At 42.9% G+C, this 281828-nt stretch overlaps 6 protein-coding genes and 1 pseudogene across 11 annotated transcripts in view; 4 read left to right on the top strand and 3 right to left on the bottom strand.

The window, feature by feature from the left end:
- The first annotated feature begins 38667 nt into the window (after positions 1–38667).
- LOC115151797 (transmembrane protein 161A) lies at positions 38668–61298 on the top strand. Its single transcript, XM_029696032.1, has 12 exons — positions 38668–39216; positions 39845–39948; positions 40171–40257; positions 40376–40467; positions 40588–40744; positions 41409–41560; positions 44426–44489; positions 44660–44803; positions 44902–45015; positions 48335–48509; positions 48977–49073; positions 58140–61298. Exons 1-12 carry the CDS (start codon positions 39214–39216, stop codon positions 58436–58438), a joined length of 1488 nt encoding a protein of 495 aa, XP_029551892.1. The 5' UTR covers positions 38668–39213; the 3' UTR covers positions 58439–61298.
- A 2988-nt stretch (positions 61299–64286) lies between these two features.
- On the bottom strand, positions 64287–89804 carry mef2b (myocyte enhancer factor 2b). Its single transcript, XM_029696031.1, has 9 exons — positions 89504–89804; positions 72746–72829; positions 72428–72631; positions 71980–72114; positions 71529–71718; positions 70493–70638; positions 65627–65738; positions 65436–65544; positions 64287–65081 (listed from the first exon to the last, which is right to left on the bottom strand). Exons 2-9 carry the CDS (start codon positions 72797–72799, stop codon positions 64754–64756), a joined length of 1278 nt encoding a protein of 425 aa, XP_029551891.1. The 5' UTR covers positions 72800–72829; positions 89504–89804; the 3' UTR covers positions 64287–64753.
- A 9265-nt stretch (positions 89805–99069) lies between these two features.
- tmem221 (transmembrane protein 221) lies at positions 99070–102620 on the top strand. Its single transcript, XM_029696030.1, has 3 exons — positions 99070–99637; positions 100201–100286; positions 101546–102620. Exons 1-3 carry the CDS (start codon positions 99342–99344, stop codon positions 102076–102078), a joined length of 915 nt encoding a protein of 304 aa, XP_029551890.1. The 5' UTR covers positions 99070–99341; the 3' UTR covers positions 102079–102620.
- On the bottom strand, positions 100088–107817 carry borcs8 (BLOC-1 related complex subunit 8). Of its 6 annotated transcripts, none has more exons than XM_029696023.1 (6): positions 107618–107817; positions 107345–107457; positions 107092–107156; positions 103324–103431; positions 102877–102968; positions 100088–101330 (listed from the first exon to the last, which is right to left on the bottom strand). In XM_029696023.1, the coding sequence occupies exons 1-5, from the start codon at positions 107730–107732 to the stop codon at positions 102899–102901; spliced, it is 471 nt and encodes a 156-aa protein (XP_029551883.1). In that variant the 5' UTR covers positions 107733–107817; the 3' UTR covers positions 100088–101330; positions 102877–102898. The 6 variants fall into 6 exon arrangements, with proteins under 6 accessions (XP_029551883.1, XP_029551884.1, XP_029551886.1 ...); XM_029696024.1 differs by having other exon boundaries at positions 100088–101327; XM_029696026.1 differs by lacking the exon at positions 102877–102968.
- A 201-nt stretch (positions 107818–108018) lies between these two features.
- On the top strand, positions 108019–110594 carry rfxank (regulatory factor X-associated ankyrin-containing protein). The gene is made up of 9 exons (XM_029696022.1): positions 108019–108125; positions 108327–108455; positions 108649–108771; positions 109053–109118; positions 109253–109353; positions 109465–109590; positions 109693–109759; positions 109879–109959; positions 110092–110594. Exons 2-9 carry the CDS (start codon positions 108332–108334, stop codon positions 110142–110144), a joined length of 741 nt encoding a protein of 246 aa, XP_029551882.1. The 5' UTR covers positions 108019–108125; positions 108327–108331; the 3' UTR covers positions 110145–110594.
- A 175-nt stretch (positions 110595–110769) lies between these two features.
- On the bottom strand, positions 110770–140088 carry LOC115151274 (nuclear receptor 2C2-associated protein-like; annotated as a pseudogene).
- A 56871-nt stretch (positions 140089–196959) lies between these two features.
- ncanb (neurocan b) overlaps positions 196960–281828 on the top strand; it is a 245912-nt gene continuing 161043 nt past the window's right edge. Inside the window, exons 1-2 of the mRNA XM_029696021.1 lie at positions 196960–197251; positions 274784–274872. Of these exons, the coding sequence (XP_029551881.1) occupies positions 274791–274872 (82 nt within the window). The 5' untranslated portion in view covers positions 196960–197251; positions 274784–274790. The remainder of the gene's footprint in view (positions 197252–274783; positions 274873–281828) is intronic.

The following is a 281828-nucleotide window of genomic DNA, read 5'->3' as shown; positions in this document are numbered from 1 at the left end:
TTAGTGAAACAGTCTACACATCATGCAAAATGTATATGCCACTGCCAGTCCCTTCAATTAATCCTCATTAGGCAACATTATCCGCATCTATAGATTCCGGGTACCACTGTCACGACCACCCCACATCACTGTGTTTTTGAATGGAGGCTATCTCCATTCTCCGGCTGAAACGATGTTGCGATTCTGACCACTGTCTCCCCATACATTTCCTCGTAATGCCATTTGGGGTTATAAATCCGATTTGAGCCAACATTTATTCCATCTATTGCCCACTGGTTCACCGGAACGTCCACGGCGGCGTTTTACGGTGCTTTCGGCGGGCACAACCTAATCTCAGTTCCAGGGCTCGCTGCCTTTCTCCGACAGACCCTGGTCCAGATTTGCCGCGCTCCATTGGCGGTTCCTGAAGTCTGAAGAATTAGTTTATACATTCGGTTCTCTAGCTTTATGATATCACATAAACTCATTCAGCTAGATAACCAAAGAGAGAAACTAACCCACGTCTCTTAAAGGGACCGCCGCGTGCCGGGTGCTCCTTTAGTGCTTCTGTTGTGGTCACATGGTGCCATTACATTCGCTTGTATGCAGGCTCGAGCTCTTGCTATCAAACACACACAGACACACACACGCACTTACGCACTTGGAAGCGTGCGTGCGTAATAAGCTATGAGGCACGATTTCAAGAGCGTGCTTATATATACCAGGATATATTATGTATTTATGACACATTTGAATACATATTGATTATACTTATGATACGACCCTGCAATGCATGCATGTTATACGTGTGATTGTAATGTTTAAACGCTCTGAAGAGGATGCAATTACCATGGCGGATAGTGTATACACAGTAGTATCATGGGTAAACTAGACGTCATCAAATGAAAAGCTTCCCTATATGCACATGCTTTCAAAACTACCACCTCAAGTTCAATCAGTTGTTCTTAGTTATATTGGCCCAGTACTGTAGCCTAGCAGCCTACAAGTCCTTCACAAACCAAACTTCACTTTTTCCTCACCAATGCCAAGCCATATCAACACCATATCAACAGTGCCAAGTCTGCAACAAAAATGTCAGGGACAGGTAAGAAAAGTAACACTGCTTCCACAATATCCCTTTAATATCGTAATGCACCCAAACAACCAGAGTATAGTTTTCTTTTAAATGGCAGCTCCAACCGACCCATTCAAACCAGACTAGCTTCAATGTTTAGTAAATGAAGAAATACATGGGTTTAAAGCACGACAAACTATAACAACACGAGCTACAGCCTGCTACAAACTATAACAACACGAGCTACAGCCTGCTACAAACTATAACAACACGAGCTACAGCCTGCTACAAACTATAACAACACGAGCTACAGCCTGCTACAAACTATAACAACACGAGCTACAGCCTGCTACAAACTATAACAACACGAGCTACAGCCTGCTACAAACTATAACAACACGAGCTACAGCCTGCTACAAACTATAACAACACGAGCTACAGCCTGCTACAAACTATAACAACACGAGCTACAGCCTGCTACAAACTATAACAACACGAGCTACAGCCTGCTACAAACTATAACAACACGAGCTACAGCCTGCTACAAACTATAACAACACGAGCTACAGCCTGCTACAAACTATAACAACACGAGCTACAGCCTGCTACAACGACTATACAGGTACATGCCAACAACATCGTTGATAGAGAGTTCAGATCATCTTGTACTGAACTTCAGTAAAAGCACATAGTGTTAACAATTTGCTCTGGAATGGATACGGAGTAGAATGGAATAAAAGGCCATGCATTATAGGCTATAATCTGGCATTGGCCCTGGATTCAATCAAATTCAATAAAATAGATGGAAACCTATTGATAATATCTGAAAATATTCAACAACAACTGATACAAATAAACAACAGCTCATAAATACTTTGTTATATATGACGAAAGAACAAAAGTCTATTGATGATGTTTTAATCAAAAACATAACTCTTGATTTCTACACATAGTCTACAGACTCATAGTCTACAGACTCTATTCAGACTGTTCTTCATTTACAACATTGTCTTGTTGATGATTTGATAAAGAACACAAAGCCACTTCAGACACCAAAACAACACAGACCAATAGACAAGGCATATAAATCATTCCCCAAAATATGTAATACTCACATTTAAATTAGGATAATACAGTCCTTCCGTTGTAGGGATTCAGCTTTTGTAATCAAATGGTACACTAAAGGTTTACATTAAAAAATCATAACGGCTCAAATAGGCAAACAAGCAAGTCATGAATTCCTATTAAACTCCTGATAGAAAGCTATTTGGTCAGTAGAGTGAGAGCCACGGATCCACACAAGCGTCAAAATATGTTCCATACGTTGCCGGTACATTCATCAAACAAAGCCTTTTACGCACACTGTCTCCGGGAGCACTATGCATAGCGGTCATAACACGTTATCGAGAAATGCACCGAGAGATACCACAAAACGAGGAGAAGAGAAAACGACGCAACTGTCATGGTCAGAGGAGGGCGCTTGGCTGGAGCTAGGAGAAACCCGCACAGGCCACGGGGGTCACACGGCCAATAGAAATGTGATGTCACCAGCATTAGGCATGCATTGACACACATGGCTGAGAAACCCTGGGACACTGTGGTGGACACGGCCGTGACCAAGCGCTCTGCAATAGCCTCAGAGTCCATAATAGCATATAACTTCCCTCTCCGGTTCACAGTGCACAGGCATCAGTGAAAAAATAACGATTGTATCTTTGATGCATTGCAGCTCACTGAATAAGCCTAAAGGCTAAAGCTGGCTAAAAATCAATACTTTAACAAAAATAATAATTCCCCTGAAATAAATTACTTTTTAAAATAATATTTTAACTAACTAGGCCAGTATGTAGCTACTGTTGCCATGTAAAAACCTAAAGGACTAACGCCAATGCTGAAATATTACTATGTCATTATTGTACAAGGCAGAGAGAATACTTACGCCTATTTGCGAATGAGGTCAACCCACAAGTGTACTTTCATCTGATTATTCGAGGTAGGAACAGCTTTGCAAACAGATACACATGATCATTAATATCCATTGACAACGAGTTGCCATTCAATAACATCATAAGGCCTATGCCACTTTCCACTACGGAGGTGACCATACTTCTTTGCCACACCCATTCTTGTTGAATATGGATAAGAAAGCCTATATGTCGCTCGAGTTTATAGGCAACGCTCACCAGTACAACGGCATAATAGACCTATAGGCCTATTGCATCTTGTTACAGAGTTGAAGACATAGGCAGTGCATTTTTTTTGTATACATGTATAATAAAGACTGGACATTTTATTAATCGTTTCTTAATCATATATCATTTTTCATAATGTACAACATAATTATACCAACTTTGGAGTATTTGGAGCCAAATAAACATAATTTCAGTTTTTGAATAATAATCTAATACCACGAAATTACTACCCTTTTAGCCTACTGGTTACATGCTTTACATCAATCCTCACACACAATGTGCACTTAAATCAGTTAAACTGATAGCTGTCATTGTGGTTAAAATTGTAAGCTATATGAAATAGGGCCTTTATGTTAATTCCTCAATTCATGTATTTAATATTAAGATAAAAATTAGTTAGACCTAAAAAAAAAAATATTGAGCGGTGTGTAATTGCGTTTATGAGAGATGATTTCATAGTTGGCCTGCAGAGAGTAGGCCAACTTTATAGGCTTAGTGATCCGTTATAAATAACCACATAGTTTACATGTTTACAACTACGAGATAAAAATTACCCACGCACCCACGTAAGCGCACGCGCGCACAAACAGCCTCACTCACACTCTCTCTCTCTCTCTCTCTCTCTCTCTCTCTCTCTCTCTCTCTCTCTCTCTCTCTCTCACACACACACACACACACACACACACACACACACACACTGCATCCCCCCTCCTCCACACACACACACACACACACACACACACACACACAATAATTACATTTATAAAATAAATATAGATCTATCAATGAAGTGAAAGTGTAATATCAATTAGGTGAAAGTGCAATAGTGCAATTGTTACTACTATTATTACTAAGTATTACTCATAAAATAGTATGCTAATAGGCCACCAATGGACGATGTTTGACTCTTCTGCCGAGACATCCCCTATTCATGAGAAAATGGAATTTCCCATATGCGAGATGTAAAACTGAGACCAGACAATGGAATGAACCATTTCACTGGATCAAAATGACAAAACATTGTAACGAGTCTCTTGTACATGGAACAAGGCTGAAGTTACTGTACAACCTGGTTTCATTCAGATTAATAATAGTGTGTAGGCTATTTAAATAGTAAATATCTATCGATTTTAATATTTTGAGGCGACACCTTAGCCTATAGCCGACCAATTTCCCACTATTTATATTACACATGAAATTTAACTTCATACCTCGAAGCCGTCTCATGTGTGACGGTAAGAGAAACCCATACCTTATCTAATTACATGACAATGTAAATGTCATGTGAAATTTCATAACGCATAGGCTACAAAGCTTTATGCATTGTCAGGCCTACTGTTACCGAAATTAGATTTTTATTCGCGCATTGGAAAACGCAACGTTTTCTGTCAGGGGATACTATCCCGTTATCAATCTATCCTGAAACATTTCTCTTCGTTTTATAATTGGAAAGTTAAAAGATCATTAGAGTAAACTTATCATGTAGCCATTTTTAGGGAACAATTTCTGGATTTTCACAATGATGTGTTGTTAGCCTAAATATATATATACATATATATATATATATATATATATATATATATATATATATATATATATAGCCTAAAGTCACTTCATATTTCTTAGTCACCATAATGTACACTAATGGTTTTTGTGGTATAGGTCTACATGCTATTAATAAATGTGAGCATAGACATTGTTATAGTTAGCAATCTACTATGCAGAAGTTCATGAAAACATTTAATGATTTAAATATTCACAAAAACATCAGTAAATATATAAAAGACCTTTACGTGTAATGCATGGTGTGAAATGAACTAGTTACTACATTATTACCTATAGTAAACTGAGAAAATACATTAACAGGCTACACAATGAATCTCACGGTAGGAATGTTATCTAACAGACTCACCTATCTAAATAGATCTGTTGCAGATAATTATCTTTACTGGGTAATTGGCCTAAGTAGAAATTATATTAACTCCTACACCACACACGCCCGCCCGCACGCCCGCGCGCACACACACACACACACACACACACACACACACACACACACAAAGAGAGAGAGAGAGAGAGAGAGAGATGGAGCGAGAGAGAGAGAAACAGACAGAAACACGGTTCCTAATTCCCAGTAGAAATTGGTGTCTATCCTAATATTTCTGTAAAACAAAATGGGACATTATGTAGGCTACGTGATGCTATTTGGCTCCATAACCTATAAGCCCATACACATTAGATGACCTTCCTCGCTAACGTAAATTAGGCCTATACCAGGACAGACCTTACCGCCTCTCCTCATAAAAAGCTAATATTCATTACACCGATTACATTCTCCTCACCTCATGACACAGATTAATATGACGGACAGTCGCCGACTTTAGCCAATGATAGCTCGCGCGCTCGGTTTTTCATTATCTGGGATATTCTGATTACATCTGTTTTTTAGCATGAGTTGTAGTTTCTCAGATATTTTTGTAAATATGTTTAAAAGTCATAGGCCTATTAACCAAAGAAACAAGGCAACCCCACTAGATGAGATCGTAGTTTCAGTGGAATTTTTTGAAGTCATGAGGAAATAGATCGAAGCCTGTTCACCAGTGAAGATAGGCCTATGAATCACCTTTCTTAAACAAGAAGAGTAATGTGACTAACATGATACCTAAAACTATAGGGGAATTAAGGCCAATGGTAAATGGATGACAAATGGTCAAATTTGTTTTCTCGAGTGTGGATATTATAATTGTCATGTAATCAAATCAATGGAATTGTATTCGTCACATGCTTCGTAAACAACAGGTGTAGTAGACTAACAGTGAAATTATTACTTACGGCCCCTCCCAACAATGTAGAGAGAAAGAAAATGTTGAAATAATAGAAAAGTAATAGCACGTAATAATAAAAGTAATAATAAATGCACAATAAGTAATGATCACTTGGCTATACACGGCGTAAGAGTACTGAGTCAATGTGCAGGGGTACGAGGTAATTGAGGTAGATATGTACATATAGGTAGGAGTAAAGTGACTAGGCAACAGGATAGTTACTAAACAGTGAAAAAAGGTTAGTGGAAAAGGGGTCAATGCAGATAGTCCCGGTAGCTATTTGGTTAACTATTTAACTAACTATTTATCAGTATTATAGCTTGGTGGCCTGGTAGCTATGGGGCCTGATTTAGGCATTCTAGTCCTTTAGAAGCAATATTTGCATCTGTAAATGTCAGATAAACCGTTAATGAGCGTTGTGACAATGGTTTCATATCCCATCTTTGGTTTCATATCCCATCTTTATTTTTTGTTGTTGTCTTACCTTCCTAATTCTGTACAGGTGACGAGTAGTAGACATATACAGTAGACATAAGTAAACAGTGTCAAGTGAATTCATATGGACTATGAGAGTACCAGACACGCCCCCTCCCTGCGTCATGTCCTGTTTTATAAGGTTCCATCATAGGCGCACTGTCCACGTGGCATAGCCTACACCCCTCAAACTCAACTCTGGACCTAGAAGCCAGTTCCACTGCATTTTTAAAATGTCCCCCTCGAATCAGAGACTGATTTAGACTTGGGACACAAGGTGTGAGCAATTACTTATCAGGTAGAACAGAAAACCAGCAAGCCCGGAACTCGTAGGTTAAGAGTTCAGTAACCTTGGCCTATACTGTAGCCTATGGCTATGAAGTTCTGGTAGCATATATACCTTTATAAAGGAAACTATTTTCTACAGTGCCTTACACGTTCCCTATTATTTCAATAATGTGCATGTCATCCCCATTCAGTAGCCTAACATTAATAGGAGTAAGTCGATTAAGGTTGTATTCATTTTACAACGATTGAAAGTATTTTGCGCCATATTTTCAATCAATAATGTCACGGTAATATCTAGGCTTTAACTTTCAAATGTTAATAGTTATAATATTGTGTTCTAGTCTATTGCTCATTCATTGGTCATGATGAAGTAGGAGTTTTCTAGAGTCTAGCCTATTTCGTCCTGTCAGCTAATAACCTGCTGCTCTCACCTAGAATTAAATCTATACAGTTTTAAAACTGTATAGGGGAAATGCTAAAGACCATTTCCCCAGAGGAAATCCGATAAATAGCTAGAATATAAAGTATAAAAAGAGCTGTTAAAATGAACGCGGCTATAGAGGCCCTGTCCTTGGAGCTGAAACGAATCAGCCTCCTTTACTTTGATGCTACTTTTGCTGATAGCACTCTCAACTTGAAAGAACGAATAGTGCTCTATCGTATACACACCCCATACATCTTTTCCATAGATACAATGATAACATAGGTCTAGGGATAGATTGGGAGTTTTGAGAAGTCTTATATCAGTATCTCGCTTCACAAGAATGTGTAGCCTAGCATGAAGAGTAGGCTATTATAAATATAGGCGAATCAATAGGCTATTAAATAGCATAGCCTACAACTCACTTTATCGCATATAGAGAATAAAATAGCTATTTATTTAACATTGTTCACACCTTTTAACCTTCACACCCTTTAACTTTTCGGTGGAAATATCACATCAATACAATAAGTGCATGGTAGCGATGGCTAATGACAATGTTACCATAGGTGGACAAAATCCAAAATGACAGGTTTCTTTCCCGACTTTCTTATGAAATGTATAAACCCTAAATATCCCAGTTAAAGCAATGTTACTAGTTTAAAGCTGGCACAGTCATAGCAAAAAAGAGCATGGAAATGATTTACCTTAAGGCAGTTGCTTATGGATGAAAGTCTCTCTCTGATTTCAACACCTGTTGCCTGTTGAAGATATCCATAAAATACAATGTCAACTACAGAAAACAACAAGTTGGTGTTATACATAAACAGATGTAATTATGCAAGGACAAAATATTATTATCAGAAAAAGTGCTCTATTTCAGATGGTGCACAGCACAAAATTCACCGAAGATGACATAGGCCTATTATAGCAGCTGATTTGAAACAAAAAGAGCTATTTTGTGAAGTGGAACTGGCAGCATTACAAGCTTAGTCTACTTAGAAATAGTCTGTGGTTTTTAATATGAAAATTACAGTAACAAGATATAGACTACTGTACATCACCCAGTGGGTAAAGGGAAAGAGAAGAGAGAGCACGCACACACACACACACACACACACACACACACACACACACACACACACACACACACACACACACCTGCTACTACTCAATTGCAAAACTTCTGCCCATTTAGAACGCATTTACTTTTGATCCACCAATAAGGTTCATAATAAAACAAGTCCAGGCCGATAATCACATAACATAAGAAACATCTGTATTTCAACTGGTCACAAAGGTCCTCACAAAATCTGAACGGAGAGTGTGCAGTTAGTATTTTCCTCGGTGATCTTAAGGCTTGGTAAAATAACGTTTATCTAAAATAATACAAGTATTGTGTGTGTTGCCAAGATTCTCTGGGGTCTATTGTTGTCCGTTGCAAAGGCCTGATTAATTAATTTCACACTGTAGCTCCAGAGAAGATTTTCCCACAAACAAGTGACCGAGAAAAATGAAGCCGCAAAGAAAGAAGTCAAAATCAAGTTCAACAACGTGCAGGCGCTCATTAGCATGACAATGATGTCTGGGCGCACAGAGGTCTTCTTAACAAGAGGGTCTGGCGTCAAGACACTCCACCTCCCAGACCCCAGAACATTTTCCCAGGCTCTCCTAACAATCGCACAACTGTTTGCTTTAAACGCCAGCGCTGGGGCCACTCGGTTCACCCCATCATTACTCCGCGGACTGCACAATGGACGATTCCGTTAAGACATGACATTACATAGGGTATTAAAGCCGACATACTACTAATGTTTTCTTACTTTTAAATGGAAGTCAAAATGTATATATCATTTCAAACGTAGTCTACGTTAATAAGCAACAAAAACAATGTATAAAAGTGATTTATAATGCTGTTATTATTATTAGTAGTCGTATTCTTGTTATTATTATTATTATACTTTTGTAAGAGGTAAAAAATGGGTAATACCTAACCAATACCAAAGTAATACCAAAGTCTACAGTTTATTGATCTTATATCCAACCGAAATAAGATTGACAAGCCGTTGGAATGAATCGAATGCACACTTACATACCGTGAACTTGGGGTAATCCAATTAAATAGGCCTTACTGATGTCCAGACTGAATTTCAGTTATAGAAAAACTCGAGCTCTGCAGCAGCAGTGTAGTTTGCTGCAGCTATACGATATTGAACCAATTCCAGAGAAAAAAAACCCGGCGCTATCTGGATGCACTTTAGCTATACAATGAGTCAATCCACCACGGAGCAGTTTATGCCAAACACTGACTTTACTTTTGCTTGAGGGGCCTGAGACAAGCCAACTAGCAGAGACGACTCTCTGATATGTGTAAGTAATCAGTCTGCCAGTCAGTCCCGCACCACATTTTCTCACCGCTTCGGAGGGAAGCTGCACATATCTGTCATTGGTCCCCCTCACAGGCCCGCCTGGTGTGGACGTGTCCAGAAACCCAAACAGTTCTGCTCCTCTATGCATTGTCCATTGTGAGTTGCTGTCTATTGTTCCAACTCTGCGTGAATGGTCCTTTTCCCTTTTTAGTTACGCCCATGATCTTTTTCTGAATCATTCGCTAGACATAAGCAAGAGACAGATAGATGGGTAGGCTATAGTGTGGTTGAGATGGGAGAGGAGTGGTGGGAGGGGTGAAGTAGAGAGACCTATAGAAGGTACCCAACACGACTTGGATGCATGAGCAGAGAAATAGAACGCTTGAAAGCTTTTGCCCATCACTTGGTGTCATATCAAATCCATTTTTATTGGTACACGTGATTAGCAGATGTTATTGCGAGTATAGCGAAATGCTTGTGCAAGACGCAATACACCAGAACACTGTCTGCCAGCTACTTCTCAAACCAAACTTTTACCCTTTAGATACGTTTTACATATTTTCACAAAACATAAAAGTACAACTCCATCTTCCCAGCTCCACTTTCTTTGAAGTCGACTCTCCTTCAGTCCTCGTAGAAAGGCGGGATTGCACAGTTCTAATGAGGTGATTGAAATAAATGCCGGCACCCATTTCAGCACCATAGCATCAGCGGAGAGGGAGGGACCTGTCACTGCAACTACTGGTGCTGCGCCTGTTGCTTGAAGTAGCCTACACTTGCGTCAACTGCTTGCCTAGTCACCGAGTCACAGCGCGAGAGACACAGAGAATACGCACCAAGCCTTCAGTCCCTTCCAGAAAAAAGCACGGAACATGCAAGCGCAATGACTAGAGGTGGATAAGACACCGTTCCCTTTCTAACAGCCGAGCACAATAACGAAGCACTGCAGCCTCCTCTACCACTAAGATAAAAGAGCAACGGAACCGATGGGTTCTGTATCACGTTGTCTTTACGCCGGGCTCGGTGACTACGTCTCCATCCTCTGACCGGGCGTAACCGTGCTCTGATCAAGAGTATTTTCACATGCAATCACCGACTTAACGCCTGTAATAAATGAGCAGATACCCCATTTAAAAAAAGCGATGGATGATCTGGTTGCGGGTGGATTCAGCGTTGGGTTGAAAGATACGTGCTAAGTCCAAGCTTCTTATATTTTACTACGTGAGTGAATACGTGCTTACGTCAGGCACAGGGATAGGTTACCCTCCTGAGTCACAATTTAATGGTATTGTGAAAGGGTTCGGTACGTAAGCTTGATACTGGCAAATAACAATCCATATTTCAAAATCATTTTCACTTTACATTTAAAAGCGAGATATATGCTTCACTCATTTGGCCCATCCACTTGGCCTTTATAAAAGTGTGTATCTATGTGTGTGTGTGTGTGTGTGTTTGTTTGTGTGTGTTTGTTTGTGTGTGTGTGTGTGTGGGGGGGGGGGGGGGGGGGGGGGGGTAATATCATTTAAATATAGTTGCTGCTTGGATGTTTTTGGTCAGAACTACAACAAGCAATAAGTCACCCTGCTTTCCTCATGGTATTCGATTGGCTTCTCCTCATTTGATCACGGCATTTATCATGGTTTAAATTGATGGACGAAGACTAGGCCTACATGCTTCTGTGGCTTAGAAGTTTATCTTCATTTATCTCTGTTGACTATCTGAATATAATAGGCATCAAATGTATCAATTAGGCCATGACCCCCAAAAATGACAACCTTTGCAAGGTTTGAAGGCTTCTGACAAAAAATACTTCTGGTGAGATGAATTACTGTGTATATACACCTGCATGAAAAACGCAGTTTAGCATGGCCTATATTTAGCATAATGTATTTACACATTGGAAAGTCATAGGCTACTAGTCAATTAACAGAGATAATATTAATACCCACCAGCGTTTCGTTCGATTTACTATCTTTACAGTCTTTCTCGCAGCTCATCTGACCAGAGATAAAAAGATGGAAATAAAAGTGTCAAAATGTATAATAAGAATAATCATAACAATAAAAACAACAATAATAATAACAGTCATGTAATTTATCTTTCGATGCATCTTAATTAAAAACTTAGTCACCTCAATGTCAATTTGAGAAACATGTTTATTTTGATAACCACCTCAATCTTTAACGTCAAGGGCAGCAGAGCTCTTTTGAATTAGCTGGCCCCTAACTCGGGCCTCTACACTATAACAGTGCTTTATTCCCAGTGTAGACCTATATAATATAAGGAGTCAATTGGGCAAAGTGAATAGTTTATTTTATTTTTAAGAATATAGGCTACTTTTATGAACATATGTACATCCACATTAAATGTATCTAATTATCAGTAGGCTATAAAATGGAGGCAAAATGGAACTCCTGAATCTAATCTATACTTTATCCATTAAGGATATTAAAGACCTTGGTTGTTGTGGTTTTCGCTCAGGGATGCCACTTAGACATAGCCTACACTTCACATAACCACAACGTCTGGAATAATCTTAATACTACATATAAAATATATTAGGATCTGTTGTGATTATTATTATTATATTCGCAACTTATTTATATTGCATAATAGGTGCGATATTTAGTATAAAACTGGCATGAACAGCATTTCAGCTAGCCTAAAAGGCTTCGCGTGGTAGCTAGCCTACTGCAATGTTATATCTCACTGTAAGATCTGTAGCATACCTATAACTGCATTGCAGTAGGCTAGCTGATGCCATTTAAGCTAGGTGAAATGCTGGAATTTCATTTTCATAAATCAACAGTTCATGTCAGATTTATACAAAATATTGCACCTATTATGCAATATAAATAAGTTGCGAATATAATAATAATCACAACAGATCCTAATATGTTTGATATGTAGTATTAAGATTATTCCAGGCGTTGTGGTAATGTGAAGTGTAGGCTATGTCTAAGTGGCATCCCTGAGCAAAAAAACTATTTGATACATCATTTGGCTTTAATAGCTCTTACCAAATCAAATCAAATTTTATTGGTCACATACACATATTTAGCAGATATTTTTGCGGGTGTAGCGAAATGCTTGTGTTCCTAGCTTAAACAGTGCAGTAATATCTAACAATTCACAACAATACACATTAATCTAAAATAAAAATAGAGAGTACTTTTAGACATAGCAAAATTCGTGTGAATATAAGCCGAAAAAATGAGCCTACATTATAGTATTGAGATTCACAAATTTCAGCATGTATCTCGAATCTGTGGCAATTTTGTTCAAATCATAAACCACGTCAAGAGAAAGGACTGGAGCAACTGCAGAAAGAGCGACCCCCATCGGACGAAAGTAGCAGTAGTCATAGAATGGACGGTATCTTATGACAAACATTGACGAACAACCTGTTATACAAAATGAAAAAGCTATTGTTCACACTTTTATTATATTGTAAGGAAATTCTAATTATTAGTCGTAGCAATGAAGTATTATGTTTGTAGCAGTTTATAAACCGTTGAGCCACATCATATTGCATGTATTTGTAGGTGCTATAGGCCTATCACATTCTGTCAAAATTTTTAAATTGCAGTCAATAAACATATTTCATTAATAATGTGGATGACATAAAATGGAAATAAGAAAAATTCCAAATGAAAGATAAAAAAAGTATGCTCGTAAAAGACCATGTGATAGTTTAGAGGTTAGGTACTATATAACTCAGATATCACTCCTAAAACGTAGATCTACAAAACATCATTTGATTGTCCTTGGTATTATAAATATAAAGAAAACATTTATTGGAGTTATCATGTTGTATTAAATATAAAGAAATCCCCATAACAACACATACAGTTTAAGTGTCAAATAGCTAATCCAAGAAAATCTAAATAAGAAAATAAAGCCATCACTATCGTGAATAAACACAAGACCCCTAAAACACGTAAATGTATATAGTCTCCCCACTCAACACATGATTTCATGTATCCCACACAATGCATAGATTATTATGTTAAATGATTAATGGTGTGTCGTTATATATTCATAGGTGTGGATGGGAGAGGTGGCTGGAATGACCCATGTGTTGCATACAGTAAGATTAAAGAAAACGGTTGAAAAACCTGTACTGATACCGACCACAATGACATTCTATCGAGATATTTGGTGAGGAAATCTATACATTTACCGAAAGTGAATCAAATGAAGCCAACATCACCGAATTGACTGTCATACTGATATTTTTTGACGTTTATAATAAAAAAAAATATAGGCCAATGGACATTTTGATAGGCTACCTAAAATAACGTAATATGATTCTGGGTTTACTTTTATTTAATATGGTGAAGAATAATTTGTTGTACATTGTATCAATTTCGTGCTAAATTAGATTTAAAAAAATCTGAGTGATTAACATTCATACAGTGTAGTGCAGTGCAATGCTTATACACTGAACGCACATTCTTGTTGTATTCTATTGCATTTTAGTTTTTCATATTTTTTATGTTTCAACCTGGTCTTAAGCAATATTACTTATCGCTGAAAAGGAGGTGGTAAAACCTATGACAGCCACATAGACACTTGCTGCCCAGCTACAGTAAAAATCGGCTACTGTATTCCAGAAATTTGTTGTATGTGGCATCTCTGTGAGGAACACCTGATCATTTTAATTCTATTGGTCAAAGAACACAATCATGTATCCACTTTTCCAATTAAGTGAACCATACAGTATACTCAATCTAATATAAAATACTGGTAGTTCTCATTCTCTGAACAGTCAATGGGACATATAAACTCACAGCAAAAGATCCTACAAGGGTAGAATCCACTTAAGTACTTTGGTGTGAGCGTACAATTATTAGGATTGATTTGGACAGAATAGCAGGAATCACATGGATCATTTAGAAAAGGATGGAATGAAAACACACAAATGCCTGAATATAACATGTAACATATTGAAGTGTGTATATATTTGTGACTCAGATAGAATCTAACTTAGATAAATGGGCTTCATACTAGATGCTATAATGTCCCAAATGTACACTATGTATATTTCACCATATTCTAATAGGGACTGCTCTCTGAGTCTTCTAATTGGAGTTTAATTTCAGAAAACGTTCTTTCATCTTTTCTCCCTCTGATGTGAGTGTGAGGGGTGAGGAGATAGAGAACAATATGCATCATCAGTCTACTGCCAGACCGCTGCATTAGACTGTAAATTACTATAATCATATTCATTTATTTCCATCATATATGCACATTTTAATTCTCCTGTAATTTACATAGATAAGCAGCATAATGTAAATATTGTAATCTAATGCATAATAGCAGAATCAATGCAATATTACCCAACCTATCCAACTAAGTGAGAAGAATCTGAGCCAAATCTAACGTTATAGAGAATCATGCACAAAGATTAGTACATTTGTGTCTGTCACTCACAACAAGCCTGTGATCTGATCAGCCATTGATAGACAAAAAACAAATTCCAAATCAATAGCTTCAGAATGAATCATATTAAATAACAATATATATAGCCCATAAATAATTGCTTTGAATATGTGTCAGAATTACTACACAATACACCCACACAAAATCACAGAATTACCAGTGTCAGGTTCAATGGTTTACAAGTGACCAAATAAAGGGTCCCACTTTTGGGAATTGTAATAGCCATACTTCAAAGGGCTTGACCCCACATAAGGGCATGAGGGTCATGCATCAAGTCAAAGAGAGAGCAAATATTTGGGGTGGTGGAATACCTCCCTCAAGCCCTCCACCAATTAGTACTGACCTAACATGCCTATGACCTATAGTGAGCTGTTGTCATGATAGGACTCAATTTAAAATCCAAGTTAGCTTTATCGGAAATGAAGACGAGCACGTTTTTACTGGATCTAGATGATCAAAAGATGAACTCAACTGTTTGGTAAAATGAGGATAACATGGGAAACAGTAGAACCTGTCTAATAGCTAAGTTATGCTCACAAATACTTAGCCCTATCATCAACTCAACTTGTCCCTGCATGCTATTTAGGGGGGAGACATTTTGAAGGTGTCCCCTCAGAAAGGCCAAAGTTTAGGGGTGTAGGCTGACATCAGTCCAAAAATCTACAGAGCAGAGGGAATAGCAAGTGCCCCTTCAATCCACTGGAGATTCATAAGATATGGTTTGATTTACACGGAATTCATTGAATTTGGTCATCAGTGCTCTCTCAAAACATTAAGTGCATAACTACTCTGATGTTTTGCAATGTCATATAAACCAGAAGAAATACATGCATAGACAGCACACATAAATACTAATCCTTCCAGGGCCTATATCTAGTAACCTTTACTATGCAGCTTTCTCTACCATGCAGCTACTACACCACCCTCCACATAAGCTGGTGAGTAAGGAGAACCGGAGGCAAATCTAACATCAACAGTCATTGTCCAAGCAACACAAGTGAGTCAGGAGAGCAGTGTTTGCACTGTATCTGTGGAAAGTGTCAGCCGAAATGTCCACTGACTCAATGCAGATAGGGATAACGTCTATCTGTATCATCAATACATATATCATCTGTATCATCAATACATATATCATCTGTATCATCAATACATATATCATCTGTATCATCAATACATATATCATCTGTATCATCAATACATATATCATCTGTATCATCGGTGAAGGGAAGATTTGGATGAAATATGATACTGGAATAAGCACATTCTGGATTCTGTCTACACACATGTTAAAGAAATTCTGACAAGAGATCATGTGTGAATGTGAATACATCAATAACACATCAATAAGTATGTTAAGCGTGAGGTAAAAACAACCTCAACTCTGCACTGCTCTGAGCTTGAGTAGACCTATCATGTCACAATAATTCCATGTGATAGATAACACCTATCAAGTTAAGATTATTAGCTAATAATCGTAACTTGATAGGTAAGGTATAACCTCTGTCTCACCACAGCAATGACACATAGAATGAATCCCATATTTTATGCCTAACAACATAAAATGTGGGAAGGAAATATAAATTCCAAATAATTACATTCTCTATTATCGTTATGCATGACTCAACATTATACCCATAGAATTGTATTAACTTAGTGTAATTGTTGAAAAAACAGAAATGATAACCGATAGCCTAATGCACATGTGGTAGACTATGCATAATGCATTTTTATTTCTTCCAAATGACGCGATGCAAAGTAGCCTGCTTTGAGGCCTATATGTGCAACAAGAATAACTAATCAAATAACTATATGAAAGTTTATAAACTTACAGTGTGTTTCCTCTAGAGTTCCTGCAGAGAAAGATGCTTATTCGTTCCCTACCATGAGAAAAAAGACTCGATTCTATCTGCCACCCCGCTTTAATTACAAACAAGCTGAATTTTATGCTAATGAGCAGTGACATCAGTCTCAACAATTTGCGCAGCATAAAGGAAGGGGGCAAGGGGCAAATTCTCCTCTCCTTTCCCATGCAATTTCGACGGTCAAGTTCAAGCACAAAGATTTTTGGGACAATTGTCATTCAAAACACGTATGTGTATTGGAACATATGTAAAATTCGTTGAGGGATGTAGACCTCAAATATTTTTACCATTTAGGCATTTTGGTAGGGCCAGCCATTTTGATATAACTAGGCTACTTGTGGAATGTGAATATTAAATTAAAGTACCTTGAAAATAATCATTAGTCAAATTTGAATCCATGCTGTGATATTTGTCTCAATTTCATTTTCTAATCATCAGTGAATATTTGAATTCAGAGGGAGGCCTACATTCGGATACAATTTAGATACAATTCTCATCAAATAAAACTGGAATGATATGTAAGCATAGAGTAGATAAGTGTTAGGAAATACAATGTACCCTTTCTCAATGTATTATTTCTTCTCCAAACATTCCATCTTAAAAAACAACCATCATATTGTAACAAAAATGTGCATTCAGTTTCACTGTCTCAAAATACAGTAGGCCTATTATTATATGGTCAGTAAAGTTAATGGTGGGGTAACAGTAGAGAAATAACAAAGACAAACACGAGAAGATTTAAGATGCAAAGTGTATATACAGCACCAGTCAAAAGTTTGGACACACCTACTTATTCAAGGGATTTTCTTTATTTTTACTATTTTCTACATTGTAGAATATTAATTTAATGAAGACATCACAACTATGAAATAACACATATGGAATCATGTAGTAACCAAAAGAGTGTTAAACAAATCAAAATATATTTTAGATTTTAGATTCTTCAAAGTAGCCACCCTTTGCCTTGATGACAGCTCTGAACACTCTTGGCATTATCTCAACCAGCTTCACGAGGAATGCTTTTCCAACAGTCTTAAAGGAGTTCCCACATATGCTGAGCACTTGTTAGCTGCATTTCCTTCACTCTGTGGTCCAACTCATCCCAAACCATCTCAATTGGGTTGATGACAGGGGATTGTGGAGGCCAGGTCATCTGATGCAGCACTCCATCACTCTCCTTCTTGGTCAAATAGTTCTTACACAGCCTGGAGGTGTGTTTTGGGTCATTGTCCTGTTGAAAAAACAAATTATAGTCCCACTAAGCACAAACCAAAAGGAATGGCATATCGCTGCAGAATGCTGTGGTAGCCATGCTGGTTAAGTGTGCCTTGAATTCTAAATAAATCACTGACAGTGTCACCAGCAAAGCACCCCCACACCATCTCACCTCCTCCTCCTGCTTCACGGTGGGAACCACACATGCGGAGATCATCCGTTCACCTACTCTGCGTCTCACAAAGACACGGCAGTTGGAACCAAAAATCTCCAGTTTGGACTCCACCAGTCTAATGTCCATTGCTCATGTTTCTTGGCCCAAACAAGTCTCTTCTTATTATTGGTGTCCTTTAGTAGTGGTTTCTTTGTAGTAATTCAACCATGAAGGCCTGATTCATGCAGTCTCCTCTGAACAGTTGATGTTGAGATGTATCTGTTGCTTGAACTCTGTGAAGCATTTATTTGGGCTGCAATTTCTGAGGCTGGTAACTCTAATGAACATTATAGCATCATCCTCTGCAGCAGAGGTAACTCTGGGTCTTCCATTCCTGTGGTGGTCCTCATGAAAGCCAATTGCATCATAGCGCTTGATGGTTTTTGCGACTGCACTTCAAGAAACTTTTAACAATGCACACCTGTTCATTGAAATGCATTCCAGGTGACTACCTCATGAAGCTGGTTGAGAGAATGCCACGAGTGTGCAAAGCTGTCATCAAGGCAAAGGGTGGCTACTTTGAAGAATCTAAAATATTTTTTGGTTACTACATGACTCCATATGGGTTATTTCATAGCTTTGATCTTCACTACTATTCCACAATGTAGAAAATAGTTTTTTTTTAAACTTTAAAAACCCTGGAATGAGTAGGTGTGTCCAAACTTTTGACCGGTACTGTATATATTGCAGATCTGCCAGAAAATGGCTTGGAAATTACATTTCAAAAATTATTTATAAATTGCCATCTTGATTTGTTCTGAAAAGCTTGAGAGATGTACAGCTCATCTTTTAAATCTTATAATTCTTTGTACAGCAATTCCAATTACTCCATCACAGAACACAAATGTTTATGCACACACACACACACACACACACACACACACACACACACACACACACACACACACACACACACACACACACACACACACACACACACACACACACACACACACACACACACACACACACACACACACGTCCATGCTGGCCTACCATACCTACGGGATGCTATGAAGACCAAGAGCCACTCAGTGTACTATAATTACATCTGTACATTTCAGTAATTATGCGAGTATACACGTGCACTCATTCATGTAGTCAGAATCCTGAATCGGTATGAGGACAAACTGTAGCAAATGTGCCACACACAGAGTCATGCCAATCCAATTTGGCTTGGTTCAGCTGAATTATCGGCATTTATGCAGCCTAAACCACTAATCAGGGATACTACAGGATGATCTGAACAAGTGAATATGATGGTTTCATCGAATTTCTTCCATTTGCAGGTGTGGCATTGGCCCTTTGGACTTCCTTTTTGTCTCATAAAGTAAGGAGAAAGAATGGAGAACTACTCTAGGCCTAGAGCATGCAATGCAGATGTTTGTTCTTGCTTAGAACCAGTCTAAATCAAATGAGGTGGATGGATGGATGGTCATCCAGGATAACCAAAGGTATATACCTCCATTTTACTATGAATACATGCCTGAACATGCAGAAATGTTATTACTAAACAATTACAATGTTATTAGGCCTATTTAGACTAAGGGTAGACCACAGAAATTATATACAAAATGCTACAGCTATCATAACTGAGACTGTAGCTTGATTTTCTTTCTTCAATCGCATGTTATGCAGAATGATCAGCTGGTATTTTGTTATTGTCTAAATGACTTAAGACACCAGTCTGCATGAGCAATGACGACGCCAACAAGAAAGAGAGAATCCATGATCTGTTAAAGTGTGGTAATACAGGACAGGCTTGATTTGGAGGCAAACACTTTAATGTGCTGCTTGACACATGTCACTCTTGCAGTGCTAGTCACATGCCAACTGGTTAATCAATCGTCTTTGAAAAGCCATATATCTTGCCACCACCACATCTGGCATTCGGATCATTTTAATTTGTTCAATTCAGTACAGTACAGACGGTGAATGGCGGTGTTCTAGGGAGGGGCTGTGCACTGTGCGCAGTCTCCACAGGGGCTCTTTCTCTGCATTGTGTTTCCTGTCCATCCCTGTCTGAGGCTCCCCCATGAGATATGGCGCTGTTTGAAATGTCATAGTCATGAATCTCACTCCTCTTTTACATCCCTCTGACAAATCAGTCCCAATCTCCTTGGTTACCATACCAATATCCATGCATCAAACAGAGAGGAGGATGCAGCCTGTGAGTGGAGGGAGAGGTGCAGGAGGTGCAGGAGGTGGGAGGGTCCACTGACAGGGCCACCGCTGCCACATTTGCATGTATTCAAATAAGGCATGAATAACATCCACGCTGCAAACAAAGACGGACCAATAGGATGGCCTCTCTTCCACCGGCCCACAAGCCCACAGTATTCACAGCAGCACACTGGGACAGAGACAGGGAAGTGGTGTGGGAACAGAGAGGCCCCTCAGCAGTGCAGGGGGGAGACACTTGTGGCCCCCAGAATATTAGCATTTCATTTGTGCCCATTTCCCAGTAATTTCTGCACACAGATGGTTAATGTGGCTGAGGGATTACCATTTGTATCAAAGATGGTAGTGATGGAAGTGTTTTTAAGGTGGCATTTTTCTTTTATACAGGACTGTGTCTTCAGTGCTATCAGAATGATGTTATGGATCCAACCATATGAATCCATAGATATTTTACATTCTAGTCATTTGCAGACGCTCTTATCTAGAGCGACTTACAGTTAATACATTAATCTTAAGATAGCTAGGTGAGACAACCACATATCAGTTGTACTAAGTACAGCAAAGTCAGTGGCAGTAGGAAAGGACCAGTGCAGGTAATATTATGTGTATTGTGTCACACAAAATCTTTTAAACACATGTAGACCTACAGTAGATTTAATCTATACAGCACCCAGTGGAGGCTGCTAAGGGGAGGACCGCTTCTAATAATGGCTGGAGTGGAGTCAGCCACATGGAAATCACATCTAATCTGTTTGATACCATTCCATTGATTCCATTCATGTAACGTGCGTCGTATAGAGGGGACCAAGGCGCGGCGCGTTGAGTGCTCATGATTATTCTTTAATGAAAACGAAATACTTTTACAAAGAAACAAAACGACAGCAAACAGTTCCGTCAGGCAACAGACAACAAAACGGAAAACAACTACCCACAAAACACAATAGAAAAAACCCCAACTTAAATATGATCTCCAATTAGAGACAACGCGAACCAGCTGCCAATAGCTGCCTCTAGATCATCCCAAAAAATTCCAACATAGAAATAAAATAATAGAACTAAACATAGAAACAAAAAACATAGAATGCCCACCCATATCACACCCTGACCGAACTAAACAGAGAAAAAACAGCTCTCTTAGGTCAGAGCGTGACAGTACCCCCCGCCCAAAGGTGCGGACTCCCGGCCGCAAACCTGAACCTATAGTGGAGGGTCCGGGTGGGCATCTGTACTTGGTGGCAGCTCTGGTTCGGGGCGTAGCACCCCCACCGCCCGCTGATCCCCCCGCTTCTGTGTGTCCGGAGGAACCAGACCATGGATCATCGGCGGAAGCTTTGGACCGCCAACCGCCGCTGAAGACTCTGGGCTGCAGACCGCCGCTGAAGGCTCTGGGCTGCATACCACCGCTGAAGGCTCTGGGCTGCATACCGCCGCTGAAGGCTCTGGGCTGCAGACCGCCGCTGAAGACTCTGGGCTGCAGACCGCCGCTGAAGACTCTGGGCTGCAGACCGCAGCTGAAGACTATGGGCTGCAGACCGCCGCCGAAGACTCCGGACTGGGAAGCGTCGCCGGAGGCTTCGGACTGGGAAGCGTCATTATAGGTTCCGGACCAGGGACCGTTGCTGCAGGCTCCATGCCATGGATCATCTCTACAGGTTCTGTGCCATGGATCATCACTGGAGGCTTCGTACCATAGATCATTCCTACAGGCTTTTTGCCATGGATTATCCCTACAGGCTCCGGACCATGGATAATCCCTACAGGCCTCTTGCCATGGATTATCTCTACAGGCTCCGGGCCATGGATTACCTCCGGAGGCTTCGTGCCATGGAACATCCCTACACGCTCCGGGCCATGGATCATCACTACAGGCTTCGTGCCATAGATTATCATTGGAGGCTTTTCTCGTGGAGCTGGAACAGGTCTCACCAGACTGGAGAGACGCACTGAGGACCGGGTGCACAGAGCAGGCACCGGACGTACTGGGCTATGGAGGCGCACTGGATGGAGAGTGCGAGGAGCAGGCACAGGACGTACTGGGCTATGGAGGCGCACTGGAGGGAGAGTGCGAGGAGCAGGCACAGGACGTACTGGACTATGGAGGCGCACTGGAGGGAGAGTGCGAGGAGCAGGCACAGCATGTACTGGGCTATGGAGGTGCACTGGAGGGAGAGTGCGAGAGGCAGGCACATGCTCACCACAATAAGCACGGGGAGTTGGCTCAGGTCTCACCCCTGGCCCAGCCAAACTACCCGTGTGCCCCCCCTCCCCAATTATTTGGGGGGGCTGCCTCTCGTTCTTCCGTTGTTGTTGCGCTCTTGCTGCTTCCACCCGTTCCCCTGGAAGGCGTTCTTCTCCTGCCCCTAAATCCTCCAAAGTCCTAGATATACTCCTCCTTATCTCCTCAAATGTCCATAGGTCCATATCACGTTGCTTGGTCCCTTGGTGGTGGGTAGTTCTGTAATGTGCGTCGTATAGAGGGGACCAAGATGTGTTGAGTGCTCATGATTATTCTTTAATGAAAACAAAATACTTTTACAAAGAAGAATATAACTAAACATAGAAACAAAAAACATTGAATGCCCACCCATATCACACCCTGACCTAACGAAACAGAGATAAAACAGCTCTCTTAGGTCAGAGCGTGACAACTCAATACATTATGAGCCGTCCTCCCCTCAGCAGCCGCCGCTGACAGCAGCACACTGTGCCTACCATCATATCTAGGTCTACAGACCAGATAGTCTACCCACTTTCTCCACTGATTCTACAACACTAGTCAATCAAACACAATTTCGCACTGAATTCTCCAAAGGAAATAGTTTGCATTTTCAAACAAACTGGACAGCCCTTTCATGATTTACAGGCAAAGAAGTAGGCTTGGTGGTACATACTTGCATAAGCGAGATGGTACCTACCACCGGTACCCAGCATCTCTCCTCCGGGCCGTACCCCTCCCAGTCCACGAGGTACTGCAGACCCCTCACCCGGCACCTGGAGTCCAAGATGGACCGGACTGTATACGCCGGGGGCCCTTCGATGTCCAGGGGGGGCGGAGGGACCTCCAGCACCTCATCTTCCTGCAGCGGACCAGCTACCACCGGCTTGAGGAGAGACACATGAAACGAGGGGTTAATACGGTAATAAGAAGGAAGTTGTAACCTGTAACACACCTTGTTTATTCTCCTCAGGACTTTAAATGGCCCTACAAACCGCAGAACCAGTTTCCGGCAGGGCAGGCAGAGGGGCAGGTTCCGGGTTGAGAGCCAGACTCTCTCCCCTGGGGTAAACACTGGGGCCTCACTGCGACGACGGTCCGCACTCTTTTTTTGTTGTCACCTGGCCCGTTCCAGTGACTCCTTGACGGCGTTCCAGGTTTCCCTTGAGCGCTGGACCCAGTCCTCCACCGCAGGGTCCTCTGTCTGGCTCTGATGCCAGGGCCCCAGGACCGGCTGATAACCCAACACACATTGAAAAGGTGACAGATTGGTCGAGGAGTGGTGAAGAGAGTTCTGAGCTAACTCGGCCCACGGCACGAACCTCGCCCACTCCCCTGGCCGGTCCCGGCAGTAGGACCACAGAAACCTGCCCACATCCTGGTTTATCCTCTCAACCTGCCCATTACTTTCAGGGTGAAAACCTGAGGTCAACCTGACCGAGACCCCCAGTCGCTCCATAAATGCACGCCACACCCGGGACGTGAACTGGGGACCTCGATCCGAAACGATGTCCTCAGGCACCCCGTAGTGCCGGAAACCGATCGCGGACACCGAGCGGAACGTACTTACGACCCACGGGACACTGAGGAGGAGTGGGTTCTGCCCATAACGCCCGCTCGATATCCGCATCCACCTCCCAGACCACCGGTGCCACCAGGCAGGAGGCTGGAAGTATGGGGGTGGACTGTTCCTCAGGGTCATGGAGACGAGTGCATCGGCCTTAGTGTTCCGGGAACCTGGGATGTACGAGATTGTGAACTGAAATCTCATAAAGAACATCGCCCACCTGGCTTGACGAGGGTTCAGTCTCCTCGCCGCCCGGATGTACTCCAGGTTACGGTGGTCGGTCCAGATGAGAAAAGGGTGACGCGCCCCCTCAAGCCAATATCTCCACACCTTCAGGGCTTTTACCACAGCCAGCAACTCCCTGTCCCCCACGTCATAGTTACACTCCGCCGGACTCAACTTCTTAGAGAAGAAAGCGCAGGGGCGAAGCTTCAGTGGTGCGCCCGAGCGTTGTGATAGCACATCTCCCACCCCAGCCTCGGACGCATCCACCTCTACTATGAATGGCAAAGAGGGATCCGGATGCGCCAGCACCGGCGCATCGGTGAACAGAGCCTTCAGTCGACTAAAGGCCCTGTCCGCCTCCGCCAACCACCGCAGCCGCACCGGGCCCCCCTTCATCAGTGAGGTAATGGGAGCCGCCACCTGCCCAAAGCCCTGGATAAACCTCCGATAGTAGTTGGCAAACCCCAAGAATCGCTGCACCTCCTTCACCGTGGTGGGAGTCGGCCAATTACGCACGGCAGAAATGCGGTCACATTCCATCTCCACCCCGGACGTGGAAATGCGATATCCCAGGAAAGAGACGGCTGGTTTGGAGAACTCACATTTCTCCGCCTTGACGTATAGGTCATGCTCCACCAGTTGTTCAATCACTTTACGCACCAGAGACACATGCTCGGCACGTGTAGCGGAGTAGATCAGAATATCATCGATGAACACCACCACACCCTGACCGAGCAGGTCCCGGAGAACCTCGTTCACAAAGGATTGAAAGACGGCGAGAGCATTTTTGAACCCGTACGGCATGACGAGGTACTCATAATGGCCAGATGTGGTACTAAATGCAGTTTTCCACTCGTCCCCCCCTTGGATACGCACCAGATTGTAAGCACTCCTGAGATCTAAATTTGTGAAGAAGCGCGCCCCGTGAAATGACTCCATCGCCGAGGCGATGAGAGGTAGCGGGTAACTGAAACCCACTGTGATGGCATTTAGACCTCTATAGTCAATGCACGGGCGCAGAGCCCCCTCCTTCTTCTTCACAAAGAAGAAGCTCGAGGAGACGGGTGAGTTAGATGACCGAATGAATCCCTGCCTCAAGGATTCAGTGATGTATGTCTCCATAGCCACTGTCTCCTCCTGAGACAAGGGATACACGTGACTACGGGGAAGTGCAGTGCCTACCTGGAGGTCTATCGCACAGTCTCCTCGTCGATGAGGTGGTAATTGGGTCGCCTTTGTTTTACTGAAGGTCATAGCCAAATCGGCATACTCTGAGGGAATGTGCACGGTAGAGACTTGGTCTGGACTCTCCACCGTAGTCACACCGACGGAAACCCCTATGCATCTGCCCAAGCACTCCCTTGACCACCCCTTAAGAGCCCTCTGTCTCCATGAAATCTTAGGGTTGTGAGTGGCTAGCCAGTGGATCCCTAGTACCACCGGAAACGCCGGGGAATCAATGAGGAAGAGACTGATACTCTCCTCATGACCCCCCTGTATTACCATTACCAGAGGCACGGTAACCTCCCTGACCAGTCCAGGCCCTAGTTGTCGACTGTCTAAGGCGTGCACGGGGAAGGGTTGGCCCAGCTGAACCAAGGGAATCCCTAACTTAGTGGCGACCCCACGGTCCATAAAACTCCCAGCCGCGCCTGAATCGACTAGCGCCTTAAGCCGGGAGTGAGGGGAAAAAGCGGGAAAGTACACTAATGCAAACATGTGACTGACAGGGGGGTCTGGGTGAGGCTGGTGCTGACTCACCTGAGGTGTCAAAGAAGTGCTCTGCCTGCCATCTAGACTCCCGGGTGAGCTCCTCCAGCACCGGTCCACAGTGTGTCCTCTGCGACCACAGACGGTACAGGAGAGGGCTCCCCCTCCGGTCCTCCTGGTGGCAGCCCCCCCTATCTCCATAGGCGTGGGAGCAGGAGGGCTAGGAGGTGGAATGAGCAGGGCCCGGTTCGGACGCCCGCGGGTGGCCAGCAGATTGTCCAAACGGATCGACAGGTCAATTAGCTGGTCCAGGAAGACTGTAGTGTCCCTACATGCTAACTCCTGGTGGACGTCCTCCCTCAAACTACACCTGTAGTGATCTATAAGGGCCCTCTCATTCCACCCCGCTCCAGCAGCCAGGGTCCGGAACTCAAGAGCAAAGTCCTGCGCGCTCCTCGTCTCCTGTCTCAGGTGGAACAGCCGCTCCCCCGCCGCTCTCCCCTCCGGGGGATGATCGAACACTGCCCGGAAGCGACGGGGGAACTCCGGGTAGTTGTCCCTGGCTGAGTCCGGACTGTCCCAGACGGCGTTGGCCCATACCAGGGCTCTACCCGTGAGACACGAGACAAGGACGCTGACACTCTCCTCCTCCGAGGGAGGAGGACGGACGGTCGCTAGGTATAACTCCAGCTGGAGTAGAAACCCCTTACACCCAGCGGCTGTGCCATCGTACTCCCTGGGAAGGGAGAGTTTAACCCCGCTGGCACTGGGTGCTGTAGGTGCTGGTTGGGGTACCGGCTGTTGAACCGGCTGGTTAGTGGGGCCAGAAGCGCTTTGGTCCCCTCTCTCTAGGCGCGCCAGCACCTGGTCCATGGCAGTACCCAGACGGTGGAGGAGGGTGGAGTGTTGGTCAATCCGGTCTTCCATAGACAGGGCTGGCGCTGAAGCTCCTGCTGACTCCATAGTCGGTACGGGATTCTGTCACAATGGGTGGCCTGAGGAATCAGGAGAGGTGGAGTCAGGTGCAGGAGACGGATGATTCCGGGAATAAACTTTTAATAAATATTCTCACGGAAAAAATGACAAAAGAAAGGAGTGCAGGGTGTGCTAAATAAAAGGCACCACCCTTTTACGAACCAGGGACGCAGCCCAAAACAATACTACGTAATCCCAGGAGGGAAAACCACTGATCCTCATAAACAACATACAACCCGGACAACAAACAATCCCGCACAAACCAGAAACCTAACTAGCTTGCCTAAATACCCTTCCCCACTAACAACTAATACAAAACAGGTGCGTAACTAACCTAGGCCTAACTAACAGAACGTGAAACATAAATCAGTGGCAGCTAGTAGGCCGGCGACGATGACCGCCGAGCGCCGCCCGGGCGAGGATTGGCGCCACCTTCCGTAGGTGTCGTGACAGGTGCTGCCAATCAGAAGAATGTGGAAGTTTAATCAACTTTTTTAAAGACCCCCACCAAGTGAATCTACATGCTAAATTCAGATTTGAATGCCATTATTGGCTTTTTGGCAAAAGATCTTGGAGGTTTTGCTCTGTGTGCTCCAGTGGCAGAATGGAGGCGACTTCTTTATAGAGGATTATCTGTCATTTCTATGCATGGCCTGGACCTGTGTATGTGTGTATCATGTGCGATCAAGCACAACACACTGGATGTTTAAGAGGCACGCACAAAGGTCCTTGTTGCCAAAATATTACCCCAGCACTGTCTTAGACTAGCTCAGACAATATCTTTAAAACCCTACAACTAGCATCTAATCAAATCACAGATTCTATACTAATTGTCTTTGTCTTTTTTACTGCAATTCATATTGACTGTTTATGTTTAAAGTGAGTTGCTAATTATCAATGTTTGTCACTTTTTTTGGTTGTTTTTGTGAACTCGGTCAATTAAGTTAAGTCTGCAAGCACTGTAGCACTGCAGCAATGTATCACTGTAGGACTGTATTTTACATTTATTTTTACGTCATTTAGCAGACGCTCTTATCCAGAGCGACTTACAAATTGGTGCATTCACCTTATGATATCCAGTGGAACAACCACTTTACCATAGTACATCTATATATTTTGGGGGGGGGGGGTTAGAAGGATTACTTTATCGTATCCCAGGTATTCCTTAAAGAGGTGGGGTTTCAGGTGTCTCCGGAAGGTGGTGATTGACTCCGCTGTCCTGGCGTCGTGAGGGAGCTTGTTCCACCATTGGGGTGCCAGAGCAGCGAACAGTTTTGACTGGGCTGAGCGGGAACTGTGCTTCCACAGAGGTAGGGGGGCCAGCAGGCTAGAGGTGGATGAACGCAGTGCCCTTGTTTGGGTGTAGGGACTGATCAGAGCCTGAAGGTAAGGAGGTGCCGTTCCCCTCACAGCTCCGTAGGCAAGCACCATGGTCTTGTAGCAGATGCAAGCTTCAACTGGAAGCCAGTGGAGTGTGCGGAGGAGCGAGGTGACGTGAGAGAACTTGGGAAGGTTGAACACCAGACGGGCTGCGGCGTTCTGGATGAGTTGTAGGGGTTTAATGGCACAGGAAGGGAGCCCAGCCAACAGCGAGTTGCAGTAATCCAGATGGGAGATGACAAGTGCCTGGATTAGGACCTGCGCCGCTTCCTGTGTAAGGCAGGGTCGTACTCTGCAAATGTTGTAGAGCATGAACCTACAGGATCGGGTCACCGCCTTGATGTTAGCGGAGAACGACAGGGTGTTGTCCAGGGTCACGCCAAGGCTCTTAGCACTCTGGGAGGAGGACACAATGGAGTTGTCAACCGTGATGGCGAGATCATGGAACGGGGAGTCCTTCCCCGGGAGGAAGAGCAGCTCTGTCTTGCCGAGGTTCAGCTTGAGGTGGTGATCCGTCATCCACACTGATATGTCTGCCAGACATGCAGAGATGCGATTCGCCACCTGATTATCAGAAGGGGGAAAGGAGAAGATTAATTGTGTGTCGTCTGCGTAGGAATGTTAGGAGAGACCATGTGAGGATATGACAGAGCCAAGTGACTTGGTGTATAGCGAGAATAGGAAAGGGCCTAGAACTGAGCCCTGGGGGACACCAGTGGTGAGAGCATGTGGTGCAGAGACGGATTCTCGCCACGCTACCTGGTAGGAGCGACCTGTCAGTTAGGACGCAATCCAAGAGTGAGCCTCGCCGGAGATGCCCAACTCGGAGAGGGTGGAGAGGAGGATCTGATGGTTCACAGTATCAAAGGCAGCAGATAGGTCTAGAAGGATGAGAGCAGAGGAGAGAGAGTTAGCTTTAGCAGTGCAGAGAGCCTCCGTGACACAGAGAAGAGCAGTCTCAGTTGAATGACCAGTCTTGAAACCTGACTGATTTGGATCAAGAAGGTCATTCTGAGAGAGATAGCAAGAGAGCTGGCCAAGGACGGCACGCTCAAGAGTTTTGGAGAGAAAAGAAAGAAGGGATACTGGTCTGTAGTTGTTGACATTGGAGGGATGGAGTGTAGGTTTTTTGAGAAGGGGTGCAACTCTCGCTCTCTTGAAGACGGAAGGGACGTAGCCAGCAGTCAAGGATGAGTTGATGATCCAGGTGAGGTAAGGGAGAAGGTCTCCGGAAATGGTCTGGAGAAGTGAGGAGGGGATAGGGTCAAGCGGGCAGGTTGTTGGGCGGCCGGCCGTCACAAGTCGCAAGATTTCATCTGGAGAGAGAGGGGAGAAAGAGGTCAAAGCATAGGGTAGGGCAATGTGAGCAGGACCAGCGGTGTCGTTTGACTTAACAAACGAGGATCGGATGTCGTCAACCTTCTTTTCAAAATGGTTGACAAAGTCATCCGCAGAGAGGGAGGAGGAGGGGAGGGGGAGGAGGATTCAGGAGGGAGGAGAAGGTGGCAAAGAGCTTCCTAGGGTTAGAGGCAGATGCTTGGAATTTAGAGTGGTAGAAAGTGGCTTTAGCAGCAGAGACAGAGGAAGAAAATGTAGAGCGGAGGGAGTGAAAAGAAGCAAGGTCCACAGGGAGGCTAGTTTTCCTCCTTTTCCGCTCGGCTGCCCGGAGCCCTGTTCTGTGAGCTCGCAATGAGTCGTCAAGCCACGGAGCAGGAGGGGAGGACCGGGCCGGCCGGGAGGATAGGGGACATAGAGAGTCAAAGGATGCAGAAAGGGAGGAGAGGAGGGTTGAGGAGGCAGAATCAGGAGATTGGTTGGAGAAGGATTGAGCAGAGGGAAGAGATGATAGGATGGAAGAGGAGAGAGTAGCGGGAGAGAGAGAGCGAAGGTTGCGACGGCGCAATACCATCTGAGTAGGGGCAGTGAGTAGTGTTGGAGGAGAGCGAGAGGGAAAAGGATACTAGGTAGTGGTCGGAGACTTGGAGGGGAGTTGCAGTGAGATTAGTAGAAGAACAGCATCTAGTAAAGATGAGGTCAAGCGTATTGCCTGCCTTGTGAGTATGGGGGGACGGTGAGAGGGTGAGGTTAAAAGAGGAGAGGAGTGGAAAGAAGGAGGCAGAGAGAAATGAGTCAAAGGTAGACGTAGGGAGGTTAAAGTCACCCAGAACTGTGAGGGGTGAGCCATCCTCAGGAAAGGAGCTTATCAATGCGTCAAGCTCATTGATGATCTCTCCAAGGGAACCTGGAGGGCGATAAATGATAAGGATGTTAAGCTTGAATGGGCTAGTGACTGTGACAGCATGGAATTCAAAGGAGGAGATAGACAGATGGGTGAGGGGAGAAAGAGAATGTCCACTCGGGAGAGATGAGGATTCCAGTGCCACCACCCTGCTGTATCACTGTAGCACTGTATCACTGTAGCACTGTATCACTGTATCACTGTAGCACTGTAGCACTGTATCTCTGTATCACTGTATCACTGTAGCGCTGTAGCACTGTATCGCTGTATCGCTGTATCGCTGTAGCACTGTAGCACTCTATCACTGTATCACTGTATCACTGTAGCTTTGTAGCACAGTATCACTGTAGCACTGTAGCACTGTAGCACTAGAGCCATCCTGTGAAAATAGTGTCAGTGTGTTCTACTGCAGCCCGTTTCAAACAAGCAAACATAATTTTTTGTTGTTGTTGATCTGTCTACTGTCTGTTCCCTTTGAGGTTGAATTCAACACACAAAATACATTACTGCAGTGGCATAACTTACAAAAACAACATTTTAAATATTGTCAAACTTGAACACTGATACAAATAATCTAAATGTCCTAAAATGGAAAAATGTGACAGGTTCTTTGGATCTGGGTTGAGCAGGCAGAGTGACGTAGAGGCAGACAACAAGAAGAACAGTTGACAAACATTTTATGAATTAAGGCATGGTTTCACAATTTCACCGTGGCCCATCTCTAGCCCTGGAACATATTCCCAAACCAAGCAATTTATAACATACCAAGGAAACAAGAAGCACAGGAGGTGGTGCAGCCCAGGAGGCAGGCATCCATTTTCCTTCACGTACAAGACTCCATTACCATTGTTTCTATTCACCATTTAATACATTGAGAAATGTTTAACTTAAAAGTTAAAATTCTCCTAAAAGAGACACTGCATTAGTGTGACTCACAACCAAGAGCAGAGAGGGAGACATGCATATTTAAAGTTTTAATTCTCATGATCTGCATAATATTTATCTTAAGGCAATCAGATGTAAGACACGCCGTGTCCAAAGCATGCAACAAGGAGATTATCATTAGGCAGAGCCTATAAGTGAGGCATTCAGGGTCTTCAGAAGGCATGGGGCGGAACTAAGACAGGGATGAAACTAAGCACAGACAAAGACTGTGAAAATTAGCCAAGGACAGACAGATCGAAAGACAATTAGAAGACATGGGCAGAAAAAGACTGACAGAACTCAAGAATCAGCCAGTTGCATAATTATGCAACATGATTTACCACCTACAACCAAATGTAAAAATCAAACTACACGTTCTAGGCACATTTTTAGGGAAACAATCAGGAGGCTAAATAATAATAATAATAGTTAATAAAAATACTATAGCTAAGGTTTCCTTGTAAAGAATCAGTAAACTGTCCAAATCATGGACAAGCTGGAGAATACAGGGTGTACTCAGTTCTACAGCTTCTGGAGAATACAGGGTGTTCTCAGTTCTACAACTTCTGGAGAATACAGGGTGTACTCAGTTCTATAGTTTCTGGAGAATACAGGGTGCTCTCAGTTCTACAACTTCTGGAGAATACAGGGTGTACTCAGTTCTACAGCTTCTGTAGAATACAGGGTGCTCTCAGTTCTACAACTTCTGGAGAATACAGGGTGCTCTCAGTTCTACAGCTTCTGGAAAATACAGTGTGTTCTCAGTTCTACAACTTCTGGAGAATACAGGGTGTACTCAGTTCTACAGTTTCTGGAGAATACAGGGTGCTCTCAGTTCTACAACTTCTGGAGAATACAGGGTGTACTCAGTTCTACAGTTTCTGGAGAATACAGGGTGTTCTCAGTTCTACAACTTCTGGAGAATACAGGGTGTACTCAGTTCTACAGCTTCTGTAGAATACAGGGTGCTCTCAGTTCTACAGCTTCTGGAGAATACAGGGTGCTCTCAGTTCTACAGCTTCTGGAGAATACAGGGTTTTCTCAGGTCTTCAGCTTCTGGAGAATACAGGTTGTTCTCATTTCTTCAGCTTCTGGAGAATACAGGTTGTTCTCATTTCTTCAGCTTCTGGAGAATACAGGTTGTTCTCAGTTCTACAGCTTCTGGAGAATACAGGTTGTTCTCAGTTCTACGGCTTCTGGAGAATACAGGGTGTACTCAGTTAAACAGCTTCTGTAGAATACAGGGTGTACTCCATTTTACAGCTTCTGGAGAATACAGGGTGTACTCAGTCTACAGCTTCTGGAGAATACAGGGTGTTCTCAGTTCTATAGCTTCTGGAGAATACAGTGTGTACTCAGTTCTACAACTTCTGGAGAATACAGGGTGCTCTCAGTTCTACAGCTTCTGGAAAATACAGTGTGTACTCAGTTCTACAGCTTCTGGAGAATATAGGGTGTACTTAGTTCTGCAGTTTCTGGAGAGTCCACCGTGTACTCAGTTCTACAGCTTCTGGAGAATACCGGGTGTTCTCAGTTCGACAGCTTCTGTAGAATACAGGGTGTACTCAATTCTACAGCTTCTGGATGGTTCATCACTGCCAATACAACAGTGCCTTCATAGACGTTAGACCGAGTCTGACCAAGTCAATACAACTACAGTTGAAGTCGGAAGTTTACATTTACTTAGGTTGGAGTCATTAAAACTTGTTTTTCAACCACTCCACAAATTTTTTGTTAACAAACTAGAGTTTTGGCAAGTCGGTTAAGACATCTACTTTGTGCACGACACAAGTCATTTTTCCAACAATTGTTAACAGAAGATTATTTCACATATAATTCACTGTATCACAATTCCAGTGTGTCAGACGTTTACATACACTAAGTTGACTGTGCCTTTAAACAGCTTTGAACATTCCAGAAAATTATGTATGGCTTCACAAGCTTCTGATAGGCTAATTGACATCATTTGAGTCAATTGGAGGTGTACCTGTGGATGTATTTCAAGGCCTACCTTCAAACTCAGTGCCTCTTTGCTTGACATCATTGGAAAATCAAAAGAAATCAAAAGAACACCCCTCCACAAGTCTGGTTCTTCCTTGGGAGCAATTTCCAAATGCCTGAAGGTACCACGTTCATCTGTACAAACAATAGTACGCAAGTATAAACACCATGGGACCATGCAGCCATCATACCGCTCAGGAAGGAGACGTGTTCTGTCTCCTGTGGCTCAGTTGGTAGAGCATGGTGTTTGCAACGCCAGCATGGTGTGTGCAACGCCAGGGTTGTGGGTTCGATTCCCACGGGGGCCAGTACAAAAAATTGTTAAAAAAATGCATGAAATTAAATGTATGTATTCACTACTGTAAGTCGCTCTGGATAAGAGCGTCTGCTAAATGACTAAAATGTCAAATGTAACGTACCTTGGTGCGAAAAGTGAAAATCAATCCCAGAACAACAGCAAAGGACCTTGTGAAGATGCTGGAGGAAACAGGTACAAAAGTATCCATATCCACAGTAAAACGAGTCCTATATCAACATAACCTGAAAGGCTGCTCAGCAAGGAAGAAGTCACTGCTCCAAAACCACCATAAAAAAGCCAGACTATGGCTTTCAACTGCACTTGGGGACAAAGATTGTACTTTTTGCAGAAATGTCCTCTGTTCTGATTAAACAAAAATATAACTGTTTGGCCATAATGACCATCGTTATGTTTGGAGGAAAAAGGGGGAGGCTTGCAAGTCGAAGAACACCATCCTAATCGTGAAGCACAAGGGTGACAGCATCATGTTGTGGGGGTGATTTGCTACAGGAGGGCCTGGTGCACTTCACAGAATAGATGGCATCATGAGGGAGGAAAATTATGTGGATATATTGAAGCAACATCTCAAGACATCAGTCAGGAAGTTAAAGCTTGGTCGCAAATCGGTCTTCCAAATGGACAATGACCCCAAGCATACTTCCAAAGTTGTGGCAAAATGGCTTAAGGACAACAAAGTCAAGGTATTGGAGTGGCCATCACAAAGCCCTGACTTCAATCCTATAGACAATTTGTGGGCAGAACTGAAAAGGCGTGTGTGAGCAAGGAGGCCTACAAACCTGACTCAATTACACCCAAATTCACCCAACTTATTGTGGGAAGCTTGTGGAAGGCTACGCAAAACGTTTGACCCAAGTTAAACAATTTAAAATACTAATTGAGTGTATGTAAACTTCTGACCCACTGAGAATGTGATGAAAGAAATTAAAGCTGAAATAAATCATTCTCTCTACTATTATTCTGACATTTCACATTCTTAAAATAAAGTTGTGATCCTAACTGACCTAAAACTGGGAATTCTTACTAGGATTAAATGTCAGAAATTTAAAAAAACCTGAGTTTAAATGTATTTGGCTGAGGTGTATGTAAACCTCTGACTTCAACTGTATGTGTAGGACCAAAAACAGTGACAAAACCTCTGAAGAAAGAAAGAGTTTGGATTCAAAACACTTATTACTCCCTTCTGACACTCTCCAAACTCATGAAATAATCTTTAAATAAAATACATCATTACTGTGGCATAACTTAACACTTTAAATGTCACACTTGAATAAACAAACACATACATATATTTGAGTACAATTGACCACACCCCAAACATTGGGGGTCCTCAAATTGCTTTCAAACAAATTACTAGCACAGCAACAACACATCCCTAAACACACAAATAACCCTTAAGTATACTGAACAAAAATATAAACGCAACATGCAAAGATTACAGTCCATACAAGGAAATCAGTCTATCAGTCTATCCTACTCAACAAGCTGGATGCAGTCTATCACAGTGCCATCCGTTTTGTCACCAAAGCCCCATATACTACCCACCACTGCGACCTGTACGCTCTCGTTGGCTGGCCTTCGCTTCATAATCGTCGCCAAACACATTGGCTCCAGGTCATCTACAAGACCCTGCTAGGTAAAGTTCCCCCTTATCTCCGCTCACTGGTCACCATAGCAGCACCCACCTGTAGCACGCGCTCCAGCAGGTATATCTCTCTGGTCACCCCTAAAGCCAACTCCTCCTTTGGTCGTCTCTCCTTCCAGTTCTCTGCTGCCAATGACTGGAACGAACTACAAAAATCTCTGAAACTGGAAACACTTATCTCCCTCACTAGCTTTAAGCACCAGCTGTCAGAGCAGCTCACAGATCAATGCACCTGTACATAGCCCATCTATAATTTAGCCCAAACTACTACCTCTTCCCCTTGTATCTATTAATTTTATTTATTATTTTGCTCCTTTGCACCATATTATTTATATTTTAACTTTGAACTTTCTTCAAATTATAAAACTACCATTCCAGTGTTTTACTTGCTATACTTTATTTACTTTGCCACCATGGCCTTTTTTGCCTTTACCTCCCTTATCTCACATCATTTGCTCACTTTGTATATAGTCTTATTTTTGTCTACTGTATCATTGATTGTATGTTGTTTTACTCCATGTGTAACTCTGTGTTTTTGTATGTTGTCGAACTGCTTTGCTTTATCTTGGCCAGGTCGCAATTGTAAATGAGAACTTGTTCTCAACTTGCCTACCTGGTTAAATAAAGGTGAAATAAAAATAAAATACACATTTTTACATGACTGAGAATACAGATATGCATCTGTTGATCACAGATACCTTACAAAAAAGGTTGTTGTGGGGATCGGAAAACCAGTCAGGTTCTGGTAGGACCACCATTTGCCTCATGCAGTGTGACACATCACCTTTGTATAAAGTTGATCAGGCTGATGTTGTCCCACTTCTCTTTAATGGCTGTGTGAAGTTGCTGGATTTTGACGGGAACTGGAACATGCTGTCATACATGTCAGTCCAGAGCATCCCAAACGTGCTCAACGGGTGACATGTCTATTGAGTATTTGTATTTCTTATGGATCCCCATTAGCTGCCAAAGCAGCAGCTACTCTTCCTGGGGTTCAGCAAAATTAAGGCAGTTAGCAAAATTAAGGCAGTATGGAGGCCATGGAAGAACTGGGACATTTTCAGCTTCCAAGAATTGTGTACAGATCCTTGTGACATGGGTCCGTGCATTATCATGCTGAAACATGAGTTGATGGTGGTGGATGAATGGCACTACAATGAGCCTCAGGATCTCGTCACAGTATCTCTGTGCATTCAAATGGCCATCGATAATGCAAAGTGTTCCTTGTCTGTAGGTTATGCCTGCTATACTATAACTCCACCGCCACCATGGGGCACTCTGTTCACAACATTGACATCAGCAAACCGCTTGGCCACACGACACCATACACGTGGTCTGCGGTTGTGAGGCCGGTTGGACGTACGGCCAAATTCTCTAAAACGAATTTGGAGGTGGCTTATGGTAGAGAAATTAAACATTTAATTCTCTGGCAACAGCTCTGGTGGACATTCCTGCAGTCAGCATGCCAACTGCACGCTCCCTCAAAAATTGAGACATCTGTGGCATTGTGTTGTGTGACAAAACAACACATTTTAGAGTGGCCTTTTATTGTCCCCAGCACAAGGTGCACTCAACAACGAGTGTATATAGCAGGCCTGGAATTTCGTGATTTTAGGGGCAAGGTCATTTAGTCTTCAAGAGGTGCCCATCTGCCACAGCACCAACATCTGCTAGGGCACCAAGGCCATTAACCAAAATATCCAATTCAATTGGTTTGAAAATCGAAAAACAGTAGCTATTCTGTTAAGAAAGACATAAGTGTATGTATATAAATAATTAGCCTACATGTAGAAGTGTAGGTGATAGCCTATGCATATTGGCTACAGCCCATCATGTCCAAACCGATGCTGACATAAGGGAGGCACCTGAAAATGTAGCCAAACTTTAATGAGACGTTTTATTATATAATCTGAACAAAAATATAAACTCAACATGCAATCATTTCAACGATTTTACTGAGTTACAGTTCATATAAGTAAATCAGTCAATTTAAATAAATTCATTAGGCCCTAATCTATGGATTTCACAGGACTGGGAAGATGCGCAGCCATGGGTGGGTCTGGGAGGGCATAGGCCCACCCACTTGGGAGCCAGGCCCAGCCAATCAGAATGCTCTGGTAGACATTCCTGCAGTCAACATGCTGATTGCATGCTACCTCAAAACTTGAGACATCTGTGGCATTGTGTTGTGTGACAAAACAGCACATTTTAGAGTGGCCTTTTATTGTCCCCAGCACAAGATGAACCTGTGTAATGATCATGCTGTTTAATCAGCTTCTTGATATGCCACACCTGTCAGGTGGATGGATTATCTTGACAAAGGATAAATGCTCACTAACAGGAATGTAAACAAATTTATGCATACAATTTGAGAGAAATACACTTTTTGTGCATATGGAAAATTTCTGGGATCGTTTATTTCAGCTCATAAAACATGGGACCAACAATTTACATGTTGCGTTTATATTTTTGTTTAGTGTTCATAAGTCTCACCTGCAGTACTAGCAAAGATGGTTTAGTATGGGTACTAGCTGGTCATGTCTAGAAGCGATACAGCTTTGGTCAAATTGATGTCAAAAGTACATTTTTTCTTCTTACATTTTAGCTAACCCTTTTCCTAACTTTAATCTAATTCACCTAATTTGATACGTTCATTTTCATAACCTGCTACATATGTTCAATTTTGACAAAAGTGGTGCGCTTTCTAGACAAAGTCGTACTAGCTGTATTTATACATTTTTAATGTTCATCACTAATTAGGGTCCACTGAGAAACACTGACCCACACTTTGGTTCATGTCACCTTAAAACCAAAGTTTGTAAATGATCTTTGCTAAAACTACAAAATATAGCGAACAGACAAAGCAGCTTGTCACTTTGTATGAGAAACTACAACTCCCACAATAATAAGCCCAGTTACCGTGTGATTGGTTTGGACAGCTGTGAAAGTCGTCTACGTGTACTTAGCTTTATGATACAGTATCTATAAAACTAGGATTTGTATTGCTAAGCAGGTGCAACTATTTATTTTCTACATTAGAAAATACATTATTATTGTCATTGAGGTATATTTTTACTGGGCGTCTTCCACCACTTTTGGCATAGTTTGTAACGGGATCCAAAGAAATCGTGAACAGACATCTATCTATTCGAGCCAATGAAACCGCTTGTTTCCTGCGGTTTGTGGAACCCAAATCCAGGCCTGACTACAGTAGCGTAATGTCATCAGCTCAGAGACGGAAAAGGAAGCAGTTTTTCCCCCTTAGTTAAATGAAAGTCAATGAACTAAGAAGACCAGACCCATCTGTTATTGCATTGGTGTCAGTTAAGTAGACCTGAATTTACAATTTATGTTCAATGGTAAACGGACAGAGTGAACAATCTTAATCTATCTGCCATCTTTGATCAGCTGTCAAGACACAAACTACACGCGTGTGTCGGTAATACTACGAAAATAGACTTAAGTTCATTGAAGAGATGGTGAGTAGCTAGATGTTTCATCTGTGTCCACTTGCAACCAGTATGTAAAGCTTCGCTATTAATTCAAATGCTTGTAGCTATAGCTTTTAGCCTCTGCAGTAGGTACATTTTGGCTACAAAATAACTAGGTAGTTAGCTTAGAAATATCAGCTACCGGTAAAATGTCGCCACCGGTCACAGTTATTGCTTCAGGTTCTCTTCAAATTGAGAGTTGGTTATATGCCAGTTTGAAGTTAGTATAAATTGCCCTTAAGTTAATTTTATTAGCCATGGACACGTTGCACACCGTTAGCTAGCTTACTTGGGCTGCTAGCATGGATGGTAACCTTCACAGCTAGCACTTCCCCCCCATGTCATGGCTATCTTGGGTCATTTCTTTCCTTGGCTGAAGAGGACTTGGTTCCTTTCTTGAAAAGTTGAATGACTGACAGGTGTAGGAGGGCACCCCCCCCACTCTGACACGTGTAGTAGCGACACCTTTGAGACACTCAGCAGTTGTGTCGGTTGAAAAAAATCTCAGGAAACTCCATGTTGGTTGTCTACAAACGTTGGGTTGACCCCTTTTTGTACCGTAGCTACTTTGATTGACCAGGTGTGTGTGTGTGTGTGTGTGTGTGTCACTGAACAGGCGCTAATTGGAGTGCAGCTGGTGGTCAGCTTGCTGGCTGCTAGCATCATGCAGAGAATGACTCCACATTGTTCTTTTGCCCGCTGGCTTCTATGCAATGGCAGGTAAAGTAAAGTACACAAATGTCATGCAGAAGTGGATTTGGAGGTTGGGTGTAGAGACATCCTGATAGTGGTTAGTGTCTGTAGTTATTCCTTGTCAGATCATGAGGGCAGAAGAAACTGCCTAGTCATAGTGAATAGATTGTTGTTTTACTCAAGTCATACTACTAGCCAACTACATGCAATGTATATATGTTTAAAACAAATGTAACTTGATCCTTTCAGTCTATTCCGGTTCAAACACCCCTCTGAAGGAGAGCTGTGTGCCCTGGCAGGCAAACAGATGCCCAGCAAGCCCAGCAGGAGAGACAGGTGTGAGCTGAGGAGGGGGCATGATGATACAGTACACCTGGTGTCTTTTCTTTTGGATCACTGTTATGATAGTAGACTGTGCTGTTACAGGGAAGGTTTGCTGACTTCTTCTTTGTAGGAGACAGAATGGGGACAGCAAGCCTCTCACAGTGCCGAAGGACATCGACCTTAACTTGGAAAAAGCTCCAATTGGCGTCCTTGATGCCCTTGGTAAATAAACAAAAGCACGACCACCACTACTGCTGACTGAAATGCCCTCCAAGCCCTTGCATTTAGGCCTTATCTTTTCCTTACAATATTTTTGCTTTGTCTCTCCTTTCCCATTCTCAGTACTGCGATTCTTCCTGGAGTACCAGTGGTTGATTGACTTTGCAGTGTATGCGATGGGCATCTACCTTTTCACTGAGGGCTACTTCTGTGTAGTTGACCCTGCCATGGAGGTCCACATTGGGGCCATCTGGTGTGTGCTGACTGTTCTCTGCTGCCTGTATCCTTCAGTTCACCCTCTCTGAGATCCCATAGTTGTATTACAATTTTAACTTGAAAATGGAATATAACTTATTCCTAAGATGACTGAAGTTGTACTCACTGTACTTGCCAATGTTATCACCATGTAAAAACTGTTAGTGTCAATTTCAACAAAGTGGGCCCCTTGTATACATCAATAACCCTATGAAAGTCCCGCTTACTTCCTGTTGCAAGTCCCGTACTGGTTTTTCAAGCTTATAATTAAAATCATGAAAATGTGGTCATTTTAAGATATACAGTATGTAAAATGATATTTGTATTTTTTTATTAATTTGCTTCAACCTAATGCCTTTCATGAAGGTTTTCGGATTATGGGGAAAAAAAAAATTCAGTCAAACATTCATGAAAGGCATCAGGTAGAAGTAAATTAATCCACAAATATAATTTTACATATCTTAAATGACCAGGTTTTCATGAATTTGATGATATAAGCTTGACGCCCATTCAAAAACAGTATGAAACTTGCAACAGGAAGTATAGCGTGTCACTTTCATAGCGTGTCACCCAAACATGCACTGTTGCCAAAAAAACACTGATGCACTCGTTGTGCTCCTCCTTGATTGGAGTTGTTTGTTGAGGGACTGCCCGATTGTCCCTGTGTTGCCCTTAACCCTCTCTCACAGGAAAACCCTCCACTCCCTGATGGGCCACTATTTTCGGTCTGACGAGGGGGGTGAGCGTTCGGTGTGCTTGGCCTTTGGTTTCCTATCTCTGCTGGTGGCCATGTTGGTGCTAGTGGTCAGAGAAGACTACCTGGAGTTTGGCCTGGAGCCTGGTATGTCCACTACACTAACCCCTACTACAGTAGTCCCATGGGGATGTATACTGCGTGTACAAAACATTAAACACTTTCATAATATTGAGTTACACCCCCTTTTCCCCCTCAAAACAGCCTCAATTCGTCAGGGCATGAACTCTACAAGGTGTCGAAAGCGTTCCACAGGGATGCTGGCCCATGTTGACTCCAATGCTTCCCACAGTTGTCAAGTTGACTGGATGTCCTTTGGGTGGTGGACCATTCTTGATACACAGGAAACTGTTGAGTGTGAAAAACCCAGCATCGTTGCCGTTCTTGACACACTCAAACTGGTGCCCCTACTACCATACCCGGTTCAAAGGCACTTAAGTCTTTTGTCTTGCCCGTTCACCCTCTGAATGGCACACGTACAGTTGAAGTCGGAAGTTTACATACACTTAGGTTGGAGTCATTAAAACTCGTTTTTCAACCACTCTACAGATTTCTTGTTAACAAACTATATAGTTTTGGCAAGTTGGTTAGGACATCTACTTTGTGCATGACACAAGTAATTTTTCCAACAATATTTTACAGACAGATGATTTCACTTAACTCACAGTATCACATTTCCAGTGGGTCAGAAGTTTACATACACTAAGTTGACTGTGCCTTTAAACAGCTTGGAAAATGCCAGAAAATGATGTCATGGCTTTAGAAGCATCTGATAGGCTACTTGACATAATTTGAGCCAATTGGAGGTGTACCTGTGGATGTATTTCAAGGCCTACCTTCAAACTCCGTGCCTCTTTGCTTGACATCATGGGAAAATCAAAAGAAATCAGCCAAGACCTCAGGATAAAAAATGTAGACCTCCACAAGTCTGGTTCATCCTTGGGAGCAATTTCCAAACGCCTGAAGGTACCACGCTCATCTGTACAAACAATAGTATGCAAGTATAAACACCATGGGACCACGCGGCCGTCATATAGCTGAGGAAGGAGACACGTTCTGTCTTCTAGAGATGAAGGTACTTTGGTGCGAAAAGTGCAAATCAATCCCAGAACAACAGCAAAGGACTTCATGAATATGCTGGAGGAAACGGGTACAAAAGTATCTATCTATATCCACAGTAAAACGAGTCCTATATCAACATAACCTGAAAGTCCGCTCAGCAAGGAAGAAACCACTGCTCCAAAACCGCCATAAAAAAGCCAGACTACGGTTTGCAACTGCACATGGGGACAAAGATCGTACTTTTTGGAGAAATGTCCACTGGTCTGATGAAACAAAAATAGAACTGTTTGGCCATAATGACCATCGTTATGTTTGGAGGAAAAAGGGGGAGGCTTGCAAGCCGAAGAATACCATCCCAACGTGAAGCACGGGGGTAGCAGTATCATGTTGTGAGGGTGCTTTGCTACAGGAGGGACTGGTGCACTTCACAAAATAGATGGCAACATGAGGGAGGAAAATAATGTGGATATGTTGAAGCAACATCTCAAGACATCAGTCAGGAAGTTAAAGCTTGGTTGCAAATGGGTCTTTCAAGTGGACAATGACCCCAAGTATACTTCCAATGTTGTGGCAAAATGGCTTAAGGACAACAAAATCAAGATATTGGAGTGGCCATCACAAAGCCCTGACCTCAATCCTGTAGAAAATTTGTGGGCAGAACTGAAAAAGCATGTGCGCACAAGGAAGCCTTCAAACCCGACTCAGTTACACCAGCTCAGTCAGGAGGAATGGGCCAAAATTCACCACAACTTATTGTGGAAGGCTACCCAAAACGTTTGACCCAAGTTCAACAATTTAAAGGCAATGCTACCAAATACTAATTGAGTGTATGTAAACTTATGACCCACTGGGAATGTGATGAAAGAAATAAAAGCTGAACTAAATCATTCTCTCTAAAATAAAGTGTTGCTCCTAACTGACCGAAGACACATTTTTACTTGGATTAAATGTCAGGAATTGTGAAACTGAATTTAAATGTATTTGGCTGAGGTGTATGTAAACTCCTGACTTCAACTGTACACAATCCATGTCTCAAGGCTTAAAAATTATTCTTTAACCTTCGTTTACTCTGATTTGAAGTGGAATTGTGGCATCAGTAAGGGATCATAGACTGACCAGGTGAATCTGTCATGGAAAGAGCAGGTGTATGGGATCAATATCATGCCAAATGTATTGTGGTGTATACCCCGTTCATCGCCCAAATATGGCATTGACTACTTTTGTGGAGAGCTTTATGAATGGGTGTACACCGCAATAGTGTTGCAAATATAGAGTAATCTAGGGTTTCGATTCTTTACATTGGACATACTATGGTTACACATATGGTTAACATTATGGTTACCATACTATAAGTTCTGCAGCCTTGAAAGGCAGGCAGCAACATGGCCGAACGAGAGGCTGCCAGCGATTTATAGATATCGCTTTCTACGGGTACAAATTGCTTTCTAAGCTTGATAACTTTTTGTATTTTTCTTGTCAAATCCCTGACAAAATTCAGGTGACCTAAGCACTTCCAAATATGGAGTTGCAGGTTTGCCATATCTCTCATGTTTTCCATATCTCTGCAAATCTTTATGGCTGTAATTTTTCTTAAGGCCCTTGGAAATGACCTTCATATCTGCAGTTATAAAAAAATTATAATGCGATATCTATTTACAAATTAAAAGGTGTTTGTGGATAGTGATTTACATTTGTGGATTGGTACTTATTTGTACAGATCATGATACACGAATACAAATGCATACTGTGTGTTCACAATACATTTGGCATGATATTGATCCCATACAGGTGTTCCTAATGTTCTGTACAGTGTGTTTTGTAATAAATGTATATAACACACTTAACAGTGATTTTAGTTAATTTGACCATTTTTATGCTTTTGTATTGCAGGTTTTAACAGTCTTTTTGACAACCTTGAGGTTTTCGCAAAACAGCAAGGCTTTGCTGAGTGGTCGTAAGTATCTTTTCATTGGACAGTTTACATTTATTTGAAATACATATGTAAATCACAACTTGGGTCCATAGAATAGTAGCCAGTCATTCATGGGCTGATGATATGCTTTTAGTGATCTGTGTGTTGGCAAATGTTCTCTCTAATGTTTATTATATTTGGACTCCCATCAGAGTCCCGGTGACCAAGCTGACTGTGAAGTTGGGTCTGGCTGCCATCTGTGCTTTTATTGGTGCTTTGCTGGCCTTTCCTGGCCTCCGCCTAGCCCAGACCCACCTGGACGCAGTTCAGATGAACTCAGACCGCCCATTCATCCAGTAAGAACACTAACACAGATTTAGCTGTGAAACCAAATAACCATTTGGCTCCACTAGTAATTTCTTCTTGTTCGGGTGTTGTTTTCTGCTTCCTGTAGGATTCTGTTGCACATTAGTTTTCTGGCTCCAGTGGTGGTGATCGTGTTGTGGATCAAACCCATCGCTAGGGACTTCTTGGGGAACGCTCCCATGGGGAAGACCTCAGTCACGCTGTAAGTGTGTGTCTTGGTACTCTATATGTACAAAAGTATGTGGACACCCCTTCAAATTAGTGGATTCGGCTGTTTGTCACACCCGTTGCTGACGTGTATAAAATCGAGCACACAGCATGCAATATCCATAGAATAACATTGGCAGTAGAATGGCCTTACTGAAGAGCTCAGTGACTTTTACCGTGGCACCGCCAAAGAATGCCACTCTTCCAACAAGTCAGTTCGGTCAACTGTACGTGCTTTTATTGTGAAGTGGAAACGTCTAGGAGCAACATCAGCTCAGCCGCGAAGTGGTAGGCCACACAAGCTCACGGAACAGGACCACCGAGTACTGAAGCGCTTAATTGTCTGTCCTCGTTTGCAACGCTCGCTACCAAGTTCCAAATTGCCTCTGGAAGCAACGTCGGCACAATAACTGTTTGTCTGGAGCTTCATGAAATGGGTTTCCGTGGCCGAGCAGCTGCACACAAACCTAAGATCACAATGCCAAGCGTCTGCTGGAGTGGTGTAAAGCTCACCGCCATTGGATCTGGAGCAGTGGAAATGCGTTCTCTGGAGTGATGAATCACGCTTCACCATCTGGCAGTCTGACGGATGAATCTCGGTTTGGTGGATGCCAGGAGAACGCTACGTGCCTCAATGCGTAGTGCCAACTGTAATGTCTGGGGCTGTTTTTCATAGTTCGGGCTACGTGCCTTAGTTCCAGTGAACGGAAATCTTATCGCTGCAGCATACAATGACATTCTAGACGATTCTGTGCTTCCAACTTTGTGGCAACAGTTTGGGAAGGCCCTTTCCTGTTTCAGCATTACAATGTCCCCAAGCGTAAAGCAACGTCCGTACAGAAATGGTTTGTCGATTGGTGTGGAAGAACTTGACTGGTCTGCACAAAGCCCTGACCTCAACCCCATCGAACACCTTTGGAATTAATTGGAACGCCGACTACAAGCCAGGCCTAATCGCCCAACATCAGTGCCTGACCTCACTAATGATCTTGTGGCTGAATGGAAGCCAGTCCCCGCAGCAATGTTCTAACATCTAGTGGAAAGCTTTCCCACGAGTGGAGGCTGTTATAGCAGCAAAGGGGAGACCAACTCCATGTTAATGCCCATGATTTTGGAATGAGATGTTTGACGAGCAGGTGTCCACATTTTTGGTCATGTAGTGTGTGTATGTATGTATATACTTGCTGTATTCCACTCTGTGCATCCCCTGATTTCCTATACTTCAATGATGAAATATTACAATTATGACTGTTTGGCACCCTTGTGATCATTCCTTCTTGGGGCTGTGGCGGTCATGGAACTTAGTCAGCTGGTTATTGTCATGCAATTGACTGCCGGTCTCACGGTATTTGACCGTTAATTATCAGCACATTTAGCATCTCCAGGTCTCCACACATACAAGCCGCTGATGCTAGCCTTTGGAACATTACAGTACATTTTAAAGAAGTTTAACAAATCCATTTAATATACACCATACATCAATAAAACAATTTTATTTTAGGTAGGTCTAAAGAAATATATGAAGAAAATGTACAGTATTTCAGAAGAACGGATTTTGAGTGGGTCTACTGTATGTTATCTGGCCATGCGCCATGCATAGGTTCTAGGATAGTTCATTTAGCAGACAAGATATGCTTTTTAGTCCTGTGCCATTATTTTATAGTAAAAATAATAGAAAGGATATTTTTCCCATTCCGGAGCTGATTGTGGTCCTATACGCTAGATTTAGAGTTAATCTAGTTGTGAATGATACAAACCTTGGAATGTCAAACAATTCTAACATTTATGGGCTGCATGATGCGACTATAGACTATTGATCATTTGAGAAAGTCGCAAAAAAAGCTTGTGCTCTGTTCTTTGCCCCAGGCTGCACATGCTGTTCTCTCATTAAACTTTAAACATCAAACTATTCTCAATTAACTAATATGTCAAATTTGTTTCGATTTAGAATGGCCCATTATCAAATGGGCAGGGGAAAAAAGACATCTCCGTATGCACTCGAATAGCGAATGAAGGTCGTTTTCCATGGTTTGTTTTGTAACCATGCCAGGTAGCATGCCAGGTAGGCTACTCTGGTTTTATAGCAGCGCATGTGCTTAATATAAGCAGCTGAGAAATGAATATAGTACCAGTTTGGATTGTCTTTTTAGTGTCAACCATCAAAACTCTGCTTTCACACAGGATTGAATATAGAGATGTCTGGGCTTATAACACTTACTTCACTCCAAGCAACAGCCACTGTTTGAGGAGCATGCAGCCTCTTGCTGCGCGACAGGTGACACTTTGTATGCCATGGCCTCTCCAACCATGTTCTTGCAGCTATCTAGTGCTTAATTTGATAAGGCAAGTTAAATCTGTTAAGGAATATAGGTAGTAAAATGTTTTTACAATGAAACATATTTAATTAAACTGTTGATCTCTGCACTCTCGAAAGGAATTAAGGGGAGAGTGAGGAGAACGCACAGTGGTGAGATTGTGTAGCTAAAGGAAGTGTCAGCCTATTCATTATGAAAATATAACAGCCTACAATTTGTGAATTTGTATTTAACTGTAAACCGCCTTGCACAATCAATGAATCAACAGTATTGCCTAGGCCTTTATGTTCTTTCCAAGACTCATGGATAGCATAAGGTAACCAGTCCATCCAGTATCCATAATTATACAGTCCACACTCAAAAGTGACTAGTATAATGTATTTAATTTTGGAGTATAGGCTAGACCAATTATATACCAAAGAAATCTTAAATATGTATAAAAAAATAAAGAATTCTGCTGTGTGTAGTAAGCGGTAGGCTATTAGCTATGTATTGTATAAGGACAAATCCTTTTCAGTTGGGTTTTTTTCGGGCGTGGGCTCATAAGCCTATATGTATCCATAAGGTTTAATATGTGTATGGCTGTTTTGAATTTTTTATTCCCTATAGAAAGCGCTGTCCACTTCATTGTTTGGCTTTGAAACAACATCCACAATGACCATGTTTTCAACTCAGTTTCAACCTGTTATTGAATTTCTTTCTTCAAATTGATCGATCAGTGAGGTGGTTTTAAAAACTCTTTTGATGATAAGTGTTTGTTTGCTATGATTTGAGATCCAATTTGCATTGATGTCAGTGGTTGGAGGGAGTATAGAGATCAGCGTACACGGCCATTAGCAGTTGGGTACTAACAACACATGTCCAGAATGCATAAGAGGAGATTAACGTGACTCAATGGTCATGTGGAATTTGACTGCGGTCATGACTGCCAGTGTGGCGGTAATGCAGTCACCGCAACAGCTCTACTCCTAGTGTTGACGTCTCTGTGTGTTATCCCAGTATGTCAAGCGCAATGTTTGACAGTGTTCGTCTGTGGACGGTGGTGGTGCTGTGCTGCCTGAGGCTGGCCCTGACCCGCTACCACATGCAGGCCTACCTCAACCTGTCCCAGAAGTGGGTGGACCAGATGAAGAAGGAGGCAGGACGCATCGCTGCCATCGACATCCAGAGGAAGGTAAGATGCCTAAACCTCTAAACCATTTTGTTTTTCGAAATACCGACTATGATTTTCAATACTGTTTAAAAAAATAAATAAGTTATGCATGCATAGATACACTTTTTTTGGGGCAGAGGGGTTGGACTGGGGCGTGCTACGCCACTGCTTAAACTATAAGGTTAGTATAACTATAAGAAATCTAAGATGTGTCAAATTATCCAGCTATGCATTTGGTTTGCTAACTTTCTAGCTAAGTGGCTAGATGTCAAGATCAAGCTTCTTGCTTACAGCAAAGACATACAATCTCCGTTGGCTCAAGATCCCTGTTGCCTAAATTGTTTTAGATATAGCGCCCCTTGTGTGCACTTCCGGTAATACCGTATACCCTGGTATGGTACAGAAACGGTATGAAAATCTGGGTACCGCCCAACCTTAGTTGACAGAGGAAACCTGTAACCATGAGTCTTTTGTTGTTGTCCTTCCAGGTGACCCGTGTGTTCTGCTACCTGACCATAGTCACCCTGCAGTATGTGATCCCTGTTCTACTCCTCCTCTTCTCTACCCTGGTTCTGAAGGTCCTGGGTAAGACATGTACAGGACCTAATAACATAAGCAACAACTCTAATCTCAGTGAGGCCTTCAGTGACTGCTGAGAATATGCATTCTACAATTTAAAAATAGGGAGTCATGATAATTCACCAACAGCTTCACCGTAATGCCTGATGTAACAGGTAACTGCCAAAATAAAGGTAACACGTATGTAAATGAGGGATGCAAGGTATATTGAAAGCAGGTACTTCCACACAGGTGTGATTCCTAAGTTAATTAAGCAATTAACATCCCATCATGCTTAGGGTCATGTATAAAAATGCCCACTTGCCCATTATTTTGGCTACCATGGCTAGAGAAGAGATCTCAGTGACTGAAAGAGGGATCTCAAAGGAGCATAGTTTTTATTTTTTGTAGAATGTGATATTTAGAAAATCTAGTATGCTTTAAATGACATTGTCATACTCATTTCGGCTTTTCATTTAGTTGAATTTTCTGTACACTTTTGAGGAAGAGAATCATCTTTCCAGACTCGCGCTTGTTTGATAATCTGTTGATAAAGAGAAAAAGGGACCCGCTGTACCCAAATTAACAAATGGCGGGAATCAATGCAATTGTGCATTGATGATACGTTCTCAGGATTGGTGAGCCTATTTTGTTGATATTTCTTGGTTTACTGTGTTCATTTTGACTAAACAGTATGTTCTGAAGAGTGTATAGTACGATTAGTACACAGTATACGGTACCGGTCAAAAGTTTTAGAACACCTACTCATTCAAGGGTTCTTCTTTATTTTTACTATTTTCTACATTATAGAATTGTAGTGAAGACATCAAAACTATGAAATAACACATTGAATCATGTAGTAACCAAAAAAGTGTTAAACAAATCAAAATGTATTTGAGATTCTTCAAATAGCCACCCTTTGCCTTGATGACATCTTTGCACACTCTTGGCATTCTCTCAACAAACTTCATGAGTTAGTCACCTGGAATGCATTTCATTTAACAGGTGTGCCTTCTTAAAAGGTTAATTTGTGAATCTTCTTTCCTTCTTAATGCGTTTGAGCCAATCAGTTGCATTGTGACAAGGTAGGGTGGTATACAGAAGATAGCCATATTTGGTAAAACGCCAAGTCCATATTATGGCAAGAACAGCTCAAATAAGCAATGAGAAACTACAGTCCATCATTACTTTAACCTGTTAGGGTATAGGGGGCAGTATTTTCACGGCTGGATAAAAAAATGTACCCGATTTTTAATCTGATTACTAATCCTACCCAGTAACTAGAATATGCATATACTTATTATATATGGATAGAAAACACCCTAAAGTTTCTAAAACTGTTTGAATGGTGTCTGTGAGTATAACAGAACTCATTTGGCAGGCAAAACCCTGAGACAGATTCTGACAGGAAGTGGATACCTGATGTGTTGAATTGACTTTAAGCCTATGCCATTGAAAAACAAAGGGGCTGAGGAATGTTTTGGCACTTCCTATGGCTTCCACTAGATGTCACCAGCCTTTACAAAGTGTTTTTAGTCTTATACTGTGAGATCTGACCGAATAAGAGACTTGGAACGGTGATGGCCGATTAGACCCCTGGCGTGCGAGTTGATGGTGGGTACTCTCGTTCCGAAACGTTTTAAAAGAGATCCCAATCGTCCGCCTTGAATTTTATTCATGTTCTGGTTAAAAAAGGCACTAATGATTTAAGCTATACAACGTTTGACATGTTTGAACGAACGTAAATATATTTTTTCCGTTCGTGAAGTGAAGTGAAGTCCGGCTGGCTTAGATCATGTGCTAACAACACGGAGCTTTTTGGACATAAATGAGCTTTTTTGAACAAAACTACATTCGTTATGGACCTGGGATTCTTTGGAAGTGACATCTGATGAAGAGAATCAAAGGTAATGGATTATTTACATAGTATTTTCGATTTTAGATCTCTCCAACATGGCGGTTAGTCTGTATCGCAATGCGTATTTTTCTGGGCGCAGTGCTCAGATTATTGCAAAGTGTGATTTCCCAGTAAGGTTAATTTTAAATCTGGCAAGTCGATTGCGTTCAAGAGATGTAAATCTATAATTCTTTGAATGACAATATAATATTTTACCAATGTTTTCTAATATGAATTAATTATTTTGTTGTCATGACTTGACTGCCGGTATTGGAGGGAAACGATTTCCTGAACATCAACGCCATAGTAAAACACTGTTTTTAGATATAAATATGAACTTGATAGAACTAAAAATGCATGCATTGTCTAACATAATGTCCTAGGAGTGTCATCTGATGGAGATTGTAAAAGGTTAGGGCATAATTTTAGCTGATTTTATGGTTTTGGTGACGCCTGTCTTTGAATCGACAATACATTACACACAGCTATTGTCAATGTACTCTACTAACATAACCTAACTTTATGCTTTCCCCGTAAAACCTTTTTGAAATCGGACAACGTGGTTAGATTAAGGAGATGTTTATCTTTCAAAGGGTGTAAGTTAGTTGTATGTTTGAGAAATTTGAATTTTGACATTTATTTGGTTTCAAATTTGCCGCTCTTGAAATGCACCTGCTGTTGATAGGGTGCGCCACGGGTGGCACGCTAACGTCCCACATAGCCCCAAGACATGAATGTCTGTCAATACGGAACATTTCAAGAACTTTGAAAGTTTCTTCAAATGCAGTTGTAGCAACCATCAAGCGCAATGGAACTGGCTCTCATGAGGACCGCCACAGGAATGGTGCAGATACCTCTGCTGCAGATAAGCTCATTAGAGTTACCAGCCTCAGAAATTGCAGCCCAAATAAATGTCAGAGTTCAAGTAAGACACATCTCAACATCAGTTGTTCAGGAGACTGTGTGAATCAGGCCTTCATGGTCGAATTACTTCAAAGAAACATTACTAAAGGACATAATAATAAGAGACTTGCTTTGGCCAAGAAACAAGAGAAATGGACATTAGACTGGTGGAAATTTGTCCTTTAGACTGGAGTCCAAATTGGAGATTTTTGGTTCCAACCGCTGTGTCTTTGTGAGACTCAGTGTGGGTGAACGGATGATTTTTGCATGTGTATTTCCCACCGTGAAGCATGGAGGAGGTGGGGGTGTGTTGCTGGTGACTCTTTGGTTTATTTAGAATTCAAGGCACAGTTAACCAGCATGGCTACCACAGCATTCTGCAGCGATATGCCTTCCCATCTGGTTTGTGCTTAGTGGGACTATCATTTGTTTTTCAACAGGACAATGACCCAACACACCTCCAAGCTGTGTAAGGGCTATTTGACCAAGAAGGGGAGTGCTGCATCAGATGACCTGGCCTCCACAATCACCTGGCCTCAACCCAATTCAGATGGTTTGGGATTAGTTAGACCGCAGAGTGAAGGAATAGCAGCCAACAAGTGCTCAGCATATGTGGGAACTCCTTAGAGACTGTTAAAAGCATTCCAGGTGAAGCTGGTTGAGAGCATGCAAAGAGTGTTCAGAGCTGTCATCAAGGCAAAGGGTGGCTAGTTGAAGAATTATTTTGTTTAACACTTTTTTTTGTTTGTTGGTTACTACATGATTCCATATGTTATTTCATGGTTTTGATGTCTTCACGATTATTCTAGAATGTAGAAAATAGTACAAATAAAGAAAAACCCTTGAATGAGTAGGTGTTCTAAAACTTTTGACCGGAAGTATATATTGAACAAAAATATAAACGCAACCTGTAAAGTGTTGGTCCCATGTTTCATGAGCTGAATTGAAAGATCCCCAGCATGATCATTACACGGTTGCATCTTGTGCTCGAGACGATAAAAGGCCACTCTAAAATGTGCAGTTTTGTTACAACACAATGCCACAGATGTCTTGAGGGAGCGTGCAATTGGAATACTGCCTGCAGGAATGTCCACCAGAGCGGTTGCCAGAGAATTGAGTGTTTAATTTCTCAAACGCAAGCCGACTCAACATTGTTTTAGAGAATTTGGCAGTACGTCCAACTGGCCTCACAGCCGCTGACCACGTGTACCGTAATTTCCGGACTATTAAGCGCACCTGAATTAAAAAAAATATCTTATTTTTAACATTAAATAAGCCGCACATGTCTATAAGCCGCAGGTGCCTACCGGTACATTGAAACAAATTAACTTTACACAGGCTTTAACGAAACACGGCTTGTAACAAAAAATAAAAAAATAGCAGTAAGCTTTAGTTGTCTTTTTGCACTGAGTCAATTCCTCACGCTGCTGTTTCCAACGTCTTATCATCGACTCATTAAGACCAAGCTCCCGTGCAGCAGCTCTATTTCGTTTTCCAACAGCCAGATCAATCGCCTTCAACTTGAAAGCTGCATCATATGCATTTCTCCGTGTCTTTGCCATGATGAGGGTGACAAAATGACTACCGTAATCAGAATGATGGGAAGTTTGAGAGCGCTCGATTTAATCTAAACAGTAAACAAAAAAGTTGTTTGACCTTAACCCGTTCGGCAATTTCATTGGTCTAATGAAAGCTTCATGCCGCCAAAAAACTTAGCACGTCACAATGTTTTTTTTGGAGAGAAAAAAATTGAAAGCGGGAAAAATCCATATATTAGCTGCGTCATTGTTTAAGCCGCGAGGTTCAAAGCGTGGGAAAAAAGTTGCTGCTTATAGTCTGGAATTTACGGTAAAAATGCCAGCCCAGGACCTCCACATCCAGCTTCTTCACCTGCGGGATTGTCTGAGACCAGCTGCCCGGACAGCTGATGAATCTGGGTTTACACAACCAAAGAATTTCTGCTCAAACTGTCTCAGTGAAGTTCATCTGCGTGCTGGTCGTCTTGACCAGGGTCTTGACCTGACTTCAGTGGGCAAATGCTCACCTTCGATGGTCACTGGCACGCTGGAGAAGTGTACTCTTTCTGGATGAATCCTGGTTTCAACTGTACCGGGCAAATGTATGGCATTGTGTGGGCAAGCGGTTTGCTGATGTCAATGTGTGAACAAAGTGCCCCATGGGGGGGGGGGGGGGGGGGGGGGGGGGGGGGGGGGGGTTGTTATGGTATGAGCAGGCATAAGCTATGGACAACTAACACAATTGCAGTTTATTGATGGCAATTTGAATGAGATACCGTGAACAAATCCTGAGGCACATCGTCTTGCCATTCATCCACCGCCATCACCTCATGTTTCAGCATGATAATGCATGGCCCCATGTCGCAAGTATCTGTATACAATTCCTGGAAGCTGAAAATGTCCCTTTTGTATATTCACCAGACATGTTACCCATTGATCATGTTTGGGAGGCTCTGGATCGACTTGTACGACAGCGTGTTCCAGTTCCTGCCAATATCCAGCAACTTCGCACAGCCATTGAAGAGATGTGTCACGCTGCATGAGGCAATGGTGGTCACACCAGATATTGACTGGTTTTCTTATCCACGCCCTTATCTCTTTTGAAGGCATCTGACCAACAGATGCAGTCTGTATTACCAGTCTTGAAATCCATAGATTAGGGCGTAATTTATTTCAGTTGACTGATTTCCTTATTTGAGTTGTAACTTAGTTAAAAAATGCAACATGCAACAATTACATTTTTTAAATGTTTTTGTTCAGTGGGCAAATGCTGTTAGAAGTAGGCAAGATATTTTGGACATGGCCTGTGTGTGTGTGTGTGTGTGTGTGTCAGTAAGCAGGAACTCTACCCAATTGAGCACTTATGGGAGATTCTAGAGCGGTGCCTGACACGTAGTTTTCCACCACTATCAACAAACACCAAATGGTGGTATTTCTCATGGAAGAATGGTGTCACATCCCTCCAATATAAAACTGTAAAATCTTCATCCCTAACTACAATGTTTTCAGACAAGATAGAACGACCAAAGGGGGCGGTGTTGCAATCTACTGCAGAGAGAGCCTGCAGTGTTCTGTCCTGCTATCCAGGTCTGTACCCAAACAATTTGAACTTCTACTTTTAAAAATCCACCTCTCCAAAAACAAGTCTCTCACCGTTGCCGCCTGCTATAGACCCCCCTCGGCCCCTAGCTGTGCTCTGGACACCATATGTGAACTGATTGCCCCCCATCTATCTTCAGAGCTCGTGCTACTAGGCGACCTAAACTGGGACATGCTTAACACCCCAGCCATTCTACAATCCAAGCTTGATGCCCTCAATCTCACACAAATTATTAATGAACCCACCAGGTACAACCCCAAACCCGCAAACACTGGCACCCTCATAGATATCATCCTAACCAATGTGCCCTCTAATTACACCTCTGCTGTTTTCAACCAAGATCTCAGCGATCACTGCCTCATTGCCTGCACCCGTAATGGGTCAGCGGTCAAACGACCTCCACTCATCACTGTCAAACGCTCCCTGAAACATTTCAACGAGCAAGCCTTTCTAATCGACCTGGCCCTGGTATCCTGGAAGGATATTGACCTCATCCCGTCAGTAGAGGATGCCTGGTTATTTTTTTTAAATGCCTTCCTCTCCATCTTAAATAAGCATGCCCCTTTCAAGAAATTTAGAACCAGGAACAGATATAGCCCTTGGTTCTCCCCAGACCTTACTGCCCTTAACCAACACAAAAATATCCTGTGGCGTTCTGCATTAGCATCGAACTGCCCCCGCGATATGCAACTTTTTAGGGAAGTTAGAAACCAATACACACAGGCAGTTAGAAACGCCAAGGCTAGCTTTTTCAAACAGAAATTTGCTTCGTGCAACTCCAACTCTAAAAAGTTCTGGGACATTGTAAAGTCCATGGAGAATAAGAACAACACCTCCCAACTGCCCACTGCACTGAGGATAGGAAACTCTGTCACCACCGATAAGCCCACTATAATTGAGAATTTCAATAAGCATTTTTCTACGGCTGGCCATGCTTTCCACCTAACTACCCCTACTGCATTCAACAGCACTGCACCCCCCACAGCTACTCGCCCAAGCCTCCCCCATTTCTCCTTCTCCCAAATCCATTCAGCTGATGTTCTGAAAGAGCTGCAAAATCTGGACCCCTACAAATCAGCTGGGCTTGACAATCTGGACCCTTTCTTTCTAAAATTATCTGCTGAAATTATTGCAACCCCTATTACTAGCCTGTTCAACCTCTCTTTCGTGTCGTCTGAGATTCCCATAGATTGGAAAGCAGCTGCTGTCATCCCCCTCTTCAAAGGAGGTGACACTCTTGACCCAAATTGCTACAGACCTATATCCATCCTACCCTGCCTTTCTAAGGTCTTCGAAAGCCAAGTCAACAAACAGATTACCGACTATTTCGAATCCCACCGCACCCTCTCCGCTATGCAATCTGGTTTCAGAGCTGGTCATGGGTGCACCTCAGCCACGCTCAAGGTCCTAAACGACATTGTAACCGCCATCGATAAGAAACAATACTGTGCTGCCGTATTCATTGACCTGGCCAAAGCTTTTGACTCTGTTAATCACCACATCCTCATCGGCAGACTTAGTAGCCTTGGTTTCTCAAACGATTGCGTCGCCTGGTTCACCAACTACTTCTCTGACAGAGTTCAGTGTGTCAAATCGGAGGGCCTACTGTCTGGACCTCTGGCAGTCTCTATGGGGGTACCACAGGGTTCAATTCTTGGGCCAACTCTTTTCTCTGTATACATAAATGATGTCGCTCTTGCTGCTGGTGAATCTCTGATCCACCTCTACGCAGACGACACCATTCTGTATACTTCTGGCCCTTCTTTGGACACTGTGTTAACAACCCTCCAGACGAGCTTCAATGCCATTCAACTCTCCTTCAGTGGTCTCCAACTGCTCCTAAACACAAGTAAAACTAAATGCATGCTCTTCAACCGATCGCTGCCTGCACCTGCCCGCCCATCCAGCATAACTTCTCTGGACGGTTCAAACTTAAAATTTGTGGACAACTACAAATACCTAGGTGTCTGGTTAGACTGTAAACTCTCCTTCCAGACTCACATCAATCATCTACAATCCAAAGTGAAATCTAGAATTGGCTTCCTATTTCGCAACAAAGCATCCTTCACTCATGCTGCCAAACATACCCTCGTAAAACTGACCATCCTACCAATCCTCGACTTCGGCGATGTCATTTACAAATTAGCCTCCAATACCCTACTCAACAAGCTGGATGCAGTCTATCACAGTGCCATCCGTTTTGTCACCAAAGCCCCATATACAACCCACCACTGCGACCTGTATGCTCTCGTTGGCTGGCCTTCACTTCATAATCGTCGCCAAACACATTGGCTCCAGGTTATCTACAAGACCCTGCTAGGTAAAGTCCCCCCTTATCTCCGCTCACTGGTCACCATAGCAGCACCCACCTGTAGCACGCGCTCCAGCAGGTATATCTCTCTGGTCACCCCTAAAGCCAACTCCTCCTTTGGTCGTCTCTCCTTCCAGTTCTCTGCTGCCAATGACTGGAACGAACTACAAAAATCTCTGAAACTGGAAACACTTATCTCCCTCACTAGCTTTAAGCACCAGCTGTCAGAGCAGCTCGCAGATCACTGCACCTGTACATAGCCCATCTATAATTTAGCCCAAACTACTACCTCTTCCCCTACTGTATTTATTTATTTTATTTATTTGGCTCCTTTGCACCATATTATTTAGATTTGAACTTTGAACTTTCTTCAAACTACAAATCTACTATTCCAGTGTTTTTCTTGCTATACTTTATTTACTTTGCCACCATGGCATTTTTTTGCCTTTACCTCCCTTATCTCACATCATTTGCTCACATTGTATATAGTCTTATTTTTTTCTACTGTATTATTGATTGTATGTTGTTTTACTCCATGTGTAACTCTGTGTTGTTGTATGTTGTCGAACTGCTTTGCTTTATCTTGGCCAGGTCGCAATTGTAAATGAGAACTTGTTCTCAACTTGCCTACCTGGTTAAATAAAGGTGAAATAAAAAATAAAATAGAGTTTCAGACACTTGTAGAATCTATGCCAAGGTGCATTGAAGTTGTTCTGTCTCATGGTGGCCCAATGCCTTAAGACACTTTGTTGGTGTTTCCTATATTTTGGCAGTTACCTGTATATGTAGCCTATAAGTTGTTAATTTAGAATGTCTCACGTGGTAACGCCCTTCGCTCCTGCTGTGTTTTTGTTCTGTATGTCAGGTGACTTCTCATGGAGTGGTGCGGAGCAGGCTCCGGGGGTGACTCCTGCCCTGGTAATGCCCACGGTCACTCCTGTCCTGCCAGGGCTGGAGGAGGACGAGGATGGGGTGGAGTACATGGAGGAGGACATCCAGGCCACGGTGGCCCGTCTGACAGAGGGCTTCTCAGCCCTGCGCTCCGTCCTCACCCCCCTCTTCTTCAGAGGCCTCTTTGCCTTCCTTACCTGGTGGGTGGCCGCCTGCCAGGTCATCAGCAGCCTCTTTGGCATCTACTTCCACCAGTACCTCATGCAGAACTGAGGAAGAATACACAGAACTACACTACCCACAATACCTAGCTAACACAAGCCCAGTGTGACTGAAGTGTGATGAAGGCAGGTAAAACTCTTTAACACAACAGAAGGACAGGATGGGTGCTCTTGTCTTACTGTAACTAAGCTGTCACAGATGTAAAAAAGGACATGTGAGGGTTTCTTCTGACACACTACTACTTTGTTGTCCAGTGGGACAACAGATGATGTTGCCTGTGACTGCCTGGGGGCTATGATGGAGATGCAGTATAATGGGGACTGAACTCTGTCCCTTGCTACTTAACACATTTCTCTTAAGCCAGTGTTAACCTTCTTCATTTTTCATCACACAATATTGTTAAATGCTGCAAATGAGACTTTACTATTAGGAAAAAGGTACCACTACACTACAGCCTCGTTTGCTATTAGACAGATTCAGAAGCTCTTGATGCTTTTTTTATTTTCGTCCTATAGTTCTGCTATATACCGTACCGATTGTCATGAACCCATGGAGTTCAGTCTATTTAGCAGTTATCACCACTTGTGTATGGATTGATCGAACTCGGGCCTCGCCTGTTCATTCTCCTTAATCATTTATACCCACCTTTAAAACAAAGCACTGAGGATCAGTTACTGTGTTTATTTAATGAAGGGATTCAAAGAGGAATTCCAAGTGCCTGGAAACTCAGGGATTTTAAGTCAATGATAAGATCTCCTTTTTTCATTAAATGTTTTTTTTTCTCTGTAAAATGGTAGACTGGTGATAGACATTTATCTGTATCATTGAATAACACTCCAGCCCAGACTGGATTTGGCCAAATTTACCTGTTATCAACCATCTTTGTCTCAACAAAGTTTATTAGTTGTTTGAACAAGGTACTTTGTCTTTGTATTGCTGCCAAACTATAATTTACAGATGTAGGCTTAGAACAAATCTCGCTCAAAAACTTTAACCTAGTTCTGAAATGCATTGCTGATTTCTAGGTTCAACGGGTTGTTTTTTAAGGTATTTATTTGTACTCTATTGACCCTGGTCATATTGTGTTGGAAAGGTACAGGTGTCGTGCTGCTGTACATTTGGGTCATGGTTTATGGCACGTGTGATTTATTTGGTTGAATGTTCACTAATCATTTCACGGTGTGTGGTTTGCATGAAGATGCTGTTTTTACAATTAAGAGACTTCTGAATGCATGGCGTTTTAACTTTTTAGTGTTTTATTTGGTTGTGTGGCTTAATAAAACAATAATTGAAAAGAATCATAAAAATATTCAATCTTTAGTTTTTAGTATGCCATAATCACATGTTTTGATTATCCCAGCATAATGTAAATTTCAGATTTAATTTTCTCCCAATGACTTATTTTCTGTTATAAAGTGTAGGAGATGGGGGGTCCTTCAAGGTTAGTCATTTGCCAAAAGACCATGCATGACAATGGTGTGTCGCTGCTGAGTTGGGCATTCACCTCTGACCTTAATCATTGATAATTGCCCTGCACTTATTCTGTCTCAACAATCTGATATAGACAAATATTTTTTTGTAAATATATTTCGATTTTTTGATCGTAGTATGTGGAATATCATATAGCTTTGTAGCAATGTGATGCAGTACAACGTGTCACAAATGTAATGCTAAATTATGTCAAATTTCTCAAATGGTATATTTTTGTGGATATTCCTTATTGTGAAATAATATTGGTAAAAATCAGTTTGATAGTGTACAGTGCTAAGGAACATGACCTTCCCTCAGACGTGACACAGCCAGAAAGGCCCGTGGAGCGTTTCGTCTGAGAGCTGACATGATTTATTGAAGATATTATTTGACTTCCAGATCCAGTCAGAACCCACAAAGATGCCCAATTTAGGGAGGGAGAGACTTATCTGAGCCTTTATGTGCTGGTGAGGTGTGAATGCTCCATTGGAGGATATCGATGGTGTTCAAGCACAGAAAACTAGATGGGACCAGATAACACCTTGGAACTTTGTGTGTTATGGGTGGCTGAGATTCTGATCTTGAATGTGTTTCACTAACAATAATTTTCTGTTTGACAACATTTTTATGTGATATGATTTTTATAATTATTGAGTGAAATTTCAACAACAAAAAATGTTTGCCCACTTGTTTTATCTTGTCATGCATTTTCCTTTGATGCTTTTCAGATCACGGAGCATTTTACAATGATGTCAAAACAGCTATTATGAGTACTTTGACTTCATTCTGAGAATTTTCTACCCAACCCTCTATTGCACCTCCTGTGATAAGGCCTATATAAAATGTATGTGGCGGGGCTTGCTCTCCTCTTAAGGCCAGGCAGACTCAGGCCTTTACTAGCCTCTGACAGGTCTGGGAGAGTGTCTGGCTTAATGAACTGGAAGGTGACAGGGTTGACGTATCTATATAATCACATTAATTATGTGCATGTGTTTGGAGGCCCCCAGTCTGCAGCCTGCAGCCACCATGGCTGTTGCTATAGGGAACAGGCAGCGACCAGACAACGGAGGCTGCAGTCATGCCCTGCAGACTGGCCCTATCCTCAGGGGAGCTGCCCAGACACCACCCCTGTGACTCTTTTCATTGGGGGAGCAGAGAGGCCATGCTGACGGGTGGGAGAGGGATAATTCTAGCCAATTTCATCCTGGTTATTCTAAATTGTAGGGAAATGCTCTAGAGGGAAGAACATATTCACTGTATGTGATGTCCAGCTGTGATTGTAAGGCATTTTGTATTGGATGCACACTGTATAAAGCTTGTCTGGTTTTAGAGTTCCTTCAATCTTGTTCCCCCCCTCAGTTGCAACCTAGTGGTTTGACATAATGAGTGACTAGATGTATTCAATGGAACCATCTAAATAAATAAATGGACACATGAAAGATACACATAGTAGATAGCATTTTATCGGTCTTCAGATAAATATACATCAAAGGAAATGCTGTGACTTCTGAATCAACGTTCAGGTCAAAATAACTAAAAAATCAAATCATGCTAATTGAAAGGCAGCCACATCATTAAAATAAGTATAAAGCCATGGGTTGTTTTGATAAATACTGCCAGCGCTGACACTACCCACTGGGCTGACACTACCCACTGGGCACATTTGTCATTTCAACGTATAGTTTTGATATACATTTGGTTGTGTTGTCAACTAACGTAAATTCAACATGAAATCAATAAACATTTTCACGTCATTGTATTTAGGTTAAAAGTTGGGTGAAATAAAGATGAAATTCCCTTACATTGATGACTTTCTGCAAATCCAATCAGTTTTCCACGTTAATTCAACGTCATCAATTTGTTTTTTGTTGTTGTTGAAATGACATGGAAACAATGTTGATTCAACCAGTTTTTGCCCAGTGGTATTGATGTGCTAGAATAACCTGTGTGGTTTTTACTGACAAGTGCTTATATTCAAAAATATGTCAAAAGAACTTTAATGTGAATGTCTGCGAGAATACTGTTTGTAACTGAAGTTACTGTTTTTCACTTTCTACATTTATCCACAGTTGAAATAGTTTGTGTCAGACAAACATTTCTCCTGGCAATAATTCCATGTTGTCAATCAGAACCTGCACATATACCCTCTATGTGTATGTCTTCAATACACTAATGATGCCGTTTTCTCTGAATACCACCACAGTGCACTGCATTAACTTGTCACTTTTGCCATGGAAAATCTGATAATTAATTTCCAGTAGTAGCACTAATGGCTGATTCTTTCTGCATTGTCTTGCCTTCAGAGTGATAGTGTGAAATACGTTGACCTCTTGTGGACTAAGGAGTTCACTTCAATCTACACACAAATCCACAACAAACAAAATGGATACAAGATCATTTTACATTAACTATTTTCAGACTTTTTAAACATAAAATGGATAAATGAAACAATAACACACCACAAAAGATCTGCATAAAACACAAAAATCATTAAAAAATATATATATAAAAAACTCACACGAGCAATAAAATGTTTTTTTTCCCCCCATAGACAAAAGTTAATTTATGCAGTTTATTTGATAGGTGTCTGATTGTCAACATACCTTATTCCCATTGCCCCACTGAAAATGTGTTTCCTTTTCAGGAATTAATAAATAACTGGAATTTATTTAAACAAAATACAACAGTGCTGAAAGTAGTAAAGCTCAACTTTATAAAATGGTTATAGTGAATATGGACCTTGAGCATCACAAGCAGGAATAGATTGAAGATGTATGATGATGACTAGTAATGGGGTGATTCTCACACGCCATTATATGCTAAATGTTGGCTTGTTTTGGATATTGCTTCACAAATAATTTAATTGAACACAATATCCATTTATAAGAAATAAAGCACATGTTACATTCCCTTTAGTCTTAAATTTGTCATAATTTTGCATTACTAAGGCCAGTGTCCAAACTTTAACTATGCAGTATATAGTGCAAAAACAAACAGCTTTGCTCAGTCATTTTCTAGCCTTAAAAAGCAACACTAACCCTGTATAATGGAACCAATGATCCAAATCCCTGAGAGACTTATTGATGCACAGATTTTAAATACAAAAATCCATAAGTGCAGATTGCATTTTTGTTTTTCTTTAATCAATTCCTATCCAGACCAACTTCCCACTCACTATCACAGAGGGCGTGCCACTATGATAGATGAGTAGAACCTTGGTGCTCCCTAATCGGTCTCCTGTGAGCTGACCATGTCATTGATTTTGGGCTAAAGGCAAAAGCATTAAAGTTATATACAGTGCCTTCGAAAAGTATTCAGACCCCTTGACTTTTTCCACATTTTGTTACTTTACAGCCTTATTCTAAAATGTATTAAATACAAAAAATCCTCAGCAATCTACACACAATACCTCATAATGACAAAACAAATAAACCTTATTTACAAACCAAGCCATGAGGTCAAAGGAATTGTCGGTAGATCTCGGAGACAAGATTGTGTCGAGGCACAGATCTGGGGAAGGGTACAAAAAAATGTCTGCAGCATTAAAGGTCCCCAAGAACACAGTGGCCTCCATCATTCTTAAGCGGAAGAAGTTTGGAACCACCAAGACTCTTCCCTGAGCTGGCCGCCTGGCCAAACTGAGCAATTGGGGGAGAAGGGCCTTGGTCAGGGAGGTGACCAAGAACCCGATAATCACTCTGATAGAGCTAGAGAGTTCCTCTGGAGTTGGGAGAACCTTCAAGGAGGACAACCATCTCTGCAGCACTCCACCAATCAGGCCTTTATGGTAGAGTGGCCAGATGGAAGCCACTCCTCAGTAAAATGCACATGACAGTCCGCTTGAAGTTTGCCAAAAGGCACCTAAAGACTCTCAGACCATGAGAAACAAGATTCTCTGGTCTGATGAAAACAAGATTGAACACTTTGGCCTGAATGCCAAGCGTCACGTCTGGAGGAAACCTAGCACCATTCCTACAGTGAAGCATGGTGGTGGCAGAATCATGCTGTTGGGATGTTTCTCAGCGGCAGGGACTGAGAGACGAGTCAGGATCGAGGCAAAGATGAACAGAGCAAAGTACAGCGAGATCCTTGATGAAAGCCTGCTCCAGAGCACTCAGGACCTCAGACTGGGTTGAAGGTTCACTTTCCAACAGGACAACGATCCTAAGCACACAGCCAACACAATGCAGGAGTGTTTTTGGACAAGTCTCTGAATGTCCTTGAGTGTCCCAGCCAGAGCCTGGACTTGAACCCGATCTAGCATTTTTGGAGAGACCTGAAAATAGCTGTGCAGCAACGCTCCCCATCCAACCTGACAGATATTGAGAGGATCTGCAGATAAGAATGGGAGAAACTCCCCAAATACAGGTGTGTCAAGCTTGTAGCGTCATACCCAAGAAGACTCGAGGCTGTAATAATAATAAGACTGTAATCTAACAAAATGTGGAAAAAGTCAAGGGGTCTGAATACTTTCCGAAGGCACTGTAACTGGGGACCTGAATGTAAAGTACTACTCTGAAACACGGTGCTCTAAGAACATGGCCTAATGACTCATACTCCCTCACCCTCTGCTCCGTAGCTCAAACAGGATGAGAGAACCACACTGATGTGTGGTTTGACATACCCTCTGACCCCAACACACAGACAAACCAACAAAACCCAACAACAACACACCCAGACTATGTATCAGGATCAGGATCAGAGAGGCAGTGACACATGTTCATCACCCACAAGGGAGAGTCCAGCCCAGCTCTAAGGGGGGTCTTTCTTTCCTCTGGTATGATGTGAATGAATGAACCTCATCTCCCCATCCTCCTCTCTCTGTGAGTGGGCAACCATGTGGCAGGCTTGGCTTGGCTTGAAGGAGGGTGGGTGGTGTGTGGTAGTCGCTGCCAGCTATCTCTGCCACCCATCGCTCATTTCTAATTGCCTCAGGGGCAGCCCCCCTTTCTCCTCTGCCCCTTGCTGAGCCGGGTAGGGAAAACCTCCTTTGGGGAATTCCTCTCTCTCATTGGCTGGGTAAGGTTCCTGGGGGGTGTGGCGAGCAGAATCGGGGGTGCTTATTGGAGAGTGCTGCCTCAGATGGTGGAGCGGCGGAGAGGTCGCAGAGCATATGCGCTCTGGGGAGGCTCGCTCTGATTTGATACTGAGGTTGAGGGAGGGGTGAGGAGGAGTGGTGGGGGTGGAGGCCTGAGAGGGGAAAGAGCACCCTCCGCTGGACATCCTGGTACACAGCAAGCAGACAGAGAAAAGGGAAGAGAATATGCATCACATAGAGCGGGGTATTCAACTCATACCCTTCGAAGTCCGAGGCATGCTGGTTTTCTGTTCTAACCTGATAATTAATTGCACCCAGGTCTAAATTAGTCCCTGATTAGAGGGGAACACTGAAAAAACGCAGTGGAACTGGCTTTGAGGTCAAAAGTTGAGTTTGAGGGACATAGAGCATGAAATAAATCCCCACATGCTATTTTTCCTATAAAGGGCACTAGAAGACTCATCACAACAGTATCATGGTCCATCCTTGTTCAATGTTTATACTTAGTAATTGAGTAAGGTTTCATATCAGTGGTCTTACGTTGGGCTGAGGTGGGGTACATGTTGCTCCTGCTGTTGTGCTGTCTGCCACGGGTTCACTGTACCACGCTGTAGACTCACAGCATGGGAGAAACCTGGGTGGCTGTAGTCTGAGACAGAGGAGAATGATTATTTTATATCACTAACTAAGAAGCACATACAGATGTCAGAAGAGCAGAGCTGCAGTCTTACCAGATGGTCCAGCAGAGAGGCCGTAGCCCCCAAGACTGTGGCCCAGCAGACCTGCCTTCCCCAAGGTCAGCATGTGGTTCCCTGGGTGCATGCCCTGGTACAGTATGCCTCTCTGAACATTACATGGAGAGAGAAGCAGTTACTCGGTTCAAAACATTATAAACTGGGTGGTTCGAGCCCTGAATGCTGATTGACTAAAAGCTGTGGTATATCAGACCGTATATCATGGGTATGACAAACCATTTATTTTTACTGCTCTTATTATGTTGGTAACCAGTTTATAATAGCAATAAGGCACCTCAGGGGTTTGTGGTATATGGCCAACATACCACAGCTAAGGGCTGTGACCAGGCACTCCGCGTTGCATCTTACAAAAGAACAACCCTTAGCCGTGGTATATTGGACATATACCACACCCCCTCAGGCCTTATTGCTTAAATACAGGCCATGTGAGTAAGTGTGAGAGTGAGAATTATAGTGTACAAGTGTGAGTGTGGTTGGTCCTCTGATTGGCCTTTCGTAATGACATCGTCATTACCCTAATCTCTGATTGGTCTCTTCATAATGACATCATCATAATGACATCGTCCTCACTCTGCTCTCTGATCGGTCCCTTCATTATGACATTATCATTAGGACGTCATCATAACTGGGGCTGTGGCAGTCATTTAATTTTGTCAGCCGGTGATTGTCAAGCAAATAACTGCCGGTCTCACGGTAATTGACCGTTAATTAATATAAATACATTTAGTAGCATCTCCTGGCTTCCACGCATAGCCTACAAGCCACTGATGCAGACCTTTGGAACATCTACATTTTAAAAAGTCAAATTAATCCATTTAATATAGCCTACACCATCACAATAAATACATTATTTATTTTAGACAGGTCTAAACAAACATGGTATGAAGAAAATGTAGTATATTTCAGAAGAACAGAATAGCATACTCTGAGTTGATCTGGCTATGCCATATGGCTGTGGGCTACACTAGTTCATTTAGCAGACAAGAATTGCTTAGAATTCCGTGCCATTATTTTATAGTATGAAGAATACAATTGAACATAGCTGAATAAAATAGAAAGGATGTTTTCTCCAAACGATTTCTGAGGGTGTGCGCACATGCGGCTATACTGTATTGAGCGGTTAACAAAGAAATAGGTCCCTCTATATGCTTAATTTAGAGCTATTTATGCAACTTTAGTTGTCATACAAACATTGAGCTATATGTTTAGATTTTTAATACATTCTAAGGCTGCATTAAGCAACTCTAATGATGACAAAAGTTGCATGAAAGGCATGAGCTCTGCATTGTTTCTTGCACAGGCCGCACACACTTCATCAGTATCTCATTCACAATTTGTCAAGCACTTGATAATGCCTCAAATTTCTTGACAGAAACCCCCTCGTGTGGCCATAATGCCCCATAAAAGAATAAATGCCTTTTGCAGCCAGTGGCCATTGTGCCCTTGGGCTGAATATAACAATTATAATTCACTTCTCCTGGCTACATGTTCCGATGCACCTCTCACTCACATGGCTCTCTCAGATATCGCAATTCTTATTAGCCAATGCCCGTCACATGATCGGATTCTTCTCACAGGCATCTATCTGAGCTCCAAAGTAGGCTACAAGTGAAGACAGACACATCGGGGACGCAACTGTGCGCGTTCTTCTTATCGAATTCCAAGGCACATATTAAAGATGCTAGAAGAACTCTACAAATGTACTTTTCGTCAGCCAACAAGATGAGTATGCCTAATGAACAGCAAAAGCATTTGCCTATGTCAATCTAGTATCCACCATAGTACAACGGTTGACGTATTCTATTGGTCAACTTGTCCTTCTGTGCGAGAAATAAATATTCCAAACATATTCTGGGGCAGTTGTGGGTGTAAGGACAGACGGTGGAGACAAGAAGCAAGTACAGGGAGTGAACATTTAATGAAACACGGACAGGAACAGAATACGGACAGCGTCTGGACAGGGGAAAACAAAACAAAAATAATGCGACGGGGAAAAAACTGAAGAGCAGACAGATATAGAGGGACAATCAACAAAGTAAAGGAGTCCAGGTGTCCAATGAGTCTTGATGTGCGTAATGATGGTGACAGGTCTGCGTAATGAAGGACAGCCTGAGGGGAAGCGGGAGCAGGTGTGACAGTACCCCCCTTCTAGGGGCGCCACCCTGCGTCCCACCTGGGCGAGCCTGACGGCCTGGCCGAGGCATGGCGCTGGACTAGCCGGCTGAGGCGTAGAAGCCCGACGAGCCGGCTGATGGGTGGGAGCAGGACAAGCCGGCTGAGGCGTGGGAGCCCGACGATCCGGCTGAGGCATGAAAGCCTGACGATCCCGCTGGGGCATGGGAGCCTGATGGGCCGGCTGAGGCATGATGTGGGATGGGAGCCTGATGAGCCGGCTGAGGCATGACGTGGGATGCCTGCAGATCCAACCGAGGAAAGGAAACCTCTCGAGCTAGCTAAGGCGTGGAAGCCCGACGAGCCAGCTGAGGCACCCCCTGTTCCATCGGTCACCACCAAAAACAAAAAACAAGAACTCCCTGATGCTTCAAATAGTGGTGTCAGCATTCTGTAAGGACAGACGCTGGAGACAAGAAGCAAGTACAGGGAGTGAACATTTAATGAAACACGGACAGGAACAGAATACGGACAGCATCTGGACAGGGGAAAACAAAATGACAATAATGCTGACACGGGTAACAAACTGAGGAGCAGACAGATATAAAGGGGCAATCAACAAAGTAAAGGCGTCCAGGTGAGTCCAAAGAGTGCTGATGCGCATAAGGATGGTGACAGGTGTACGTAATGAAGGGCAGCCTGGTGCCCTCGAGCGCCAGAGAGGGGAAGTGGGAGCAGGCGTGACAGTGGGATGCGATAGATCCCAAATGAATACAACCACTCACATCAAAAACCTTTTAAAATAGGCTGATGCAACAGATTAGAACATCTGTCTTACAATGCTGATACAATATTACGCTATTTCTTCACATTATAAGCTCAGCAACACCAGTTGTAATCGAATGAATGTGCTTAATTTTAAGAAGTTATTTGGCCACTTTAGTTATGATACAAACCTTATCAAAACATATAGGTCCATGGGCTAGGCTACATGTGGTGTGGGACTATGATTTCTTGCCTTACTGCACACAAGCTGGACATTATTCACAAATGATAATATATCATTCAACAAGTGATATGCTAACATTGTCACCCATCAGACTATTCTTGATTTAATCTTGCCTTTACATATACAAAATAATATTTGTGTGAAATTAGTTTTGATTTAGAATGGACCATTATCATGCACTTGTCTCGGAACAGGGGCAGGGGAAAAAAGAGACATGTCATCTACGACCTTACAGTGCATTCGGAAAGTATTCAGACCTCTTGACTTTTAACACATTTTGTTAAGTTACAGCCTTATTCTAAAATCTAAACAAAATACCCCATAATGACAAAGCAAAAACGTCTTTAGAAATTTTTGCAAATGTATAAAAACATTTTTTTAAATAATCCATTAACATAAGTATTCAGACCCAGTATTCAGACCCATGTCCAATCAATTTAATTTACCACAGGTGGACTCCAATGAAGTTGTAGAAACATGCCCCTGAGCTCAATCTCGAGTCTCACTTCAAAGGGTCTGAATACTTATGTTAATAAGGTATTTCAGTTTTTCTTTTTAATTTATTTGAAAAAATGTCTAAAAAACGGTTTTCACTTTGTCATTATGGGGCATTGTGTGCAGATTGACGAGGATTCTTTTTTATTTTATCCATTTTAGAATAAGGCTGTAAACGTAACAAAATGTGGAAAAGGAGAAGGGGTCTGAATACTTTCCGAATACACTGTAAATAGCAAATGTAGGACGCTTAATTCCATGGTTAATTTTCATGCCAGCCAGATAAGCTATTCACCTGTTGTAAAGCGAAGCAATATGCTTAATATTAGGAAAGTTGAGAAATAAACTGATGGGATCCTCCTTAATAGAGGCCATCAAAACTCTGTTTTCTTACGCAATTGCATAGCCTACAGAAATGTTGTGCAACATGAGCTCATGGGCTCTCATGAAGTGTTTGATTTGATTTTCGAATACATTTGCATTGATGTCAGAGTGATTAGAGGGACAATAGAGTGCTGAGTACCAGGCAGCTATCAAGTTTGGTAGGCTACTATTGACCATCAGCAGCATCAGAGCTTGGAGAAGCCTAGCTACCGTGACTAAATGCTTACAGTCTTCCCTGTGGCTCAGTTGGTAGAGCATGGTGTTTGCAATGCCAGGGTTGTGGGTTCGATTCCCACAGGGGGCCAGTACCAAAAAAAAAGGCATGAAATGTATGTAAATGTACTGTTAGTCGCTCTGGATAAGAGAGTCTGCTAAATGAGTAAAATGTATGTAAATGGTATTTGACTGCTGTCATGACTCGTGACTGCAGGTGTGGTGGTAATATGGTCACCGTAACATAACCCTGATCTCTGATTGGTCCTTCATAATGACATCATCATAACACTGCTCTCTAATTGGTCCCCAGGTAATGGCATTGTCTTAACCCTGCTCTCTGATTGGTCTCTTCGTAATAACATCGTCATAACCCTGCTTTTTAATGTGTCCCCATTGTCATAACCCCCAGTAAGACTAGCTGTCGCTAATGGGGATCCTAATAATACAAATAAAAATGTATTTGTTATTGGTCCCTTCATAATAACATCCTCATAACCTTGCTCTCTGATTGGTCCTTGATAATGACCATGAGTGATAGTGAAACTATATTCTGTAGTCTGCAGTAATGCAAAACCTCCTGCTAACCTCTTGTTATGACTGACAAGTAGGATTTAAGAGGTCCTTACAGCACTGTTGAGGTTGGCGCGAATGCCGCCCATACCAGGGTGGCTCTCTGCCCGCCGGTTGTCATTGCCCAGGTTCAAAGGGGGAGGAGTCTTCATCTCCAAGGCCCGGCTCAGGTTGCTATGGGAGAACATGGAGTAGCCAATACCTTTACAGAGAGAAAACAAATAGGAAGTGAGAAACAAGATGTGGGTAGAATAATGTTTCACTCACAGACAGTACACTCATTCACTCTCTCTCAATCTCTCTCACTCACTCCACCTGTAAAACAGAAGTTCTTTTATAGGATTAAACTTTATCTCTTATAGACATGTGGCACTTCAGATTACCAAAACGTACATTGTTAATGTTAACCTCATAATGAAAAACGTATTCACACCTTGATAATAACTACAACTACAACTAAGTCAGTAAGCATAATAAGCATTTTCTTTACATACGTTTTGCTCTGATATGTATTGATATAAAGGGAAAATTACAAACATCATAATGTACAGTGTAAAGCATTTCAAAATGCAGCGTTAATTGACTACATAGTTCAGTTGCGATGGCAAACCATTGAGTGGCATCCCTACTACTAACTATAGAGTAGTCCCGTGTGGCTCAGTTGGTAGAGCATGGTGTTTGCAATGCCAGGGTTGTGGGTTCGATTCCCACGGGGGACCAGTACAGAGAAAAAAATGTATGAAATGTATGCATTCACTACTGTAAGTTGCTCTGGATAAGAGCGTCTGCTAAATGTAATGTAAAATGTAAAAAAATATGAAGAGTGGAGTTGAGCTCAACTGAGATGACCAGCAGGTGCAACACACTCACTGCTCAGAAACCAAAGATCAGTCTCCAGATGCAGTTTCACTCGTGGGGGGGGGGGGTTGTTTCACACAGCACGTATGCATGCACACACACACACTTCCTGTTTGAACAGCCAGCTGCACAGCACTGAGGTGGCCTCACATTCTGTAGGCAATCAATGACAAGAATGGTACCTCTAACCCTCTAGGAATGTTTGCAAAGAAGAACTAGGGGGCCAGGTCTTACCTGAGTGTGGAGACATGAAGGCAGCGTGGCTGTGGGGCCCTGCAGGGCTGGCTGAGCCTGGTCTATGGCCCAGGGGCTTGAAAGCAGGGGATCTGTGGGAGCTCAGGCTGGGGTTGGACGAGTTGGGGTATCCATTCTCACAGCCAGCAGTCACCAGGAACTGGGCCTCGGGTGAGAGCAGGGAGGGGGCCTGAGGAGAAATATGGGACAGTGTCTGTTTCAGTTGAGATCAGAAAGTTAGGTCTATTGCAGCTGCATTGTACTGCTAAAGTATCTCTTTAAGTACAAAATGTGCTCACTGAGTCAAATTAATGGTTCGACCGTTCAATATAATCATTTTCTCAAACTGCCATTCTTCACTGAATAAAATGAATCAATGAAACAGCTTTAGTCCATTTACAGCCTTTGGCTCAGACAGCATGTGTTTCATAAGACAAGTGTGAGTACTTACGTAGTAGCGCTGGCGGGCCAGGGAGAGGTCCATGCCCTCGCTTAGTGGACCGAACTTCTCTGCTGCCACCTGCATGGGCTCCTCAGTGTCCAGCAACTCTGTCCCGTCCAGACCTAGGCCTTTCCTCCGCAGAGTCTACAGCAACAGGACAGAGAAAAGAGCAGCACACAGACATTGCCTCAAGGATACCACATACTACAGCCTGTTTATACTATTGCCTCTTTGGGATGACCTAATGTTACAGAAGTGGGCTGTACCAACATAGTTTTTTCAATGCTTTATAGCGTTGCCCAAGTAAGCATTTCATTAGCTTAAGCATTTAATCATCAAAGCTATCTCAACTTCATTGGGAATTAATGGAATTGGAACCTTGGATATAACAAATGACTATACATACTGTATAGGAGAACATGTTGAGTAATGTGTGGACCTAGTAATGTATTTATACCTCCATTATGTCTGTGTTGGTCCTACTCTCGTGAGGCTCGCTGTACTCTGTGTACTTGAGTAGGACCTTGTCCATGTCAGTGCTGGCGTACTGGAACAGACGGTTGGTGCTGTTGAAGATGATGAGGGCAATCTCACAGTCACACAACACACTCAGCTCATACGCCTTCTTCATCAGGCCAAACTTACGCTTGGTGAACGTCACCTGGGGACAGAAACATATAGGTTCAATGTATTATTTACCATGTGTGACTGTTTAACTAAACCATGGCAAATACAATAATGATGGAAAGTGATAGAAATAATCAAAGAGTTGTACCTGTCTATTCCGCTGGTCCAGGATACGAGAGATTTGTATTTTTTTCCTTCCCATTGTGATCGCAGTCTGACAGGTGGCTTTACACTGTGAAAAAATATCACATTTTCATCAAAACTCAAATCATTTTAACTCATCACCTTTTCATCACATAATAGAGAGAACATTTCACCAGGATATCCCATTGCGATAAATAATCTCTTGTAGATCTCATGGCAACATCAACAAACCATTACACAATCAAACCTGACAAACTTTCAAAAAGCAAACCATATGGTTGAGACCACTGCACTTTGGTATTTTATTAAGATCCCCATTAGCTGTTCAAAAGCGGCAACTACTCTTCCTGGGGTCCACACAAAACATGAAATATGACATAATAAAGAACATTAATAGACAAGAACAGCTCAAGGACAGAACTACATACATATAAAAAAGGCACACGTAGCCTACATATCAATACATACACACAAACTATCTAGGTCAAATAGGGGAGAGGCATTGTGCCATCATTTTTGAAACCAGGTTTGCTGTTTATTTGAGCAATATGACATGGAACGGAGTTCCATGCAATAATGGCTCTATGTAATACTGTACACTTTCTTGAATTTGTTCTGGATTTGGGGACTGTGTAAAGACCCCCTCTTGTGGGGTAAGTGTGTGTGTCAGAGCTGTAAGTTGACTATGCAAACAATTTGGGATTTTCAACACATTAATGTTTCTTACAAAAATAAGAAGTGATGCAGTCAGTCTCTCCTCAACTCTTAGCCAAGGGAGACTGGCATGCATAGTATTTATATCAGCCCTCTGATTACAATGAAGAGCAAGATGTGCCACTCTGTTCTAGGCCAGCTGCAGCTTAACTAGGTCTTTCCTTGCAGCACTCGACCCCAAGACTAGACAATAATCAAGATAAGACAAAACAAGAGACTTGCTTTTTGGAGTGTGGTGTCAAAAAAGCAGAGCATCTCTTTATTATGGACAGACCTCTCCCCATCTTTACAACCATTTAATCTATATCTTTTGACAAAGACCGTTTACAATCTAAGGTAACGCCAACTAATTTAGTCTCCTCAACTTGTTCAACAGCCACACCATTCATTACCAGATTCAGCTGAGGTCTAGAACTTAGGGAATGATTTGTACCAAATACAATGCTCTTAGTTTTAGAAATGTTCAGGAGCAGTTTATTACTGGCCACCCATTTGAAAACAGACTGCAACTCTTTGTTAAGGGTTTCAGTGACTTCATTAGCTGTGGTTGCTGATGTGTATATGGTTGAATCATCAGCGTACATGGACACACATGCCAGTGGCAGGTCATTGTTAAAATTGAAAATAGTGGAGGGCCTAGAGAGCTGCCCTGTGGTACAACACACTTTACATTTGACATTAGAGAAGCTTTCATTAAAGAAAACCCTTTGAGTTCTATTAGATAGATAGCTCTGTATCCAAGATATGGCATAGGTTGAAAAGCCATAACACAAGTTTTTTCAACAACAGGTTATGGTCAATAATATCAAAGACTACACTTAAAGCTAACATTACAGCTCCCACAATCTTCTTATTAATAATTTCTTTCAACCAATCATCAGTAATTTGAGTCAGTGCAGTACATGTTGAGTGCCCTTTTCTATAAGCATGCTGAAAGTCTGTTGTTAATTTGTTTACAGAGAAATAGCATTGTATTTGGTCAAACACCATTTTCCAACAGTTTGCTAAGAGCTGGCAGAAGGCTTATAGGTCTGCTGTGAGAACCAGTAAAGGCCGCTTTACCACTCTTGGGTAGTGGAATTACTTTTGCTTCCCTCCAGGCCTGAAGACAAAGACATTCCTCTAGGATCAGATTAAAGATATGACAGATAGGAGTGGCTATAGAGTCAGCTACTATCATCACCAGCTTTCCATCTAAGTTGTCAATGCCAGGAGGTTTGTCATTATTGATCGATAACAATAATTTTTCCACCTCTCCCACACTAACTTTACAAAATTCAAACTTGCAATTCTTTTCTTTCATTATTTGTTTTTTTATGTATGAATACCATGGTTCACTGTTCGTTGTTTGCATTTCCTGCCTAAGTTTGCCCACTTTGCCAATTAAGTAATAATTAAATGGTTTTGTGATGAATAAGCCATCTGATTCAATGAAAGATAGAGTTGAACTTGTCTTTCTGCCCATAATTTTATTTAAAGTACAATGTTTTTTTCCATCATTCTTTATATCATTGATCTTGGCTTCATAATACAGTTTCTTCTTTTTGTTGAGTTTAGTCACATCATTTCTCAATTTGCAGTAAGTCAACCAGTCAGGTGTGCAGCCAGTCTTATTAGCCACTCCTTTTGCCCCATCTTTTTTAACCATACAGTTTTTCAATTCCTCATCAATCCATGGAGCCTTAACAGTTCTAACAGTCAGTTTCTTAACAGGTCCATGTTTATCAACAATTGGAAGAAGCAATTTCATAAATTCATAAAGTGCAGCATCTGGATGCTCCTTAGTAATCACAGCAGACCAACAAATATTTGTAACATCATCCACATAAGTCACAGAAAAATCTTTTGTATGATCTCTTATATGCTATTTTAGGCCCTGCTCTTGGAACTTTGGCTTTCCTGGATATAGCCACTATATTGTGATCAGTGCATCCAATGGGTACGGATACAGCTTTAGAACAAAGTTCTACAGAATTAGTAAGAATGTGATCGATACATGTGGATTATCTTGTTCCTGTAGTGTTTGTAAACACCTTGGTAGGTTGATTAACCTCACTAGGGTAGGGGGCAGCATTCAGAATTTTGGATGAAAAGCATGCCCAAAGTAAACTGCCTGCTACTCAGGCCCAGAAGCTAGGATATGCATATAATTGGTAGATTTGGATAGAAAACACTCTAAAGGTTCCAAAACTGTTCAAATAATGTATGTGAGTATAACAGAACTGATATGGCAGGCAAAAACCTGAGGAAAATCCATCCAGGAAGTGCTATTATTTTGAAATGGCTGTTTTTCCATTGAAAGGCTATCCACCATACAAAGACTTATGACGCAGTTCATGATCCCTATGGCTTCCACTACATGTGGCCAGTCTTTAGGCATTGTTTCAGGCTTTTACTCTGAAAAATGAGGGAGAAACACCACTTTCAATGAGAGGACAGTGGAAATTTCCAGACATGAGTCCTGCGCGTGACTGGGAGCATGCCTTTCTTGTTTTTCCTTTTCTATTGATGAAGCTATTGTTGATGAAGCTATTGTTATGAAATATGATTGATTATTTATGACAAAAACAACCTGAGGATTGATTATAAACATTGTTTGACATGTTTCTACGTACTTTTATGGTACTTTTTAGATTTTTCGTCTGCCTGCTGTGACTGCGCTTTGTTCCAATGGATTACTGAACAAAACACACCAAGTCCCTCTTTAATATAAAGAGTGACTTTATCGAACAAAACGAACATTTATTGTGTAACATGGAGTCTTGGGAGTGCAACCATATGAAGATCATCAAAGGTAAGTGATACATTTTATCACTATTTCTGACTTTTGTTACTCCTCTACTTGGCTGGTTACTGTTTGTAATGATTTGTCTGCTGGGCACTGTTCTCAGATAACCGCATGGTTTGCTTTCGCCGTAAAGTCTTTTTGAAATCTGACACAGCGGTTGGATTAACAAGAAGTTAATCTTTAAACTGGTATAGAACATTTGTATCTTTTATGTATGTTTATTATGAGAATTTCTGTTTTGTTGAGTTTCACGCTCTGCAATTTCACCGGATGTTGTTTGAGACAGTGGATTACTGAACAAAATGCGCTAACATAACGGAGGTTTTTGGATATAAAGAGGGACTTTATCGAACAAAACTAACATTTATTGGGTAACTGGGAGTCTTGTGAGTGTAACCATATGAAGATCATCAAAGGTAAGTGATTAATTTTATCGCTATTTCTGAATTTTGTTACTCCTCCACTTGGCTGGTTACTGTTTGTAATGTCTGCTGGGCGCTGTTCTCAGATAATCGCATGGTTTGCTTTCGCCGTAAAGTATTTTGAAATCTGACACCGTGGTTGGATTAACAAGAAGTTAATCTTTAAACCGATGTATAACACTTGTATGTTTTATTAATTTTTATGATGAGTATTTCTGTTTTTGAATTTGGCGCTCTGCAATTTCACTGGATGTTGGCCAGGTGGGATGGTAGCATCCCACACTCCCTAGAGAGGTTAATAACCTTGCCAAGATTACAGGCACTGGTTACAATGAGAGGCTTCCTCTTGAGTTGACAATTTGATGAAAACCAGTCAATATTCAGGTCCCCAAGAAAGTAGATCTCTCTGTTTACATCACATACACTATCAAGCATTTCACACAAATTATTTAGATACTGACTGTTAGCACTTAGTGGCCTATAGCAACACCCCAAAAGAAAAGGCTTTAGATGTGCCGCGAGACCGGCAACCACAACACTTCAATAACACTTGACATAAGATCCTCTCTAAGCATTACAGGGATATGGCTCTGAATATATACAGCAACACCTCCCCATAAGAATTTCTGTCTCTTCTACAGATGTTATATCCTTATATTGCTACTGCTGTATCATCAAATGAATTATCTAGGTGAGTCTCAGAAATGGCTAATATATTCATATTATCTGATGTCAGCAAGTTATTGATTTCATGAACCTTATTTCTGAGGCTAAATATATTATTTTCAGCCCTTTCCTGGGTAGCTTATTAGAGATAGACATAACATGTAAAAGCGCAAACAAAGCAAGAGAACAGTCTCTGTGCAGGGTAGGCCCATACACAGTGGTGTCACTCAACCTTATCAACCTTATCAAAATTAGAGCACCAACCACCATACAGTATGGGAAAATGTCATCTGTTTTCTTTAACCCTTCCCCCTCGTCATGGCAGCCTATTTATTTATACCCTGATGAGGCGATAGGGGCTAAAGTTAGCCTATGCAAGGCTGGCCTATGCAGGGCTGGCACTCCCTTAGTCTGGGTTACCCCGGGACCAGTGTACACCAGCCAGCTCCCTGTAAGGTAGAACACAGGCCCTGGTGGAATACAGCAAAATAAAAAAAGTGTGTTTTAGACCAGGAAAAGTTGCAAACCACCCCCTCTTATCCCATGTTCAGGCAGTTGGAGGGGGGGGGGGGTCCAATGGCAGCCTATTTGCAAAGCTGAGAATGACAGATGAGAACACTGTAAAGCGATCTAAATGATTTGTTTCAAGTAAATAAGAGCGTCTGCTAAATGACTAAAATGTAAAAAATGTAAAAAACTAAGTGAATTGTTGAAACATTTTTTTTTTTAAAGAGCAATCCAACCATCTCCAGCACAATACCAGTGTCTATATATGTAAAAACTGTGATTTTCTACATTTTGTAGAAAAAAAATATAAAGTTATCAAAAGTCATCAAAACGTACAACTTTTTTTTTCTCTTTTTTTTAACACTATGAGATTCGAGGTGACGTGGAGAGCAAGAAAATACCCTCTTTCTGGCGAGAAACTCATTGCAGGATTTGGAAAATCACTCTTTTTCTTACTTTCAATTCTACTCTGTGATGTCACTGAGAAACCTTTTTTTTCGTTTTAACCACAGATCATAGAAACACGCCGTTTTCACATACAGTGCATTCGGAAAGTATTCAGACCCCTTGACTTTATCCACATTTTGTTATGTTAGTCTTATTTTAAAATGGATAAAAGAAAAAAAATCCTCATCAATCTACACAAAATACCCCATAATGACAAAGCAAAAACAGCTTTTATTAAATTTTTGCTAATTTATTAACCTCTCTTGGGTAGGGGGCAGTATTTTCACCTCCGGATGGAAAGCGTGCCCAAAGTAAACTGCCTGTTACTCAGGCCCAGAATCTAGGATATGCATATAATTGGTAGATTTGGATAGAAAACACTCTAATTTATAGACATAAGATAAGTCTAGTTTCTAAAACTGTTCAAATAATGTCTGTGAGTAAAATAGAACTGATATGGCAGGCGAAACCCCGGGGACAAACTATCCAGGGGAAAAGAAAATTGACGTAATAGGATTTTCCAATTGTTTTCTATGGGATACCCTTATTATTAGGAACCTGGTTGCAGTTCCTATGGCTTCCACCAGATGTCAACAGTCTTTAGAAATTGTTCAATGTTTTTCTTTTGACCTGCTAGGGCTAGGGGGCAGTATTTACACGGCCGGATAAAAAACGTACCCGATTTAATCTGGTTACTACTCCTGCCCAGTAACTAGAATATGCATATAATTATTGGCTTTGGATAGAAAACACCCTAAAGTTTCTAAAACTGTTTGAATGGTGTCTGTGAGTATAACAGAACTCATATGGCAGGCAAAAACCTGAGAAGATTCTGACCAGGAAGTGGCCTGTCTGCCCGAGTCGACCCTGTGCTTTATTTTCTTTCGTCTGTTTACCTAATTGCAGATTCCCGGTTGGAATATTATCGCTTTTTTACGAGAAAAATAGCAGAAAAATTGATTTTAAACAGCGGTTGACATGCTTCGAAGTACGATAATGGAATATTTAGAATTTTTTTGTCACGAAATGCGCCGTGCGCGTGACCCTTATTTACCATTCGGATAGTGTCTTGAACGCACGAACAAAACGCCGCTGTTTGAACATAACTATGGATTATTTGGGACCAAACCAACATTTGTTATTGAAGTAGAAGTCCTGGGAGTGCATTCTGACGAAGAACAGGAAAGGTAAGACCATTTTTGTTATAGTAAATGTGATTTTGGTGAGTGCTAAACTGGGTGGGTGTCTAAATAGCTAGCCCTGTGATGCCGGGCTATCTACTCAGAATATTGCAAAATGTGCTTCATCCGAAAAGCTATTTTAAAATCGGACATATCGAGTGCATAGAGGAGTAATGTATCTATAATTCTTAAAATAATTGTTATGCTTTTTGTGAACGTTTATCGTGAGTAATTTAGTAAATTGTTAGTAAATTCCCCGGAAGTTTGCGGGGGTATGCTTTTTCTGAACGTCACATGCTAATGTAAAAAGCTGTTTTTTGATATAAATATGAACTTGATTGAACAGACATGCATGTATTGTATAACATAATGTCCTAGGTGTGTCATCTGATGAAGATCATCAAAGGTTAGTGCTGCATTTAGCTGTCTTCTGGGTTTTTGTGACATTATATGCTAGCTTGAAAAATGGGTGTCTGATTATTTCTGGCTGTGTACTCTGCTGACATAATCTAATGTTTTGCTTTCGTTGTAAAGCCTTTTTGGACAGTGTGGTTAGATTAATGAGAGTCTTGTCTTTAAATAGCTGTAAAATAGTCATATGTTTGAGAAATTGAAGTAATAGCATTACAAAGGTTTTGAAAATCGCGCCACAGGATTCAACTGGCTGTTACGTAGGTGGGACGAATTCGTCCCGCCGGTCCCATAGAGGTTAAACTGCTGTAAAATAGTCATATGTTTGAGAAATTGAAGTAATAGCATTTCTAAGTTATTTGAATAACGCGCCACAGGATTCCACTGGCTGTTACGTAGGTGGGACAATTCCGTCCCGCCGGCCCTAGAGAGGTTAAGAAATGAAGAAGTAGTCCTATTCATTGTAAGTGTCACTCCAGGTGGACTTGTTTGCGGGAACTGGAGCGCGCTTCACGTTGTTTTTATCCGGTAATAGAAACAGTTTATTCCATCTTAAATTTTATCGATTATTTACGTTTTAGGGTAGCTGAGGTTGGATTAGGAACGTTGTTTGAAATGTTTGGACCAAGTTTACAGGTAACGTATTAGATACTTTGTAGGCATGTTGGGCGAGTTGAAAACGGTGTATTTCTGAATCAAACGCGCAAAATAAATGGACATTTTTGGAACATAATTAAGGACATTATCGAACAAAAGGACCATTTGTGATGTTTCTGGGACATTTTGGAGGGCCAACATAAGAAGATCTTCAAAGGTAAGGCATTAATTATATCACTATTTCTGACTTTTGTGGCACACCTGCCTGGTTGAAATATGATTTTCTTGTGTTTGTATGCGGGGCGCTGTCCTCAGATAATCGTATGGTTTGCTTTAGCCGTAAAGCCTTTTTGAAATCTGCCCCAGCGGCTGGATTAACAAGAAGTTAAGCTTTATTTTGATGTATAACACATATATTTTCAAGAATGTTAAACATTTGAATTTGGTATTTGTGAATTTCGCGCTCTGCAATTTCACCGGATGTTGGCCAGGTGGGACACTACCGTCCCACCTGCCATAAGAAGTTAAACTTAAAATTGAAATATCACATTTATATAAGTATTCAGACCCAGTACTCAGTAAATTGCTGAAGCACCGTTGGCAGCGATTACAGCCTGGCACACCTGTATTCGGGGAGTTTCTCGCATTCTTCTCTGCAGATCAGATTGGATGGGGAGATTGGACGGGGAGCGTCGCTGCACAGCTATTTTTAAGTCTCTCCGGAGATGTTCTATCGGGTGCAAGTCTGGGCTCTGGCTGGGCCACACAAGGACATTCAGAGACTTGTCCCGAAGCCACTCCTGCGTTGTCTTGACTGTGTGCTTAGGGTCATTGTCCTGTTGGAAGGTAAACCTTCACCCCAGTCTGAGGTCCTGAGCGCTCTGGAGCAGGTTTTCATCAAGGATCTCTCTATACTTTGCTCCGTTCATCTTTCCCTCAATCTTGACTAGTCTCCCAGTCCCTGCCGCTGAAAAACATCCCCACAGCATAATGCTGCCACCATCATGCTTCACCGTAAGGATAGTGTCAGGTTTTCTCCAGATGTGACACTTGGCATTCAGTCCAAAGAGTTCAATCTTGATTTCATCAGGCCAGAGAATCTTGCTTCTCATGGTCTAAGAGTCCTTTAGGGGCCTTTTGGCAAACTCCAAGCGGGCTGTCATTTAGGGGCCTTTTACTGAGGAGTGGTTTCCGTCTGGTCACCATAAAGGCCTGATTAGTGGAGTGCTGCAGAGATGGTTGTCCTTCTCTGTGTTTCTCTCATCTCCACAGAGGAACTCTGTAGCTCTGTCAGAGTGACCATCAGATTCTTGGTCACCTCTCTGAACCAAGGCCCTTCTCCCCTGATTGCTCAGTTTGGCCAGGCGGCCAGCTCTAGGAAGAGTCTAGGTGGTTCCAAACCTCTTCCATTTAAGAATGATGGAGGCCACTGTGTTCTTGGGGACCTGTAATGCTGCCGGCCTTTTTTCCCCCGTACCCTTCCCCAGATCTGTGCCTCGACACAATCCTGTCTCGGAGCTCTACGGCACACCTGCTTTGAAAGGCTGGTCATGGCTCACATCAACAGCATCCTCCCGGATACCCTAGACCCACTCCAATTTGCATACCGCCCCAACAGATCCACAGATGACGCAATCTCAATCGCACTACACACTACCCTTTCACACCTGGACAAAAGAAACACCTATGTGAGAATGCTGTCCATTGACTACACCTCAGTGTTCAACACCATAGTGCCCACAAATTTCATTACTAAGTTAAGGACCCTGGAACTAAACACCTCCCTCAGCAACTGGATCCTGGACTTCCTGACGGGCCGCCCCCAGGTGGTAAGGGTAGGCAACAACACGTCGGCCACGCTGATCCTCAACACTGGGGCCCCTTAGGGGTGTGTACTTAGTTCCCTCCTGTACTCCTTGTTCACCCACGACTGCGTGGCTAAACACGACTCCAACACCATCATTAAGTTTGCTGACGAGGAGGTCAGAGAACTGGCAGTGTGGTGCCCAGGACAACAACCTCTCCCTCAATGTGAGCAAGACAAAGGAGCTGATGGTGGACTACAGGAAAAGGCGGGCCGAACAGGCCCCCATTGACATCGACAGGGCTGTAGTGGAGCGGGTCGAGAGTTTTAAGTTCCTTGGCGTCCACATCACCAACAAACTATCATGGTCCAAACACACCAAGACAGCCATGAAGAGGGCACAACAAAACCTTTTCCCCCTCAGGAGACTGAAAAGATTCGGCATGGGTCCCCAGATCCTCAAAATGTTCTACAGCTGCACCATCGAGAGCTCGGCATCTGACCGTAAGGCACTACAGAGGGTAGTGCGTACGGCCCAGTACATCACCTTATATAGACAGGTGTGCGCCTTTCCAAATCATGTCCAATAAATTGAATTTACCACAGGTTGACTCCAATCAAGTTGTAAGAACATCTCAAGGATGTTCAATGGAAAGAGGATGCACCTGAGCTCAATTTCGAGTCTCATAGGAAAGGGTCAGAGTACTTATGTAAATAAGGTATTTGTGTTGTTAAGTTTTAATACATTTGCAAAAATGTATAAAACCTGTTTTCGCTTTGTCATTATGGGGTATTGTGTGTAGATTGATGAGGAAAATGTTATATTTCATCCATTTTAAAATAAGGCTGTAATGTAATAACATTTGGAAAAATAGAAAGGGTCTGACTACTTTTCTAATGCACTGTATTATAGACACTGGTATGGTGCTGAAGATAATGAATTTGAGGTTGAAAAGTTGCGGAATTGCCCTTTAAGGTACAGTATATGCTTGTATTGTTAGCACACCAATAAGTTACAGATCAAGATCAAAAAATCACATTCAGCACCTTACTGCAAAGTAAGTGATAACAATTCCAGTCAAATATCACACAAAATGTTTGTGTTTTATTGCTTGAGATAAGTAGATTGTTGAGATCAGAAAGTGAGGCCTATTGCAGCTCTCTGCATCCCTATCCTCAGCTGGATTGGCCGTAGTTGCAGGCTGTCTAAGCAGCTGACTGAACTGTACCGTCTCTACTGATGCAAAGCCCAGAGGAGTATTCCCCTCGTTTTCCTCTCATATTGGGCATGTATGACCTCCTCTATATTTAGAGGCCACATCCAAATTGTGAGTGAACGGATATGGTGCCGTTGTTCCCACGACCCCCAGAGTCCCCCAGAGTGCCTGCTGCCCCCTCGCCCATGCTTGGCACACAGGCACTATGGGCATTTCTGAGGAATCCACCTCTGTGCACCTATCATTACCTTATAAAGTATCCACTGGACTTAGCCTCTACAGACAAGACACTCTCACCTATCAAACTGAAAAACGCAAAAGAATCAATGTTTTAATTCATACATCGTTGGCACTCACAAAATGTTCTATGAATGAAAACTCTTTACGAATAATACCGCTTTATTAAGACTGCCAGAATTAGAAAGTAGACAAGTCTCATACATTTATAGTGCAGCGTACTAGTAACAGATACTGGGCCAAATTAGTTGTAACTGCTCTGATATTGGATTGCATAAACAAGACGTCCACCAAGAACACACCAAATGACTGCACCATTTATGATTGCATCACCTTGCATTGTACTGAATGAAAATAACTGTGGCGCCATTACACTATACAACCAACTGTTGTGACATCCCTCCCACTCTGTCTGCTGGGATGCTTTTTGCAGGAGCCCAGTGGGCAGAGCTGGGAGGATTGTCAGTTGATGTGGCGCACCTGGGAAGGCTTGGCCTGCAGGCTATTAAGGGTGAGCACATCAGCCAACACTCTACTCTCTCTTCCCTGACTGGCAGGTTGGCTTCCACCACCTTTTGGGTTTTTAGTTTGTTTTCACCTTACAACACCCTGCATACACTACTGATCCTACAGACATCCATAGCTTATGTTATATTTTTGTATTTTGCATTATTAGTTGAAGTATTACTTTTTACATTTAAGTCAGGCGTGGTTTCTTTTTGTTGTTACGAACTATGAGCCAGGCCATAACACTGTACATGAATACACTCTATAAAACTGATGGGCTAAAAACAACCCAATTTGGGTTATTTGGTAATCCAGCACTGGTTAAATAGTGGACAGAACACAGCTTATTTTGACCCAGCTAGTTGGGTTGCGTGAATAACCCAACATGTTGGGTTGTTGGGATTACCGAAACATGGGTTAATTTAAGCATCATTTGGATATTTTTTACTCTCATGCTGGGTTGACCTAGCAGCTGTTTCTTTTTTAATGTAATCTTTAGTGTATTTTCAGGAGGTGTGGCTTGTAGGGGCGTGGCTTTCAACAAGCTCTTATTGGCAACCCATAAGAGTAAATGTAGGTTAAGTTTGCATAATGCAATGACAATTTTTCCATTTTATTTTTTTTACACACATTCTTCTTTAATATTTTGATTATTTATTACATATTATAATAAGATATACCACCTTATTGCATCCCAACAATGGGATTAACATAGACTTTCAGGAAGCTCATACACTTCTGTAAGCATCATTGAAACTACAAAAATGTAAATATCCAACCTTTACATGTGACAACTATGCAACAGAACAGATGAACAGGAATGAGATTTACCTTCATGGGTGGTTAAAAAGAAATGTCTAAATGCCACGCCCCTACTAAACTACGCATCTAGTCTACTGATCTGGCCCGCTGGGTCATAGCTCAATAACCCAGCACCAATAACCAAGCAGTTTTTATACAAAAGAACCCAACTAAGTGAACCAATGCCTGCAACCCAGCAGTTGGGTCAACCAAACAACCCAGCAGTTGGGTCAACCAAACAACCCAGCAGTTGGGTCAACCAAACAACCCAGCAGTTGGGCCAACCAAACAACCTAACAGTTGGGTCAACCAAACAAACCAGCAGTTGGGTCAACCAAACAAACCAGCAGTTGGGTCAACCAAACAACCCAGCAGTTGGGTCAACCAAACAACCCAGCAGTTGGGTCAACCAAACAACCCACCAGTTGGGTCAACCAAACAACCCAGCAGTTGGGTCAACCAAACAACCCAGCAGTTGGGTCAACCAAACAACCTAGCAGTTGGGTCAACCAAACAACCCAGCAGTTGGGTCAACCAAACAACCCAGCAGTTGGGTCAACCAAACAACCCAGCATTTTTTTGGAGTGTAGCAGGCCTACATTTTCTTCTGCAGAAGATAGTATCGCACCTCAGATGTAAATTAAGAGAATAGAGGGAAGTGGGAGATCTGAGCTAAAGAGAAGCCAGAGATCTTAATCACATAGGGGTTTACAGAAAGTTCTTTCTCTCAGATATAACTTCTCACCACAGACAACCCTCCCTCTCACACAGCCAGACAAATATAGCATTTACCTCCCCTAAACGGTGAGGACTTGGCCTTCTCAGAGTGGTTTTGAATGTTTCTCAAACCACTACAGCCAGTAAACCCTCACACTCCTAATGTCACCTAATTCTGGATAATGCAGTCCGCATGACAACTGCCGCTCAAGGTCTCAAAAAGGCTAAAAACAGCCAAGTAAGACAGCAATGTAGCTGTTAGCAAAAGTTTCCCTGTCTGTAAAATCATTGGAGTGTTGATGAGAATATACATTTGGCTGCCTTGGGAGCTAACGACCACATTTTATGGTCTTAATTTCCGAAGACCCTATACATACACTTTTTGACACTCCAGAGATCCTGGTATCTACGACCAGGACCAGGCCTAGGCCTGTATCTGTGGTAGTCTACATATGATATACACTGAGTGTACAAAACATTAAGGATACTGGCTCTTTCCATGACATAGACTGACAAGGTGAATCCAGGTGAAAGCTATGATCCTTTATTGATGTCACTTGTTAAATCCACTTCAATCAGTGTAGATGAAGGGGAGGAGACTGGTTGAAGAAGGATTTGTAAGCCTTGAGACAATTGAGACATAGATTGTGTATATGTGCCATTCAGAGGGTGAATCGGCAAGACAAAAGATGTGTCTTTGAATGGGGTATGGTAGTGGGTGCCAGACGCACTGGTTTGTGTCAAGAACTGCAACGCAGCTGGATTTTTCACGCTCAACAGTTTCCTGTGTGTATCAAGAATGGTCCACCACCCAATGGACATCCAGCCAACTTCACACAACTACGGGAAGCATGGGAGTCAACATGGGCCAGCATCCCTGTGGAACGGTTTCGACACCTTGTAGAGTCCATGCCCCAATGAATTGAGGCTGTTCCGAGGGAATAGTGCAATAATTGCACGCATACAGGGTCTACAGCTCCTAGAGACCGAGAGCAGCTTCCTCTGACATCTTCCCAGAGGCCAGACAGTGGAAACGAGACCATTACACACTAACAGAGTAGGCCTCTAACACAGTCAGGCTCTCTCTCCCAAAGACACCCTGCAGTCCCTGGAGACAGGGACAGACTAATTGCTGAGTGTCTCACTGAGACAACACAGGGTGAACACCAACAACAAACTGTTGTGTCATTACCAGTCAACGCTGTAGCACTACTTCATGAGTGGGGGACTTGTTACAGAGGCGTTACTTCTCACTAACACACTGGATGTTAATTCCAGTGAATGTTAAATGGGCACTTACTTATGAACACTGATACTTACTGTATCTTTACACGACGATAACAACTGTGTCATGCACATTCCATTAAAAAGAAATATCTTTCGTGCTAATGTTTACTCTTTGCAATAACCATACATGTACCCTTTTAGGCTTATAACTTTGAATAGAGAAGCATAGATTTAGGTTACAGTATGATCCAACTACCATACAATATTAGCTGGAAATAAGCATACAAGCAGAGCATATGGCACCTGACCAGGCCAAAGCCCAACACATTTTTTCAGTATTAGTTGTTGATGCTTCTGCCAGTCATTTCAGCTCAATGGCAAGATGAGAAACCTGGTCTCAAAATAGAAGGCAGGAATCCTATTTGCATAACCCAATACATAAAGCCCCTAAGCCAAGGCAACCATGCTGACGCAAACATTTATTGACTCTACACAATTATCATCAACAAACCTCAATTATAAACATTTTAAATGTAAAAAAATACTTGTGAGGCATGAAGTTAACACTTAATTTATTGCTGAATGTATCACACAATAAGGCTTGCATGAAATCTGGGATAAAGACAGAAATGTAAATTATTTTATACAGTATAAATTTGTGAGACTGATTTATGGTTGAAAAATTGACATTTTACCCCATGTGTATTTAAAATCTAGTGATATAGCAGGGTCAGACAGTTCATACGCTTCGTTATATTCAATCACTCCCTGGCTGGACCTTTGCAAACCTGAGGTGTGAAAATATTTGGCTAATTTTAACAGGAGATAATTACATTTCCTGGATATTTTGGATTGAGACAGAATAGAAACACACTATGGGTAGGACAACTGATTCTTCTGGACTGGCTTTGGGATTTTTGATGACCACAGAGACCATAGTGTCATGTCAAGACTATACTGTCATGTCTCAGCTTAGAAAACGTCAGAGAGAGACAGTGAGGAACTCATGATTACTGCACAAGGGGCAACAGGTTCAATACTGAGTGACCAAGTTTTGTGGTTTTATTATGAAACCAAGAGGTCAAAGATGCTCTCTTTCAGAATAAACATATTGCTGTCCATGGAAAAGCAACTTGACCACAAGAATAACAAGCACAGAGGTTGTCAAGTCATGCACATTATTTTAACTGTTCAGTATGCAATAAACACATATTTGTTGCAATTGAGCATTGGAAATATTTCAGTATTTTACAGAAAACTGTTGATTCTTAAATGTTTTTCTTTATGGATCCTAACCACATAATGTGTGCCTTTCTATTGCTGTTTGCACATTCTCTGTTGGCAATGCTTTGATGCAAGTTAAGATTTTTGCAAAGCTGAATGAGATTAAAGTGTAAACATAAAGAAAATGCATTTAAACAGCCACTGTACCAGATTCCACTTAACATATTTGCAGCACAGAGAATCTTTCCGTCAGGATAGAAAAGCCTGCCTCCCTATTGTGAAAGTATAATTTACACCCACTAAGCCACTGGCATCATCTATAATAGATGTAGTGCTTACAAAAAACAGTGTATAAATGTTCTCTAGCATTTAAAAATGCACCATAACATATGCATTACTTAATAACAAAATGTTGTACATGCAATGGGAATGAAATAACAACACACACAATACACCCCTCACCCCAAATATCCATTATTTATGCACACTATAAAGGTTATATTTATCAGTCATTATTATGATGTGTAGATAAATTAGCTGAAAGTGTCATGTCTTGTTGGGTATACTTGGGGCATTATATGTTTCACTACTGTAAATATGCAGACATCTTGCTATCCCTTTCCTTTCATCTTCAGTTCTAACACAAATATGATCTGACTGAGGTATGAGTCAGTAGGATACAGCTATAGAATGAACATGTATTACTATTTATCATGCAAGCATTTGTCTAGGCCTACTTTTTCCATTACTTGTTTCATTGGATGAAATCTCACTTTTCTACTGCTTGAACACTACTATTAGCTTCTTGCTAACATTTTGAAAAATCCTATATTTGATCCTATCGGGGGTTATAACTATCTATCTCTTTTCACCAAGAGGAAACCATCAATGAAAACAGACCTACTGGTGATTGCCCATTAAATGTATCAAGTGAAATACTGTGTCAAGCACAGCATAAGCAGGCACATGACAGTCTTACGTAATTATACAACTGGGCAACAGCACTATAAATACAGCTGTGAGGCCTGCGTGTGTTGTTGCTAATAATAAATAAGAATGCCAAATAATGACTGAATTGCTGACGTCATTCAAAAATACTCGGTTAATAATAGCCCTGTCCCAGAGTTAGGCATTCCTAAGTATCTATCTAAGTTACTTACATAGTAATAGCATGTGACTATGCAATAACTTACAGTATCCTCAGAATATCAAATGTATTCTAGGCAATTCGGAGAGTAACTGTGTTAAATGTTGTTTTGACAGAAGAAAACAACAAAGGTATGCGCTAAGCTCACCTATTCTTTGATGTTTCTCCAGTGTCACGTTTTTCCCTTTTTCTTTACTGTAGGCTCTGCGTTTGACCCGGTATTTACTGAGAAATACGACAGCAGAGTATATTACTAGTTTGTTTCCTGTCTCAAAATTATTCAAGAGCTCTTCGTCCTCGTTGAAGTGAATAGAATACGCAGTGCCGTGGCTCGAGGTGTCCACTTGATGCTCGAGGATGATGATTCAGGAGCGCTCCTTCCAACCGCGCGCACATCTCCGGCAGCAACAGCTGGCTGCAGCCCATTTGTAAATTACCATATATACCGCCCCCTCGGCTGTGCCCATTGGCTTAGCGCTGGTACACTCATCTGCCTCCGCTAGCCAACATTTCAGTTGAAGAGAGACTACAGAAGTAGGCTACAATTCAATGAAGGCTGTCACAACTGATGCCCCAAATAGTTTGTGTCAATATGACATGCTTGCTTCTTAGTTTTTATGTTATTGTTAGATGTGATATTTTCCTCATACACATTACTGTACATGACAAGACATGGACATGTTATGTTATAACATATGGGAATAAATTAGGAAAATGTATTATGAGATTAAAGAGCGACTGGCCCTAAAACCCAACTAATCATTTTGAAAACGGCCCATGTGGCATCAAAATGAGTCAGAAACATGTATTCTAGTGTCAAAATGTACTAAAAAGTGTAAATAGGATAATTTTGGTCATAAAGTCAGCCTCGTCTAAAACGGAGTTTGGAACATCAGTGTGTCACAAGTAGGCCTAAATTAAGGTTGGGTTTGGATTACAATTACGTCATCAAATAATGCCCCCTTTTGCCAAACTCCTCCTGCAAATCGCCTCTCAGCCCACTTCGCTTCCCTTCATTGAATGGGGCTCCGTTGTTTCATCGCCTCCAATGTGTTCGAAGGATCATGGCCATTTTAGACTGAAAGCCCTATACGGATTGACCATGCATGCATGCTTCCAGCAGGATGCACAGCTAACTGGTTTGCATGCCCTGCCGAAGGACCAGTGGTGGAAAAAGTACCCAATTCTCATACTTGAGTAAAAGTAAAGATACCTTGTTACCAGTCCCCCTGGACTCCTATGAAAAGGACACGCCATCATGAGGCCTCTGATAGTGACCCGAGTTACTGCCCTGATGACACAGCGGCTTCATCAACAATGACAGGTAATATGTGTTATGTGAAAAGTTGTATTCAAAAATATCTTCCTTGATAAACTAGTTGGCTAATTCCCCAGCCAAGCAGATACAACCAGTAGAGTAATTTTGGTTGTGAAGTGCTTTAGCAAAAAGCTTGATCCTTTCTTTAGAACAAAATGCAATGTACCACTTGGCTGTCTATTATATAACCCTGTCACAGGCCCTCCCAGTCAACACCACCTCATAAGATTGCCTGCTACAGTTGTTCGAGAGATGTCCAGTTTGCAGTTTGCAGCCAAACATGCAGCATAGAGAAGACCAGCAAGGGGGCCCTCATCACCTGTATCTGGCCAGCAGCCTTCACCAGTCAGCAGCAACAGCTTTCACAGGCTCATCATTTGTACAAATACAGACGTTAACCCACTTCATTACTTTGATAACCCAATTGTGAAACATAATTTATGTAAACTGACATAATTTGTTGCTTATTTTCTACTTCTTAGATGCATATAATGTCCTGGGCATAACCTGGTCTGATGGAACCAGCCTGATCACTGTGTTCACCATTATATTTCACTTCCATTTTATGATATCTGAAGTGAAATAGAAAGGTGAACGCAGCAATTAGGTTGGTGATGAAGTCCAGAATGACAGACAGGCTTGATACTCATGTCTCTGAATGGAGAGCGACTTGGCCCTCTACAGTCGTGGCCAAAAGTTTTGAGAATGACACAAATATACATTTTCACAAAGTCTGCTGCCTCAGTTTGTATGATGGCAATTAGCATATAGTCCAGAATGTTATGAAGAGTGATCAGATGAATTGCAATTAATTGCAAATTCCCTCTTTGCCATGCAAATGAACTGAATCCCCCCAAAACATTTAAACTGCATTTCAGCCCTGCCACAAAAGGACCAGCTGACATCATGTCAGTCATTCTCTCGTTAACACAGGTGTGAGTGTTGACGAGGACAAGGCTGGAGATCACTCTGTCATGCTGATTGAGTTCAAATAACAGACTGGAAGCTTCAAAAGGAGGGTGGTGCTTGGAATCATTGTTCCTCCTCGGTCAACCATGGTTACCTGCAAGGAAACACGTGGCGTCATCATTGCTTTGCACAAAAAGGGCTTCACAGGCAAGGATATTGCTGCCAGTAAGATTGCACCTAAATCAACCATTTATCGGATCATCAAGAACTTCAAGGAGAGCGGTTCAATTGTTGTGAAGAAAAGCTTCAGGGCGCCCAAGAAAGTCCAGTTAGCGCCAGGACCGTCTCCTAAAGTTGATTCAGCTGCGGGATCGGGGCACCACCAGTACAGAGCTTGCTCAGGAATGGCAGCAGGCAGGTGTGAGTGCATCTGCACGCACAGTGAAGCGAAGACTTTTGGAGGATGGCCTGGTGTCAAGAAGGGCAGCAAAGAAGCCACTTCTCTCCGGGAAAAACATCAGGGACAGACTGATGTTCTGCAAAAGGTACAGGGATTGGACTGCTGAGGACTGGGGTAAAGTCATTTTCTCTGATGAATCCTCTTTCCGATTGTTTGGGGCATCCGGAAAAAAGCTTGTCCAGAGAAGACAAGGTGAGCGCTACCATCAGTCCTGTGTCATGCCAACAGTAAAGCATCCTGAGACCATTCATGTGTGGGGTTGCTTCTCAGCCAAGGGAGTGGGCTCACTCACAATTTTGCCTAAGAACACAGCCATGAATAAAGAATGGTACCAACACATCCTCCGAGAGTAACTTCTCCCAACCATCCAGGAACAGTTTGGTGACGAACAATGCCTTTTATAGCATGATGGAGCACCTTGCCATAAGCCAAAAGTGATAACTAAGTGGTTCGGGGAACAAAACATCAATATTTTGGGTCCATGGCCAGGAAACTCCCCAGACCTTAATCCCATTGAGAACTTGTGCTCAATCCTCAAGAGGCGGGTGGACAAATAAAAACCCACAAATTCTGACAAACTCCAAGCATTGATTATGCAAGAATGGGCTGCCATCAGTCAGGATGTGGCCCAGAAGTTAATTGACAGCATGTCTGGGCGGATTGCAGAGGTCTTGAAAAAGAAGGGTCAACACTGCAAATATTGACTCTTTGCATCAACTTCATGTAATTGTCAATAAAAGCCTTTGCCACTTATGAAATGCTGTAATTATACTTCAGTATTCCATAGTAACATCTGACAAAAATATCTAAAGACACTGAGGCAGCAAACTTTGTGGAAAATAATTTTTGTGTCATTCTCAAAATGTTTGGCCATGACTGTAAATTAAAATGTTACTAGACACAACTTTTACTTGTATTGTCTATTTTAAATTATTGAATTGAATAGTATCAGTCAATATGAGGTGGGAGAAACCCTGTGTATTCCGTACCAGGATCAGGGAACTCCTGTTGTATACAGGACACCACACAGGAAGATGTTTACCAAGGTTTGCCAACTCTGACATGTTTGCCAAGGTAGCCTGATTACCACCAGACAAAATGCAGATAGGCACAGTATCTGTATTGGCTGGGAAACAGCTGCGGGCAAGGTTCTGACAGATGTGCTTGGCTTGGTGGTGGCAAGGACACACCCAAGAAACACCCACAACTCACGTTTTGCTTCTGTCATGGCCGCCAGCATGTCTTGAGAAGCAAGCCAAAAAACGAGGCCAAATCAGCCGGTGTAGTTCCCCTTTAAAATTGTTGTACACTTATTCCATTTTACTCAAGCTATTGATGGCCACACCAAATGATGCAATGATATGAAGCAATTTCTCTGACAAAAGTTTGGTGATGGAAGTGTGACAGAGAGATGCTAGACCTGGACACTGTAATTGATTAAGAATCTATCAAGTGTACACGATATACCAAACTTTGGAAACCCTTATCACACAGGATTTAACTGTAGTCCTTTGACACTGTAATATACAGTTACGTTTCAACTTCACAACATTTTTGTATTGTAAATAATAATATTCATGATTTCACACCTTATTAAAGTTGCATATTAACAGCTTAGGCTGTTGTTGCACCAAGTAACACGCCATTTCACACAATCCATATTTTCAAGCATTGTGTTGGTGGCTGCATCATGTTATGGGTATGCTTGGAATCGTTAAGGACTGAAGAGTTTTCCCCAGAAAGACACAGCTGTAATCGCTGCCAAAGATGATTCTAACATGTATCGACTCAGAGGGTTGAATACTTATCTAATCAAGATTTATTACTGTTTTACTTTTCTTTCTTTTTTTAAATACAAATGTTCCACAAAAAAATGACAATTAAATACATTTTAATACCACTTTTTAACACAAGAAAATGCGGAACACGTCAAGGGGTGTGAATACTTTTGAAGGCACTGTATGTCCTGTACATAGAGGTAGGGGTAAAGTGACTAGCAGCAGCGTATGTGGTGAGTGTGAAGTTGTGTTTGTGTGTGTGTGTGGCGTCAGTGTGCATGTTATGCGTGTGTGGGCGTGTGTAGTGTGTGTACAGTATGTGTGTGTCGGGGTGTCAGTGTAAGTATGTGTGAGTGTGTGGGTAGAGTCCAGTGTTTGTATAGAGTCAGTGCAAGAGAGTTAGTGCAAAAAAGGGTCAATGAAGGTAGTCCGGGTAGCCATTTGATTAGCTATTTATCAGTCTTGTTTAAAAGTCTTATGGCTTCGGGATAGAATGTGTTCAGGGTTCTGTTTGCTTCCAGACTTGGTGCATTGGTACCGCTTGCTGTGCAGTAGCAGAGAGAATAGTCTGTGTCTTGGGTGGCTGGGGTCTTTGACAGTTTTTTGGGCCTTCCTCTGACACCACCAGGCATAGAGGTCTTGGATAGCAGGGAGCTCAGCATCAGTGATGTACTGTCTGGGCCGTATGCACTACCCTCTGTAGTACCTTGCGGTTGAATGCCAAGCAGTTGCCATTCCAAGCGGGGATGCAGCCAGTCAAGATGCTCTCGATGGTGCAACTATAGAACTTTTTGAAGATCTGAGGATCCATGCCAATCCTAAACAACACTGTTGGCCCGGTCTTGGTCTGTGTCGTTCATATATATGCTACTAGTATACTTTTTGTGCCTTGTTCTGAAGAAAACGTAGATAAACCACAGAGAAGACATCTATTTCTGTTCACTGTATTGGGTTTTCAAAACAACAGTTTATTGGTCGGAGATGTTCTAATGAAGGCCTACCATTGGTATGACAAGAGTTCAACTCAAGTTGGATTGTGGATAAAAATTACCTATTTTCTTTACATGAAGAAAAGTGAAATAATCCTTTCATTTTGGCTCACACCAAATTCTAGGAGCTCCCTGTTTGCTGACTTGCTTGCTAACTTGGCTGTGTGTCAGTAAAAAGGTAATTCAAGATGAATGATGTCAATAATACAGCCTAAGAACAGAAGGGGATAGTGGTGGATAAAATTACAAAAAACATAATAAAATGTTCCAAAGAGAGGTACACTACTGTACTTAAAACGATTTGATAGGTAACTTAGATCACCCTTTGCCTCCTGCTGTTTCTATTTAGGTTAAGTTCAATGGGTGAGTGTATAGACTGGCAATAAGAGCATCCAATATCCAATAGCTCTGTCCTTAATGTCCCACTTTCTCACAATATGCATTGAATCTCACTGCATACTTTTCCAGCTAGTATTACTTACATTGGTTGTGCTTGCTTTTGTTAGATCTACAATACATTTTCCACCGTTTTACTGATCTCACACAGCTAATCAAGGCTTATTACTCTTCAATAATCTAGCCACATCCCTTAGGCCAAACATAGTACTGTCATGGTTTATTATATATAGCATGCATTTGTCACTTCAAAGATGTCAAAAGTTAGTCCACATACTATCTTAATAGATACTGTATATTTAGAGGTAATTACTCAATCATTTATGTGAGCTACACTATTCTTGACTATTTTGGGAGGTGGCACATTGCTTTGGACACTCCTAAAAAGTATTTAAGGACAAGTGTTATTAACATCTAACAATCACAGAGACACACACACTCACACACTCACAATTATTTCCAAGGAGGCCTTTCATGATGCAAGAGTTAGCAACATCCCCGAAGGCCACTTCCTGGCGATAGGCTACATCCCTGTGTGCAGCTGGATTCACCCAATCAGCGGAGAAAACACACAAAACCATCACCTTTAAATAAAAGAGTAAACCACCTGCTAAGAATCATTGAAGCTGTGTTGACCTTTTGTCTAAAAGTTATTCATTATGGAGGTTTAGGTTCAAAGACAGGGCAGAGGAGATCTGTTATGTTACATTTAGTTACATTATAAATGGAATAGTGGTCGACATTATCATGTGAATTAATGCATGTACAGTATCATACATCTTACATGGTTGTGCCACAGCATACGACTTGGATGTTGTATAGTATTGCACGTCTTTATCTGAGACCAGGTTGCTTCTTGAGCTGTAACAACATAAGAGAATTATGGGGAGAATTTACATTGGCAGTTAGGGAAACTAAAGACAAAGGTTAGGAGAACTAAAAAGACAATGGTTAGATGAATTTACGTAGCAGGTTAGTTGAATTGGGTTAAGTTTAGAATCAGGGTTAGCTAAAATGCTACAGTTGTCCCTGACACCACTCAAACATGCAACCTTTGGATTGCTAGACTGTTGCGGATTTCACCCACCCATCCTCACTGACCAACCTCCCTAAACTAGACCATTAGTAGGTATCATACATCTTGGAGGTGTTCAGGAATAAGTAAAATATATTTTGCTTGCCTCTGAGGCCAGACTGCAGTGTTGTGACCAAAGTATGTTTCGCCAAAAGCCTTATGAATCACATAAAGAGAGTGTATTCTAAGTCAGATGAAGGAGCCTTTGGAAAGAGTTCACATTTAGACTTATTTTTTGTTTTCCTGAAACTGCTCACTTCTGCTTTCGACAACTTCAGCGGCTGCCATTTTAGTATGTGTGGTGAGGCTGTCAAATTCAGAAATAGACTCCATGGTCAGTGTGCATATGTGAGAGCAATTCTTCGTTGTGTGTACTTTTATAGCTGCAAGCTTATCTCCATCAGAACAGCTTTAGCTGCACTACAGGTGTCCTGCTGTCTTCAAGACAGTCACATGCAGATAACATTTCCCTTGCCCCTTATTACTAGAGACCAACATCAGTACATACACATATATAAAAGTATACCTGATTAAGCTTTGGTTTTCTTGGAACTTTTGTTGTTGTAGGGTTTTAACATGTGCTATACACTTCAGAATGGATAAAATACAACCATGTTTGTTTGCATGAAATCAAAAAGGTATTCTATTTGTATACTAGGGAGGTATCCATGTAATTAAAGTAACTTCAGAAAATGGAGGCATAGCCATAGTCTAAATATGGATGATGGAAATAAATAGTAGGAATATTAATTAATCAAACTGTAGGCATTGTTGTTTTGTTAAGTGGTGCAATCCATGGAGGTCCCAATGATCACTAAGAGGACATATTCACTGTCAATCAAGTATTTTCTGAAATTCAATATACTGTAAACTGAACAAAAGTATAAACGCAACATGCAACAATTACAGTTCATATACAGAAATCAGTCAATTTAAATAAATCCATCAGGCCCTAATTTATGGATTTCACATGACTGTGAATACAGATATGCATCTGTTGGGCACAGATACCTTAAAAAAAGGTAGTGGGCGTGGATCAGAAAACCAGTCAGTATCTAGTGTGACCACCATTTCCCTCATGCAGCGTAACATATCTCCTTCGCATAGAGTTGACCAGGCTGTTGATTGTGGCTTGTGGAATGTTGTCCCACTCTTCTTCAATGGCTGTGCGAAGTTGCTGGATATTGGCTGGAACTGGAACACGCTGTCATACATGTCAATTCAGAGCATCCCAAACATGCTCAAACCACTCGCTCACATCAGCCCGGTACAGTTGAAACCGGGATTTATCCTTGAAGAGCACACTTCCCCAGCGTGCCAGTGGCCATCGAAGGTGAGCCTTTACCCACTGAGGTCGTTAAGACGCCGAACTGCAGTCAGGTCAAGACCCTGGTGAGGACGACGACTACGCAGATGAGCTACCCTGAGATGGCTTCTGACAGTTTGTGCAGAAATTCTTTGGTTGTGAAAACCCACAGTTTCATCAACTGTCCGGGTGGCTGGTCTCAGATGATCCCGCAGATGAAAAAGCAGGATGTGGAGGTCCTGGGCTGGCTGTCATGTGGTCTGTGGTTGTGAGGCCGGTTGGGCATACTGCCAAATTCTCTTAAAGACATTGCTTATGGTAGAGAAATTAACATTAAATTATCTGGCAACAGCTCTGGTGGACATTCCTGCAGTCAGCATGCCAATTGCATGCTACCTCAAAACTTAAGACATCTGTGGCTTTGTGTTGTGACAAAACTGCAAAAGGGGCACCTGTATAATGATCATGCTGTTTAATCAGCTTCTTGATATGCCACACCCGTCAGGTGGATGAATTATCTTGGCAAAGGAGTAATGCTCACTAACAGGGATGTTAACAAATTTGTGCACAACATTTGAGAGAAATAATATTTTTGTGCGGTATGGAACATTTCTAGGATATTTTATTTCAGCTCATGAAGTCAACACTTTACATATGTTGCATTTATATTTTGGTTCAGTGTACAATAACGGGTCAATGGTGAAATGAATTACGTTTCCTAAAGAAGCCAAAAATGAAAGGTGGGTGGGTGAATGCACAGGGCAGTAGCCTCAAATCAACAGAGCAACAGCAGTGCGCTCTCTGGATAAACAGTGTTTGTTTCCAAGGCAACCACTGAAAAGTTAATTGGATTCAAAGAGGGAGATTTCGGGGAGAATGAATGAGGGCAGGACACTCCATTTCAAATTCCCAGGAACTCTTGGGTCGTTGCACAACCGCGAGCTGATGGCATTGCGTCATCTTTTGGCAATTTAAGACGTGCATGATAAGCGAAACAATAACTAATGTAGACACTTTTAGTTTGATTATTTTCAGGAGGCTACTATTCATTAATTAAATAGACAATGCCTAATTAAAGAGCTATTGAGAACTAAAGAATGTATCTTGATGGATCCTTACTCATTTTAATAGCATGTCTGCACTAAAAATATGACGGTGGCCTAGTCAACCCAACATAAATAAAAACCAAGTCATAATATACAAATACAAATATTTGTTTTCTGGAGCATGGTCTCTTCATATGTAAAATGTATTTGAGGTTTAAATTCAATGCGCACTAATGCAATTGTGTTAACATTCCCAAAATGCCTTCATCCCGGGGTAATTCATGTTTTGGAAAGGAAAGTGAATAGTTTCTAACTTGTATAAATTTGTATGCAGTTTCCCCCCGGCTGTGGACTGCTTCGGACGAGCACATCAACGCATTATTCCGGAGAATCCAAGTGAAAAGTCCATTGTTGTTGCGAAGTTTTTAATCTGGGGATTTAAAGAACATCACATGCTCCGCTGGGGGAGTGGGTGCTCGCGCACAACACGCAAATAACACTAATTCCATGATCGGACTCTCAATCACAGGTTTCTTACCTTTTCCTATTCAAAACATTTTTCTACACTTAAAACTACATTTGTTAGATTGAAGCCTTTGGAAAAGAGGACCGCAAGAAGGATCCGGAATATAAAGTGGATTCCCACCGCGATAACTTTTTCCAAGGAAGACAAGTGCGTCGACGTCAGTCCGTGATTTATTACCCAAATATGACGGTTTACAGCCAGCGGTCTTTGATGGTTCTTGCTTTATTAGGGATCCTATCAGGGATTATGTCTCTGCTATCGGTCAATCTGATTTTCCATTTACAAACACAACAGATTGCTGTGAAGGAATCTCCCCCCACCATCTCCATCGTGCCAACTAATGTTTGGGCAGTGCTGATGCCAGTGTCTACAGTGCTTTCTGCTCTGTCTCTCACGCTCAATTTGAGCTCTGTCGTGGTCTGCCTTCTGCACAGCTACTTTACAACCGAGATATGCAGAGGAGAAGATGATACGGAAAGGTAAATCCATCAACACACCTATACTTAGGATGTTATTTGTTGTAGGCTAACACTTATCACTGATGCACCAGTCGTTTATTTGGTTGAATAATGTGCTTTAATTAGCCTATATTCATGTTTGACATTGATAGAAATTAAAATAAGAATACTACATTCATATAAATTCATAACTTTCAATGTGTGCTGGGTGCAGAGGCTTCTTGACTGACCGACCCCTATCTCTAAACTCGTTATGAATCCGCGACAAACCATAGCATTCCCTCATTATGCACCCAGTGCACGGCCCCTGGCCTCAGTGGCCCTGCTCTTTCCCACTTTGGCTTATAAATTGACTTTCATTTAGCTTCTGTGCATTCCAGTGCAAGTAATGACAAAGCATTCTGTTTAAAACAATCTATTTTGAGCAGAAAAGTATCTCACATGATAGAACAATTATGGACAGAAGGCCTAATTGCAACCTTGAATTTATTTATTTTGGTCTAAATACATAATACATAATTTAGCACTTTCCACAAATAGTATGATCATGTCACTGATTGCATTTGCTTCATTTCCTCCCACAGAGCAGACTGGTTCCTATTGGATAGCCGAGCTGTCCGACATGTGGCTATTGGACTATTTTGCCTTGGGGTTTCAGTATACTTAGCAGGTAAGACCAACAACAAATAACAGTAAGGCCTAGTTAATGACCAGAACATATTGTGGACTAAAGGAATCTGCATCCAGCTGGTCTTAACACTTGTCACCACAAACTCATTGGCAAAATCAAAAGTAACAAACTGCTACATATTTGGTAGCGTTATGTACACAGTAGTCAGCCCACATAACTCCATTCCACATCAAGTAACTCCCAAAAGCAATAAAATCAGATTTTAAAAAGACAAATACACCTTATGGAACAGTGAGGACTGAAGGGTCACACACATGGGTACATACGTACACACACACACACACACACACACACACACACACAGGTACACACACAGGTACATACACACCTGGCTAGTGTGTTGCATTAGAGTAGTGGCCTGCGGAGAGACAGTTAATATATTGTGAAATCTGTTGTAACATTTATTTGAATGTTTAAAATTATATTCTAATATATTACTGCATTCATTTTTGATCGACCCCAAGAAGTGTAGCTGTTGCCTTGGCAGCAGCTAATGGGGTTCCATAATAAATACAAATGAACCTCAAGTGCAAGCACTTAAATTAATCTGCTTTAGCTAAATTCAGACATTACATACACTTAGACCAACAGCTAAACAATTAACAGCTTGTACCAAATAGTTGTGACCCTAGAAAGGAAAACTTAATTTAGATTCCTACAGATATATTTGTTAATTTGCTGCAGAAGCAAAAGTCACTACTTTCAGAGTCCCTCCAATTGATTGATACACAAGGCCCAGAACAATGACGTCTTTGACGTTCATTTTCTGAAGTGTGTTAATGCAAGTCCTGGCAAAGCAAAGCTGCTGGCTTTCCATTCCATTGAGTCCCTTGTTGAGGCGGTGGGGGCAGTACACCATTGTGATGGTAGGGTGAATGACCTCCTGACCCCACAGCTCCCTTTCAGAGGGAACTTAGCCAGAGCCTCACTGCAATGCCACAATGTCGTCCTCATCATCATATCCCAGAGCTGTGTTTCTCTCCTCCTTCCTTCAGCACTCTTGGGTCTGTGGTTCTTCTCCTGCTGAGAGATGTCCAATATAGTAAAATAGGTCACAAAAACACAACCGTGGCAATGCACTACATTATTTCGAGTTATTCACCCCAAGGAGAAAAAGGGATCTGAAAAGTGATCTTTCTTACAGTGTATAGACTCATCTTTCTGTACCTGTCACTGTGTCCATCTCCCTCTCTTCTTCTGTTTATCTTTCTCTCTCTATCCCGCTCTCTCTGCTGCAGCTATGTCCATCTACATGCTGCTGGTGTTTGAGGTAGAGACAGGCATCGCCAGCGCATGCGTACTGGCCTCGGGCATCCTGATTCTGCTGATGATCGTGATTCACTCCCTGGTCAAAGCCGACCGTACTGCCCAACACTACCGCGGTGGGGAACACACTGACACCCTGTACCAGAACCAGCACGGTGGGAGCACCCCTGCCGCCCGACCAGGCAAGCTCCAAGACGGGGACAAACCCAGGAGGCACCGCAACAACTCCCAACTCCACCGGCATTTGTCCTACCCTCCTCCCTGCACCGACCCTAAGCAGCATCACCAGCATCAGTACTCCCCATCCCACAGCCCTCAGAGCCACAGCAGTGACAAGGAGGGCTACAGTAGTGGTGGGAGTGGTTCTAGAATGCACAGGACCCTGTCAACAGAGTCAGGGCTGCTGCAGTCTCCATCTAAGCCCTGGAATGGCATTAACAATGAGATGCGGAGCGTGCTGGCCCGCAAGTCAGGAGCCTCCAGTAAAGACTCTACTCTGGTGTGACCTGACCTACAAAGTCTTAGCAGTTAGTACATTCCTACCCAACCATCAAACAGTCTGAAGAATACAGTATGGATAGAAAATAGCTGAAGCTATTCAAAAGCTCTGAGCTATCCCTTCATGATCCAAGCACCACTAATACTATTACTGTACATTTCAATACAGACATACAGTGAAACTCATTTTAATACACCTTTCCTAATATGCCGTTCCCTTATTGCCTTTGTATTGACTTTTTACACAGAAACCATCACTATTAATCCCTCTAGAATGTTTACTTACTGGTATTCCAATGGAAAATGTTAGTAACTTATAGCTACAGCTAATGCTATAGTTGCTACGTGATTATACAATTTAACAAGTGGCAGAGAAATGCTTTATATTTTCAAAAGTGTTTGGTAAAGACCAAGGGTGGTCTTTGAAATATATTGCCAAAACTGTATATTACACAATGTGTAGAGAAATTTGGTAGTGTTTAGTCTGCATACTGTAAAAAACATATTTCATAACTTTGAATAAAGGCTTGAGTATGTTGTTACAAAACACTCTGTGGTAAAAATAAACATTTACATTTACGTCATTTAGCAGACGCTCTTATCCAGAGCGACTTACAGTAGTGAATGCATACATTTCATACATTTTTTCTTTCTCCTGTGCTGTAAATAAAGTGGAACAGTTTAAGTAAACCAGTATTAGCACATTCAGGTTCATTCTAGTGCACTTACGTGAAAGTCAAGAGAGTGCCTAGAAGTCCTTGAGGCCAAGTATAGCTTTGAGTGTGATGCCTGAGGAACAACTAACCTTGGACAGTGTCTTCCAGAGGTCAGGAGGAAGTGGATGGGGGATGTGGTGGAGTGGCGGGGGGAATGGGAGAGGGGGTCGCTTCATGTGCGCTGCATGCATGTGCCAATGGGGGGAAATAATTAAGAAAACAGAACAGAGACAAAAATGGCAAATAAAATAATGCAAAGAAAGGATGATGATTGCAAAGGAAAATAACTACAAACAAGAAATGGTGGCCCACGTCTATGAAAAAGCTACCTTGGCTTTCACTCAAAAGGAGTTTATAAGCCTCATCAACTCCACCCTTGAGCAGGGAGATTGTGTTTTTTCTCCTCAGCAGTGTTGAGTGGGTTGTGGGCAATCAGACAAATGAAGGATACAGTGTTGTTACGGTGTCAAGGACACAGTGTTATTATGGTTTCCCAGAGCCAAAGTGAGTGGAATTGGTTGTTTACTGCCTCTTACCTGCGCCCCTGGGAGGTGCTGATCTGTTCCTTCATGCTGATGGCTTGACGAAGGAGGCCATCGATGCTTTTGAAGTACAGGCTGCTGTTTGTCATGCTTTTCACTGCACTGGAAATGAAAATATGAACGTGTGTTAACAAATACAACATTGAATTGCCGATCAATGTTTTCAGTATAATTAAAATCCTAAACAGACTTTAGACCATGACTCCAATTCCATCGCATTACTTTGGGTCATTGGACCCTTTAGCCTTGTGAGGGAAATGCCCTGGCACTGCCCGATGCACCTGGCTGTGTTGAGTAACACTTGCCAAATAAATCTGACTTTTATACCAATTCTTGGTATACAGTCTGAAACAAAGCACTGCAAAATTGTAGATTTTCATGACAAGCCAGAATGTTGAATAAATTACATTTGAACTTGCTCTACCGGTTGTCTGTGTGGTTGGTCCTTCAGCTGCTCAACATTTTAAACAAAATATCCACAGAAAAGCATTGTTTCCCCAACTTTTTAAAGCACCGGTACTGAAGTTGAAATTTATATCACATGGCACATGCGCAAAACCATGTACAGTTGAAGTCGGAAGTTTACATTCACTTAGGTTGGAGTCATTAAAACTTGTTTTTCAACCACTCCACAAATTACTTGTTAACAAACTATAGTTTTGGCAAGTCTGTTAGAACATCTACTTTGTGCATGACACAAGTAATTTTTCCAACAAATGTTTACAGACAGATTATTTCACTATCACAATTCCAGTGGGTCAGAAGTGTACATACACTAAGTTGACTGTGCCTTTAGCTTGGAAAATTCCAGAAAATGATGTCATGGCTTTAGAAGCTTCTGATAGGCTAATTTACATAATTTGAGCCAATTGGAGGTGTACCTGTCAATGTATTTCAAGGTCTACCTTCAAACTCAGTGCCTCTTTGCTTGACATCATGGGAAAATCAAAAGAAATCAGCCAAGACCTCAGGAAAAAAAATTGTAGACCTCCACAAGTCTGGTTCATCCTTGGGAGCAATTTCCAAATGCCTGAAGGTACCACGTTCACCTGAACAAACAATAGTACGCAAGTATAAACACCATGGGACCACGCAGCCGTCATACCGCTCAGGAAGGAGACGCGTTCTGTCTCCTAGAGATTTTTTTATTTTTATTTATTTATTTTATTTTACCGTTATTTAACCAGGTAAGTTGACTGAGAACACATTCTCATTTACAGCAACGACCTGGGGAATAGTTTCAGGGGAGAGGAGGGGGATGAATGAGCCAATTGTAAGCTGGGGATGATTAGACAGCCGTGATGGTATGAGTGCCAGATTAGGAATTTAGCCAGGACACCGGGGTTAACACCCCTACTCTTACAATAAGTGCAATGGGATCTTTAATGACCTCAGAGAGTCAGGACACCCGTTTAACGTCCCATCCGAAAGACGGCACCCTACACAGGACAGTGTCCCCAATCACTGCCCTGGGGCATTGGGATATTTTTTAGACCAGAGGAAAGAGTGCCTCCTACTGGCCCTCCAATACCACTTCCAGCAGCATCTGGTCTCCCATCCAGGGACTGACCAGGACCAACCCTGCTTAGCATCAGAAGCAAGCCAGCAGTTGGATGCAGGGTGGTATGCTGCTGGCAATGTACGTTGATGAACGTACTTTGGTGCGAAAAGTGCAAATCAATCCCAGAACAACAGCAAAGGACCTTGTGAAGATGCTAAAGGCAATGCTACCAAATACTAATTGAATGTATGTAAACTTCTGACCCACTGGGAATGTGATGAAAGAAATAAAAGCTGAAATAAATAATTCTCTACTATTATTCTGACATTTCACATTCTTAAAATAAAGTGGTGATCCTAACCAATTTTTACTAGGATTAAATGTCAGGAATTGTGGAAAACTGAGTTTAAATGCATTTGGCTAAGGTGTATGTAAACTTCCGACTTCAACTGTAAACACCTGTTAGTATGCATGCATCGCTTGTATGTACTTCCGTCTTGTGCACCTGCCTTCGTTCATGAGCAAACATCCGGATTGCAACACATCGACCTGCGTTTAGGCCCTCTACTCTTTTCTATTTTTACCAGTGACCTGCCACTGGCATTAAACAAAGCATGTGTGTCCATGTATGCTGATGATTCAACCATATACACATCAGCAACCACAGCTAGTGAAGTCACTGAAAACCTTAGAGTTGCAGTCTGTTTTGGAATGGGTGGCCAGTAATAAACTGGTCCTGAACCTGGTCCTGAACATCAAAACTAAAAGCACTGTATTTGGTACAAATCATTCCCTAAGTTGTAGACCTCAGCTGAATCTGGTAATGAATAGTGTGGCTGTTGAACAAGTTGAGACTAAATGACTTAGTGTTACCTTAGATTGTAAACTGTCAAGGTCAAAACATAGATTAAATGGTTATAAAGATGGGGAGAGGTCTGTCCATAATAAAGAGATGCTCTGCTTTTGACACCACACTCCAAAAAGCAAGTCCTGCATGCTCTAGTTTGATCTTATCTTGATTATTGTCCAGTTATATGGTGAAGTCCTGCAAAGAAAGACCTAGTTAACCTGCAGCTGGCCCAGAACAGAGTGGCACGTCTTGCTCCTCTTTGTAATCAGAGGTCTAATATTAATACTATTCATGCCAGTCCCTCTTGGCTAAGAGTTGAGGAAAGAACGCCCCACTTCTTGTTTTTATAACAAACATTAATGTGTTGGAAATTCCAAATTGTTTGCATAGTCAACTTACACACAGCACTGGTACACACACTTTCCCCACCAGACATGCCACCCGGGGTCTTTTCACAGTCCCAGGTCCAGAACAAATTCAAGGAAATGTACAGTATTATACAGAGCCATGAAACTCCCATCTTATATAGCACAACTGAACAGCAAACCTGGTATCACGGCACAACGCCTCTCCCCCATGTGACCTACTTGTGTGAATGTACTGATATGTATGTGCAACTGAGCTGCGCACACACACACACACACACACACACACACACACACACACACACACACACACACGTCAATTGTAAACTCTTTTGTCTGTAATGTCTTTATTACAGCTAGGTGCAACTTTGCTAAAATGCGTACAGTAAGTGTATTTTTTTTGTATTTGAAATATTCTCTCTCATTGGTATGAAAGTTCCAAAGGTTTCTAAAACCGTATCGCAAGCGAGGATTATTAACATTTCTATTCGTTAAAACAAAGTGTCAGAATTGTAGTTCACATGGAGCCAGCTGTGGTCCATACCGTCAGCTGAGAACCCAAAAGGGGGTTGACTCGTAGTTCTAGTAAAATTACACATAAGTCATTGGACGAAGGCGTTTTCTGTACGGGGAGATTTGTTAAGACACCTGATGCTTGGTCTGAACATTAACACACATCACTTGCAAAACGGGTTTGGAAGCATAACGACCTTATCTTTCATATCAGCGAGAAATACTTAAATTGATACACACCTTTTATGGTTCCCACACGGCCATATCTCCATGTTACTGCGCATGTTTACAAAAGACAGAGGGTCCAACTGTGCTAATTAGCTATCTAGCATGCGCCAAACACCAGTTTGTAACAGAAGGCCACCAAAAACATGTTGTCACTGAAAAATACTGTTGGCTGCAACTGTGATAAAGCCAGTTAAAACAGTGTAGAGTAAGTGTATTTGTGATGTGAAATGAAAGTAAAGGACTTTATGTTTCTAGAACCGTATCACAATTGAGGCTCCTTAAGAGTACATCTTGGGCTAGATTACCTGCATGCATATTCCACACTGTAGATTGCTCCTTGGCTTTGCTCCTCCCAGCTCTGCATATCTGTCTGGAAGAGATTATCAGAGAATAATATTATGAATTACGTTACCGCAAAAGTAGCTACCGGTATACATTTATTTTTTAGACGTGTTTTTTGGACAGCCCATTATAGCTACTGTAAAGTAACAAAACTACATTTATTCTCCTTAGCAAGTTAATATGTAGCCAAACTTTGGATTCACTAACGTTACTTACTTTGTGTTGTACTAGCTCTGGGAGGGACCTTCTAACGTGTTCTTGCAGTCGATAAAGAGCCACTGATGGCTCGTTAGCCAACACGTACATGTTCTCCGTGAATTTGTCAGTCACTGCAAAGATAAAACATATAATAATATAATATAATATATATTGTTATGACACGTAGCTACGTTAGCTGTTTAGCTAATGCAGCTACTAGCTAAGGTTAGCTAGCTGGTGATGACAGTTGACTTTAGCAAACAATTGTACTATAAAGTATTCGCAAATTACCTCGTTTAACTTTCACTTGCATCTCCTGGTCCTCCATCTTATACACATTAAACGATCTAGAATCAAATATTTGCACGGGTTTAATTCGTGTTAAAGCGTTAGCAAAAATTAACATGCAATTTCCGTGTTACTTTCATGCGCATCACAAATCATGTTCGGAATGCAACACGAAATAGAAAAATAGTTCCTAGATATTTATTCGCTCGACATATTTCGCGTTTACTGGTGGATTGAACAATTATCGGAGATAAAATCAGTCAAACAATTCCATACATTACACATGCACACATTCAAAAACAGTTAATTGGATAAAGTTATTTATAAGCAATATAATGAATGGATGGACAGTTCGGGCGGCTTACCATTATCAATTGCATCATGGGATTTTGTAAATAAACTCACTTTCAGTTTTGATATCAGGAAGTTGGAGTGAAGAATAAAACATTGATGTTGCTATTTTATCCGATATTGTGAACTGGACATATAAACCATTGCTTGCGACATAAAGGTAAAAATGAATCTATTTATAATGTGCCATTGAGACTTTCCTATTTTGCAAGAGCTGATGTGGAATGGTTTTCCATCATTTCAGTTTTGAAAAGTAAGAGATAGTGAGATAATCATAGACATTTGTTCCATATTTGTTCTCTTGACTTCTGTTGGCTAAAGCTAATCTATATAGTAATATATATCTCTACTTTGATTCAAGAGACCATGGATGGCACAGATGGTGGTGAGATACCAGATCTTGCAGCCAGTTTACACATATTCTCAGATGACCTAGCATTGGAATCCACTACATGTCTACCAGGGGAGGCCAGAGGAGAGAGGTTAAATGGTATGACTGTCAGTCCTACAACTCTTTGCTAGTTTTGCATGGTCTATAGGCTTTCTCATACAGTAATCACACTTGTCCATTTGTCTGCAGTGAATGTGTCAACACCATTTTCAGTTTGCATAAAGTCTCAAATGATTATAGGCATTGGGGTATGCAAATGTGATAAAATATCTGTATTGCTCCTTGCTACTAGGTGTGATGGTGACTACAGAGAACATGGGTGTGGATGAGGAGGAGAGCCTGTTGAAATACTCCACCACCCTCACGAATAGGCAGCGTGGGAATGAGGTCACAGTCAGACCAGCTACTTTAGACAGTAAGTATGGCTGTCTGAACTCAGAAAACACAATCAACTCTTTGTTCACTGCAAAATACCTTAAACGCTGCTGTGTATGCACTCTCATTCATAATCTATTAGATAATGCACAGGAATGTTACAGGAATGACCCTAAAAGATCTCTGTGGTTTTATGTACACTGTATATGTATATGCCTGTGTATTTGTATATAACTGAGGGAGATTAAGGTATATTATGCATATCATTTGGTATATGGACAATTAAATGTACAAAACACTGACCCTTTGATGTCTCATCAGTTCTGTCCATCCACCAGCTAGCTGCCCAGGGGGAGGTCTTACAGGTGGCCACACACCTGAGCAAAGGTGAGAAATGTCCATATCCACTTACCAATGGTGCAAAGAGTAGAACTTGCCTGACTTGGGTAGCCTTGTGGAACCAGCATGATGACTTGTAGGCGGTGTCCTGTGTAATATTAAAATGTTTGATGACCTTGCAGACAGCTCATTATTAAACCGCCAGGATGAACGGGGCTTAACTCCTCTCATGTGGGCAGCAGCGTTTGGAGAGAAAGCCATGGTGGATTTCCTCCTTGAAAACGTTAGTGATATTTCTAGACCCTTGTTCATTGAATTCAATGTTTAGTCATAAACAGGGTTGTGGTTCATTGTAACCTGTGTGGCTGCTATGACCTTGTGTGGTGTGTCTTAGGGGGCAGATCCTAGTACGATAGCATGGGAACGGGAGAGTGCCTTGACTCTGGCGAGCTCAGGAGGCTATGCAGTCATAGTGAAACGTCTTCTTGAACATGGAGTAGATATCAATGCTTATGACTGGGTAAGGGTGTAAATTAGGATTCTTGATTTCTTCAGAAATATCACACATCAGTCTTCAATATGTTTTTGGGTGATTTTATTCATTGGATGTTTTATGTTTAAGAATGGTGGTACTCCTCTCCTTTACGCTGTTAGAGGGAACCATGTAAGGTGTGCTGAGGCCCTCTTAGGTACGTTGCCTCATACCCCTGCACACAGTTCATTTTAATTAATGATCTCCAAAACCAAAGTACTGTAGTCATCTCAAAGTGGCACAAATACATATGATGGTCTTATGATTGTAATTCAGATAAAGGGGCAGACATGAACATTGAGGCCGATTCTGGGTATAGTCCAATGGCCTTAGCTGTTGCCCTCGGACACAAACAAGGTAAGCACCCTCTCTAATCTGTCATCTTCAACAACAAAAAAGTTGTTGTTTTTTAATTCAAAAAAACTTCCCTGGCAAAAGTAAATCATGTAATCAAGTAAAAAAAGTTTTGTAAATCATGTTTTGTTTCAGTCCAAAAGGTGTTAGAGGACCATATTCTGAAACTCCTGAAGAAAAAAGCATGACACCAGCTAAGGGCACCAGGATGTGGTTAGAGAGGACGTTGTGCTGAACAGAGGATCACCTGCTGGCATCAGTGGTGAGGTGGTTGACCAAAACACTGAAGCCACAAAAGGCGGTTGGTAGCGAAGACACTTGGTACGGAAGCTCCAACGTTAAGGGACACTGTGGTTCCTATCTTGTACATTTATTCAACATGTTTTTATATTATGGAAATGCTTATATTTATTCTTTTGGGGGGACAAACTATCTTTAAATATATATTAAAAAAATTGGATGTATAGCACCAATGGATATTAAACAAATGTTCAAAAACAAAATGCATACACATTTTTCGATGTTCATTTGGAATGGGAAATCAAATGCAAGGCACAAGCATTTGAATATGCAGGTGGTTGCGTGACCTTAAAGCCTGGAAAGCTGCAATAAAATCCAGATTCTTTGTCTGAGACAAATCCTCCTTTTCCCCTTGTTGTTTGTTTTTGCGCAAGCAGGTAACCAACTTAAAATGTCTTCACCAAAAGCGGTCAGATATGGTTCCCATTCAAAACAATTAATTTGGGGTGGTACAGTCTTCCAGCAGTCATGTTCTTCAATGGCACTATACCCTCTCTTTCCCTATAAGTCTCTCCCTCTCTCACGCAGAAACAGAAACGTCACAAAGCTCTTTCCCCCAGGATGTCCAAGGAGTAAACAATTATTCGGCCAAAGAAATCGGCACTGTTCTCAAACACTATTTATAGCCTGTGCACCGTGGGGACCTCCTGAATGGGAAATCTGTGGGTGTGGAGTTAAGAACCAGATAAGCAGAGGAGTAATGAAAGAGAACGGCACAGAACAATATTAATTGAAAGCTGCTCTGTAGCTACTATGCATTAAAATCAACATTTCTGTATTACAGTATTCAGGTCCAGGCATAACTTTTCTGTACTATTACAACTTATTTAAGCAACTATTACAACTAAGACTAGTGTCCTGTCCAGGCGGTGTAGTTCTACATCAAGCTGCCTTATGTTTGAAATACAAGGCCATTCTGTCTCGAACAAGACTTACTACAACTAATTTGAACTGGTATGATTTTAGAGACATTTAATCATTGCCGGAGTAACGCTTGGACCTTTAAATTAGGGCTATTTTCTGGGAATTTTCTCGGTAGTACGTGCCTGATTTTATGACTACAGACAATTATAAATAGGGCTATTTGCGAGGAGTCTTCGTTATTTCAATAGCTTTAATGGTTCAGTGGTAGAATTCTTGCCTGCCATGCGGGAGGCTCGGGTTTGTTTCCCAGCCTAGGCACCAAGTAGCTAAAAATCTGGTGATTTTGTTTGTGTTTTGTGGTTCAGTGGTAGAATTCTTGCCTGCCACGCGGGAGGCTCGGGTTCGTTTCCCAGCCTAGGCACCAATTTACAAAAAATCTGGTGATTGTGTATGTGTTTGTGTTTGTGTTTTTTCTCTGGAAAAATGAGTGTTTCATTGTCTCTATTTGGAATGTTTCCTGGGGCTATAATCTTGGAGAGAGTGAATGAGATAGAGGCCGTGAACTACCAGGTTGAATTTTTTAATTTTTTAATTTCACCTTTATTTAACCAGGTAGGCAAGTTGAGAACAAGTTCTCATTTACAATTGCGACCTGGCCAAGATAAAGCAAAGCAGTTCGACACATACAACAACACAGAGTTACACTTGGAGTAAAACAAAACATACAGTCAATGATACAGTAGAAAAAATAAGTCTATATACAATGTGAGCAAATGAGGTGAGATAAGGGAGGTAAAGGCAAAAAAAGGCCATGGTGGCAAAGTAAATACAATATAGCAAGTAAAACACTGGAATGGTAGATTTGTAGTGGAAGAAAGTGCAAAGTAGAAATAGAAATAATGGGGTGCAAAGGAGCAAAATAAATAAATACAGTAGGGGAAGAGGTGGTTGTATGGGCTAAATTATAGATGGGCTATGTACAGGTGATCTGTGAGCTGCTGTGACAGCTGGTGCTTAAAGCTAGTGAGGGAGATAAGTGTTTCCAGTTTCAGAGATTTTTGTAGTTCGTTCCAGTCATTGGCAGCAGAGAACTGGAAGGAGAGACGACCAAAGGAGGAATTGGCTTTGGGGGTGACCAGAGAGATATACCTGCTGGAGTGCGTGCTACAGGTGGGTGCTGCTATGGTGACCAGTGAGCGGAGATAAGGGGGGACTTTACCTAGCAGGGTCTTGTAGATGACCTGGAGCCAGTGGATTTGGCGATGAGTATGAAGCGAGGGCCAGCCAACGAGAGCATACAGGTCGCAGAATGGATGGCACTGTGATAGACTGCATCCAGTTTATTGAGTAGGGTATTGGAGGCAATTTTGTAAATTACATTGCCGAAGTCGACGATTGGTAGGATGGTCAGTTTTACGAGGGTATGTTTGGCAGCATGTGTGAAGGATGCTTTGTTGCGAAATAGGAAGCCAATTCTAGATTTAACTTTCGATTGGAGATGTTTGATGTGACTCTGGAAGGAGAGCTTACAGTCTAACCAGACACCTAGGTATTTGTAGTTGTCCACATATTTTAAGTCAGAACCGTCCAGAGTAGTGATGCTGGACGGGCGGGCAGGTGCAGGCAGCGATCGGTTGAAGAGCATGCATTTAGTTTTACTTGTATTTAAGAGCAGTTGGAGGCCACGGAAGGAGAGTTGTATGGCATTGAAGCTCGTCTGGAGGGTTGTTAACCTCTATAGGGTAGGGGGCAGTATTTTCACATCCGGATAAAAAACGTACCCGATTTAATCTGGTTATTACTACTGCCCAGAAACTAGAATATGCATATAATTGTTTAATTTGGATAGAAAACACCCTAAAGTTTCTAAAACTGTTTGAATGGTGTCTGTGAGTATAACAGAACTCATATGGCAGGCAAAAACCTGAGAAGATTCTGTACAGGAAGTGCCCTCTCTGACCATTTCTTGGCCTTCTACACTCTCTTCATTGAAAACAAAGGATCTCTACTGTAACATGACACTTCCTAAGGCTCCCATAGGCTCTCAGAAGGCGCCAGAACGTTGAATGATGACTTTGCAGCCCATGGCTGAAAAACAGTAGCGCATTTGGATAGTGGTCGATCTGAGAAGAATGAGACGGGTGCGCGCGTGCACGTGAAGAGTCCATTTTAGATTTTGAGTCTTTGAACGAAAACAGGGTTTCCCGGTCTGAATATTATATTTACGAGAAAAATGGCATAAAAATTGATTTTAAACAGCGTTTGACATGCTTCGAAGTACGGTAATGGAATATTTAGAATTTTTTTGTCACGATACGCATCCGCGCGTCACCGTTCGGATAGTGTCTTGAACGCAAGAACAAAACAGAGGATATTTGAACATAACTATGGATTATTTTGAACCAAAACAACATTTGTGGATGAAGTAGAAGTCCTGGGAGTGCATTCTGACAAAGAACAGCAAAGGTAATCCAATTTTTGTTATAGTAAATCTGAGTTTGGTGAGTGCCAAACTTGGTTGGTGTCAAATTAGCTAGCCCGTGATGGCGAGCTATCTACTCAGAATATTGCAAAATGTGCTTTTGCCGAAAAGCTATTTTAAAATCGGACACCGCGATTGCATAAAGGAGTTCTGTATCTATAATTCTTCAAATAATTGTTGTTTTTTGTGAACGTTTATCGTGAGTAATTTAGTAAATTCACCGGAAGTTTGCGGTGGGTATGCTAGTTCTGAACGTCACATGCTAATGTAAAGTAAAAAGCTGGTTTTTGATATAAATATGAACTTGATTGAACAAAACATGCATGTATTGTATAACATAATGTCCTAGGAGTGTCATCTGATGAAGATCATCAAAGGTTAGTGCTGCATTTAGCTGTGGTTTTGGTTTTTGTGACATTATATGCTAGCTTGAAAAATGGGTGTCTGATTATTTCTGGCTGGGTACTCTGCTGACATAATCTAATGTTTTGCTTTCTTTGTAAAGCCTTTTTGAAATCGGACAGTGTGGTTAGATTAACGAGAGTCTTGTCTTTAAAATGGTGTAAAATAGTCATATGTTTGAGAAATTGAAGTAATAGCATTTCTAAGGTATTTGAATATTGCGCCACGGGATTCCACTGGCTGTTGAGTAGGTGTGACAATTTCGTCCCACATACCCTAGAGAGGTTACCACAGTGTCCAAAGAAGGGCCAGGAGTATACAGAATGGTGTCGTCTGCGTAGAGGTGGATCAGAGACTCACCAGCAGCAAAAGCGACATAGTTGATGTATACAGAGAAAAGAGTTGGCCCAAGAATTGAACCCTGTGGCACCCCCATAGAGACTACCAGAGGCCCGGACAACAGGCCATCCGATTTGACACATTGAACTCTATCAGAGAAGTAGTTGGTGAACAAGGCGAGGCAATCATTTAAGAAATCAAGGCTATTGAGTCTGCCGATGAGGATGTGGTGATTGACAGAGCCGAAAGCCTTGGCCAGGTCAATGAATACGGCAGCACAGTATTGTTTCTTATCGATGGCGGTTACGATATTGTTTAGGACCTTGAGCGTGGCTGAGGTGCACCCATGACCAGCTCTGAAACCATATTGCATATTGGAGAAGGTGTGGTGGGATTCGAAATGGTCGGTAATCCTGTTGTTGACTTGGCTTTCGAAGACCTTAGAAAGGCAGGGTAGGATAGATATAGGTCTGTAGCAGTTTGGGTCAAGAGTGTCCCCTCCTTTGAAGAGGGGGATGACAGCAGCTGCTTTCCAATCTTTTGGAATCTCAGACGACACAAAAGAGAGGTTGAACAGGCTAGTAATAGGGTTTGCAACAATTTTGGCAGATAATTTTAGAAAGAAAGGGTCCATATTGTCTAGCCCGGCTGATTTGTAGGGGTACAGATTTTGCAGCTCTTTCAGAACATCAGCTGACTGGATTTGGGAGAAATGGGGAAGGCTTGGGCGAGTAGCTGTGGGGGGGTGCAGTGCTGTTGACCGCGGTAGGGGTAGCCAGGTGGAAAGCATGGCCAGCCAAAGAAAAATGCTTATTGAAATTCTCAATTATAGTGGATTTATCGGAGGTGACAGAGTTTCCTATCCTCAGTGCAGTGGGCAGCTGGGAGGAGGTGTTCTTATTCTCCATGGACTTTACAGTGTCCCAGAACTTTTTTGAGTTTGTGTTGCAGAAAGCAAATTTCTGCTTGAAAAAGCTAGCCTTGGCTTTTTTAACTGCCTGTGTATATTGGTTTCTAACTTCCCTGAAAAGTTGCATATCACGGGGGCTGTTCGATGCTAATGCAGAATGCCACAGGATGTTTTTGTGTTGGTTAAGGGCAGTCAGGTCTGGAGAGAACCAAGGGCTATATCTGTTCCTGGTTCTACATTTCTTGAATGGGGCATGCTTATTTAAGATGGTGAGGAAGCATTTTAAAAAAATAACCAGGCATCCTCTACTGACGGGATGAGGTCATTGGTCGATTAGAAAGGCTTGCTCACTGAAATGTTTCAGGGAGCGTTTGACAGTGATGAGTGGAGGTCGTTTGACCGCTGACCCATTACGGATGCATTACGGATGCATTTTAATGAAAGGGCCTGGCAATGTTTTGTTTGTTTTTAACCTGTTTGGGATAGGGGGCAGTATTTTCACGGCCGGATAAAAAACGTACCCGATTTAATCTGGTTATTACTCCTGCCTAGAAACTAGAATATGCATATAATTAGTAGATTTGGATAGAAAACACCCTAAAGTTTCTAAAACTGTTTGAATGGTGTCTGTGAGTATAACAGAACTCATATGGCAGGCCAAAACCTGAGAAGATTCTATATGGGAAGTGCCCTGTCTGACCATTTCTTGTCCTTCTATAGCCTCTTTATCGAAAATACAGGATCTCTGCTGTAACGTGACATTTTCTAAGGCTTTCATTGGCTCTAGGAAGGCGCCAGAACGTGGAATGATAGCTCTGCAGTCTCTGGGCGAAAAACAGCAGGGGTTTTGGAGAGTGGTCCTTCTGAGGACAATGGCAATGGCGTGCACGTGCATGTGACGACTCCATGTTTTTCTTTCAGTGTTTGAACGGATACAACGTTTCCCGGTTGGAATATTATCACTATTTTAAGAGAAAAATCACATAAAAATTGATTTTAAACAGCGTTTGACATGCTTCGAAGTACGGTAATGGAATATTTTGACATTTTTTGTCACGAAACGCGCCGGTGCGTCACCCTTCGGATAGTGACATGAACGCACGAACAAAATGGAGCTATTTGAATATAACTATGGATTATTTGGAACCAAAACAACATTTGTTGTTGAAGTAGAAGTCCTGGGAGTGCATTCTGACAAAGAACAGCAAAGGTAATCCAATTTTTCTTATAGTAATTCTGAGTTTAGTGAGCACAAAACTTGGTGGGTGTCAGATTAGCTAGCCTGTGATGGCCGAGCTATCTACTCAGAATATTGCAAAATGTGCTTTGGCCGAAAAGCTATTTTAAAATCGGACACCGCGATTGCATAAAGGAGTTCTGTATCTATAATTCTTAAAATAATTGTTATGTTTTTTGTGAACGTTTATCATGAGTAATTTAGTAAATTCACCGGAAGTTTGCGGTGGGTATGCTAGTTCTGAACATCACATGCTAATGTAAAAAGCTGGTTTTTGATATAAATATGAACTTGATTGAACAAAACATGCATGTATTGTATAACATAATGTCCTAGGAGTGTCATCTGATGAAGATCATCAAAGGTTAGTGCTGCAATTAGCTGTGGTTTTGATTTTTGTGACATATATGCTTGTTTTGAAAATGGCTGTGTGATTATTTTTGGCAGGGTACTTTCCTGACATAATCTAATGTTTTGCTTTCTTTGTAAAGCCTTTTTGAAATCGGACAATGTGGTTAGATTAATGAGAGTCTTGTCTTTAAAATGGTGTAAAATAGTCATATGTTTGAGAAATTGAAGTTATAGCATTTTTGAGGTATTTGTATTTCGCGCCACGCTCTACCATTGGATATTGGTGAGGCGTTCCACTAGCGGAACGTCTGTCCCTAAAAGGTTTAAGCATGTCCCAGTTTAGGTCACCTAGCAGGACAAATTCAGACTTTAGTGTTTGGGGCCAGGAGAGCGCTTAGGGCAGGTAGGGTACACACCGGTGCTGATGGAGGACGATAGCACCCAGCAACAGTCAACAAAGAGCCATTTGAAAGTTTAATGCTTAAAACCTGCAAATTAAATTGTTTGGGGACAGACTTGATGGAGACAACTGAAGGTGATCCTTGGTAAAGATTGCCACTCCCCCCACCTTTGGAAGATCGGTCTTGCTGAAAAAGGTTATAACTAGAAAGGTTAACATCAGTATTCAAAACACTCTTCCTTAATCCTTTCACACATACCATCACACGGGTGTGATCGTTCTACAGTTGTCGCTGAAGCGTACGATCACACCCGTGTGATAAGAACACTTATTTAGAATGGCCAGTTTCGAATGATGCAACAATCAGCATTTGAGCTGGCCACACTTTTTTCAGAAACTATTTACACAAACACAGTTCTCACAAAGTTATGTCCAGAATGTGAGCAGTTTATTTTTGGATGCAATGTTCAGATATTCACAGAAGTATCCTTTGCATAACACAATCATCCAAATCGGAAAAATGTAGGCTACATTTGTCCAAGCGCTAACTGAGGAAAGATTGACGCAACACAAGCGGTCATATTTTATAACTCTTAGCTGACATAAATTACAATATGAATTGGCTAATAGCAATTACTATTTATAATTAATCACATCACGGGTGAGCTCACCATTGATCGAAATAAATGAGTAAAACACTTTCTAGAAATCGAAAGTAATCTGACGATTAGATTCAGTGCGCCGCCATGCTTTTTTTCCTCACAGAAACCAAAGATAATAAGAGAAGACAAGATGAGTTTGGTCTGTTTATAGTATGCATGTTGAAGGGTTGTGTCGTTTACCATCATTCACATCCCACCATTCACTTCCTGAAGTTCTCAAAAAATGAGTGAACCCCTACTCACCTCATTCTGTTATAGCATCTTTGGTCCGACAGACGATTACGTGAAACCCAGGATGCATTGTATGTCAACAAACATGGCTCCACACATAGCTGGAATTAGCTTAGCTCATCATAATCAGTACAACCTTCAAAAAAGTATTTTACACACATAATATGTGCCCATCACAATCTATACAAGAATCGGAATGCATCACCGGTACTTGAAAAACGTGAATAAAACAGTAAATATATCAATAATTACCACACAAAACATTTTCTGATAGTGATTTATTGCCGCAAATGGCACGAGCAGGCAGTCAATCAAGTAACCTCTCACTCCCACTCTGAGCCATTCAGTGTTGTTGTTTATGTATGTAGCTAGTGAGCTAAGCTGTAGCATTAGCAATGTCTTTCAGAAGGAGACATCTCACAAATGTGGAAATTCTGGAGATTTTTTAAAATTCTGACAATGAGTCTGAAAGTCAGGAATCAGATTCTGTCAGTGACAGTGAGGAGCTGCCCCCCAGCCATTGAGAACCCTGAATCTGAGGACCCTTTGTCCACGAAGTCCCAGGTCCCTTTGAAGATGCTGGTGGTGATGGAGGCAGACCGACAGTGGATGGAGTACAGTATTTCTGTGGTAGCTGGAAGGCTGCCAGCCATTTCACCCCTCCTGGCCCTGCTGTTTGCTTTGATGAGTCCCAGTCTGGAGTGCAACGCCCCTTGCCATTTTCATCTGAGGCAGAGTGCTTCAAGTTGTTTCTGACAGAGGAGCTGGTGGGAGACATAGCAGAGACAAATCGCTATGCCTTGGAGCTACAGGAGAAGAGAGAGCCAGGAGTGGGGGGGACAACCACAATTAGTGAAATGTATACCTTCCTGGTGACAGTCCATCTCATGGGGATAGTAAAGAAGAGAGAATACTGGAGCACAGATCCTATGTTTGCAACGCCCTTCTTTGCCACCCTCTTTTCCCAAGACTGCTTCCTAGTTCTGCTGCATTGACTGCATTTCATCAACACCATAAATGATAGGGGGCAATATTTTGACGTCCGGATGAAAGGCGTGCCCAAATTAATCTGCCTGCTTCTCGGGCCCAGAAGGTAGGATATGCATATTATTAGTAGAGTTGGATAGAAAACACTCTGAAGTTTCTAAATCTGTTTGAATGATGTCTGTGAGTTTAACAGAACTCATATGGCAGGCAAAAACCTGAGAAGAAATCCAACCAGGAAGTGACTTGTAGTTCTTCTATTTAATCCCTATTCAAACTACAGTGTCTGTGGGGTCATTTTGCACTTCTTAAGGCTTCCATTTGCTGTCAACAGCCTTTAGAAACTTGTTTCATCCGTCTACTGTTACTGGGCAGAGAATAGGAGCTCAGTCAATCAGTGGACTGCCTGGGACTAGTGAGTTGTTTACTGCGTGGGCATGTTGGCGCGCCTCTCCTTCTTTTTCCTCTGTAATAAATACGCTATTGTCCGGTTGGAATATTATCGAAGTTTTATGTTAAAAAGACCCTAAGGATTGATTGTAAACATCGTTTGACATGTTTCTACGAGCGGTAATGGAACTATTTGACTTTTCGTCTCTGGTTCTGCTCTCTCGCGTTATGCCTTTGGATTAGTGATCTGAACGCGTGAACAAAATGGAGGTATTTGGACATAAATATGGAGAATTTCAAACAAAAATAACATTTCTTGTGGAAGTGGGAGTCCTGGGAGTGCATTCCGACGAAGATCAGCAAAGGTAAGGGAAGATTTATAATACTAATTCTGAGTTTAGTTGACTCCAGAACTTGGCGGGTAACTGTATAGCTTGCTTTGATGGCTGAGCTCTGTACTCAGAATATTGAAAAATGTGCTTTCGCCGAAAAGCTATTTTAAAATCTGACACAGCGGTTGCGTTAAGGAGTAGTATATCTATAATTCTTTCAATAACTGTTGTAAAGTTTATCAACGTTTATGATGAGTATTTTTGTAAATTGATGTGCTAATTCACCGGTAGTTTTGGTGGGAATACATTTTCTGAACATCACGCGCCAATGTAAAATAGTGTTTATGGATTTAAATATGAACTATATCGAACAAAACATACATGTATTTTGTAACATTGAGTCCTGGGAGTGTCATCTGATGAAGATCATCAAAGGTTAGTGATTAATTTTAGCTGTATTTCTGGTTTTTGTGATGCCTCTCCTTGCTTGGAAAATGGCTGTGTGGTTTTTCTTGTCAAGGTGATGTCCTAACATAATCTAATGTTTGCTTTCGCTGTAAAGCCTTTTTGAAATCGGACACTGTGGTTAGATTAAGGAGAATCTTATCCTTAAAATGTTGTATAATACTTGTATGTTTGAGAAATTTGAATTATGAGATTTTTGTTGTTTTGAATTTGCCGCCCTGCTATTTCACTGGCTGTTGATAGTGTGTACCGCGGGTGGGACGCTAGCATGTCCCAGAGAGGTTATTTAAAATAAGAAATGTCAACAGCTGGCAGTAAAGTGGCATGACAAATGAGACATTAATGTCCTCTCCACTGTCCATACAGCAACCATGTCGGCCACAGGGAAGGTGGACCACCTGACGGGAGAGATAAAAATCAAACTAGACTGCTTGCTTGACTACAACCTCAAAATGGGGGCAGTGGATAAGGCGGACATGATATACAGCTTTGTGGAATGCACTCGGAAAACGAGCAAGTGGTATAAGAAGATATTTTTCCATCTGATCAACACAGCCCTCAATGGCCACATAGTTCACTGCCAACTAACAGGTGAGATTATTACTGAAAAAGGGATTTTTTGTAATTGGACATAGAGAAACTATTAACGTAATAAGGCACTTACTTTGATAGAAACACAGCCTGGATTTGAACCAGGATGTCTGTAGTGGCACCTCTAGCACTGAGATGCTGTGCCTTAGACAGCTGCGCCACTTGGGAGTCATAAGGCCATGGTAGCTTCAAAATACAACAAGCCAATACTTCTCTGATGCAATTAGCATTGTTTTACAGAGCTAATAGAAGAATGTAGCTAGCTACCTAAGCATGGAATATAACACCATGTAGGTTATGAAATGAGTAACATTACCTCGCGTGTCCGCAGTTCTAAGGAATATACACAACAATATTATGCTACAGTAGAAACAACATAACACGGCATGCAGAAACCATTATAACGTAATAAGGCACTTTGATAGAAACGCACACATTTCCAAAGTTATTATTGGTAACGAAAACAACTATGACTGCAATGCAGGCAACAGACGGAAAATGTGAACACGTGTGTGCAGGATGGGAGATGAGCAAATGTCTGCAGACTTGAACTGCACAAACAATTGGGAAGTATTTGGGGAATTTTGTCCAGGTCAGAAATGTCAATAAAATGTATTGGTCCGCAAAAGTAAAAATGACTACTTTTATGTGAATGAATGAGGCGGAACACACCTCAATTCAAACTGTTCTTAGAAAATAAAAAACTTTTTTGAAAATAATTTGAAATTGACAAGTTGAAAACAGCCTATAAATAAAAACAGGCTGCGTGCCTTGGTTTGAGGGCAGCGCGGATGAAATGTACTGTTGCGTAACAATCACATTCTGGAATGGAGAGAACATTCTAACATCACGTGCATAAAAAAACTCACGCTGGGGCAACCGTTAGAGATATTTGGAACTCACGCATGAAAGGGTTAACCACGTCTCAGTAATGACCAACACATCTGGATTGGACCTGTGAACCCACACTATCAATTGATCCATTTTAGGTAATAAGCTTCTAGTGTTAACGTGCAGAAACCCAGGCTTTTACAGGAGCAGAAAACAGTGAAGAAGATTTTTCTTTTTACATTTTTTATTTCACCTTTATTTGTTATCAGAGCACATGTCAGAATTTGGGCTAGCAACAGTAGATGCACATTTCCAGATAACAGTAATACAATCAAGGCATGGCAAAGGACAGGGAGAGCTCTGCAGTGCTGATTTATGACATCTGAATGTGCATTAGATGGCAACAAGATTATATTGTACAGCAATTTCATCAGGTAACATGAATACAAAGCCAGCGAGAGGTGGTTAGGATGGGAGGCCAAAAGTCTGTGTAACCAATAGAGAGTCAGAGTTCCGAGTGTGGGAACAAACAGTCTGTCCCACGGTTGGGTAAAGAAAGTTCATAGTCAACAAAGTATGCAGGAGTCATGAGGCAAATAGCAAAATGCACAAGAAAATTAAAATGATAATATATATATATATTTTATGACTTGGGGTAAGTTCAGAGTCACCGCCCCAATTTTATGACTTGGGGTATGTTCAGAGTCACCCGCCCCAACAGTGCGTGTGTGCTGGAGCTCCGGAGAGAGAGAGGGGGGGGGGGGGGTACCTGTACCAGACAGGGGGAGACAGGTCAGGGCAGACAGTGAACAGAGAGGGGTGAGTGTGGTGGGGGTACCTGTACCAGACAGGGGGAGACAGGCCAGGGCAGACGGTGAACAGAGAGGGGTGAGTGTGGTGGGGGTACCTGTACCAGTCAGGGGGAGACAGGTCAGGGCAGACAGTGAAAAGATCGCCAGGTGGAATCCAAGCAGCGGTGCAGCAGGCAACGGGAGTAAGTGTCACCGCTGGTCTTTGAACAGCAGGAGGGGGCTTCAAAGACTCCTGCCACTTGTTGGGCCCAAAGGCCTCGACACATCTCACGTCGTCACACCTCAGTGCTAATTGAAGTTGTATCTGGTCTGTCCTAGCAAGCCTGGCAGCCTTATCTCAGCATTCAGTCCCCATAAAGTAAAATATATCATTGTGTCATGAGAATTTCTATCTCAATGTTCTAACTGAACTATTTTATAACTCCATCTGTATCCTAGACTTTGTAAGGCTCTAAGTTTTAATAAACAGATAGAGTCCCAGCATACAAATGATCAGTTCTTTATACAGAGCCCATCTTTTATACACACACATCAGTCAAGAACCCCACCCCGCTTTAGGCGGGCTGTATTGTTCCACTGTACACATACATTGTTTATCATATTCTGCAACATGTTTCATAATTTTCTGCAAGCCTAACAGTTTCTCCACTCCACGGGTAGGGACAGAATGTCCTGTAAGGAACACAATGTTCTAATTCTATCCTGCCTACGCTGCACACTTTATCAACTTATAGACTTGTGTCTAATGGATTTCACACACAGTGATACAGTTTCAGGGTGAAATATCTTAGTCATTACTTTAAACATACAAATTCTTCTATCACATTGTAATGTACTTTATTTTTTCATAATTTATTTTTCTTCTTGGCTTTCAAAATAGCATCAGACCAAACACTACTCGCTCCGTTCCAGGTTGAATGGTGTCCTCAGGTCTCTGCTGTTTGTTTGCTAGAGCACCCTCCGTATAGCTTGGAAAAAGGACACCTTGGTAGCAGTAATCCCTTTTGTTCATTTTGGCCAAAATTGTAGAGGGTAGCATCCTGCATATGCACCTGCCGAAAAATCCAAATTGATCTAACTCCAAATCTATCCTTTTGTAAAAAACATGTTGAAAAATGAGAGAGCTCACATGCAGCTGTGTCTCTCTCTCTCTCTCTCAAATAGAGTTGTGCCAAGCTTGTACCGTCATACCCAAGAAGACTTGAGGCTGTAATCGCTGCCAAAGGTGCTTCAACAAAGTACTGAGTAAAGGGTCTGAATACTTATGTAAATATCATATTTCAGTTTATTTGCTTTCTCATTATGGGGTATTGTGTGTAGCTTGATGAAGGAAAAAAAAAGTAATACATTTTAGAATAAGGCAGTAACCTAACAAAATATGGAAAAGGTCTAGGGGTCTGAATACTTTCCAAATGCACTGTATATGGGGTAGCCTTATAATAGTAGTAATATCATATACCCACAGGGTGCTTCCCAATCATTTATATTTTAGTCATTTAGCTCAGATTCAAAGCAACTTACACTGAGTGTACAAAACATTAAGGACCTGCTCTTTCAATGACATACACTGACCAGGTGAAAGCTATGATCCCTATGATCCCAGACTATTTGCATTGCCCCCCCCCCCTTCTACACTGCTGCTACTCTGTTATTATCTATGCATAGTCACTTTAATAACTCTACCTACATGTGCATATTACCTCAATTACCTCGACACCAGTGCCCCCGCACATTGACTCTGTACCGGTACCCCCTGTATATAGCCCCGCTATTGTTATTTACTGCTGCTCTTTAATCATTTGTTTTTCTTATCTCCTACTTTTTTCGGGGTATTTTCTTAAAACTGCATAAGTCTACACCTGTTGTATTCGGCACATGTGACAAATATCATTTGGTTTGATGTCACCTGTTAAATCCACTTCAAATCAGTGTAGATGAAGGGGAGGAGACAGGTTAAATAATGATTTTTAAGTCTTGACACAACTGAGACATGGATTGTTTGTATGTGCCATTCAGAGACAAAAGATGTAAGTGCATTTGAGCGGAGAATGGTAGTAGGTGCCAGGCACACCGGTTTGTGTCAAGAACTCAGTTTTTCACGCTCAATAGTTTCCTGTGTGTATCAAGTATGGTCCACCACCCAAAGGATATCCAGCCAACCTGACACAACTGTGGGAAGGAAGCATTGGAGTAAACATGGACCGGCATCCGTGTAATGCTTTCGACACCTTGTCCATGCCTCGACAAATTGAGGCTGTTCTGAGGGAAAAAGTGGGGGTGCAACTCAATATTAGGAAGGTGTTCTTAATGTTTTATACACTCAGTGTAGTTATTGCATTCATCTTAAGATAGCTAGGTGGAACAAACACAAATCACATATCACAGTCATAGTAAGTACATTTTTTCCTCAAAAAAGTAGCTATCAACAAAGTCAGATATTGTGAGAGGGAAAAAAGTCAAGTGCAAGTTCACGAAAGGCTGGTCACTTTATTTTTAGCACTTTTTCACTACTTCCCACAAATGTAAAATAATTGGATTGGTCTTGGCATGGGCTAAAGGGAGTTTCCATATACCAGTAATTTCCTTTCAAATCCATGAAGAGCAGTGGTGCATACTTCAGAAGAAAGGAGAGATGATTGTTCTTTTGCCTACTCCATTGTTATTGTCGAGCAAAACATTGGCATTAAAAATTCCATAAGGAGTTGGCAAGAGAGCAGAAACAGACTGGCACCCAGTCTAATAATTGGGACCCACGTTGTCATCATTGTTGTTGCCACACATGCGCCAATACTGTCCCTCTTGAGGGCATGCGCACCTGTCATGTAATTGTAGTTACCTGGTCAGAGTTCCAGCACGCTTCTTCATTTGAGTCATGTACTTCTTCCCGAATTGCTTAACATCTCTGTTCAGAACAGAGCTTACTCTGTAAGATACATTGTGGCAATTTTACAGTCATTACCTCATCCTGCTGCAGAAGGACTATGTATCTATTCCAATTATTTATATATACACTAGCTGACTGTGTTGAAGCCACCATGCCTCCATCTTGGCACTCCCTCACCAGTGTAAAAAATATTTTGGAAGCTATAGAAATGCATTTATTAATGTATACATTAGTTGTTGCCACATTTAGTCTAGTACAGACACCTTAAGGCATACTTTTAAATTATATTATGTGAGCTAAGCATCATTTAAAAAAAATAAAAAATCGAGAAAACATTGTCCTGAAAGTACAATTTTCAAATCAAAGTTTTTTGGTTGTGTACATAGTTTAGCAGATGTTCTAGCTAGCGGATGCAGTGAAATTATTAAACTAGTAACAGGGGCTGCAGTCCAAACACATTCATTTTACCCCCTCAGCCCTCGTGCTAGCCACTTTCCCTCGTCAAAACTGGATGCAGTTTGATTGCCATCTTTAGTGGATGTACAATTCACAAACGTTACCCCTTCGGCCTGCGATTTAGCTTGAGGGAGCGAGTGAAGAGCTATGTTCTTATACCCATACTAACATACTGTATACAATTAGTTCATTTGAGTATACTGTAAATGAACGGTAGCTGTGTTCGAATACCCATACTAAAAATACTGTATACTACATACTTAATGAGTATATACACTACATAAGTTCATTTTACTATACTGTAAACGAACAGTATCCTTTCAGTTAAGCATACTGGTGCTACACCTGTCTACCGGAAGTTGATTCTGTTGCTATGTAAATCACCAAAGTCAGGTGACCTAAGCGCTTTCAAATATCTGTCATGTTTGCGCATGTCACGTCCTGGCCAGTATAAGGGTTAATTGTTATGGTAGTTTGGTCAGGACGTGGCAGAGGGTATTTGTTTTATGTGGTTCGGGGTGGTGTGTTAGTTAGGAGGGCGTTTGATTTATTATTTCCGGGTTTTGAGTTATGGTCTATGTTTATGTATTTCTATGTGTAGTCTAGTAAGTGTGTTTCTATGTTGAGTTAATTGGGGTGGACTTCCAATTGAAGGCAGCTGTTTGGTGTTGCCTTTGATTGGAAGTCCTATATTAGTTGGGTGTGTTTGTCTGTGTATTTGTGGGAGATTGTTCTTGGATTGCTGTGTTGCCTTCAAGACTGTTATTTTGTCGTTCATCGTTTTGTTATTTTTGTATACGTGTTTGTTTTTTTTCCTTCTTTTCCCGTAAATAAAGAAGATGAGTATACATGTCCCTGCTGCGTTTGGTCCTCCATTTCTAACGACAACCGTGACAGCGCATATCTCTCTATAGAAAGGCCCATGGAGTTGGTGGAATTGTCCTTTAATTCATGGCCACATACTCAGCTGAGCCAGGGGCGCTTTAATTAGGCGAGGTGAAAATGTCTGACAGATCTCAACTCATTAAAAAGGAGGAAATCGCCATTGCCCGACCTCGCTGCTTTCTCTTCCTCAACTCCTTCTAATCCAGACATTCTGTGCGTCTGTGAATCAACGTAAATCCACCGAATCTGTTACCTTTCATCTGAACTATCTGTTGCGATCGGGAGAGCGCGCCATCAGTTATTGTTTATAGCTATTACCGCGGAGAGCAGCTTGGAGCGCACGCTTCAAACCTATTGTGTTATGTAAATGGTAATGATCACGGCACTACAGATCGTCACAGGCCAATTATGCCATTGATATATGGTTAAAATGTAATGAAATGACATGTACATATGAAGACTAAGCTGGAAGGAGGAAATATGAAATGTAATTGTTTGCTGAACTGATAAATTCTGATATCAACTGGAGATTATAGATTGATTTATAAGCATTATCCTTCTCATTATTATAATGAATGGATATGATCCTAAATTACTCCATTCTGCTTCATATTGAATTCCTATGGAAGCTTATTGCTGAATTATCTCATTCTGTTAATGAGAATGATTATGATTTGACTTTCTGATTTGAATTTGATTGGATACATGTTATTGTTTCCTTTGTTATGCAGCAGACAAACTACCCAGTAAATATACCACTTTGTGGTTAAAGGAATTCCTGCCTCAATCTCATCCATTCCTCTGTCACATGACCTGTTCACCTTGGCTATTGTCAGTCATCCTACCTGTCCAGCTACCCACACAGATTCCAATAATCTTTCACTCTCCTATATGCAAATCTCAATGGCAGTCATTTTCCTTATTAAGGCCCTTGGAAATGACCTGCATATCTGCAGTTATAAAACAATTCTAATGCAATATATCTATTTACAAATACAATTCAAAAGGTGTTTGTTTGTGGATAGTGATTTACATTTGTGGGTTGGTGATTTACATTTGTGGGTTGGTACACACATACATTCATATCTTTAGGTTGGTTGTTTTTAAGATCAATTTCAAGATTTGTTGCCTCTCCGATCACTTTCCCTGGCTTGGACAAGAGACATTTAAGGTACACTCAGATGTGACGATGTATAACGTCATTCAAGGGCTGAGGGTTTAAGCCCGAGGGATGTCTACTTTGTGTTTGGAATGCAAGGCATGTCATTTTGTCTTTGAAACATTTATTCTAAGTACTGTAGAATTGCCTTCATTCCTATGCGAATGTTCCTACTGGGGAGTGCCAATATGGCCGATCGGCGGCTTCAAAGCCACTCAATGGCCATAACTTCAGCAATCCAGGGTTTATATACATCGTTGGTCTATTGTTGAACGTTCAAGGGGGATTTCAGCGTTGCATGCCAGACGCCTTTCACAAAAAAAAGTTTTTTTTTTACATCTACAACACACCTTTATTTTGAACTTTGTATCAAATGTGGTGATATCTAAAAGTAAAAACATCTAACTCGCACCTACATCTGTTAAAATGTCTAACTATAACACGTTTTCTTAACTGCTCAGTGTTTCGCTGCAAATCACTGAGGAAACCATGTCTGACTTCCTAAATGAAGGCAAGTTTGCCGTATTACAAAAGAGATGATGTACGACAGTACTGGCAAAGGACTTCAACACGATTACCTCTTTCTCCACTAGATGGCAATCGTGTTCTTTGGCTTTTTTCTTATTCCATTTCATGACATTATGTTGCCGTTTTGCCAAAGACTAGGTTCATGTGGGGTTTTGCTCTTCCATGCAGTGCAGAAGATGGACGAGGTCAGCGCTAAAGGACATCCTCCTTATTAGAGAAAGCTGAAGAAAAAAAATATTAAAAATCTTAGGTTGTTACAATCCTAGTATTTCAGTTTGCCACTGCATCTATTGCTCCCTTTCAGGCCAAGGTTTAAACTCAGAATCAATGTGTGTAGAAGGTCCACATAGGCCTACTGTAGCCAGATATAAATCCCAATTTTATGTGACCATGGTTTATAGGCTATATGTAATTGAAGAGGTAAAATGGTTTAAAATGGCATTTAAAAATAGTGCGTACTTCAGATCATTTCATCAATACATTGGTGCCAAGAGATATTGAGGTAATGGATGAAAGTCATCTAAATTAAAATTGATTAAAGGGTGTTGGAGCTGAAGCAACCAACCACAAACAAGGTACACTGATCAACAAAATTGCAATCTTCAAGCATCCATTTTAATAGATAACACAGTTCCATCATATTATGAACGCTTTAGATGTGGGACAAACTGCTCTGGCAGACCTAAGGTAGATGTGGGACAAACTGCTATGGCAGACCTAAGGTTTAGATCTGGGACAAACTGCTATGGCAGACCTAAGGTAGATGTGGGACAAACTGCTATGGCAGACCTAAGGTAGATGTGGGACAAACTGCTATGGCAGACCTAAGGTTTAGATCTGGGACAAACTGCTATGGCAGACCTAAGGTAGATGTGGGACAAACTGCTATGGCAGACCTAAGGTTTAGATCTGGGACAAACTGCTATGGCAGACCTAAGGTAGATGTGGGACAAACTGCTATGGCAGACCTAAGGTAGATGTGGGACAAACTGCTATGGCAGACCTAAGGTTTAGATGTGGGACAAACTGCTATGGCAGACCTAAGGTTTAGATGTGGGACAAACTGCTATGGCAGACCTAAGGTTTAGATCTGGGACAAACTGCTATGGCAGACCTAAGGTTTAGATCTGGGACAAACTGCTATGGCAGACCTAAGGTTTAGATCTGGGACAAACTGCTATGGCAGACCTAAGGTTTAGATCTGGGACAAACTGCTATGGCAAACCTAAGGTTTAGATGTGGGACAAACTGCTATGGCAGACCTAAGGTTTAGATGTGCGACAAACTGCTATGGCAGACCTAAGGTTTAGATCTGGGACAAACTGCTATGGCAGACCTAAGGTTTAGATCTGGGACAAACTGCTATGGCAGACCTAAGGTTTAGATGTGGGACAAACTGCTATGGCAGACCTAAGGTTTAGATCTGGGACAAACTGCTATGGCAGACCTAAGGTTTAGATCTGGGACAAACTGCTATGGCAGACCTAAGGTTTAGATGTGCGACAAACTGCTATGGCAGACCTAAGGTTTAGATCTGGGACAAACTGCTATGGCAGACCTAAGGTTTAGATCTGGGACAAACTGCTATGGCAGACCTAAGGTAGATGTGGGACAAACTGCTATGGCAGACCTAAGGTTTAGATCTGGGACAAACTGCTATGGCAGACCTAAGGTTTAGATCTGGGACAAACTGCTATGGCAGACCTAAGGTTTAGATGTGGGACAAACTGCTATGGCAGACCTAAGGTTTAGATAGGTAACATTTCACATGTTATATTCAATGGAGATGTCTTTAAAGCCATTTTGAATAATTAAATACACCCTTTGGAGGCCAGCTTTGTAGCTTTTAAAGCTAAATAAAGTAGATTTGAGGGCTTGCTATATCCTTTACATAGTCTAGGTCTCTTGGTTAATAACACCTAGAAGGAGAAGAGGTGATAGAGGATGTTGTGTTTTCGTAGGAGCTCATTATCACCCCAGATGAACCTCCTGCTGAGATTTTGGCATGGTGCTCCCCGCTCTGCAGATAATCAATAAGTCTGAATTACAAAACCTGATGGAGGCAATCATGTATGACAATTGCCATCATTGGGGGATGGAGGTTATAGGGGTTGGTCAAGCAAAACTGCTGGGACTTTCCTCCTCACACCTTCACTTGTACCTCACCACAGTGATTCAACAACACAGTGAGTGGCCAGAGTTATGATTCGGCCACATCGGGGTTGGGTGATTGATAATATGCCAGTCTGGCTCAAGCCAAGATGTCCTGGGGCTGTGTGAAAGAGGGAGTGAGAACGAGATAGAGAATGAGAGATCTAAATCTATGATATTAAATGCTATTCCCTGCAACCTGTGTATTGGACCAAACAAACAGTTGTTGGGGGATAGAGAGAGAGGTTGAGAGAGATGGAGAATAGAGAGAATGGTTGAGAGAGATGGTCTTGTAGATAGAGAGAGAGAGAGAGAGAGAGGGGAGTAAGGAGTGTGGGTCTGTTTACCCGTCACTGGGGAGATAAATAAGCCTTACAGGGTGGTTTGAGATTTGATCTATCCCAGCCAGGGTTTACGAGCTGTGGGCACTTGTGCAGATTGTCCTGATGAGGAGGATCATTAATCCTAGTTGCTTGCTGAGGGACAGAGGACCCTGCCTGGCAGCAGGAAGCAGATTTAGGTCTGCAGCGCCTGGGTAAATGACAAACGAACTCACTAGCTGACAGGTTGAATGAACTAACTCTGTTTGCAGTTCTGCTAGTTAAAAGTCAGCCAGGAGGGGACACCTGAATACTTATGAGAGAGTGGGCGTATTAGTGGAGGCTGGGCTAATGAGGATTGGAAACACTGTGAAAAAAAAGGGTAATGCATTCATGTATTTATTTTAGTTTGGCAGTTGTGATAGTATTTAGTTAATGAAATAAACTAAAACACAGTTTCTGAGAGGCTCAGAGGCCCAGACGCAGGTCTTTATTGAATCGGGGAAGGAAATGAGAGTGACACGACGATGTTATGCATTTGTAAATAATTTGGTTTAGACAACATTTGCCGTGCTCTGAGGCTCCCCTCTTTTTAATAAAGCAGAAAATGGGCGAAAATGTACGTCACATCTGCTTGTGGTGGAGTCTGTGCTGCTGTATCTGGAAGAGCCGCTCGCCACTAGCGGTTCTGGGGGCGGGGGGCAGTGCCCCTGTGACAACAATTTTGGACCCCTTGTGGCCCCCCTAAATGTGCAGTATGAAATATTTTTACATAACTAATTTTTGCTATCGTTCTTTTTTACATCCGTTATTAGACAGTGGCAACGGTGATGATTATGAACATGGTCTTTTGCCTGCTAATGCCTGCAATGCAGAGAAGAAAACGATATGACAACAATAACGTCTAATATAACTGGCCCCTCTAACTGTACAACTGGCCCCAGCTTGGCCCCTCCAGTTGAAATGGTCTAGAACCGCCACTGTCGCTCTCGCTCATCTCAACGCTAGAATTTTCTGCTCCAATTTGAGTGAGGTTCTTAATTAAACCATTAAGAAGCAAAGCATTTGCACAATATGCTCTGCTGCCTTCATTACAAAGCGCAATCACTTGTAATGTATTCGCTTACAACTTCAAGCAATGTATTTCCATGCGTTGTCTCCCTTATTGTGTGGATGTGCACTCCTGCTTTTCAGAGGAGTAGCAGGCTTCCATTATTGGCCAAGGGTAAAGGGGGACATGCATGCCTACACTGTTCTAAATTAGAAAGAAGACTGATAGACAGTAGAAGAACCTCCTGGGTTTCCGTAATTGCCTTTTGTTGTTTACAAGGATGATTTTCTAGGACTACAATACAAGAGAGTACAATGCCAAAACATGGCTAAATCAAGAATGATACATGAAACTGGAAGTGTATTTATTGATGAGATGTTGCTTAATGTTTAGAGGACCTTGAACAACTGAATACTGTGGTGCTGCTGTACACACTTATTAATCCATATCTCATAGTGTATGATACATAGTGTATGATACATAGTGTATGATACATAGTGTATGATACATAGTGTATGAGTCAGACAAAATATTATTTTGAAATTGACAGTGGTGCTTGTACCTCAGTTCACCTAAGATGAAAAGCAAAATGCTCATTCTGGGCCATTATGGTTGCTGGAGAGCAAGTGGAGTGTGCAATTTTGAGTTACCTTATGTTCTCTCTGAACCATGCAATAAATCAGGGTTCCCCAACTGGCGGCCCACCAGTGATTTTATTTGGCCCCCCAAGTTTTCAAAAAAAAAAAAATAATACAAATTTTAAAAATGTGGACATAAAAGACTGTATATTGGGGCTAGGGGGCAGTATTGACAATTTCGGAAAAAATATGTGCCCATATTAAACTGCCTCCTACTCTAACTCAGAAGCTAGGATATGCATATTATTATTAGATTTGGATAGAAAACACTCTGAAGTTTCTAAAACCGTTTGAATGGTGTCTGTGAGTATAACAGAACTCATATGGCAAGCAAAAACCTGAGAGAAATCCTACCAGGAAGTGGAAATCTGGATGCATGGGCTCTCTTCAAGTCGTTTCCTATTGAATACACAGTGACGTAGTAATAATTGTGCACTTCCTACGGCTTCCACTAGATGTCGACAGTCTTTACAAAGTTGTTTGAAGCTTCTACGATGAACAGAGCCCGAATGACAAGGAGGGGAAGTTGTTGAGGCAGGGGGTGACATCACTTCTTGGGGCGCGTTCACGAGGGTGGATCCTCCCGTTCCAAAACCTTTTTCAAGACACAGGAACCGTCCGGTTGAAATATTATTGAATCTTCACGTTCTGAAGGCCCTAAAGATTGATGTTTTACAACGTTTGACATGTTTGAACGAACGTAAATACAACTTTTTTTTACTTTTCCAGCACGCTTTCTACACTTGGAGTAGCTTACTGGATGCACAAACAACAAGGAGTTATTTGGACATAAATTATGGACTTTATCGAACAAAACAACATTTGTTGTGGACCTGGGATCCCTGGAAGTGCCTTCTGATGAAGATGATCAAAGGTAAGGGAATCTTTCTAAAGCAATGCTTGATTTTAGATGACTCCAAGATGGCGGCTATCTGTATAGCCTAGTGTATTTTTCTGAGCGCAGTACTCAGATTATTGCAAAGTGTGCTTTCCTCGTGAAGCTTTTTTGAAATCTTTCATAGCGTTTGCATAAAGGAGATGTTCATCTATAATTCTTTGAATGACAGTTTAATTTTGTATCAATGTTTATGACAAGTATTTTTGTAAATTGTGGTGCTGATTCACCGGCAGTATTTGAGGGAAAATATTTTCTGAACGTCACGCGCCGATGTAAAATGCTTCTTTTATATATAAATATGAACTTTATCGAACAAAAAATGCATGTGTTGTGTAACATGATGTCCTAGGAGTGTCATCTGATGAAGATCGTCAAAGGTTAGTGCTGCATTTAGCTGTGTTTTGGGTATTTGTGATGCATGCTAGTTGCTTTGAAAATGGCTGTGTGATTATTTTTGGCAGGGTACTCTCCTAACATAATCTAATGTTTTGCTTTCGCTGTAAAGCCTTTTTGAAATCGGACGACGTGGTTCGATTCAGGAGAAGTGTATCTATAAAATGGTGTAAAATAGTCATATGTTTGAGAAATTGAAGTTATAGCATTTATGAGGTATTTGTATTTCGCACGACGCGATTCCACTGCCTGTTGACTAGGGTGGGACGTTGCACAGGGAGGTTAAACACCAGCAAATCAGCTTCTAGTGATTTTAAATTTTGGAAATCTGTTCCAAAGTATTCCCATGCGTAATCTAGAGATATATGTGATCTTATACAAATGCAAGCAAGGTTTGAAATTATAATTTCTTTGTCAAATATATCTATTTGGGCTTCTTGCAGTCAGTGTGCAGTTCTGGCCTCCTGATCATCCGCTCAAGATAAAATTGTCCCGCGGCTGAATCTAGTTGATGATCCCTGCAATAGATTATAGGAGTAGAGACTGAACTGAGATTCTTTGTGTTTTGTATATACACATTCATGAACTCAGTAAGGTCAATCCCACGTCACTGCCTAGTGCCTCCCTCACATAAACACTAGAATATATAAGTATTAAGTGGAAGTATTGAACACTGACCTTGTACCAAGCTGTGCTTTACACTGGAAAGCCTAAGGAACCTCGGCTAAATAATAGCATTTTTTTAAACTCTGTAGTATGACAAAGGTTAATCTTGTGTGGAAAAATAACTTTTATTCCTTGTGCTATTCCTGAATAAAAGCAATGCATGTGCACAATGTATGGCTGTTCTAAATCTAACTTCATGCTCCAGCAGCCTAGAATCCCCACTTGTTCATGATGTGGTTGGATGCCCACAGGACATGCCTTAGCCTCAGCTGATGTCTGTGGGAGGAATAGAATCAGTCGTAATGACAGGAGCTCTACAGGAGCTCTCACTTGGGGATATAGCTGAAATACACCTTGTACACCTACATCTGCTGCATGGCACATCATGGTTAGGGCATATAGGTGGTCATGGGGATGTAATATTGATCTCATGCTTGGTGAATTGCACCTGGGTTTATTGGCGATATCAATCCATTCGGAACTAGCCGGAGGAGTTATTAGGGTATAAGCCGAATTTAACATGCTGATCACTGCTTGTTCCTGCAGGTTTTAGCATTGGCAATCAGTTCCTTGAAGTCAATTGAAAAGCGACCTCTGTCGTAGCCTCTGTGTCATTCTAGAGTGCCTAAGAACTAACCCTTTCCTCTGTGTTATTATTACAGACAGGGACAACCTCTGTAGCATGGTTTATCCTCTCCTTATTCCCCATGATCTCTGTATATCTCTCTTTAGTCACAGGCACACTGTCTTTATACGATCAGCCATGGATACCACCAGACACCCAAAGTCTCTCTCTCAGTTCCAATGACCTCTTGTAAGGTAAGACAACAAAACCCTACCCTAGGCTTGTTTCTTTACTGTGCCGGGGTAGTTAGAGCATCTAACATTGATAATTGAGGGAGGAGCTGAGCCCCTTCCTGAGATACAAGACATTAGACCCTTAGAGACAGTATAGCTCTCATTGACTGTGACCTTCAGATACCTTCTACCTTATTCTCTAATTTCTTCATTCTCTTCTCTCTCTACTTTTCTCCTCTCTCCTCCTCCTGTCCTCTGTGCAACTCCCAGCGCCGTTGATGTCCTGATGTCTTGATAGCATTTGATCAACATGTCCTTGAGAAGTGTAACCCTGCTTGGAAAGAAGGCGAGTCGTAATCATGCCCACACACACCAGGCACAGCTAGGTGCAAGATAAACACCCGAGGCATGAAATTCTCTAACACCTATGGATTTATATAGGCAAATCTGTACAATCCAGGGAGAAATGCCGTGGGTCAGGATTGGAAAAATGCATGGAAGATTTTGCAAACCTACCCAAATAGGAGGGGGTAGGTGTACTATAATAGGGCTAGAAGTAGAGTCATGGATACATGGAGGTTATGTACTCTGTGTTATTATGTTATCATGCAAGGCAACACTGTATCACTCTAGTATTGTACTCTGTTTATCTTTGTTAAAATTGAAGGATGTATGATTGTGATTAAATACTGGCTGTAGAGCAGAATTTCAGTTATACAACCATAAACCCATTGATATTACAAAGGCTATTTATGCAATATCTGTATCTTTCACTTTATATTCTTTAGTCCAGGGTCAAAAGCAGTTCATCATATTCTGTAGTTGTCATAAACGTCGTAGTGAGTGGACCAAAACGCAGCGGGTATATGTATGCTCATCTTCTTTTATTGAAGAAAACAAAAACAAAAACACTTATACTAAACAAACGACGAAAAACTGTCCTGTAAGGTTCACTGACAATACGCGGAGACAACTACCCACAAAACCCATGGAAAAACACCCCTACTAAATAGGACCTTCAATTAGAGGCAACGAGGAACAGCTGCCTCCAATTGAAGGTCAACCCAAGAAATTTAAACATAGAAATAGACACACTAGAACAAACATAGAAATATACTAACATAGAACATAGAACATAAACCAAAACCCCCGAAACACATAAACCAAACATGCCCTGACCAAACTATAATAACAAATAACCCCCTTTACTGGTCAGGATGGGACAGTAGTACACAAGGGTATTGAAAGGTGATATGTAAATATGAACATTATTATCTGCTTTGTCTGCTTTTGGAACCATTGCCATATATATATTTGTACCATGTTTTGTGCTGCTACCATGTTGTTGTCATGTTGTGTTGCTACCATGCTGTGTCGTCAGGTGTTGCTGCCATGCTATGTGGTTGTTTTACGTCTCTCTTTATGTAGTGTTGTGTTGTCTCTCTTGTCGTGATGTGTGTTTTGTCCTATATTTTTGTTTAATTTATTTTACATTTTTAATCCCAGCCCCCGCCACCGCAGGAGGCCTCTTGGTAGGCCGTCATTGTAAATAAGAATTTGTTCTTAACTGACTTGCCTAGCTAAATAAAGGTTCCTTTTTTAAAAATGTTATAAGCCACCTCTGCCTGTGTCAAGACATCTAAATCCAACTCTACCTGTGTCTAGACACCTGAATCCAACTCTGCCTGCGTCTAGACACCTGAATCCAACTCTGCCTGCGTCTAGACACCTGAATCCAACTCTGCCTGTGTCTAGACACCTGAATCCAACTCTGCCTGTGTCTAGACACCTGAATCCAACTCTACCTGCATCTAGACACCTGAATCCAACTCTACCTGTGTCTAAACACCTGAAACCAACTCTGCCTGCGTCTAGACACCTGAATCCAACTCTGCCTGTGTCTAAACACCTGAAACCAACTCTGCCTGCGTCTAGACACCTGAATCCAACTCTGCCTGTTTCTAGACACCTAAATCCAACTCTGCCTGCGTCTAGACAGCTGAACCCAACTCTGCCTGCGTCCTGACACCTGAATCCAACTCTGCCTGCGTCTAGACACCTGAATCCAACTCTGCCTGTGTCTAGACACCTAAATCCAACTCTGCCTGCGTCTAGACAGCTGAACCCAACTCTGCCTGCGTCCTGACACCTGAATCCAACTCTGCCTGCGTCTAGACACCTGAATCCAACTCTGCCTGCATCTATACACCTGAACAGGGCAGCTTAGTTTAACTCCGCCAAATAATATTTGCCGCAATTATCACCAAATAGCAAATTCATTCTCATTAGCGCTGACTCTTGCAGATGGTGTAACAGACAGGAGTACAAGACACCTGCCTCTCTCCCTATCCCACTATTTCTCTCTCTACACTGTGTGCAGGCAGAGAGGAGGAGGTGGAGGTTATGGGGTTGCGGTGAGGAGGGGGGAGTTAGGACGGCAGGGGGGTATTTGGCTTGTACTTCAGCACAGGCAGGCAGCGCTGTAATTGGGAGACTGTGTGGAGAGGAGAGCCAGGCCAGCAGGTGATAATACAACCACGGTGGGAGGAGGGGGATTTGGGGGCTGTGGACAGGAGTCCTGGGTGAAGGGGGGTTCCTTTAGCTGCCGCCATCACCCACTACTTCATTGTCTGGGTCGATTCCTTCTCAGGTCCCCCCACCTTTATTCAGCTGCTCAATCTGGTCAAATCCAATTGAGATCCGTCTCAATGGATTCTAAGCCCAGGCCATAAGTGCTGCTCCCTCCCTATTTCCATTTGAATGCAATTCAAACAGTTTCACTTTCAATCTAATCCCGGTGTTTTAGCCTCACATAATGTGGACCTATTCTCCTCTCCCCCCTGCAGCCCCTCGCCAATGGAAAGATGAACCCTCCAGACAGGTGCCACGGCTCTGAATGTAAATTTGGGTTTTAGAAATCAAGACACTGCCCATTGTCCTCTGAAATTGAGTTAGCACAGCAGCAGAGACCCTCAGATCTGTTTCTTAGAGGTCTTACAGTAGGCTAAGCTTCTGTACTTGAGCCATTTTCACAACCAAACAAGAAAGAAGGTTGGGTTGAGTGGTTGAATATGATGACTATGAGAGAGTTTGTGGTGTATTGGTACTCTGGTGAAATAGGTTGTACTGTACGCATCCATAAGTATGTTGTGACTGTCACTTTATACACATTTCTGTCACAAATCAAGAAGGAATAGCATATCATATCCCCACGGACTACATTTGATGGAATGGTTATCTGTCACTACCGGAGAGACTGTGATATTGTGGTCTACTGTGGGGACATAGTCATGCGTGCATCCATCCATATAAGTGTGTGTAATGATATAACTGTCACCTTATACCCAAATACCATTGCTCAAGCACCCTGGTGAAGGCTTTTAGAAATAAGCATGTTCTATTCAACTTCCATTGTCCTCAATGAGTGGCTTGCACATCCTGTTGCTTATAGACATTACTGCTCTCAATGGTCAGGGTTATCTGAATTCCTCATGTCCACACTCTTGGTATAGTAGAAGGGAAATTACCTCACATATATCACAAACCTGCAGCATTAAAATAACAAAATGAGAATCATTCAACTCATACCTAAAATAATACTCTAACCCCATCATCCCCTGTTTTCTTCAATCATCCTCCTATTCTTCTGATGAGCTGAAAATGTGAGCGATTATTCCTGAATGGGTTACAAGGTGGAGGGTTCCCTGTCCCAGTTAACTACCGCATCAAAAAGCACATGAGCAATCCATCAGGAGAAGTGGTTCCAAGTGATCCATCTATCTCAGGTCCTCTTCTCCCATGCAGCCCAATCAGCGCTTATCACCACATACAAGTCCCTGACCGCAGAGCTTGTTACTGTAACTTGTGGTGAAGGAATGAAGGCATCAACTGGGTAGTGCTGTGCAGTACAGTTAGTTGCATGGCACATTGGAGCCACTGGGCTGTGAGGTACCGGCAGCCAGTCACATTACGAAACAATGCATCTTATGACCATGTGGTGAAGGCACTTACTGGATACTGCTGTACAGTACAGTGACTTGTGTAAAACATTGAAGCTATTGTACAGATATTGTCAGTCAGTCACATAACACTTTTCAATTATTGAACTGTGCATTGACTGAATTGAAATGAAATTGCCCCCAACCCTAACTGACATTAATGACTTTGGGCAGATGATGATGTTGTCTTGAAGTGGTTTGTAATAGGTTGTCTGTATAGGTGGTGTGCTCAGCCCAGGCAATTTAGTTTGACCTGCTCATGTTGGGCTTGGATGAGGATTCCTGTACAGTAAACAGACCAGTGGTCTGGAATGGTCACAGAGTGGAAAACTGCGATGTGGAAGAAGGTGTGAAATGATTGGAAAGTCCTCCCCTTAATCTGAGCTGTTAAAGCATGGATGAGTGTGCACACCTCCCCTTCCCCCTGGTGTGTGTGTGTGTGTGTGTTTGCGTGTCTGTGTGTGTGTGTGTGTGTGTGTGTGTGTGTGTGTGTGTGTTTGTGTGTGTTTGCGTGTCTGTGTGTGTGGTCTGTGTGTGTGTGTGTGTGTGTGTGTGTGTGTGTGTGTGTGTGTGTGTGTGTGTGTGTGTGTGTGTTTGTGTCTGTGTGTGTGTGTGTGTGTGTGTGTGTAATCTTGTGAAACCTCTCTGCTGACCATGTATAAACCCTGGGTTCTGCTTGTGTTTCTGATCTAAAGAATCCTTTGATCTCTATAGCTTACATCATGTTCCCAATTATTAGATTCTGCGTTACAGTCATGTGGACAAATCAGTCTGGATTTACATACTGCATTAAGATTGGATTTCTACTTAACAGACATTGCGTTTCCTTCCAGGATAAGTGTTCGAATGTTTGCAAGTCTTGTGAATATATACTGTCATTCTGTTTCTTAGAATCAAAGGCAGTGTAGAGATGAGCTATAATGGGAACATAATCAGATGGATTAATGTGGTCCGTTTGTCGCATGTACAAAAATAGGCCTACATCTTGACACACAATGTGAGAAGTGAAATCTAAGATTGATTTCGTACAAAACCAAGAAATCGGATTGATGAGGATTTCACTTTGGCATCATCAGATGGTAGTGAATGAGATTATCAGGAGAAAGTGGATTTCTACCTCTTATTTCATTGCTTCTGTGACTGAGGTTCACAATCCGATTTCTATGAAACAGGTTTGTTGAAAGGATTTTAAATGTGAATTGGAGATTTGGAGTAAAACCAATTTAGTGAGTGGTGGTCACCAACCCTTGTGAAGTCAGTCTCAAGCTGTGAATCATTGTACTGAAATGAAATGGAAGTGGGGATGTAAGTGGACAGGAGAAGAATCTTTCGATACTGGTATCGTCACTGATATCGTCACAGCCTTAATTTACCACAACTCGGAACCAAAAGCATCTACAGAGAAATCAACAAATACAAAATCAACATTTAAAATAGACACATAAACAGAGGTGAAGATGCAGCATACAGTAAAACCAATAAATAAAAGACAACAAAACCAAACATGAAAAAAATACTTCATTTTCTAGAGAACGTGATCAACAAGGTTCCTGTTTTGTTGTAATGATTTACTTTCCCTAATCAACTGTGGTGTACAGCAGGTCAGCCATCAGGGGGAGACTCGTCGAGGCCTGGTGACAGACGGAGTATACATCACGAGGCGATGGCTCCATCTGTTGGACGTGCCAGGTCTCGACAGGCTCTCCGGCCAGGACTAATTGGGGCACCTTTGAAACTGAGCTAATCCTACTCTGTCCGTGTCTGATCTGTGTAAACGTTTTGACCCAACCCCCTGGTCTGCCACAAGTGGTGGAGAATGTGGGCATCCTGACAACGTGGTCAGATCAGGGTGGACGTTTACGCAGCATCAGCATGGACGAGTTGATCCGGTTCTGAGGAGCTCAGTTCATCTGGGCCCAACAAGCCCAACAGACGGTTCAAGAACGAACGCTGGAGGAACATTGGCTACAAAACGTCCACCTCATTGAGGAAGTCAGGAAGCTACAAGGAGGAGCGTTTACTGAATCACATCCAAACCAGTTTTTAATCAAGCTAACAGAAGATGACGACATCGAAACCTACCTCTGTACGTTTGAATGGACAGCACTACGGGAGGGATGGTCAAGGCAGAAGTGACAGAAGTGAAGAGACACTCAGTTGCTATGGGTACAGCCTGGCCTAACGGGCTCAGCTATTCCACAACAGGAGGTTCATAGCGATGCATCGCCCCTAGCCCAGATGAGCGACCTACTACGCATCACCAGGGGATGGCTCCTAACCAACGTACCCACCCTCTCCATCCTAGACAAAGTGGTCCTGGATCGCTTCCTACGGGTCTTACCCCACGACATGAAGAAGGCAGTGAGTCTATGCATGCCCCAGACCTTGGAGGGCCTCCTGGAAGCAGTTGAGATGCACCAGAACACTCAGGCCCTGCTGAGTGTGAGCCGGGTCGAGTCGGCGACCCATTCAAGGAGTCGGAAGGACAGCCCCACTGCTGGGTACCCTGAACCGACAGTCGGCAGGGCCAAAGGACCACAAACCCATGGAGAGACGGCTGTGGTAGGGCTGACCCGCCACCCAGGTAGATGGAGACCAAAGGAAGTGTTTTGAGTGTGGCGCCCGGGGGCACATTGCCTGGAATTGCCCGGCTCGAGAGGAGTCGATGCCATCAGCAATCCCTGGAAGCGAGGTGGGTCACGCAGTGAACTACGTCACCTCCTGTTGGGCACACCACGACACGGAAGCTCTATTAGACTCCGGAAGTATGGTTACCCTCGTAACTAGGAGACTGAACGTGGTAGGGAGATGTCCATTTCCTGTGTTCACGGGGACACAAAGCAGCATCCAACCGTATGGGCCAACATCATGACGCCACAAGGGAACTGCCAGATGATGGTGGGTGCAGTACCAGAGTTTCTGGTACCTCTCCTAGTGGGATGAGATTGTCCACTGTTTGCTGCCCTGTGGGGACACGAGTTGAGGAAGAAGGTACGAGCCGTCCGAAGACGAGAGCGAGGACGACCCATCGCCTGTGCGGCCCGGAAGCAAACGGTTGACCAACCTGTATCTACGGGTCCGGAGTTGGAGTCGGAGGGGCTGCCGGAACCAAACCCCCTTGGGGAACCACGGGAGGAAGAGCCCAGCTTCCCCCTCCTCAATTTCGAGGGGCCAGTCGAGAAACCCCCCGGGGGCCAACTGAGGGGACAATTTGGGACGGCCCAGTGGGAGGACCCTAACTTGAAAGCCGCTGCAGCCCAAGTGATAGCGGTGGATGGACAGCTACTTCCGGGGGTGAGTGACTGGCGATACCCCCGTTTCCAAATGAAAGAATAACCGTTTGTATCAGTTGTCGTGCCAACAGGGGGAACTTCGAGAGGTATTGTTGCTGCCCCGACGGTACGTGGGAACTGTTCTTCAGCTGGCCCACACTCACCTGTTGGGGGCGCACCTGGGGGAATGGAGAAGACCCGGGAACAGATCGCCGCCTGGTTCCACTGGCCCGTGATGAGGAGGGCCGTGGAAGACTACTGTCGCAGCTGCCCAGAGTGTCAAATGACTGCACCAAAGGCACACTTCCGAAACCCACTGGTCCCCCTACCAATCACCGGGGTACCCTTTAAACGCATCGCCATGGACATAGTGGGACCCCTGGTAAAAACAGCATGAGGACACCGGTACATCCTGGTAATCGTAGACTATGCCACCCGGTATCCCAAGGCCATTCCCCTACTGGCGGTGGTATTCTACCTCTTTAGCCGGGTGGACATCCCGAACGAGATCCTGACAGACCAAGGTTCTGAGTTTATGTCCCGCCTAATGAAGGATTTGTGTGCTCTCCTGCAGATCAAGCAGATTTGGACCTCCGTCTTTCACCCGCAGATGGATGGGCTTGTTGAGCGGTTCAATAAAACGCTCAAACAAATGATGCGGAAGGTCACTGAGCAGGACGGGAAGAACTGGGACCAGCTACTACCCCACCTAATGTTCTCAATCTGAGAAGTACCCCAGTCCTCCACGGGGTTTTCCCCTTTTGAATTCCTCTACGGGAGGAGGCCCCGCGGCCTAGTGGACCTTGCCAAGGAGGTGTGGGAAGCCCAACCAACCCCCTTACGCAGCGTGGTAGAGCACGTGGAGATGATGAGGGAGCGGATGACAGCCATATGGCCAGTCGTGAGGGAACATATGGAGAATGCCCAACGTGCCCAATCCCAGGTCTACAATCAGGGAGCCCAGCCCCGAGAATTCCAGGTGGGAGACAGGGTGTTGGTCTTGATCCCCACGGCCGAAAGTAAGTTCTTGGAAACATGGAACGGGCCTTTCAGTGAGGGAAAAAAGTATTTGATCCTCTGCTGATTTTGTATGTTTACCCACTGACAAAGCAATGATCAGTCTATAATTTTAATGGTAGATTTATTTGAACAGTGAGAGACAGAATTACAACAAAAAAATCCAGAAAAACGCATGTCAAAAATGTTCTAAAATGATTTGCATTTTAATGAGGGAAATAAGTATTTGACCACCTCTCAATCAGAAAGATTTCTGGCTCCCAGGTGTCTTTTATACAGGTAACGAGCTGAGATTAGGAGCACACTCTTAAAGGGAGTGCTCTTAATCTCAGCTTGTTACCTGTATAAAAGACACCTGTCCACAGAAGCAATCAATCAATCAAATACTTTTTTCCCTCACTGTACGAGGTGATTGAGAAGCTGGGACCTGTCAATTACCGCATACGGCAGCCCGGGAGACGGAAACCCCAACAGATTTACCACGTGAACCTGTTGAAGAAATGGCACGAGAGGACAGCCTTGGCCGTGTTATGGTCGGGACCCAGGATGCCAACGGGACCAGTGGTGGTTCTGAGCATTGAGGACCTCGACCCAGCCCAGAAGCAAGAGCTCAGGGAGCTTGGCGATCAGAACACGGCGGTGTTCTCCGAGAAGGCCGCACGACCCTCATTGAACACCACATCCATACCCGGACCTGGGAAACGGTACGAAAGAAGCCATATCGGATTCCGGAGGCCCGAAGGAAGGCCGTGAAACAGGAAGTGGAGGCTATGCTGAGGATGGGGGTCGTTGAAGAGTCTCACAGTGCCTGGTGCAGCCCCATGGTGTTGGTGCCCAAACCGGACGGTAGCCTACGCTTCTGTAATGATTATCGACCAATTGGGAAAGGCCTGGTACATCAGCACCCTTGACCTGACCAAAGGATAATGGCAGGTATCGTTGGCAGCCTCCTCCTAGGAGAAGATGTTGTTTTCGACACCAGACAAATTGTACCCATACCGGGTGCTCCCGTTCGGTCTCCACGGGGCCCCGCCCACATTCTAGCGACTGATGAACAAAGTACTTCGACCACACCAGCAGTATGCAGCGGCATATTTGGATGATATCATCATCCACAGCCAAGGTTGGGTAGAGCACCTGACGTGCCTCCAGACAGTGCTCATGACAAGCTGGGTTGACCGCGAACCCCAAGAAATGCAAACTAGTGTTCGAGGAGGTGGAGTACCTGGGGTATTTGATCAGACGGGGGAACGTCAAGCCCCAGGACACAGGTCAAGTCCGTCCTGGGACTGGCAGGATACTATAGCCGGTTTATCCCCAACTTCGAGGCTATAGCTTCTAACCAGGGGCCGCCTCCCGATCACGGACCATGCTCCCCTGGTCTGGATGGCCAGGGGAAAGGACACAAACGATTGGGTCACCAGGTGGTTTTTGTCCCTTCAACGTTTCTCTTTTTCTGTTGTGCACAGGTAAGGGGCGAAGCATGGAAACGCGGATGCCCTATCGAGAAGGGAGACATACGTCACACTGATGACAGTCCCCTCCCCGACAGAGCTAATGGGGAGGTTGGGGGGGGGGGGGGGTGGCATACAGCAGGTCAGCCACCAGGGGGAGACTCATCGAGGCCTGGTGACAGACGGAGTATACATCACGAGGCGATGGCTCTATCTGCTGGACGTGCCAGGTCTCGACACACTCTCCAGCCAGGACTAATTGGGGCTGAGACTGGGGGAGGAAAGGACTCCCGTAAAGTTGGGGACGGTACCAGAGATAACAGGAGGGAGTTCAGTTTTTGATCCCCACAGGATACAGCAAGAGTTGGGGACGGTACCAGAGGTAACAGGAGGGAGTTCAGTTTTTGATCCCCACAGGATACAGCAAGACCCGGAGCCTAGGAGACAGTATTCCGGAGAGGGTCTCATGGGGGAGACCTTTTCTTTTGAACTATTATTTTAATAAACACCTTTGAAACTGAGCGAATCCTACTCTGTCTGTGTCTGCTCTGTGTAAACGTTTTGACCCAACCCCCTGGTCTGCCACACAACATTCATCTGAAAGTAGCTTCTAGCAGTCCCTACAGTATATTACATCAGAAAAGGAATGATGAAAGTGAGTCTATTGCACGTAAGGGTGCTGTAGTGAGTTTTGCACACTCCAGTACCTCCAACATGGGAGGATCAGGAGGCCTCTCTCCCTCTGCCTCGAAGACACCACCAGTTATCATGACCCCAACTCATCCTCCTCTCAATATCATTTCTTCTTCCTCATTATTCTCTTCCTCATCCACTTCCTCATCTTCATAATCTTCTTCAGAATAATAATAATCTTCATCATCATAGTCATCTCCATAATAATCCGCTTCATCAGAATCCTCATGCTCTTCAAGCCACTCTTCAACAAACTGTAATCAATCTTCAAAATCCACCTCTTTTTCCCCATTCTCTTCTCTTTTTTTAATTTCCCCTTTATTTAACCAGGTAGGCCAGTTGAGAACAAGTTCTCATTTACAACTGCGACCTGGCCAAGATAAAGCAAAGCAGTGAGAAAAAACAACAACACAAATTTACACATGGGATAAACATACGTACAGTCAATAACACAATAGAAAATCTGTATACAGTGTGTGCAAATGAAGGAGGTAAGGCAATAAATAGGCCATAGTGGTGAAATAATTACAATTTAGCAATTAACACTGGAATGATAGATGTGCAGATGAGGATGTGCAAGTAGAAATACTGGTGTGCAAAAGAGCAGAAAAAAACTAAAACAAATATGGGGATGAGGTAGGTAGTTGGTTGGATGGGCTATTTACAGATGGGCTGTGCACAGCTGCAGCGATCGGTAAGCTACTCTGACAGCTGATGCTTGAAGTTAGTGAGGGAGATATAAGTCTCCAACTTCAGTCATTTTTGCAATTCATTCCAGACATTGGCAGCAGAGAACTGGAAGGAAAGGTGGCCAAAGGAGGTTTTGGGGATGACCAGTGAAATATACCTGCTGGAGCGCGTGCTACGGGTGGGTGTTGGTATGGTGACCAGTGAGCTGAAATAAGACGGAGCTTTATCTAGCAAAGACTTATAGATGACCTGGAGCCAGTAGGTTTGGCGACGAATATGTAGCGAGGACCAGCCAACGAGAGCATACAGGTCGCAATGGTGGGTAGTATATGGGGCTTTGGTGACAAAACGGATGGCACTGTGATAGACTGCATCCAATTTGCTGAGTAGTGTGTCGGAGGCTAATTTGTAAATGACATCGCCAAAGTCAAGGATCGGCAGGATAGTCAGTTTTACGAGGGTATGTTTGGTAGCAGGCTTGAAGGAGGCTTCGTTGCAAAATAGGAAGCCAATTCTAGATTTAATTTAGGATTGGAGATGCTTAATCTGAGTCTGGAAGGAGAAGTCATATTCTTCCCACATGGTCAATGCTATTTGTAAAAATAATTTACTTTACTAAAGGAACTCACTTCTCTAGCCACAAATATCCCAGTAAACACGGACCCAACGTCTTTTGGAGGTCTTTTTATGGTCCTGTCCAGACCGGGTGTCTTTCAACGTCTATGTCTGGTTAAGATTTGGCCCGAACCGGACCAGCCTTGATTTCAATCTTAGACATCTATGTTTCACAAGTTTGGACAGCACATTACAGAACAGTAGAGCACAGCAGAGTACAGTACATCACATAACAGTAAAGAAAAGTAGAGTATAGTACAGTATGGAAAAGTGGGGTAAGTTGAGAGGGGTGTAAGTTGAGCCACCCTTGTTTCTAAAAAAAAACATACACAAAATGTATACTTTAACCAAATATTTAGGAAGAGCTCATCATTTCATGAAGTCTGTGAAGGAAGAAACAACATGGAAAAAGTGGTAAGCAAGTTAGGTATGATGCTTGTATCTAAACCAAAGTAGATAATTTAAAGATTGTTCTATACATCATTTGGGGTCTCTATAAGCTTCAATACGAGGTCCTAAACCTAGCATGAAAGTGCATCCTTGTAGCTGTGTGAGCTACTGTATAGTAAAAATGTTTGCCTTGGGGTAAGTAAAGACAATGGCCATGGGGTAAGTTGAGCCAATGGCAAGTTGTGCAAATTGAAGTGCTTTCTTCCCAGGCATAATGCTACTTTACTCTACTGTACTCTACTCCACTGAACTAAACTGTACTGTACTCCACTGAGTAAAACTCTACTGTAAACTGTACTGAACTAAACTGTACTGTATTCTACTGCAGTTTACTCTACTGAATTAAATTATACTGTACTCTACTGTATCATATTGTACTCTACTGAATAACACTAGACGGTCCTGTAACCTTTCCTACTTTGCTCTACTGTACTGAACTGTGCCGTACTGTACTGTGCTGTTCAAACTTGTGAAACATAGCCTAGATGTCTATGATTCGTTCAGATTTGGTCTGGTCCAGACCGACCAAATGTGTACTTGTTTGGGGGCGGAGCTCATTAGAATAATACTCAGCATGTTTTGCAAGTGTTTGTTTTTACATTTACATTTTGGTCATTCAGCAGACGCTCTTATCCAGAGTGACTTACAGTCAGTGTATTCAACTAAGGTAGGAAAACAACAAGATATCACAGTCATATAAATATTTTTTGTTTTCTGTAACCGTTACTGAGAAAATTGGTTGAACATCACTGCCAGTTTTAAAATTAATCTAATTGTGAGTAAAGTGCATTTTATTAGGCTACAAATTAAGTTATGATGAACTTCACAGGGTGGTGAAAGTGCAAGGTGATGAGCTTGATGCTCATTTTCAATAAATATCGAGGGTCTAATTCTGGTGACATGAGGATCAATGCTTGGCTGCAGTTTCACAAATGAAGCTCTTTTGTCCATAATAATCTCATCATGTACTCAGTGGGCATACGACATTATAAAGATGTCTTTTACAGGTAGAAATCTGGTCGGGACATCTTATAACTGTCACACCCTGATCTGTTTCACCTGTCCTCGTTATTGTCTCCACCCCCTCCAGGTGTCGCTTGATTTCCCCAGTGTATTTTTCCCTGTGTTTCCTGTCTCTCTGTGCCAGTTCATCTTGTATGTCCAAGCCTACCAGCGGTTTCCCCTGTTTCCTGCTTTGCCTTTTCTCCTTTTGTTAGTCCTCCTGGTTCTGACCCTTGCTTGTTTTCTGGACTCCATGCCCGCCTGCCTGACCATTCTGCCTGCCCTGACCTCGAGCCTGCCTGCCCTTCGGTACCTCCTGAACTCTGAACTGGTTTTGACCTTTTGCCTGTCCACGACCATTCTCTTGCCTACACCCTTTGGATTTATTAAACATCTTAAACTCCAACCATCTGCCTCCTGTGTCTGCATCTGGGTCTCGCCTTGTGTCATGATAATAACCGGATTAAGATGTCTTTTTCAGGACGTCTTTTTAACGTCCATAAAATACGTCTTATTTTTGGTTGATATCTGGCTTTTGGTTGAAAACTGGTCAGTTGTTCAATCAGATATCTAAATTCTACTCAATTAATAGACACCAATCTATATAAACATATGCATAGTGTTTGTGGGCCATGTATACATTGCATATAAGACACTAGACCCATTACAATTATTGAAATTGGAGCAATATTCTTTTTCAGCAGGCGATGAATGATTCAGCATAGCACACTTGGCAAACAACAGCTGGCAGAGCGCACCAAAGCAGGTTAGTGGCATAATGGCATAATATACCCAGTCAACACACTGGGCTCGGGCCTATTCCATTTGGGGGGCTTCATGTTGGCCGAGCTTTTCCAGAGTCTGGTAGAATCGTATTACTCTGGACTCCGGCTAATGGTACTCAGGCAGAGTTCACTTCAGCTTATCTGGCCCGATTCACGTTTTCAGGAGTAGGACCATTAGATGTTTTCAGAATTTAACAAAAAACACGTAGGCTTATGTATTTTATTTCAAACCCTACTACAATCCCCCAGGATTTACAGAACCCTATTTATATCCCATTTATTTCCATCAATAATTTTGAAAAAATGATTGGACCTGAATTTGACCCTGAGAACATGACAATTATACACTGCTCAAAAAAATAAAGGGAACACTTAAACAACACATCCTATATCTGAATGAAAGAAATAATCTTATTAAAAACTTTTTTCTTTACATAGTTGAATGTGCTGACAGCAAAATCACACAAAAATAATCAATGGAAATCCAATTTATCAACCCATGGAGGTCTGGATTTGGAGTCACACTCAAAATTAAAGTGGAAAACCACACTACAGGCTGATCCAACTTTGATGTAATGTCCTTAAAACAAGTCAAAATGAGGCTCAGTAGTGTGTGTGGCCTCCACGTGCCTGTATGACCTCCCTACAACGCCTGGGCATGCTCCTGATGAGGTGGCGGATGGTCTCCTGAGGGATCTCCTCCCAGACCTGGACTAAAGCATCCGCCAACTCCTGGACAGTCTGTGGTGCAACGTGGCGTTGGTGGATGGAGCGAGACATGATGTCCCAGATGTGCTCAATTGGATTCAGGTCTGGGGAACGGCGGGCCAGTCCATAGCATCAATGCCTTCCTCTTGCAGGAACTGCTGACACACTCCAGCCACATGAGGTCTAGCATTGTCTTGCATTAGGAGGAACCCAGGGCCAACCGCACCAGCATATGGTCTCACAAGGGGTCTGAGGATCTCATCTCGGTACCTAATGGCAGTCAGGCTACCTCTGGCGAGCACATGGAGGGCTGTGCGGCCCCCCAAAGAAATGCCACCCCACACCATGACTGACCCACCGCCAAACCGGTCATGCTGGAGGATGTTGCGGGCAGCAGAACGTTCTCTACGTTCTCCGCGTCTCCAGACTCTGTCACGTCTGTCACATGTGCTCAGTGGGAACCTGCTTTCATCTGTGAAGAGCACAGGGCGCCAGTGGCGAATTTGCCAATCTTGGTGTTCTCTGGCAAATGCCAAACGTCCTGCACGGTGTTGGGCTGTAAGCACAACCCCCACCTGTGGACGTCGGGCCCTCATACCACCCTCATGGAGTCTGTTTCTGACCGTTTGAGCAGACACATGCACATTTGTGGCCTGCTGGAGGTCATTTTGCAGGGCTCTGGCAGTGCTCCTCCTGCTCCTCCTTGCACAAAGGTGGAGGTAGCGGTCCTGCTGCTGGGTTGTTGCCCTCCTACGGCCTCCTCCACGTCTCCTGATGTACTGGCCTGTCTCCTGGTAGCGCCTCCATGCTCTGGACACTACGCTGACAGACACAGCAAACCTTCTTGCCACAGCTCGCATTGATGTGCCATCATGGAAGAGCTGCACTACCTGAGCCACTTGTGTGGTTTGTAGACTCCGTCTCATGCTACCACTAGAGTGAAAGCAGCATTCAAAAGTGACCAAAACATCAGCCATGAAGCATAGGAACTGAGAAGTGGTCTGTGGTCTCCACCTGCAGAACCACTCCTTTATTGGGGGTGTCTTGCGTATTGCCTATAATTTCCACCTGTTGTCTATTCAAAAGTGACCAAAACATCAGCCAGGAAGCATAGGAACTGAGAAGTGGTCTGTGGTCTCCACCTGCAGAACCACTCCTTTATTGGGGGTGTCTTGCGTATTGCCTATAATTTCCACCTGTTGTCTATTCCATTTGCACAACAGCATGTGAAATGTATTGTCAATCAGTGTTGCTTCCTAAGTGGACAGTTTGATTTCACAGAAGTGTGATTGACTTGGAGTTACATTGTGTTGTTTAAGTGTTCTCTTTATTTTTTTGAGCAGTATATTTTCCCAAATAGAGGTAGGCATATCAGTTTCAGCTATAACTTGGATTGGAATCTGTGCAGCAATAGATCTCTGCGGGCAGGCATCCTGTTTGCTCCAGGGCATTGTTCAAGCATCAACATTCCATAGGGCCTGTTGGGACAGAGGGCTCAGTAGGCTATACATTCCATAGGGCTTGTTGGGACAGAGCACCCAGTAGGCTATACATTCCATAGGGCCTGTTGGGACAGAGGGCCCAGTAGGCTATACATTCCATAGGGCCTGTTGGGACAGAGGGCCCAGTGGGCTATACATTCCATAGGGCCTGTTGGGACAGAGCACCCAGTAGGATACACAACATTCCATAGGGCCTGTTGGGACAGAGCGCCGGTAGGATACAAAACAACACGGCTGGGAAACAATGTCTGTTTCTCGAAATGTACACAAAAAAAACCACAAAGATTTAACTGCTAAGTGGTAGTCCCTGTTCTCCTGCGTTCCTGTTTTAATTTTGTAAGTAAAGTGGCGGTTTGTTGGGGAGAAGAACTTCAAGGAAAGTTTTGCTAGCTAACGTTAAGTCTATGGATAGTGCTCCATGGAAATGGTAGATTTTCATTTTTACCGGTTGTAGCTAGCTAGCTAGCATTTTCAGATTTTGATATCTGTTTAGTTAAAAACACTAAATGTGAGTATTTGTGTGTGTGTGTGTGTGTGTGTGTTCTTTCTCTGTGTGTTAGAGAGGGAGAAACAAGGATCACAATAACTTTAGAAAACATTGTCATGCCAACGTTGTCATGCTAGCTGTGTGTGTGTTCTGTGTGTGAGAGGGGGAGAGAAAGATGATGATCGCCATAACTTCTAGAAAATACTTATCATGTCAACGTTGTGTCATGCTAGCTATGTGTTTGTGTGAGAGAGAGAGATGGTTGATGAATACACATATAGGAAACATTGATTGTGTGTGTGTATGCGTGCGTGTGTGCATGCGCGAGCGAGACATTTTAAGTTAGCCTCATTTTTTAAATGTGTACTCCCAAATATGTGACGTTTTTCTTGATTCATCAGGGATCCTTGTACACCCTTTTTTGTTCAGGTAGAACTATTTCCCTTTCCACAGAGGGTTCTACATGGAACCCAAAAGGGTTCTACCTGGAACATAAAAGGGTTCTACCTGGAACCAAAAATGGTTCTACCTGGAACCAAAAAGGGTTCTCCTATGGGGACAGCAGAATAACCCTTTATTAAGCCTTTTTTCTGAGAGTGTAGTGTAAGTAGATCTAATTGAAATAGCAATGCTTCTAACATACGTTTGTAAAGCAAATCAAATTATATTTTAACTTGCCTTTTTTTTCCAGGTGCAAAACCCATGTGTCCTGATTCAACAGACACCTCACTTGGTGAGTCATGTAAAGCTTCTCCCATTTTTCTCTAACTCATTGTCACGGCTGTCGAAAGGAGCGGACCAAAGTGCAGCGTGGTTGTAGTTCTACATTTGATTAAATCCGTGAAACTTTGCAAAACATAAATAACTGAATTGACAAAAACAACAAACCGTGACGCAGAGAGAAACAAACACTACTCAAAATATAATAACCCACAAAAACCCAGGAAGGAAAACCCCTACTTAAATATGATCTCCAATCAGAGACAACGAGGACCAGCTGCCTCCAATTGGAGATCAACCCCCAAAAAACAACATAGAAATAGAAACCTAGAACATAAACCTAGAAATACAAAACATAGAAAAACACAAAACACCCCCTGTCACGCCCTGACCTACCGTAAATTCCGGACTATAAGCCCCAACTTTTTTCCCACGCTTTGAACCCCGCGGCTTAAACAATGACGCGGCTAATATATGGATTTTTCCTGCTTTCAATTTTTTTTCTCCAAAAAAACACATTCTGTGACGTGCTCAGTTTTTTGCCGGCATGAAGCTTTCATTAGACCAATGAAATTGCCAAACGGGTTAAGGTCAAACAACTTTTTTGTTTACTGTTTAGATTAAATTGAGCGCTCTCAAACTTCCCATCATTCTGATTACGGTAGTCATTTTGTCACCCTCATCATGGCAAAGACACGGAGAAATGCATATGATGCAGCTTTCAAGTTGAAGGCGATTGATCTGGCTGTTGGAAAAGGAAATAGAGCTGCTGCACGGGAGCTTGGTCTTAATGAGTCGATGATAAGACGTTGGAAACAGCAGCGTGAGGAATTGACTCAGTGCAAAAAGACAACTAAAGCTTACTGCTAATTTTGTATTTTTTGTTACAAGCCGTGTTTTGTTAAAGCCTATTTATTTTTGTTACAAGCCGTGTTTCGTTAAAGCCTGTGTAAAGTTCATTTGTTTCAATGTACCGGTAGGCACCTGCGGCTTATAGACATGTGCGGCTTATTTATGTTCAAAATAATATATATTTTTTTATTCAGTGGGTGCGGCTTATATTCAGGTGCGCTTAATAGTCCGGAAATTACGGTACTCTACTCTAGAAAATGACATCTTACTAGGGTCAGGACGTGACAGTACCCCCCCCCCCCAAAGGTTCAGACTCCGAATGCAACATAAAACAAAAGAAACCACAAAACAAAAGAGAGGGTAGGGAGGGTGATAATTGTCTGTGGCGGCTGAAATGCAGTCCACATAACCTCCAGCAGAGGAGGCGGCTCCGGTTTGGGGCGTAATCCCCGCTCCACCCGCTGATTCCTCTGCTTTAGTACCACCGGACCGTGGATCGTCGTCGGAGGTTCTGGGCTGCAGGCCACCGCTGGAGGTTCTGGGCTGTAGGCCGCCGCTGAAGGTTCTGGGCTGCAGGCCGCCGCTGGAGGTTCTGGGCTGCAGGCCGCCGCTGAAGACTCTGGACTGGGGAACTTCTCAGCAGGTTCTGGACTGGGGAACTTCTCAGGAGGTTCCGGACTGTAGGCCGTCTCAGGAGGTTCTGGACTGTAGGCCATCTCAGGAGGTTCCGGACTGTAGACCGTCTCAGGAGGTTCCGGACCGTGGACCGTCACTGCAGGCTCCGTGCCATGGATCATCACTACAGGTTCCGCGCCATGGATCATCACTGGAGGCTTCGTGCCATGGATCATCTCTACAGGCTCCGGACCATGGATCATCCCTTCAGGCTTCTTGCCATGGATTATCCCTACAGGCTCCAGGCCATGGATCATCCCTACAGGCTTCTTGCCATGGATCATCTCTACAGGCTTCGGACTATAGATCATCACTGGAGGCTTCATTCGTGGAGCTGGAATAGGTCTCACCGGACAAGGGAACGTCGCTGGAGTTCTGGACTAGGGAACGTCTCTGGGAGTTCTGGACTAGGGAATGTCACTGGAGGCTTCCTTCGTGGAGCTGGAATAGGTCTCACCATACTAGGGAACGTCGCTGGGAGTTCTGGACTAGGGAACGTCGCTGGAGGCTCCGGACAGGAGAGCGTCGCCGGAGGCCAGGTGCGCAGAGCAGGCACAGGGTATACTGGATCGTGGAGGCGCAGTGGAGATCTGGAGCTTATGGCTGGCACAACCCGTCCTGGCTGGATAACCTCCGTAGCCCGCCAAGCGTGAGGCGTTGTGACAGGTCGCACAGGTTTGTGTTGGCGAACTGGGGGTACCGTGCAGAGAGCTGGCGCAGGATAACCTGGGCCGAGAAGACGCACCGGAGACCAGGAACACTGAGCAGGCATACTCCTTCCTGGCTGAATGCCAACTCTAGCACGGCGCCTGTGAGGAGCTTGCACCGAGCGCACCGGGCTGTAGCTGCGCACTGGCGACACCGTGCATATCTCAGCATAACATGGTGCTTGCTCGATCACTCGCCCCCCACAGTAAGCACGGTGAGTTGGCACAGGTCTCCAACCTGACTCTGCCAATCTCCCCGTGTGCCCCCCCCCTCCAATTTTTTTGGGGGGGGCTGCCTCTCGCACTTGCCTCGCCGTTGGTATCGTGCCTCCTTTCGTTGCCGCTCTCCTCTCTCTGCCTCCACCTGTTCCCATGGAAGGCGATCCCATCCAGCCTGGATCTCCTCCCATGTCCAGGATCCCTTGCCGTCCAGAACTTCCTCCCAGGTCCATTCTTTTCCACGCTGCTTGGTCCTTTTATGGTGCGTTATTATGTCACAGCTGTCGAAAGGAGCGGACCAAAGTGCAGCGTGGTTGTAGTTCCACATTTTATTAAATCCGTGAAACTTTGCAAAACATAAATAACTGAATTGACAAAAACAACAAACCGTGAAGCAGAGAGAAACAAACACTACTCAAAATATAATAACCCACAAAAACCCAGGAAGAAAAACCCCTACTTAAATATGATCTCCAATCAGAGACAACGAGGACCAGCTGCGACGACCAGATCAACCCCAAAAAAAACAACATAGAAATAGAAACCTAGAACATAAACCTAGAAATACAAAACATAGAAAAACACAAAACACCCCCTGTCACACCCTGACCTACTCTACTATAGAAAATGACATCTTACTAGGGTCAGGACGTGACACTCATTCTCCCTGTCGTTCACTCAAACTCACGTGTGCACATTTGCAGAGAAGAGGAAGATATTAGCCAATTACAGTCATTTCTAACAATGATTGTTGCAGGAATGATATGACAGACATCACTTTTGAAAAAGACGATATTTGATTGTCGCTTTAATGCCTCTTTACACATACTTATATTTTTGCATTTACTTTTCTTGGGGCATTCTCTGTCCGGGACAATGTCCTCAGGATTATGGAGCAATATGTTTATAAAAAGTTGTTTGAATATCACAATATGTATTAGGATTAAGTGAAAGTTTACCATTTAGAGATTAGTTAAAAATGTTAATTATCCAACTACTACTGTCTAATTTTGATATCATCTTTCTTAAAATGTTTCAGATCGATGATAAATGAATTAATGTCCCACTTCAGTATGAAGGGACAGAGGAGCGAACATGCGTGTGATCTCCATTGTAATTGGTAAGTAAATATGAGCAGTTGAGACATTTGACATAGACAATGAGACATTTTTTGTAGATTTTACTGTGCGTTACTGTTCTGTTGTGTGCTGTATTATGCAAATCATTATATTATTTTCTTATTTTTTGCAATTATTTTCTTACATTATGCAAATCATTATATTATTTTCTTATTTTTTGCAAGCCCTCTTGAAAGTCCAACATTTGCCCCTGACCGCCAGGGTGGAGGAGGAGTTTCTCTTTTTTGAAGACATCTCTAAGCTATAACTGACACAAACTTCTTCAACTAGTACCATTGAAATACTTTGGAAATACTTTTAGCCAGCTGAGTCCACAAAGTTTCTTCAGGTGTGTCCTTTTCTAGTTTTCTTTTAAAATCTCAAATTGGTAAAGTTGTAATGTACTGATTCTCTTCACTGCAGATCTGACTCATCGCACCACTCTTATTAATCAACAACCTGCCTTTATATACTCTGTGTCCCAGTCTTTCTATTCATGTAATGTCTGTGGGTGAATTATGAAACAATTACTGTACGCAGATGTGCAAACAATTGTGATGTAGAATTGTTTTTGCTATTGCTTGATCTATACTGAACAAAAATATAAACGCAACATGTAAAGTGTTGATCCTATGTTTCATGAGCAGAAATAAAAGATCCCAGAAATGTTCCATACGCACAAAAAGCTTATTTTTCTCATATTTTGTGTACAAATTTGTTTACATCCCCATTAGTGAGCATTTCTCCTTTGTCAAGATAATCCATCCACCTGACAGGTGTGGCATATCAAGAAGCTGATTAAGCGTGATCATTACAAAGGTCCCACTTGTTCTGGGTAAAATAAATGGCCACTCTAAAATGTGCAATTTTGTCACACAACACAACGCCACAGATGTCTTGCAGAGTTAATTTCTCTACCATAATTTCGCTACCAACGTCATTTTAGAGAATTTACCAGTACGTCCAATCGTCATCAAGACCGCAGACCACGTGTAACCCCGCCAGCCCAGGACCTCCACATCCGGCTTCTTCACCTGCGGGGTCATCTGAGACCAGCTAACCAGACAGCTGATGAAACTGAGGAGTATTTCTGTCTGTAATAAAGTAATTTTGTGGGGAAAAACTCATTCTGATTGGCTGGGCCTGGCTCCCCAGTGGGTGGACCTGGCTCCCAAGTGAGTGGACATATGCGCTCCCAGGGCCACCCATGTGAAATCCATTCGGGCCTAATGAATATATTTCAATTGACTGATTTCTTATATGAACTGTAACTCAGTAAAATTGTGGAAATTGTTGCATGTTGCGTTTCTATTTTTGTTCAGTATATTTTAAATGCACGAATATGTTGTAGCTTTCAACTTTATTGGTTACTATGGAAACAAATATAATGAACAAGGTTTTCAATACCCAACTTTATTCTCTGTAATACTTTAAACAGGAGGTAATAAACTGTAGCCAGGTGGTCATTACCAGGTTATGATGAGGTCCTAACTACGACCAGTAGGCTACATAACATAGCACATAATATAGTGGTCAGAATTATATGACTAGCTGGTCGGATAGAGGTCACAATTATGACCAACTGGTTGTATGGTGGTCAGAAAAAGAAGCCATACAGATTTTTCCCACAGTGCAGGTTATACTCCCACTGTATCTGCAAGCTGTTGGCTAGAGCACATGTGCCAATACCAGAGTGGCACATACACTATGTAAAGCAACAATTTTGGTGACAAAATCATCAGTAGAAAATGCGATGCAAACCCATTTAACTTATATTTTTTATTTGGTGCATGGGAATTTAACCGCAAAAGTTATTTTTATGTGCACTATGTCATCACTCACAGACTTTTATCAGCAACAAGTCAATTTGTATTTGTATTTATTATGGATCCCCATCAGCTGCTGACAATGCAGCAGCTACTCTTCCTGGAGTCCAGCAAAATTAAGGCAGTTTGATGAAACACATCTCTGGTGGGAAAATCTGCATATTTTATTTATGCTGATTTCAGAATATTCACATGAAAATCCGTCACCAATTGGATGGAAACCTAGCTACAATGCACAAAACTGCAAAACTATCATTTGGATAGTCTGACTATATATAAAGATGGAAAGAAACACACGTTTTCTATCTTGAATGTCAAATCAAATCAAACTTTATTTGTCACATGGGCCGAATACAACAAGTGTAGACTTTACCGTGAATAACCAACAGTGCAATTCAAGAAGAGTTAAGAAAATATTTACCAAGTAGACCAAAATAAAAAGTTATAATAAAAAGTAACACAATAAGGATAACAATAACGACACTATATACAGGGGGCACCGGTACCGAGTCAGTGTGTGGGGGAACAGGTTAGTTGAGGTAATTTGTACATGTAGGTGGGGGTGAAGTGACTATGCATAGATAATAAACAGCGAGTAGCAGCAGTGTACAAAAAGTGGGGAAGGGGTCAATGTAAATTGTCCGGTGGCGATTTTATTAATTTTATAAATTTTCTTAATTGTTCAGCAGTCTTATGGCTTGGGGGAAGAAGCTGTTGAGAGGCCTTTTGGTCCTAGATTTGGCGCTCTGGTACCGCTTGCCGTGCGGTAGCAGAGAAAATAACTTGGGTGACTGGAGTCTGACAATTTTATGGCACCTGCCTATTGCATAGATCCTGGATGGCAGGAAGCTTGGCCCCAGTGATGTACTGGGCCGTTCGCATTACCCTCTGTAGCGCCTTATGGTCAGAGGCCGAGCAGTTGCCATACCAGGCAGTGATGCAACCGGTCAGGATGCTCTCAATGGTGCAGCTGTAGAACCTTTTGAGGATCTGGAGACCCATGCCAAATCTTTTCATTCTCCTGAGGGGGAAAAGGTTTGGTCGTGCCCTCTTCGTGACTGTCTTGGTATGTTTGGACCATGATAGTTTGTTGGTGATGTGGACACCTTGAAACTCTCGACCCGCTCCACTACAGCCCCGTCAATGTTAATGGGGGCCTGTTTGGCCCGCCTTTTCCTGAACGTGGGGGTTATAAAGTAGCAAATTGATCAAATTTTCCAGGATAAAATACCCACCATCAAAATATAATTCTAGGATACTCATGTGATGATGTACCTGTGCAATCGAGTTGTTTAACATTTCCCTTAATCCTCCCCACATGAATTCACTGTTTGCAAAATTAGCTACAAATGAATTGCTAGGCCTTGTTAACTGCTATTGCTGGTCATGTTTAAAAACTGTGCATAGTAAATTCAAAGAACACAGACCAGAGTAACATTAAGATATTTCTTTAGAAAATGTCTTTCTTAAGAAAAGTTAAACTTTGTTTCCTTTGAAACTTTGCGTTTCAAAGGACCTTGAGCCTGCCTGCCCCCACTGTACCTTTTGGACTCTGACCTGGTTAATGAACTTCTGCCTGTCTCCGACCTGCCCATTGCCTGCCCCTTGTATTTCAATGAATATCAGAGACTCAAACCATCTGCCTCGTGTGTCTGCATCTGGGTCTTGTCCTGTGTTATTATAGACAGATGCTTACGCCCATCTGCCATCCCTGTCCACAAAGCCGTAGCAAAACCAAAACCTATTTGAAGTTAACAGCGCTCACTGTTGCCCTAGTGGCCGGTTTCTACGTTATCTCTCGACGTCCTCAGACACGGATGGACGTTGAATACTGACCTGTATCATAGGTGACCTGCCTGTGTAAATAGTCCTGGTAGCCATTTGATTAACTGTTCAGTTGTATTATGGCTTCAGGGTAGAATCTGTTCAGGTGCCTTTTGGTCCCAGACTTGGTGCTCTGGTACCGCTTACCGTGCAGTAGCAGAGAAAACAATCTATGACTTGGGTGGCTGGTGTCTTTTCGATCCCAGGCTGTGTCACAGCCGGCTGTGGCCGGGAGCCCCATAGGGCGGCACACAATTAGCCCAACATTGTCCGGGTTAGGGGAGTGTTTGGCCAGGGGTCTTTCCATGGCTCATCGTGCGCTAGCGAGTCCTTGTAGTCATTGCGGTGGACTGGGCGCATGGAGGTCGAACGGTGTTTCCTCCGACACATTGGTGAGGCTGTAAAAGTTGACATTGTGTTTCCCAATGACATCACCAAGAGGTAGCATATATGGTGAAAACAATAGTGGTCCTAGAATGGAACCTTGAGGAACACCAAAACGTACCATTTTATTTGTCAGAGGACAAACCATCCACAGAGACTGACTGATATCTTTCCGACAGATAAGATCCAACCCAGGCAAGAACTTGTCCGCATAGGCCAATTATGGTTTCCAATCTCTCCCAAAGAATGTGGTGATTGATGGTGTCAAAAGCGACAGTCAGGTTTAGGAGCACGATTATAGATGGATTATCTCATTATAATAACGTGATCTTTAAAAAAAAGTATTTAACCCCCTTTTTCAGGATAGCCAATTGCGATCTTGTCTCATTGTTATAACTCCCCAACGGGCTCGGGAGAGGTAAAGATCAAAACGTGACCCGCCAAGCCGTGCTTCTTAACACCTGCTCACTTAACCCGGAAGCAAGCTACTGCCCTGGATCGAACCTCAGGCTCTAGTGACACTGCAACATTGTGATGTAGTGCCTTAGACTGCTGCACCACTCGGGAGGCCTGTAATAACATGATCTTACCTCGTAATAATGATATAACAAATATATTTTCCTGAGTGGAGCAATATGCTACCATACTAAAGGAACTCACTTTGCCACAAATGTATGCATCAATGCACACAACTGCAAAACGGGATGTGAGAGAAAGGGAGAAATGTTTGACTATTTATAAAGATGGAAAGAAACACGTTTTTATCTCGAATGTAGGGCTTACACCTTCAAGCTACCAATGCATATATGAGTTCTGATTCCTAATTCAACAGTATGTATTGAACAGTTACTGTGTAATCTTATGCGAGTAGGCCTACATGGGAGGCTCAATCTGCAGGTGATATCTGGTCAAAATCACTGATACAGGTCTCCCTCTTCCACCCTCTGATTTGGTATGTCTACAGAGACACCTGCATTTTAATAAATATACTATATTTGTCCAATTACTGTAGGCAGAATTTGATTTTATGTTATGGTCAAAATGTCCATATTGAAGCAGTAAACAATGGTAGGCCTATAGATTGATTAGGAACACGTTCATGAAGTCAGGAAAAATGTGACAGATTGAATAAATGAACCACATTTGAGAAATGATCAAAAATATACATCTGGGGCCAAAATAATGAGTTTTGAAATAAATTAGTAACCCAAAATGTGTTAGGAGAAGATGAATGCAATTAGGTCTAGTCTAATAGTTGTTTGGTATTGGGCTCCTGCTGTGAGAGGCAGCTCCAGACTGCTGCTGCTAACCTCTAATGGGCTCTAGCTGGGTAAATGGGACAACACTCCTCAATTAACAATGCTTCATTTACATCTGCCCCTCACTGACTCGCTCATCTTTCCGAGTGGAGCCCACCTGTGCTCTACAGTATGAAGCACTATTGGCACATAGATCAGTAGGCCATAAGATTGAGTTTTCATTGATACCTCTATATCACACTACGCCTGTGCACCACCAGGCTGTGTTTTCAGATTATAGATCGTCTATAGGTTTAAATCACTGGATGGAGATCCTCTATTATTCCTATTATTCCTATTCCTATTCATCTATTATTCCTCTCTCTCTCTCTCTCTCTCTCTCTCTCTCTCTCTCTCTCTCATACACACCATGTTGGATTGTCATGAAAGATCTCGGGTTTAACAGAAATAAACCCATCCTACCCCTGTATTATGCACTATTCCACCACAAAGCTCCTTTGTGATCTTCAGAAGTATATAGTGGCAAGAAAAGGTATTGTAATGTTTATGTATGTGTGAAAACGAGTTTGTTTGTGTGGATGAATGTTTGAGCATGTAGCTATGCAGGTTAGATCGTGATCACAAGGTTATGTGTATATGTATGTCTGTGTGGATGTTTGTATGAGTATGTTTGACTTTTGAGCATGTACAGTAGCTCTGAGTGGGTGTTTGTGTGCGTGCTTGTCACGTCAGGTCAGCGTAGTGCTTCATACATAAATGCATAAATGTGGGGAATTGGGCCCTCCTTCAAAAACACAACTAAGACCTGCACAATTCTGAGCCATACTTAGCCTTCCATCCTGTCTCTATCTGCTTCTCATGCTATTAGGGATAAATCCCCTTCGGACGCTGCTCCTTTTCCTCAGGGATTATTTTGATTAGCGTGAAACCAGACTGTTGAGTTGGCTACATAAATAAAATAAAAAAATAAAGAAACAAGTCTTATACATCCTTAATCATCTTCCTCTGTGATACTTCAAACATATCGGCACACAGCCTTCGCAATGGGGTCTTGAAAGAGAATTCATCCATAACTTCAAATGAGTACAAATGGATAAAGAAAGAAAGAAATCAGTGAGGTAAGCTGATAAGAGAAGAGAAACAGGCCTGTCTGCTTTAAGAGAACGCCAGCCAGCTCAGCCGAGCAAGTCTGCCACGCCAACAGGTAAACAAATGAAGGAGGAAGGCAATCAATTCGGTTCCGGATTCTTCTTCGCTCAATCATGTTGCTACAGAACATATTGCGACTCGAGGATGATATATCCTGTCTTCAGAACAGATACCATAAACTCTACATTCCTGTTTTACTCCAAAAACCCTTTGTACTTTAAGAGTAATTTATTTAATTGCCTCCAGCAGAGGCGCCAATTAGGAATTTAAACTCAATTAAATCATTAGTGCGGAGTTTGTATTGAAGTTTTATTATAGTACAGTTCAGACAAGAGCCCCTGCAGTGAGTAAAGTCATTTTTTTTGTAAGCATCATTGCATATTTGTCTAATTATCCTCTCTCTGGCAGTGTGGGGGGAGGTCCATAGCCCACAGACGTACGATCTTAATTTGACCACCTTGTTGCAGGAGAACTTTCCTTCAATGCAGGAAATTTGAAACTTGTAGTATATTTGAGGTTTGAAAAGGCATCCATTTCAGACTACAATTTCCCCCAAAAAATGTCCATTCATTATAATCAACATAATAATTCCCATTTCCTGTTGCTGCAGGATTATTTTCCTGCTGCTGCAGGATTATTTCCCTGCTGCTGCAGGATTATTTTCCTGCTGTAGAAAACTGGCTCAAATTAAAATCCTCTAACTTTACGCCTCATTCGCATGGCTAGCAGCTATGTGTCCACATCTACAATTGGATAATAAGGTCAAGCACTTTCTACTGTGCATCATTTGCTGCCTAGAGGTTTGATGTAAAATGAGTAGGAATGAGCAATATATGCCTCTGCTTTATCAGGCAAGCATTCACGGTTAGCTTAATCATTAATTGACATTGAGTTTGCTCATTTACTCCTCTGCTTTACACAGAAATTAAGATTAATGAGTGAGTTGTAATGGCAAACCAAAAGTAAGTTGATTCCCCAGTTCCTTTGGGTTATATTGTGTTTCAGGCTTGGTGTGAAGACCTGGGGGAATTGTTCTGCTTTTCCTTCTCTGACATTTGAGGCATTAGCCTCAGAACTTCTTGGACCTGTTGGGTTGAACGACAAAGAGCACAGGCTAGTCCCAGTGGAACGCCTTCCTTCAGCCCTCTCCTCTCCTCTTCCCTATCTCATCCTCCCCTCTTCTCCTTCCTCTCTCCTCTCCTCATTTGACATTCAAGGAACGTTCCCCTGGTCTTCTGAAAACATTTCTAGACTTTTCCTGGAGTGTTATGAAAGAAAGGAATTTTCTCAGAATACTCAAAAGTGGACAGAGAGACATTAGAAAACCTAGGTTTCCGTTACCCATAACCTACCAGAAATATAATGGGATCGAATAAGAGAGCTACGTGAAGGGAATGGAGATGTAGTCTCACCTTCCCTCCCACTCTTCCTCTAGACTCACTCTCATATCATCACCACCAGTCTAACATTTCTCTTCTCAACAACATGAGTCATGACAGGGTGAGATGGGCTCTACTTTACGCGCGTTAGGAGGCGTAGAGCACCAGGAGACAGATGCCATTTACTTCCCATTATGTGTGATTCATATATCGTCAGACTCAAGGGAAGGGAACAGTCAGGTGAACAAAGGCCTGGAGACAAGCAGCATGAGACAGAAGAGACAATGCCATTGTCATGTCTGGCAAGGAGGCAGGGGAGGAGTAGGGGGGGCTAGGGGGTGTTTTGGTTCAGAGCAGCATGTGCAACAGTCTTCAACATCTGCCTGCGGTATATGACATGAGTGACAGGGATGTGTGCTGAAATGCATACTAAATGTACCAGATCATCTTTGGTGTCCAAAGTCCATTCTCTACTTAGGGAGAATGGATGACTATTTGGATTGGGAAAGATGAGGAGGAACTGATGAATAGGACCATGGATGGTACCAAACATTTCTGGCAAGCTCTCCTGCTTCTGTGTCCGTAGCCCTTTCAGATCTTTACAGGATGAATGATTGATAGTCTCAATAGTGGAAATATTAAAGGAAGGCAGAACATATGGACAGGATGAATGCAGCGAGAACAGTACAGGAAGTAGCTAGGTTTCCATATGCTGCTCATATTAGTACAGTCCACTATTTAGACAGGGTTCTGCTTCTCTACCAATAGGGATGAAGCTGTCAGGATCAGGCAGGAACTCACATGAGCTGAATGTCAATGCTGGGGCTGACACGTCAACAGGATATCACCTTTCATTTGACGCTCCATGAACATGTTGATATGTGACTGGAGGAAATATAGAGAGTGTTTGTGATGTATTTCAAAACTCAGTAAGATGATGTCTTTATTGGTTCTGTGCTGTTTTCCCTTTTCAGTGTCTTTAGAGTTTGTTTGAAGTGTTTCTCTTTGAATCAATATCACGTTAATAATGTGTTTATAGATCAGAGGCTTTGTCTTTAGTGTGAGAAAGGAGAAACATTTATAGGATGACAGCATGTCTTGGATCTTTTTCACCTTTAACATGTGATGTTATATGTGTGATGTTGAGTCACATTCACCACATTGAAGAAACACAGTGCTTTACAAACAATATTACCAAACAAACAGAAGGATTTTGCAAGCAAATGAAAACAAAGCTATCACGAGAAAATGAGCAGGAGTCAAGGTGAGAAATTAAACGATCAAACTGGTGCTTTCCGTACTGTACATTTCTCACTTGAACCTCAGCACATGATCTGTAGCATATACACTACCAGTCAAAGGTTTTAGAACACCTACTCATTCAAGGCTTTTTCTTTATTTTTACTATTTTCTACATTGTAGAACAATAGTGAAGACATCAAAACTATGAAACAACACATATGGAATCATGTAGTAACCAGAAAAGTGTTAAACAAATCAAAATAGCCTCCCTTTGCCTTGATGACAGCTTTGCACACTCTCTCAACCAGCTTCACCTGGAATGCTTTTCCAACATTCTTGAAGGAGTTCCCACATATGCTGAGCACTTGTTGGCTGCTTTTCCTTCACTCTGCGGTCCGACTCATCTCAAACCATCTCAATTTGGTTGAGGTTGGGGGATTGTGGAGGCCAGGTCATCTGATGCAGCACTCCATCACTCTCCTTCTTAAGTGTGCCTTGAATTCAAAATAAATCACAGACAGTGTCACCAGTAAAGCAGCCCTACACCATAACACCACCTTTTCCATGCTTTACGGTGGGAAACACACATGCAGAGATCATCCATTCACCCAAACTGCGTCTCACAAAGACATGGCGTTTGGAACCAAAAACCTCAAATTTCCAAAAAGGACAAATTTCCACCAGTCTGATGTCCATTGTTTGTGTTTCTTGGCCCAAGTAAGTCTCTTCTTCTTATTGGTGACCTTTAGTTGTGGTTTCTTTGCAGCATTTCGACCATGAAGGTCTGATTCGCACAGTCTCCTCTAAACAGTTGATGTTGAGGTGTGTCTGTTACTTGAACTCTGTGAAGCATTTATTTGGGCTTCAATTTCTGAGGCTGGTAACTCTAATGAAGTTATCCTCTGCAGCAGAGGTAACTCTGGGTCTTCCTTTCCTGTGGCGGTCCTCAAGAGAGCCAGTTTCATCATTGCACTTGATGGTTTTTGCGACTGCACTTGAAGAAACTTTCAAAGTTCTTGAAATTTTCCAAATTGACTGACCTTCATGTCTTAAAGTAATGATAGACTGTCGTTTGTCATTGTTTATTTGGACAGTTCTTGCCATAATATGGACTTGGTCTTTTACCAAAAAGGGTCATCTTCTGTATACACCCCTACCTTGTCACAACACCGATTGGCTCAAAGGCATTAATAAGAAGGAAAGAAATTCCACAAATTAACTTTTAAGAAGGCACACCTGTTAATTTAAATGCATTCCAGATGACTACCTCATGAAGCTGGTTGAGAGAATGCCAAGAGTGTGCAAAGCTGTCATCAAGGCAAAGGTGACTATTTGAAGAATCTCAAATATAACATTTAGTTTGATTTTTGTAACACGTTTTTGGTATACTACATAATTCCATACGTGTTATTTCATAGTTTTGATGTCTTCACTATTATTCTACAATGTAGAAAATAGCAAAAATAAAGAAAAACCCTTGAATGAGTAGGTGTTCTAAAACTTTTGACCGGTAGTGTACCTATATCTTACCTTTCATCAATGGCAGAATAACCAAACAGCTGCATGACACTCATTTTATATTCCTCTATCTAAAAAGACATAAACATTACAAAATGACACATCTATCATAGTGACTTTCCCATTGCCTAGGGGTTTGCCTCAGGGTGTTTAAATCTGCATCAGAGCCTGATAATATGATGTCTATTTCTCTGCCCTCCTGAGTCAATTTGTTAGACAGGGAACAAGCTGTAGCCATGGATACGTGATGGGAGGAGAGTGAGAGGCCTTTTTGAGCTGTTGATATTTACTGACAACCTTTGTTATCAATAAGAACATTTGCACAACAAATGCAAGTAAATATTTTTCATGTCGTTTTATTTCGACATTTTGTGTTGCATTGTCCCGCCACATGTTTGAGAAAAGACAGAGTACTGTGGTAACTGAATTGTGGGAACTGAATAGGCTATTGTTGATGTCGAATGATCATGTGAAAGCAACTTACAGACGTGCAAATATAGCTCTGTGTGTGTCAATGGACTCAAAACATCTTGTCACCCTAGTCAGGGAGGACGAAGCAGCCATGCCTATAAAGCTCTTTGCCTGGTCAGCCATGGTCCTCCTCGCTCTGCACATTCTCTTTCTCTCCTTGGTGCTGATATATTCTGGCCAGTCTGGCAGAGCAGCTGCTTCAATCATGTCAATTCAACAGTGACTTATTGGCATGAAATGCAAAGGTATTTAATATTTTCAAAGTAAATTCTAACAACAAACGTCATAAAACATCAAGGGGTATTTCGTAGACATTGGCTGTAAGCCAATAAACAAAAGGTAAAGCTGTGAAAAGCAAGGGATAAGCTGTATATTATGTTGTTAAGGAAAAGCAAAGTTGTATGATCGCCGACAGTAGAGAGTGATAGGGAGAGAAAAAAAGTCTGAAAAGGAGCTAAATGATATGCATGAGATAATTACAGCTTCCTAGCTGAATTGAGAAAATAGGCTCCTGTCTGAAAAAGGGCTCACAGAGGGAGAGAGCAGTCCTCTGCATGTGAAAAGTGTTCCCCTTTCTGCCCCCCGATTGTACAAATTCTTCACACTAGTCTATTTAAACATGCTGGCTTTTCAGATAAAGCCGGGGCTCCCGCCCTCGGCCCCCGGCCCCGCGTTCTGTTATTCTGTTCCGAGGCTTGATTATACAGCACAGAAGATTGAGTGTGGCGCCTGCATGCCTCTTGGAGGACAGATCACTTCTGGTTCTCCACTGCTGTTTGTTTGCTGTTTGTTTACTTTCTGAGCTGGCCAGTGGGGAGCCACTTACAGTGGAGTAGAGAGGGGAGTAAGAGGGAGGGAGTAAGAGGGAGGGAGTGGACAGGAAGAGAGAGGAGAGGAGTGAGACGGGAGAATGGGAGTGGAGAAAGAGATTGGGGAGAGAGAAAGGAGATGACAGGAGAAAGGAGAGGGGAGGGAAAAAGGGACTATTGGGATTTAGTGGTCTGTTTACCACTGAAAGGGTTAGGATTGTTCTTCTGTCGCATTAGATGACCACTGCTATATCAGAGTGGAGTGATTGGAATGATGAGAGCATCACCTTTCAGAAGCTTCCTGTGTTAAATGCTCTTTATTGGTCCTATGAAAGGTATCCTTTGCTGTCCAAGGCTGCATCTTCCATTCTGCATGTCCTCTGGTTTCTTTAAAGTGGCAGTTGAAACAATAAAAAAGTGTTTCGGTAAAGAGCTGAGGGATTGGGCTGGACAAATGTAACCACTCTCAAATTCATAGACAGCTATCTATGTATGCAAGGACTGATCATCCAGATCTTAAAATTATAGTTTGAACCATGTTCTGAAGCTATACAGTGTTTGTTTACATTTACTTTGTATACAAACACTGGAGAAAAACAAGTTTCTATTTTGGGTTCTGATGGAGTGTGACAGTTGAACTAAGCTCATTAGGCATTTCTAAGTTATATTCTCCAATAATCAATGTCTCCCGCTCCTCCAGTAGATGACGTGTGTGTGGATAAGCTTTCTCCCAGAAGGAGTGACAGTGACAGGCATGATTCATCAGTCTGAGGGCTGAGCATTTATAAAAGTTACAGCGCTAGGGGCCACTAACGACTAGGAGAGAGAGAGAGAGAGAGAGAGAGAGAGAGAGAGAGACAAACAGACAGAGACAGAGAGAGACAGAGAGAGAGGGAGAGAGAGAGAGAGAGAGAGAGAGAGAGAGAGAGAGGGAGAGAGAGAGAGAGAGAGAGAGAGAAAGAGAGAGACAAACAGACAGAGACAGAGAGAGGGAGAGAGAGAGAGAGAGACTAGGAGGAGGTGTTTTCTGCAGGTCTATAATAGATAAGGTATGTGTACGTTATGTGCCATAGAGATGAGTAATTGGCCTAGATAATGTATGTTATGTGCCATAATGCATTAGTCAGCGATTCTAGTCCCATCCATTTCCCCATATGCTGATTAATGCTGATCTAATGCTTCATTATGTTGCTTAATATAGCTAATGTGCTGACAGACCAGAGGCGCAGAGGGTTTCACTTTAGAGATATGGTAGTTGTGCGCTCAATGAAACCAGACCCATACTGCAGTACTTACGGAAAGCATTTTTCAATGTTAAAATAAAATCAGTGAACGTTTTCGGTACTGTAAAAGCCTTCTACTATACTGTTACCAGGTAGATTCCCTCACTGGTGGAGACATCCAGTTTTCAGAAATGCAAGTGTGTGTGCACAGGCAGTAGTTTGTGAACAAAGACAGAAATTCAGCTCATGTTTTTGGCTCCACTATTGGCAGAAATGTCTTCTCATTGACATGGTAATCTCAGACACCATAGGCAAATACAGCAGAGCTGTCGGTGTTGTTCAGATGTTGTTTAGTGTGGAGCTCACAACTCTCGCACTGACCCTCTTGTGATATTCTCTGTGCGCCTCTCTGTTTCCTGACTTCCTGCTTCCTAGTTCCCTGATCCGTAACAGACACTTCAGAGGAGGGAGGGTTTTATTGAACTAGCAGCTCGATCCTTTACTGTCAAACAGACTACTGGTGGATTTCAAGGCTACTTGATGGCTGGGCCCAGGTTTTAAGTTCGCTCTCTCACAAGGTTGTTTGTTTAACAGTTTCCTTTAAATGGTGTGGTTAAAAGGAAAGATGTTACACTATCTCTCTGTTGAGGTTTTAGATGGCCCAGGGAGAAATGATACAGAACAGAGACCATTACCTTGCCTTTGAAAGGGGAGACTTCTCTCACATGAGCAACCTTACTGAGTGTATCATGTCTCTCTCATTAACTCTTCATCTCTCCCTGTCTCCTCTCTCTCTCTTTCTCTTTCTTTCTCTTTCTCTCTGCCTTTATTTCTCTCTCTCTCTCTTTCCTTCTGTTTCGCGTTAAGGGTTTCTAATGTCAGTGCTGGCGGCCAGTAAAGCTAAGCATCTCCCTCTGCTTGTAATACAACCTGTCCCCAGGACTCTCTCTCTCTCTTTCTTTGATGCTGACATTGTCTCTGCCACCGGCTATTGTTTGGAATTGAGTTTTCAGTGCCGCAATGAGCTGAGCTCTGTCAATTATTGTTTGGCCGTCTGGCATTGGGCAACATTGGACTCTGTTACTGGCTCATCATATAAGGCCTTGGGTTGCTGTGGAGACCCACTGTGGTTTGGCTTGAGAATGTGCATTCTCTTTTGCTTCTTGTCACAATAGACCTTTTGTACAACGTAGCAATGCCCACTTCTGCTCAACTTCCTACCTGATACATAGCTTCCTGTCCCGATCGCGTCCTGTCAGCCTGATTGTAGCCATACTAGCCTCGAAGTTGCTTGTTTTATCATTACTTCAGTATATTAATATAATCACATTTCTATAGTGTTTTTATTATCATTCTTGTTGAAAATTCTGTTTATCCGTTCAATTAATGATTTTTGTAATTCGATTGTGTTCAGTCTTTTTTTGTTTCTTTAGCTAGCAAACGTTAGCTACCAGTACCTAGCTAACGTTAGTGCTAACGACGTTAACGTTATTAGTTGGTGCGGCATCTTTATTGAAAGTTAGGAAATTAAGAAGATTTCATTGAACCTTCTAGTGGACTTTGACGTCTGAAGAAGGGTGCAGTACCTTTGCTATTCCAGTGGAATAACTACCATGTCCAAGAGATCCTCATGTCACTGATGGGAAGCTTCAACTACATTTGGGCTGTGGCTTGCCTTCTCAATGGGTCTATATATCTTCTCACACCTGAAGAGACTATGTGAAGCTGGTCTTCTTCACTGAGCGCAAATGTGCAGCCTTGAAAGTTGCTCTCCAGTTTGTAGCCATCCAGGGGCAGTGAGGGGAATGGTGGTGTCTCCTTAAGCTAAAACTGGCGAGTGTAGAGAGTATAGAGATATTGTTATCCACGTCGGCACCAACGATGTTAGGATGAAACAGTCAGAGGTCACCAAGCGCAATATAGCTTCAGCGTGTAAATCAGCTAGAAAGATGTGTCGGCATCGAGTAATTGTCTCTGGCCCCCTCCCAGTTAGGGGGAGTGATGAGCTCTACAGCAGAGTCTCACAACTCAATCGCTGGATGAAAACTGTTTTCTGCCCCTCCCAAAAGATAGAATTTGTAGATAACTGGCCCTCTTTCTGGGATTCACCCACAAACAGGACCAAGCCTGGCCTGCTGAGGAGTGACGGACTCCATCCTAGCTGGAGGGGTGCTCTCATCTTATCTACGAACATAGACAGGGCTCTAACTCCTCTAGCTCCACAATGAAATAGGGTGCAGGCCAGGCAACAGGCTGTTAGCCAGCCTGCCAGCTTAGTGGAGTCTGCCACGAGCACAGTTAGCGTAGTCAGCTCAGCTTTCCCCATTGAGACCGTGTCTGTGCCTCGATCTTGGTTGGGCAAAATTAAAAATGGCGGTGTTCGCTTCAGTAATCTTACTAGTATAAAGACCTCCTCCATTCCTGCCATTATTGAAAGAGATTGTGATCCTTCACATCTCAAAATTGGGTTACTTAATGTTAGATCCCTCACTTCCAAGGCAGTTATAGTCAATGAACTAATCACTGATCATAATCTTGATGTGATTGGCCTGACTGAAACATGGCTTAAGCCTGATGAATTTACTGTGTTAAATGAGGCCTCACCCCCTGGTTACACTAGTGACCAAACCCCCCGTGCATCCGGCAAAGGCGGAGGTGTTGCTAACATTTACGATAGCAAATTTCAATTTACAAAAAAAAAAACAATGACGTTTTCGTCTTTTGAGCTTCTAGTCATGAAATCTATGCAGCCTACTCAATCACTTTTTATAGCTACTGTTTACAGGCCTCCTGGGCCATATGCAGTGTTCCTTACTGAGTTCCCTGAATTCCTATCGGATCTTGTAGTCATAGCAGATAATATTCTAATTTTTGGTGACTTTAACATTCACATGGAAAAGTCTACAGACCCACTCCAAAAGGCTTTCGGAGCCATCATCGACTCAGTGGGTTTTGTCCAACATGTCTCTGGACCTACTCACTGCCACAGTCATACTCTGGACCTAGTTTTGTCCCATGGAATAAATGTTGTGGATCTTAATGTTTTTCCTCATAATCCTGGATTATCGGACCACCATTTTATTGCGTTTACAATTGCGACAAATAATCTGCTCAGACCCCAACCAAGGAAGATTAAAAGTCGTGCTATAAATTCTCAGACAACCCAAAGATTCCTTGATGCCCTTCCAGACTCCCTCTGCCTACCCAAGGACGTCAGAGGACAAGAATCAGTTAACCACCTAACCGAGGAACTCAATTCAACCTTGCGCAATACCCTAGATGCAGTTGCACCCCTAAAAATTAAAAACATCTGTCATAAGAAACTAGCTCCCTGGTATACAGAAAATACACGAGCTCTGAAGCAAGCTTCCAGAAAATTGGAACGGAAATGGCGCCACACTAAACTGGAAGTCTTCCGACTAGCTTGGAAAGACAGTACCGTGCAGTATCGAAGAGCCCTCACTGCTGCACGATCATCCTATTTTTCCAACTTAATTGAGGAAAATAAGAACAATCCGAAATTTCTTTTTGACACTGTCGCAAAGCTAACTAAAAAGCAGCATTCGCAAATGGAGGATGGCTTTCACTTCAGCAGTAATAAATTTATGAACTTTTTTGAGGAAAAGATCATGATCATTAGAAAGCAAATTACGGACTCCTCTTTAAATCTGGGTATTCCTCCAGGGCTTCATTGTCCAGAGTCTGCACAACTCTGCCAGGACCTTGGCTCAAGGGAGATACTAAAGTGTTTTAGTACTATATCTCTTGACACAATGATGAAAATAATCATGGCCTCCAAACCCTCAAGCTGCATACTGGACCCTATTCCAACTAAACTACTGAAAGAGCTGCTTCCTGTGCTTGGCCCTCCTATGTTGAACATAATAAACGGCTCTCTATCCACCGGATGTGTACCAAGCTCACTAAAAGTGGCAGTAATAAAGCCTCTCTTGAAAAAGCCGAATCTTGACCCAGAAATTATAAAAAACTATCGGCCTATATCGAATCTTCCATTCCTCTCAAAAATTTTAGAAAAAGTTGTTGCGCAGCAACTCACTGCCTTCCTGAAGACAAACAATGTATACGAAACGCTTCAGTCTGGTTTTAGACCCCATCATAGCACTGAGACTGCACTTGTGAAGGTGGTAAATGACCTTTTAATGACGTCAGACCGAGGCTCTGCATCTGTCCTCATGCTCCTAGATCTTAGTGCCGCTTTTGATACCATCGATCACCACATTCTTTTGGAGAGATTGGAAACCCAAATTGGTCTACATGGACAAGTTCTGGCCTGGTTTAGATCTTATCTGTCGGAAAGATATCAGTTTGTCTCTGTGAATGGTTCGTCCTCTGACAAATCAATTGTAAATTTCGGTGTTCCTCAAGGTTCCGTTCTAGGACCACTATTGTTTTCACTATATATTTTACCTCTTGGGGATGTCATTCGAAAACATAATGTTAAATTTCACTGCTATGCGGACGACACACAGCTGTACATTTCAATGAAACATGGTGAAGCCCCAAAATTGCTCTCGCTAGAAGCCTGTGTTTCAGACATAAGGAAGTGGATGGCTGCAAATTTTCTACTTTTAAACTCGGACAAAACAGAGATGCTTGTCCTAGGTCCCAAGAAACAAAGAGATCTTCTGTTGAATCTGACAATTAATCTGGATGGTTGTACAGTCGTCTCAAATAAAACTGTGAAGGACCTCGGCGTTACTCTGGACCCTGATCTCTCTTTTGAAGAACATATCAAGACTGCTTCAAGGACAGCTTTTTTCCATCTACGTAACATTGCAAAAATCAGAAACTTTCTGTCCAAAAATGACGCAGAAAAATTAATCCATGCTTTTGTTACTTCTAGGCTCGACTACTGCAATGCTCTACTTTCCGGCTACCCGGATAAAGCACTAAACAAACTTCAGTTAGTGCTAAATACGGCTGCTAGAATCCTGACTAGAACCAAAAAATTTGATCATATTACTCCAGTGCTTGCTTCCCTACACTGGCTTCCTGTTAAGGCAAGGGCTGATTTCAAGGTTTTACTGCTAACCTACAAAGCATTACATGGGCTTGCTCCTACCTATCTTTCCGATTTGGTCCTGCCGTACATACCTACACGTACGCTACGGTCACAAGACGCAGGCCTCCTAATTGTCCCTAGAATTTCTAAGCAAACGGCTGGAGGTAGGGCTTTCTCCTATAGAGCTCCATTTTTATGGAATGGTCTGCCTACCCATGTGAGAGACGCAGACTCAGTCTCAACCTTTAAGTCTTTACTGAAGACTTATCTCTTCAGTAGGTCCTATGATTAAGTATAGTCTGGCCCAGGAGTGTGAAGGTGAACGGAAAGGCTGGAGCAACGAACCGCCCTTGCTGTCTCTGCCTTGTCGGCTCCCCTCTTCCCACTGGGATTCTCTGCCTCTAACCCTTTTACAGGGGCTGAGTCACTGACTTACTGGTGTTCTTCCATGCCGTCCATGGGAGGGGTGCGTCACTTGAGTAGGTTGAACCACTGACGTGGTCTTCCTGTCTGGGTTGGCGCCCCCCCCTTGGGTTGTGCCGTGGCGGACATCTTTGTGGGCTATACTCGGCCTTGTCTTCGGACGGTAAGTTGGTGGTTGTAGATATCCCTCTAGTGGTGTGGGGGCTGTGCTTTGGCAAAGTGGGTGGGGTTATATCCTGCCTGTTTGGCCCTGTCCGGGGGTATCATCGGATGGGGCCACAGTGTCTTCTGATCCCTCCTGTCTCAGCCTCCAGTATTTATGCTGCAGTAGTTTATGTGTCGGGGGGCTAGGGTCAGTCTGTTACATCTGGAGTATTCTCTTGTCTTATCCGGTGTCCTGTGTGAATGTAAATATGCTCTCTCTAATTCTCTCTTTCTTTCTTTCTTTCTCTCGGAGGACCTGAGCCCTAGGACTACCTGGCATGATGACTCCTTGCTGTCCCCAGTCCACCTGGCCATGCTGCTGCTCCAGTTTCAACTGTTCTGCCTGCGGCTACGGAACCCTGACCTGTTCACCGGACGTGCTTGTTGCACCCTCGACAATTACTATGATTATTATTATTTGACCATGCTGGTCATTTACGAACATTTTAACATCTTGACCATGTTCTGTTATAATATCCACCCGGCACAGCCAGAAGAGGACTGGCCACCCCTCATAGCCTGGTTCCTCTCTAGGTTTCTTCCTAGGTTTTTGGCCTTTCTCAGGAGTTTTTCCTAGGGAGTTTTTCCCAGCCACCGTGCTTCTTTCACATGCATTGCTTGCTGTTTGGGGTTTTAGGCTGGGTTTCTGTACAGCACTTTGAGATTTCAGCTGATGTACGAAGGGCTATATAAATAAATTTGATTTGATTTGATTTATGTGAACTATGTGTCACGTTGGGATTGGAGGCTGCTGGTAAGACAGGAGGTTCCCCACCTGTTCCTTTCAAAAGTGGGAGTCTAAAAGCTTTTCAGCAGACATCCCCATGCTGCAGATCAATGGCTTGGATAGAGGGTCAAAGTTATTGTATGTCTCTTCTATCTGGAGAACTGAGAGGTCAGGGAGCGTTCCAAGAAGGGCGCTGTAGAGTGTATTTCTGCAAATCAGCCGCTGGGGTTAGCCAATCTTAACAATGTACTTGAAACCATCTGAAATTAAATAATTGTATATAGTTAAAGTGTAATAGTATATGACCAGCTATTACCTACTATAACTGCGTATTAGGGAATACTCACCCAATCCCTCCTTCTGCCATGTGATTTTTGGTGGGCTTGGTGATGGTCATTTTGCCTATGGGCCCAGGTTGCAGACCCTGTAAAAAGACAGTACAAGGGCACTATTCTAAATCTAATCATGAGATGATTTAAGTTTTCATTAAATAATTTCTTAGCATTATGATGTGATTATAACAATATGATGTTGATATGTGGTGTAGCTTTTAACCTCACTAGAGTATGTGGGACACTATTCAAATTTCTCAAACATACAACTATTATACACCATTTTAAAGATAAACTTCTCATTAATCTAACCACAGTGTCTGATTTCAAAAAGGCTTTACGGCGAAAGCATAGCATTAGATTATGTTAGGACAGCACCTAAACAAGAAAAACCACACAGCCATTTTCCAAGCAAGGAGAGGCGTCACAAAAGCCAGACATACAGCTAAAATTAAGCACTAACCTTTGATGATCTTCATCAAATGGCACTCATAGGACTTCATGTTACACAATACATGTATGTTTTGCTCGATAAAGTTCATATTTATATCCAAAAAACCCATTTTACATTGGCGTGTAATGTTCAGAAATGTTTTGCCTCAAAAACCTCCGGTGAATGAGCACATCAATTTACAGAAATACTCACCATAAACGTTGATAAAATAAAAAACTGTTTTTCAAAAAATTAAAGATAAACTTCTCCTTAATGCAACCGCTGTGTCAGATTTCAAAAAAGTTTTACGGCGAAATCACAATTTGCAATAATCTGAGTACGGCGCTCAGACAACAACAACAAGCAATACAGATACCCGCCATTTTGGAGTCAACTAAAATCAGAAATAGCATTATAAATATTCACTTACCTTTGATGATCTTCATCAGAATGCACTCCCAGGAATCCCAGGTCCACAATAAATGTCTGTTTTGTTCGATAAAGTCCATCATTTATGTCCAAATACCTCCTTTTTGTTCGCGCGTTCAGTCCACTACTCCAAATGCAGGAAGCGCGTGCAAAATGTCATGACGAAAAGTAAAAAAAAAGTTATATTTACGTTCGTAGAAATATGTCAAACGATGTATAGCATCAATCTTTAGGATGTTTTTAACATTAATCTTCCATAATATACCAACCGGATGATTCCAATGTCTTCAAAAAAGAAAAGGAACACAGCTAACTCTCACGGGAGTGCGCTCCACTGGACTCATGTCATTCTCTCAGTCATCTGACTCCAGAACCTCTTATTCTCTCCCCAGTCACAGTAGAAGCATGAAACAACGTTCTAAAGACTGTTGACATCTAGTGGAAGCCTTAGGAAGTTCAAAATGAACCCTAAGTAACTGTATACTGTATAGGCAATCACTTGAAAAACTACAAACCTTAGATTTCCACACCTCCTGGTTGGATTTTTCTCAGATTTTTGCCTGCCATATGAGTTCTGTTATACTCACAGACAACATTCAAACGGTTTTAGAAACTTCAGAGTGTTTTCTATCCAAATTGCCTAATAATATGCATATCCTACCTTCTGGGCCTGAGATGCAGACAGTTTACTACAGGCATGCTTTTCATCCAGATGTCAAAATACTGTCCCCAACCCCGATGAAGTTAATAATAATTAGGCAAAGACTCAGTTTATGCAAAAGGTCTGTACAGTTTATTCAGAGAACATTCTGAAGTCCATAATACAGAGACATTCATTTTATAACTTGCTTCTTCCTTACGCACATACATACACACAAACAGTAGGTGGGATGTATCCCTCCCCAGAGTTCTCCCCACTGTTTATCACTACCCAGCGCTGTCCGTTCTATTCCCCCGAGATTAGAGGAACCTTGAGAAGTACTCCCTGTCCTATCATAAGTTTCTCAGAGTTTCTAGCCAGGTCGAGCCAAACACAGTCTCTATTGTTCTCTGTATTTTCTTAGGCACACACATACACACATACATTTCTCTTCCTCACAGGTCTCTACTAAACCTTGTATGCATATCCTCCCTTCTGGGCCCGAGTAGCAGGCAGTTTAATTTGGGCATGCTTTTCATCCAAAATTCCGAATGCTGCCCCCTACCCTAGTGAACCTGTTAGGGACAGACGTTCCGCTAGCGGAACGCCTCACCAATATCCAATGGTAGAGCGTGGCGCGAAATACAAATACCTCAAAAATGCTATAACTTCAATTTCTCAAACATATGACTATTTTACACCATTTTAAAGACAAGACTCTCGTTAATCTAACCACATTGTCCGATTTCAAAAAGGCTTTACAGCGATGGCAAAACATTAGATTATGTCAGGAGAGTACCCTGCCAAAAATAATCACACAGCCATTTTCAAAGCAAGCATATATGTCACAAAAACCAAAACCACAGCTAAATGCAGCAATAACCTTTGATGATCTTCATCAGATGACACTCCTAGGACATTATGTTATACATGCATGTTTTGTTCAATCAAGTTCATATTTATATCAAAAACCAGCTTTTTACATTAGCATATGATGTTCAGAACTAGCATACCCACCGAAAACTTCCGGTGAATTTACAAAATTACTCAAGATAAACGTTGACAAAATACATAACAATTATTTTAAGAATTATAGATACAGAACTCCTTTATGCAATCGCGGTGTCAGATTTTAAAATAGCTTTTCGGCAAAAGCACATTTTGCAATATTCTGAGTACATAGCATGGCCATCACAGGCTAGCTATTTTGACACCCAGCAAGTTTGGGGGTCACTAAACTCAGAATTACTATTAGAAAAATTGGATTACCTTTGCTGTTCTTCGTCAGAATGCACTCCCAGGACTTCTACTTCAACAACAAATGTTGTTTTGGTTCAAAATAATCCATAGTTATATTCAAATAGCTCCGTTTTGTTCGTGTGTTCAGGTCACTATCCGAAGGGTGACGCGCGAACGCATTTCGTGACAAAAAAATGCAAAATATTCCATTATCGTACTTAGAAGCATGTCAAACGCTGTTTAAAATCCATTTTTATGCTATTTTTCTCGTAAAATAGCGATAATATTCCGACCGGGCAACGTTGTATTCATTCACAGGCTGAAAGAAAAAAAATGGAGTAGTCTTGTGAATGCGCATCTCAGTCTCACTGTCCCCAGGCTGACCACTTACAAATTCTGCTGCTGTTCTTTGCCCAGAGACAGCAAACACCCCATTCCACTTTCTGGCGGCTTTAGAGAGCCAATGGAAGCCTTAGAAAATGTCATGTTACAGCACAGATGCTGTATTTTCGATAGAGATGCAACAGAAGGACAACAAATTGTCAGACAGGGCACTTCCTGTATGGAATCTTCTTAGGTTTTGGCCTGCCATATGAGTTCTGTTATACTCACAGACACCATTCAAACAGTTTTAGAAACTTTAGAGTGTTTTCTATCCAAATCTACTAATTACATGCATATTCTCATTTTTTTACGTTTTACGTTTTTTATCCGGCCGTGCAAATACTGCCCCCTAGCCCCAACAGGTTAATGCAGATTTTCATTGACAGGAACTTCTTAGTCTAAGACTAGGCTTCATCTCTGACTGTGTTACCGGCATGTAGTGTGTCACAAACAGCTGACTTTTCACCCTACACTCAAACTGTGTGGTTTCTCAGTTTTCCTCATGGACCTGTAGCAGCAAGCCCTTATGCAGACCTCTCCTTTCACTTTGTGTCACGTCCTGACCAGTATAAGGGGTTATTTATTATTGTAGTTTGGTCAGGGCGTGGCAGGGGTGTGTTTGTTTTGTGTTGTCGGGGTTTTTTGGGTATTGTTCTATGTTTTGTATTTCTATTATTCTTTCTATGCTGTGTATAGCCTGCAAAACTGTTTAGCTGTCGTTCGTTTTTTGTTTTCTTGTTTTGTGTAGTGTTCCAATAAAAGTTAATATGAGCATTCACATACCCGCTGCATTTTGGTCTACTCACTACGACGGCCGCGACACTTTGTCCCTGTTCGAAACTGTTTGGAAAAAAAAGAATGAGCAATCATAATGTTAGCTAGCTACTGTAAAAGGTATGTCTTAACTCTGGGATAGGTGTCCCACTAGCTGGAGGGCGTGCAATTCAAATAAATAATCATAAAAATTATGGATATTAAACATTTATGTATTCATTATTGTTAATCTAACTGCACTGTCCGATTTACAGTAGCCATTACAGCGAAAGCATGCCATGCTGTTGTTTGAGGACGGCGCCCCACCGGCACAGGTTTCATAAATTCACAAATAGCGATTAAATATTCACTTACTTTTTGAAAATCTTCCTCTGATTTGTCATCTAAAGGGTCCCAGCTATAACATGTAGTGTCATTTTGTTAGATAGAATCCTTCTTTATATCCCAAAAAGTCTGTTTAGTTGGCGCCATCGATTTGAATTATCCACTCGTTCAACGTGCAGAGAAAGGAATTCAAAAATCTATCGCTAAACTTTGTTAAACTACGTTACAGCTTTCAGTAAGCGTCCTTGTCTGGCCTGATAGGCAACTTGGCTATACTTACCTTCATAGTTGAAAAGGTAACTGGAGACAAAGTTTGAATCCTTTTTCCAACTTGGAGGTTGGTGCTTTGCTACTTGTCTTGGCCAGACGATGTACATCTGTCACTGTTATCTTTGGCAGCTCTTGCAAGTGCCTTGAGTAGTGGTTGGTAAGGGCGGTGGGCGTTGACTAATTGCTAGCCACCTTACTAGTTAGCTAGCTAGCTATTAATGCGCTAAGAGACAAAAAAAGATACAGAACACAATAATCGAATCACAAAAATCCCTAACTGAATGGATAAACAGAATTTTCGACAATAATTATAAAAATAGCTATAGAAATATGATTCTAATAATATACTGATATAATGATAAATCGAGTGACTTCGAGGCTATTATGGCTACAATCAAGCTGACAGGACGCGATCGGGACAGGAAGCTATGTATCAGGTAGGAAGTTGAGCGGAAGTGGGCATTGCTACGTTGTGCAAAAAGTCTATAGGGCCACCATCACTCACACTCCCTGTTGACTTAATCAAATTGTAATTATAAAGCCATTTTTACATCAGCAGTTGTCACAAAGAGCTTATAAAGAAACCCAGCTAAAAACCCTTAAGAGCAAGCAATGCAGATGTACAAACACAGTAATGAGGAGGAGGGTGGAATTGCCCCAAGACACTAATCTTAGGTTAGTTTTGTATTTTTCAACCTAGTGGTTGGCATGATGATTCGGAGATGGTAATGTAACCCACGCACCAGGCTCGAATTTGACTCTCACAATATTACCTTACTTAGAATATCTGAACAGCATGGGATATTAGGTGAGAAGGACATCTCCAATAAGAATCCCTATTGTAAACTCACTAGGGTGATGACAAACTCGCGTATTAACTTCAGATAGAATGATTATAGATTTTTGTTATTATATAAAGATATCCTTCTTATTAATTAAATCAAAACTGGAACAGTAAATGACTCCACCAATGCAACAGACATAAGGCTCAAGATATATATTATCACATCTTCAATGTACCACATCAAAATAAGAAATAATAAACCCAATGAATCATGCACAACCCATGTCCAAATGACTTGGAAGCGTCCTTAAACCAGTTGACGCGCGTTGGAGCTAAAAAATGACGACAGACATTAAGTCCCGAAGCACCCATCCGTTGTAGTTACTCACTACTCGTAGATATTTCCTCAGCGAAGTATAGCAGTTCCATGCAGGTGTCCTCACAAGATCCACAGCTATTAACTTCTATGGGCTAAACGTACCTATACAGTCGTGGCCAAATGTTTTGAGAATGACACAAATATTAATTTCCACAAAGTTTGCTGCTTCAGTGTCTTTAGATGTTTTTGCCATATATTACTATGGAATACTGAAGTACAATTACAAGCATTTCATAAGTGGCAAAGGCTTTTATTGACAATTACATGAAGTTGATGCAAAGAGTCAATATTTGCAGTGTTGACCCTTGTTTTTCAAGACCTCTGCAATCCGCCCTGGCATGCTGTCAATTAACTTCTGGGCCACATCCTGACTGATGGCAGCCCATTCTTGCATAATCAATGCTTGGAGTTTGTCAGAATTTGTGGGTTTTTGTTTGTCCACCCGCCTCTTGAGGATTGACCACAAGTTCTCAATGTGATTAATGCAGACAGTACTCCTTAGCAGCAACAAATATCCCATGGTAACATGAACTCGTTAATCTTCCACAAGCAATTCTCTCCAGGTCTCACACGGTGCTAGGCTAACCTCGAGGCTGTCAAATACCTCCACGATGTGACGGTAGCTTCAGTCTCTACTAAGTCTTTCTTAACAAAATAATAATAACTCTCTTATAAAATAAAATCAGTATTTCCCTTCAAAACTCGGTAGGTATAGGTTTTGTTATATTTTTATCGTCTTTCTTCACCAACACTAATAATGTCTCTCCATCTTTTTTCAACGTCTCTCACTACTTTTTTCCCAGGCCTCCTGTTAACCAGGTCAACTCTCCCATTGGCCACAGCTTAACCAGCTACCTTATTGGTCAAAACTAAAACTTAAAAGTAAACCAAGCTATTCACTTGTACATTAAATACATATTTATTAAAAAGAAATGCCTTTTAAATCTAATACCAATTAATTATGACAAATAAATTCTATACTTGGTTTTAACAAGGGTATTACAGTAAGTTGTTCCTAGATCTGTGCGTAAGGGCAGCGTGTACCCAGAGAATTGAAGTGACGTGTTCATAGTTCCTTATCTTTGATGGAGGTCTGTATCAGGGCAGTCATACAGCAAGCTCACACAAACACACACACACACAATTGTTTATTTGTATATATTCTCCTTTATCTATTTGTTTGTCAACCAAGTTGTCTGTGTGAGGGGAGTGACTATAGAATATGTGGAGAAGCTTTTCGGGAGGAATATATTTTCTTTGATCACTGGTTCCATCTGTCAGGTAATAAGACAGAAGGGGAAGAACAAGTTCTGTAATTATTTCATTGGGAGACGGGCTGCCTGCAGAGACATAACCAGAAAGTATTCAGGATATATTTAGCATAGAATAAAAAGGGCCAGGTAATTGTTGGTGTCCCAAAGTAACAGCTCGGGTTCGGGGAGTTTGTATTTTTTGTGACATGCCACCATGACATGGAATTTGCACGACCTAATGGCCATTTGGTCTTTGGAAAGTAGGAAGAGATTTAGAAATGGAAGAATAAACTTAATTCATTCTCTTTGTCTCATTATCTCGGTGCTGCCAGTGCATATTAAAGCATAAATCAAATATGAATTTTGAAGCACTTAAGTTCAGTATCAGCCAGTATTTGAGCAAAAAAAAAAACCATATCAACCTTTCATATTTAAGTCATTTAGCAGACACTCTTATCCAGAGCAACTTACAGTAGTGAATACATACATTTCATAAAAACATTTTTTTCTGTACTGGCCTCCCGTGGGAATCAAACCCACAACCCTGGTGTTGCACACACCATGCTCTACCAACTGAGCCACTCACCTTGTTGGTGTGTATTTCTAACGACAGACATGGGCTCTGTTGTGTGCTATAGTTAGCTGATTTGTTTGTGAAAGCTGATTCGTGTTAAAACAGAAGTGCTGTGTACACTTCTTTCCACAACTCACCACCTGCTCGCCTTATTGACTCCCTTGTCAGAGTGAGTGCTTAGTTTGGAGAGATTTGCTTAGAGGTCCATGCATTTACATTACAGAACCACTGCTGCCCTCTCTGTGAAGTGGGGTAATTGCCTTCCATTACAGCCAAGCGCCAAACCACTTCTCCCCCGGAAAAAAGAGATCTTCAAAACCAAACAAAAGCTGCCTCTCATAATTGCTGACTGTGTCAAGCAGAAGCCACTCCATTTTGTAATGTGTTTGTTGTTTATCTGACAAGGGCCTGACTAGAGGCCTGTTCACTCCTCTCCTCATATCCTCTCCTCTCACCTATGGATCACCAGCCCCCATCTGAGAGGCTTAATTTTGCCCTCATTTACAGCGTCTGGCTGCTCTCTCCACTTTTCTCTAGTGCTCCTTGCCCCCCGTGGCACTCCCACAATGGCTGTTACTGAACCGCCAAACCTCCAATATCATCCCACGCTTTGTCTTCCCTCCTCCTCCCCCATCCTCTCCCCTCATTTTCACCCCCAGTGTAATTTAACCCCCTTGCGCATCCCCAGTAATGGCGAGTGACCAAGTGCAGTTTGTTGATTGCCTCTAAGTACTTCACTTCTGGGTCAATGAGCTGTGGTGGCTGGACCGGCGCCAAGAACTCCCTCACCTCCACTTCCCCCCCTCTACCCTAAGCGCACTGTCCTCTCTCATCTCCTCACCTACTTCCTCTTTTGTCATCACCTCTCCTTTCTTCTCATTCGTCCATTCTTTCCTCCCACTGGGCACAGAAGTAAATTCAATGTCTATTTGTTGGCTCAACGTAATTTCATTGAAATGATGTGGAAACAATGTTAATTCAACTAGTGTGTGCCCAGTGGGTCTTCTCCATTTCCTCCTCCATTTTCTTTTCTCGCATTTCCATCCTCTTGTACTCTCTCCTCTCAAAACATTCCTTCCTATCTACTCTCTTCCTTCTCATCTCCCTTGCCTTTCTTCTCATCTCCCTCTCCTCTCTTCTCTTCTCATCTCCCTCTCCTCTCCTCTCCTCTCCTCTCCTCTCCTCTCCTCTCCTCTCCTCTCCTCTCCTCTCCTCTCCTCTCCTCTCCTCTCCTCTCCTCTCCTCTCCTCTCCTCTCCTCTCCTCTCTTCACATCTCCCTCTCCTCTCCTCTGATCTCTGTCTCCTCTCTCCTCATATCCCTCTCCTCTCTTCTCATCTCCCTCTCCTATCTTCTCATCTCCCTCTCCTCTCTTCTCATCTCCCTCTCATCTATTCTGATCTCCCTCTCATCTCTTCTGATCTCCCTCTCCTCTCTTCTGGTCTCCCTCTCCTCTCTTCACATCTCCCTCTGATCTCCCTCTGATCTCCCTCTGATCATCTCCCTCTTCTCTCTCCTCTCCTCTCCTCTCCTCTCCTCTCCTCTCCTCTCCTCTCCTCTCCTCTCCTCTCCTCTCCTCTCCTCTCCTCTCCTCTCCGCTCTCCTCATATCCCTCTCCTCTCTTCTTATCGCCCTCTCCTCTGATCTCCCTCTCCTCTCTTCTTATCGCCCTCTCCTCTGATCTCCCTCTCCTCTCTTCTCGTCTCCCTCTCATCTATTCTGATCTCCCTCTCATCTCTTATTATCTCCCTCTCCTCTCTTCTGGTCTCCCTCTCCTCTCTTCACATCTCCCTCTGATCTCCCTCTTCTCTTCTCTCTTCTCATCTCCCTCTTCTCTCTCTCTTCTCCTCTCCTCTCCTCTCCTCTCCTCTCCTCTCCTCTCCTCTCCTCTCCTCTCTTCTTATCGCCCTCTCCTCTGATCTCCCTCTCCTCTCTTCTTATCGCCCTCTCCTCTGATCTCCCTCTCCTCTCTTCTCATCTTCCTCTCCTCATCTCCCTCTCCTCTCTTCTTATCTCACTCTCCCCTCTTCTCATCTCCCTCTCCTCTCTTCTCTTCTCCTTCTCCTCTCCTCTCTTCTCCCTCCCCTCTCTTCTGTGCTCCCTCTCTTCCTCTCCTTCCCTCTTCTCACCTCACATCTCGTCTACAGTAGTAGTGATGGTGGGATGATGGCGTCTCTTTCTCTTACCCTGTGGTAATGGGTGAATTGATCAGGTGGAAGTATGGATTGCAATCAATCAGGGCAGTTCTCAAAGGAGTCACCTCTTACCCCATCCCTAAAACATGACCACAACCACACTTACACCCTCTATCCCTGACCCATCAACAGAAAACATCCATGTAGATTCTAGTCACATTATTCATACTAAACTACTGAAAAAAAATCACATTTTAAACCCACATCCACAATATCTCATATATCAAGCAGGGGTTGGAACCGAAATTGTGTGCAGAGCGGCATCGGGATTCAAATAAAAACACCTCATAACTTTTTGTAGATAAAATGTTCAATGTGAAATGTGATAACTATAGTTTGCTTACCTAGCATCAAAAAGGTTAATCCATTCTTCTCTAATTAAAAATCTCTCTCCCTAATTTCAGAATCATGCTTGTAAAGTCAGTAGGCTACTAAACTATGCTTCGGAGGGGGAGGGGCAGGTTGACTACACACACACTGGCAAAGATTTTCAGCAGGCAGGCAGATAGATAGATCGATAGATAGATAGATAGATAGATAGATAGATAGATAGATGATAGATAGATATATACTGGAATAAGTTTCTGAGTGACAGTGAGGGCTTTTCATAGGCACTTTGTTGCATTTTTTGTGGGAATGGGAAAAAATGCCTGGAATGTGAAATAACATTATTAACAGGCTCCCATGCTTTTAAAATAAGGTGATTTGGGACAATATCATCCATCATACCGTGAGAGGATTAATAACTTTTTGAGTTGATAATTATTATTTCGTTATATAATACTGCACCTTACAGTCTCATCAGTGATGAAAAAGGATTACATTATTGTGTTAATTAGTGAATCACCTATGCCAACTGTAACTAATTGCAATTTGCTTTGCATTATAAAACTTTGTAAGTAATGCTTTTGGCTGAAATTGTACTTGATTTAATCCATGTATTAATATTGCAGTTGAAAGTTAAAACAAACTGAGCAGAATGAATGATTCATCGTAGGAAATGGAAGAAAACAATAGATTAAAGTGAATATGAAATTACAGAACCATACTAGAGAAGTTGTGTCCAATTAGCCAAGTCCAGTATTTCTACAAAAACTTTGATGCAATGGAGTTTTTCCTGGGGGCCATTTTTTATTCTGGTGGTGATCTCAGTGGGCTCAGGCTTTGGCCTGTCTGTCAGTGCTGCACAACATATCTGATAGCAGCTTACTCAGGGGAATGATGGATCGATCATTGGTCAGATAGGAGAACATAAAACCGCATGAGGTCAGCATGGGCGTCTGTATGTCTGCTGACCTTTTCTTTCATAAAGTCTCATATTCAGCTCATCCTGAAAGAATTATAGGTACTGTCAATTTGGTTCAACTACTCTATACGGACAGAAATCACAAGTTTGGGGTCTCTTAGACATTCCCTTGTTTTTGAAAGAAAAGCACATTTTTTTGTCCATTAAAATAACATCAAATTGATCAGAAATACAGTGTAGACATTGTTAATGTTGTAAATGACTATTGTAGCTGGAAACGGCTGATTTTTTATGGAATATCTACATAGGCGTACAGAGGCCCATTTTCAGCAACAATCACCCCTGTGTTCCAATGGCATGTTGTGTTAGCTAATCCAAGTTTATCATTTTAAAAGGCTAATTGATCATTAGAAACCCATTTTGCAATTATGTTAGCACAGCTGAAAACTGTTGTCCTGATTAAATAAGCAATAAAACTTGCCTTCTTTAGACTAGTTGAGTGTTTGGAACATCAGCATTTGTGGGTTCGATTACAGGCTCAAAATGGCCAGAAACAAAGAACTTTCTTCTGAAACTGTCAGTCTATTCTTGTTCTGCGAAATGAAGGCTATTCCATGTGAGAAATTGCCAAGATACTGAAGATCTCGTACAACGCTGTGTACTACTCCCTTCACAGAACAGCGCAAACTGTCTCTAATCAGAATAGAAAGAGGAGTGGGAGGCCCCGGTGCACAACTGAGCAAGAGGACAAGTACATTAGAGTGTCTAGTTTGAGAAACAGACGCCTCACAAGTCCTCAACTGGCAGCTTCATTAAATAGTACCCGCAAAACACCAGTCTCAACGTCAACAGTGAAGAGGCGACTCCGGGATGCTGGCCTTCTAGGCAGAATTCCTCTGTCCAGTGTCTGTGTTCTTTTGCCCATCTTAATCTTTTCTTTTTATTGGCCAGTCTGAGATATGGCTTTTTCTTCGCAGCTCTGCCTACGCCTATGTAGATATTCCATAAAAAAATCAGCCATTTCCAGCTACAATAGTCATTTACAACATTAACAATGTCTACACTGTGTTTCTGATCAATTTGATGTTATTTTAATGGACAAAGAATGTGCTTTTATTTCAAAAACAAGGACATTTCTAAGTGACCCCAAACTTTTGATCGGTAGTGAATATAAAATACATTTTATTGTGTATTGGTATGTTGTTTACCACATGTTCGATAGAGCAGTCACTCATATTCAAGACGCGTTGAAGAAGCTTCGCCATATGAAGTGCTCTATTCTCATGGGAGCTTACTTATTTAATTCTGTGCCTGCAGAACGGTATCTGTTGTGGACAATATAGCACAGCTTAACGCTCCTTATTATGCTATCTCTAATGCCCCACGGACTCAACTTTATTTAAACTCCTCTTAGGGGACTGACATTCCTCCAGTACTGTAATCATTCATGTGGGGCGTCAGGCGTAGCTGGACTGTTTCTTTCTAAGCTCCGTCCGTTGGGACTAATTGCTGTGTGTTGTTGGCTAATTAAGGTATTAACGCAACAGTAATGAAAATCAATGAGAGAGAAGAGCCTCTGCTAGGCTGCTGTGCTTAGCCAGCCCAGATCACACAAACATATTTACTCTTTGGTTTAGTTTACTTTATTAATTCAACCATTTAAAAAAATAAGCACACATAAAACTTGAAAAAAGCCATACATGCACACGAGTACAATCATGGAGGATAACACAATAAAGTCTGGGACTTATTTCCATTGTGGTCCTCTTGAGACACATGGCTAGGCAAGATCCAACACAGTTGCAGACAGTATGACAACAAGATAATAAAACATAAAAACAAAGAAGAAGAACATCATTGCAGTCGCATCGCAAGGTGCGTATATGGTGGTGGCTAGATAAATACATTTACCCCCAGATAAATAAGACACGGATCAATATAAACAGCCTCAATGTGTTGACTTGTTCTGATTGCCTCCTAGTCTCCCTGCCAGCCTGCCTGCCTAGGTGCCAGTGACAGCTGGGTGAAGGCTGGAGAGGAGACCAGTGTCTGGCCAGTGTGTGCAGCATCAGGCGTCAGCCAGGCGACCTTGTATTTGGAGTATCTCTCAGTGACGTGATCTGATAAGCTGGGTCTGAGGGTCCTCGAGTGCTTTTGGGTTCAAAGCCGCTGAAAAGGGAGCCTACTATAATGTGTAGACAGGGAACCTTTCAGACAAAAGGGAATCTTTATCCGGGAGTAAAATTGGACCATTACATGCATTTGCTTTGATGATGAAACCTTGAGTGTCACACTGATAGTGGCATAGAAATTATGTTCTCAACAGTATACTGTGATAGATAATGATTTAGCATCTGCAAATGTATTTGGTGCAGGGTCATTCTTGAATTATGGTGGCATTTGGGCATGGCATTTTGGAAAAAATGAACTTGGTTTTTCAAGATTTGTATTTATTTAAATGTATTTAGGTACATATTCCCATTCTAAATCAGCTAATATGATAGCTCCGTCACTTTATTCCTAGTAATGTACACTGAACCAAAAATATAAACCAACATGTAAAGTGTTGGTCCATGTTGGTCCGTGTTTCATGAGCTGAAATAAAAGATCCAGAAATGTTCCATACGTGCAAAAAGCTAATTTCTCTAAAATGTTGTGCAGAAATTTGTTAACATCCTTGTAAGTGAGCATTTCTCATTTTGCAAGATATTCCATCCACCTGACAGGTGTGGCATATTAAGAAGCTGATTTAACAGCATGATCATTACACTTGTGCTGGGGACAATAAAAGGCCACTCTAAAATGGCAAAGTTGTCTCAAGTTTCGAGGGGGTGTGCAATTGGCATGCTGACTGCAGAAATGTCCACCAGAGCTGTTGCCAGAGAATTGAATGTTCATTTCTCTACCATATGCCTCCTCCAATGTTGTTTTTGAGAATTTGGCAGTATGTCCAACTGGACTCACAACCGCAGACCATGTGTAATCACGCCAGCCCGGACTTCTACATCCAGCTTCTTCACCAGCGGGATCGTCTGAGACCAGCTACCCGGACAGATGATGAAACTGTGGGTTTTTACAACCGAAGAATGTCAGAAACAGTCTCAGGGAAGCTCATATGTGTGCTAATCGTCCTCACCAGGGACTTGACCTGACTGCAGTTCGATGTCAGTGGGAAAATGCTTACCTTTGATGGCCACTGGCACGCTAGAGAAGTGTTTGCTGATGTTAACGTTGTGAACATAGTGCCCCATGGCGGCTGTGGGGTCATGGTATGGGCAGGCATAAGCTACGGAGAATGAACACAATTGCATTTTATCAATGGCAATTTGAATGCACAGCAATACCATGACGAGACCCTGAGGCCCATTTTCGTGCCATTCATCCGCCGCCATCACCTCATGTTTCAGCATGATAATGCCCCATGTCGCAAGGATCTGCACACAATTCCTGGAAGCTGAAAACGTCCCAGTTCTTCCATGGCCTGCATACTCACCAGACGTCATCCATTGAGCATGTTTGGGATGATCTGGATCGATGTGTGCGACAGCGTGTTCAAGGTCCCGTCAATATCCAGCAACTTCACACAGCCATTGAAGAGGAGTGGGACAACATTCCACAGGCCAGATCAACTCTATGCGAAGGAGATGTGTTGTGCTCATGAGGCAAATGGTGGTCACACCAGATACTGACTTGTTTTCTGATCCACGCCCCTACCTTAAGGTGTTTGTGACTAACAGATGCAGTCATATGAAATCCATAGATTAGGGCCTAATTCATTTATTTCAACTGACTGATTTCTTTATATGAACTGAAATTCAGTACAATCTTTGAGATTGTTGCACGTTGTGTTTATATTTTTGTTCAGTATACATATCTACCTCAATTACCTCGTACACTTGCACATCAACTCGGTCCTGGTACCGTATAACCGTCACACCCGTGGTTACGAGTCATGAAGGTAGTCAAATTCCATGTGACCGTTTAGTCACGGTAACTAGGCTTCTCCAATCTCTGCTGATGGTCATTAGTATCCTAACAAACTTGCTAACTGCCTGGTACTCGGCACTCTATTGTCCCTCTAATCGCTCTGACATCAATGGACATTTTATTTAAAAAATCTAATCAAACACTTCATGAGAGCCCATCAGGTCATGATGCACAACATTTCTCTATGCTATGCAATTGCATTGGTGACAATATTAGCCTATCACGTGTGAATTATATATTATCACTTGTTGTTTTTGGAATCATAGTTGCACACCTCATGTAGCCTAGCCCATAGGCCTGTATATTTTGAGAAGGTTTGTATCACAACTAAAGTGGCCAAATAACTTCTTAAAAGTAAGCACATTAATTCGCTTTACAAGGGGTGTAGATTCTAACTGGCGGGTGAGTTTCAAGTTTGGGGAAGATAATTTTTACAATGCAACCGCTGTGTCAGATTTTAACTTCTATGGGCTACATGGGACGCTAGCGTCACTCCTGCGGGACACAGCCAGTGAAATATCAGTGCGGCAAATTCAAAACAACAAAATGTCATAATTCAACTTTCTCAAACATACAACTATTTTACACTGTTTTAAAGATACACTTCTCCTTGATGTAACCACATTGTCCGATTTCAAAAAGGCTTTACAGCGAAAGCAAAACATTAGATTATGTTAGGAGAGTACATAGACAAAAATAATCACACAGCCATTTTCCAAGCAAGGACATGTGTCAATAAAACCCAAAACACAGCTAAATGAAGCACTAACCTTTGACGATCATCAGCAGATGACACTCCTAGGACATTATGTTACACAATACATGTATGTTTTGTTCGATAAAGTTCATATTTATATCCAAAAACAGCATTTTACATTGATGCGTGACGTTCAGAAAATGTATTCTCACCAAAACTTTCGGTGAATGTGCACATCAATTTACAAAAATACTCATCATAAACGTTGACAAAATATATAACAATTATTTAAAGAATTATAGATAGACTACTCCTGGATGCAACCGCTGTGTCAGATTTTAAAATAGCTTTATGGAGAAAGCACATTTTTCAATATTCTGAGTACATAGCTCGCCATCACAGCAAGCTATACAGACACCCGCCAAGTTCGGGGTCACCTAAACTCAGAATTAGTATTATAAATATTTTCTTACCTTTGATGATCTTCCTCAGAATGCACTCCCAGGGCTGCTACTTCCACAAGAAATTTTGTTTTTCTTCAAAATAATCCATATTTATGTCCAAATACCTCCATTTGTTTGTGCGTACAGAGCACTATCCAAAGGCATAACGCGCGAGCGCGGTACCAGAGACGAAAAGTCAAAATGTTCCATTACCGTACTTAGAAGCATGTCAAACGATGGTAAAAATCAATCTTTATGGTATTTTTAACGTAAAATTGCGATAATATTCCAAACGGACAATAGCATATTCATTCAAGAAGAAAAAGAAGGAACGGCACACTCGCGGGATCGCGCATATCCAATCCCTTTGTCCACAGGCAGTCCACTGATTGACTGAGCTCTTATTATCTGCCCAGTGACAGGAGAATGCTGAAAGAACTTTCTGAAGGCTGTTGACAGCCAATGGAAGCCTTAGGAAGTGCAACGTGACCCCACAGAAACTGTAGTTTTGATAGAGAATCAAAAGAAGAACTACAATTCTCAGACTTTCCACTTCCTGGTTGGATCTTTCTCAGGTTTTTGCCTGCCATATGAGTTCTGTTATACTCACAGACACCATTCAAACAGTTTTAGAAACTTCAGAGTGTTTTCTATCCAAATCTACTAATAATATGCATATTCTAGTTTCTGGGCCAGAGTAGTAACCAGTTTAATTTGGGTACGTTTTTCATCCGGCCGTGAAAATACTGCCCCCTACACCTCAACAGGTTAAGTGTGCCTTCAATTCTAAATAAATCACTGACTGTGTCACCAGCAAAGCACCCCCACACCATCACACCCCCTCCTCCATGCTTCATGGTGAGAACCACACATGCGGAGATCATCCGTTCACATACTCTGCGACTCACAAAACACGGAGGTTGGAACTAAAAATCTCACATTTGGACTCAACAGACCAAAGGACAGATTTCCACCGGTCTAATGTCCATTGTTTGTGTTTCTTGGCCCAAGAAAGTATTTTCCTCTTATTGGTGTCCTTTAGTAGTGGTTTCTTTGCAGCAATTCAACGTGAAGGCCTGATTCACATAGTCTCCTCTGAACAGTTGATGTTGAGATGTGTCTGTTACTTGAACTCTATGAAGCATTTCTTTGGGCTGCAATTTCTGATACTGGTAACGCAAACAAACATTTCTTTATTTGAGTATGTCAATATGACTTATTTGTTGTCACTGTTTTGGCATCAAGCTGGTGGCAGTTGTGAAAAAAGAAAATAGTTGGACAGATTGCAGAATTAATTGAAAATGATGCCATTGTTGATTAGATGCTTTTTCATTAATTAGGCTATTTTCTCTTCAACCATAGGTCTATCTACTATAAACTCATGGGCAATATAGACACAGATATAGAAAATGAATACCATTTTTTGGTATTTTATTTTTTACAGTTATTCAACTAAACAAAAAAAGAAACGGCCCTTATTCAGGATCCGGTCTTTCAACGATAATTTGTACAAATCCAAATAACTTCACAGATCTTCATTGTAAAGGGTTTAAACACTGTTTCCCATGCTTGTTCAATGAACCATAAACAATGAATGAACATGCACCTGTGGAACGGTCGTTAAGACACTAACAGCTTACAGACGGTTGGCAATTAAGGTCACAGATATGAAAACTTAGGACAAAGAGGCCTTTCTACTGACTCTGAAAAAGACCAAAAACAAAGATGCCCAGGATCCCTGCTCATCTGATTGAACGAGCGTTAGGCATGCTGCAAGGAGGCATGAAGACTGCAGATGGGGCCAGGGCAATAAATTGCAATGTCCGTACTGTGAGACGCCTAAGACAGTGCTCTTCACTGATGAGTTGTCGTTTTGTCTCACAAGGGGTGATGGTCGGATTCGCGTTTATCGTCGAAGGAATGAGCGTTACACCGAGGCCTGTACTCTGGAGCGGGATCGATTTGGAGGTGGAGGGTCCGTCATGGTCTGGGGCAGTGTGTCACAGAATCATTGGACTGAGCTTGTTGTCATTGCAGGCAATCTCAACACTGTGCGTTACAAGGAAGACATCCTCCTCCCTCATGTGGTACCCTTCCTGCAGGCTCATCCTGACATGACCCTCCAGCATGACAATGCCACCAGCCATACTACTCGTTCTGTGTGTGATTTCCTGAAAGAAAGGAATGTCAGTGTTCTGCCATGGCCAGCGAAGAGCCCGGATCTCAATCCCATTGAGCACGTCTGGGACCTGTTGGATCGGAGGGTGAGGGCTAGGGCCATTCCCCCCAGAAATGTCCGGGAACTTGCAGGTGCCTTGGTGGAAGAGTGAGGTAACATCTCAAAGCAAGAACTGGCAAATCTGGTGCTGTCCATGAGGAGGAGATGCACTGCAGTACTTAATGCAGCTGGTGGCTACACAAGATACGGACTGTTACTTTTGATTTTGACCCCCCCCCTTGTTCAGGGACAAATTATTCAATTTCTGTTAGTCACATGTCTGTGGAACTTGTTCAGTTTATGTCTCAGTTGTTGAATCTTGTTATGTTCATACAAATATTTACACATGTTAAGTTTGCTGAAAATAAACGCAGTTGACAGTGAGAGGATGTTTCTTTTTTTGCTAAGTTTATATGTTAATTCCCCAAATTACTGAAGATTCCGGTAACTGTGGTAAATTACTGATAGCTTTGCAACATTACGTCTGCAAAAAAATAAAATATTAAATAAAATAAAATTATTAATGATCTGGACAGTCAAGCAACTGTATGAATGTAGGTCCATTATCATTTCTACACAGTTTCAATTTGTTGTTTGTCGTTTTAAAGTATATTGAGTTCGTTTTTTCTCTCTCTCTCTTTTTACTCAAACCACCTATGGGCCGGATTGGATTTCCCTCACGGGCCGGATCCAGCTGGCAGGCCATATGTTTGACAACACTGTTTTAAACAATGCATTAACATAACGTTTTGCAGTAAAATACTTCCATTATGTTCTATCATTGATAAACTGTTCAATATAGGCCAAATCATGTATGACTTATAAATATTAGTCATTTAAAGTGTTTTCATGGTTGCAAAGGCAAGGGACATAAATGTCCCCGCAATTCAAGAATGACCGATTAGCAATGAAATGTCAATGGTGAAGGCCCCTTCGTTTCCTGTAAATGCCACTGGAAATTGGTTAGTAATTGTTTGCTTTGAATACAACATCAGACTCTATCGGACACAAAAAGCTATGTTTTAAGTGAAAGATAAGTGCAGTAAATATAAAAAGACTGGAAATTCAAAAGCCATTTCCTGTTTTCTAAAATTGTAATAGTTTACCTAATTTCAGTTTCGGTGACAAAACGAGCAAGTATACAAACTTTCTAAATATCGTTTCCATAACCAAAAATATTGTATTTTCAGCTGTTTGAAGCTGGTGTCCAAAACCGAAATTAAAAGAAGCAAAAACAACAAAAGGAAAAGGAAGCATAGAAATAGCGACATAGAACATATATACCATAGAACAGCTCTATCGCTTCTTATGCTTGCTTTCAATTAGAATGACAGATATATAACTCACATTTCTAAGTGAATTTTGTTGGGTCGCCCAAAAAGTACATATTGCAGCTTTAACTTTTGACAGACCATGTAGCAGCTGTTGTAGCTGTGTGCGTTGGGAAAACCTAGTAACGCGCTTGGTGCTGGAAGGAAAGCCCTGAACAACAACGTGTGGCGCTTGGTAACACTTCGGCACCATGGACAGCGCAGGTATTCTACGCACTGAAAATAGCACTGGGCGGTGTAGAGCCGTCTTAATAGTCCCACAGTTTGCCAGGTTGGAAAGTATGAAACTCAACACCAGCATATTGTTTAGAATAAGTTCACAGTTCAATGTATCACAAGGAGATTTTCTAAAATCCCAATTTCTACACTCCAAGAACAAACCACGTACGTTTCAAAAAGCCATCTGCAGAAAAAAGTTTTTCCCTCCTTAAAAGAACAAGCAATAATGAAAGTGTATCTGGTGGGCTGTGAATTAGTAGGGCGAGTAATCTCCCCCTTGCGGCACAATGGCGTCTCGTGGGGGATCATTATTCTCAGCGTGGTAAAGCGGTGGGTTGGGAGGCAGTTCTTAATGATTTCTGTAGACTTCAAGAAGGCTAGACAATAATATGAGTTCATATAATTTATAAGAGCTATTAACTCATGACTTTAGCATTAATTGCAATTAGTTTAATGTTTTGGTTGGTGACACATACCTTTACTAACGTTTTAACATATTGACAGTGAAGTGTATTATATGCCTGTCTGAGTAGTTGATAGTTTTAGTAGATAGGTCTTAATTTAGTGTTGTTTGGAAGAGCGACAAGCCTATCAGTAAAGTGTGATATCAAACGTATTTTAAGCCTATAATTAATATATTTTACTTCAGAAACAATAGTAGGGCTAATTATGAATCTCAGGTTTCAGCATGAATGAATTATACGTCTAACTTCCTTACTCCGCAAAGTCAAGGTGAATTTGCATCACAAGGTAACATTATCCCCCAGGCTATTTAATCGTGGCACTCAAAATAGCCAAACGGGATTATACAGTAATAGGGCAGATGTGCCAAATTACATCTCTCTCCCTCCCTCCCTCCCTCCCTCCCTCGGTCCCGCGCCCATCCAAAGGACTAACACCCCACAACGCCCACGCCCCCCCCCCCCATCTCCCATTTTTCGTCGCTGATTTGAATAGCGGGACTCTGCAGCGCGTTTCTGCGCTCTTTTGTTCAGTAGCGCTTGGCTTCTGGGGAAGTGAGCATCGTTCTCACTCGGATCACTTATTGTATGCCTCTCTTCTCTCTGCGTGATAGGATGGACTAGGTTATACACTGAGAGATACCCCGTTTTTGTCTTTTGGACCTCTCCTAAACCCGATTCGTTTTTCTGCACTTTATACCGTTTTGGTGCCGCTTGATGGTTCACCTCTGACTGTGGCTCGCAAATAACCGAACACCTGCAACGAATCAGACCAACGTTCCTCAGGCGGTATCGCTCTACATTCCTGAGGACTTGACAGAGACATCAGAGCAGCTCACCTCCTAAAAGGTGAGAACAATGTTTATTACTGTTAAATAGCCTATTCTAGTATGTTACATTACGATTTGTCTTTTTGGAGTCGCTTAATAGGAAGCTGGAGAAACCAGTATCTTGGTTCGTCGTTATCATGTAGAATAGTCTACAGTAAGTAGCTCAATAAGGATTAGGATATGTTATCTTCACAAGACAAAACGAGCTATATGGAAACGCATTTTCTACCACTGTAATTAAATGTTAGGCCATGCATGCCTTGAAAATGCTTCAGTATTTAGTTTTCCATGTAAACATTGGCCTTTCGCTACACTCACGCCCCCCCCCCCCCCCCACACACGTTTATGTGCTGCCTTTATTTTGGTTGAGTCTTAGCTATCTCATTTGAATTACTAAATTGTCATTATGGTTTTAATTTCAAATGTAATTTTATTATGAAAAGTTTTAGCCATGCTTTTACACGATTTAACCCTTTCCAATCATGTTATAACATATGTAGAATCATTATTGATACAACAATTAGCCAGTCTTAACTAAGAGGAAAAGTTCATGCTTGACTGAATGATATTGAAGAATGATACTTGTCTGTCCCTTTATGATCTAACTGTTAGTCATGTGTGAATAATCTCTGCTTTGCGTGATGTTGTGGTCTGCAAAAGCACCGCCGTCACCACGGCAGGGGTGCGACAGAAAATGTGTTCATGTGTGTTTAAATGTGACACATTTAGAGCAATTTAAGTGGATGTTTTAATAGCTTATCGGCTCTCTTATAAAGCCACTTAATTGTTGACGAGTCAATTAAAAGAACATCGACCTTGACGAAACCAACAGGATGAGAATCTGAGCAAACTTGAGTAGAGTAGAAATTCTGAGTAGAGATGTCAAACGAGATTCTGGTCTTTCGTAAAACCGAGACACTCCATTTAGTATGATATGGTACGTTTTTGAGTGGTATGTATTAATTTGTGGATGTCAATCATCCATTTGTGTGATATGCTATGAATTACAATTCGTATGATATGTTACAACTTGTAATTTGTGTAATATGTTACGAATTTGCAGTATGTATGATATGTTACGAATTCCAATTTTATGAGATTTACATTAGCTAGGTGGCTAATGCTAACATTAGCTAGGTGGCTAACGTTAGCTAGGCTAGGAGTTAGGGTTGGGGATTAGGAGTTAGGTTAAAGGGTAAAGATTAGGGTTAGGGGAAGGGTTATGTAACATGCTAAGTAGTTGCAAAGTTGCTAAAATGCTAAAGTTGTCCATAATGGGAATCGAACACACAACCTTTTGGTTGCTAGAAGTTTGAGTTATACTCCTACCCATCCACCCTGACCAACCACCCTCCTGTCGTTTTTGTCTTAAAGATGCACTATGCAGAATTCACTCTGACCATTTCCTGGTTGCAAAAATTTTAATAGTTTGCCTAATTTCAGTTTTTGTGACAAAACAAGCAAGTATAGTGTAAAGAATTATTGTACCATCTTAACCGCCGTGAAATATATTTTCCATAACCAAAAATATTGTATTTTCAGCTTTTGGTAGCTGATGTACAAAACCCGAAAGTAAAAGACGCAAAAGCGAAACTTAAAAATGGGAAGCATAGAAATAGCGCACATAGAACAGATCTACCGCTTCTTAGACTTGCTTTCAATGAGAATGACATATCTATAACGCACATTTCTATATGAATTTGATCGAGTCGCCCCAAAAAGTTACATATTGTATCTTTAAGTGACCTTCTGTCTTATGTAACCATACCAAATGTAACATACCATACTAATTTGGGTGTCCCGGATTTACATTTGCTATGTTACGTCTAGTCTATGAGAACAGGTGAAGTCGACTAGCAGGGAGCCCTGTCTGTAAATCCTGAAGCAATGACAACTAGCTAGCTGAAATGGAACCTGAGACGTTATCTTTGATGGCGCTCTGTCAAACATGGCTGTGTGTTGGCTGGCTGTGTGTTTGTATACTTTTTGCTGCATGAAAACAAATAACTCCTGTCTCCTGCTCAAACTGATAAAAGTGCGTGCTCGAGTGCTGGTGGAGGTTGTTGCGTCAGACTCCAACATGCCTTTGCGTCTGACAAAGATATGATGCAGCTGAACAGCATAGGCTACATATGTATTTTCAGTGTTATATTTTCAAAGCGTGTCAGAAAGAGAAAGCGGCAGAAGCAGGAGGGATATGCTGGTTGATAGACTGTAGGGAGAGGGGCCTTGTCACGTAGTGACATTGGGGACATCAAAACACCTCAACTGCTGCGTTATTCTTTTTTCCCTTCACCTGGTTGAGCAGTCATATGTGTACATGTGCGCATGGAAAATTGTTCCGCCCTGTCACTGACCTGTGTTGGGGGCCATCAGAGTTCCCTGGGTTTGCTGGGTGGCACCTGTGGAAACTGGAACAATCCCTAAAAAAAAAGATGATCAGCTCTAATCCTGTTAGTGAGACAGGCGCCGTTCTATCTATCTCTCTTGTCACTGTCTCTCTCTCTTTCCTCTCTCCATCTCTCTCTCTTTCTCTGTCTTTCTCTCTCACTCTCCATCTCTCTGTCTTTCTCTCTTTTAAATTGTATCTTCCATTTTCTCTCTGTCTCTCTCTCTCAATTCATTTTCAGTTCAAATGGCTTTATTGTCATGGGAAACAAAGCAAGTGAAATAGACAAGAAGTAAAAGGGAAATAAACAATAAAAAATGAACACTAAACATTACACTCACAAAGTTTTTAAAGAATATAGACATTTCAAATGTTATATTATTGGGAATGTTGTAACAATGTTCAAATAGCTGAGGTATGAAAGGGAAAATAAATCAACATATATGGGTTGTATTTACACTGGTGTTTGTGCTTCACTGGTTGCCCTTTTCTTGTGGCAACAGGTCACATCTTGCTGCTGTGGTTCCACACTGTGGTATTTCACCTAATAGAAAAGAGAGTTTATTAAGATTGGATTTGTTTTCAAATAATTTATTGGTCTGTGTAATCTGAGGTAAATATGTGTCTGATATGGTCATACAGTTGGCAGGAGGTTAGGAAGTGTAGCTCGGTTTCCACCTTTTGTGGGCAGTGGGCACATAGCCTTTCTTCTCTTGAGAGCCAGTTATTCCAATGGCGGTCTCTCTCGATAGCAAGGCCATGCTCACTGAGTCTGTACATAGTCAAAGCTTTCCTTCATTTTGGATCAGTCACAGTGATCAGGTATTCTGCTACTTTATATTCGCTGTTTAGATTCAAATAACATTGAATGTTCTGTTTTTTGTTGATTCTTTCCAATGTGTCAAATATTTTTGGGTTTTGTTTCCTCATGATTTGTTTGGGTCTAATTGTGTTGCTGTCCTGGGGCTCTGTAGGTCTGTTTGTGTTCGTGAGCAGAGTCCCTGTACCAGCTGGCAGAGGGGACTCTTTTCCAAGTTCATCTCTCTGTAGGTGAGGGCTTTGTTATGGAAGGTTTGAGAATCACTAATATCAGTTATCTCTCTCTCTCTCTCTCTCTCTCTCTCTCTCTCTCTCTCTCTCTCTCCCCCTCTCTCTCTCTCTCTCTCTCTCTCTCTCTCTCTCTCTCTCTCTCTCTCTCTCTCTCTCTCTCTCTCTCTTCCCCTCTCTCTCGCTCTCTCTCTCCAGGTTCAAAGGCTAGCTTGCTGACACCACTAAACTAATCTCAATAAAGGTGTTCTGTGGCACCGCTAATTCGGTTGCTGCTCCATTTTTCTTCTTTTCATCAATGCACAACAGAGAGTTAGCTGCACACTGCTCCCCGGTGGCTGTTTTCCAAAGATGCCGACGAGTGCCAAAAGCTGCTCAGAAATGCTGTCATCACAAGGGGCTGAAAAACAGATTGGGGAGAATTCAGAGTATTATCTGCTTTTGCATGGGTTGATTCGCTCCGTCTTTCAATAATGTGCCGCCCTGCTCGGCTGCACACAGCTTAGCACCGACACTTGTAGCGAGCGACGAGAACGCAGAGAATTCAATTTTGCACTTGAGTAGCATCCAAGCCAATGAAATAGTGTTTCTTTTAGGTTTCACTCATGTAGTAAATTAATATTGACTTAATGAAGCAGCCTCTGTCTGTTGAATGAACAAAATCACTCCCAAACTTTTTCTTAGGAACATGAGGAACTGCAGGGTCTCCAAATGGCTGCAGAGGGTTCAGATGGTCAATGGTTCCGGCCAGTGTTCCTGCTGAAAGCAATACCCCATTCATACATGCAGTACAAAATGGTGCTTATTATTGGTTGTGGGGGATAGGGCGTTATGCTGACAGACACAAAGAAAGACTAATTTAGAGACTTTGACAGCCCTGATCCAATTAATCAGTGCAAAGGCTCACAGCAGTCTCCATGTAACTTTAATTCTGTGAGTGTTTGTTTGTGTGTGTGATCACTGTGCATGTTTGTGTACGTGTGTGTCTGCACGCTCATGTGTGTGTGCATGTGTATGAATCCCACTGTCTGGGGTCTGCTGTGGGCACATAGCCTTTCACATAATCCCACTTTAAGAATGTGTACATATCTCGCATTACTCATCTCATATGTATATACTGTATACTGTATCCTTCACTATCTATTCTTTACTATCTATTGCATCTTAGCCGCTCTGTCACTGCTCATCCATATATTTTATACTTATATATTCTTATCCCATTCCTTTACTAAATTGTGTGTATTTGGTTTTGTTGTGGAATTTGTTAGATATTACCTGTTAGATAGTGCTGCACTGTCGAATCTAGAAGCATAAGCATTTCACTACACTCGCAATAACATCTGCATGTGACCAATAAAATTTGATTTGATTTGCGGCTCTGGCTTTTTGCCAGTCTCTCCCTCCTATTGCCAGAATCCCAGAGACGTTTCATCACCTTAATGAACGTGGGGCCTGTCAGGAGAATCTCAGGCTGTTCTCAAGCCTCTGACCTGGCAGAGCAGAGTTTAGGTGTACCCAAGCTGTAGCAGGCTGTTGGCTTTCATTTGGCGTTAGCAATGCTCTGGCATTAACCACTTTGGCTAACCACAGTGTCAGGCTGCAGGCACAGATGTGCCATTGGCTAACCACAGTGTCAGGCTGCAGGCACAGATGTGCCATTGGCTAACCACAGTGTCAGGCTGCAGGCACAGATGTGCCATTGGCTAACCACAGTGTCAGGCTGCAGGCACAGATGTGCCATTGGCTAACCACAGTGTCAGGCTGCAGGCACAGATGTGCCATTGGCTAACCACATACAGACAAAGGCGAGCAGCCAACAAGGCAGCGAGGGGTTATCAGATAACTCTAAGCAGACACAGCTTGTGAATATTCATTGGAGTAACAGACCCTGAATGCATAATTCAATGTGGGCATTTTGCCTATTAAACACCATCAATAAATCATGACATCTAGTAACTGTTTTTCTTCTTTTAATGTGGAGCACAAAGGGGCTTCTTCAAAGATTGGGGATTGAATATCTTTCTCCCCTCTCTTATTTGGTGACCATTTTGGTTGGATGCATCCATGTTTAGTGATATGGCTCAGGTGGCGAATGAAATGGTCTGTGTGCTGCTCAGGTTGGAATTGGATAGTGATTCTGACTGAAACCCATAGGGGAAGAATACTAGCTGTTTGTTTCACCAATTTGCTAGTGGTTTCTTATCTAGAACAGTTAATCCTCACATAGAGAGAGAAAGCAACCTCCCAAGGGGATCTGGAGTGTAGGAGGCTGCAGTGTTTTCAGCACCGGGACTGCTACAGGACCAAAGCTCTCATTGTCTCCGATGCTTCCTCAAGCACAGCAGAATCTGTTACTGCTAAATAGAGACAAGAGTCGCTACACAGGAAAGGAAAGAGAGAGAAAGAGAGAAAGAGAGAAATACTTCAGGGTTTGAACACTGAATGGAGCCACTCCAAACTCTTTCTTACCCTCCCTCCCCCTCGCATCTGCTTCTTATTGACTGAAGGGTATGACGTGGTAGTGGATGGCACCATGACAGAGTTCTGGGCTCCCAGCCCTGATATGTCTTGCCATCCAACAGACACCCATAAGCCTTTCAACAGAGAACACTTGTCAAGGGTACAGATGGGTGAGGCATTTCTTCATGTCTTCATAACACTTAGTTCCCAGAGAAGCTGTATGTTTTGTGAGTGGGTTGATTGGGGTTGTGTTTTGATACATGGGGAAAAACCAAGTCGTCTATATGATATTTTGGAAGATCTTAGAGAAGGAAAACGGTTGCTATAGCAGAGAGACGTAGAAGGAGTAACATACTGTAAGCTCTTCAAGCCCCCATTACAGATAATAATTCCTGGGGTACTCCGCCTGTCACATTCCTTCTGAGTGCAGGTATTTCTGAAGCCCAGAGTCTGTCGGAAACCTATTAGAAGAAGCCCAACTCTAATCATATATCTATCTGCCTTGTCTGAGTCTGGGGGGAGACCAAGACGAATCGCTTTGGATTTATGGAAGAATGGAAAGTAATGTAATTAATTTCATTCAAATCCCTCTCGGACCCCAGTTGTGGCGCCTCTCAATTTCTATTTGTCGGCTTTGTGAATGCAATCTGCCTGCTCGCTATCGGCTTGTGCTGCTATTGATATTAGTTTCTCCCCCTTGTGTAATTCAAAGAGATGCTCATTAACATGTTAAAAAGATACAGAAAGCTTTATGCGGCTTGCCTTAGTGAATCATTTCTCTTAAATGTGGTGGCTTCAAAAAAGCAGTAGAGGTGTTTTGTTCTGCATAGAAAATGTAATTAAGTTTTCACATTTTCCAGAACGAAACCCATTTTTTAATCCTCTTTCTCCGTCTGCCTTCCTGAAGGCAAAAGCTCAGAAGCTCATGTTTCTTGATTTTTTTTGTTCTAGTGCAATATATGCCATTATTATTTTCTAATTTCTACAGACTGATATTCTCACGATCAAGGTTCACACTGGGATCAGGCTGATCCTATTTATTGTGCTACTCTGTTAGTGTCCTGAGTCACCTTTCTGAGCTGTATCTAGGTGGATTTAGTGTTTGTGATGGGAGTCAACCTTGCAGTGATTGGAGAATTTGCAGGCCCTGTAGCAGAAGCTACCTGTCTGATATCAACAAAGCCGCTCCTGTAGTGAGGGGATACTGGAATCGGCTGAGCTGAGCAGAATGAGCTACGGCAGCTTAGAAGAGGTCTGAGGTTAAAGCACACTTTCTCTGTAGATGGGGCACATGTACGCACATACACACACACGCGCACGCATGCACACACACACGCACACACACACGCACATAAAAACACATACACTGTTCCAGGTGATTAATGGCTGTTCTCTGGTGTGGAGAAGAGTAGTATAGAACAAGAAGGCCCGCACACTGTTAAAGCTCCCAATTCACCTCTTTATTGACAACGTTTCGATCTGAAACTGATCTTCGTTAGGAGGGGCCTCCCAGTCCTACTTTGGTCCTTCATCCACACTCTATACCCTGGAGGGAAAAACTCCATTGAAAACTCCAGCCATTTGATTAAAGTTTAAATTTGCTGAGTTTATAGCAGGTCAGATGTCCAACCTGTAGACCTTGCAGTAGATCTGCATTCAGTAAAGAGATTGCCAATGCCCCGCTAGAGTGGTTTTGCATTCTACTCCTTTAGATATGTGAGATTCTCTGTTCAATTTACTCATTGATGAAAGTGAGTGCAGAAAGGAGAGAGTGAAGAATAGAGAAAGAGAGAGAGAGTTTTTTCCAGTCTGGGTTGTGTGTAGAAGTGAATCTTGTTCCTTAAATGGAGGGTATAGGGACATCCATTTTCCAATAGTTGTCATGTTAGTGACGGGAAAATTGCACTTTGAAAATGTAATTTCCTTTCCCATTGCCATTACTGTATCTTAGCAAGGGAGTATAAACAGGCACATATCACAACTCATTTGTTTGCCGTGTTGCCATTTTAGGAAAGAAACATCAGCAAGTCAGTAACCGAGAAGAGCATTGAGAGAACACACACACACACACACACACACACACACACACACACACACACACACACACACACACACACACACACACACACACACACACACACACACACACACACACACAGACACACACACACACACACACACACACACTGAGGAAAAACCTTGTTTCTATGTGTTGTCTCAGAGTGATGCATTTGTTAAACAATCCGCATTTAGCCGTGCCACACAGAATCTTTGCAGTCAACTTCTCCTCAGTGATTTGAATTGCTTTTCAGTTTTGTTTGACAAATTTAGACTGGTGGGGTTGTAACCAATTCCCTTTTGTAAATAACTATCATCCTGCAGAATAACAGAGGAGGGGAAATGCAGAAAAGACAGAGTGTAACGGCTGTCGTCGGAATGAGACCAAAGCGCAGCGTGGAAAGTGTTCATGATGTTTTATTTTCACCAAAACACTCAAACAAAAATAACAAAAAATGAAACGAAAGCGCACAGTTCTGTCAGGTACAGATACGAAACAAAAAACAACTAACCACAAAACACAGGTGGGAAAAGGCTGCCTAAGTATGATTCCCAATCAGAGACAACGATAGACAGCTGCCTCTGATTGGGAACCATACTCGGCCAAAACAAAGAAATAGACAACATAGAATGCCCACCCCACATCACACCCTGACCTAACCAAATAGAGAAATAAAACGGCTCTCTAAGGTCAGGGCATGACAGAGAGAGAGAAGGACTAAATACAGAAGTCCAGAGATGGGGCTGGTTCTGTTTGCAGTGATTTGCAAGGATAATCTGTTATTTATGTGGTCTAAAGTGTGTGTGTGTGTGTGTGTGTGTGTGTGTGTGTGTGTGTGTGTGTGTGTGTGTGTGTGTGTGTGTGTGTGTGTGTGTGTGTGTGTGCGTGTCCCTGTATGGGTCTGTGTGTCTGTGTGTGCACGCTTACTTATGTGTGTATGTCACAAAAATACAACATCTGTCAGCATCAACATAAGTGTTGCCCCATGCCAACCCAAACCCTCCATAACCCCACTCTCCCCACCCCTGGGCATTCCTCCCAGAGGGGTATCCCTGCACCCCTCTCTGCCCCCCTACCCTCTGATCCAGTGTGTGTGTGTCCCAAGTAGCATGTCTCTCCCCTGGCAGGCCGACTGTGTGGCAGCATGGCCCCTGTCCACTCAGCTGTAATTAACAGGCTTTTAGGTCTGTTTGTCTGGCTGGAATCACCTCTAGTCAGCAGCAGTCACTGCCTGGGTCCAGCAGGGTTTGTCTGGCAGCTGGTCACACATCATACACGCACACCACACACACACACACACACACACACACACACACACACACACACACACACACACACACACACACACACACACACACACACACACACACACACACACACACACGCTATGTGTTTGAGTGTGGGGGCTGCACCGACGGCCCGCTCTCTGTTCAGATTGATTTGAGAGCCCTCCCAGTGAAGGATGCCTCTTTGCTCGACACCACTATTAGCTGGGTCGTTGATCACTGGCTGCTGTCACTAGAGCCACTAGAGCTAAAGTACCAGGCCAGTAGTAGGAGCGTGTGGGCAGCAGCCCTGCACTGTAGTCGCTCAAATTGGTTGTCCAGCTGAAGTAATGTCCAATCCTCTCAGGAAAATACAAAACAAGAGAGAGTAAGGATCTGATATGGAATCCCCAGTCTGCTACATCGAGGCTTAATGGTGTCAAAATGGCCCCTTATTTTTTCCTCTTTTGTTCCTTTCTTTTAATGTATCCAAGCCCCATCACCACCACCACTACTCTCCTTCCCCCAGCCTCTCATTTCTCCTCCATCCACAGTCTGTTTTGTTTAGCTGCAGGCGGCTGGCAGAGCTCTATCTGGGCGTCATCTTGTGTGGCCTTACTTGTATTGACAGAGACTGATCAGAAGCAGTCAGAACTCCTCTCCCCAAAACACCTCTCCAGCTAGTATCAGAGGGCAGCATGGAGGAGACCCATTAGCTGACTGGCTTCTCTGGGCGTCTGAAGGAGTCAGGGTTGGGGATAGCACTGTCCGTCTACCAGTGTGGAATGGTATGCTAGCATTCACCTCAATGGTCTTTAATGAAAAAGTGCTGGAATGAAAAAGATGAGCAGAACACCTGAAAGCGTCAGATGTAAAAGCAGAGATAGGTTAAGATACTGTAGGATTTGCCATCACTCAATTAGAATTCAGCTGCTTGCATGCAAAGCTTTATCTCAAAGGGGATAAAGAAATACAACTGCACTGTGGTCATAAAGTCTCTCCTGTGATTTATTAAAGCCAGTGCGGAACAGCAGAGGAACACAGTCCTGCACGTTCAGCTCTTTTAACCTGTTTAGGATAGGGGGCAGTATTTTCACGGCCGGATAAAAAGCGTACCCGATTTAATCTGGTTATTACTCCTGCCCAGAAACTAGAATATGCATATAATTATTTTATTTGGATGGAAAACACCCTAAAGTTTCTAAAACTGTTTGAATGGTGTCTGTAAGTATAACAGAACTCATATGGCAGGCCAAAACCTGAGAAGATTCTATATGGGAAGTGCCCTGTCTGACCATTTCTTGTCCTTCTATAGCCTCTTTATCAAAAATAGAGGATCTCTGCTGTCACGTGACATTTTCTAAGGCTCCCATAGGCTCTCAGAAGGCGCCAGAATGGGGAATGATGACTCTGCAGTCCCTGGGCGAAAAAGAGTAGGGGTTTTGGAAAGTGGTCGTTCTGAGAACAATGACACTGGTGCGCGCGTGCATGTGAAGACACCATTTTCTTATTTCAGTGTTTGAACGGGTACAACGTCTCCCGGTTGGAATATTATCGCTATTTTACGAGAAACATCACATAAAAATTGATTTTAAACAGCGTTTGACATGCTTCGAAGTACGGTAATGGAATATTTTGAAATGTTTTGTCACGAAACACGCCGGCGTGTCACCCTTCGGATAGTGATTTGAACGCACGAACAAAACTGAGCTATTTGGATATAACTATGGATTATTTGGAACCAAAACAACATTGGGTGTTGAAGTAGAAGTCCTGGGAGTGCATTCTGATGAAGAACAGCAAAGGTAATCCAATTTTTCTTATAGTAAATCTGAGTTTGGTGAGTGCCAAACTTGGTGGGTGTCAAAATAGCTAGCCATGATGGCCGGGCTATCATGTGCTTTCACCGAAAAGCTATTTTAAAATCGGACACCGCGATTGCATAAAGGAGTTCTGTATCTATAATTCTTAAAATAATTGTTATGTTTTTTGTGAACGTTTATCGTGAGTAATTTAGTAAATTCACCGGAAGTTTTCGGTGGGTATGCTAGTTCTGAACAAAACATGCTAATGTAAAAAGCTGGTTTTTGATATAAATATGAACTTGATTGAACAAAACATGCATGTATTGTATAACATAATGTCCTAGGAGTGTCATCTGATAAAGATCATCAAAGGTTAGTGCTGCATTTAGCTGTGGTTTTGGTTTTTGTGACATTATATGCTTGCTTGAAAAATGGGTGTGTGATTATTTCTGGCTGGGTACTCTCCTGACATAATCTAATGTTTTGCTTTCGTTGTAAAGCCTTTTTGAAATCGGACAATGTGGTTAGATAAAGGAGATGGTGTAAAATAGTCATATGTTTGAAAAATTGAAGTTTTTGGATTTCTGAGGTGTTTGTAATTCGCGCCACGCTCTATCATTGGATATTGGCGAGGCGTTCCACTAGCGGCACATCTAGATGTAAGAGGTTAAATCCTCTTTGGGCTAGGCATGCCGCTAGCGACCCACCTCGACAACATACGGTGAAATTGCAGAGCGCGAAATTAAAAATACAAAATTCGTAGTATTAAACATTCAGGAAAATACAAGTGTCTTACATCGTTTAAAAGCTTAACTTCTTGTTAATCCAGCCGCTTTGTCAGATTTCAAAAAGGCTTTACGGCGAAAGCATACCATGCGATTATCTTAGGACAGCGCCCCGCGTACAAAAGCATTACAAACATTTTCCAAACAAGCAGAGGCGTCACGAAAGTCAGAAATAGTGATAAAATAAATCACTTACCTTTGAAAATCTTCCTCTGTTTGAAATCCCAAGGGTCCCAGCTACATAACAAATGGTTGTTTTGTTCGATAAAGTCCTTCTTTATAACCCAAAAAAGTAAGTTTTGTTGGCACGCTTGATTCAGTAATCCAACGGTTTCCCTCGTTCAAAATGCATACAATGGAGTCCCAAAAGTTACCAATGAACTTCGTCCAAACAAGTCAAACAACGTTTCTAATCAATCCTCAGGTACCCTAATATGTAAATAAATTATCAAATTTAAGACGGAGAATAGTATGTTCATAACCGGAGATAAATAATGAAGTGCGGCCCTCATCCACGTGCGCCGCAATACTACAGCCAAAATGGGAGCCACATAGCAAAACTACAAATTCTAGCTAATTTAAAAAAAAACAAGCCTGAAACTCTTTCTAAAGACTGTTGACATCTAGTGGAAGCCCTAGGATTCTCCTCGGGTTTTTGCCTGCCATATCAGTTCTGTTATACTCACAGACATTATTTTAGCACTTTTAGAAACTTTAGAGTGTTTCCTATCCAATACCAATTATGCATATCCTAGCTTCTGGGCCTGAGTAACAGGCAGTTTACTTTGGGCACCTCAGTCATCCAAACTTCCGAATACTGGGCATTTGCAGGATGCAGACTGTGATTGTTTTATCCAGACTCCAGCACAGTAGTCTCAGTACCTCATCATGGCTTTCTCATCAGTCCCAACCAATTTATGAAACATGAGCTTCCCGACCATAGCCGTGTCTCAAACAGCCCTTAGTTAGCATCTTTACAGCAAAGAAAACATCATCCTTCCCTTTCGCCCCTTCGCCCCTCTCTCTCCCTTCAGTCTTAATACCAGACATCAAGGACAAAAGAGCACTCAAAGTGGCATTTAGTGTCGGCACTTTATCCGTTGCAAACACAGGGCTTGATTACGCTATCCCATATTCCTGATCAGCACAGCAGGAACATCGTAAATGCTCATCACATCACCTGGCTGCAATCAACCCATTGTCATGTGTTATATATTACACAGTCTTTAATTGGCTGCTCTCGCTCTATAATTGACCAGCGCTGCTATTGCTGAAGCTGTTTTAAATAATGATGCCCTATCTAGCCTGGTCCCAGAACTGTTTGTGCTGTCTTGCCAACTCCTATAGTCATTGTTGTGCAATGACCATAGGAATTGTCAAGACAGGACAAACAGATCTGGGACCAGGCTAGCTCGTATCCACTATGAAGTGTAAATGTAGCTGGCCTGGACCAGGGTTGGCCTGAGCTGTATCTCTGCAGTGTTTTGGCCTAGCTAATGCCAGCTCAGTCTGTCACATGGATGCATCAGACTGCCAGCTCCAGTTCCTATGGGAGATAGTCTTTGCATTGGCGGGCAGATAAATTATGTGTTTGCTTTCCTTTAGCGGCACCGTAATACTGAGAGATCAGTAGGCCCGGACTCTGGGACCGCTCGGCTGTCTTTTATTCGCCACTCCGGGCCCATCTGCTCATGCACGGGGTCAGGACGGGGGAAGGGGTCGGAGGTCAAGATAGTCTCCACGGTAGCATCTCTTCTCAGATGGAGAACGGCTAAACTCTTGTGCAGCAGCAAACTATTTTGCACCAACCATACATGATGAAAACTGGATGTCAATGTTTTTCAGTGAGTCCAAGACGGAAACGTCACCAAACCTAAAGGACGTTAAAAGTTTATACAAAATAGTATGGCACCATGTTGGATATTCCATGTATTCCAGAAGTTTCTGGTCATCCTGCCCAAAGCGCTGTGGAGGAGATGGATGGACGAAAGATGGTCCACTTCGTCACATTTTTGAGACAATGTGTTCGAAACTTCTGGAGGGTTGGCATTAATTCAGAGACAGTTTCTTCAGAAGAAGACTGGCATCATGTGTCCTTCTACTTGCAATGCCAATCTTCCATCCATCCTCCCATCCATTTCATTCAAACCTGATTCCCGCTAGTTAACTTCACAATCGTCACAAAAGTGCTTTTGAATTAACGCCAGGTGTGTTTGTTTAGTTCATCTTTACAGTTAACATTGGTTGATGAGTCACCTAAACTACCTCTCCGATGCGTAGTCTGGCATAGCGGGGGGCTGGGGAGCAATGACTACTTCACACCTCATGCTGTAAACAGCATGATGATGATCCACAGTTGGATGATGAGGTCCCCATGGTTGAGTCATAATGGCTCCATGCCTGTGTGTCCATAGCTTTGATTAGTCTATAATGATACTGTATGTGTGTTGAAGCTGCGTCCTGATCAGAAGTAGTGCATTACCCTACATAAGAAATTGGGTGAAGGGCTCTGGTCAAACGTAGTGTTCTACAGTATCTAGAGAATAGAGTGGCATCCATACAGTCTACTCTGTGTGAACAGGATCTTCATTAATTATACAAAGCATGCAACAGCCCTGTTGGAAAGAAATAAGAGGTCTGTTATGAGCTCTTAAAGCTGTCATGGGTCCCCCACTGTGTTTAGTTTTGTTGTTTTCCCTTTAGAACACTCCATTTAAAGAACACTCTGGAATTTTAAATGGCTTTATTCTCCCTTTTGTTTATTCCATCCGTTGTATTCACAGAAAATGCTAATTGAGTGAAACTTTAGAAGCTTTTGAATCTTAGCTTGTTGTAATAGTGTTTAGGAACTGTGTTGGAGCAGAGATGAAAAAATAAGTCATGTTTAATCAATATGTTTTTGTTTAGAACTTTTGCCTTTTCTAAATTAATTGTTTCTAAATTGTTCTTGTTCTCTGTTGGTGTGGGCTCACTGCTGAAGCACTGTAGAATTTTTCAGTTTAGCTGCTCTCCTAGCCACATTACCTGCTCTGTGGGCTAGCAAACCTAATTTCTCTTCCACTTTGTCTCTCGCTCCCTCTTCCACTCCCTCCCTCCTTTCTTCCTCCAGACAGCCGCCCGCATTGCATTTGGTGAGACAGCAGTAGCAGGGGATGGGGAAAGGAAACATTCTTAGGAATTCATTGGGAATGTGTGAGGCATCCATTAAAGTCAGGCTTGGCCCACGTTGTGCAGGAACAGTTGGCTCCATTGACAGGACTGCATCCATCAGACCTGTACTAGCAGGATAATATCAGGATGATTCCAGCTCCAGCACCACACTCCCTCCCTCCGCATCCCACTACAGAGACACACAGAGGGGCTTAGGTTGAGGCAGGCTGGCTGGCTAGGGCTTTGAAGGGCTGTTGGGACATTAGAAAAGTTTCCTCTCCATCTGAGCTCACTGACAAACTGAAAAACTGCATGCTTCTGGTCTATGGACTGGAGAAATGGAGAGGAACCGAGGTGAAACGAGGAAGTGAACCGTTACTCTCTATCTCCACAGTTACTCTACATTTCATCATGGCTTCCGTGTTTAGTCACTCTCTCTCTCTTTCTCTCGCTGACTGAGAAAACCAATACTCTTTTCTCAGTCAATACATGTGATTATGAATACATCTTGGTAAGCACTGTATCAAAGGGTGCGGTATTAGATTTGTTTCTGACTGCCATATGTATCGACTGGTTTGTATTGAGAGGAACCATGTGGAAGGGGCTGAGGTTAACACCACCAATCAAGCTAATTAATTGCCCCAATTTAGTCATTAAGACAAATTGGAATGGAAACCTGACACGTGTGAGGCTGCAGAGGGTTGTATGTACTAGGCACCAAATGGAAGGAAACTTACTGAAACAGGGAGGGACTACCTGGCCTTGTCCAAGAAGAGAAGCTGCTTTTTTATCTTCTGTTTTCTATGGTGTGCACTAATGAATATGAACCTGATCCACGAGAGCAGTATTCTCACTGGCACTTCAGCACAGCCATATAACCTCACCCTCAAGATGCAATGCTAGTCTCCATGTCTCCTACTATTACAGACGTTGATATGCTGATATGTGTAGTACGTGATGTTGTGTGCTGATGCTGTCTTTTTGAGCTCTTTCTCTCTCCATTGATGGCACTGCAGGCTATCTCCTTCTGGCTCAGATTAGACAGGCTATGTTAGGAGGAGGGGAAATGGTGCATGCGAGGGTTTGTGTACCATAAATTATTTGAAGTTTAGGGGTGTGGAGATGGGGGTGACGTACTGTACGTGGTATATACAGTAGAGATGTGAAGTAGGGTAGGTTGGCACCTTGGGCTCTGTCAGTGCTAACTCTGGAGGTATAGGGAGTAGAGGTCTTCATGGATCCAAAATGTTGGACTCATTCTGAAATGGACCTGGGGCTTTCCCACCCAGACCCGATATATATATATATATATATACACTGCTCAAAAAAATAAAGGGAACACTTAAACAGCACAATGTAACTCCAAGTCAATCACACTTCTGTGAAATCAAACTGTCCACTTAGGAAGCAACACTGGTTGACAATACATTTCACATGCTGTTGTGCAAATGGAATAGACAACAGGTGGAAATTATAGGCAATTAGCAAGACACCCCCAATAAAGGAGTGGTTCTGCAGGTGGTAACCACAGACCACTTCTCAGTTCCTATGCTTCCTGGCTGATGTTTTGGTCACTTCTGAATGCTGGCGGTGCTCTCACTCTTGTGGTAGCATGAGACGGAGTCTACAACCCACACAAGTGGCTCAGGTAGTGCAGCTCATCCAGGATGGCACATCAATGCGAGCTGTGGCAGAAAGGTTTGCTGTGTCTGTCAGCGTAGTGTCCAGAGCATGGAGGCGCTACCAGGAGACAGGCCAGTACATCAGGAGACGTGGAGGAGGCCGTAGGAGGGCAACAACCCAGCAGCAGGACCGCTACCTCCGCCTTTGTGCAAGGAGGAGCAGGAGGAGCACTGCCAGAGCCCTGCAAAATGACCTCCAGCAGGCCACAAATGTGCATGTGTCTGCTCAAACTGTCAGAAACAGACTCCATGAGGGTGGTATGAGGGCCCGACGTCCACAGGTGGGGGTTGTGCTTACAGCCCAACACCGTGCAGGACGTTTGGCATTTGCCAGAGAACACCAAGATTGGCAAATTCGCCACTGGCGCCCTGTGCTCTTCACAGATGAAAGCAGGTTCACACTGAGCATGTGACAGACGTGACAGAGTCTGGAGACGCCGTGGAGAACGTTCTGCTGCCTGCAACATCCTCCAGAATGACCGGTTTGGCGGTGGGTCAGTCATGGTGTGGGGTGGCATTTCTTTGGGGGGCCGCACAGCCCTCCATGTGCTCGCCAGAGGTAGCCTGACTGCCATTAGGTACCGAGATGAGATCCTCAGACCCCTTGTGAGACCATATGCTGGTGCGGTTGGCCCTGGGTTCCTCCTAATGCAAGACAATGCTAGACCTCATGTGGCTGGAGTGTGTCAGCAGTTCCTGCAAGAGGAAGGCATTGATGCTATGGACTGGCCCGCCCGTTCCCCAGACCTGAATCCAATTGAGCACATCTGGGACATCATGTCTCGCTCCATCCACCAATGCCACGTTGCACCACAGACTGTCCAGGAGTTGGCGGATGCTTTAGTCCAGGTCTGGGAGGAGATCCCTCAGGAGACCATCTGCCACCTCGTCAGGAGCATGCCCAGGCGTTGTAGGGAGGTCATACAGGCACGTGGAGGCCACACACACTACTGAGCCTCATTTTGACTTGTTTTAAGGACATTACATCAAAGTCGGATCAGCCTGTAGTGTGGTTTTCCACTTTCATTTTGAGTGTGACTCCAAATCCAGGCCTCCATGGGTTGATAAATTGGATTTCCATTGATTATTTTTGTGTGATTTTGTTGTCAGCACATTCAACTATGTAAAGAAAAAAGTATTTAATAAGATTATTTAATTCATTCAGATCTAGGATGTGTTATTTTAGTGTTCCCTTTATTTTTTTGAGCAGTGTATTTTAAATATAGAGACTAATTCCAAACAGACCCGAGGACAACAAGACCCGTTCCGTATAGACCTGGTCGGATGCAGACCAGTCCAATTCGATCCAAGTGATGGAAGCAACAGAAAAGTCATTTTTTAAGCTACTTTATTAAGCGGAGATGATAAAGCTGTAATGGCCGTCGTCAGAATTAGACCAAGGTGCAGCGGAGGATGTGTTCATCATTAGAATTTTAATTGAAAAAGAGAACACTTGACAAAAATAAACCAAAGACGACAGTAAAACAGTCCTGTCAGGAAAACACACTAACAGAATACAATCACCCACAAAACCCAAAGGAAAAACAGGCTACTAATGTGTGACTGCCAATCAGCAACAACGAACTACAGCTGTGCCTGATTGGGAGCCACACACGGCCAAACCAAAGAAACAAACCAACATAGAAAAATAAACATAAAACGCCCACCCAATGTAACACCCTGGCCTAACCAAAATAAAGAACAAAAAACCCCTCTCTATGGACAGGGCGTTGCAAAATCACAAGAGGAGGGAGATAGAGGTGCTGCTCTAGCAGGGAGGGAGAGACAAGAGACAGCAACAGCCCACCAAGCCAACTTGCGTTATTTGTAGTAGACTAATACCTGCCATAGCTAGGTTATTTATCATCAAATATGATCACATACTACCTATCTTGACTGCATCAAACTGGGAGAAGCTAGTTAAGCTAGCTAACATTAGCTAGCTAGGCTAACTGAGGCTGCAGTGCATGCGTTTTCTCATCCTACAGTTAAAAATAACAACTCCATTCAGAATATTAAATAGCAGCCTACCTGTTGGCTTTTGGTTGTCATTTTAATCCCATGTTCCGTTGATTAGATAAGTCCTAACTTCTGCCACATGGAGGCTCTATGACTGTAGCCTATTGCCGCTTTGATGACTTGTAATTGGCCAACAACAATAAGCTACACGCGTCACGCTCCACTCTTGTGAAAAGCAAGAGAAGTGGCATAAATTATACCATTTCTCTCTCTCTCTCTCTCTCTCTCTCTCTCTACTGCAGCAATTGTGTTTGCATCTGTACGGGCCCTTCTGGACAAGTCAGTTAAAATTACACATACCCGAGACCCATGACTGGACCGGGTCCTGGATTGGGTCTTGGGTATTTGGGTAGAGGTGGATCCGTGAAGACCTCTAGTAGGGAGAACAGGAGGGGGGAGAAAGGTGTAGCATAGAGGGGTAGAGGGTTTAGAGGAGAAATAGGGGAGTCTGTTGACAGGCTCCCAGAGTGAGACCTTCACAACGCTCTGCATCTGCCAAGACACACTCATCAGTAACCAGAGAGAGAGAGCGAGAGAGAGCGAGAGAGAGCGAGAGAGAGCGAGAGAGAGAGAGAGAGAGTGAGAGAGAAAAATACGTGTTCTGTTTGAGAACACAGTCAGCGGTGCCAAATGGGCCGGGCGTAGGCCCTCTGTCTCTAGGTGTTGTGTGCAGGGCACAACTTTGGGTTTTAGAAGTGGGGGGGGACATAACCTGGTGAGGGGTCTGGGGGTCCTTCCTCAGAATATTTTGGCCATGTAAAGCTCATTTCCTGCATTTCTGCACAATCTAATTTGACCCTTTTGGGGTCATTTTGGGGTCACTTATATTGTAAATAGGAATAGGAATGTTTCTAAACACTTCTACATGAATGTGGATGCACCATGATTATGGATCATCCTGAATGAATCGTGAATAATGATAAGTGAGGAAGTTATAGACGCACAAATATCATACCCCCCAAAAAATGAGAACTTCCCCTGTTATTTAATGGTGAGAGGTTAGCATGTCTTGGGGGTATGATATTTGTGCTTCTGTAACTTTCTCACGCATCATTATTCACGATTCATTCAGGATGATCCGTAATCATGGCAGCATCCACATTAATGTAGAAGTGTTTAGAAACATATTCTATTCCTATTTACAATAAAAGTGATTTCAAGATGACACAATACATTATTCACCAATCATTTCCATTGGGCACAAAATAATCAGAAACGCAAACAAAACAAACAATGTGTAGAGACATAAGCTTGATGTAGTCATTGCGTGCTATGAATGTGGGACTAAATACTTAACTTTTTTCTACTTTAATACACATAGAAGCGAATTTGTCCCCATACTTGTGCTCCGCGAATATGGTGAGACTACGTGCAAAAAGTGCTGTAATTACTAAACGTTTCACCCGATATGGATGACAATACCCTCAAATGAAAGCTGACAGCCTGCACTTTAACCTCATAGTCATGGTTTGATTTCAAATCCAAACTTTTGGACTTTAGAGCCAAAATAAGAAAAAATGCTTTACTGTCCCAAGAATTACAGAGGACACTATAATTCATATCACAGGGCTTATAGACCTGTAGAGCTCTTTTTATTTGCACACATTACAGCTGGATCGCCCTGTTCTGCCCATATTGGTCCACCGCCCAGCGGCACCCCAACACATCCCACTTAGCTTTAGCATTTTAGTGAAACATTCATTATTGGTTTCAGGTGTGTTAGGCCAAGGCTAGAGTGACAACCAACAGTATGGCAGACCCCCAGGGCCAGGACTGAGCAGCCCAGCAGCTAGGTATTGCCTAAATATGTATCTCCCCTGACGTGGGCATGTTTTCAATACAGACTCCTTTTTTCGTACAGTATTCCATATAAGGCATCCAGACCTTATGAAAGTTGCACAGTATACCCTTAATCGTGTAATTAATCAAATAAAGTGATACATACCTTCACATTTCTGCCATGCATTGTGACATTGTGGGAGGATAACCAACCTTCCAATGAAAGGCAATGCATTTCTTAGCTGCTATAAATGCTAGGTTACACAGTTTCTTCTGATAACAGTCACCAGTATCAACATTTCCAAGCAAACAAAAACAGGGAGAAGGGAGAATCTGTAGACATGGTGAGTTAAAAGAACATACTCTTTGCCAGATTTCAGCCAGCCTTCACAAGAGCATAACATATGCAAATATGTCCCTTTTGTGCTTTACACTTCCAGCCCAGGAATTACATTTCTAAGTGCATGATATTCACTTTCACTGCAGTTATTTATGTCTACGATTGTATGAAAATGACTGGGCATTCAAACATATCTGTATCCATTCATCATCATCAATCGTGTCTCCCAGGTTTTCCTCACATTTTTGTTTGACATGTTTTGTGTGGTCGGTAAAAGCCTCTATCAACACTTGATACAGTTTGGAAGTGAACCTTAGAGGTTTGTCAGACTGCCTTAAAATAGTTTCAATCTTTGAAGCTTCTGGTTCGTCCAGTGTTTTCTGCACAGAGAAAATAGTGTTGCATCTGCAAACGTTCACCTCAGCACCATCACAGACTGGTCTTCCCTGGTTGCCTGACCTCGCTGAGACATCTGTCACCATCTGATCCTGCTCAAATGAGGCATGCCAAAGAATTACCTTGGTGTACATTTATACATTATATTATCCAAGAATATAATCAATGGTTCAGTAATTGAAATGACCAATAATTCCCAGATCCCAGACTGTAGCCCACCCATCAACTCAAGATGGAACTTTGTATCCATTCTCTGATTGGTATAATATACTGCAAAATTCCCCTGCGCTCCGTAGACTGGTCTTCCCTGACTGTCTGACCCTAATGTGACACCTGTCACATCTCATCCTGCTAAGACATGATGAACATAGTGTTGTTTACTGACTGTGCACCATGACAGTGAAGCCTGTAGAGCTGTTTATACCGTGCCAGTGTGAAAAGTAGGGAATTGGATAGGGAAACTGACAGATCAATAACATTACATTGCTATACTGACTTTAATAAAAACTCACATTGCGTTGTAAAAAAAAAACGGCAGAATATCAGGCTTCAATCATTTGGCTCCTGGTTTCATCGTTTGATTCAGGTCTACTAGTGTGATTGAGGCAAAAATAATACCCAATGTTAGCCAACTTTTGGCTAGCTCTAATGGTACATTAACAGGTGAAAACGTTCCAAGTTAATTTTTTTCTGTTGAAACGGGACAAAACAGCGGCTCAAAACATTTCCATACACACAACAGCTGTTGGATACTGCTAGCTGCCAGATAGATAGAAGCTAGAGCTGAACTGGCTGAGGTCACTTCAGACAGAACTTCAGTCGAGAGGGGATATAACATTAACTAATGTTACATTACATTTACATTTACGTCATTTAGCAGACGCTCTTATCCAGAGCGACTTACAAATTGGTGCATTCACCTTATGATATCCAGTGGAACAACCACTTTACAATAGTACATCTATATATTTTTGGGGGGGGGAGGGTGGGGGGGAGGGTTAGAAGGATTACTTAATCCTATCCCAGGTATTCCTTAAAGAGGTGGGGTTTCAGGTGTCTCCGGAAGATGGTGATTGATTCTGCTATCCTGGCGTCGTGAGGGAGCTTGTTCCACCATTGAGGTGCCAGAGCAGCGAACAGTTTTGACTGGGCTGAGCGGGAACTGTGCTTCCGCAGAGGTAAGGAGGCGAGCAGGCCAGAGGTGGATGAACGCAGTGCCCTTCTTTGGGTGTAGGGACTGATCAGAGCCTGAAGGTACGGAGGTGCCGTTCCCCTCACAGCTCCGAAGGCAAGCACCATGGTCTTGTCGCAGATGCGAGCTTCAACTGGAAGCCAGTGGAGTGTGCGGAGGAGCAGGGTGACGTGAGATAACTTGGGAAGGTTGAACACCAGACGGGCTGCGGCGTTCTGGATGAGTTGTAGGGGTTTAATGGCACAGGCAGGGAGCCCCGCCAACAGCAAGTTGCAGTAATCCAGACGGAAGATGACAAGTGCCTGGATTAGGACCTGCGCCGCTTCCTCTGTGAGGCAGGGTTGTACTCTGCGAATGTTGTAGAGCATGAACCTACAGGATCGGGTCACCGCCTTGATGTTAGCGGAGAACGACAGGGTGTTGGTCACGCCAAGGCTCTTAGCACTCTGGGAGGAGGACATAATGGAGTTGTCAACCGTGATGGCGAGATCATGGAACGGGCAGTCCTTCCCCGGGAGGAAGAGCAGCTCCGTCTTGCAAAGGTTCAGCTTGAGATGGTGATCCGTCATCCACACTGATATGTCTGCCAGACATGCAGAAATACGATTCGCCACCTGGTTATCAGAAGGGGGAAAGGAGAATATTAATTGTGTATCATCTGCGTAGCAATGATAGGAGAGACCATGTGAGGATATGACAGAGCCAAGTGACTTGGTGTATAGAGAGAATAGGAGAGGGCCTAGAACTGAGCCCTGGGGGACACCAGTGGTGAGAGCACGTGGTGCGGAGACAGATTCTCGCCACGCTACCTGGTAGGAGCAACCTCTCAGGTAGGATGCAATCCAAGAGTGAGCCGCGCTGGAGATGCCCAACTCGGAGAGGGTGGAGAGGAGGATCTGATGGTTCACAGTATCAAAGGCAGCAGATAGGTCTAGAAGGATGAGAGCAGAGGAGAGAGAGTTAGCTTTAGCAGTGTGGAGAGCCTCCGTGACACAGAGAAGAGCAGTCTCAGTTGAATGACCAGTCTTGAAACCTGACTGATTTGGATCAAGAAGGTCATTCTGAGAGAGAGCAAGAGAGCTGGCCAAGGACGGCACGCTCAAGAGTTTTGGAGAGAAAAGAAAGAAGGCATACTGGTCTGTAGTTGTTGACATCGGAGGGATTGAGTGTAGGTTTTTTGAGAAGGGGTGCAACTCTTGCTTTCTTGAAGACGGAAGAGACGTAGCCAGCGGTCAAGGATGAGTTGATGAGCGAGGTGAGGTAAGGGAGAAGGTCTCCGGAAATGGTCTGGAGAAGAGAGGAGGGGATAGGGTCAAGCGGGCAGGTTGTTGGGCGGCCGGCCATCACAAGTCGCAAGATTTCATCTGGAGAGAGAGGGGAGAAAGAGGTCAAAGCATAGGATAGGGCAATGTGAGCAGGACCAGCGGTGTCGTTTGACTTAACAAACGAGGATCGGATGTCGTCAACCTTCTTTTCAAAATGGTTGACAAAGTTTGACAGAGAGGGAGGGGGGGAGGGGGAGGAGGATTCAGGAGGGGAGGGAGGAGAAGGTGGCAAAGAGCTTCCTAGGGTTAGAGGCAGATGCTTGGAATTTAGAGTGGTAGAAAGTGGCTTTAGCAGTAGAAACAGAGGAAGAAAATGTGGAGAGGAGGGAGTGAAAAGATGCCAGGTCCGCAGGGAGGCTAGTTTTCCTCCATTTCCGCTCGGCTGCCCGGAGCCCTGTTCTGTGAGCTCGCAATGAGTCGTCAAGCCACGGAGCAGGAGGGGAGGACCGAGCCGGCCGGGAGGATAGGGGACATAGAGAGTCAAAGGATGCAGAAAGGGAGGAGAGGAGGGTTGAGGAGGCAGAATCAGGAGATTGGTTGGAGAAGGTTTGAGCAGAGGGAAGAGATGATAGGATGGAAGAGGAGAGAGTAGCAGGAGAGAGAGAGCGAAGGTTGCGACGGCGCAATACCATCTGAGTAGGGGCAGAGTGAGTAGTGTTGGAGGAGAGCGAGAGGGAAAAGGATACAAGGTAGTGGTCGGAGACTTGGAGGGGAGTTGCAGTGAGATTAGTAGAAGAACAGCATCTAGTAAAGATGAGGTCAAGCGTATTGCCTGCCTTGTGAGTAGGGGGGGACGGTGAGAGGGTGAGGTCAAAAGAGGAGAGGAGTGGAAAGAAGGAGGCAGAGAGAAATGAGTCAAAGGTAGACGTAGGGAGGTTAAAACCTCTTACATCTAGACGTTCCGCTAGCGGAACATCTCACCAATATCCAATGGTATAGCGTGGCGCGAATTACAAATACCTCAAAAATGCAAAAACTTCAATTTTTCAAACATATCACTATTTTACACCATTTTAAAGACAAGACTCTCCTTTATCTAACCACATTGTCCGATTTCAAAAAGGCTTTACAACGAAAGCAAAACATTAGATTATGTCAGGAGAGTACCCAGCCAGAAATAATCACACACCCATTTTTCAAGCTAGCATATAATGTCACAAAAACCAAAACCACAGCTAAATGCAGCACTAACCTTTGATTATCTTCATCAGATGACACTCCTAGGACATTATGTTATACAATACATGCATGTTTTGTTCAATCAAGTTCATATTTATATCAAAAACCAGCTTTTTACATTAGCATGTTTTGTTCAGAACTAGCATACCCACCGAACACTTCCGGTGAATTTATTAAATTACTCACGATAAACATTTCCAAAAAACATAACAGTTATTTTAAGAATTATAGATACAGCACTCCTTTATGCAATCGCGGTGTCTGATTTTAAAATAGCTTTTCGGTGAAAGCACATTTTGCAATATTCTGAGTAGATAGCCCGGCCATCATGGCTAGCTATTTTGACACCCACCAAGTTTGGCACTCACCAAACTCAGATTTACTATAAGAAAAATTGGATTACCTTTGCTGTTCTTCGTCAGAATGCACTCCCAGGACTTCTACTTCAACACCCAATGTTGTTTTGGTTCCGAATAATCCATAGTTATATCCAAATAGCTCAGTTTTGTTCGTGCGTTCAAATCACTATCTGAAGGGTGACGCGCCGGCGTGTTTCGTGACAAAACATTTCAAAATATTCCATTACCATACTTCGAAGCATGTCAAACGCTGTTTAAAATCAATTTTTATGTGATGTTTCTCGTAAAATAGCGATAATATTCCAACCGGGAGACGTTGTACCCATTCAAACACTGAAATAAGAAAATGGAGTCTTCACATGCACGTGCGCACCAGTGTCATTGTTCTCAGATGGACCACTCTCCAAAACCCCTACTGTTTTTCGCCCAGGGACTGCAGAGTTATCATTCCACGTTCTGGCGCCTTCTGAGAGCCAATGGGAGCCTTAGAAAATGTCACGTTACAGCAGAGATCCTGTATTTTCGATAAAGAGGCTACAGAAGGCCAAGAAATGGTCAGACAGGGCACTTCCCATATAGAATCTTCTCAGGTTTTGGCCTGCCATATGAGTTCTGTTATACTCACAGACACCATTCAAACAGTTTTAGAAACTTTAGGGTGTTTTCTATCCAAATCAACTAATTATATGCATAATCTAGTTTCTGGGCAGGAGTAATAACCAGATTAAATCGGGTATGTTTTTTATCCGGCCGTGAAAATACTGCCCCCTATCCTAAACAGGTTAAAGTCACCCAGAATTGTGAGGGGTGAGCCATCCTCAGGAAAGGAACTTATCAAGGCGTCAAGCTCATTGATGAACTGGAAGGTGATAAATTATAAGGATGTTAAGCTTGAATGGGCTAGTGACTGTGACAGCATGGAATTCAAAGGAGGAGATAGACAGATGGGTCAGGGGAGAAAGAGAGAATGTCCACTTGGGAGAGATGAGGATTCCAGTGCCACCACCCCGCTGACCAGATGCTCTCGGGTTATGCGAGAACACGTGGTCAGACGAGGAGAGAGCAGTAGGAGTTGCAGTGTTTTTTGTGGTAATCCATGTTTCCGTCAGCGCCAAGAAGTCGAGGGACTGGAGGGTAGCATAGGCTGAGATTAACTCTGCCTTGTTGGCCGCAGACCGGCAGTTCCAGAGGCTGCCGGAGACCTGGAACTCCACGTGGGACCACCAGGTTAGAGTGGCAGCGGCCATGCGGAGTGAAGCGTTTGTGTGGCCTGTGCAGAGAGGAGAGAACAGGGATAGACAGACACATAGTTGACAGGCTGCAGGAGAGGCTACGCTAATGCAAAGGAGATTGGAATGAAAATTAACTAAACAACTGGGGAAGCGAGAGAGCAGGGCCTCCCTCACTAACCATTCATTGAAACACTCAAATATAACTTTTCCAACTTCCACTTTAGAAATTATAATTGATGTAAACTACAGTGGTTCAATGTTTCCAGGAATAGGCTGAAACTTAGTTTATTCAGCTAGATAACTTGGTACAGTATTCTTCCGTGAAACCCACCCAGTGCACTGTATCCTATGACACCGTAGCTAACTAGCATGCTAGCATCCAATAACACACGGTTAGCACCAATACTTGGTTACAACAAACTACAAATGGATCAATCGTGTCCGTGTCTAGTTCCTTTCATAATGCAGAAGTAATTAAACATTGGCTAGCTAACACAAAGTCAGTCCTGCTAGCTACACAAGTGGACTACACAACTCGAAAGTTCAGAAAGTTAAGCTTACGTTGCAAAAATCTTATTGACCAAAAATGATACAGTACTGCTAGCTGGTAGAGTTGGCTAGCTAGCAGTGGCTGCGTTTACCTTTATCTTTGATACAAAGACAACTATGTAGCTAGCTAACATTACACTAATCAAATCGTTCCGTTGTAATGTATTTCGTTTCTACAGTACTGCTAGTTGGTAAAGTTGGCTAGCTAGCAGTGGCTGTGGTGTTGTGGTGTTGACGCCGTTTGGAAAACATGTCAGTTACACTACTATCTCAGCACTGAGAATAAAATGTTTTCAATGTTAAGTCAAACAGCAGTTACATTGCCAGCTACATAAGTCAAATAAAGAGTAGCCAATTTCTGCTCTGTTTCTGTTCTGTAGCATTTCGGCACACCCGCAATAACATCTGCTAAATTTATGTATGTGACCAATAAAGTTTGATAAGATTTGCTTTTACAACTCGGATAAACAGCACAACAGACAGAGACAACAGCTGCCTCTGGTAGCACGCTCTGTGGTGTCTGTGTGGTCCTAAATCTAGCTTTTTGAAACCACTAAACAGCCTACCCGACCACTCTGAGGCGTCCGCATGGTCCTAAAGCACACCGATGCCAACTATTGTGTCCCAGTGCAATGAAAAAACTAAGGAGGGCAAAAAATGCAATTTCAGTATGTGGGGGTTCATGTCCCCATCCCCCCGTCCCCAGTGATAGTTGCGCCCCTGGTTGTGTGCAATCAGTCTTCCTGGTACAGATGGTTCCCAGGAAGTTGCCCTCCCTATCTGATGAAATAGGGCTGATGAAGACAAGAAAGATGGCGCCCTTAATTCTCCATCTCTTCCTCTCTTCCACTCTCTCTTCCTCCGGTCCTCGAGCGGACGAGGACGGTAATAGGATAGAGGAGGTTATGTTGGCAAGTGAACACGCTCGCTGTGATATTTAAATGAGCCTCCCTTTAATTTGTCACAGGCCTGTACATCCTCTGTACTAGGACACTTAACGCCTGAAACCATCCCCACTGTGTTTACTGAACACTTATTTGGAGTATAACACAGAAAGGCATTAGCACTGTAGGGGCAGGTCAGATTGATTATAAACACAAAGAATTAAAGGCCCTCATCGTAACGTGACCAGCCATCATTCTTGTTGTTGGGGACATGTTGTACCATTAATACGAATGGGGGTGTCTGCCCTATCCTGCCGTTGTCGTTAGCAATTGCTGCCTTTCAATCGATTAATGTCAGCTGAGGGCATGGTGGTTCAAAACACTTCCATCCGGCTGGCTGGGGCCTTGATGCAGTACATGATAGGCTACTGGCAGTAGTGTAGTGGAGGGTATAAGCAGGCTTTTGATTTGATTTATTAGCATCCCCATTAGCAGACGCCAGACGTGTGTGTGTGTGTGTGTGTGTGTGTGTGTGTGTGTGTGTGTGTGTGTGTGTGTGTGTGTGTGTGTGTGTGTGTGTGTGTGTGTGTGTGTGTGTGTGTGTGTGTGTTTACTTTAAACCCGGCATTCCTGAATATAGTCACTATATATTGATCACTGCATCCAATGGGTACAAATACAGCTTTAGAACAAAGTTCTACAACATTAGTAAAAATGTGATCAACATATGTGGATGATCTTGTTCCTGTAGTGTTTGTAAACACCCTGGTAGGTTGATTAATAACCTGAACCAAATTACAGACACTGGTTACAGTGAGAAGCTTCATCTTGAGCGGACAGCTTGATGAAAACCAGTCAATATTCAGGTCCCCAAGAAAGTAGACCTTTCTGTTTACATCACATACACTATCAAGCATTTCACACATATTATTTATATACTGACTTTCAGCACTTGGGGGCCTATAGCAACACCCCAAAAGAAAAGGCTTGCAATCACAACACTTCAATAACACTTGACTTAAGATCATCTAAGCATTACAGGGATATGGCTTTGAATATATATACAGCAACACCTTCCCCATAAGCCTTCCTGTCTCATCTATAGATGTGATATCCTTGTATTGCTACTGCTGTATCATCAAATTAATTATCTCCGAAATTGCTCAAATATGAATGTTATTTCTAAGGATACATATATTATTATGGGTTATTTTCACCTTTTCCAGGGAAGCTTATCATAAATAGACATAATATGGAAAAAAGCAAACAAAGCAAGAGAAACAATATACAGTTGAAGTCAGAAGTGTACATACACCTTAGCCAAATACATTTAAACTCAGTTTTTCACAATTCCTGACATTTAATCCTAGTAAAAATTCCTTTCTAGGTCAGTTAGGATCACCACTTTATTTTAGAATGTGAAATGTCAGAATAATTGTAGTGAGAATGATTTATTTCAGCTTTTATTTATTTCATCACATTCCCAGTGTGTCAGAAGTTTACATACACTCAATTAGTATTTACATTTACGTTTACGTCATTTAGCAGACGCTCTTATCCAGAGCGACTTACAAATTGACTCCACCAGTATTTGGACAAAACACTTGAAGCCATTTTCTTGTTGTTGTAACAACTGCTTGTAGAAGTATTTTTGTTTGTTTATAAAGATCCTTCACCTGTGATAGAGAGACAACACTGTCCTCAACGGTAGTCCTGCCGGCTTTGGTCTTTGTAATGGTAGCAACGTCGGTTGCGCTGTTACTCCTCACAGTTCCAGACAGGGCAGGTGGCAGGGAAGATTGGAAACAACAACAACAAACAGCAGGGATCTAGACGGCCACAAGCTCGGGACAACCCTACTAGTTTGATAGGCAGCTAGCTACTGTAGCAGCTAGGCTAGCTGCTACTCCAAACAGCTCCACTTATTTTTCAGTGGACATTTTGTATACTCACTTCTTAATCCCCACTATGCGTATTAAAGTAGTGTAGTGGAGGTATACACCATATCAATTAAATAAGGCTGTTGGAACAGAACAGAATGTTTAGCTTAAAATGTTGATAAACTATTATTTCTTCATATTTAGGCACAGCAATGTGCACATGGTGATAATCCTACATGTGAATGTTCCACAATGCAATTTGCGGGAAAACACCAGTTCTAAAATGTGCACAGAAAAGAAGGCAGATCTGAAGATTCAACAACTATCATGGGTTGCTAATATGACTAGGATGATGCCTTTGGATGCTAGACAATAAAATAAAGTTGAATGAAAACCAATGGAAAAGGAGAACGCATTTTATTTCTTATTTTTATTTTTTATTTAACCTTTATTTAACTAGGCAAGTCAGTTAAGAACAAATTCTTATTTACAATAACGGCCTACTAAAAAACAAAAGGCCTCCTGCGGGGGACGGGGGCTGGGATTAAAAATAAAAATATAGGACTAAACACACTTCATGACAAGAGAGACACCACAAGCATGTCCCAGTTTAGGTCACCTAGCAGGACAAATTCAGAGTGTAAGGGGCCAGGAGAGAGCCTAGGGCATTCAGGGTACAGACCGGTGTGGATGGTGGAAGATAGCACCCAGCAACAGTCAACAAAGAGCTATTTGAAAGTTTAATGCTTAAAACCTGCAAATCAAATTGTTTGGCAACAGACTTGATGGAGACAACCGAGTACTGAAGGTGTTCCTTGGTAAAGATTGCCACTCCACCACCTTTGGAAGATCTGTCTTGCCAAAAAAGGTTATAACCAGAAAAGTTAACATCAGTGTTCAAAACAGTCTTTCTTAACCATGTCTCAGTAATGACTAACACATCTGGATTGGAACTGTGAACCCACAAATATTTTCCTTCTAGTTTCCATGGTGGGATTTTGTCTATAGGCTACTTTGAAGCAAGGTAAAACATGCCTCATAATATGATGTAAAATGTCCAGGTTTCAAACAATTAAGGAACAGGAAAAATATAGCGATGCTAATGATAGACCTAGATTAAAAGGCTTTCACAAAAACCATCTCAATTAAATGTTTAGCTACAAAGTAGCCTATGCCTACCTGGCAAAATGATATCATGATTATTTGCATCAACCCAGTGGCCATGTGTTTTGCCAACTCCTTCTCATGTACTACAGAAACATTGTTAAACAAACAGTGCAAGGTGCCTGTGCATTTGAAGTAAAGGGTAACTACACTCAAAAATAGTCATTTCTTAGATTTTTCCCAAACCTACAAAGGGGTCTCCTGATGTGGTTTAAGCATTGTTATGGACTTAGAACATCCAATTTTGTGTTTTTTCTGAGTGTAACTTTGAGAGCGAACCCCCCCCCCCCCCCCCCAAAAAAGGAAAAATCTGAAACCTGTGAATTTCTGACTCCATTGACAGCCACATGTATCTGTTTCAATAGAATGCCTACTATTAGCCTACTTGCGCAGTACAGCTTGGGTTGGCCTGACTGGGAAAGACCAGTATGGGATTTATAATTTTTGATCACTGTTTCGCATATAATTTTTCACCATCCTCTAATTTTGTTGCAAAATTAGAGTACACCCACTTCTCTAGGCACCATTAATCAAATCAAGTTGTATTTGTCACTTGCACCGAATACAACAGTTATAGACCTTACCGTGAAGTGCTTACTTTCAAACCCTTAACCAACAATGCATTTTTAATAACAATAAGAGTTAAGAAAAATATTTACTAAATTAACTAAAGTTAAAAAAAATGAAAGAGCAAGAATAAAATAACAATAACGAGGCTATAACGAGGATACCGGGTGTACCGGTATCGAGTCAATGTAACGGGCGTCATATAAAGGGGACCAAGGCACAGCATGTTAAGTGCTCATCTTGAAGTTTAATGAAAAATCGAACACTTTACAAAATTAACAAAATGACAGCTGACAGTTCTGTCAGGTACTTAAACGAAACAGAAAACAACTACCCACGAAAACAAAGGGAAAAACAGGCTGCCTAAGTATGGCTTCCAATCAGAGTCAACGATAGACAGCTGCCTCTGATTGGAAACCATACCTGGCCAAAACATAGAAAAACAAAACATAGAATGCCCACCCACCTATCACACCCTGACCTAACTAAACAGAGAAAACACAGCTCTCCTAGGTCAGAGCGTGACAGTCAATTTGTGGTGGTATAGGTTAGTTGAGGTAATGTACATGTAGGTAGGGGTAAAGTGACTATGCATAGATAATAAACAGCGAGTAGCAGCAGTGTAATAGTCCAGGAAGCCATTTGATTAGCTACACCACTGGTGTTTACACCACTGTCACTACACCACTGGCTAATGGGATTATATAGAGTTGCAGTAATTTCAATAACAATAACACTCAACTATTCAAACAATATGCGTATGCCATGACAATGCACTGGTATGCAATTTAATATTTCACCTAGATAAAGTAAGTAATTGAGAACGAGAACCTTTTCGATAACATCACGGCCAAATGGAATACATGAAAATGTAGGTGTCACATAAAAAAGGTAGAACTGCAGGGAAACAATCGATTGCTTGTTTGTTTCATGTTTAAATTCATGTTTAAATTCTTACCTTATCAACTTAGAGTATTGTGGCGCTATATGAGTTTCAATGTTTTGTGGAGCATTAATATATTTGTAACTCAGTGCTCTGTCGATCCAAAAACCAAGCTGATTTCTGGGTTGCTCGCTGCTTTAATCTTATAAAATGCCAAAATCATTCAAACAAATTTCCAAAGATGTAATTTCGTAGCACTGGCTCATGAAGCCAATATTCACTTATGGAGTGCAGTGGAATAATCAAGGCCCTTTCTCTCTAGACACATTCTCAGGAATAAAGTAAAGTCTTTGAAATGTTATTACATTTACAGTCAGGCTTTACTGGCAAATGTTGTAATTTAGGTAGAATTGAGACTAAATCATTCCTTTGCTATATATTCATTGCCTGTTAAGTCCAGTTTAATTCTACGCTGTGGTATTTCACTACAGATGAATAGCAACTTTACTGACGATCCTCATTTTTCATGGTCATCTGTTATACAGTATAACATAAATCCTTTAGACTTACAAAAGTGGAAAGAACTGCCGAGGAAAGAAAGGAGTTAGGGCAGTGAACTATAACAGCACTTTCACAATTTAAATGAAATAACCATTAAACAATATTACATCATTATGTCCCAGCTCCCTATTGGCATGAAATCCCATGTTATCTGTAGCATGCCTGGCATGTAAGGACGCAGAGTATGGAAAGCATGTACACAATTCCATCAAGTATGCCCATCAAAATCTTCCCATGTGAACTTCTGGCTACGGTAGGAACGTCAGTGGAACCTTAAGAGCTGTCAGAGTAGCTTCGGCACAGCAGAGCAATGGTTTTCAGATTCAAATCAGTGAGTCAGCCAGAGCATATCACATCATGCCTCCATCTTGGCTCTGTGTGGTACAGTAGCAGTAAGATGATTTGAAGGCTGCCAATTACTGGTGAAACATGCCTCGCTGATCAAAGTGTCCTACAGTTGGAGTCAAGAAGATGTGCAGCTTCTTTGTTCATTCCTCCAGGGGGGAACAGAGCAGTATAATCTATGCAGAGGTGCTACAGAACCAGAGCAAAGGGAAAGCTGCATCTCCCATAGAGATAAATAGAGTACTCATCTTTGTATATGTGCCATTATAGCATCTGTGACAGCATGGGCAGCACCATTGAGGCTATCTACATTGTAAGGTTGTCTATTTTCTTATTCCCGATTGGCTGATCTCTCCTGAGGACCCGTTTAGACGACTCCAACAGGGTCACCAGGAGGGATTAGCCAATGAAGTTGGAAGTCCCACATAGTTGACTACATTAAAATGGTGGAAGCCCTCAATGGTGCTGCCCATGCTAATACTGCCTTTTGGCCAGTAGAGGCCTCTATCATTCTCTATGAAAGTGTTTCCCAAACTCTGTCCTGGGGACCCCAAGGGGTGCACGTTTTATTTTTTGCGCTAGCACTATATAGCTGATTCAAATAATAAAAGCTTAATGATGAGTAGATTATTTGAATCAGCTGTGTAGTACTGGTGCAAAACCCAAAACATGCACTCCTTGGGGTCCTCAGGACCGAGTTTGGGAAACACTGCACTATGGCATCTCCATAGAACTTAGGCTAGTTATCCTCTTGTAGAATGTGTCTGTGTAGTGTGCATGTACCAAGTGTGCAGCCTATCTGGTGCGGACTGGCTATCTGACATTTCAGGCAAATGCCAGGTGGGCTGGTACCTTTTTTCCTAGTGGGACTGCCTAACTTTTTTGGGGGGCGCAAAATTATAATTATTTGGCTAATACTGGGGGCCTGAAGGAAAAAATGGTGTGGGGGCCTCAATGAATAAAATGGGCCAGTGTGTTAGAAAATGTCAGTTCTGATTTCTGGTCCCAGTCCTCCACTCTCTTCTACTACCCACCTACCCCTCCCTCCCTGCTTCTCTATAGAATGTAGGTACTGTGTGGTGTGTGTGTGTGTGTGCTTGTTCAGTATAAGCCTTTACAAGATCCACTTTATCCCACCACCCACCTACCTCTCCCTGAGACCACAGCAAGGCTGGCTAGATGATCAACATGCCGGAGATTGCATCAGAGTTTTGTCACTAATTATTTCATACCATCATTTGGACTGTCTGTTGAAATCCAATTATCCAGGGAGACTGTGTAGCTTACAAGATGGGGGTGGTAAAGGAGAGAGGAGAGAAAGAGGGAGGAAGGGAAGGAGGAATGAGGGAGAAATAATACTGTACTGTGATAACTGGAACATTATTATGTGAGAGAAAGAGAGAAGGAAATAAGAGGAAAGAAATCCCTGTTGATTCTTTAGCTTTTGTTTCTCACATTCAGTGGCCCCCTTAGCTAGAATGATACTATGGAAATGGTGGTGTTTATGATATTGAAAGATTTACTATGAGTAAGGGAAGAGTGGGCTAAGTTGAGCCAAAGGGTTAGTTGTTTCTAGGTAACCATACCCTAAATTAATAATGTAACCACATATTTAGGAAGAGGTCATCATTTCCTGGAGTCTGTGAAGGAAGATATCACATGGAAAGTGGTAAGCAAATTAGGTCCAAAAAAACAGATTTTCACAAAGTCTAATGACTTTATGAACATCTTTGACAAGCATTTCGCTACACCCGCAATAACATCTGCTAAATATGTGTATATGACCAATAAAATTTGATTTAATTTGTTGTGTTATAGGTTTCATGCTTCTACCTAAACTAAGATAATGCATGATTATTGTTACAGAGCAGACATCATCATGCCCTGTGTACACAAATGTAAAACAAGCAGAGTTATAGCCCCCCTTGAGCAAGGGATGAACAAATAGACTGAATGACACTGAAGAGGTACATTGACAAAAATAAAAGGAACATGTACCTGTGCAGGCTATGATAGAGTACACAAGGTCTTATCTGATGACATGGAGTCTGAGCTTGCTAAATATCAAGTATCTTGTGGATCAGTTTCATGGGCTTAGTAGCCTCAAATGCAGAGAACTTGCCAACGAATTGGCACATCGAAACAACATCCCTGTCCCAGAAAACTAGAAATGGAAGGGAATGGAAATGGGGATACCTAGTCAGTTGTACAACTGAATGTATGCAACCGAAATGTGTCTTCACGAATTTAACCCAACCCCTCTGATATTGAACAGAGAGATCTATATCTGAATGTAGGCATACATTTACGATATACAGTATACCACACCCCCATTCCATGAATTAAACTTTGACCTACCAGCATCTTCACCCACTGTCACAGGAAACCATCACCCACTTACCCCAACTCGGCTCAACCTACCCTGTCCCTGTGCTCCATGTTTTCTGTTATGTTAAGAAGCATTCTGATCATTTCCAGGAATACCCAACATCCTAAAATATATGTAGATATCTTTGTTAGAAAGAATACTATATTTTCCTTGACATAGTGATGCTGAATGTAAATAATTGCTCAATTTACCCCACTCTCCCCTACCTAGAGTCTAGACGGTCACAAAAGGACTACTCTAAACATTAATATGGTTGATAGAGAAATGCCAGTTGCTGAATTTCAAAGTCAGAATCCCTGAATTTTTATAGCCAGGCTGGTTTTAAAAACTTCTTAGGGATAGGCGTCCCGTCAACGGGACAGTTGTAAATCATGCAGAGCCTTTGTGTCATGATCACAGATTTTAGAGAAACAACAAATGTAGGTACATATAAGTGTCTTATATCAGCTGAAAGCTTTAATTCTTGTTAATGTAACTGCACTGTCCAATTTACAGTAGCTATTACTGCGAAAAAATGCCATGCTATTGTTTGAGGAGAGCTCCTAACAACAAAACACTTTTTTCATCGCAATAGGTTTGATAAATTCACCTCTTACATTCTGAAATCTTGCTCTGATTTTATCAACCTAAGGGTCCCAGAGATAACATGAAGTGTTGTTTTGTTAGATAAAATTATTTTTCGTATCCTATAAACGTCCAAAAAGCATGCATGATCGATTTTGTATTTCCACTCGTTCAATTTGCAAAGAAAGGAATCTGTGAAAATCTAACCCTAAACGTTGTTTCAACCAGCCAAATCACGTTTGTATGTATTCCTCAGAGATCCTAGAATGTAACCAGACTTCACTATATCATTAGCGTGTAGTATATCCTATAGGATACCATATTTGGTCAGAGATCAACACCTTCATGGCACGGCGATGACGCGGGCGGTCTTCACTTGAACAACTCTAACTTTGTCAAATAAGCACCAATCGGGGTCAAACAAAGCTAGATAGATAGCCAATGAGCTGGGCTTTACGGGAGTATGCGGAAACCCTGTATATGTCGTAAAATGTAGCTACTAACCTTGTACGACAGCATGCCTTTCTCTTGGGACCTTTCTCTTGCATTTCAAAGATGGTGGTGGAAAAAAAACAGTTTGTTTTTTCTTTGTATTTTCTTCTACCAGATCTATTGTGTTATATTCTCCTACATTCAATTCAATTCACATTTCCACAAACGTTTAAGTGTTTCCTTTGAAATGGTACCAAGAATATGCATATCCTTGCTTCAGGGCCTGAGCTACAGGCAGTTAGATTTGGGTATGTCATTTAGGTGAAAATGTAATCGATTACTGTGGTGGATTATTGTATCCTTCGTCAACCACAGAGCAACAGCAGAGGAAAAACTTGCTGAAAAATAAATGTTTGAATCACCAGGTATTTGGAATCATGGCCCTTCTACAGTTTAGATTACCCATACCTATCATCCTTTCCCACACTTACTTAAAAGGCAAAAGTCACCCGTAGTTTTCTCTCTGAAATTACTTTTCTGACCTCAATATTTGAAGGCTGGGAGATGTCCCTCTCTGCCTGTCAGCCAGGGCCAAAGATAAATACTGTAAGTAAATAAACCCGGACCTAAAGGAGAAGCAATCCATTCTGATTTTCCAAATGAGTCTGTGCCTCCGAATCAATATGGCCGTGGGTTACCATTCTGTCTCTATTTCAGACAGCAGAGAGACCATCACTGAGCCAAAACCTCCTATTGCCCCAGTCTCTCTTTTTTCTTTCTCTTTTCTTTTTTCTCTACTGTCTCTTTCTCCTTCTTTTCTCTCTCTTTGTAATTCATCATCCATCACTCCCTCGTTCAATCTCCCCCTCCTGCTCTCTCCTCTCCTCTCCCTCGCTCTCCATCTCTCTCGCTCTCTCTCTCTCTTTCCTTCTTTTCTTTCTCTTTGTAAGTCATCCTCCCTCACTCCTGCTCTCTCCTCTCCCACTCTCTCTCATTATCTGTCTCTCACATCTCCTCTGTCTTTCACTTCCCTCACTCTCTCCTTCCCTGTCTCACCTGACACCTCCCAAACAACACTCCTCTACCTCGGACTTCTCTCTCTTCTTCCAGCTTTAGCCAGAAACATCTGTAGGCTTTCATGACTCATTAGCTGTTCCAAGTGTGTTTATTTAATAAGCTGACGCACTTTAAAACAACCACCTAGGCTGAGCTCACACAGGCTTTTCTTAGGCTTAGCATGTCTGTGTCTGCATGTATGTATGTGTATGTGTGTTTAGTTGGGGACGCAGCGGTAGCTGCAGAGGCAGCATATGCTTCACAGTGTGCAGAGTAACTGTGTGATAGTTTAATGAGCTTGATTTTCACAAAGTGATTGGATGAAATGGCGTGGGACAGAATAGGCTCTGCAATCACACTTGGTCTATGTGTGCATGCGTGTGTGCGTACGTACATGCTTGCATGTGTGTGAAGCCCGGAATGTCCAGCTCTATTGACAACACCTAACCCCTACCCACCTACCTTCCTTAGTCCCACACATCTATTTGGCACCATTCTTGTATCATCTCAAGTGGGAAGTGTAATTTATGGCATGATTAAAACAAAAACTGCCTTCAGCTGCGGAGACAAGGTAACAGTAGATCCCTTGACTCCCACAATTGGAGAGTTAAGCCTCATTAAAACACAGTGATGGATTGGAAGAGGCGCCTCCACACTCTCTCCATGTGTCTCACCACAGTCTATTTCCTGTTTGGGTGTGTATGTGCATGAGTGGGTGTGTGTATATGTGACCGACCGGCTCGATTCGGTCTTATGTAGCAAAATTTGAAATAGTGTTTTTTTTACATTGGATAAAAGTAGAGACTCAGAGCTTGAAAATGGTATATCATACACTGCAGTTGAGGAACAATGGGTGAGTAATTCTTCTTTGAAAATTGATAAACTTGAAACCACACTTTTGAGAAAATGGCCCTTAAATGTTTTGGTACACATACTGGGGAGCTCTTCTTTGTCTAAACCCTCTTAAGCCTTAGCCACGCCCATCTATTTCAGTATTCGCTTGAGGCCATGTGCTAAACAGAGTGAGTAAGGTAGTGTAGGAAATAAACAAAGATTTCAAGACTAAAAGTGCTGAAAGTAGTAGCAAAAATACACTTTATCTAGTCCTTGGCCTGTATCCTAATCTGACTTTCAAATCATTTGTAATTTTTTATTTGTCAAATGCGCCGAATACAACAGGTGCAGATCTTACCATGAAATGCTTACTTACAAACCCTTAAGCAACAATGCAATTCAAGAAATAGAGTTAAGAAAATATTTTTTAAATTAACTAAAGTAAAAAATAAAATAAAAAGTAACACAATAAAATAACAGTACCGTGTCAATGTGCGGGGGTAAAGGTTAGTCAAAGGTAATTTGTACATGTAGATAGGGGTGAAGTGACTATGCGTAGATAATAAATAGCGAGTAGCAGCAGTGTAAAAACAAGGGGGGGGGGCAGGTCAATATAAATTGTCCAGATGGCCATTTGATTAGTTGTTCAGCAGTCTTACGGCTTGGGGATAGCAGCTGTTAACTTGTTATGGATAGGGGGCAGTATTTTCACGGCCGGATAAAAACCGTACCTGATTTAAGGAGCCTTTTGGACCTAGACATGGTGATCCGGTACCGCTTGCCGTACGGTAGCAGAGAGAACAGTCTATGACTTGAGTGACTGGAGTCTTTGACAATTTTGGGGGCCTTCCTCTGATACCACCTAGTATATAGGTCCTGGATGGCAGGAAGCTTGGCCCCAGTGATGTACTGGGCTGTACGCATTACCCTCTGTATCCCCTTATGGTCGAATGCCATCACCAGACGGTGATGCAACCGGTCAGGATGCTCTCGATGGTGCAGCTGTAGAACCTTTTGAGGATCTGGGGACCCAGAGAAATTCTCGACCTGCTCAACTTCAGCCCCGTCTATGTGAATGGGGGTTTGTTCAGCCCTCCTTTTTCTGTAGTCCACGATCATCTCCTTTGTCTTGTTCATGTTAAGGGAGAGATTGCTGTCCTGGCATCACACTGCCAGGTCTCTGACCTCCTCCCTATTGGCTGTCTCATCGTTGTCGGTGATCAGGCCTACCACCGTTGTGTCGTCAGCAAACTTAATGAGGGTGTTGGATTTGTGCTTGGCCACGCAGTCATGGGTGAACAGGGAGTACAGGAGGAGACTAAGCACGCACCCCTGAGGGGCCCCTGTGTTGAGGTGTGTTAGATGTGTTGTTGCCTACCCTTACCAACTGGTGGCGGCCAGCCAGGAAGTCCAGGATCCAGTTGCAGAGGGAGGTGTTTAGTCTCAGGGTCCTTAGCTTAGTGATGACCTTTGTGGGTCACTATAGTATTGAACGCTGAGCTGTCAATGAACAGCATTCTCACATAGGTGTTCCTTTTGTCAAGGTGGAAAGGGGCAATGTGGAGTTTGATTGAGATTGTGTCATCTGTGGATCTGTTGGGGCGGTATGTGAATTGGAATGGGTCTAGGGTTTCTGGGATGACTGTTGATGTGAGCCAAGACCGGCCTTTCAGAGCACTTCATGACTGCTGACGTGAGTGCTACGGGGCGGTAGTCATTTGGGAAGGTTACCTTCACTTTCTTGGGTGCAGGGACTATGGTGGTCTGCTTGAAACATGTAGGTATTACAGACTCGGTCAGGGAGCGGTTGAAAATGTCAGTGAAGATACTTGCCAGTTGGTCTGTGCATGCTCTGAGTACACGTCCTGGTAATCCGTCTAGCCCCGTGACCTTGTGAATGTTGACCTGTTTAAAGGTCTTGCTCACATCGGCTCCAGAGAGAGTGATCGCACAGTCGTCCGGAACAGCTGGTGCTCTCATGCATATGCTTCAGTGTTGCTTGCCTCGATGCGAGCATAAAAGGCATTTAGCCCATCTGGTAGTCTCACGTCACTGGGCAGCTCATGCAGGTCATCTTGTTCTTCACATTACTGTCTCTGGTAAACACACTATATCAAATAAAATCAAAGTTTATTTTTCACATGCACAGGATACAGCAGGCGTAAACGGTACAGTGAAATGGTTACTTGTATATTTGCATTGTAGCGATATCAAAAATAGGAAGTGTCCAGATAAATATTGTGTAACTATTTTATAATTCTTAGATGATTCTTCAAATCAAATTTTATTTGTCACATACAGTACATATGTTTAACAGATGTTAGTGCGGGTGTAGCGAAATGATTGTATTTCTAGCTCCGACAGTGCAGTTAGGTCGAACAAGTAATATCTAACAATTTCACAGCATATACCCAATACACAGAAATCTAAGTAAAGGAATGGAATTAAGAATATATAAATATATGGACGAGCAATGTCAGAGTGGCATAGACAAAGATATTTATTTATTTATTTAATTTCACCTTTATTTAACCAGGTAAGCTAGTTGAGAACAAGTTCTCATTTACAACTGTGACCTGGCCAAGATAAAGCAAAGTAGTGTGACCGAAACAACAACACAGAGTTACACATGGAATAAACAAGCATACAGTCAATAACACAATAGAAAAAAAGAAAGTCTATATACAGTGTGTGCAAATGGCATGAGGAGGTATGGCAATAAATAGGCCCTAGTAGAAAAGTAATTACAATTTAGCAGATTAACACTGGAGTGATAGATGAGCAGATGATGATGAGCAGATGATGGTGTGTAAGTAGTGATACTGGTGTGCAAAAAAGCAGCAAAGTAAATAAAAACAATATGGGAATGAGGTAGGTAGATTGGGTGGGCTATTTACAGATGGACTATGTACAGCTGCAGCAATCGGTTAGCTGCTCAGATAGCTGATGTTTAAAGTTAGTGAGGGAAATGTAAGTCTCCAGCTTCAGCGATTTTTGCAATTCGTTCCAGTCACAGGCAGCAGAGAACTGGAAGGAAAGGCGGCCAAAGGAGGTGTTGGCTTTGGGGATGACCAGTGAGATATACCTGCTGGAGCGCGTGCTACGGGTGGGTGTTGTTATCATGACCAGTGAGCTAAGGCGGAGCTTTACCTAGCATAGACTTATAGATGACCTGGAGCCAGTGGGTCTGGCGACGAATATGTAGCGAGGGCCAGCTGACTAGAGCATACAGGTCGCAGTGGTGGGTGGTATAAGGCGCTTTGGTAACAAAACGGATGGCACTGTGATAGACTGCATCCAATTTGCTGAGTTGAGTATTGGAAGCTATTTTGTAGATGACATCGCCGAAGTCGAGGATCGGTAGGATAGTCAGTTTTACTAGGGTAAGTTTGGCGGCGTGAGTGAAGGAGGCTTTGTTGCGAAATAGAAAGCCGATTCTAGATTTGATTTTGGATTGGAGATGTTTGATATGAGTCTGGAAGGAGAGTTTACAGTCTAGCCAGACACCTAGGTATTTGTAGTTGTCCACGTATTCTAGGTCAGAACCGTCCAGAGTAGTGATGCTAGTCGGGCGGGCGGGTGCGGGCAGCGAACGGTTGAAAAGCATGCATTTGGTTTTGCTAGCGTTTAAGAGAAGTTAGAGAAAACAGAAGGAGTGTGGCATGGCATTGAAGCTCGTTTGGAGGTTAGTTAACACAGTATCCAAAGGGCCAGATGTATACAGAATGGTGTCGTCTGCGTAGAGGTGGATCAGGGAATCACCCGCAGCAAGCGCGACATCGTTGATATATACAGAGAAAAGAGTCGGCCCGAGAATTGAACCCTGTGGTACCCCCATAGAGACTGCCAGAGGTCCGGACAACAGGCCCTCCGATTTTACACACTGAACTCTGTCTGCGAAGTAGTTGGTGAACCAGGCAAGGCAGTCATTTGAGAAACCAAGGATATTGAGTTTGCCGATAAGAATACGGTGATTGACAGAGTCGAAAGCCTTGGCCAGGTCGATGATACAGTAGAATAGAATAGAATACAGTCTATACATATGAGATGAGTAATGCAAAATATGTAAACATTAAAGTGACTAGTGTTCTATTTATTAAAGTGGCCAGTGATTTCAAGTCTATGTATATAGGCAGCAGCCCCTAAAGTGCTAGTGATGGCTATTTAACAGTCTAATGGCCTTGAGATAGAAGCTGTTTTTCACTCTCGGTCCCAGCTTTGATGCACCTGTACTGACCTCGCATTTTGAATGATAGCAGGGTGAACAGGCAGTGGCTTGTTGTCCTTGATGATCTTTTTGGCCTTCCTGTGACATCGGGTACTGTAGGTGTCCTGGATGGCAGGTAGTTTGCCCCTGGTGATACGTTGGGCAGATCGCACCACCCTCTGGAGAGCCCTGCGGTTGTGGGCGGTGCAGTTGCCGTACCAGGCGGTGATATAGCCCGACAGGATGCACTCAATTGTGCATCTGTAAAAGTTTGTGAGGGTTTTAGGTGCCAAGCCACATTTCTTCAGCCTCCTGAGGTTGAAGAAGTCAGAGATTTCCAAGTTCCCAATTCTGAGTTCCCAGTGGTTTTGAACACGGCAATTATTCCAACCTATTACTGATTGTCATAGCTGGCCACCATGCATGAATCTGCAGGTAGCTAAAGCTAACCAACTAGGTTCAATGTCAGCAAGCTAGCTAACATTAAGCCATAACTAGCAATACAAATGGTTTTTGACATACAAATAATATTACTACACAGATCATACACGTAACGTTAGCTAGTGAGCCAGCCAGCTAACGTTAGCTAGCTAAATAACAGTACACTTTAACTTGCAATGAAAATGGTTTTCTGATAAAATGTTAAACGTACCTATACAGTCGTGGCCAAATGTTTTGAGAATGACACAAATATTAATTTCCACAAAGTTTGCTGCTTCAGTGTCTTTAGATGTTTTTGCCATATATTACTATGGAATACTGAAGTAAAATTACAAGCATTTCATAAGTGGCAAAGGCTTTTATTGACAATTACATGAAGTTGATGCAAAGAGTCAATATTTGCAGTGTTGACCCTTCTTTTTCAAGACCTCTGCAATACGCCCTGGCATGCTGTCAATTAACTTCTGGGCCACATCCTGACTGATGGCAGCCCATTCTTGCATAATCAATGCTTGGAGTTTGTCAGAATTTGTGGGTTTTTGTTTGTCCACCCGCCTCTTGAGGATTCACCACAAGTTCTCAATGGGATTAAGGTCTGGGGAGTTTCCTGGCCATGGACCCAAAATATCGATGTTTTGTTCCCCGAGCCACTTAGTTATCACTTTTGCTTTATGGCAAGGTGCTCCATCATGCTGGAAAAGGCCTTGTTTGTCACCAAACTGTTCCTGGATGGTTGGGAGAAGTTACTCTCGGAGGATGTGTTGGTACCATTCTTTATTCATGGCTGTGTTCTTAGGCAGAATTGTGAGTGAGCCCACTCCCTTGGCTGAGAAGCAACCCCATACATGAATGGTTTCAGGATGCTTTACTGTTGGCATGACACAGGACTGATGGTAGCGCTCACCTTGTCTTTTCCGGACAAGCATTATTCCAGATGGAAAGGGGATTCATCAGAGAAAATGACTTTACCCCAGTCCTCAGCAGTCCAATCCCTGTACCTTTTGCAGAATATCAGTCTGTCCCTGATGTTTTTCCTGGAGAGAAGTGGCTTTGCTGCCCTTGACACCAGGCCATCCTCCAAAAGTCTTCGCCTTACTGTGCGTGCAGATGCGTTCACACCTGCCTGCTGCCATTCCTGAGCAAGCTCTGTACTGGTGGTGCCCCGATCCCGCAGCTGAATCAACTTTAGGAGACGGTCCTGGCGCTTGCTGGACTTTCTTGGGCGCCCTGAAGTCTTCTTCACAACAATTGAACCGCCCTCCTTGAAGTTCTTGATGATCCGATAAATGGTTGATTTAGGTGCAATCTTACTGGCAGCAATATCCTTGCCTGTGAAGCCCTTTTTGTGCAAAGCAATGATGACTGCACGTGTTTCCTTGCAGGTAACCATGGTTGACAGAGGAAGAACAATGATTCCAAGCACCACCCTCCTTTTGAAGCTTCCAGTCTGTTATTAGATCTCAATCAGCATGACAGAGTGATCTCCAGCCTTGTCCTCGTCAACACTCACACCTGTGTTAACGAGAGAATGACTGACATGATGTCAGCTGGTCCTTTTGTGGCAGGGCTGAAATGCAGTGGAAATGTTTTTGGGGGATTCAGTTAATTTGCATGGCAAAGTGGGACTTTGAAATTAATTGTAATTCATCTGATCACTCTTCATAACATTCTGGATTATATGCAAATTGCCATCATACAAACTGAGGCAGCAGACTTTGTGAAAATTAATATTTGTGTCATTGTCAAAACTTTTGGCCACGACTGTAATATCTGAAAATGAAGCTAGCTAAACTCTTACAAGTATACATGGATGAACGCTTCTCCCTCTCTGTCACGGATGCGAAGGTTGCCCTTAGTTTGAAGATGTACAGTAATTCGGAGACAGGTGTTTTATACAACAGCCTTCTGTGTTCTCTTTTCGACTCCCTCCGCATATTTGCAATCAAACACCAATATTTTCTCCATCTCCTTAGCTATTATAATCATGCTTCCACTGGGCATTCCACTGAATTCAAAACTCGGTCAACTTCTTCCATGGCAATAACACTGTTGATCTCCATTTATTCCCCAACCCTGTCGTCAGAAGAATTGTCAGGGACATTCTTACACAGGAACACTCGAAGTCAATCTTAAAATAATAATTGTTTATTGTTAGCGCACTGGAGAGGTTCCAACAAACGCGATGAGCCATAGTGAACGTCTGTCAGTCCCGTTAATGAGGCTTCTTCTCTCTAAGCTGAAACCTTGAAACTGATATCCCTTTCTCTAAACAAGGTTCTGGGCATACTGCCAAATTGCAGATACTGATAGTGAGGATTCATTCAATCAGTCACTTGCATAAACACAGAAATTGTCACGCCTGCTCCCGCTCTTCCCTCCTGGCGCTCGAGGGCACCAGGCTGCCCTGCATTACGCACTCCTGCCACCATCATTACGCACACCTGCCTTCCCTCGTCACGTGCATCAGCGAATTATTGAACTCACCTGGACTCAATCACCTGTTTATTACCTCCCCTATTTTTGTCAGTTCCCCAGCTCTGTTCCCCGCTGCAGCATTAATTGTCTCATGTCTGTGTTTTACCCGTTTCTGACGCTGTTTCTGTCCTGTTCCATGTCTGTTCCTAATTAAATGTTGACTCCTTGTACCTGCTTCTCGACTCCAGCGTCAGTCCTTTCAGAAATTGGTTTATAGAAAAGCACAAACAGCACCCAGAAATTGGTTATTAGAAAAGCACAAACATAAACATTTCCATGACAGACTACAATATTTGTTTCAATGAAAATGTTTTAACCTAAATCAGGGATTTCCCGATGGTCAAATTTTTTTGCGTCAGAGAGCATCAGCATGGCATGATCGTCCTCTAGAAAGTGGAGAGCAGTAGCAACACTTTTGCAGTTCTTCATGATATCTTTCAAAGAAGCTGCGGTATAAATAATTACATACACACACTGAGCAGCTTATGTTATAGACAGAAGCATTCTACATGGCAGCCCAATCTGAACTCATCTCTCGGCATGTGGGACCATCCATTATCTCAGCCAATCATGGCTAGCGTGAAGGTTTCTGACTTTTTCCATGGCGAAACCAACTAGGCTTGTAATTTAACAATTTTATTTGTATTTACAGATGGAATACAAGTTTGTTATTAAGGCACATGAAAGTTCAAGTTCCAGAAGGCATTTCTGCCTTTCTGCCATTTCTGCAAAAATGTATGTTTACATTCAAATGCCTCTCCTATGAAGTAGTAACGTGCGGCATACACCTAGTTTCCTGAAACCAGTCACATATGTGAAACTAAAACTGCTGTATTTGTATTTATTAGGGATCCCCATTAGGTACTGTTTCTTGGGTCCAATCACATTTTTTATTTAACCTTTATTTAACTAGGCAAGTCAGTTGTGAGCAAATTCTTCCGGCCAAACCCTCCCCTAACCCAGACGACGCTGGGCCCTATGGGACTCCCGATCACGGCCGGTTGTGACACAGCCCTTGAACGAACCAGGGTCTATAGTGACGCCTCTAGCACTGCAATGTAGTGTCTTAGACCAATGCGCCACTCGGGAGGCCAAAGTGCACATTAAGGCACTTACATTATACATAAAACAAAAGATAAAACAATACATCATATAACATTATTACACCCCTACATACCTACAGTACAAAATGTATAATACCAACATACAACAATATTACAATGTACATTTGTATAGAGTGTGTGTGCTAGCGTATGTGTGCATATGCATGTGTCTGCATGCTTTTGGTTTTTTAAATATTTTGGACTAACTTATTCCTTGCCACCCATTCTGAAACTAACTGGAGCTCTTTGTTAAGTGTTGCAGTCATTTCAGTTGCTGTAGTAGCTGACGTGCATAGTGTGGAGTCATCCGCATACATAGACAAATGGGATTTACTCAAAGCCATTGGCATGTCGTTAGTAAAAATTGAAAAAAGTAAGGGGCCTAGACAGCTTCCCTGGGGACTGTGAACAATAATGTCAAAAGCTGCACTGAAGTCTAACAAAACAGCCCTCACAATCTTTTTATTATTAATATATCTCAGCCAATCATCAGTCATTTGTGTAAGTGCTGTGCTTGTTGAATGTCCTTCCCTATAAGCGTGCTGAAAGTCAGTTGTCAATTGTTTGTAAAATAGCATTGTATCTGGTCAAACACATTTTTTCCCAAAAGTGTAGTAAGTATTGGTAAAAGGCTGATTGGTCGCCTGTTTGAAACAGTAAAGGGGGCTTTACTATTCTTAGGTAGCGAAATGACTTTTGCTTCCCTCCAGGCCTGAGGGCACACACTTTCTAGTAGGCTTAAATTGAAGATGTGGCAAATAGGAGTGTCAATATCATCCGCTATTTTCTTAATGGGTGCATGCTTATTAGTAACTGGAATATGCAATTTCATAAGTGTCAAGTACAGCGTCTGGTTGCTCCTCATTACACACCACAGAACAACAAATATTCTTTACATCAACAACATAAGAATCCCTACAAAATGTATACACTATATTAGGCCCAGCCTTTGGAACTTTGGTTTTCCTTGATATGGCTAGTATATTGTAATCACTACATCCTATGGATTTGGATACTGCTTTAGAGCAAATCTCTGGAGCATTAGTAAAGATGTAATCAATACATGTTCATGATTTCATTCCTGTGCTGTTTGTAACTACCCTGATACTCTAGGTTGACTGATAACCTGAACCAGGTTGCAGGCACTGGTTAAAGTTTGAAGCGTTTTCTTGAGTGGGAAGCTTGATGAAAGCCAGTCAATATTTAAATCACTTAGAAAATATATCTTTCTGTTGATATCACATACATTATCAAGGATTTCACACATATTATCTAGAAACTGACTCTTAGCACTTGGTGGTCTATAGCAGCTTCCCAAAAGAATGGGCTTTGGGTAAGGCAGATGAACTTGTAGACATGTTACTTCAACAGTATTTCACATGAGATCCTCTCTAAGCTTTACAGGAATGTGGTTCTGATTATAGACTGCATCACTGCCCCCATTGGCATTTCTGTATTTTCTGTAGATGTTATAACCATGTATTGCTACCACTGTATCATCAAAGGTATTATCTATGGGAGTTTTAGAGATAGTCAGAATATGAATGTCATTTGTTACTAGAGAGATATTGAGTTCATGAATCTTGTTTCTTAGGCTACATAGACTACCGTTCAAAAGTTTGGGGTCACTTAGAAATGTCCTTGTTTTTGAAAGAAAATCACTTTTTCCCCCCCATTAAAATAACATCAAATTGATCAGAAATACAGTGTAGACATTGTTAATGTTGTAAATGACTATTGTAGCTGGAAACGGCTGATTTTTTATGGAATATCTACATAGGTGTACAGAGGCCCATTATCAGCAACCATCACTGCTGTGTTCCAATGGCACGTTGTGTTAGCTAATCCAAGTTTATCATTTTAAAAGGCTAATTGATCATTAGAAAACCCTTTTGCAATTATGCTAGCACAGCTGAAAACTGTTGTCCTGATTAAAGGAGCAATAGTACTAGTACTACAGAAATAGTACTATATACATGATAACAACTGTAGCAGTGATTAATAAATACATGTCCATCGGGGTGGACATTGACCTTAGGGGGCGCAGCAGTGAGACTAAATTACCATTGAGGGGGTGTGGAGACAATGTCCATATGGAGAGCATCAGGGAAAGTAAGTAACCATTGGGTTCGCCAGGCCATGGCTCGGGTGGCTGAGGTCCCTGATGTTCTTCTTGGCCTTCCTGCGACACCTGGTGTTATAGGTGTCCTGGAGGGCAGGCAGTGTGCACCCAATGCTGCGTTCGGCTGTGTGTATCACCCTCTGAAGCGCCTTGCGATCCGCAGCGGTGGAGTTGCCATACCAGGCTGTGATGCGGCCCGGTCTATGATCAGGGGCAACTCTGTTTGGGGTAAGGGGTCCAGAGGATGTGAAACACACAACAGGACACTTTGGGCCAGAGAGCATCCAGGAGAGAGAAGTCAGCACAACAACAGGTGTTCCTCATGGGGCTCCGTAACAATCCTCCGCAATTCTGATTTGTCAGCTCCTCTCACCACTAGGACAAGCATAGAAAAATAAAGAATAGAATGAGAGACAGAGAGCACCGGGGCTGTTACTCTGTGGGTAAAAGGAACATATCAAGCTAGTGTCGTGTGTGTGTGTGTGTGTGTGTGTGTATGTGTACAAAACCAAGTAAAATACCACAATTCAATTTTCTCAAACAATAAACTATTTTACACCATTTTAAAGATAAGACTCTCGTTAATCTAACCACATTGTCCGATTTCAAAAAGGCTTTACAGCGAAAGCAAAACATTAGATTATGTTAGGAGAGTACATAGACACAAATAATCACACAGCCATTTTCCAAGCAAGCATATATATCACATAAACCCAAACCACAGCTAAATGCAGCACTAACCTTTGATGATCTTCATCAGATGACACTCCTAGGACATTATGTTATACAATACATGCATGTTTTGTTCAATCAAGTTCATATTTATATAAAAAAACGCTTTTTACATTAGCATGTGATGTTCAGAACTAGCATACCCACCGAAAACTTCCGGTGAATTTACTAAATTACTCATGATAAACGTTGACAAAATACACAACAATTATTTTAAGAATTATAGATACAGAACTCCTTTATGCAATCGCTATGTCTGATTTTAAAATAGCTTTTCGGCGAAAGCACATTTTGCAATATTCTGAGTACATAGCTCGGCCATCACGGCTAGCTATTTTGACATCCGCCAACTTCGGGGTCACCTGAACTCAGAATTACTATTAGAAAAATTGGATTATCTTTGCTGTTCTTCATCAGAACGCACTCCCAGGACTTCTACTTCAACAACAAATGTTGTTTTGGTTACAAATAATCCATAGTTATATCCAAACACCTCAGTTTTGTTTGTGCGTTCAGGTCACTATCCGAAGGGTAACGCGTGAGCGCATTTCGTGACATAAAATTTCAAAATATTCCATTACCGTACTTAGAAGCATGTCAAACGCTGTTTGAAATAAATTTTTATGCTATTTTTCTCGTAAAATAGCGATAATATTCCAACCGGGCAACGTATTCATTCAAAGAGAGAAAGAAAAACATGGCGAGTTCTCGTGACCGTGCATCTCCAGTCTCACTGTCCCCAGGCTGACCACTTACAAACTCTGCTCCTATACCTTGCCCAGAGACAGCAGACACCCCATTACACTTTCTGGCGGCTTTAGAGAGCCAATGGAAGCCTTAGAAAGTGTCACGTTACAGCACAGATGCTGTAATGTCGATAGAGATGCAACAGAAGGACAACAAATTGTCAGACAGGGCACTTCCTGCATGGAATCTTCTCAGGTTTTGGCGTGCCATATAAGTTCTGTTATACTCACAGACACCATTCAAACAGTTTTAGAAACGTTAGAGTGTTTTCTATCCAAATCTACTAATTATATGCATATTCTAGTTTCTGGGAAGGAGTAGTAACCAGATTAAATCGGGTACGTTTTTTTATCCGGCCGTGAAAATACTGCCCCCTATCCCAAAGAAGTTCAATTAAACAAATGGTTAGCGGGAGAGGCAATATGGACAAACCTGGCCTACAAAACAGTGATTTATGTCACGCAGATGTCACGCAAATCCCACAGGGTTGTGACAGCTAAAGAGGACACTGTGTCCCAATGTTTTAGCCATTTATGCTCTCCTCGTTGAGTAGAATATATCACAGTGACACCTAGATGGCTACCAATTTCTTGTGAAGGCTGCTATCCTACTTGAAATATTGTATAATCCTGGGAGGGGAAAATTTGCCATGTTACTAGTTTCCAACACTGACACTGTGTTAGGCTACAGCTGACCAGTAGCACTGCACTTAGGTCATCAGGCACCTCGATACAACATGATGCACTGGATGGTCATTCACATCAGTTTCAGCGGCTCGCGAGTACGGCCCACCACGCAGTTTATGTCATGTTCTGACCAGTAAAGGGGTTATTTGTTATTGTAGTTTGGTCAGGACTTGGCAGGGGGTGTTTTGTTTTATGTGGTTCGGGGTTTGTTGGGCTATGTGTTTTTATAGAGGGGTGTTTGTTTAGAGTGTTCCGGGGTTTTTGGGCTATGTTCTTGTTAGTTTATTTCTATGTTCAGTCTAGTCTTTCTATTTCTATGTTAAGTTAATGGGGTTGACCTTCAATTGGAAGCAGCTGCTCCTCGTTGCTTCTAACTGAAGGTCTTATTTAAGAGGGGTGTTTCTCCTATGGGATTTGTGGGTAGTTGTCTCCTGTTTAATGTCTGAGCACCTGATAGGACTGTTAGTGTCGTTCGGTTGTTTTGTATACGTGATTTGTTTGTTTTTCCTTCTTCACATTAAAAAGAAGATGAGTATACACGTTCCCGCTGCGTTTTAGTCTGATCCTTACGACACCCGTTACAGTTTTTGTGTAAAATGCGGCCCAGAAAAGTATGGGTAATTTTTTTAACTGCTAGAAACAAGCCATTTTCTCTGTAGTAATGGTGGAAACATAACGGTCCCAAATCTGCATTCAGTGTATTCTCTATGGCACTCAGAGGCTGGGATACAGCCTATGGTCACAATATTCTCTGGGTGATGTTTTTCTAGGTTGCACAGCTGGATATTTACGAGCAATTTAGAGCAGACCGAAATGGCTTTTGTCAACTTGAGCTAGCTAGCATACATTAGCCGGCTATCTAGCTAGGTTCGCTAAGAAAACATGCAGTAATTCAACATTGGTTAGCAATAAAAATACTCATAAACAAGGCACCTACAGTACCCAGCAGCTGCTAAAATATTCTTCCACTTACATTTTAGTAGGCGCTCTTATCCAGAGCGACTTACAGTAGTGAATGCATACATTTCATTTCATGCATTTTTTTTCTTTTTTTGTACTGGCCCCCCGTGGGAATCGAACCCACAACCCTGGTGTTGCACACACCATGCTGGCGTTGCAAACACCATGCTCTACCAACTGAGCCACAGGGAAGGCTATGCACAGCCTCTTGAAGAAGATATTTACTAAAATAGGCTGATCTTCATGTGTCTACAGTAGACATAAGCTATTACTGAATGTTAGATACATTTTTACAGGAGGCTTCCTAATTACAGTTAATAACAATATTTTTCAGCATTTTACCCATACTGCAGTGCAATGTACAGCATGAATGCTGTAAAACACATTTATGGTATTATACTGTGCATCCTACAGGGTTTTACTGTTGAAATTACAGAAAATACTTACAGTGTACACAACAACTAAAATATTTTATTCAAGTAAAATAATGTGAATAAATGATGGTTAATAAGTGATAAGCAGTAATGTTCAGTCACTACCACCATGGGACTTTTATTCATTGTTTTATTCTGTTGTTACAGCATTCAACCCATATAATGCATAGAGCATTTAATGTAAAAAATATATATAATCATAACCGAAATCGAAAACCGTTATTTTTTAATAATCGAATTGAAACCGAACCGACCTCAAAAAGTACTAATCGCTCAACACTAGAAACAAACTCAGGAAATTGATTAGTGAGCTTCCTAAACAGGAGGCAGCTTCCATCGTTAGTTAATTCACCTCTCTCTACATTTACATTTTAGTCATTTAGCAGACTCTCTTATCCAGTTTGTGTATTCATTTTATGATAGACAACCACATCTCTCATTCATAGTAAGTACATTTTTCCTAAGTAAAGTAGCTATCAGCAAAGTCAATGCTAACTCACAGTTTAGGGAGGGTTGAGCAGGGCAGATGGATGGTACGCTGGAGCTCAAGTTCATTGTGCAGTTCCTAATAACCCCCATACATTGAAGTTATCTTGTTGAAACAGGGCAGACATGGGTTGTGTTACTGACTGAAGAAGCCTGGGTGATGAGATAATATCCATTCTGTATGTGTGGCAACAGTCATGACAGTGGGTTGGCATCATCAATTGAATGTGACTGATTACTGATTTGTGTGTGTGTGTGTGAGTGTTTGTGTGTGTGTGGTGTGTCTTAGCGTGGGGGTTAAACCGTAATCAACATCTGAAAAGTTCCCCCCCCCCCATCATCATTTGGGATGTTGGGAGCACAGTATAATCTTCTGATGTTTATATGGCTGGAGGCTAGTCTTGGTGAGATTGTGTGAGTTTACCTCAGCGTATTATAGTGCATGTTACTGGAGCGTGATTTAGTGGCCTGTAGCCCTGTAGTAACTTTGATTAACTGAAGGGTCTTAACAGCCTGCAGTCAGCAGCCACAGGATTTATCCCCTGTCTGCCTTCCTGAGACTCTATCTACATCTACTGGGCCTCTTCGGAGTGATGGGTAGATGGAGGGAGAGGGAGAGAGAGAGGGAGAGAGGGAGAGAGAGGGGTGGCTGGTGGATGAGAGAGAGTGGGGTTGTATGAGACAGAGAAAGAGAGGGAGGGAGGGAGGGAGGGATGGAGAAAGTGTTCGCCAGAGAGAGTTACTGCATGTGGAATATGCCCCCTGCTCTCCCCAGACCTCGGCCAATAATGAAGTGATGACATGGTCTCTGCATGGCGGTTGCGGTGCGCTGCATCTGAGCCATGTGTTGGGGGGTTGTTGGCTCAGTCACTGTCAAAGGGATGGTGTTTTATCCCTGCTCTTTGGCAGAATGGGGTTCCTGTGCCTGCCATTGCTGCAAAGGGTGGAGGGTTGGTGAGGGCGGTTGTGTGTGTGTGTACTAGTGTGTGTGTGTGTGTGTGTGTGTGTGTGTGTGTGTGTGTGTGTGTGTGTGTGTGTGTGTGTGTGTGTGTGTGTGTGTGTGTGTGTGTGTGTGTGTGTGTGTGTGTGTACGTGCGTGCGTGTGTGTGTGTATTCTTACTTGTTTCTGTGTGTATGGTCTCTGCACCAGCCATGCCAATTCTGCAGAGGCTCCTTGGGCTCAGCATGCCATTGCTCACCACTGCCCCTGCCCCCCCCCCCCCCCTGCTCCTCCCGTGTGATTGGCCAGTATTGATCTAACACCAAGGTTACAGTGATGGGTTGGTTAGGTAAGGTTGCAACAGACACAGAACAGGATGCAATTTTATTTCCCTGAAGAAGCCTTTGCAATCTATCAGCCAGTGTACCTTTAAAAACCAAACACTGCTTGTGCTGAAAAATGTTAATTTCAGCTTTCCTTTCAGTCCAAATGTACATTATTCTTGTAGACAGCAGGGCAATGGGAGGGATCTTGATGTGCACAAGAAGAACTTCAACATTTGCCACAGTGTAAAGTGGCTGTAGACTGAGACAATCGAAATTACCGGATGAGGTGCCCCTCACAAACTTGTCTGTCTGTCTGTCTGTCTGTCTGTCTGTCTGTCTGTCTGTCTCTGTCTGTCTGTCTGTCTGTCTGTCTGTCTGTCTGTCTGTCTGTCTGTCTGTCTGTCTGTCTGTCTGTCTGTCTGTCTGTCTGTCTGTCTGTCTGTCTGTCTGTCTGTGTCTCTCTCTCTCTCTCTCTCTCTCTCTCTCTCTCTCTCTCTCTCTCTCTCTCTCTCTCTCTCTCTCTCTCTCTCTCTCTCTCTCTCTCTCTCTCTCTCTCTCTCTCTGTGCGCATGCTGGGAATTTTTGGGAGTTTGAGTGTTTGGTGAGGAGGACTCTGTCCTAACTAACTTTCTAGACTCTTGTCTTGATCTTTTCCTTACATTTTATTTTCTATGGTGTACGGTTAATGCAATATTTGTTTTAGCGGTATCCACAGTTGTTTTTCAGAGTTAGGGTGGAAGAGGACAGAGTAAGTTTTCTGGGGTTTGCAAGGTGTGGTATGCGCGATGGCTTCTCAGCCTAGCGCGGAGGAGATGCTGTCGATACGGCATGGATTCAGGTGTGTTCCTGAGAATGGAGTTAAGGTGGAGGAGGTTCTGCTCGCGGTCGGCGAACAGGTAGGAGCTGAATTTATACATTCTGCTTCTAGAATGAACAAAGCTGTGGTTGTGTTCATGAAAAGAGAAAATTTGGTTGGTAGGCTAATTGCTAGCGGAATATTTGTAAGGGATGTGTTGGTGCCAGTTTTACCTCTTTCTACCCCTTCGACAAGAGTAGTCGTTGCAAATTTACCTCCGTTTATTACGGACGATCAGATCAGGAAAGAGCTGAGTCGTTTTGGTAAGTTTGCTAGCGGGTTTCGTGTAGTGTCGGCAGGTTTTCAGGCAGCTGCTGTTAAGCACGTTGTTTCGTTCCGGAGGCAAGTGTTTATGTTTCTGAACAACAATGAGCAACAGCTAAATGTGCATTTTAAAGTGAGGCATGGGGAGGGGCTCTATGCAGGGTTTGCCAGCACAGACAGTCTACGGTGTTTTGAGTGTGGGGATTTGGGGCATAAGAGCTTTGCATGCCCACATAAAGGCCGTAGACAAAGTGAGGGTACAAGCGCTGGTGGGGGAAATCGAGGTCAAAGTGCAGGGGGTAATGAGATGCAGACAGCAGAGGCTGGGCCTAGTCATACCAGGGATGGTGGGGTAGCTGAGGCTGGGTCTAGTAAGGCAAGAGATGGTAGGGTAGAGGAGGCTGGGTCTAGTCAGACTAGAGATGGTGGTGTAGCGGAGGCTGGGTCTAGTCAGACTAGAGATGGTGGTGTAGCAGAGGCTGGGCCTAGTCAGGCTAGAGATGGTGGGGTAGTGGAGGCTGGGTCTAGTCAGACTAGAGATGGTGGTGTAGCGGAGGCTGGGCCTAGTCAGGCTAGAGATGGTGGGGTAGTGGAGGCTGGGTCTAGTCAGGTTAGAGATGGTGGGGTAGTGGAGGCTGGGTCTAGTCAGACTAGAGATGGTGGTGTAGCGGAAGCTGGGCCTAGTCAGGCTAGAGATGGTGGGGTAGTGGAGGCTGGGTCTAGTCAGGCTAGAGATGGTGGGGTAGTGGAGGCTGAGCCTTGTCAGGCTAGAGATGGTGGGGTAGCTGAGGCTGGGCTTAGCTACGACATGGAGGGTGGTGTAAATGATGCTGGGCTTAGCTATGATATGGAGGGTGGTGTAGAGGATGCTAAGTCTAGTCAGGTTATGATAGTGGATGAGGAGAGTACAGTGGGGAAGTGTAAGAGACTAGGTGGGGAGGAGGACGGTGTTAAGCGGAAAAGGAAAAAGGGTGTGGTTAAAGGCACAATGGAAACTTTGCCTGTTGCTGTGGGAGATGCCCTGACCAGAGAGGAAGAGCAGGTGGTCAGGGTGGGAGATAGAGATGAGGAGGAAAGTGAGTCTGAGGAAGAGGATGAGGAGTTATTCTTTTCAGACTCCTCTTCAATGGGCCCGGAGCTGACAGCCAGTCAAGCAGAGGGGTCTAAGTACACGTTGAGAGAACTGACAAGGTTCCTGAATGAGACCAAGGGAAAAAAAGTCAATCTTGAGGCTTTTTTCCCTGATTCAAGAAAGTTTGTACGATCAGTACAACATGCTGTGAAAAATGAGGGGCATGGTGTCCTCTCACCCAGGAAACGGTTTAGGTTGAGGAAGTGGGTCACAACAGTGCGTAAGGGTCTACCTTCGGACTGTTTAGATGTATATTTTCTTTCTGACACTGGGGTTTTTGAGCTTTGCTATTGGTCTCTTCCTCTGCTGGCTTTTCTCCCACTTCTTATGGAGACTCTTCGGGTAGGCTCACTCAATATAAATGGCGCCAGAGATGCGGGAAAGAGGAGTATGTTGGGTGAATATGTAAAACAAAAAAAGTACAGGTGTTGTTTCTGCAGGAGACACATAGTGATGTGTTGAATGAAGTCGATTGGGGGCTCTGGTGGAAAGGGGCAAGTGTGTTGAGCCATGGGACAAATCTTAGTGCAGGAGTGGCAGTCCTTTTTGCACCAGGTCTGTCGGTAAAAATTTGCTCCTCAAAGGAGGTGTGTAGGGGTAGGCTCCTTGTTGTTAAAGCAGAAATTAACAACATGGGGTTTGTCTTTATAAATGTGTATGCGCCTAACACAGGGAGAGAAAGAGGGGTTCTATTTGGGAGTCTTAGACAGGAACTCTCACAGGTAGCGCCTGAGGAGACACTGGTGGTTGGAGGGGACTGGAACTGCACAATGGATTTTACAAAAGACAGAAATGGGGAAGAGCCTCATTCAGTGTCAGTGGGAGTGTTAAGGGATATTATTAATCAGTTTGACCTAGTGGATGTTTGGAGAACTAAACATCCGAACACAAGACAGTATACATGGGTGAAGGTTTTTGGGGCTAGGGTGAGTGCAGCCCGACTTGATCGGTTTTATATGTCTAGGAATCGGAGCAATAGGCTGTTGGGCGCTACCATTCTCCCGGTGGGGTTTTCCGATCATCACATAACCATGGCTCGGCTGTCTATTTCACCAGGGCGCCGGTAGGCATCCTATTGGAAATTCAATGTAAAGCTCTTACAAGATGCCACTTTTTGCGCAGGTTTCCAGACCTTCTGGGAAAGGTGGAGGCAGCGAATAGAGGATTATGAGTCTCTGAGCCAATGGTGGGATGTGGGGAATGTCCAAATTCGGCTTTTCTGTCAACAGTACACAGCTCTCTCATCCTCAGAGGCTAGGAGAGTTTTGGGGGAACTAGAGCGGTGTATTAGTGAGATGGAGGTACAGATGGTGGGGCAAGGCAATGTAGGCCTCCAGGCTAATTTAGCTGAATTACGCAGGGACCTGGGCAGTTTTTTCCAGGTTAAAGCAAAGGGAGCACTTGTAAGAGCTAGATTCTCCATGCTCAAGGAGATGGATGCTCCCAGCTCCTTCTTCTTTGGTTTGGAAAGACAGAGCAGTGAAGCCAAGGGTATGCATTGTCTACGGCTGTCTGATGGGCGGGTAACCTCTGTGGTGGGTGAGATGCGGGAGCGGACTGTGGAGTTTTATACTGAATTGTATAGGGCAGAAGAGTGTGATCCTGTGTGTGCTCAGGTCTTGTTCACAGGACTCCCTAAACTCTCTCTGGCACAGAGGGATGATTTGGACGTTCCTCTGTTGTCCCATGAACTGGCAGAGGCCGTAACCCAGATGTCCACCGGTCGTGCACCGGGGGTTGATGGACTCCCAGTGGAGTTTTATAAAAAATTCTGGGGAATAGTTGGACGGGACTTCTTTTGCGTGTTGCGTGAATGCGTCGGGGTAGGGGAGTTGCCGATGAGCTGCCGTCGGGCGGCTCTGACTCTCCTGCCCAAAAAAGGGGACTTGTGTGAACTTAAGAACTGGAGGCCTGTGGCATTGCTCTGTGCGGACTACAAGATATTTGCCAAGGTCCTCTCTAACAGACTGAAGTCCCACTTGGACTCGATAGTACATAAGGACCAAACATATTGTGTACCGGGACGCTCAATCACGGACAACTTGTTCTTAATTAGGGACATGTTGGACTTGTCGAGAGGGTCTAATGTGAACTTCGGACTGGTCTCTTTAGATCAAGAGAAGGCTTTTGATAGAGTGGACCATGAGTATCTGTTTAATGTGATGTCTGTGTTTGGGTTTGGGAGGAGTTTTTTGACCTGTGTAAAGCTGTTTTATGCTGGGGCGTCATGCATGGTCAAGGTGGGAGGGGGGCTCAGTAGGCCAGTCTGGGTGAGACGGGGCATTAGACAAGGATGCCCTCTATCTGGGCAGTTATACACACTAGCCATTGAGCCTTTTTTAGAAACTGCTACGCAAGAGACTGCAGGGAGTGTGCTGGACAGGCATGGATGTGTTGACAGGAATAGCAGTGTCAGCATATGCAGATGATGTTTCTGTGATGGTCAGGGATGGCCAAGATATGCAGGCACTGGAGACCAGTCTGAAGGTGTACGAGGGAGCTTCTTCAGCTAAGGTAAACTGGGGCAAGAGCAAAGCTCTGTTATGCGGGGCATGGGGGGATAGGGCTCCTCCTCTGCTTCCAGGGGGTTTGCAGTGGGGTTGTGAAGGGCTTAAAGTGTTGGGGGTGTACCTGGGCTCGGAGAGATGGGTCAGGAAGAACTGGGAGGGGCTGTCACAGGCAGTGGTGTCAAGACTGGCCAGGTGGAGGTGGCTCCTGTCCCAAGTGTCATATAGAGGGAGGGTGCTGATAATTAACAACCTGGTGGCATCTTCCCTGTGGCATAAACTGGCTGTCCTCAACCCCCCCGCCGGTCTGCTCGCAGACCTGCAACGCAAGCTGGTGGACTTCTTCTGGTCGGGCCATCACTGGCTGAGGGCAGCAGTGTTGTATATGACCGTCCATGAAGGAGGACAGGGCCTGGTGGAACTGGAGAGCAGGATGGCTGCGTTCCGGCTAAAGGCAGTGCAGAGACTACTGTACCATACTGATGTTGGCTGGAGGGAACCAGCATGCGCGCTGCTGAGGAGAGCTGGCGGATTAGGTTTGGATCGGCAGCTGTTCCTCATGAAGCTGGAGAGGCTGAGTACAGCAGGTCTCTCAGACTTTTACTCTGGGGTGCTGAGGGCCTGGCAGCTGCTAAGGCCCACACGAGAAGGGGGTGTGGAGCCTGGGCTGTGGGTGTGGGAGGAGCCTATCTTCCACAACCCCGCCATCCCTTTGAGATCGGTCCAGTCGGCCACCCTGCAGAGACAACTGATGGCAGGGGGTGTAAAAAGGCTGGGTGACTTGAGACTGCTGGGAGAGGAGGGGTGGAAAAGCCCGGAAGTCTTGGCACAGCAAACAGGGATAATGTCTCTTAGGCTGCTGGAGAGATTCCTGGAGGAGGTCCAGGAGGCACTGTCTGAGCCGGTAAGAGGGATGTTTGAGCAGCCAAAGGGAGAGGGGCCACCAAGTTTTCCGCCACTGCAGGTGACGGCAGAGACTGGAGACTGGCAAGGCGGTCTGGAGGACTTGTTAGATTTTAACACTCCGAGCCTGGGAGAGTTTGAAGGGGTGGGAGGTAAAGCCCTCTACAACCTCTGCTTTAAGGTTAGGAACATTCGGAACCTAACAGGAGTAAAGGCACATCAGTGGCAGGGGGTATGTTGTTGAGGAGAGTATGGTGGGTTTTAGATGGAGGGGGCTCTACAAACCCCCAGCACCAAAGAGGTCAGGGGACCTCCAGTGGAGGGTTCTACATGGAGCCCTGGCCACTAACAGCTGGCTGGCACGGGTTGAACCGGGAGTTGGGCAGGAGTGTCCTTTCTGTAAAATGAAAGAAACAGTGCACCATGTGTTTTCTGTGTGCACCAGGTTAATTCCATTAATGTCTCTGTTGGAATGTCTGTGTGAGAGGTTGGGGGTGGTCTTTACTGTTGGGGTGTTCATAATGGGATACAGGTATTCAAATAAGGAGAAGGCCAAATGTGTTTTGTTGAATTTTCTGTTTGCTCAGGCGAAGTTGTCTATTTGGCTAACAAGGAGGAACAGGGTCAAAGGTGGGGGGATAACAGACCCTTTACTATTGTTTAATGGGATGGTCTCTGCGCGCCTTAGGGTTGAGTTTGAGTTCTATAAAATGATAAAAAGTGTGGAGATGTTTCAGGAGATATGGTGTGTTGGGGGGGCTGTCTGTATAGCTGGGGAAGATGTTTTGGATATACGGTTGTAGGAGTGGGTATTGTTTTGAGTATTGTAATGTTGGTTTGTATCATGTGTTTGCTGGAAAGGCGAGTATGGTACATGTATGCATCACAGGATGTATTTTTGGTTTTATTTTTAAGGGGGAGGTTGGTTGGTGAGTTTTAAATGAAATGAGAATGGTTCAATAAAGAAAGACAAAAAGTCTCTCTCTCTCTCTCTCTCTCTCTCTCTCTCTCTCTCTCTCTCACTCACTCACTCACTCACTCACCCACTCACTCACTCACTCACTCACTCACTCACTCACTCACACACTCTGAACAGGCCCAGTAGATATAAAGTGCCTTTGGAAAGTATTCAGACCCCTTGACTTTTACAACATTTTGTTACTTTACAGCCTTATCTTCAAATTCATTAAATTGATGTTTTTTTCTTCATCAATCTACACACAATACCCCATAATGACAAAGCAAAAACTGGTTTTTAGACAATTTTGACAAATTATTAAACTAAACATATATCACATTTACATAAGTATTCAGACCCTTTACTCAGTAGTGATTACAGCCCAGAGTCTTCTTGGGTATGATGCTACAAGCTTGGCACACCTGTATTTGGGGAGTTTCTCCCAATCTTCTCTGCAGATCCTCTCAAGCTCTGTCAGGTTGGATGCGGAGCGTTGCTGCACAGCTATTTTCAGGTCTCTCCAGAGATGTTGGGTTCAAGTCCAGGCTCTGGCTGGGTCCCACTCAAAGACATTCAGGGACTTGTCCCGAAGCCACTCTTGCATTTTCTTGGCTGTGTGCTTAGGGTCATTGTCCTATTGGAAGGTGAACCTTCGCCCCAATTTCGAGTCTCATAACAAAGGGGCTGAATACTTATTTAAGTAATGTGTTTCTGTTTTATTTGTAATAAATTAGCAACATTTTCTAGAAACCAGTTTTTGTTTTGTCATTATGGGGTATTGTGTGTAGATTGCTGAGGATTTTTATTTACTTAATCCATTTCAGAATAAGGCTGTAATGTAACAAATTGTGGAAAAAGTCAAGAGGTCTGAATACTTTCCGAAGGCACTTTAGATAGAGGTATTCTCTCTCTCCCTCATTTAAAAGCAGGACCTCACCCCTTCTGTCAGTTACTAGATTTGAGCAATATGTATTTTTTGTATATTCCACCTCCCGCCAAGCCCTGACTGCCAGCCAGCCTCATTTCACTGGTGGGGTGCTCATCTGAATAGGAGAGAGAGACTGTTTCTTTGAGGTGGAAGTAATATGCTTTCACAGAGTCCTGGGCAGCCTCACTTCTGCATGGAGAAGTCCCCTCCTATGTCCACTTCTCTCCCTCCTGTCACTTTCACGGCCCAACGCTTGGCCACAACGCGAGAATACATCCGAATACAACCTACCCTTTTGTGTTGTCGCTAACTGTGCATTATCAGGAGAGTGGAAAAACATATAATAACTCGTAGGTGGGGGAAATATACACACTGCCTGCGTTCTCTGCTGCCCTGGTCACATCCTGGCACATTAGATGCAAGAGAGGGATGAGAGGAGAGAGGGATGAGATGAGAGACAATAGCTGGCCCAGTAAGGAGCACTCATCCCTCCTCCTCCTTCCATACCTCCCTCCATCACTCCCTCCTCCTCCTTCCATACCTCCCACCATCCCTCCATCCCTTCGTCCCATGAATTTCATCTTTCATGTCAGTGTGAACAATCCCTCATCATGTAGGCTCCAATGGTATGCTACTGCATACACACTGAGAAACGCTCACACACACTGAGAAACACTCATACACACTGAGAAACACTCATAAACACTGAGAAACACTCATACACACTGAGAAACACTCATGCAAACGGGACAAATAGACTCACACACAAATTGACGCATGGATATGCGCACACAACTTCTTTCAAAAGTTTGGGGTCACTTAGAAATGTCCTTGTTTTTGAAAGAAAAGCACATTTTTTGAAAGAGGAGTGGGAGGCCCCGGTGCACAACTGAGCAAGAGGACAAGTACATTAGAGTGTCTAGTTTGAGAAACAGACGCCTCACAAGTCCTCAACTGGTAGCTTCATTCATCTCAGTCTGGCCAATAAAAATAAAATATTAAGATGGGCAAAAGAACACAGACACTGGACAGAGGAACTCTGCCTAGAAGGCCAGCATCCCAGCATTGCCTCTTCACTGTTGACATTGAGCCTGGTGTTTTGCAGGTACTATTGAATGAATCTGCCAGTTGAGGCATCTGTTTCTCAAACTAGACACTCTAATGTACTTGTCCTTAATTCTGGTTAGAGCCAGTTTGCACTGTTCTGTGAAGGGAGTAGTACACAGCGTTGTATGAAATCTTCAGTTTCTTGTCAATTTCTTGCATGGAATAGCCTTCATTTCTCAGAACAAGGATAGACTGACGAGTTTCAGAAGAAAGTTATTTGTTTCTGGCCATCTTGAGCCTGTAATTGAACCCACAAATGCTGAGAAGAAGGCCAGTTTTATTGCTTCTTTTATCAGGACAACAGTTTTCAGCTGTGCTAACATAATTGCAAAAGGGTTTTCTAATGATCAATTAGCCTTTTAATATGATAAACTTGGATTAGCTAACACAACGTGCCATTGGAACACAGGAGTGATGGTTGCTGATAATGGGCCTCTGTACGCCTATGTAGATATTCCATTAAAAATCAGCCATTTCCAGCTACAATAGTCATTTACAACATTAACAATGTCTACACTGTGTTTCTGATCAATTTGATGTTATTTTAATGGACAAAAAATGTGATTTTCTTTAAAAAACAAGGACATTTCTAAGTGACCCCAAACTTTTGAACGGTAGTGTACGAGCACACATAGACACATGTCCACATACAGTGAGGGAAAAAAGTATACTAATTTACAAATAAAAAATTATGTTATTAGTCACATGATTCGTAAACAACAGGTGTGGACTAACAGTGAAATGCTTCTGGACCCTTCCCAACAATGCAGAGAGAAAGAAAATAAATTTACATTTTAGTCATTTAGCAGACACTCTTATCCAGAGTAACTTACAGTAGTGAATGCATACATTTCATACATTCTTTTTTTTTTTCCTGTGCTAGCCCCCTGTGGGAATCGAACCCACAACCCTGGCGTTGCAAACACCATGCCCTACCAACTGAGCTACAGGGAAGGCCTGTAGCTAGAGAAATAATAGAACAGTAAAACACTTAATAGTAAAAGTAATAACAGGTACACAATGAATAATGATAACATGGCTATATACAAGGGGTATCAGTACCTAGTCAATGAGTAATGACAACAAGGGGTATCAGTACCTAGTCAATGAGTAATGATAACTTGGCTATATACAAGGGGTATTAGTACCTAGTCAATGTGCAGGGGTATGAGGTAACTGAGGTAGATATGTACATATAACTAGGAATTAAGTGATAGATAGTAAATGATAGCAGCAGTGAATGTGATCAGTCAAAAAAGTTACTGCAAATAGGGTCAATGCAGATAGTCCAGGTAGCTATTTGGTAAACGAATTAACTAACTATTTAGCAGTCTAATGGCTTGGGGTAGAAGTGGTTCAGGGTCCTGTTGGTTCCAGACTTGGAATATCGGTAGTGCTTCCCGTGCGTTAGCAGAGAGAGCAGTCTATGACTTGGGTGGCTGGAGTCTTTGACAGTTTAGGGCCTTCCTCTGACATCGCCTAGTATAGAAGTCCTGGATGGCAGGGAGCTCCGCCCCAGTGATGTGCTGGGTTGTATGCACTACCCTCTGTAGTGTCTTGTGGTCAGATGCCAAGCAGTTGCCATACTAAGCGGTGATGCAGCCAGTCAAGATGTTCTCAGTGGTGCAGCTGTAGAACTTTTGGAGGATCTGAGGGCCCATGCCAAACCTTTTCAGCCTTCTGACGTGGAAAAGGCACTGTCGTGCCCTCTTCACAACTTTGTTGGTGTGTTTGGAACATGACAGATCCTTAGTGATGTGGACACCGAGGAACTTGAAGCTCTAAACTCGCTCCACTGCAGCACCGTCGATGTGAGTGGGGGCGTGCTCGGCCCTCCATTTCCTGTAGTCCACGATCAGCTCCTTTGTAATGCTGACATTGAGGGAGAGGTTGTTGTCCTGGGACAATACTGCCAGGTCTCTGAGCTCCTCCCTATAGGCTGTCTCATCACCGTCGGTGATCAGGCCTACCACCATCGTGTCATCTGCAAACTTAGTGATGTGTTGGGAGTTGTGAGCAGACAGCACGCACCCCTGAGAGGCCCCAGTGTTGAGGGTCAGCGTGGTGGATGTGTTGTTGCCTACCCTCACCACCCCCAGGTCAGGAAGTCCAGGATCCAGTTGCAGAGGGAGGTGTTACGTCACACGGTCCTTGGATAGTGATGAGCTTGGAGGGCACTGTGGTGTTGAACGCTGAGCTGTAGTCAATAAACAGCATTCTCACATAGGTGTTACTGTGTGTGTGTGTGTGTGTGTGTGTGTGTGTGTGTGTGTGTGTGTGTGTGTGTGTGTGTGTGTGTGTGTGTGTGTGTGTGTTTGAGCCATAAGGTAGGCTGTGATGATGATGATGCAGAACCTGGCTGGAAATTTTATTGTATTTCATCTTTATTTAACCAGGTAGGCCAGTTGAGAACAAGTTCTCATTTACAACTGCGACCTGGCCAAGATAAAGCAAAGCAGTGTGACAAAAACAACAACACAGAATTACACATGGGATAAATAAACGTACAGTCAATAACACAATAGAAAAATCTGTATACAGTGTGTGTAAATGAAGTAAGGAGGTAAGGCAAAACATTAATTACAATTACCAACAGTAATTACAATTTAGCAATTTACACTGGAGTGATATATGTGCAGATGAGGATGTGCAAGTAGAAATACTGGTGTGCAAAAGAGCAGAAAAACAAGTTGGTTGGATGGGCTATTTACAGATGGGCTGTGTACAGCTGCAGTGATCAGTAAGCTGCTATGACAGCTGATGCTTAAAGTTAGTGAGGGAGATATGAGTCTCCAACTTCAGTGATTTTTGCAATACGTTCCAGTCATTGGCAGCAGAGAATTGGAAGGAAACCCGGCCAAAGCAGGTGTTGGCTTTGGGGGTGACCAGTGAGATATACCTGCTGGAGTGCGTGCTACATGTGGGTGTTGCTATGGTGACCAGTGAGCTGAGATAAGGCGGAGCTATACCTAGCAAAGACTTATAGATGACCTGGTGCCAGGGTGTCTGGCGACGAATATGTAGCGAGTGCCAGCCAACGAGAGCATACAGATCGCAGTTGTGGGTAGTATATGGGGCTTTGGTGACAAAACGGATGGCACTGTGATAGACTGCATCCAATTTGCTGAGTAGAGTGTCGGAGGCTAATTTGTAAATTTCATCGCCGAAGTCAAGGATTGGTAAGATAGTCAGTTTTACAAGGGTAAGTTTGGCAGCAAGAGTGAAGGAGGCTTTTTCTAAATGTAACTTTGGATTGAAGATGCTTAATGTGAGTCTGGAAGGAGAGTTTACAGTCTAGCCAGACATCTAGGTATTTATATTTGTCCACATATTCTAGGTCAGAACCGTCCAGAGTAGTGATGCTAGTCGGGCGGGCGGGTGCGGACAGCGATCGGTTGAAAAGCATGCATTTAGTTTTACTAGCATTTAAGAGCAGTTGGAGGCCACGGAAGGAGTGTTGTATGGCGTTGAAGCTTGTTTGGAGATTTGTTAAGACAGTTTCCAAAGAAGGGCCAGATGTATATAGAATGGTGTCGTCTGCGTAGAGGTGGATCAAATAATCACCCGCAGCAAGAGCGACATCATTGATATATACAGAGAAAAGAGTCGGCCAGAGAATTGAACCCTGTGGAAACCCCTATAGAGACTGCCGGAGTTCCGGAAAACAGGCCCTCCGATTTGACACACTGAACTCTATCTGAGAAGTAGTTAGTGAACCAGGTGAGGCAGTCATTTGAGAAACCAAGGCTGTTGAGTTTGCCGATAAGAAAACGGTGATTGACAGAGTCAAAAGCCTTGGCCAGGTCGATGAAGATGAAGACGGCTGCACAGTACTGTCTTTTATCTATGGCGGTTATGATATCGTTTAGGACCTTGAGCATGGCTGAGGTGCACCCGTGACCAGCTCGGAAACCAGATTGCATAGCGGAGATGGTACGGTGGGATTCGAAATGGTCGGTGATCTCTTTGTTCTCTTGGCTTTCGAAGACTTTAGAAAGGCAGGTTCAGGATGGATATTGGTCTGTAACAGTTTGGGTCTAGAGTGTCTCCCCCTTTGAAGAGGGGGATGACCGCGGCCGCTTTCCAATCTTTAGGAATCTCAGACAATACTGAAGAGAGGTTGAACGGACTAGTAATAGGGGTTGCAACAATGGCTGCGGATCATTTTAGGAAGAGAGGGTTCAGATTGTCTAGCCCAGCTGATTTGTAGGGATCCAGATTTTGCAGCTCTTTCAGGACATCAGCTGTCTGGATTTGGGTGAAGGAGAAGCGGTGGGGGGCTTGGGCAAGTTGCTTTGGGGGGTTTAGAGCTGTTGGCCGGGGTTGGGTTAGCCAGGTGGAAAGCATGGCCAGCCGTAAAGAAATGCTTATTGAAATTCTTGATTATCGTGGATTTATCAGTGGTGACATTTACATTTACATTTAAGTCATTTAGCAGACGCTCTTATCCAGAGCGACTTACAAATTTGTGCATTCACCTTATGATATCCAGTGGAACAACCACTTTACAATAGTGCATCTAATTATTTTAAGGGGGGGGGGGGTTAGAATTACTTTATCCTATCCCAGGTATTCCTTAAAGAGGTGGGGTTTCAGGTGTCTCCGGAAGGTGGTGATTGACTCCGCTGTCCTGGCGTCGTGAGGGAGCTTGTTCCACCATTGGGGTGCCAGAGCAGCGAACAGTTTTGACTGGGCTGAGCGGGAACTGTGCTTCCTCAGAGGTAGGGAGGCGAGCAGGCCAGAGGTGGATGAACGCAGTGCCCTTGTTTGGGTGTAGGGCCTGATCAGAGCCTGAAGGTACGGAGGTGCCGTTCCCCTCACAGCTCCGTAGGCAAGCACCATGGACTTGTAGCGGATGCGGGCTTCAACTGGAAGCCAGTGGAGAGAGCGGAGGAGCGGGATGACGTGAGAGAACTTGGGAAGGTTGAACACCAGACGGGCTGCGGCGTTCTGGATGAGTTGTAGGGGTTTAATGGCACAGGCAGGGAGCCCAGCCAACAGCGAGTTGCAGTAATCCAGACGGGAGATGACAAGTGCCTGGACTAGGACCTGCGCCGCTTCCTGTGTGAGGCAGGGTCGTACTCTGCGAAAGTTGTAGAGCATGAACCTACAGGATCGGGTCACCGCCTTGATGTTAATGGAGAACGACAGGGTGTTGTCCAGGGTCACGCCAAGGTTCTTAGCACTCTGGGAGGAGGACACAAGGGAGTTGTCAACCGTGATGGCGAGATCATGGAACGGGCAGTCCTTCCCCGGGAGGAAGAGCAGCTCCGTATTGCCGAGGTTCAGCTTGACAGTGTTTTCTAGTCTCAGTGCAGTGGGCAGCTGGGAGGAGGTGCTCTTATTCTCCATGGACTTTACAGTGTCCCAAAACATTTTGGAAGTAGTGCTGCAGGATGCAAATTTCTGTTTGAAAAAGCTAGCCTTTGCTTTCCTAACTGACTGTGTGTATTGGTTCCTGACTTCCCTGAAAAGTTGCATATCGCGGGGACTATTCGAAGATAGTGCAGTACGCCACAGGGTGTTTTTGTGGTGGTCATGTCACGGTTGTCGTCGGTGAAGGAGGACCAATACGCAGCAGGTACGTGTATGCTCATCTTGAGTTTTATTGACTACAAAAAATGAACTTACAAAAATAACAAAGAAACGAACGAACGAACAACTACAAACAGTCTGGCCAAGCTAAGCTTAACACAGAACAATCACCCACGAATAACAACCACAAACACACCCTAATATATGGGACTCTCAATCAAAGGCAGATAGACAACACCTGCCTTCAACTGAGAGTCCCAACCCCAATCAACACAACATAGAAACACACTCACCAGACTAGACATAGAAATACATAAACATAGACTATAAACCAAAACCCCGGAAATACTAAATCAAACACCCTTTAACCAAACACACCACCCTGAACCACATAAAACAAATACCCTCTGTCACGTCCTGACCAAACTACAATACTAATTAACCCTTATACTGGCCAGGACGTGACAGGTCAAGGGCAGTCAAGTCTGGAGTGAACCAAGGGCTATATCTGTTCTTTGTTCTACATTTTTTTGAATGATGCATGCTTATTTAAGATGGTGAGGATAGCACTTTTAAAAAACAACCAGGCATCCTCTACTAACGGGATGAGGTCAATATTCTTCCAGGATACCTGGGCCAGGTCGATTAGAAATGCCTGCTCACAGAAGTGTTTTAGGGAGCATTTGACAGTGATGAGGGGTGGTCGTTTGACCGCGGACCCATAACAGACGCAGGCAATGAGGCAGTGATCGCTGAGATCCTGGTTGAAAACAGCAGAGGGGTATTTAGAGGGCAAGTTTGTCAGGATAATATCTATGAGGGTGCCCATGTTTACGGATTTGGGGTTGTACCTGGTCAGATAATTTGAGTGAGATTGAGGGCATCTAGCTTAAATTGTAGGACGGCCGGGGTGTTAAGCATATCCCAATTTAGGTCACCTAGCAGTACGAACTCTGACGATAGATGGGGGGCAATCAATTCACATATGGTGTCCAGGGCACAGCTGGGAGCTGAGGGGGGTTTATAACAAGCGACAACAGTGAGGGACTTATTTCTGGAGAGATGGATCTTTAAAAGTAGAAGCTCAAACTGTTTGGGCATAGACCTGGATAGTATGACAGAACTCTGCAGGTTATCTCTACAGTAGATTTCAATTCCGCCCTCTTTAGCAGTTCTGTCTTGACGAAAAATGTTGTAATTGGGGAGGGAAATTTCAGAATCTTTGGTGACCTTCCTAAACCAGGATTCGGATACAGCTAGAACATAAGGGTTGGCGGAGTGTGCTAAAAGTGAATGTCTAAAGCCCCAGCTATTCCCCACACATTGTGTGGATGATAGCTAGCTGGAATCAGAGTGCTCAAACACATGAAATGATAATGGGTCATCTGATTCTACTGCACCACAGACAGACAATGTGTTTGTTGTGTCCCAGACAACGCATGCTGTCCTTTCTTCCCATTGGATAACTGTTGTGTTCTCTCCTCATTCAGGTTTTATAAGTTTGCTTTTAGCGCTCCGGTCTCAGATTTGTTTTCATCCGGATGCTTTTATCACGAAGCATCAGAACAAAAACTCACCAAGGAAAACACAAGGAACTAACCGAGGAGGGAGAAGCAGCTCATAAAATATCAACTTTGTCATGCAAATGTAGCATACTAAAGATAACATTTACTATACAATATGGAAGTTCAGCAATATGGTTCCTGGAAGGATAAATGTCTCTGTTGATGAGGCTCCCAAGTGGAGCTGGCTGTGTGTGTGTGTGTGTGTGTGTGTGTGTGTGTGTGTGTGTGTGTGTGTGTGTGTGTGTGTGTGTGTGTGTGTGTGTGTGTGTGTGTGTGTGTGTGTGTGTGTGTGTGTGTGTGTGTGCGTAGGATTGTAAAACAAGGAAGATTTGCCAGTCCCCACAAGGCAAAAGGCTATTTTTGGCTTAGGGGTTAGGTTTAGGGTTAGGGTTGCAGTACGGGTTAGGGTTATGGTTAGGGGTTAAGGGTTAGGCTTAGGGTTTGGGGTGTGTTGTGTTGTGACTGACTAACCGACTGCTGCAGGGACAATGGCAGTGAGAGCTGATGGAGTGACAGGGGGAGTGAGGGATTAATGAGTCTCGTTAATAATACATGATGGCAAGAAAGAAAGAAGGAAGGGAGCAGACAGAGAGAGAGTCAGACTCCATGGAGGGAGCAGACAAAGAGAGAGTCAGACTCCATGGAGGGAGCAGACAAAGAGAGAGTCAGACTCCATGGAGGGAGCAGAGGAGAGAGGGAGAGTCAGACTCCATGGAGGGAGCAGACAAAGAGAGAGTCAGACTCCATGGAGGGAGCAGAGGAGAGAGGGAGAGTCAGACTCCATGGAGGGAGCAGAGGAGAGAGGGAGAGTCAGACTCCATGGAGGGAGCAGACAAAGAGAGAGTCAGACTCCATGGAGGGAGCAGAGGAGAGAGGGAGAGTCAGACTCCATGGAGGGAGCAGACAAAGAGAGAGTCAGACTCCATGGAGGGAGCAGAGGAGAGAGGGAGAGTCAGACTCCATGGAGGGAGCAGAGAGAGGGAGAGTCAGACTCCATGGAGGGAGCAGAGGAGAGAGGGAGAGTCAGACTCCATGGAGGGAGCAGAGAGAGGGAGAGTCAGACTCCATGGAGGGAGCAGAGGAGAGAGGGAGAGTCAGACTCCATGGAGGGAGCAGACAGAGAGAGAGTCAGACTCCATGGAGGGAGCAGAGGAGAGAGGGAGAGTCAGACTCCATGGAGGGAGCAGACAGAGAGAGAGTCAGACTCCATGGAGGGAGCAGAGGAGAGAGGGAGAGTCAGACTCCATGGAGGGAGCAGAGGAGAGAGGGAGAGTCGGACTCCATGGAAGGAGCAGAGGAGAGAGGGAGAGTCAGACTCCATGGAGGGAGCAGAGGAGAGAGGGAGAGTCAGACTCCATGGAGGGAGCAGACAGAGAGAGAGTCAGACTCCATGGAGGGAGCAGAGGAGAGAGGGAGAGTCAGACTCCATGGAAGGAGCAGACAGAGGGAGAGTCAGACTCCATGGAGGGAGCAGAGAGAGGAAGAGTCAGACTCCATGGAGGGAGCAGAGAGAGGGAGAGTCAGACTCCATGGAGGGAGCAGAGGAGAGAGGGAGAGTCAGACTCCATGGAGGGAGCAGACAGAGAGAGAGTCAGACTCCATGGAGGGAGCAGACAAAGAGAGAGTCAGACTCCATGGAGGGAGCAGACAGAGAGAGAGTCAGACTCCATGGAGGAAGCAGAGGAGAGAGGGAGAGTCAGACTCCATGGAGGGAGCAGACAGAGAGAGAGTCAGACTCCATGGAGGGAGCAGACAGAGAGAGAGTCAGACTCCATGGAGGAAGCAGAGGAGAAAGGGAGAGTCAGACTCCATGGAGGGAGCAGACAGAGAGAGAGTCAGACTCCATGGAGGGAGCAGAGGAGAGAGGGAGAGTCGGACTCCATGGAAGGAGCAGAGGAGAGAGGGAGAGTCGGACTCCATGGAGGGAGCAGACAGAGAGAGAGTCGGACTCCATGGTGGTTGAGAATGGCAGAAAGGAGGGAGGGAGAAGACATATAAAGAGAGGAGAGAGTGAGCAGAAGGAATGATAGAGAAACTTTTTGGAAGACAGAAAGAACTTTGATAGAGAGAAGGGTAGAAATATTCTCCATAGAGGGACAGCATGAGCTCCTGACAGGTGGTAACAGCACAAAAAACCCTCCCTCCCTCCCATATGGGTGTGACAGCATGTACGGAGCAGTCAAGTCTGACAGGCTGAGCAGAGCTCCCCACCAGCTGGGATGAAGCAGCTGTGTAGGCTGTGGAGGGATACAGTGAGGCTCCCAGTGACTCCTCTCAGACTTCTCAGTATGGAGCATTGTCTCAGTGTGTGGTACAGGACAGTAGACACCTGTTCTGGTCTCTCTGTTATCACACAACGCTAACGCCGAAATTACTGTATGTCTAATCTGTCACGAGTTATGATAGGAACAGAGAGTATCAGAGTCACAATACTTTATGTATACTTTCTGGCTGTGTGTGGCTGTGTGTACAGGTTTCTCTGGTGTGTGTGTGTGTGTGTGTGTGTGTGTGTGTGTGTGTGTGTGTGTGTGTGTGTGTGTGTGTGTGTGTGTGTGTGTGTGTGTGTGTGTGTGTGTGTGTGTGTGTGTGTGTGCATACATTCTTGTCTGTGTGTGTGCTCCTGTGTACTTTTGTGCATGCTTGGGTTGTGTGTATGTCAGTGTGTGAAATGTATGCAGCTGTGTAAATAGCAGCAGGTTCATGTGGGCGTCGCGGTGATGTCCAGTCCGGTGAGCCAGCGGAGCATAGAGAGTGGGTATTTGAAAGGACACTCACAGCTTGGCGGCTGTCCCCTACTTGCGGAGGGCCGGTAGAAAACAGTATGGCTCCAACTCGCAGATACAATTAACAGATAGACTCCTGAGTCTTCAAGCTGCGATGAAAGAGGTTACAGGCTGGCAGCGTAGAGGTTGAAAGTCGATGAAAGCAGTGATGGAGTTTACAGGCTGGCAGCGTGGAGGTCGAAGGTCAATGAAAGCAGTGATGGAGTTTACAGGCTGGCAGGGTAGAGGTCGAAGGTCGATGAAAGCAGTGATGGAGGTTACAGGCTGGCAGCGTAGAGGTCGAAGGTCGATGAAAGCAGTGATGGAGGTTACAGGCTGGCAGCGTAGAGGTCGAAGGTCAATGAAAGCAGTGATGGAGGTTACAGGCTGGCAGCGTAGAGGTCGAAGGCAAGAATAAAGAACTGCTGAGAAGAGAGAGACCGAGAGAAAGAGAAAGAGAGAGAGAGAGAGAAGGAAGAGAGAGTGATGCAAAGAAAATGGCTAAAGATAGTGGCAAGTTAGAGCAGACATAGTGTTGTGACTTAGCCCTATTGAACACACAGGAATACAGGTCTTTATCCATATTGATGATGTGGAGAGAGGGCCATGGAGCTCAGAAGAGACTATTGGTCTGGGATTGAAGTGGGTCTGCGTGTCATGAAAAGTCTTTGGACATAAAAACAGTCTAGAAAGGGAATAGGATATTTTCTAGACTTCGTTAGCAAGGAAAACACTTAGCATTCTCACCTTGACCGTAGAATGGTACTAAGGAGTCTAATAATTAGAGCCCTGGATTTTTCTAACCAGGAAAAACTCATAGGCCAGAGGTTATAACTACAGGCAGGAGTTTTCCCAGGTCAGGTAACATGGTGGGGAAAAATTCCTACCTCTAGTATAATCTCACATCATCATTTGGGCAGCATTGAAGTGCTGATCTGTAGTAATATTTAGGAGGGATAAGGTGTGCCCAGCTGTATTAATTTACATGTACATTTTAGTCATTTATCAGACACTCTTATCCAGAGTGACTTACAGTAGTGAGTGTATACATTTTCATACTGGTCCCCTGTGGGAATCGAACCCACAACCCTGGCATTGCAAGTGCCAAACTCTACCAACTGAGTCACACAGGTACATACTCCGCCTATATAGAACAGCCCTGGCTGGGCTGTCTGTGGCTGGAGTTTGTCCTTGTTTGCCTTTGAGACAGTCTTAGCGAATAGCAGAGCTGTAATTGACATTTGACCCTCTGAGTGTTTGCATGAGTGTTTCTCAGTGTGTATGCAGCAGTGTGCCCTACATTATGAGGGATTGGTCACACTGACATGAAAGATGCAATGAACAGATGGGCTATTGGGGTGAAGGGATGGAGGGATGGCGGGAGGTATGGAAGGGTGGTAGGAGGAGGCTATGCCACATTAACGCCACACTGCTGAAAGGCCCTGTCAATTAACCTGGAATGCTCCTCACAAGGAAAAGGAGGGAGTAGAGTAGACAGATAAAGAGAGGAGAGGAGAGAGGGAGCCTCCTCTCTAGAGGCCCTACTTCATAAACTTCCGTCTTATCTAATTTTGCTGTTGAAGTATAGACACCTAAGTTGTCTAACCCGTTCACAGGATTGGTTAACTCTTGAGGTTCCTAGGGTCTCCCCCGAGCGAGGTAAATCTGCTTTTAGTTTTGATGTTCCGTATTACTGGAACAAAATTCAAAAATGATTTCATATTGATGTTCTGGTGCCATTCCAACAATTTCATGTATTGATTGGGGACTTGTGGATTTGTGGAGCAATGTAACTGTTTTCCTGGGTGATTTGTGATGTTTTATTTGTATTTCTCATGACTGTGTTTATGTATTTTATTGTGTATGTACAGTACCAGTCAAAGTTTGGACACACCTACACATTCAAGGGTTTTTCTTTATTTGTACTATTTTCTACATAGTAGAATAAGAGTGAAGACATCAAAACTATGAAATAACACATATGGAATCATGTAGTAACCAAAAAAGTGTTAAACAAATCAAAATATATTTTATATTCTTCAAAGTAGCCACCCGTTGCCTTGATGACAGCTTTGCACACTCTTGGCATTCTCTCAACCAGCTTCACGAGGAATGCTTTTCCAACAGTCTTGAAGCAGTTCCCACCTATGCTGAGCACTTGTTGGCTGCTTTTCCTTCACTCTGCAGTCCAACTCATCCCAAACCATCTCAATTGGGTTGAGGTCGGGTGATTGTGGAGGCCAGGTCATCTGATGCAGCACTCCATCCCTCTACTTGGTCAAATAGCCATTACACATCCTGGAGGTGTGTTGGGTCATTGTCCTGTTGAAAAACAGGACAATGGCGTATCGCTGCAGAATGCTGTGGTACCAATGCTGGTTAAGTGTGCCTTGAATTCTAAATAAATCACTGACAGTGTCACCAGCAAAGCACCCCCACACCATCACACCTCCTCCTCCATGCTTCGCGGTGGGAACCACACATGCAGAGATCATCTGTTCACCTACTCTGAACAGACACAGAGACACAGAAAGACACAAAGACACAGAGGTTGAAACCAAAAATCTCAAATTTGGACAACTGATCCACCGGTTTAATGTCCATTGCTTGTGTTTCTCGGCCCAAACAAGTATTTTCTTATTATTGGTGTCCTTTAGTAGTGGTTTATTTGCAGACTGATTCACGCAGTCTCCTCTGAACAGTTGATGTTGAGATGTGTCTGTTACTTGAACTCTGTGAAGCATTTATTTGGGCTGCAATCTGAGGCTGGTAACTCTAATGAACTTATCCCCTGCAGCAGAGGTAACTCTGGGTCTTCCTTTCCTGTGGCGGTCCTCGTGAGAGCCAGTTTCATCATAGCGCTTCATGGTTTTTGCAACTGCACTTGAAGAAACTTTCAAATTCTTGAAATGTTCCGTATTGACTCACCTTCATGTCTTAAATTAATGATAGACTGTCATTTCTCTTTGCTTATTTGAACTGTTCTTTCTATAATATGGACTTGGTCTTTAACCAAACAGGGTTACCTTGTCACACACAACTGATTGGCTCAAACACATTAAGAAGGAAAGAAATTCCACAAATTTACTTTTAACAAGACACACCTGTTAACACTTTTTTTGGTTACTACATGATTCCATATGTATTATTAAATAGTTTTGATGTCTTCACTATTATTCTACAATGTAGAAAATAGTAAAAATAAAGAATAACCCTTGAATGAGTAGGTGTGTCCAAACTTTTGACTGGTACTGTATATTCCTCCCATAGAGAACAGCCTGGCTGGGCTGGTTGTGGCTGGTGTTTGTCCTTGTTTGCCTTTAAAACAGTCTGAGTGAATAGCGCGACTGTAATGGACTCTGGCTATCTGTGGTACCCTCTCCTCGGATTTCGCCCCTTGGCTGCCTAACCGCCGCGCCAGGCTGAACACCTTGTGTCCAGAACTGCCAGATAACATTCATTATTTATACACAGGGTTTCTCTGTCCTCACACCAGGGGCTGACCTCTCTCACTGGGACTCAGTTCACCCTCATCCCACACTGGACCCCACTCTCTGGACTGATTTGGTCTGGTCTGTACCTAGTTGCAAAGTCTGCTTTTCTCTTTATGCTGTACTTGTGTGCATGTGCTCAGACAATTCTCTATGTATTGCACCTGATGGGATTGATAAAGTTGTATGGAATTTTATTGAATTGAAGTCATTTTTTCAACTGGATTTTCACTGTCTGGTTTAATGATTCTTCTAGAGAGATTGAGATGATTAGGATCTCACTTTTATTCATTATCAAATGTGTTTGTATTGGTATTGGAAAATGAGTGAAAGAAAGAAAGGAATGAAAGAAAGAAAATCACTCCTTTTGTGGTAAGGGAGGTTTTTTTTCATCTTCCCAATGAAACGGAAAAGGTGAATTTTCCAATTAACTAATACAAACACCAGGCTCTTTCTCACATACCAGCTGCCTCCACACTCACGAGAGAAAATGTCAAACATGCCATGTGTAACAATTACCATGGGAACAGAGGCTTCAAAGGTGTTGTATTTGCATGTTGTGTTGTGGTGCTCAGACGTTTTGATGTAAACATCTCTCCCTTTGGTAGAGTAAACAGAGGAAGCTGATGGGTCGCCAATTAATAACACATTCTTCAATGCAAAGACCATATCCAGCTGATTGTCAATCAAATTGGGTTGTGGCTTACATCCTGGGCTGTTCTAGGTACAGCTCAGTCTCTGATTGAAGGGAGATTGTAAAGTGAGCAACATTATCAGTGTCCTCTGATGTAACCTGACATTACTCCTGTTTGATTTGTCACTACAAGGGCTGTCTGTGGAGCAGGTTAGCGTTTTTCCGTCAGGAATCTTGTTCTGGAGGCAGCTCTGCAGAAGTGGTCACTAGCTGGCACAGCCACAAAGTCATGAAATCGGATTTTAAACCTAACCATAACCCTGACCACACTGACCTTAAATGAATTTGTATAATATAGACAATTTTGACTTTACAGCTGGTGTATCTAAGAGGAAATCACTCAGTTCTGCCTCCAGGACGAGACTCATGACAATAAACTTCAACCTGCGTCTGTGGATGGGATTCTAATGGCTATGCCTCCTGACTACCTCTCACCTTTTTCCTTCTGTCTCTTTAACTGGCACGTTAAGGGGAGGAAATGTGGGGTGAGCATATCAGCAACTTCTAATTCTATTGATCTCTCTCTCTCTCTCTCTCTCTCTCTCTCTCTCTCTCTCTCTCTCTCTCTCTCTCTCTCTCTCTCTCTCTCTCTCTCTCTCTCTCTCTCTCTCTCTCTCAGGTCCAGGATGCTGAGTGTGACAGTCTGCAGGCTCAGAGCCTGTGGACTGCAGGCTCTGCTGACAGCCCTCCTTCTCTCTCTGGGTTGTGGTAAGTTCTCCTGCCTACATTTTTTAACATGGCCGTCTGTGTCTTTTACCAGCGTTGGTCCAGTAGACACAACATTAGCACCACATTAACAACACACTACCTATCCCCCTGCTCTTCTGAAGGTGTTTCTGAGGAGGTCTTGTGATAGCTCCAGGCTCTTAGCAGAGTCTTGGCTAGTCCCCAGTGCTGTATACTAGCTGGCTTACTGGTCCCTGGACTCCTATTTACAGCACTGCCCTGTGGAGAGTTGCTGTTTATGAAGGAATGGGTTGACACTCTCACTTACCACGAGAAACACACACACACACACACACACACACACACACACACACATATTCACAAATGCTCACAAAGACACATGAATGCATGCATCAACACACACACCACATACATACTACGTACACACACACCCACTACGCACACACACACCCTTAATATCATGTTAACACCCACATGCATGTGTTAGGATGCTCTCAAACATCTGGGGTGCATTCATTAGTTCACACCATAGCAAAATGCTTTGCAACGGAAAATGATTTGCAACAAAAATTATCATTTTGTTATTGCACAAGTTCATATTAGTCCCATCCCATTTCAGCCATTTGCTTCCGTTTGGTTTCTAGTTAATGCACCCCTGGTGAGAAACTGAGGATACAGACATGGATTCCCTCAATATTCTATCCACATACTGTATAATGAGCCCTTTGCCATAGTATGTAGGCAGATACCTAATGTACCCTTATCTATGATTTGCCTCAGTACATTTCTGAGTGCTATGACAGTCTCTGGCTGTGTGTCAGAGCTGTCCCTGCACATTAAGGCTTGGCTAGTCCTTTGGCAGGACAATTTAGTCCCCCAAGCATCATCGCTCTTGAGTCAGGCAATAATTTGGAAGATGCCTGGGTAAGGTATTTTTTACCCTCTGACTATGTGTCAGTACATGTTTCTCTCTCACTCTCCTTGAGAATACTCTGGCAGGTCTGAGATCATGAGCTGTCAGGGAGTAGACTCTCCCTGCAGACAACAGCTGATCCTGGACCAGTGTTACTCAAATAGTCTTATCTGGCCAGTGCAGGGTTCTACAGTGCTGGAGTAACCATGTACACACACCCACAGCCCCTACAGGAGAGACCCAGACCAGCCATAAAACTTGCACATGCACGCATTCACAGATATGCATACGCACATGTGCACATGCAAGCACGCATGCACGCCCACACGCACGCACACACACATACGCACATACACATACAGTACATACACATACAGTACATACACACACATACACACACACACACAGACACACACACACACAGTACATGCACATGCACACGCACGCACATACACATACAGTACATACACATACAGTACACACACACACACACACACACACACGCACGCACGCACGCACGCACGCACACACACACACGCACATACACATACAGTACATACACATACAGTACACACACACACACACACACACACACACACACACACACACAGTACATGCACACGCACACGCACACACACTAAGAGTACACATACACACACACACACAGTCTTATCCAGGGTGCAGGGTGTGGAGGGCCTCTAGCAGTCGTGTCCATGCATCCACAGTTCTACCAGAGGGAACCCAGACCAATGCCCCCTCTGTGCCCCCTGTGCCGGCTTGTCTCCCTGCGCCGTCTGCTGCCATCTGCACGCCATTGTTCTGCCTTGTGTCAAGATAAACAGCATAGCATTGTGGGGCCTGTGAAAAACTAAGGCTTGGGGGCCTGTGACTCAGCATGCTGCTCCTTTAGCACAAGAGACGTGACTGGAGCAGATTGTGTGTGTGTGCGCGCGTGCGTACTCGCCCACATGTGTGTAACAGCAGTAGTTGTAGCAGACTGCAGGCTATGTAGGCCAAGAAGCATGCTCAGCAGTCTCACATAGCATAAGCATAAAAAGTCCACTGCCTCCCCCAGGTCATATAACTTACTGACACATATGAGCCTTTAGATCTGTCGTGCAAATAGATGCATTCCACCCTGCTACTGTGGAAAGGATGTTTATGAACATGTTGCCCCCTCCCTCTGGCCCTCCCCACCCCCTTCCAACTTTTTCCTTTTCGGGTGGGTGAAAATGGAAATGAGTGATGGAGGGAGACAGGGGGAGGCAGGGGGTAGTAGGCACAGAAGGGGGACTGGCATGAAAAGCTCCTCTGGTGACTGTGTTTGTTTGACGGGCCAGAGATGAGGATGGAGAAACGGGGGGGGCATGGGGCCCTGTGCCACACCAGATAAATGTATCATTATGCCACACAGGGCACGGGCAGTAGTCTCCGAGTGGCACTACACTGGCGTGTGGCGGGATAGGACAGGGATAGGACAGGGGTAGGACAGGGATAGGACAGGGATAGGACAGGGATGGGACAGGGATAGGACAGGGATAGGACAGGGCTAGGACAGGGGGGGACAGGGATGAGACAGGGGTAGGACAGGGATAGGACAGGGATAGGACAGGGATGGGACAGGGCTAGGACAGGGGGGGACAGGGATGAGACAGGGATAGGACAGGGATAGGACAGGGATATGATAGGGATAGGACAGGGATGGGACAGGGATGGGACAGGGATAGGACATGGATATGATAGGGATGGGACAGGGGGGGACAGGGATGAGACAGGGATAGGACAGGCATAGGACAGGGATAGGACAGGGATAGGACAGGGATAAGACAGGGATAGGACAGGGATAGGACAGGGATGGGACAGGGATGAGACAGGGATAGGACAGGGATAGGACAGGGATGGGACAGGGATAGGACAGGGATGGAACAGGGATGGGACAGGGATAGGACAGGGATAGGACAGGGATGGGACAGGGATAGGACAGGGATAGGACAGGGATGGGACAGGGATGGGACAGGGATAGGACATGGATATGATAGGGATGGTACAGGGATAGGACAGGGATAGGACAGGGATAGGACAGGGATGGGACAGGGATGGGACAGGGATAGGACAGGGATAGGACAGGGATGAGACAGGGTTGGACAGGGATAGGACAGGGATGGGACAAGGATAGGACAGGGCTCAGACGCAGGCCCATATCCCTGGGCATGGTTAACATTCATAGCTAGAGAAGGGAGGAGAGGAGGGGGGAGAAGAGAGGAGAAGAAGGGAGGAAAGGTGAAGATGAAGGAGTGGGAAAGGGGTCCTGGTGAGAAGATTTCATACAAGAGAGTGCCAGCATTGGGAATGTCGTTCTAAACCTTGCATGGCGCCTGGCTGTGGGACACCAGCTGTTGCTGAATGTTTATCTCCCCTGTTATTGGTAATGGTGGGAGGTCAGCATGTCTTGGGGGTATGATCTTTGACCGTCTGTAACTTTCTCACTCAACATTAATCATTATTCATTCAGGATTATCTGTAATCATGGTAGCATCCAAATTAATGTAGAAGTGTTTAGAAACATATTCTTTTCTTATTTATAAGAATAATGACTCCAAAATGACACAATACATTATTTACCATTTATTTCTATTGGGCACAAAATAATCTGAAACACAACCAAAACAAACTGCAAATGCATCCAATAAATTTGTATAGTCACACGTTTGATGTAATCGTTGCATGCTAGGAACCAAATACTAAACTTTAGATTTTTTTTACAACATTTATAAGAATCTTTAGGGGTGTCAATAATTTAGGAGAAAAACAATATTACCTGTTAAACAAAATCTCTTTCTCTGAGCAATTGTATTAGTATAATATAATATAATTTCCCAAGCCCAGCGAGCCAGAAGCTCAGCGAGGAGACAGACCGAGAGGTTAGTGGAGCAGTTTGTTAAATACCCTGAGCCCAGGTGGCTCCAATCACACCAGCTGCAATCACTAACGACCCTCCTCTGCCTGCAGGGGAACCACCCCTGCACTGCAGAGGAGCCGTGACACCCCCCTCCTTAAATTGAGGGTCCCATCCTCAATTCAAATTACGACCCAACATAATAAACATAATCCAAATTTCCCAAAACAAAACAACAAAAAACAGATACCAGTCCCGGCTCCTAGTAGTAGCCCCCGTGTCTCCTAGCTGACTGTCCTTCCTCAAGCTCAGCAACCCTGGTACCTGGGGAGCAGATTAAGAGGAAAGAGGCGCAGACAGCCACAGGGTTCAACAGAGAGAAAATACAAACTAGGTTAAAGGAGCACGAGACAGAGCATCAGCAATTATATTATCCTTACCCCTAATGTGTCTAATATCCAGGTTGAATGGTTGCAAGAACAAAGCCCAACGCATCAGGCGCTGGTTGGGATTTTGCAAGGACTTCAGAAAAGTAAGTTGGTTGTGGTCCGTGAACACAGTTAAAGGGGTTAAACCAGAACCAACATAGACCTCAAAGTGCTGTAAAGCCCAAATGAGACCTAAAGCCTCCTTTTCAATGACAGAATAGTTTTCCTGATACTTCTTAAATTTCCAGGAAAAGGAACTGACTGGACACTCAATATTGTCATCATTTTCCCGGAGAAGCACAGCCCCAGCACCGATTTGACTGGCGTCTACCTGCAATTTGAAATGTTTCTCAAAGTTTGGTGCTACCAACACAGGTGACAAACACAAAAGAGCCATAACTGCTTCAAATGCCTCTTGACACTGGGTGGACCAGAGAAATTCAGCCTTGGCCTTCAGCAGATTGGTCAGGGGGGACACTACTACCGAAAAGTTTACAAAAAGCACGGTAGTACCCCGCCATTCCCAGGAAGCGCATCAGTTCTTTCTTTGTGGAGGGCTGTGGAAACTGCTTCACAGCCTGAACCTTGGCTTCCACGGGACAGACAACACCCTGACCAACAACCTTGCCTAGGTATGTTACTGTAGCTGTGGCAAACTCACACTTGGCCAAATTGATAGTCAACCTGGCCCACACCAGTCTTTCGAACAAGGCTTGCACTCTAATGACATGCTCCTCCCAGGAGTCGTCCAATTGCAGTCTTTTCTCCTCAGATACACAATAAAATCTCTGTTTAATAGGCTTAGCATCTCCGATGTCTATGTCATGCTCAATTAAATGAGTTTCCAATAGAGTGTCAGAAAACAAACCAGGGTAGCTTCTAATAAGAGCTACCAGTTCATCCCATTTCTCAGAGTCTAAATGATCTACCAAAACCCCAAGGTTTTGCAAAGTCTGGGAGTTTTTCAACCGACCTTGTAAGACCTCATCCAAAACCCTAACTACCTCCTCTTCTCCCCCCTCCCCCAAGTTAAAGCCACAAGATTCAGTGACTGGAGCAGCAGTCAACGCTGACCTCACTGCTGGAGTGCCTTCCACTTTGCTTAGATCACAGGAGTGATAACATTTTAACAGGTTCACATGGCATAATTTAGAGGACTTCCTATGACCAGGGGTTTCAATAAGATAGTTCAAATCTGACACTTTGCGCAACACAGTGAAAGGACCACAGTATTTTGCCTGAAAAGGTGAACTTACAAGAGGCAAAAGAGCAAGTACACGATCACCGGGACTAAACTCACGCAGCTCAGCCTGTCCGTCATATTTCAGTTTCATTTTCTGTTGAGAACATTTTAGTTTCTTTTGCCAGTTCACCAGCCCTATACAACTTGAACCTAAAACCATTTACATAGTCAATAAGGTTCCGAGGTGGTTCCTCAGGCAAACAACCATCCTGCAGTACTGCTAAAGGCCCACGTACCTTATGACAAACACTAAGTCATTTGGGCTAAACCCTGTGCTTTCCTGCACTACTTCACGAGCAGCTAGTAACAACCAAGGTAACCCCTCCTCCCAATCTGCAGACAGTTCTGTAAAGATTGCACGAAGCAAGGATTTCAAAGTTTGATGAAAATGTTCCAAAGCTCCCTGACTCTGAGCATGGTACGCAGTAGACTTATTGTGTTTAACTTTAAGCTGTTTGAGAACCTGAGCAAATAAATGGGAGGTAAAGTTAGATCCCTGGTCTGACTGGATGATTTTTGGAATCCCAAATGTTGAAATAAATTGAGTTAACGCTTTAACTACTGATTTTGAAGTTATGGTACGCAAGGGAAAAGCTGCCGGATATCTAGTTGCTTGACACATAACAGTTAATAAGTAGCTATGACCTGATTTGGACCGTGGTAAAGGACCAACACAATCGATAATAAGATGCTCAAAAGGTTGCCCTACGGCTGGTATTGGATACAAAGGTGCTGGCTTTACAACCTGGTTCGGCTTGCTTGTGCGCTGACACGTATCACAAGTTTTAATAAACTGAGATACATCCCGCTTTAAACGTGGCCAGAAAAAATAACGCAGTACGCGATCATAAGTTTTACGAACACCCATATGACCTGCCACATCACCATGTGAAGTTTGCAACACTTTATTTCGCAAAGTAGTAGGTACAACTATTTGAAAGACTGGTTCTCCTAGACCCTGATCATAGTGTGGAACCCATTTCCTAACCAACAGTCCATCAAGAAGAAAGTAACACTGAGCACTATTCCTCACCACTGAATCAGGAACAACTTTCTCAAACAGATCATGCAAAGTAGTATCAGCCTTTTGCTCAGCTATCAATGAATCTCTAGAACTAGTCAACTGTTCTGTCTGGAGTTTGACTGGCAACTCAAGACTTTCTGGCTTACTCTCAACCTTATTACGAGAGGCAGCGCGGGTAACAGCACAAACTGGAAATATCTCAGGAGATACAGAGATGCTATCTGGAGATACCCTTGCTGGGGACACTGAAGGTTGCTTCGTAAAGATGTTTACTTTCCAATCTGCCCACACCTTACTACCTGCCAAATCATTCCCCAAAATCATGTGGACTCCCTCTACTGGCAACTGGGGTCTAACCCCAACATCTACATCACCCTCTACCAGATCACATTTTAAGGTAACTTCATGTAAAGGAGAAGAGAATGGAACTAAACCCATACCACGTACCATTACACATCTGCCAGTATCCTTAG

This window comes from Salmo trutta, chromosome 17 (genome assembly GCF_901001165.1).
Source record: "Salmo trutta chromosome 17, fSalTru1.1, whole genome shotgun sequence".
NCBI classification, from domain to species: Eukaryota; Metazoa; Chordata; class Actinopteri; order Salmoniformes; family Salmonidae; genus Salmo; species Salmo trutta.
The sequence above is the reverse complement of the archived record's forward strand: the minus strand, read 5'-3'. Positions and strand labels throughout refer to the sequence as shown.

Bases quoted from the DNA above. Each gene is read 5' to 3' on its own strand.
- LOC115151797 (XM_029696032.1), top strand. The intron at 41,561-44,425 runs GTATGTCCACTA...TTTGTATTGCAG, and splicing joins GGAGTTTGGCCTGGAGCCTG to GTTTTAACAGTCTTTTTGAC. The intron at 45,016-48,334 runs GTAAGTGTGTGT...GTGTTATCCCAG, and splicing joins GGGAAGACCTCAGTCACGCT to TATGTCAAGCGCAATGTTTG.
- mef2b (XM_029696031.1), bottom strand. From the start codon at position 72,799: ATGGGAAGGAAAAAAATACAAATCTCTCGTATCCTGGACCAGCGGAAT. The intron at 72,632-72,745 runs GTACAACTCTTT...TTCTGTCCCCAG, and splicing joins TGGACCAGCGGAATAGACAG to GTGACGTTCACCAAGCGTAA. The intron at 65,739-70,492 runs GTAAGGACCTCT...TGTAATGTTCAG, and splicing joins GCGCCAACCTCAACAGTGCT to AGAGGCATACTGTACCAGGG.
- tmem221 (XM_029696030.1), top strand. From the start codon at position 99,342: ATGACGGTTTACAGCCAGCGGTCTTTGATGGTTCTTGCTTTATTAGGG. The intron at 99,638-100,200 runs GTAAATCCATCA...TTCCTCCCACAG, and splicing joins GGAGAAGATGATACGGAAAG to AGCAGACTGGTTCCTATTGG. The intron at 100,287-101,545 runs GTAAGACCAACA...TCTCTGCTGCAG, and splicing joins GGTTTCAGTATACTTAGCAG to CTATGTCCATCTACATGCTG.
- borcs8 (XM_029696023.1), bottom strand. From the start codon at position 107,732: ATGTTAATTTTTGCTAACGCTTTAACACGAATTAAACCCGTGCAAATA. The intron at 107,458-107,617 runs GTAATTTGCGAA...TTATCTTTGCAG, and splicing joins GCAAGTGAAAGTTAAACGAG to TGACTGACAAATTCACGGAG. The intron at 103,432-107,091 runs GTAATCTAGCCC...TTTCATTTCCAG, and splicing joins AGTGTGGAATATGCATGCAG to TGCAGTGAAAAGCATGACAA.
- rfxank (XM_029696022.1), top strand. From the start codon at position 108,332: ATGGATGGCACAGATGGTGGTGAGATACCAGATCTTGCAGCCAGTTTA. The intron at 109,119-109,252 runs GTGAGAAATGTC...ATGACCTTGCAG, and splicing joins GGCCACACACCTGAGCAAAG to ACAGCTCATTATTAAACCGC. The intron at 109,591-109,692 runs GTAAGGGTGTAA...TTTATGTTTAAG, and splicing joins ATATCAATGCTTATGACTGG to AATGGTGGTACTCCTCTCCT.